Source organism: Lepus europaeus, chromosome 1 (assembly GCF_033115175.1).
Source record: "Lepus europaeus isolate LE1 chromosome 1, mLepTim1.pri, whole genome shotgun sequence".
NCBI classification, from domain to species: Eukaryota; Metazoa; Chordata; class Mammalia; order Lagomorpha; family Leporidae; genus Lepus; species Lepus europaeus.
The window spans coordinates 169,412,101-169,700,458 of NC_084827.1; the positions used below are offsets into that span (position 1 = coordinate 169,412,101).

The 288,358-nt window shown below is 39.3% G+C and overlaps 1 protein-coding gene and 1 pseudogene across 1 annotated transcript; both read right to left on the reverse strand.

The window, feature by feature from the left end:
- Positions 1 to 10,467: 10,467 nt before the first annotated feature.
- On the reverse strand, positions 10,468 to 196,387 carry DOCK10 (dedicator of cytokinesis 10). Its single transcript, XM_062197273.1, has 56 exons — positions 196,283 to 196,387; positions 181,719 to 181,835; positions 158,638 to 158,727; positions 138,137 to 138,219; positions 127,920 to 127,992; positions 127,580 to 127,702; positions 126,893 to 127,027; positions 116,749 to 116,932; positions 115,381 to 115,466; positions 114,970 to 115,053; positions 114,694 to 114,849; positions 108,956 to 109,177; positions 108,657 to 108,779; positions 107,102 to 107,184; positions 101,889 to 102,011; positions 98,622 to 98,701; positions 96,532 to 96,719; positions 96,007 to 96,072; positions 94,296 to 94,388; positions 89,607 to 89,730; positions 89,309 to 89,430; positions 88,853 to 88,939; positions 85,810 to 85,902; positions 83,304 to 83,422; positions 82,100 to 82,169; positions 78,635 to 78,748; positions 76,182 to 76,253; positions 69,149 to 69,295; positions 59,642 to 59,725; positions 56,709 to 56,805; positions 55,047 to 55,091; positions 51,183 to 51,358; positions 50,941 to 51,057; positions 49,777 to 49,888; positions 48,674 to 48,795; positions 48,468 to 48,582; positions 48,318 to 48,384; positions 48,059 to 48,106; positions 46,733 to 46,834; positions 44,088 to 44,212; positions 43,079 to 43,191; positions 39,822 to 39,959; positions 39,016 to 39,198; positions 38,087 to 38,197; positions 36,953 to 37,168; positions 34,783 to 34,840; positions 34,366 to 34,464; positions 31,642 to 31,748; positions 30,264 to 30,386; positions 30,022 to 30,135; positions 22,526 to 22,672; positions 19,857 to 20,067; positions 17,995 to 18,185; positions 15,183 to 15,283; positions 14,860 to 14,998; positions 10,468 to 11,140 (listed from the first exon to the last, which is right to left on the reverse strand). Exons 1-56 carry the CDS (start codon positions 196,385 to 196,387, stop codon positions 11,024 to 11,026), a joined length of 6,540 nt encoding a protein of 2,179 aa, XP_062053257.1. The 3' UTR covers positions 10,468 to 11,023.
- A 25,775-nt stretch (positions 196,388 to 222,162) lies between these two features.
- Positions 222,163 to 222,867, reverse strand: LOC133767757 (peptidyl-prolyl cis-trans isomerase A-like; annotated as a pseudogene).
- Between the last annotated feature and the right edge of the window lie 65,491 nt (positions 222,868 to 288,358).

A 288,358-nucleotide genomic window follows, 5' to 3' on the forward strand; every position in this document is an offset into this window, starting at 1 on the left:
AAATAGATAAAGAAATAAACTCACAAAATCATCAGAGCATGGCTTGGGTTGTGTCTGTCTTCTTGAATTGACACTGGTCTGGCCTTTCCTCAGTGACTGATGCCTCTGTCGAGACAGAACGGCTACAATTGTGTAGCTCATATAATTCTTGCTGCTGAATCTAGGAAGAATTCCTAGGATTTGTGAACAGGAGTAATCCATATCAAGGGGAGTATTAAAACCCAAAAAGAGAGATTACTAATCCCAAAGATAAGAATGAGTTAAATATCATCAAGTGTATTTTATAATATCTCCATATTTTTATAGTTATTAATTATAATAATTCAATTTCTTATTTTTTTTTACCTTTTTTAGAGTAAGTTTCAAGCAATAAATACAAAAAACTTTGCTGCAGTTTTGGAGATACAATTCAATTCTAAAAATGTATCAGTTCTCTAGAGAGTATTGTGTAATTTGTCATATCAAGAGGACCATTGTAGAGGCTGACTTTGAATTTGCTTAGCTATGCTCATGTGAATGAAAGATCTCCTCCCCAAGAGGAATTCGAAGTGTCAGTCCACCTTCGCAGGATTAGACACATCTGCTTTCTATGTCATCTTTGGCTCCTATTGTTAAGATCTTTGAGATAATTGCACTAGATCTCAAAAAAGTAGACTTGACTTAAAAAGTTTCTTCTTTAAAATTATTTTTATTATAGTAAAAAAAATACAACATAAAGTTTACCACCCTAATGACTGTTAAACACAGCTACTTTGTTGTACAACTGACCTCCAGAACTTTTTCATCTTGCAAAACTGAAACTCTACACCTATTAAAGAATAATTCAGTGTTTACTCTTCCCCAATTCTAGCAAACATCAGTATACTTTCTGTTTCTTTGAAATTGACTGTTCTACATACTTCACAGTGCTTGCTTCTTTATTACACTTAGCACTGTGTACTCAAGACTCATATTGTAGCATATATCAAAATTTTATTCCCTTTCAAGGCTGAATAATCTATTATATGTATATACTACATTTTAAAAATCCATTTACTTGTTAACGGAATTTTAGGTGATTTCAATATCTTGGCTACTGTGAATAGAGCTGCTATAAACATAAACGTGCAGATATCTCTCTGAGGTACTGATTTCAGTTCTTTTGGATGTATACCTAGAAGTTGAATTGCTGAACCATGTGGTAGTTTTATTTTTGATTTTTTGAGGAATTGACATACTTTTAAAAATAGTGAATGCATCGTTTTACATTCCACCAAAAGTGTACAAGTTTCCAGTATCCCCATATTCTCTCTAGCACACATTTTCTGTTTTTTTTAATAGTAACCATTCTAATGGGTGTAAGAAATCACTTTTTCAGAAAAATAATATTGATTCATTAGAAAGGCAGAGAGAGAAAGAGAAGAAAGAAGAGAGGAGAGGAGAGGAGACAGAGAGGTCTCCAATCTATTGGTTCACTCCCCAAATGCCTTCCACAGCTGAGGTAGGGACAGGACAAAGTCAGGAACGAGAAACTACATCGGGTTTCCCCCATGGGTGGCAGGGACCCAGCTATTCTAGGCATCACTGTTGCCTCTAGAGTGTGCCTCTAGCAGGAAGCTGGAGTCAGGAGTGGGGCAAAACATTTTTTTAAAATATTTATTTATTGACTTTGAAATTCAGAGTTACAGAGAGACGGAGAGGCAGAGGAAGAGAGAAAGAGACACATACAGAGAGAGAGAGAGAGAGAGAGAGAGAGAGAGAGAGAGAGATTGATTTTCCATATGCTGATTCAATCCCCAGATGGCTGTAGTGGTCCGGACCAGGTCAAACCAGCAGCTTCAGTCAGGTCTCCCACATGGGTGCAAGGTCCCAAACACTTGGGATATCTTCTGCTGCTTTCCCCAGGCACTTTTGCAGGGAGCTGGATTGGAAATGGAGCAGCTGGGACACGAACTTGCACCCATATGGGATACTGGCATCACAAAGGGTGGCTTTATCCACTGTACTACAACACTGGCCCCTGGAACCAGAACTAGAGCCTAAGTACTTCTGTGTGTGATTTGATTGTCCCAAATTGCATCTTAACTTCTATGACAAACACTCACCCCACAAAATCACTTAAAGACATTTTTTCACTATTTGAAAGGAAAGAGGGAGGTGGATAGCTAGTTCATCTACTGGTTCACTCCCCACATGCCTGCAACAGTTAGGGCTGGGCCAAGTTGAAGACAGTATCCCAGAACCTAATCTAGATCTCCGATGCGGTTGGCAGGGGCCAAAGTACTTTAGGCACTGTCTACTGCCTCCCTGGGTGCACACCAACAGGAAGCTGAATCAGAAGCAGAGTAACCAGGAGTCAAACTAGGCACCCAATAAGGATCATGGACCTCTCAAGCAACGTTTTAATCACTGCACCTCTCAGAAATCACTTTTTAATGGAAAAAACGTGTCACTTTGTGGTCATAGGGGTTGGAAGTATCTAGTATATATAACCTCGATAAGGTTCATTTCACATTAAACTTGTCTGTCATTTTTTACAACATTCATGGATTTGTTCTTTAGGCTTCAGAAATTAGCTGTATACCAATGTCATTTGCTTGACTATTGGCTGATCAGAATTTTTGGATGATGATTTTTTGAAATTCCTCTTTGAGAAACTATATTCTGCTATTGTGAAAGACTGATAATATAAATGTGTCTTGTCCCTACATGGATGATGTGAATCAAAATTAGACCTCAGTGCTTGCACAGGTGAAATAAAGCAAGTGGACTAGATGAGGGGTGGCAAAGTCAACTGCCTACAAAACTCAGGTGGGCCCTGTCAAATTGTGTGTTGCTAGATCTTCCACGTCATTAAGAAAAGTTGAAAAAAATTTACATATGACAGTGATTTTAGTTAAAATAAAAATACTCATATCAGAGCAAATAAAACACCTTTCAGGGTAGAATGTGGCCCATTGTCTGGTGGTTTGCAATATGGGGATTAGGTGACCTCCAAGATTGTTTGAGTTGTGAAAATCTTTGACTTCCAGATTTCAAGAACAGATTAAGATAAGACCATAGGTAGGGTCTGAGATTCTATTATCGTGCATCACTCAAAATTATAGGCTGCTGTCTTGGTTTCATGAGATGGATCAAAATAACTCAATCACTTGATTCATCGATGCTGTCTCCTTAAGCTCTGTATTTATCTTCAGTGAGTTGTATTGAGAAAGATTTGTGTGACAGCTCATATCACATTTGAAAATGATACATGTAGCTAAAACTTATCTTTTATTTGATTCCTTAGATCTCTATTGAATTTTGGCAAAATTGAAGAGGCAAAAAAAAAAAATCGGTTCATGTCTCAATCAATTTCAATAACTGAACGACACATGAAAATTCTCTTTCTGCTCCAGATTTCCCTGTCCCACAGAGTCGTTGGGGGATACTGGTGGTTTTCTGGTATCTTCAATTAGGACTTTTTTCTCTAAAAAAAAAAAAAACAGAACTTGTGGCACAAGAAGTTAAGCTGGTACCTGTAATGCTAGCATCCTATTTGAGCACCAATTCAAGTCCCTGGTGCAACTGATCCAGCTCCTTGATAATGTCTGGAAAAGCAGCAGAAGATGGCCCAAGTGCTTGGGTCCCTGCCACCCACGTGGGAGACCTGAGTGGAGTTCCCATGTTCCTGGCTTCTGCCTGGTCCTGCCCCAGCGGCTTTGGCCATTTGGGGAGTGAACCAGTACATGGAAGATCTCTCTCTGTCTCTCCCTCTTTCTGTAACTTTCTGCCTTTCAAATAATATAAATCTTTAATACGAAACTTAAAAATAGAAAAAATGGATAAAAATTTGTTCTCTGTCCAGCATCTTTCTACCTTTGTTTCCTTCTTTGTTAACAGAATACTGATTTTTCCAATGGGAACCACTCCTGTCACACCCTTAGCCTAGAACACAGCAGTAGCCTCAGCATCATCTGGGATGCCCATTCTTACCAATCAGAATCTTTTACATCTGATTACAATTATGTATTCACATATCAAGATATCAAAATTTTGAAAATAGGGGTGAGTTACTCCCAAGAAAGAGGTTACTTGCTAATTTTTCAAAAGAGAATAAGCTAACATTTAAACTTCAGAGAGTATATCATCAGATGTACAAACAGGAAGCCCAAGATGTTGCTAACTCAACTGGATAGATGATATTGATTAGAAGATAAATCATGACCTTCAAGTGAGACGAACACTGCCCTCAAGGCCATATCTGAGGCAAAAAAATGGGAAAATTATAATTCCAGCCATGAGCTGTTTTTGTGGCCTCTAGGATAGAGAACTGAATAGCAGCTACACAGTTATCCACAGGTGTTGAATTTTGCCAATGTTATTCTTCCTCCATTTTTGCTGAAAGGAATGGAAAAGCTGTAGATTTTGAAAATGAAAAATCAATAGCAATTAAACCCAAGATTGAAACCTACTATTCAAATTTAAGACATCTTGTTATTTTACTGACTACTTGATTTGAAAACTCAACTTTTAATGATATGAAAAAGATCAGTGGAAGCTATTATGAGAGATGCAAAACAATATTGCCTTGATATGGAAACAGAAGCTTCATCACGTGGAAGCTTTTGCAAATGGGAAATGTCGGACTTTCTAGGGCTGGTGATTTGTCCTGGAGTCAGTGATCTGTTGGCTTAGTTTGCTGGGATAAATTCATTTCTGTTTCATGCATTTTAAAACGTTTTGTTTCATTCTTTCCAAATGCATGCTGTTAGGAAACTCTCCCATTTTTGGGGTGTAGTAACTGCCCATCTTCTCTTGGGAGTCTGACTCATTCCAAGTAGAAGCAATAGTGATCTGTGGGGAACAGAAGGAGAGACTCTGTTAGCACAATTACACACCCACGTTATACAGTAGAAGATGGTGCATATGAAAAATTGAAAAAAGGCTGTGATTGTCCATCCTCAACTATTCCCAGTAGAATGGATAAATACCACAGTATCTGAACTCTGGTCCCTTGAAGGAAGAATAAAGATGGTTTTGCATTATCATCAGCAAAGCTTGGGCTTCAAACCCTCATGGAAACAGTTTCTTTCTAGAAAGGACTCCTATTTTCAGTTCCTTTAAATGTTAAAGGCATAAAGGGCTACATACTTTGCAAATCCTTTAGTTCAGTCAGTTCAACAAAACCTAAAGGAGTTAATGTCGCTTTGCTTTGCTATTCAGAAGAAGGGAGAGGCTGTAAATTTGAAACCACTTGATAAAACGTGATGGGCATGTTTGACTTCAAGAGTCTGAAGGCATGCTTTTGAGCTGAGGTAATGAAAGGCCTCTCCCCTGGGCTTGGGTTGCTTGGAAATGTTTCTGTACCATCAAAGCTTTCCAGGCTAAACTTAGAGTTTACTTTTGTTAAAGTACAACTTCTATTTGTTGTTCTTAAATAGCTTTATCAAATATTGCTATTATTCTTTTTTCCCATAAAAATTCCCATCTAAAACTAAAAATCAGATTGTAGAAGACAGGCCCCTTAGAAATCCATAAGAAACCTGCAAATACAGTGTTGTGAGCAAACTTCCTTAGTCCATGGGCCACTATGTTGAGTGAAATACACCTCAGGTATCATTACCTTACAACAACAACAAAATTCCATCCCCCATAAGTTTAGCAACTATGTCAGTGTTACTTTTGGTGAAATGAAAGTATCTGCTTCAAAGTAAAATAGCCTTTATGCATTAGGAATATAGACAAGAAAACAATGATATGATGGTTAAGGTATTAATGTTAATGCTATAAGAAAATCACAAGCAGATTCTCCTGGGGAATCCTCCACACTTATGCTATTTAAATCTAGTTTCTGCAAACTTTGCCCGATGACTCAAACTCAATCACCATTACCCTCTCCAAATGATGTTCATAAACTCCATATGGAAGTGGTTGACCTCTTACCCTTTATCACACAGGATCAACCCTGTGCTCACTGTAGCATCTCTCTTGAGTCTTGTGACCTATGATCCCTCTATTCAGTTATTGTCTTCTACTCCACCCCATCCCCATCACAATCATCGCCTTACAGGAATATCACGGGGCAAATGAGTTCAGAGGTTTTAAGGGGATTTCCTTTCTTTTGTTTTTGACATTTCCCCTTTTTCCATAATTCTCGTATAACACCTGAATTACTGTGTTCCGAACCCAAATGTACTTATTCATAGCAATTTCTCTTGTGTGCCCATGGATTAATCAACTCTCATCAGGCTCCCCAACAGGCAAATGAACTCTTGCTCTTTTAAGTAGATCATGGATTTTCTTCTAATTAAGGTTCCAGTCATGCCCAGGGGGGAGGTGCAGAGAACTGGGTCTCGGAAGCCAACTCGTTATTACACACTCCCTCACCTTCTTAAAAATTCAGAACCTCACCCAGACTTTTTTATATTTTTCAAGTTTCCTTTTGTTAATATTATTCACATGCCGTCATCTATGGAGCTTTCAGACCTGACTGCCTTCTGAGAATCAGGTCTTGTTGACTCTGGGTGCTTTAGAAGGATGCAAGGAGATAGAGTGAGTTGCTAGAACAGCTGATTGCAACTTTTCCATTCATAACTAACATACAGCATACATGTGCGGCCCTGTACAAAGTACCCAGATAGTCTCCCTTTTTATATCTAACACTTTTTGACTAGCTTTCGTGTCTCCCTTTCAGAGACGAGGCTCAATAATTTTTTTTTGACAGGCAGAGTTAGACAGTGAGAGAGAGAGACAGAGAGAAAGGTCTTCCTTTGCCGTTGGTTCACCTCCCAAATGGCCCCTACAGCTTGTGTGCTGTGCTGATCCGAAGCCAGGAGCCAGATGCTTCCTCCTGGTCTCCCATGCAGATGCAGGGCCCAAGCACTTGGGCCATCCTCCACTGCCTTCCCAGGCCACAGCAGAGAGCTGGACTGGAAGAAGAGCAGCTGGGACGGAATCCGGCGCCCCAACCGGGACTAGAACCTGGGGTACCGGTGCCGCAGGCGGAGGATTAGCCTAGTGAGCCGCAGCACCGGCCATCATTAATTTTTAACTTATTGGTCAAAGCACATTTTTACTTGAGACCTCATACAATTATTAGGTATAATTCTTTATAACTTATTTACTATTTCACCTAATTTCTTTTTGTTGAATATTTTGTTTATTTATTTAAAAGGCAGAGTTATAGAAAGGCAGAGGCAGAGACAGAGAGAAGTCTTTCATCTACTGGTTCACTCCCCAAATGGCCACAACAGCAGGAGTTGGGCCTATTCGAAGCCAGGAGCCTGGAGTTTCTGCCGGCTCTACACGTGGGTACAAAGTACAGAGGCCTAAGGACTTGGGTTATGCTCCACTGTTTTCTCAGGCACATTAGCAGGGAGCTTGATCAGAATTGGAGCCTCTGGGACTTGAAAAGGTGCCCATACGGGATGCAGGCACTGCGGGTGGTGGCTTTGCCCACTAAGCCACAATGCGAGCCCCTTATTCCACCTTAATTTAATTGGATATGTTGGGGGATGGTTTGAGGCCTAACAGAGGGTATGGTTGCTTTTGTGATGAGATGGTGAAGAAGAGAGAAACCTTTAGTGGCAGAGTATCTGGAAATCTGAAATTCCATTAAATAGAAATTCATTCTTTTGTGTTAAAGATGATTCTTTTGGAAGATGTTAATTTCCCCTGGGAGACTATAGCTCTATTGGCAGTGCAGTTTGAGGTGGGAATATTTTCTGTAGAGCAATATTTAGGACTCTGAAAGTTGAGACTTCTCAGAAACAAGCTATCTTCCTATGACAGTGCCTTTTTCAAAAGCTATGAGTCATGGTGAAGGTACGATGCTGACCAGTCATTTATGTAGGTTTCTAAATGAGTGAAGACACATAATAGGGAAGTCCTATGTGAGGTTTGGATAATGGACATTCATTTGTAAGGTCATTGTTAACAAAAATGAAAAGATTTTTTTTTTTTTTGCTTGAGCATTTTGCACTGTGAAATAAGAATGAGAAGAGATTGGCATGATGACTGGATTAGGGGACAGAACCAGGTCTGACATTCCAAGTGTTACATTCACTTACTTCCTAGTGGGTAGCTTCCGGGGAAAATGATAGGGAAATAATGTAATTTGTCTTGTTTTCAGTGTTCTCACTGTTTTGGGAGATTTACTATCATGTTTTACTGAGCGTATTTTGGAACATCATTAAGTACAATTTACATAGAGATGAAAAGGAATATAAATAAGAACTCAACGTGTTGATAATTCAAAGTCAGCTCACTGTTTTATAAGGTATTATCTTCTGCAAAGTACTTTTTAAGGACAGTTAATTAGCGGAAGTCTCAGTGGAGTTTTCACACGTTCACATGTCTAGGAATCATGTGGGTCTGGGTACCGTGCTCTCGGGGTTTCCCTTTCAGGAGGCTTGAGGGAGCTCAGGAACATGCATTGTTACATGAGTCTTGCTTCATTCACAAGCAGAGGGTATGTAGTCTACACTGAGTGATAAGTACAATGAGACATAAATATTTTTTGTACATCAGTCTATACATACCAATTAAATCTTGGGAGAAAATATAAATAAGAGGGTCTTGCCTGGCATAAGTATAACAAAACCTAATAACTACTTTGGCAAGGCAGGAAATAGATGTTAAGAAGGTCAACATTAAAATAAAAGGAAGATCAATGTTGTCTCAATTTTAATTCATTGTTGTCATGTGGGAAGGCCAGCCTCACATTTCCAGATGGCCCAATTTTTCAATAGAAACTGGGGAATTCTAAGTGTCCTAATGGTTAAGTGATATCTAATCAAAAAGAATTAAAGATGTGTGTGGCAGATTGAGTGTGTTGGACTCCGTCTCTGAGCAGCCAGGCAGATGCATCTGGTTTAAAGAAGACAAAGAAAAAATGAGCAGGGAGCAGGGGAGTTTCAGTACTGTTAAGGCAGAGGGGTCTAAGGTAATCCTCTCTAGAGCAGCTGTGTTTAAAGTTATTGTTTGAACAACTTCAGGGCTAAAACACATTGAAACTATTTAATATATTGCTATTTGAGATGCAGAAAATAGCATATTTGGCATTTAACATGGTTTAAAGAGATCTATTATTTTCAATGTTTTCCATAGAGGTATCCTTGGAGGATTTAATTTCAGATTTGTATGGCAACCTGTCATCAACAGTGTCCTTGGGCAGGGATAGGGTGGATTGAGATGGACGTAGGATTTGAGCCTTGAGGTAAGAATTGGGTTAGATATGAGGTGAGAAGCTCAGTCTTCTGGGTTCCTGGAAGTGTAATGAACTCTAAATTCAAGTGGGGAAGTTATAAGTGAGGAGCCAATATGCTGACTCCATCAGTCAGAAACCAAGAGAATTGGAGCCAGAATGAAGCTGCTTTGAGTTCAAGATTAGCTCATCACAGAGCAATCTTTTCTAATGAAGCGGTAGGCTTTGTTTGAGAAAAGATCAGTTAAATGGGTCTTGAGGGATCTGAGTTCTCATGCAAAGTATGCTTTTATCACTTCTGTGTAGACAGTATTTAAATATGTGCTCCAATCCCTACCCTCACTGTCATCCTCATGTGTTGATACTGATCAATGGATTCCAAGAGCAGAAAGATGAGCTCAACTAACACCTCCTTTGAGTCTGGGGCTTGGGAGTGGCTGCTGGAGGTGAATGTAAAATGATAGTGTCTAGCCAGCATCTGCTTCTAGGAGATCAGTTCAGCTCTGCTGCAGCTGATGATGGATGCTGTGGGAGGAAGACGTGCAGAAGGGTGGAATATGTCAGTGCTTCCCAGACTTGGTTGTGCATCAGTCACAGCCTTGACAAAAATACACTTCAGCCAGGAAAAGCTCATAAAATTGCAATAATTATCACTTCTGAATCTTGGGGACTTTAACACAACAAAATGGTGTTTCTCACTCAGTCTACATGACCGGGTAAGGATTAGTGGGGGTGGGACATGTGCCTGTCTCACTGACTGTGTTCACTGGGGACTCTGGTGAATCAAAGATAACTAGGGGGAAGGACTGAACAGAACCACTTACTGGCTTTTAAAACCTCTGCCTGAAAGTGACACATGTCACTGGCTCACATTTTACATTTTAATGGCTAAAGCCATTATGTTCTCTTGTCTAACTTCAAAAGAGGCAGGAAAATACAATCTACCACAAGTTTAGAGAGTGTAGAAATGGAATGTTGTGAATAGTTCAAATAACTACCACAACCCCTTAGTCTCTGCTGCATCTCTGTATTTTCCCCAAATCATTTAACAGCTTCCCATTTTGGAAATCCCTGTCTCATTTAGTTCACTCTTTGGGGGAACTTCCTAGCTGAGATGGGCGTCTTTTCCTAACTTCTTCATAAGGCATCATAAGTATTGAATATGGGATTGCATTCAATAGACATCCAAAACAGTTTCTCATCCATGTTTTGAGGTGAAACCAAATGCAAAGTAACCGAATTTTTTATTTCTATTAACAACAACAAAATACTTCTATAATTTCACATCCCATTGCTTTTAAGAGAACATATATTACAAATAAAGGAACTCCACAAATTTTAAAGATTAGCATTTATCAACACTTTTGTACACATAGACAAATATTTTTAACATAATGGTATCTGAAATGTTATTCATATAATTCTAGCATTGTCATAAGTATTAACTAAAAAGGTTCTTTTAAATTTGGTAAAAACCATATATTTTACAATCTTCTATTTACATCTGAAATATGCTTCAATGTTACAAAAACATTCAGTTTGACCTTTAAAATATGTGTACTGGGACTGGGAATTGAACATATAACTGACAGCAAACTCAGAATTTGCTTTGAGCTACACATTCATTGGAATTTCATGGCAAATATTCAGCTTGGCATGATCAACACTGCTCAGAGAAAAGTAATAATAGGAAATTGTGCAAATTCAGAGGCTGGCAAAACTCTCAAGCTAGCGAGGTAAACAAAAATATTAACACCATAAAAACTGCAAATAAATTAAATCTATCTTTCTCTTCCCCGAGATTAGCTGCAAACTCAAAGTTCTCTGAGAGGTGTGTCTGATGCTGCAGACCTCCCCTCAAACTTCAGCACTTGATGAGACAGAGACGGTGGGCAGGGCTGGAGTTGTCTTGCTAGTTACTCGAGTGCAAGTTCGCTCCACTCCGCGCTTTGGTGGGTCGTCCCGGACCATAATCTTAAGAAGAGGACAGGACAAACACAGTAAAACAGCACAATAATAAGGAGGTCAACTTTAACAATGTCAAACATCAATGCCAATACAAATTAAATAGTGATTTTCATTCCCCAGGAGTAGCTGCAAATTTTGAAAATACACTTATCATAGTCAATACGAAGAATTTTTACTCAGGCTCACATGTTAGATCTCTTGGTCAGATTTGAAGTAGCTTCACAATACTCTGAATAACAGATATCAATTTATAAATGTTGGAATGAAACTTACAAATGCAACTGAAAATTTCAGCTTTTCACTCTACTCCAAATGTTTATATCATCAAAATCTACCCATATAGTGGAAACACTGGAAACCATATTTAAATTATTTCATTATTAAGAATATAAGAAAACAATCATAACAAGATTTTACTTTTGAAAATAATGTTAGTAAGTCTAAATAATACTTTTGCATAATATCTATGCTATAATGATCTATAAACACAGTAACAAGAACAGAAACCTTAGACAACCCTAAAATAATCTTTGTACAGAAGAGACTGTATTCAGATTATATTTAGAATTTCTAGCTAAGAAGATTTTCCCACTATCTTCACATATATCCATGTGACCTTTAGCTTCTCTCTTCCAAGATGGAATTGCTACATCTGTCTCCCACAGAGTACTTAGCCCCTGCATATTCCACACCACCCATAAGTCCTCCTTGTTCAGTGTCACACGTTCTGCACAAATGACACCGCAGATGTGTTCAGAGTATTTGAGACTCTCACAGCAATTGCCTTTGTGTCTCGCCTACTTGACACTAACATATAATGGGTGTGTTCCTGTCTCTGTACTTTATATTTGATACTTATCACTGCAGTTGTCCTCACTACGCTGTCATTCCCATTGAATGTTGAACCAAGCCCCAGATAAGCATCTTACACTTAGCTTTCAGCTGGATATATTCATTAATTTGACCTCAGTCAAAAGAGGATACTAGGGTCCTTTTCATTAAGTATTTATAAAAAATGTGGAATTCTGGCCGGCGCCGTGGCTTAACAGGCTAATCCTCCGCCTTGCGGCGCCGGCACACCGGGTTCTAGACCTGGTTGGGGCGCCGGATTCTATCCCAGTTGCCCCTCTTCCAGGCCGGCTCTCTGCTATGGCCCAGGAAGGCAGTGGAGGATGGCCCAAGTCCTTGGGCCCTGCACATGCATGGGAGACCAGGAGAAGCACCTGGCTCCTGGCTTCGGATCAGCGAGATGCGCCGGCCGCAGCAGCCATTGGAGGGTGAACCAATGAAAAAAAGGAAGACCTTTCTCTCTGTCTCTCTCTCTCACTATCCACTCTGCCTGTCAAAAAAAAAAAAATGTGGAATTCTGGTCAAACACACAGTAATTATTGCCTGCCTGTCACTAACAACTCAAACTACTTCATGTCAACATCTCCATTTTATACATTAGCATCCACTTTATCCTTTTCCATCTTTTTCCTTACATTTTGTTAATAAATTGGCCCCAGAATACTCTTCTAAGACTTTTCTAGACTCTCTTGGAATGAATTGCACGATTAATTCTATCGATTATTCCTATGCACATCTGTTCATTCTAATTTCTTTTGTTTTTAAAAATTCATTTGTAGACTTTTTTCTTCATTATAGTTAGAATATGTACCTGTGTCCAGAATATTTGCATGAGTATGTATGAGGATGCTCTAAAAACTTCAAGGAAAAAGTAAACTGGAACTAAAAAAATTTATTTTGGTGTAAAAAATTTGAAATTCCTGTATACAAGGAGTGTCCAAAAAGTTCATGAAAAATTGGGTATTATGAAAAACTATACATGAATATAAAAATTTTGCACCAAAGTGAACTCATCTTTTAATTCCATTTCCCATGAACTTTCTGAAGTGCACATCAGGTCTATGAAATATTCCTTCATATTAAGGCCTTGTGACAAATCCCCACTAGAGCTCAGGACCATGAGAAAGTTGACATCGCTGCTAACAGATCTATTCCTTTTACAGAACAGCAAGGCCTGTGCAGTCCATCAGTTTCTTCTCTTTATGTCGGTTTCCAGGAAACTTAGTGTCAAATTTTGCTTCCTCTAGCAAAGGTTTCCTGGAAAGGAACTTATTTTTCTCTCTCTTCAGTCACCTGGTCCTTGTCTCTACATTTTTGTGTTAGCATTTTGAGATACAGTGTATCTTTGTTCTGGAAATAAATGACCTCAAATATGTTTTAAAAGTTGATGAAGCAGGAATATTGTTTTAAAAAGCTTAAGTTATTAACATTAGCTTTAATCATCAGGCTTTGTTTTTTTCACTGACCTACTTTGAAATGGAAATAATGTTCTTCTAATTACGTAACATTTTATAGAACATTAACCGCTATGCGGATGAACAGCTAGGAAGAGACAGGTAGACTAGAAGACAACAATGTGTGGAGTAGACATAAGGAAAGAAAAACATACCACTTTTGCTTACAGTACTGAGGGAAATACTAGACACAGAGGAACAGAAGCTGTATAAACACGGACCACGACAGAGCTGCCAGGAGAAAAAAGAGAAAAGCATTTTCGCTCCAAGTTTTCAGGCCAGACAGCATTTACAGTTGGAGGAAAGCATTCCTTCGCCACTTTCTGATCCATTGTTTGCTCCTTTTGTTTTACTCCTAGATTTATTGTTTCCCCCATGCTAAGGGGGAAATATTTTATTTATACAATATTTATAAATAATTTATTATTTCTCCCATTAAGGCTATTAATTTCCGTTACCCCTCAAAGGACCCAATACGGTCTCTGCTATAAGGTCTCTGCTATCCAGGGAGATCCATTTTTCCAGTGTAAGTCAATCAACCCCTTTGTCATCTGGCTATGATGGAATTAACAATGTAGGTGGAAGAAGATGCAAAAAGAAATGTATGGGGGAAAATGCATTTCATATTTTGTGACTACTGTCACAAAAACTGTGGCAGGTCATTTAAAGAGAGGGAGTCACCAATCAGAGTGGCTCCTCTGCATGAGATGCTAGGAGGAGACCAGTTCAGGTTCTTTCAATTTACTGCAAGGAGCACAACTATCTCCTAGAGGGGACCGTGGGTGTATAGGCAGAGCGTGAGGGTTCAAGGAAGGAGCATTTGGCTCCCAGTCACTTGGCATTTAGCACTCCCCAAAGCACTGTGATTACTAAAAGTAAGCCTTTATTCACAGTCTTATAGAACACGCTGGATACATGGAAGCAATCACGAACGGTTTGCTTAAGAGGAGGGAGTTGAGTTATATTCATATTACGCACATCTGCAGGAGGCCCAGCATCTGAGAGGCAGCCCTGGCAGTCAAAGGCAATAACTCGTCACATGGTTCTCCCTGAGTGTGGCACAGAGACCTTTGGTGGCAGATTGTGGAACTCCATGTCACAGCCTAATGGGAAGACCACCCAATGTTGCTCGATGTCTAATCTGACCTCTGTGTTCTAGAAAGCCAACAGCTCATAAGGCTGTGTAAACACCTCTAAAAACCATGGAAAGTTCCTAAATTCTCAGATTATTATTTTTCCAATCTAATCTCTGCCTTGAGGCTGTTATGCATAGGGGAGAGAACATCTCAGCAACATGGTACTAACAGAAAGTGCAGTGACTTCCAGAGCAAGAAAGCAGACTCCGTCCAGTCCTTCTAGCACTGCGGTGCAATGGTTACTTTCCATCCTCAAAGAGGGCCTGTCACACTCAGGAAAGCTCACCTGCTCATTCATGACTGCAGAGAGTTCACTGAGCATGTCCTTGTAATGTGCCCTCAGTTCTTCCTGGTACTCCAACTGGTCCTCTTTGATAAGGCGCTCATTCACATCCAGGGCTTGCCCACATGCATCTGCAAATTGCCTTTAGTGAGAACATCACACAAATTAAAAGCCAGTCATAAGAAGTAGCATTAAGTTCAGTGACATTTAAGCTCAAATTTGGGCAGGTAATTTAGACTCAGCCATCTGGAAAAGGGTTGATTAGTCAGCTTCCTGGGAAACTTATCATGCCTTGTTTGAAGAAGTTTCAACTAAGAGACGCTTACCTGAAGATTTCCTTCAAAAGCTTTACTTGGTTGTCAGGGTATTTCTTTGCATTTGTTTCTTCAAGAAAAGCTCGGGCATAGGCCATTGGACCAGCATTGACCTATTAGGAAGAAGAGAATTGGCTGAGGATGAGCCCACCTCCTCCATGGAACCTTCTCCAAAGCTGGAGGAAGTGACAACCATTTGCACCAATCATGTGTCCCTCCAATTCTCTCATGCCAACTTGTGGTAATTAAAAAAAACAATTTGTGACAGAAGGAGAAAGAAGTTGGGGAGGAGAGAGAGAAAGAGAGAGAAAGAGAGAGAAAGGGAGAGAGAGAATAAGCTAGAGACCCCTTCCACTCACCAGGTCATTCTTGGAATGCCTACGAAGGCTGGGACTGGACTGGGCCAGAACAGGAAGCTGGGAATTTAAGTCAAATCTCCCACATAATGGCAGAAGCCAAATTTCTTGAACCATAAGTGCTGCCTTCCAGGCTCTGCCTTAGCAAGAAGTTGGAATCAGTAGCCAGAGTCACGCATCAAACCCAGGCACTTTCATGTGGGACCTTGGGCACCTTAACTGGTCTCTTAACTGTTAGGCAAATGCCCATCCCTAGCATGCTAATTTATATTCCTGTTATCTGTTGTGCTCCAACTAATGATATCTACTAAAGGATTCATCTGGCTCTATCCTCATGGCCATTCTTCTCAAACATCAGTCACTTGCCAACTCTTTCACACTTTGGCCAATCTACACATTGCCTGAACTTTTATTATCTAATGGCTTTGAAATCTAGACTCCTATTTATCTAAATACATTTATTTGAATTTAATATTTGTGAATTCAGTGCTTGATGTGCTAGTTGGTTTTCTCTATAATTTTTTTCTTATTTTTGAGATAATATATTTTAAATGTACATTATAGTCAAAGGCTGAATGCTTCACTAAATAAAGAGTTCAACAGGTTAAAAAAAACACAGTTTAGTAGGAATAGAGGTGAGGACTATAAGCGGTAATCAAATGAAAAGATATCAATTTATCAGACATAAGTACATTTTAAAATATAATAAACACATAACTATTGTGTGTGCACACACACAGTGATACTGGTGTGTGCACCATCCTGGGATTCACTGTTTTACCATGTCCCACTTGACAGCATGACTTAGATTCTGGCCCAAGAAGGCATTTTTCAGATTTGCTGAATGAATGCATACCAGGTTCTAGTCATGCTCACACATGAGCAGCCAAACACTAGTGGAGGGATCTATTTCTCTTGATGCATGCTAATCTTTTTTTAAAAATCAACTTTATTGTGTGTGTTTTTAAAATATTTTGTTTATTTATTTGAGAGGCAGTTACAGACAGAGAAAAGGGAGAGAAAGAGAGAAAAGTCTTCCATCTGCTGGTTCACTCCCCAAATGGCCAAAACACTTGGAGCCAGACTGATTTGAAGCCAGGAGCTAGGAGCTTCTTCCAGGTCTCCCATGAGGCTTCAGGGGCCCAAGCACTTGGGCCATCTTCTATTTTCCCAGGCCAAACCAGAGAGCTGGATTGGAAGAGGAGCAGCCAGCACATGAATTGGTGCCCATATGGGATGCCAGCACTGCAGGCAGAGGCTTAGCCTACTGTGCCACAGCACCAGCCTCTGCATATTATTCTTTTGATGGGACTGTGGGGCTTGGGAAGGAATCAGGTAATAGAAGAAGGAAACTAAGACCTCCGATGCCTATGAGCACCAGGCACGGCCAGTATGAAGATGCAGAAATGGTACTGGGTGTTTTCCTTTGCTTCTCTACTCCCTGACCCCCTCCACTCATTTACGTGCCTTGGGAAGTGATCCTGCATGGAGTAGGATAATGGCTCACTTGTCTTCTAGCCTTTTGGTTCGTGTATGTGTGTGTGGTCAGCCAGCGGAGCACACAGACAAGAGTGTGGGAAAGAGGAGCATGTTGTCAGTGTCAGGTGCATCACGGCTGACTTCTCTTCACCCTCCAGGCTCCAACACAGCTCAGCAGGGCGCTATTCGGGCCTACTTTCTTAAAAATTTTAAGACTTTGTTCATATGGAGCTTTGGCACTAATTTTGATGTTTAAAAATACTACATTAAAAATGATTTTGTTTTGCTTACAGAGTTGTTTGGGGTCCCCTTAAATTTTGTGCTCAAGTTGAGTGTCTTACTCACCTCACTCTAGTCTGGGCGCTGGTCAGGGTATTAGGCCCTGGCCTTCCTCCTTGTAGTCCTCTAGTGGAGAACATGCCTACCCACCATCAACTGACTCTGTCAGCAATCATCTCAGATCCCACGAATCCTCCTCTCCTTGCATCTCCAGGTCTCAGGTAGTACACCCTCTGAGTGTTGCTAGCCTTGCTGGTTTTTCTAAATGATGCTCATATCTTAGCAAATAGTTCATTAATTCTCTCCTTTCCAGTCACCCACTGTGAACATGCCACCTGCTGCCCATCACAACAATACACGTATGAACTAGTTAACATTGATTTTTGGGAATATTTTTATAGGCTTCTTAATGATAGACATGTATAAGAGTGTCACGTTTGTTCATTAGGATACAGATGTAGAAGTTAGTTATCCAGAGAAGATGAGGGGGTAGGCTTAGGAAGAAGAAATTTCTTTCAGCTAAACTTAAGAGATGCATCTTTGCCATGTGTGGCACCACCAATGTGTATGTACACCTGGGCCTGGATGAAGGTGTTATATGGTATCTCACATAGAGAAGTGCTTTTTACACACACTGTGGAATTCCCAGAGCACTAAAGGCCAAGTTTTCTTGGTCCCATGTACCTCATCCCTGGGCCATGCTTACTCACTTTCACACTGACACTTCCTTGGAGTTTGAGTTGCAATCTGATCATGTCCACATCATCCATTGTGCAAAGCTGGTTAAGTTCGGAAACTTTCTTGGACATCTCATCAATTGCTACTTCAATAGGATTCAGTTCTGTGCTTGATTGGCTTACGACTTGTATCCTCTTCTTCACATAAGGGAACAAGTGACTCGCTGCACAGAAACCATGTAAAGATTTAAGAGTTTAGGGTTAGTGAAGCATCAAGGATCCACCTGATGGCCCAGAGGACCTTGTATGATTTCATGGCACAGTCCACTCTGCATGTTGTTCAGGTGTATGAGTCATTTTTTCCTAGGTGCCATTCTCTCTTCTACATTTTAGCTTTTGCTGCAGCTACTTTCACTTGGCATGGTCATCCACTCTTGATCAGATAATATGAGAGGTCTTCAAAATTTATGGAAAATGTGTATTATAAAAATTATGGATGTATTTCAATATTTTAACTCTATTTTACTACCAGCCTTTTGAAGTACCCTCGTGTGCACTTACACTCAGGGCTGTACTAAGAACTTAAGAGTCTCTAAACCCTGTAAAGATTACAGGTTCCACTGCAATTTGTAACTCAAATAAAGACTGCACTAAACCACAACAAGGAATACTTTAATATATATTGAATAGTATGTACTATAATAACTTTGGTCTAGATTTTTTAATTATAAAAATTCTCGGCCGGCGCCATGGCTCAACGGGCTAATCCTCCGCCTTGCGGCGCTGGCACACCGGGTTCTAGTCCCGGTTGGGGCACCGATCCTGTCCCGGTTGCCCCTCTTCCAGGCCAGCTCTCTGCTGTGGCCAGGGAGTGCAGTGGAGGATGGCCCAGGTCCTTGGGCCCTGCACCCCATGGGAGACCAGGAGAAGCACCTGGCTCCTGCCATCGGAACAGCGCGGTGCGCCGGCCGCAGCGCGCCTACCGTGGCGGCCATTGGAGGGTGAACCAACGGCAAAAGGAAGACCTTTCTCTCTGTCTCTCTCTCACTGTCCACTCTGCCTGTCAAAAATAAAAAAAAATAAAAAATAAAAAAAAGAAAAAATTCTTGATAATTTTCCAGAAGGTGAGTGTTTCTTAGTTTGTATGACAGTAGCATTCACATATTTATATAACTCAGACTGTTCATCTCTCAAGACAGCATGGGTATCATTCTTCCAGAAGGCCTTTGCTTACCTGTCCCATCACTAGGTCTTAGGAGACCTTCCTGTATGACCCCCTTTCATTTCCAATACTGCACCCACCTGGATTTCCTGCTTTGCTTGGCATTTTCTCCTACTAGGCTGTGAACTCTTTGAGGACAAGAACCATGTTTTAGTATTTGAATTCTCAGGACCTAGGACAGTGCCATGTCTGGTTATCACTCACTGAATGTTCGTTGAGTACATGAAAAGATGATTGGCTCACCAGCTACATCTGTATAGGGCTGGGAGAGGCACTGATCAGTGTCTGCATTCATTTAACAAATGAAGAATCTGTATCCAGAATGCTCCAAAGCTCACAACTATGAGAGCTACTAACCCTGGAGCACCTGAGGCAGAATCAGGGAGCGAGAACAGGAAAGTTGAGTGCCTTGTGCCTTTCCCAAGACACTGACACCATGAGACTTATGTAAGTTCTAAAGGAAAGAAGTTTGTGAAGAAACTCTATGGACAATTTCTCCTCCGACTTGAGGTTCTCACTTGCTGCTCCTGGCAACCATTTCAAAGTTAGTGCATTTTGGGTAGTGATCTGCAGGACTGAAATGACTTTCGATTTCCACCAATCCAGCCTAAGTAAGGGGCCTGCCCTGGAGCAGGTGCCTATGAGCCGCTTCTTTGCCCAGCCCTGCACCTACTTGTCAGGACAGTTCTACGCTTGCACTGCTCCGCCACACCGCCATGCTTCTTGCCCGACAGTGTAAATGGCGTCTCAAAGACAAAGCGATTGATGTTGTGGTGCATTTCAAAATCTGTCTTCCGGTCTTCTATTTCCTTTTCCTCAAAGAATGGAGTGACATAGGTCACTTGGATGTAGGCATATTTTGGGTCCAAATCCTTGGGGTTTACCTGTGTTAGCACATCATCGGCAAAGAAAAAGTGGTGAGTCATTACATGCTCCTCAGAGAAAGGCAGAAGTTCTGTGTCCTCTCAGCTAGCTTCTGGAGGAGGCTGACTTTCCCCCCTTGGACAAAACCAGACTATCCCATCACTTCCAACCTGGGTGAGATCACAGAAAGAGTAGCTGGCTACACTGCATCCAAGCAGTCAGGTTGTGGTGGAGGTAGGATTGGAACCAGCTCACCAAGCAGCTGAGGCTCTTTGTAACGTGAGTCTGGCTATGGCATACGACTTAAACCTTTATTTTAGTTCTCTCTGTAATGAATGTCCAATTGCCTTTGGAATGCAAGCTCCTTGAGTGGAAGTATGTGTCTTTGTCCCTCTGTGGTCTAACTATGTACCTGGACTGGTGCCATTAGCTTTGGGATGTAAAGTAGAGGGAGGTGCCTTGTCTATGTAGCAGATGAGCTGATTAACCTTTCATATAACTGCAAATATTTGTGTTTTCTATATCTCAAATTCCTTCTCTCATGTGCCACAATTTGTTTTACAATTTCTTTTCTAATTCTTTGGTGAATAGGCTTGGCAGATAGCAGGGAACATGGGAGGGGGTTCCCAAGAAAACCAAAGGGATTGCCTTTGCTCTCCTTTTAGGTTGTAAGAGATGATTCTCAGTTTCTTTTCTGAGAATACCTTGAATAATTTTAAAACTTATTCCAGTTTTCTTCATCTGTCTACCCATTTACTGCCTGTTCAATTCCAGACATTTGAGGAACCTCATAAACTTATTTATAAAGTTAACTAATACTGACAACGTAAAGTGGGTATAATTGTAACTATTTTACTGATTAAAATTGGAAATTCAGGGTGGCCAGCTAATTTCTCCAAGATTACCAGCTACTAAATGGTGGTGTGGTACAGTGAAGACTCAAATTGATCTCTCACCAAATTCAGCATTTTCCCCATCTCACCAGGAGCTCTGCACCTAGGGATGCCACTAGTAACAGTAGTTCTAGCTGTCGGCCTTTATGGGGAAAGTGACTGCACCTTTCCAGCTGAGGAGGAGGAGGGTGGACCCATTTGCAACAACTTCTTCCAGACTCAGTGATCTCATGCTCAGATCTCTCCAAATACCAGCTTTGTATAAGAGGGCAGGTAATACAAGTGCCTTTTGTTTCTGTGTGTGGCCCAAGAGAACCCTGCCACACTGGCACAAACGAGTTTTTCCAGCTCCACCTTCTGCTACACTCTTCTATCCACTATATGCTTCAAAGATCTGCCATTATCCTAACATATCTGTCATTCCTCTCTTTGCATGTGCTGGGCTTCTCACACGCTTCTAGTAAGCCCCTTCTCACCCTGCAATACTCAGCTCAGGGATCACCTCCTTTGAGTTGAATTGGTCACTTAAGGACGAATAAGATGTTCAGGGAGTTCCCTACTCTGAGCTTTCTTTGGACTTCTTGTACCACTACTCTTGTGATACTTCACTGGTGATTCTATTTTTCTTAAAACATTGATTTATTTATTTGAAAGGCAGAGTTACAGAGAGGTAGACAGAGATAGAGGTCTTCCATCTACTGGTTCACTCTCCAAATGGCTGCAACAGCCAGAGCTGGGTCAATCTGGAGCCAGGAGCCTCTTCTGGGTCTCCCACGTGAATGCAGGGACTGAAGACCTTGGTCCATCTTCCACTGCTTTCTCAGACTGTAGCAGAGAACTGGATTAGAAGTGGAGCAGCCAGGACTCATACCAGTGCCCATATGGGATGCTGGCATTGCAGGTGGCGGCTTTACCCACTACACCATAGCGCTGACCCGGGTGATTCTATTCAATTAATTGTTTTGCTCAGATATTTCTCTTTTAAGTCTCATGTGAATTATAAGTTCTGGAAGAAAGAGACTCTATGTGCGCCAGCCTCCAATTCTGGGCCAAGCGTGCAGTGGGCACTTAATGGGGGTTAGCTGGATAGAGAGAGTATGAAAAGATTCTGAGTAATAGAACTTCAGTATGTTGGCATCTGCCTTCTCGAGCAAACAGGAGGTTAACTAGACATTCACAGGCTAACACAATGTAATGGCAAGTCTGCTACAACCACAGAGATTAGCTTTCCACACTGGTATAGTCCAGAACAACCTCCTTGACTGAATGACTATTTTCAACTTGTTTCCTTCAGTTTCACTACTGCACCTTAATGCATTGTTTTTCAAATGTAAATGAACCATGGGAGAAGTACACAATGAATAAACTTTGTCTAAAAGTTACTTAAACACGTACAATGCTTTTGAACCTCACTGTATGTCATCAATGACCCCCCCCCCCCCAAAAAAAAAAAAAAAACAAGCAAAATACCTCAAATAGTTTACTTTGCATTATCAGGCAGAAAATTAAAACTCAATAAATGTAGTTAAAAGTAAAAACAATAAGGCAATTCTAAGCACTTGAATAAATATTTATTTTCCTGTACCTTGTTGGAGTCCTGGATTATCTTCACATTGTCTGCTCCAAATTTATCTGCGTAGAGTTTGAGTAGTCTTTGGGAAATCTCGGAGAGACCTGTCAGCTTTGGCTCTTTATAAATATACTCTTTACCTTCTTCCTCCTCAAAAAATCCCTAAGGAAGACACATAATGAACCACTGATTTTATTACAGACTCCCAATTACAAGTCACAGGGAGAACAGAAAGCCATTTACTTAAAAAACATATCCAGTCTTTTGGTTGTCATCCCAATTCAACGACTGGTACCCTACAAAGTCCAAAATCAGAAAAAAATCAAGTGAAGGAAACAAAATATGTTGCAATTAGACATCAATGTAAATATCCCCAAGGCAGGTCAAAACCCTATGAAATGTTTTCTCTATTTGTGGAAATCAGTGGTAATACATATGCCTAAACATATTTTGGGGGAAGACTGCCCTCTTGTGGCAGCCTAGTGTAGAACACAAACTCCTGGGTAATTTTGGCATTATTTGAAGAGCTGCTGATACTTGTCTGCTACAATCTTTGAAACTAGCATATAAAACACTGCATGGCATGTAAAGATATAGAAATGGATTGACATTAATTCCATAGGATGTTGGAGGAAAAACAACACACCATCATACTGTCATATCAGACATTACAGGTGATATGCTTCCAGTACTGCTTTACATTAGTAACATTTCAGGGGCCTGACGCAACTTATTAATTTAATAATTCAATTTTATTTTATAAAGATAAGTTGCATCAGGGCCCTGAAATTAACTGATGTAGAGTTATTTTTTAAATAGCAGCACTGGAAGCATATTATCCTGCACGGTGCTTGCCAGCAAGTGATGGCCTGTTTCCTTGTACATCTTCCAAAGTGACTTTGGATTTTCTAAGGCAGGAAAATTGCCTTGCTCAACACTGCATTTCAGGATTTAGCACACTGGCTAAAGTATGGTCCAAAGTATATTTCAGACACAACTGGAAAAGACTGCATGATTTTTATTGAAGATATTTTAATTGAATAATTTCTTTGTGAAGCATTAGAAACCAAAACAATTTAATTAGAAGTACCCTAACTCCAAACGGCTACAAAATGATGTATGGTATTGGAGGCATGAAAAACAGCTCTCTGTTGCTCATCTAGACTTCGAAGGAACAGTAAGGTCGGAGCATGACTTCCAGCCCGCTGTGTTTTTTCCATTGCTGTCTTTGTGGAGTTTTGTCTGATTCCAGGTCAGAAGTTAGTGGCTAAAACTGACAGACTGACACATTAAAGAGATAACACTTCTGAGGCCATCAACCAGAATCCTCTAAAGGCCACAGCTAAAGCAATATTTACAACTTCAATCGCAATGAGGAAAATGTCTCTAGGTTTCAGGAAAGGCATCAAAACTAGCACAAAGGGACATTTGAACTATGATTTTTACCTCTGACAAGTTTCTGAATCCAAAGTTGGCAGAAAATGAGTAGTGGCAAACAAGTTTTTATTGCCATCATCATGACCTTTGTGCCCTTGGTCATGACTTTTGACTTTCTTTCATCCCTACTTGGTCTGTAGAATGGGAAAGTAGACCCAACACCACATATTGGGAAGTCCTAAAGACAATGCCTACTATAAGGAGGCCTTTGATGTGTGTTAGGTAAGATGATGATGATAAAGATGACAATTAAGAAAATCTTATGTTTGTAAAGCAATGTGAGGTTTAGCTCATATGCTGGGAAACAGTTTAACTCAGTTTTGAGTGCTTTATAAGCAAACACCATCACCTTATTTTGCATCAGATCTACAATTTTCCTTATTATAAAAACCTGATGTTCACTGGTAAGTGATGGAACAGAAAGAGTGATCCAAACTTTTTGTTTGGAGGGTTAAAATGTAAACTTACTGTGACTATAAGATGAGCAAGAAGGAGCTAGAATTCAGGGTTTAACCTGTTATCTCCCTGGGTTTGTGGATAAAAGCTTTCTTTTAGAGCCAGATATATGGCGGCTCTGAAAATGTTTGGGATGTGTGCCTACCTTTTACCCAGGAAACCATCAGAACAGAGCCCCCTGAGCTACAGCACACTGTCTGAAGGAAGGTTTCAACACCAGCTCTGTCTATGGGATCACTGGTTTATAGCACTGGGTGATAAAAGCCTCGTGGCAGTTTCTTTATGGCTTTTGCTCCAAGGTTATGAGTTGACTGCATTTCAAGGCAATGGGAAATGTGACCTGTACACTTCCCTTTAAGTTTGATTTTGTAAATGCCATTTTACAATGTAATAAATACCTTCATGACTTGTAGTTAGGAAACAGGAAATTCTAGTTAAACAAGGACTTTGAGTCAGTAGTTAGTGCACAGGTTATGAAACTTGAAGGCTATAAAATAGAATAAAAATATACTTCAACAAGTTGGTTTCTTCTTAGATGTTCTGCAGGTATTTCAGAATTGGAAGTGCTCCCAGATCATTATTGGATGTCAAATGTAAGTACCCCTGCTATTCTATGCAACTGATTCAGAGTTCAGAAATTAATGCATCCAAAGAGAAATCTAGTGTATAAATATGGCCCAGAAATGTCAACAAAAGGCTAAATGCTAAGGTAAGAAGCTACAGTGCAGGGAAATTGTTCCATATAATTATGAATGAAGTTATGATGTTTATGACATATAATACAGATGGGTGCCTTTGAGATAGATGGGGAGCTGACAGGGAAGATATAGCAGGTATATGATAATCCGAAGTGGAGATGGTAGTTTTTCAAACTACAGAGGCGCCAGCGCGATGGCTCACTAGGCTAATCCTCTGCCTGCGGCACCGGCACCCCGGGTTCTAGTCCCAATTGGGGCGCCGGATTCTGTCCCAGTTGCTCCTCTTCCAGTCCAGCTCTCTGCTGTGGCCCAGGAAGGCAGTGGAGGATGGCCCAGGTGCTTGGGCCCTGCACCCGCATGGGAGACCAGGAGGAAGTACCTGGTTCCTGGCTTCAGATCGGCACAGCGCACCGGCCGTAGCGTCTATTTGGGAGGTGAACCAATGGAAGGAAAACCTTTCTCTCTCTCTGTCTCTAACTCTGCCTGTCAAAAAAAAAAAAAAAAAAAAAAAAAAAAGCCTACACAGGCATCTTCCCTCCAATTTATTTTCCGTTAAGACTCTGAGATGCATCTATATCCATGTAGACACAACTGTGAATCATGGCATTTATATACTCTGGTGAGTAGAACAAAATCCCCCCAGGTCTTTCACTTAATTAATTTCAGGAGTATCTAATCTTCTAAGTTGCACAATAGACATTCAATTGCCTATCATGATGCTAAATACCAGGGCCTAAGAATTTCAGTGATTACCATTAATGTTTGATCACTACTACCATTTCATTACTCTGAAAATTAGCATTTCAAGGGCACGCTGGGGATGTTTTATATAATCTTCTGTGTGTAAAATTTCTGTAACCAAGGAGGGCAGGTTTTGCATTAGAAACTTCAAGCTATGCAAGGCTTGCATTTTCTAAGGTTCCTGCTATGAAGGAACTGTTTTCAACTTGTTTTTAGTGTTTGGATTATTGCAGACACAATTAATATTAAACACCCTACCCAATACCATAAAATCAAAGTATTAGTCCATATGGGATTTTAAAATAGTTCTCAAAGGCCTTTGTGGCAGCAAAGTGCCTATTGCATATTATAGTTCATAATCTTTTCAACATGATTGCAAAACATCATTGTGGACATTAAAAGGTCACAAAGCACCTTCATGAATAAGAAAATATTTCTAACCATGGGGATTATGCTAAAAGTCAAGATTGTATCTTAGATCTTAGAACCTCCATTCTGTACATGTTTTGGGGGAATGTTCAGGTCTGTTGGGTGTTTATCACCAAGTGTGAAGGGATGTACACCTTCTGCTCCTGTTGAATACCACAGTTCATGCTCTTCATTTGATGTGTTGGGAGAGGCATTTGAATATCACCTGAACCTTGCCATCTGAGGCTCTCATTTGTTGCTTATCAGGATGACTTCCTTCAGTTCTCCTTGTTCAAAGGTGGCGGGGGTTTGAGCTTATGGAGGCCCTTGCTTGGGTATACTCCGGGGTCTGTAGTTTAACAAAACTGTTTGCCTTTTAAGGTCAGATTGGAATTTTTTGATAAAAGACAATTGAAAGTACTGGCAGAACTAAAAAATAAGTCAGGTGCACAGTCAGCACACTTTACTGAGGAATCTGAAAAAAGAACAAATTAGGTCATTTCAAAGTAGCTCTCCCCAGTCCTCCCCAACAGCCCTTTCAGTCCATTTAGTACAGGATTTTCAACTATTCTTTTAGTAGGTGAGTTAAGGACTTATGACCCCAGATTTACAAATGAAGGTAGAAAATACTGGTATGGGATGGATGGGGGCGATAATTAAGGAATTACAAAAAAGTATGTGCTGATCAGACAAGTAGAGCTTGGGGACTGATAAAATGAGGATACTGAGAGGTTTTCTTTCCAGCTCAACAAACAATAATTACGTCGATGATATAAAGTTGCCTTTCTGTAGGTTAAAAATGAGTAGAGTACTGGCAATTTCACGTGGTTCAGATGATATGAAAAACATTCTTTGTCCCAGAGCTCTAGGTCCTGGAAGGTTATTTCTGCATATTTTCCAATTTCTTACCCCACTTCTTTTTGCGTCTCTTGAGACTTAGCCTGATCTATTAGGTAAAGATTTATTCCCCATTCATCTTTTGTTTTGGGAATCGATACCATCATCTGTGAGAATGCTCAGAGATCACCTCTCCAAGATACTCCTTTGGAAAGAACCCTGAGAAGGTGACCATCAACCACCACCCAACCCCCTGAACTTTTGGTCACCCTGACCTTTTTAATAAGTTGTAACTCATAGTGACCAGAAAAACACAAGTGATCTCCAACACTGAGGCTACTCTAGTGTGTGTGTGTGTGTGTGTGTGTGTGTGAAAGGCTTTCAGACTACATGTATCTTCATGCTAAAAGGTAATATTTGAGTGATAGAGGATACATTTTTGTAATTCAGCTAACTTGAAAACACAATTTAGTTAAAGAAATGTAGAATGACTCCAAAATGAATAGAAGTGGGATTATTTCAGCCTTTATACCAAGGTTCATTTGTACAAAAAGTTAAGGTTCAGTAAAACCATACAAAGGGAAGTGTGAGGATTATTAGAGCATGCAAATAGAGAGAAAGAGAAAACTTACCACAGCCTGGAACAATCAACGAAAGAAGAAAAGAGTAAACATTGGCATTAAAAACACGCTGGAAAGTGGTATGATTTGTTTGCACCTGCTTAATAGCTTGGGTCTTAGATCCTGGTTGGAGCAATCAGGGAGGCAAGCTGGTTTTCATGGCTCAGATGTGAATGGGAGCCCCTTGCCTAGCTGCCCTCACAACTTGGGGGCCACTTCTGTGCTCAGGCCATCTCCCTTGCAGCCCTGCATTTCTGCTTCAATTTCTCAACTCCCACGTCTCCTTTCTGATGCATTTCTCTGTCATTTTTCGTGCTAACGGTTCACCAGGGATGCAGATTGCATATTTCCTTCACAGGTTCCATGACACCATTTCCTCCTTTCTTTATACCTCTCCACACCTGTGCTTCCTCACTTTGGATAGTTCAGATGTTTTTCCATGTACCCTCAGAATGTCTAAATGCAGCTTTTTATCTGGAGACTGTCTTTGCAGATCTCAGTCTTTACCTGGATTTCTCTGTCTTCGCAAGCCTGATGCTGCTCTGCAGTGAGAAGAACCCAGGTTGCACTAATTTGTCTATGGCAATAGTTACTGAACGATGCTTCTCTTTCTAGGCAGAGTGCCTTTCTCAATTCAGAAGTTAGTTTTTAAGCTGGTTTTGTGATAAGAAGAAAGTAAATGTTTTCAAAGTCTTTGATGGGAAATAATCTAGAATGGCCATGCTGAGCTTGACTCCTTCAGCTGCCTTAAAAATCCTGAGAACAAGAAGTTATGTGCAAGGTGTTTTCCGTGAGAAAGGTGGAGATAAAGAGAGAGGGCTGAGAATCATTAGAATCATGAGAATAAAAGAATGGGATGTTTATCCACAAGAGCAATAGTCGGAAATACTTCTGCTGAAATATAATAGTGTCATAAGCCTTCCTGAAGAGAAACAGGATGGTGCCTGGGTTTGTCCCATTTTAAACACATCTCACTGCCATGAAGAGACATTCATAATTAATATATAATTTTTCCAATTTCCGGGCCAATGCTGTGACTACCTAATATTTTCAATCTTCTTAATTGCTTTGCAATACACTGAGAACAATAACTTTAAAATTACATTGACTTGCAATACAGGAAGCAAAATGATCATACAGTATTCTGCCTAGAAATAAGAATAGTTTGACTTTTACAGCACAATACGTGTTACTCTTCTGAGGCAAACCAAAGGCAAATTTCTCAAGGTTTTTTTCTGCCTTCCTGTGCAGCATTTGATGGAAGATCTTTTATACATTTGTAATAGATAATAATAAATCAGGTTGCAAATCCTTTTTTTAAAAAATCTTAAACCATGTACCATGTCTTTGATAAAAATTATAGAATAAGTTAAATTTAAATTGTGTTCTATTAACCAATGAGTGTATTTCTGTAAGCATAGTTATGTTGAAATAAAATTTGAAAAAGCAAAAGAATAGTTTGAAAATAGAAAACTTAAAATTGCATGTTGATAAAGTCAAAGCTTTGAAATGATGCAGCCCCCAAGAAATACTTTATTCTCTGGAATTCTATAAATTTTATTTCTTAAAAACATTTAATTTAACTTCACTTCAACATATGACATATAAATATAATTAGATATTTTGGGGTTAACAGAGAGGCAATGAATGCTGAAAAATATGTACCCTCCTTCTCTATGAAGTTAGAAATTGCTTTTTTTTTTAAAAAAAAAGGATTTTATTTATTTATTTGAAAAGCAGAGTTACAGAGACAAGGGTACATACATACAGATAGGTAGATAGATAGATAGATGATGGATAGAAAGAAAGAAAGATCTTCCATCTGCTCGTTCATCCCCCAAATGGCCACAACAGTAGGGACTGGGCCAGACAAAAGCAATAGGATCCAGAAACTTTTCCCACATGGGTGCAGGGGCCCAAAGACTTGGACCATCATCCACTGCATTCCCAGGCTCATTAGCAGGGAATTGGATTCAAAGTGGAGCAGCTGGGACATGAATGGGTGCCCATGTGGGATGCTGGCATCACAGGTGGCAGCTTAACCTGCTAAACCACCACGCTGGGCCCAGAATTTGCTATTTTCAGTTTAACTTGTAGTAAGGTCCATAGATTTCTCTGCCCATTTATTTCTCAATGTGTATATTTCTAACTATGGGCAAACTTACAGACCCTCACATACAGAGAAACAAATATACTCTGACATACCCACACTCCCTCAATCCAGAAGCACATATAGTCAGACATCTTACAGGGAATAAAAACTGTCCAACTTCATAACAGAACTTTTAGTTCATGTTACTTCTAGTAAACTTACCTGACCATAAAATGCCACTCGATAGTACCGACCAAACAGCCGCTTCTCGGAATTGACCACTTCTGCCACTTTTAGATATGACCGATGAATGTCATAGTAAAGATCTGACAATTTCTGAAACCATAATTGAAGTGTTACATGAAGATGATGTTGACATGAAAATAAGGAATGTCTACTTTTGAAGATTGTAATTTGTCAAGTAGAAGATTTTTAACTCACTTCTAGGGGTTTGGAATACCTACTTTGAAATCGCGTTGCTTCTCAAAGACAGCAATGATGGGCTTGTTGACATCAGCAATGAGTTCGTATCGCTCAGACTTCCAAAGAAACTCTACACACATATATAGCTGCTCCACGAGAATATTCTGCAATGCCCCAAACAAAACCGGAGTTCATATGGTTAACGTTATGGCTCATCTCTGAAATTTGGTTTCAAACAGAACGTGTTGTCAAATTTTTCTTAGTGGGATGCCTGAGTTCTCTGTCTTTGTTACTGGCATGCACAACCAAAAAGCAAGGGCTATGAAGCCATCTTGATTCTCCCCTTTCCCTTACTATCATCACCCAATTACTGCACCAGAGCATTCTATTTCTTTCCATTCCTATAGTCATTGACTTAAACACCCTGGACTCCATTCCCAGCCATCTGCAGTAGTTTTCTCCTCCAATTCTTTCTCTCTGGTAATCGTTCCCTCTAAGTATAACTCTGACCATGAGATCTCCCTTGACCTAAACTTTTTGGGAGAGCTAGTCTGCAAATTTTTGTCTAAACTGTACAGCACGGCGTTCAAAGTCACTCCACAATCAGATACCCACTTCCCTTTTGCTTCAGCAGCCTGCCATTGACTTTGCTTTTTGGCTATGCCATATCTTACCAATTCATTCTTAGAATACCTTCTCACCACCATATCTTAAACAGTATTTGAAATAGTTAATACATATAACTGTGTAGATGCATTTACTTTGCTTATTTCAGTGTGCACAAAATCAATGTAGAATCATGTGAAATTCATCAAAATTTATCCCCCAGATTTCTTTTCATATTCTCCATCTATCTAATGTTATAAGTTTTTAAAAGCTAATTTATGTTATGTTTTAAATTACTTGATGAGGCAAGCTCCATTATCTTCACTTGAATTGTTAAATAATTCCCAGTAGCAAGTTGCTTCTTTTTTATTAAAGAAAAATAGCCATGGTTTGCAGATCAGAAAGTTTTCTGAAGAAACTGTTGAGCCTTTTGGCTCAACTGCATTTTTAAATAGATTTGCTAATACATTAAAAAATAGCTGTGACCAGCTCATAAAATTTTTAGCATTTCTTATTACCTTTACTGGAAGGCTAGAGATTGCACATCTTATAGAAGGGCTGATGATGTACGTTTGGCTTCATTTAGAGATGTAAATAAAGCTTAGTTTAACTTTTCTTGAAAATGATACTTTAGCAATGAAATCTAATATTGCTGAATTATTTTAGTGTAATTTTAGTCAATATTTTATCTAATGCAGTCATATACAATAATTTTATCTTTCTGAATATGCTTGTTTCCTCCTATTTAGTTTAACATCACAATTCAATGCATTGTTTTACTCAATTCGTGTACACTGGATTATTTAGTCTAACCTCATTGTATGGTGTATCTTGCATTCCCGAATCCTCTTTCATTGCTCCTTCTTCTTTAATATTTGGTGTAATGTTCAGAAAAGCCGGCCATCCCATAGAGAACATGCCTTGGGAGGACCAAGCAAATGCAACATTATTATTTGGGCCTAATCTTGTTTGGACTAGATAACATCTTTCTTCATGATGCTACAGGTATTCTAAGACACACAATCAATGAGATGGTGAGATTATGACTATTGATCACTACTCTCATCTAGTCAACCAATGTTCTCCTTTTTAATAAGTCTGTATCATTTTCTGTTAGCAATAGTATGAGATCATGGATAGACTACAGGGCTTGCAGAGAGGTGCATGCAGCTCCAATATTCTGGTTTAATTATCCTTGCTGGCCCATTTCCCTCTTTTGTTAAATGGAAGGCATTAATATTTATCACAAAGGGATGCTGAAAAGGTTAAAAACACTAATTTTTGAGAAAATACATGGTACAGTCAGTTCATTGCAAAGAAAATGCTCAGTACTCACTAATTTCATTCTTTGGTATTATCTAGAAACTTTCTAAAATTTTTCTAGTATCATTCAAATTAAAAAGTCCTGACTCCACAGATTTATGTGATAATCAGTTCATAATGAGTAAAATTCCTAGATGAGAGATTAGATGCAAGTGTTGAAGTGAGTGGTTAGGAGCTCAGTCTGAAGGGATAGATCAGCCCTTGAACTTCGCCTGCATCAGAAACCAACCATGAACTCTGGGACAAATGACTGAACTCCTCTTGATTTTCTTACATTCAAATTGGAGGTGATAATAGTATCTAACTTATGGATTTTTCATTGGCAACTAGTTGAGATATTGATGGTACAGGGCTTATTGAAATAATTTCCAGGTAACAAATGCTTTTTAAATCCTAAATAATAATTTATGAAGTGTTTCCACATTTAAGAGTTCATTAGCCATGTTACTAAATTATCACTCCTGAAACATGCTAGAGATTAGTTATTGAAACCTAACCCTTACTGTTTAAAAAAGTCTGCTTTTCTAATTTTATAATGATATTCCTTTTATAATTAAACATGTGTTAAATATATGAGGCTCAATTGTGGAAGGAAAAATCATAACATGCTTCTCTCAGAATGATGATCATTTGTTAGTCCAACTGGAGTTTTCTATATTCATTTATGTTCTTATCATGTGCACACTGCAGGAAAGGGAAACCTTGCTCTTCTGCTTCCAAAACATCTTGACATAAAAGTATTTTAAAGATTTCAAATATTTACTCATGAGCTTCAGATGTATGCTGATGGATGTGAATATGTGCCATGCATCATAAATGACCTTTTCTCTGTTTTAAAAAGTTTATAAAAAATGCTTTCTCCAAAGGGTGCATTATATCCTAATATCACATTAGGTCTAAAAGTGAGCATTTAAAATGTTTTAATATTAAAGATTCACACATATGAGACATAGGTTTCAACAGTGTCTCAAACTGACATGTGGTTTTATCAGTTTTCTTCAATTCACTTCTTAGAAATAGTCTGTATGGAAATTTATGGTATCTGATTATGATAAAAAGAATGTGCAGAGGAAGGGTATCTTAAATAAAACAGTGAAGCTTTTGATGACTTGCATATAAAATAAGGCTGAATAGGAATTGTTGGGTTAAGCAAGAAGATCCCTGAATGTTAGAGTTTTCGGGGGCTATGACGCCCGATCTGACTTCTTCATGCTCTTCAAGAGTGACCTACCTGACTCAGCAGACTTTGGTCATTTGGTTCAAATGTCTCTAATTTGCAAAATTCACTGAATAATTTTAGAAAAATACACACATTTTAAAGAATTAGGAATGAGTTTTATTTCTGATATGCTGAAACTGAATTCCTCTTAAATTTTTTTAGGTATCCTGTTTAACATCTAAAAATGTATTTTTGTTATTCATACACTCTTTCCAACTGCTATTTGAAAGTTAAGATTGTGTTATCAAACAGACTGCACCACATACACTTTAGATTTGAGCAAACTTTTACAAGAGAATGTAGATTAAGCTGTTAACTATATTATGTTTTTTTAAAACACAAGATAAACTGTATTCATTGTTACAAAATATTTTTATCAGATATTAAAGATGGAGTTTTTAATTAATGGAAAAGTTCATGAAAAATGGAATTAAAAGATAAGTTCATTTTGGTACAAAATAGTTTGAAGTTCATGCATTTTTTTTCATAATACTAATTTTCTAAGAACTTGCTGAAGACCCTTTGTATGCATAGATTTCAAAGTTTTTTACATCAAAATAAACTTGCTTTTTCATTTTCATGAACTTTTAAAAGTGCCCACATTTCTTATTTTTGCATTTCTTGAACAGTTATATTACATTTATATGTTAATATTCATTCCTCTTAAAATTTAAAAAATTATTCAATTTCAGAATAAAATCCAAATGGCAGACTAGCAGTCACATTGGTAGCTAAATATGACCATAATTCATAATACTGAATACTGGAAGCCATGCAGTTTATTTGTTGAGAACTTTTCAGTTATATACACATCCTAAGTTTTGGATGGGATTTCTGACTGGTAGAAGCTTAGAATTTTTGCAGAGTAAGTTCTGTAGGTTTGAGACAGCTTTTGCCTCCAGAATACATTTAAATAAGTTCTATTGAAGTAAATGTTAAGCATCAACTTGATTTCCTGTGCCCTGGGGGTAAAGGAACACAGTTAGGTCACTCACTTCCTCCACCTGGAGTTGTTAGTAAGACATTGCTATCACAGGGGTGGGTATCCTCTGGGAGCAGGGATGATGTGCAAATCTTTTCCATTTTCCAGTAACCTATGGTAGTGCGAGATGAGGTTAAGACGTTGCTACATGTTTCTGTTAATACAAGCTTATGAAACTACAAGTCATTAACCAATGAAGAAGCCGACCATCCAGTTAGCCTTACATACATAAAATAAATATGCTAATGGCATGTTAGAGTGAAAATTTTTAAGTATAGCCTAATGAGAAATATTGGTGAAAAGGAATGTCCCTTAATAAAATGTAACAGATTAATAAGACCTAAAAGTAATAAATTAATCCTAAATTAGATTTCTATATGTTGGCTTTGGGTCTCCCCACACCCCCACCCCACTACCATGGTCATCTTACCCTTTCTTTTCAGGTATTCTGCAATGAGGGCAGCTATATGGACGTAGCACATGGCAGCCTGGAACAAGAGAAAGTAAACCATTGAGATGCTGGATCTTGATCTAATTAGAACCAATGTTCCAAGGTGAGTCAGGATGCTAAGTCAGAATATGTAATATAGAAGAACCCTACATATTGGTACAATAGAAAGTAAGGAACAATCAGATTTCAAAAAAAAATTAGTGTTAACAATAAAATGTGTGTTTGAGACTTTGTTTTCACCCTTAATGTAGTTTTGAGGTGAGTGAATGAGCTAGCCTGTAGAATTTTCCCATAGAATTATCTTCCTGCCTTAATATCTAAATCTATACATTTTTTTTTGACAGGCAGAGTGGACAGTGAGAGAGAGAGACAGAGAGAAAGGTCTTCCTTTGCCGTTGGTTCACCCTCCAATGGCCGCCGTGGCTGGCGCGCTGCGGCCGGCGCACCGTGCTGATCCAAAGCCAGGAGCCAGGTGCTTCTCCTGGTCTCCCATGGGGTGCAGGGCCCAAGCACTTGGGCCATCCTCCACTGCCTTCCCGGGCCACAGCAGAGAGCTGGCCTGGAAGAGGGGCAGCCGGGACAGAATCCGGTGCCCCGATCGGGACTAGAACCCGGTGTGCCGGAGCCGCAAGGCGGAGGATTAGCCTAGTGAGCCGTGGCGCCGGCCTAAATCTATACATTTTTAAAATCCACATTTCTTTTCTTATTAAACTAAAGCTACTATTATCCAAATATAAATTGAAAATGAAAATAACCTGCCTTCTAAGCTTTTTGTACTTTCAGTATTGGCCCCTCTTTGAATTTCTGTTGCTCAAAACAGTTGCCTCACAGGTGAGCACTTGATTACATTGCCGTACACAAGGGAACCTGTGTGTCTGGCCTGGACCACATCGGGTGAGTGATGTCTTATTTATCTTTATTTTTTCCTATGAAGCCTTGGACATTGCTGATCACATTTAAATGTGACTTGTTGAAGGCTCCAAATGACTTCACTGCTTTCCTTTTGAATGTTTTATGCAGGAATCTCACCAGTTTCAGGGGAGTCCCAAGGAAGTGGAGTTGCTCATTCTAGTTCTTGCCAAATTGTGCCCAGCCAGGCTTCTGGGGTCCACTGCACAGCCCTTATTGCTAAGAACTTCAGGGTTTAAAACACTTCCAGACAGATGAACCCCTTCCCCAGTGGCGCACAGCTCTGCAAATAGGCCAGAACTTCTCCACTGGGTACTCAGAAGCCCTTGGGTGCTGCTAATTGCTGCATATAAATCCACCCAGTGCTTAAACTGATGTACGAAATTAGAGACATTGATTTGTAATCTTCACACAGTGGGCTTGGCTCACAGGGTGCAAAGGAGTCTTAATTTCTCCATGGCCAATTTAGCTCAGCTGCAAATGAGGAGTGCTAATCCCTGCCTGAGTTTACCTACTTTGGTGGCAAAGCTTCCTCAGTCAACCCCAATCACTAGGAATAAGTTTTAGAACACAGAATCTTAACTGATATAACTCATAATTTCCCAATGCCGTTACCACCAGGCACCTTAGTCACACTTTTTTTTTTTTTTAATTTTTTTTTTTTGACAGGCAGAGTGGACAGTAAGAGAGAGACAAAGAGAGAGAAAGGTCTTCCTTTTTGCCGTTGGTTCACCCTCCAATGGCCGCCGTGGCTGGCGCACTGCGGCGGGCGCACTGTGCTGATCCAATGGCAGGAGCCAGGTGCCTATCCTGGTCTCCCATGGGGTGCAGGGCCCAAGCACTTGGGCCATCCTCCACTGCCTTCCCTGGCCACAGCAGAGAGCTGGCCTGGAAGAGGGGCAGCCGGGACAGAACCGGCGCCCCGACAGGGACTAGAACCTGGTGTGCCGGCGCCGCAAGGCGGAGGATTAGCCTAGTGAGCCGTGGTGCTGGCCAGTCACACGTTTTTAACATTCAGTCCTGTACTCATCTCATAAATTGCAGGTGCCCTCACCGACTCTGGACTTTATTTGGTGTCATCTATTTGGAGTCAGATACCCTTGAATACAATGTGCACCTTATGTATAACTGGGTCCTATGTAGATTGGTGAAATGGTTTACTATTCATGTTGTAAGTGAAGATCTGAGCGTCCCGAAGAAGACAATACCCATAGCGAATGGCTGAGCCTCTGCTACTCACCTCGGATAAGTCCCCATTTCTTGCGTGAATCTTGGCCATGCTTTCCAGCCAGGTCCTCCGCAGTTCAGGGGTGCTAGCATAGGAGTTTGCCAGGCTGTACTGAAGGTCCACCAACATCTCAGGGTCCTTCTCATGCTCCTTCATCTGAGCTGTGGCCATCAAAACAGTCCTTATCCGCTTGGTCAGGTCTTTCACCTCTGCTGGGAAAGTGCTGTTCTTTGGAAAAGAGAGAGCTTGGGTCATTACCTGTTTAGAGCTTGTCAGTTAAATTACTTCCACTTGTGCTATTGATTATGCTTGGCATCACAATTTGGTAGATTCCATCTGTTATTCGTAAATGGGTGCATTCTATGTACTGTGCTTTGGCTATTCACATTGAAGATGACATCAGCAATACACTCTATTCTTTGTCTAGTTTAGGTCCTGTGATTTAAATGGATCTGACTGCCTTCCTAGGTGCCATGAGTCTAGCCAATCACATTCTTTGACGCCCTAAGTGACAAGCAGTGGTTTAGGATGCGCATATGAAACAAATCCGAATCAAAGAGATTCGGTTCTGGTCCTTTCACTGAGGCTACTGAGTGAGCCGATTTTCTACTCCTAAGATACTGTCAGTGTCTTCAGCATTGATGAGAGGAAGACCCATTGAGAGCCTACCCGGAGATGAAGTAAATAAAAAGAAAATTTGAATTGAGAGATAGAAGGAGAGGTAAAATAGAGGCGGTATAGGGGACGGGGATCTGAAAGCATTATTTTATTCTAGTCATGACTGAATCTTGGCTCTACCGGACTTGCCAATATAATGACTAAAAGAGGTCTTGAGAAAGTGTTAGAAAAAAAAAGACGAATTTGCCCACAACCAAGATTCAAAGTGAATCATTGTATTTCTGTTATTTATGGTAAAATTTCATGTTGTATATCATTCTATATAGCTTGGAGATTCCATTTAGCAGATCATATGCTGAAAGTGTAACAGGTGATTATCAATGCAAAAAAGCCGATTCTATATAAGTGCTCAAGATCTCAGTAAACGAAATACATAATTAAGAGATTTTATGACTCAGACATATCACAAAAGGAATCCACTCCAAATTTTCCCAACTCCTTAGAAGAAGCCCACAATGCGTTTCTTACTTTCATTTGCTTGTCTCCATTCGCAAAATTGTTGGTAATTGCAAGGGAATGTTGAAATCGAGAGCCTCCAATCCCCGCATCGGCTATTAACTGGCTTACAGCCTTGATGAGCTGGAAGAGAACAGAAAAATGAACCTCTAATACAAAATCAGGGATAGTATCCTTACAAAATATTTATTTGAAAGGCAGAGTGACAGAGAGAGAGAGAGGGAGGGAGGGAGGGAGGAATCGATCTTCCGTTAGCTGCTTCTCACCCCAAATAGCCACAACAGCACTGGGCCACGCGGAAAGCCAGGGTGCCAGGAACTCCAGGTGGATCTCCTAGGTGGGTTGCAGGGCTTAAGTACATGAACCATCATCTGTTGTTTCTCAGGTGCATTAGCAGGGGGCTGGATCAGAAATGGGGCAGCTGAGACTTGAACTGTGCTCTGATTTGGAGTGTGGGTATCCCAAGCGGCAGCTTAACTCGCTGTGCCCTAACGGCCACCCCCAGGAACAGTGGTTTTAAGGAAATCCACTGGAGTGAATAAACGCATCATGGATTTCTCTTTGCAGTTCCAATGAGGGACATCACTATGTATTATATCTTGAGTTCATGTAATCTAGGGCGTTTTTCTTAACCATCTTAAGTACCCAAGAAAAGCTGCAGGAATCTTAGAATCTTGGGATGCCTTAAAGAAAGAAATTTGTGTATTTGTACTTCGGTAGAATGTACCTCCTAGAACTAGCCACAGTTCCCTGCATTGTCTCTTCTGTTCCCTGGCAGAAGTAAGAAAAGGAAATGGAGATATAGGCTCTGTTGACTTCTGCCCAGCTGTGTCTCTGTGTGATCTGGCATCTTTACGGAGGGGCTGGGAACTGGTTGCCCTGGGGATGGAGGATTTCTGGTGGTTTTAACAACAGCATTAACGAAAATTGGCAGCACATACTTGTAAGTGGGACCGGACAATTGACTTCTGCTTGTTAAATTCAAAATTCTTCCTCATGAAGAAATAGAGAAGTGCTGAGGCTTCTGTCTGAGTTGACCGTGACCTGTGGTTACAGCATTTCAGTACTTCATAGCAGAATGACCCACAGAGTTCGGCAGGCCCTTGGAAGAACGCTGAAGGAAACTAGAGAAATGGAAGAATGGGTAAGTAAGCAACATTCTTTCATTTTTCTATATTTAGTCTCATATTTTAAAGTTCCTTAGAATGACAAAATTTTCTTAATCTAGTCTTTTTTCCATTTGCAAATGAGGATATGATTTTATTTATCATATTTTACATGAGTATTTCTCTTTCATTTCTAAAAATGGTTGTTTTCTCTATATTCTATCATAAACGATGACAACCCAAACTAATTGAGTGAGAGGTTTGAAAAGTCCTCTGTTCACTGACATTGTATAAATCACAAGTGTAACTTATAGATGTCCTCAGTGGTAGCTCTAGCCACTTCATGTGATATCTTTACTTGGAATGCACGGATATGACAGTTGAGGTGTGCATTTTATGTAATTCTATGCCATAAACGTTGAGAACACTTAACACTAGTGATCAAATGTCAGTTTTATTTGATTTTGATAACCAAGCAGACAGATGTCAAGGCTGTGAATACCTTTGAGATCTGGAATAGATGTCTAGCAAAGTCAAAGAAGAGGAAGACAAACCTTCCCTCCCCACGGAGAGATACAGTGGTTACTGTGTGTTTATTACCGCCCCTCTGTGAGTTTCACTGGAGCCTGGAGTGTTCTTACCTTGGAAACAAACAGTCTCAAAGAGGCAAATACATGTTTCAGTGCTGTAGCTGACTGATTGACTTGGAAAAAGAGCATGTAGGTGTCGAAGACCCTTTTCATCAGTGAATTCTGACAGTCAGATTGTTGGAGTTGTCTCTGGAAATTCAACAGAGATATTATTTAGGATACGTGGAAAAACTCTTGAATTCTTTCCACTATAAACCCATTATGTGGTAGGCATAATTCTGAAACTTACATAGCAGTGACTGAAAAAAACAGGAGTAAACCAGAAAATAGAGAAAGATGCCATGATCGAAAGTGATTGCTTCTGGAGTGATTACTTTCCTAGGGGGGTAACAGACACCACTCCAGTGGCTGATTTGATATCTGATGTGAAGTATCCTGTCCCAGAGAGATCCAGGAAAATTGTCCCTGGGAGAGAAGCAGCTAGTTCAAGGGCCATGATTTGGAGACCTTGTAAATTCAAGGTTGACAAAGAAAAGAACAGTCACTGGTGCATGGCCAGAGCAGTGGGGTCAGAAGAAAGATAGGTGGTAAGGTCATGGATAAATAGATTTTTGCAAGCATTGATAAGCCCTTTAAAATGTGTGAGATTCTAATTACATTTCCATTGTGAAACCATCAAAATAAATTTTAGCTTCTTCTACCAACAAGCTGATATTTTTCCTGAGAGCTGGACCTTCTTGGTGTAATCGTGTTGTTGGGTATAGAGACCTGTATTCCATGGATCTACTTTTCCCGACTGGAGCTGTACGCTTACCTAATTGAGTTTCAGACATCTTTAAAAGTTTTATTGAAGTGTGATTGATATATAGACATGCCCCACATAATGATGGATGACATATTTGTGACAGTGGTCTCATAGCATTGTATCATCTAGTATAACCTAACTGCCTTAGTTTGTGTACATATACCACTCTATATCGCTTTTTAGTGACAAAATTACTTAATGACACTTTTTCTCCAGATGTATTCCTATTAATCAATGAATGTCTCTACAATAAATTGTACATATTCAAACTGTAAAATTTGTAAATATGACACTGGCACATAGATAGCCCCCTGAAATCACTAACACAATCAAGATAATGAAAATATCTATCACTTCCAAAAATTTTAAAATATTTTTGTAATTCCTTCCTCCACATTTCTAGGCAACCACTGACCTACTTCCCATTTCTATAGCTTTCATTATCTACAATTTTGTATGAATGGACTAATACAGTATATACTCTTTTTGTTTGACTTTTTAAAATTGCAGCATGTATCAGTTTATTCTTTTTACTGCTGAGTTATGGTATACTGTATGGATAAACTATATTTTTAAAAAAAATCACCTGTTGATATACATTGAGGTTGCTTCCAGTTTTCTTTGCTTTAAAAATAAAGCTATATTTATCTGTGTACAAAGCTTTTATTTCTTCTGGATAAATATCTAGTATTGGTTTAGCTGGTCACATGAAAGATGGATAATAAATTTTTCAGAAACAGCCATACTGTTTTCCAAAGTGTTTTTATTACTTTGCATCCCTACCAGTAATGAATGATAATTCTAGAGTCTCCACAATCTTATTGTCTGTCTTTTCAACTGTACATATTCTAACTGGTACATAGTGACATCACTCCACCAAGGACAAACAAATGGCAAAAAAGCACGTGAAAAGATGCTCAACAGTAGCACTTTTTTTGCATTTAGTTGTCTCTCCATTTTCTAGTGAAAAAGTACAGAGTTATACTCTCATTTCACCAGCTTGTCTGATAGTGAAAAAAGAGAAACTGAGAAGAAACAATATTATTTAACAATAGTGAAATATGTATGGGTGCATATGTAGCAAATGTTAGTAAGATTCTGATAATATATAAATCTCCAGGTCTTAGCTATTGTGAATTGAGCTGCAATAAACATTAACGTGCAGACAGCTTTTTTGTTTGCCAATTTAATTTCCTTTGGGTAGATTCCAAGAAGTGGTATGGCTGGGTTGTATGGTAAGTTTCTGAGGAATCTGCAGACTGACTTCCATAGTGGCTTAACCAGTTTGCATTCCCACCAACAGTGGGTTAGTGTCCCTTTTTCTCCACATCCTCTCCAGTATCTGATAGGTCTAAGAATCAAAGGGATCACACAAACAAGACTAATGTCTGCTAATACTAACTGATAGAATCAAAAAGGCAGAGAACGATCCAACATGGGAAGTGGGATACACAGCAGACTCATAGAATGGCAGATGTCCTAAATAGCACTCTGGCCTCAGAATCAGCCCTTAAGGCATTCGGATCTGGATAAAAAGCCCATGAGAGTATTTTAGACATGGAAAGCCAAGACACTCTGGAAAAAAAAAAAGACCTAAATGAAAGATTTCTGTGAGTGAGATCCTAGTGGAAAGAACAGGGCCATCAAAGAAGGAGGTACCTTTCTCTGAAGGGAGGAGAGAACTTCCAATTTGACTATGACACTGTTGGAATAAGATCGAAGTCGGCGAACCCTAAAGGCTTCCATAGCCTTGGCAACTCATGACTAGAGCCTAGGGAGATTACTGACACCATAAACAAGAGTGTCAAATTGTTAAGTCAACAACAGGAGTCACTGTGTACTTTTGTCTCATGTGGGATCTGTCCTTAATGTGTTGTCCAATGTGAAGTAATGCTATAACTAGTACTGAAACAGTATTTTTACACTTTGTGTTTCTGTGTGAGTGCAAACTGATGAAATCAGTTTATACTGAATCGATCTTCTGCATATAAAGATAATTGAAAATGAAAAAAAAACTTGGTTTTAAATTGGAAATTGCATAGAAAATTAATCAATTTTTAAAAAATATCATGTAGGATCTCTGTCCTTAATGTGCTGTACATTGTGATTTAATGCTATAACTAGTACTCTGACAGTATTTTTCACTTTGTGTTGCTATGTGGGGGCAAACTGTTGAAATCTTTACTTAATATATACTAAACTGATCTTCTGTATATAAAGAGAATTGAAAATGAATCTTGATGTGAATGGAAGGGGAGAGGGAGTGGGAAAGGGAAGGGTTGTGGGTGGTAGGGAAGTTTGGGGGGGGGGAAGCCATTGTAATCCATAAGCTGTACTTTGGAAATTTATATTCATTAAATAAAAGTTTAAAAAATATATAAATCTCAACTTTAATATCTGTAAAGCTGATTGACATAGAAATTGTTTATAACATTCTTGATGATACAGGAGTTTTTAACCTCCTATTTAAGAATTTTGCTCAAAGTGCTATGATCATATTCACCTGGTGCATCTGAGTGAAGAGCGATAACAGGTCTAGAATAGTGAGGCAAACCTCTGTAGCTATATTGGCTTCAGTGTCTACATGGTGCACAATGTCTATTTCATTGGCGTTACCTGTAAAAAACAGAGTAAAATATGCATAAATGTTTAAGACAGTTCTTTGTGACCTATGAAGGACTTTCTTTTATTACAGTGTATCAACTGTTTACTAGGATTTTGATGAATAATTTATTAAATCAAAATGCTTTGTTTGTCCCATTCCTTATTGGTTAAAATATGAATACCAGAGTCTAGTATGTGTGCCCTTTGCATATGTTAGCTGTAAGGTTTATAATTCTCTAGTTCTTTTCCATTTATTCAGCCATGTACAAGGTCATGTTTCTTTCATAAATCATACTGTTTCAGATTCTCTTGCTTGTGGGCTAACACACCAAATGTACAACCTCAGTGGACCATCTGCAGCCACTTTGGAGGACAAAGTGTATTTATAGTTGAGAGCATGTATCTTCAAACAAGTAATTGGGCCACGTGTCCATAATTGTTAGCATTCATATGCAGCATGATTCCAGGTTCCATTTTCCCATAATGCACAAATTGGAATGGGTGTGTCTCTGGATTAAAGATCTTATGCCCACTGCTTCCGGGATATGGGCAAGTTTATCCTCTTCCTACAGTATAAACAATAGTTACCTGGTTGAGAGAAACCCCTTTAATCCTCCCAGTACCAAAAATTGCTTTTTTCCAGTGCTGCTATACTAAGCACATTATATCCTGTTGAGAGTTTGGCCCTTCCCCTTGCTTCTCCATTTTAAATAATTTTATAGCCAATCCCTGCTGATTCTTTCCTCTACAAAGCCTTCCTAAGGCTATGGTAAACCTTAAAATGAAGCTGTGGTTTGGATAGCACAACATTTCTCATAGTTCTTAAAGACTCTAACGCACTTCATGTCCCTTACATACCTAGAGAAAAATAGATAACCATCTTATTCCTGTTACTTTGGCATACTTACTGGTCATGGTATTGTCTAACATCTGTAAGAGTTTGGGGTTAGAAAGTGCATTTTTGCCTCTAATTATAGGTAAAGTTTGTGATCTGTGCTGCTTATGTCCTTCATGGCTAGAAGTGTTGTGCATCCTGAAAATTAAATAAGAAAAGTTGTTAAGGTTATTTGCAGATGATATATCCAAAGCTATGTTTAAATATTCTAGATTGAGTTAAATGTTTTAAAATAATTTTAACAGAGATTTCTTATTAAAAGATATTACATAAAAGAAACATGATGAAAGAGATTTTAGTATTTGTTTATTTGAAAAGCAGAGATACACACACACACACAGAGAGAGAGAGAGAGAGAGTGAGAGAGAGAGAGAGAATCTCGCATTTGCTGTTTCACTTACCAAATTCTCACAAGAGCCAGGATTGGGCTATGTGAAAGCCAGGAGCCTGGAAATCAGTCTGGGTCTCCCAAGGGGGTGCCAGTACTTGAGCCATTACCTACTGTCTCCTATGTGTATAATTAGCTGGAAGCTGGGCTGGAAGTGAAGGAGCTGGGACTCTAATATGGGACACAGGCATCCCAAGTGGCATCTTAACTGCTACACCAAATGCTTGCTCTGAGAGGGGTTTTCAAAACTACTTTTGGAAGTATTTTATTTAAACTAGGGGTGAGAAACGTGTTGCCCCAGGCTGTGTAAGGCCTAAAAAATTATTTGGTGTGCCTTGCCAAGGCAACTCTAGGCAGGACTAAAAATTCAATAAATCTACAGCTGACTAATTTTTAAGTTGGTAATTTTATATGGCCCATGAATAATGTTATAAATATCCAATGGCCCTTGACAGGAAAAAGGTTTTTGATTTAAGCCAAAATAGGATTCAGAATAATAATATATAGAAAGATATTACATAGAACAATGGGTACTCCAACTAAATCCATTCAAGAATATTCAGTGTTACCTAATGAAATCAAATGATTCAATGACAGTTGATTGCCTGATCAGAAAGATACAGTATCAGATATTAAAAAGTAGAATATTATATAATTCAGATACCTCAAATGATTTTTAAAGAGATAACCCATAAAATCAGGTCTAAAACAACCCCTGCTTTTCTGTCTTTCCATTTGGAAATTGCTGTGATTATTATTCTGTTTGTGTCCTATCCCCAGGGGCTGGCATGTGACTCTTTCGTGGGAGGAGGTTGGTGGAGGATCCTCTGTGCTGGCTGCTGCTACTATACAAGGCCAATGCAACAGCCTGCAATAACTATTCTTCAATGAGGCTCTTCCAACTGAGAAAATGAGGTAGTGTTGTGGAAGTGGGGATTCTTACTATTTCTCACTGTATTGTTTGGCCAAGAGAACACGTTCACAATCTTGGGGTATTTGCTGTCATATAAACTACTCATAAAACACTTGTATGAGGAAAGCAGGCAACAGCAGATACCCTGAAGAGTCCATCCTGTGTAACAGGCAATGATTTTTTCTTTGCCAGGCTTATTTGGTTCTAGCTACATCAGAGTCAGGCTCAGGAGATCTGACTTTGACTTTCAGTAGTCAGGGGAGTCCATTCCTGGGACTACAAGTGATGATGAGTTCTGAGCTGTGGGGCTTGGACCTTTGGGACTGAGTTTTTCCAGATGCTGAGCCTGCTTTAGTCCAGAGGCTGTGGAGTAAAAATTGGTTTCCAGGAGGTGGGGGCAGGAATATTGAGGGCCTGGCCAGCTTTCTCGGCAGGAGCATGAAATGGAAGCTGCCAAACACCTGCACAGCTCCAGTGACCTCAGGTGTGCTGTTGTTGTTATTAATAAACGTGGTAAACAATTCTTCACCATTCTCTATGCCAATGCCACTTGCAAAACATACCCCTTGTATTTTTACATTTACTTTTTCACTAAGGGGCAATTTCAAGGGGTCCCTGTGGACAGAGACAAAATTTAATCTATGATTTATTGGTTGCATGCCACTTTCATATTTCTTTCTAGAACTTTCCCTAAAATATTAATATTACATGTCATTATGACACCTCTAGGAAGAATCAATCAAACTGGGAGGAATTTTGGCAAACAATTCTAATCTATTAGGCCCAGAGGAGCTGTGATGGAGGACTTCAAGGCAAATATTTTCCACCAGGTAGGCTCATGAAAAATGAGGAAAGGTCTTAATGTTCATCAAATCAGTCCAACAGTTAGGGAATCTAAAATGAGCTTATGAGGCCAACCACTCCTCCTCATTGCCCTTGATTCCTTGAAAGACAATTTAAGAGTATTGGTAAGATATTAAACTAACGCCAAAGAGTGGATATACTTGAGCTCACATTCTGCTTTGTCACCAGGAGATCAGCAATCATGAGAGAGGCATTTATTGGAATTATGTCTACAATGCAGGTTCAGTCAAATTGCACTACTCATCGATGCTCATTCTATGCAAGGCAATGTGCTCTAAGCGCAAACAAGACAGACATAATCCTTACCTCTCTAGTCTTCACATGCTTGTGGGGGTGGATGCTAGAGTACTGAAGTAGTTTCTTCAGATAGAGTTACTTGAAAGGTGCATTTGTGGTGTGTGTGTGTGTGTGTGTGTTCACCTCCCATGTATGCATGCGCACACACATATACACAAACACACACATGAAAAGTACTATGCGAATATAACATTACCACTGTGGGAAGAGAGCTGATGTCTGGCAGGCAGGATTGGATCCTTTGAGAGTTCCATTGTTCTGGGTGGACTGCACAAATTTAAATGCAGCAGCAATTTTTCTGTAAGGAAAACAGGTTTTAATCAGAGCACAACATTTATAATTGATATTTAATAAAAATAAGATGCCTGCACAACACATCAGAGTGCCTGGGTTCTATTCTTGGCTCTAGCTCCTCACCCTAGCTTCCTGCTATTGCAGATCCTGGGAGACAGCAGTGATGGCTCAAGTAACTGGGTTCTTGCTACCCACTTGAGAGAGATGGATTGAATTCCCAGATTCTGGCTTTAGCTCCTGGCAGTGCTGGCATTGTGGACACTGGTGGTATGAACCAATGAATGGGAGCTCTCTCTCTGTTTCTCTCTGACTCTCAAATAGAACAAAAAAGGATGACAAATTATAAAGCAAATATTGAACAATAAAATGTTCCATTCTCTATGAATTAGTGAAAAACAAAACCCCCTTTTCTTTTGGACATGGGAAATCAGGGTTTAGCAAAGATGCTGCATTTTCTCATGAGCAAATGACTATGCCACAATTATTCCAGATTATTTTTTTAGTTTACTGTAAATATTTTCTTTTTAAAGATTTATTTATTTATTTGGAAGAGAGGGTTACAGAGAGAGAGAAAAAGAGAGAGAGAGAGAGCGCTCTTCCATTCGCTGATCTACCCCCAGATAGCTGCAATGGCCAGGGCTGGGCCAGGCTGAGGCCAGGAGCCAGGAGCCAGGAGCCAGGAGCTCCATCTGGGTCTCCCCTATAGGTGACAGGAACCCAACACTTCGGCCATCCTCAGTCACTTTTCCCAGCCCACTATCAGGGAACTGGATTGGAAATGAAATGAACCAGTGCCCATATGGGATGCTGGCATTGCAGGCGGGTGAGTCACCTGCTATGCCACAACGCGGACCCCTGAAAATATTTTCTTAAGTTGCTTTCAAGTTTATATCTATATCTATATCTATATCTATTTCATAAGTTAGTTCATGAGATACCTGCAATGCAATTTGTTTTAAAATGTGTGTTTTGTGCTTTCCCCCACAACTTTATTGCTAGATATGCTATCAGTATAGGCAAGCTTCAAACTTATGTACAATGTGAACTCAACTTAACAATTCTTATTTGCATTTTAAGATTTCTAATATATATTTGGAAGTCTATTTGGGTTCACTAATATAAGTCAAAGCACTTAAAAATCATTTTAATAGACACACAAATATTTTATGTATAGAGTACCATACTTTTTAAAAGACCAGATTAACCTACTGGAATTCAAAGTCATTACCTTATTATATTGCGTTTTCCTAGGTATCTGAAATTTTGAAGACAAACACTAGAAAAGGAAGAAAAGTCACAGCTAATTATTCATACTCTTTTATTTATACAAACTATTCATGTAAATATATTGAAATAAAAACATAATTTCTTTAAATATTTTACATATTTTATGGATGGATGATTTACCACATGGAATAAAGAGTGGTACAGTGAAGTATTTTGAAAGTTCCAGGAAAAAGTGTTATCTATTCAACTCTAAAACTTACTCCAAGATGCTGAAGAAGTCGGACACCTCAGGACTGGGAGCTCTTTGCCAATAGGCAATGAGAGTCTCTGTAAGGAAACACCAGAGAACATGAGACTGAAATTCAAAGATACTTCAGTTTAAAAATTTTAATTTAAAAATTTCTCTTTACCGTCTGAAATTGTTTTCATAATGTGAAGAAAGCACATAAGAAGACTCCTTGTTTCTGCTTGATCTAACTTGTCAAATCGAAGAGTTGAGCCAATCAAAGACAAAGGTCTTGGGATCTAGGAGTTAAAGGGTCAATGAGAATTGGGTAGCAGCAAGAGATTTCTGACTTGCAACTGATGATCAATAAGTTTGGGAGGGATGCCGCACCTTTTCACAGTTATCAGTCTTCTCACTGCTCTTCTCATTGGTACTTGGGTTGGAGTCAAGACTTGCCAAGGATGCTCTGGAATCAGCATGGTTTACTGTAGAAATAGCTATTGATGAAAATGCTGCAAACACAAGCCACAGCACACGTACGGTAATGAGATGTATGGGCACACAAACACACACAGAGCTAAAATGATAATCCAGATGATGTTGATTATTGCAGTGGTAGTAGCGTTCTAAGAAATTAACATCAGAGAATCTGGGATTGGAAACATTTTATGTACTATTACAATGACCATTAAGGATTTAGGAAATTTTGATCATATGAATAGAAATAAACAAAGTAAAGCTTTTTGATTTGATTTCTTAAAATACTTTTTAAAGAAAGATAGTTCTTGTTTTAAAAGTGAATTAATATTGGGGCTGATGCTGTGGCACAGCAGGAAAGGCTGCCGCCTACAGTGCCAACATCACATATGGGCACAGGTTCAAGTCCCCACTGCTCCACTTCTGATCCAGCTCTTTGCTATGGCCCGGGAAAGCGGTGGAAGACAGCCCAAGCTCTCCTGGCTTCTGACTTTGGATGTGCTCAGCTCCTGTCTTTGCAGCCATTTGGGGAATGAACCAGTAGATAGAAGACTTCCTCCCTCCCCCCCCCCCCCTCTCTCTCTGCCTCTGCCTCTCTGTAACTCTTTCAAGTGCATTAGTAAAACTTAATAAAGAGACTTTTGAAAAGCCCAAAAGGAAAATTAAAATGAAAATTAAAATCTCCAAAATAATTCTAAATATAACCATTGAGGTTGAAAGCTACTATATTTTAGAAGTCTCAATACAATGAAAATGTATGACTTCCCAGAATGAAGCAATCTCATAATATCTGAGTATGATGCTCCTTAAATCAAACAAAAATGAACAGTAATGGAAAAGGAAGTCACTGAATGGCATTCAAAGAAATATGTAAAAAGACTCGTTGGTTGCAAAACTGTAGTGTACCTTGTCATATGGATTATGCTTAATGAATTATGGATTGAGTGAAAAGCACGAGATACAATGTAACCATGGATGAACATAAAACACAAGTGTTCTCAGAAGGTCTCAAGTACCTGCTATGGAATTTAAAACATCTTTAGAAAATGATGTATCCACAGAGTTTGCGTGTTTCATTGTTGTCTGGGTTTGAAATCCTCCATTAGTGCTTAGGTCATCTCTAGATCCCTGCATTCAAAGTATACAAGAGATTAATGACAATCAGCATATTTCAGCATTGTGAAAACCCACATATGCCTTCTTCATTACATCTTCAATTAGATAATATGTAATTTGATTTTCTATATCCCAGCAAGGATTATCTGCCAAAGTAGAGAAAAGAAAGGTAGTGAAGACCATTATCTTTGTCACAATTTGATTTCTTATATGAATATTTCATGATGTAGGAGAAAAGTCTTTTAGATGTGAATTAAATGGCTGAAAAAGTCATTGAGGGATTCAACGGTTACATTAGAGATGCTATATTATTATTATCATGGTTATCTTATGACATTACTGTTACTAACAACTAGATTTTGAAGTCTGATTATTTGCAAGACTCTATGATAAGTGTTTTTTATTACACATAAGGATCTTGTAATGAAGGTATTCTATGCCATCTTATAAATAAGGAAATGGAGGCTTAACTTACCTAAGGTCACATCGATAGTAATTGATACTGTTAGGATTTGAATTAGGTTAAAAAAGAAGCAATTTTGAAACCACAGCTCCTGATGTCTAATTGGCCATAGATTCCATTGTTGCTGGATTCAGCACTGTGTTAACTCACCTGGTACTTGACTACAGGCAACCCATCTCAAGTGTGTTGTTGGACAGTTGCCATGGCAAAGTGAAGGAGAAGCATAACTAGGTCACTCCTGGGTTGTAATTGTGAATAAGGCACTTTGGTATTCTGACATCAGGTTAGCATAAAGGCAATGTGGAAACTGATGGGGGCGGCGGGATGGTATACACTGAGGATGGGGCCGTGAACACAACAGGGGATCATGTAAAAATTGAAAAGCATTAGAAGTAATGCACAAAACAGAGAAAAATGAAAACAAATCACTGAAGAGATGGCAGAGGGGGAAGGCTATGGAGCTTATCTGGAGCAGGTGACGCTGCTGTAAATACCCAGCCAAAAGTGGTGTTTAATCCCCACTTTTCTCATAGATGGGGGAAACAGTCACTCAAGGCAAAAACAATTCTTTATTGACAGTTCAGATCGAATGCACACTTACCTGATTAGATGTATTGACAGTAAAGGGATATAGGTCCTTCAGGTAAATTCTTGGCATATTGTCCAGAAGCATGCCGTACAGGGGCATGTACAAACTTGCTATCTGGGCCTGCTTTCCCTAGGTGAAAAGGTAGCCAGAAGAAATGATTCACATAGGAATCAATAGGCTGGTAGGTTTGATATGCATTTAAAGCAATGAGGCATTAAATGGTGTTTAGGGAAGGAGGCAGAAAGATCACTTACTGGTTCTCTGTATCGATCATCAAATGAATGTTTAGCCATTAGGTTTTTCAGGACGGCTAAAGCTAAGTGCCTGATATCTTGGTCTTCCTGCAGGGCAAAACCAACTTCTCTGAGCAGAATTCCAATTAAGAAGTGTTTTCGGCAAAACTCATTTGTGACTGAATATTCAGGCATATCTTTGTGATGAAAGAAAAGAAACCATGTTATTGAAAATCAAATAATTACTTTATAGTCAGAGCAGAGGTATAAAACAATTACTATCATTTCTTCCACCACTAGGAGGGTCTCAGCAATGCAATCTTGTTACAGACAGTAAACAAATTGTATTCTCTGGAAGCTTTCATCAAGATAGGGAATAATCTGTGTATAGGAACACAATCATAGATACAAAATAGCACAAAAAGTCAACTGTTACTTTCCATAAAGATGACATGGTTACTGTATTACAGGATTTTGAAAAAAAAAAAAAAACCACTTTAAGAAATTGCGACAGGAAGGAATATGAGTGTGGTGATGGCCTTTGTGAGGAGGCTTAAGGTTTGAAGATGTAGATGTTCATGGGAACAGACTTTAACAGTAGAGGGAGAAAATGAGGAAGAAGGAGTGGGGTTTACTATGGCATGAAATTCTGAAAGTATAAGTATGCAGGGGTCAGTAACCACTGCAGATAAAAGAGAAGTGGTGAGAATTGAGTCTGGAGAAATGGGTTGGGGCTAGATAACAGAGAAACTTATGTGTAAATCCCTTAGCTGGTGTTCAGATCACTTCACTATTTGCAGCTGATTCTGTGGGAAATGTTAAAACATTAAGGGGTTTGAGATCAGTGTCCTGCTTAGATTTTTTTCTTTTTTTGGTATCAGAATGTCAATGAGTCAGACTGTAGGGTTAAGGTATAATGAGTTGGAAGATACGGAAGAGACCAGTAGAGAGCTGGTGTCTGGGATGCTGGAGTAGGAACTACATTGTACAAGGAAAATCACCAGGACAAGTTGGTTAAGGGATGTGAGAGACCAAAGAGTAAGAAAAGGCATATGGGACTGCAAAGTTTTGAGCCTGCATTTAGAAGAAACAATGTTAAAGTTTCCACTAATAATGGATTTAATCGAGCAGTATAAGGTGCTTCATAAAGTTAACTGTAATAGAAGTACTAGCACATACAAGAAATAAAGGGGGAAAATTCATTGATGTTGGCATTGGCAGTGATTTTATGAATATTATCCTCAAAGCACAGGCAAAGAACATACAAATAAACAAGTATGAATGCATCAAACAAAAAGCTTCTGAACAGCAAAAGAAACAATGAACAAAATAAAAGGCAACCTAGGAAATGAGAAAAAGTCTTGAAAACATATCCAATAGGGGTTGATATCCAAAATATATTAAGAACTGCACAACTCAATAACAAAAGAAAACAAAACATAATAAAAAATGGGCAAAGAATCAACGCACATTTTTTCAAAGAAGATATACAAATGATCAACAGGTACATGAAAAAGTGCCTAATATCACTAACAATCAGAGAAATGCAGATTAAAAACTATAAGGAGATATCACTTCATTCTCATTAGATGACTACTATCATAAATTCAAAAGATAACATGTCCTGGCAAAGGTGTGGGGAAAAGGCAACTCCTGCGTACTTTCGGTAAGTTTGGAAACTGGTGCAGTCATTACTGAAAACAGTATGCAACTTCCTCAAACAAGTACAAATGGAACTACCATAGGATCCAGCAAGCCATCTTCTGAGTACATATCCAGGGGAGTTGAAATCAGCATCTTGAAGAGGTCTCTCACTCCCATGCCCACTACAGCATTACTCACAATAACCAAGATAGAAATTATCCAAGTACTATGACTGATAGATGTGTTTTATACATAGAGTGGAGTTACAAAAAAGAAAGGAATTCTGCCATTTATGACAACAAGGAAGAGCCCTTTATGTCATTATGCTAAGTGAAATTAGCCACATACAGAAAGACAAATCCTGTATGATCTTGGCTAGAATCTGGAATCTAAAGAAGTTGAATTCATAGATGCAGAAAATAAAAAGCTGATATCTAGAATCTGGGAGATGGGAAAAATGGGGAAATTTTGGTGAAAGGAAACAAATTTCCCATTATCAATGAATAAATTATGTAAATGAAATATACATTGCCATAATTATTAATAGTGATGTATCACACACTTGAAATTAGCTAAGTGAGTAGATCTCGAATTTTCTCATTTCACAGACACAAAAAATAGTAGTTGTATGAGGTGATGATATGTTAGTTTGGCTGTGGTAATCACTTCAAAAGGTATACATATTTTTAAAAAAGGGGCCAGTGCTGTGGCGTAGCGGGTAAAACCACTGCCTGCATCCCCTATGGGCGCCAGTTCGAGTCCTGGCTGTTCCACTTCCAATACAGCTCTCTGCTGTGGCCTGGGAAAGCAGTGGAAGATGGCCCAAGTCCTTGGGCCCCTGCACCTGCCTTGGGAGACCTGGAATAGGCTCCTGGCTCCTGGCTTTGGATTGGCACAGCTCTGGCTGTTGCCACCAATTGGGGCGTGAACCAGAGGATGGAGGACCTCTCTCTGCCTCTCCTTCTCTCTGTGTAACTCTTTCAAATAAATAAATAAATCTTTTTTTTAAAAGTATACATACAGGAAAACATTGTTTTGTATAGCTTAAATGCATTAAATTACATATTATACCTCAATATAGGTGTATTGTTAATTATATCACAATAAAATTGGGGGAAAATAAGTATAGCTAGCATGTTATATTACATATGAGGGGTTTCAGAAAGCTTATGAAAAATGTGTATTATGGAAATAACCATGAATGTATTTCAACATTTTTTGCACCGAAATAAATTTACCTCTTTTTATTTACTTATTTGAAAGGCAGAAATTCAAAGAGAGAAGGAGCAACAGAGAGAGAGAGGGAGAGAGATATCTTTCATCCGCTGGTTCACTCCCCAAATGGCTGCAATAGCCAGGGCTTGGGCCAGACCAAAGCCAGGAGCTAGGAGCTTCTTCTGAGTCTCCCACATGGGTGCAGGGGCCCAAGTTCTTGGGCCATATTCTGCTGCTTTCCCAGGCACATTAGCCATGAGCTGGATCAGAAGTGGAACAGCCGTTACTTGAACCCGTGCCCATATAGGATGCCGGCACTGCATGTGGAGGCTTTACATTCTAGGACATAGCACCAGTCCCATAAATTTACCTGTTCAAACGATTTATTGATGGTATAGTAACAGAGAGAGAGGCAGACACACACACACACACACACGGAGAGAGAGAGAATCTTTCATCTGCTGGTTCACTCCTCAAATGGCCACAACAGATGGAGCTGGGCCAGACCGAAGCCAGGAACTAGGAACTCCATCCAGGTCTCCCAAGTGAGTTACAAGGGTCCAAGCAATTGGGCCGTTTTCCACAGGTGCATTAGCAGGAAGCTGGATTGGAAGTGGAGCAGCCAGGATTTGAACCAGCAGCTGGCACTGCAGGCAGTGAGTTAACCCACATGCCACAACACCAGCCCCAAATTTACCTGTTCATTTCACTTTTCCATTTACCTTTTTGTTTCATTTATGATACATTTATCACACACAGTAAGGAAATCTCAGCTGCATTGGGAGATTTAAAGAAATTCTGACCTTTGGAGAATACATTATGAAAGAATTGAAGTTAGGGAATTGCTTAATTTCCTGTGATCTCAAATTTAGTCACCCAATAAATATTTTTAACCACATGATATTAACTATATGGTTATTCATTATTACCTGTAATTAGAAACTTGGAGTATTTATGCTCATCAACATTATTGAACTTTGTTGTGGTTATTGATGCTTAGATAAGGTAATATAAAATATTACTTACCTGATGCATGTAACTCTTGAGTAGATTCTGAAGGTGTCACAGGATCTGAGTTAACATAAACAAATGAAATGTTGATATATATATATATATATTTATTAACTTGTGTAATTTATACTGGAACATTAAAATATACTACTTAACTATGTGAGTCTCCAATATTGCTGTTTTCAAAATGAATATATTAGTTTAAAGCCATTTCCATAAAATATGTCATAAAACAAAATTATTGTCATTCTGAGCCTCCTACTTGACCACTTGTTTCTATATCAGAACGCTGCTTGCTATGAAACATACATGCTCATTGTATATAGTACCAGATCTACAAAGAGAATATTAAGCCTTTTTCTGGGCTATGAACAAATAGTGAACACTTGATATCTAAATGGCCAAATAAGGTTTCTCCTCTTGAACATCTTAACCAGCTAGGCTACCAATAATAACTTGGTACTTTTTAAAACAAAACAAATCCAAAGCAAATGGTTCAAAATTTTGATGTCCAATATATAATTTTTACTTTTTTCTATGAATTATGCTTCATAAACTAGGAATAAAATAGAACGATGTAATATGAATTAAGATTTAAATGGAAAACTTATACAGACTTCATAATTTTTCCTCTTTTACCCTCCAAAATATTACTTCAAGCTATAATAGGTATAAGAAAGCTTGTGATCATTGCAGCTCTGAATAGCAAAATTGTGCTTTGTGAATTGTTTTACTCACTGTTCAGAAGTAAAGTATTTCAGGTTCCTGAATCATCTTAGTGTTTCTTCGTAACTTGATTTTTAATTAGATTGTAACATTGAGCCAGGTACTGCTCACCCTCTACCCTGTTCTTTCTGATATACATATATATTCTATATAGTATGTTGTATATATACTTCTGTACATATAAATATATATATATATACTGTATATTACATACACTTCTGTATATATAAGTATCCATATATAATTCTGTAAATATATGTGTGTAGAGGTAAATATATGTGTATATATATATATATTTACAGAAGTACTAAATGAAAGTATTTCCTGTATACAACTTATGCTATAGAATGTTTAGTAAACAAAATGTGAAGCCCCATTCTTTTCTACACACCTATCCTCTTCCTTTCTCTTGTCCTGAAGTGTCAAATATTTATTATCTGCATTCCTTTCTTCCCTCCCTCCGTCTTCCTTCCCTCCTCCTTTCCAATGTGCCAGTCTTCTTCGTATAACTCATTTTGAAGGATTGCACTTAACATAATTACACATATTAATTGATAATTTCAAGGGAATTTACGTTCACAAACTATACTTTTTCCCCCCTGTGATTTTATGAAAATCAAAATCAAAGGAAAGCTATCTTTTTGAGACAGTAATATGAAAGAGGATATGTCTCTGTTAAAATTCTTTGATTTACAGTCACCAGACTTGCAATTTTGTTAGCTTTCCCTTTAATAAAAAGGAAACAGATAAAAATTGAGAAATACAGAGAAGTATGATCACCACAAGCCAATAGCTTCTTTGCCTTTTAACCTGATTACTTGGATGTAATACTCATGTGACAATTTCATACAAAACCATGACTGAGGAAACATGAAAACAATAACAAACAAAAAGCAAAACAAATACAAGTGTTCACTGGTAGGAACTGAGGAAAATCCTGGGAATTATTACCTGGAATGTTTGCTGATCTTATGGGGAGACACAAAGGAATAAAGTGCTCATGTTGACATACTTCCTGAAGAAAATCAAATTTATACTGGCATAAGGTCTGCAAAAGAGGCAAACTGAATGACTATTATTTACACACCAAGAAAGTTAGTAAGAACAACAAAAAATACATGCCTTTGAATCTTATCTTCTTAAAAAACAAGTTAGCTGTTTTTGTGAGACCACAAAGCAACTGTGAAGTTGCAAGTATTTTATGACCTGTGATATATGTGGTGTAGGCTTCCCTTCTTTGGGGATTGGTTAAGGCATCCTCAGTTCCCATTTGTAACATACATTGAGCTTCTGTGAGATAAGGTCCTACTGAGTCATGTTTTTAAGCTTCTTTCAGTTTATGTCATGACATATTTATTAGAAAAAACATCTTGCTGTACCACAAGTACAGAACTCCTTCAAAACCTGTACTCAAACTGTACAACAGACCACTGCATTCAGCTCCCACATCCCAGAGCTAGGGAAGGCAATCAAGTGGACTCTATATGACACCTGCTCTCAGAGTACATTGTCCAATGCCACCTTCTTCCTTGCCCTTGCTAACAAATCTGCATTTTCAAAATATTTGCATGAAGTCACTGCTGTCTTTGGATTCCAAACATGAAAAGAAGAGTGTAACACACAGATCAGAGATAGCTACATTAGAAGGAACAGCGAGCATGCTCGTAACTGCCCTATATCCACTCTCAGGCATGCTAAGTCCAAGTGAGATCAGCATCATCATATTCACTAATATCTGCTCACAAGATAAAATATATCCCATTTACTCACATATTTTAGAATTGGATTTTGTGATGATTGTAGTCCATACTAATACTTCAAACAAGGGTACTACAAAAGATAATCCTTTGTACATCAAAATGAGTGAAGTATAATTAAGTTATATGTTAATTATCTTCGTTGCAAGCATTCTGCTTGTCTTTGGAAAAATATGTAATTTAATACTATTGCCATTACATCCACATGACTATTTTGCAAATTTCATGCATAATAGCAACAGAAACAAAGAATATCATTTAAAACTATTTAGAGATGAATTGGATTTTCAAAACCAAATTGCATTTAATCATGCAACTCCCCTATGCAACTCCCCTGATCAAAAGTACATCTCTACTGACAAGAAAATAATATTTAAACTTCTTAAGCATGGCATGAAAGGCTATCAGAAGATCGTTATCTATTTTTGGCCTCTCTACATCTATTGCTCTCCACCTATATAATTTCCTAAATAATTTCCCTCTGGGGGTCTTTTCTCCCTCCCAGGGAATAAAGGCTAACAGTGAACTACTAATTCATGCCATCTGTAAGAGGCAGGCATGTGACCCACAGCAGGTTGACCAGATGCTTTCTCTATGTAACGTAAACCTGAAGCAATGTATTAAGAGGGAGAAGCTACCTCCGGCTGATGCATTTGTGCAGTGGCAGCACCAGTAGTACCCTGCTCAACCAGTTCCTCACTTTTCTTTTGGAAGTTCCTTCTTTTCTTTTGGAAGTGCCTTGGTCCCTGCTGGTTTCTAAGCCTAGTTCTCCACCTGATTCACAAACAGTATTTAATCTCAATATCCTTTTAATAAGTCCCACTTTGCTCAACTTGGAGTAAGTTTCATTTGCTTGCAACCCAACAACCTTAATTGATGCAGATTTTATGATCTGGTCCATTTCCAGATCATAAAATATGTCACTGTAGCAGGTGACATGTTAGATCTTGATGGGTCTCAAACTTGAGAGTGCACAAGAACCACCCAAGAGTCCTGTTAAAACAGATTTCTAGGGGCTGGCGCTGTGGCACAGTAGGCTAAGCCTCTACCTGTGGCACCAGCAGCCCACATGGGCACCAGTTCATGTTAAGTCCTTGGGCCTCTGCACCTGCGTGAGACCTGAAGAAGCTCCTAGCTCCTCACTTCAGATTGGCTCACCTCCAGCTGTTGTGGACATCTGGAGTCTGAACTAGCAGATGGAAGACCTTTCTTGCTGTTTATCCCTCTCTTTGTCAGTAACTATACCTCTCAAATAAATAATAAAATCTTTTTTAAGAAAGAGACTTCTAGGTCTCATTGATGCTACCTTGCTGACCTAGAAAACACACTTTGAGGACCACAGATCTAGAGTCCCTTCCCCATCTCCCCCGTCCATACCTCTCTTCGGGTGCGGAGATCAACTGTCCCATTTTAACCAGGACATAAAGGTTTTTGGGGAAGTGGGGCTTTAAGTGATAGAACAGAAAGAGTCCAGGATAAACTGGACCACAGGAGCTGTATCTGGAAAGAGCCAGTCCTTTCACCACCCACAGGAAATAGAAGTGAAAAGTACACAAGTTCATTCCACATGCCTTTGTCTCCCACTAAGAAAGGACTTGGGAGTCTTACTCAGAGGGTGAATCATTTAAGAGCCTGCATCTCATGGGTACAGACATTATCTTCTAACACAGAAAAAGGAATGGTTAACGCTTTAGGGATATATATATATATATATATATATATATATATATATATATATATACCAATATATTTATTTATAACACCAGCATTTAAAAACAGTTCTGGGCCCAGAGATATGGCATAGCGGGCAAAGCCGCTGCCTGCAGTGCCAGCATCCCATATAGGTGCCGGTTCGAGTCCCAGATACTCCACTTCCCATCCAGCTCTCTGCTATGGCAGGGAAAGCAGTAGAAGATGGCCCAAGTCCTTGGGCCCTGCACTCCAGGTTCCTGGCTTTGGATCGGTCCAGATCTAGCTGTTATGGCCATCTGGGGAGTGAACCAGCAGATGGAAGACCTCTCTCTCTCTTTCTCTCTCTCTCTGCCTCTGCCTCTCTGTAACTTTGCCTTTCAAATAAATAAATAATTAAATCTTTTAAAAAGAGTTAGTTTTGTATATGTCCCTTACCTTGAGATCACCAGAGGAGAACATGCTGATGTAATTGTTGACCATCTTAAACACAAATCCTCGGTCCATAAATGTGAAGCAGCGCTAAAAAATTAAAATTCAAAATCCAAACAATTTTACTTGAGGGATCATTAAAGATTTTAGAAAAGATGATTAAATATATGGAATTAAAATAACATTAAAGTAAATATGTTGTATAAGAGTTTTAAAAATCTCTAAAATATATTCCGATCTGGGAACTAATTAAAATACTAAATATAACTTCCAAATCTGAAAATTACATACCTATACTTATCAATGTTATAAAAACATCATTAGAGTTTTGCAACGAAAGGCCAAAGTCTTTTCCTTTTTATATAGAAATTTTTAGCTTTCAGTTGTCTATTTTTTATTTTAATTTATTTAATTAATTAAATTTAATTTAATTTTATTTAAAATTTTATTAATATTTTTTAGGAATGAGATTCCACAGTCGCTCAGGTGGGTATGTTTTGCTGTACAACAGTAGGTAGGAATTGGAGGAGGGGGGAGCAGAGATGGAGAGAAAGCTTTTGTACATAAAACTAGAGATCAACAACAAGAACAATAGAACATTCACAAATACTTGGAAATTAAACAACTTGCTATTGAATGATCAATGTGTCATGGAAGAAATTAAAAGAAGAAATCAAAAACTTCTTTGAAGTAAATTAAAATGATAACACAACATATCAAAATCTGTGAGATACAGCTAAAGCAATATTAAGAGGGAAGTTTATAGTATTAAGTGCTTACATTAAAAAGAGAAATATCTCAAATTAAAGATCTGGTGATGCATCTTAAAGAATTAGAAAAACAACAACAAACCAAACCCCAAATCAGCAGGAGGTGAGAAATAATAGGGATCAGATCAGATATAAATGTAAGTGAAAATGCAAAAATATAAAAGGTCAATAAAATAGTTACTTTTTGAGACTATAAACAAAACAGATAAACCTGTAACCAGACTAACAGGCAAAAAAGAGAAAGAACTCAAATAAAATAAAAATGAAAAAGGAGACACTTCAACTGACACCAATGAAAAACAAAGGATCATAAGAAACTACTATGAAAAAATCAAAGAAATGTATAAATTCCTGGATATATAACCTATCAAGATCAAATCAAGAAAACAAAGATAATCTAAACAAACTCATAACAAGCAATGAGATTGAAGCAGTAATCAAAAGTCTTCCATCAAGGAAAAGTCTGATACCTAATAGATTTACTACTGAAATCAACAAAACATTCAAAAAGAAAGTAACTCCCATACTCTTTAAACTATTCCAAAATATTGAACAGGATGGAAGTCTGCCAAACTCTTTTTATTTTTTTTGTTTTTTTTTGACAGGCAGAGTGGATAGTGAGAGAGACAGAGAGAAAGGTCTTCCTTTGCCGTTGGTTCAGCCCCCAATGACCGCTGCGGCCGGTGCATCACGCTGATCCGAAGCCAGGAGCCAGGTGCTTCTCCTGGTCTCCCATGGGATGCAGGGCCCACGCACTTGGGCCATCCTCCACTGCCTTCCCGGGCCATAGCAGAGAGCTGGCCTGGAAGAGGGGCAACCGGGATAGAATCCGGCGCCCCGACCGGGACTAGAACCCGGTGTGCCGGTGCCGCAAGGCGGAGGATTAGCCTGTTGAGCCACGACGCCAGCCTGCCAAACTCTTTTTATGAAGTCAGCATAAACATTTGATACCAAAACCAAACAAAGACATGACACAAAAAGAAAACAACAGACTTATATACTTGATGAACATAGCTGCAAAGATTCTCAACAAAATACTAGCAAATTGAATCCAAAACCACATAAAAAAGATCATACATCATAAGTGGGATTTATCCCAAAAATTCAAGGGTGGTTTAACATTCACAAATCAATAACATCATAAATCACTACAATATAATGAGGAATAAAAACATATATTCATCTCTATAGATGCAGAGAAAGCATTTGATAAGATTCAACACTCCTTCATGATAAAACCATCCAGAAATTAGGTATAGAAGGAACATTCCTCACAATTATAAAGGCTATATATCACAAACCAACAGCCAAAACTGGAAGCATTTCCCCTCAGATATGTAACAAGACGAGCATGTTCACTAACTTCATTCTTCTACATATATGCATCCAGTTGTGATAGCACCAGTTGTTGAAGAGATTATCTTTCCTTCACTTATGGTGTGAACACTTTTGTCAAAAATCAATTGGCTGTATGTATGTGGATTAATTTCCGTGTCCTCTATTATGTTTCATTGATCTATGTATCGATTTTTATGTCAGTACCATGCTGTTTTAATTGCTATAGGGTTGCAGTATGCTTTGAAATCAGGCATTGTGGTGCCTATAGCTTGGTTTTTATTGTTCAGGATTGCTTTTGCTGTTGGGGAGCTGTTGTGATCCCATGTGCATTTTAGGACTGTTTTTTCTAAGTCTGTAAAGAATGCCATTGCTATTTTTATAGAGATTGCATTGAATCTATAAATAGCTTTAGGTAGTATGGATATTTTAATGATATCGATTCTTGCAGTGCATAAGCAAGGAATATCTTTCCATTTTTTTGTATCTTTGAAGATATCTTTCATCAGTGTTTGATAATTTTCATTGTAGAGATCTTTCACTTCTTTTCTTAAATTTATTCCTAAATATTTGATATTTTTGTGTGCAGCTATTCTGAATGGGATTTCTTTCTTGATTTCTCTTTCTGTGAGCTCATCATTAGCAAACAAAAAAGCTATTTTTTATATTTTTATTTTGTAACCTAAACTTTAATGAGTTGGTTTGTCAATTCTAACAGCTTTTTGGTGGAGTGTTTAGCTTTTTCCATGTACAACACCATGTCATCTGCAAACATGGATGATTAGACTACTTCTTTCCCAATTTTGATGCCTTTTATTTCCTTATCCTCCGTAATTGCTCTCACTAAAACTTACAGTGCCATACTGAATAAGAGTGAAACTGTCCAATCCCACCAAGCCCTCTTTCTGCAGGTGGAAGTCCAATGTGGCCACCCTGTGAATATCCCTAGCAGGCAACTCTCTAGAGGACCGCTGCTGTCTGCTGGGACAAAGCCTTGGCCTCACCTGGCTGAGAGGAAGTCCCCCTGTACATTTGCAGGCTCTAGAATCTTCTAGAGCAAGAGAAAAGGAACCCTGGAGGTCTTTGGTGAAAGGGTGCTTTGAGTTCATGGAGGAAGGACTGGTGATTCCTGTCTATGGACTAGTCCAGACTAGAGATGGCTATTGATACCCACAAGGTTTATGATGGCCATTCCAAAGATGAATTGTGAATCTTTCAAGCAGGCCTGTTTCCAGTACCTAGCAATGGGGATGATAGGCAAGAGGTTTTCCTGTGAAGCTAGAAAATCCAACGTCCGGGTTCTTGAATTTTAAGAAAGACCTTCTATGTGGTAAGCTCGTCTTCCTCTTTCCCAGGGGCAGGGAAGGAGGAAGATGAATCCTAGGGTGCAACATCAGAAGAGTGAGCTCTCTTCCTAAAAACCCTTTCCTCCATGTGGGAAAAAGGTACCTTAATACACTGTGGATGGGATTGCAAACTAGTACAGCGGCTATGGAAGACAATACGGAGCTTCCTCAGAAATCTGAAAATAGATCTCCCATATGAGCCAGCCATTCCCTCCTGGGAATTTACCCAAAGGAAATGAAATCAGCATATGAAAGTGTTATTTGAGCTCCCATGTTTATAGCAGCTCAACTCAAAATAGCTAAGATATGGAATCAACCCAGATGTCCGTAAACTGATGACTAGATAAACTATGGTTTATATACACGATGGAATACTAAACCATGCAAAAAAGAAAGAAATCTTGTCTTTTGCAACACAATGGATGCAACTGGAAACCATTATGCTTAGTGTAATAATCCAGTCCCCAAAACACAAATCTCATATGTTTTTCCTGATTTGTGGTAACTAATACAGAGAGTACAAAAAAAAGTAATGCATATGAACTGACATTTTGGGATTTTATTGTTTATACTCTTGTCTGTACTCTTGAGGAACAGTGATTTTTCTATTTAGTACTGTTTAATTCTTTATTGAATGGAGGGATAAGCTTGTGATTATAAAGTAGACTGAAAGTATGTCATTGTAAAACTTAAAAGAAAAATAAGAAAGAAAGGAGGAGGGGGGATGGGAATGAGGGAGGGCTAGAGGGCAGGGTGGGAAGTATTATTATGTTCTTAAAACTGTATGTCTGGGGCCAGTGCTGTGGCATAGCAGGTAAAGTCACCGCCTGCAGTGCCAGCATGCTATACGGGCACTCGTTCGAGTCCTGGCTGCTCCACTTCCCATCTAGCTCTCTGCTGTGGCCTGGGAAAGCAGTAGAAGATGGCTCAAATCCTTGTGTCACTGCACTGGTGTGGGAAACCTGGAAGAAGCTCCTGGTTCCTGGCTTCGGATTGCTGCAGTTTTGGCCATTGCGGCCGTCTGGGGAGTGAACCAGTGGATGGAAGATCTCTCTCTCTCTCTCTGCCTCTCTGTAACTATGCCTTTCAAATAAAATAAATAAATAAATAAATTGTATATCTGAAATAAATGAATTTTGTCTCATTTACATACATAAAGAATAAATAATAACTTTTTCAAAAAAGGAATTCAGATCTGGAGTCCCACGGAGAAAACAAACAAAAGAAAACAACCCCTTCCTCCAGATCCAGTGTCATCAACTGTATTTGTCTTGTCATGGGTCACCTGCGTCTGGTCCATACCAGCATCTTTTTCATCCCACGTGTGGAAGCTTTCCTGTCCATGAATAGGCCTGGAGCAGCCGCTTCATTTTTCTTTTAGTATAATTCTCTTTTACTAATAGAAAATAAAATACAGCTGACGTGGATAAACTATGATCCATTGGTTAAGTCTGGCCCATCACTTGTTTTTGTAAATAAAACTTTATTGGAAAATAGCCACATTCAATTATTTACCAATTTCTGTGATGAATTGCCTATGGTTATTTTTGCATTATGATAGTAAAGTTGAGTAGTCAGAATTTTTGCAAAACTGAAGATATTTAGAATTTGTTCTTCTACATAAAAAGATTGTAGATTCCTGCTTTAGAAGACAACTTAGATTCTTTCTATTTATTTATTTATTTATTCATTTTTTTTATTTTTTTATTGACAGGCAGAGTGGATAGAGTGAGAGAGAGACAGAGAGAAAGGTCTTCCTTTGCCGTTGGTTCACCCTCCAATGGCTGCAGCGGCAGGCGTGCTGAGGCCGGCGCACCACGCTGATCCGAAGCCAGGAGCCAGGTGCTTCTCCTGGTCTCCCATGCGGGTGCAGGGCCCAAGGACTTGGGCCATCCTCCACTGCACTCCTGGGCCACAGCAGAGAGCTGGCCTGGAAGAGGGGCAGCCGGGATAGAATCCAGCACCCCGACCGGGACTAGAACCCGGTGTGCCGGTGCCGCAAGGTGGAGGATTAGCCTATTGAGCCGCGGCGCCGGCTGACAACTTAAATTCTACTAAGCATTTTCTCATTTTGTTTAATAAACAAAAAATCAAGTATTCTAAATATGCCAACATATATTATTGTAATATAATGTTTTTCACCAGTTGTGTGAGTAATGAGAATTTTATTCTAATTGGTTCAGCGGTGAATAGTGAAACTCCAAATTGCAAAACAAACCACATGAATGGCCCTGTTCTTTCTTTATGTCTTCCAGAACTTCTGGTCTCACGACTTTCTTTTTCTCCTTGGACATGTTGCTTTTGCCCCTTTGTGAGGCATTAGCTTATGCACTACCAGAAGCAACTTTCATGTCGCTAAGTGTTGTTATAAACATCTGTTTATTCCAAGAGAACAGAATTGTCAAGCCAAATAGGTAGGAAGACTTTTCCCTTTTTGGAGACTCATTTATCCATCCCTTTTTGATGTTTAGAGAGAAATACCACAGATGTTTCTTTCAAAATATTTGCTAAAAGGCTAGTTCTGTCTTTTGTATTCAACGATTTCCAAGTAGTTTTCAAAAGCTAGTTGAAATCAGCGAGTAGTCAGATGAATGAATGGGTGAAAAGAGATGACTCTCTCAGCAGGAAAATGAATCAAAATGAATCTGCCTTTGCTGTCACCTTGGTATTATGCCTTTTTAGCAGAGTGCAGAGTATTTGAGCAGGTGTGCCTAGGTAAGTAGAGCTGTGACCCAGATTGGCAGAAGTGGGAAAAAAAGATTACAAAGCTGTATAAATCATTATGGATCTATTCTTATCCTTTCTATTTTAGTGAGAGAACAGTTGAGAAATATGCAAATTTTTGCCAGAATTACTTTCCCATGATGTAAGGTGAGAGATGATAACTTCCAGCCCAGGTCATTTTTATATGTCCCCACATTGGTCTCCAGAAATTCAGCTCTCTTGATTCTCATAAAACAATATTGGCACAACTGCGTCATTATGATATTTTAATTGTTAAAGTTCAATGACATTTAATTCATATTTCATTAATCATGTTGAATTAAATAATCAAAAGAGGTAAAAGTCATTTAGTGCCTCATCTGAGTAAATAAATACTATCAGACTGCTGGAAATATATTTATAAATGCAAACACTAGGAATAGGCAAAGTTGAGCAACCAAAAGCTCGAAATTGGCCAGCGCCTTGGCTCACTAGGCTAATCCTCTGCCTGCGGTGCCAGCACCCTGGGTTCTAGTCCCGGTCGGGGCGCCGGATTCTGTCCTGGTTGCTCCTCTTCCAGTCCAGCTCTCTGCTGTGGCCCAGGAGGGCAGTGGAGGATGGCCCAGGTCCTTGGGCCCTGCACACACATGGGAGACCAGAAGGAAGCACCTGGCTCCTGGCTTCGGATCAGCACAGTGCACTGGCCACAACACACCGGCCATAGCGGCCACTTGTGGGGTGAACCAACGGAAAAAGTAAGACCTTTCTCTCTGTCTCTCTCTCTCTCTCACTCTCTAACTCTGCCTGTCAAAAAAAAAAAAAAAAAAAAAAGAGCTCAAAATTCATTATTTATTGGAAGTGCACCAAAGCACTACCTTCAATTTTACTTTTTTCAAAAATTATTTTCTCTTCATATCCTTTTTTTCTCTTGTAATTCAAATGATTCATCCACATTTTCCAAAAAAACTTTTTAAGAAGTTTTCTGTGGCTAACAATTCCCATTAGAACTACAAATTAGAAATAGCATGCATGTGATAGACTCATGAGGTAAAATCTATTAAATTAATCTTTCCCTTTATTGATGTCTCATTTATGTATTGTTTTCCATTTCTAGTCCATGTGATCTACGGATCTTATCAACCATATTTGTTTATTTGTTGTCTGTCTCTGCTCTCTCCTTTCAGTTTTCACAAAGCCACTGGTACTTCCATTTCCTTTCTCATCTTTAACATTTATTGATTTGCCCCCATGTTGGACACTGGTTTATGTGTTAGCAGCAAGAACCTTTGCATACCTGAGCTCCAAAAGAGATATTCATTTATTCCAACAAGTGCAGTCCATTTAAGCAATGGAAGGTGGATATGAATCTTTTCCTTTTTCTAGAAACTTGCTTATTCATCATTTTTTGCAAGTTAGAGAAGAATATTGTAGATATATCTTTACATATATTTAGCTTACAAACTGGACTATGTATAATTTTTTTTCGAGTTTGTTATCCTGTTAAGTACTTCAAACAAATTACCAAAAAAGAAAAATATTTATTCCCACAGGCATTAAAATGTGGTAGAAACTGAATAATTTTTTTACTTTATCCTCTTCCCCTTAATTCTGGACTATGTTATTTTTATCCCCAAAACAAAGGAAAAGAAAAAAAACCATATGAGACATGTATTAAAAAATAAACAAATTAAGAAAAGAACAAACAATGTGCAATTCAAAATAGTTCTTATCACATTAAAAAAATTAGACTGGATTATAGTTCAGCAAAAACAACTCAGTCTAATTTTCCATATACCATCATAACCTCTTCACTATATTGTCAACATTTACTCATAACTTCTCACATCCACCCAGCATGTTCTTATGTCCACCATTATGAAATAATTATAATAGCTTCATTAAGGTTATATGAGTTAATAGTTGGACTAAAGAAGGAAGAAAAGAAAATCACTGTGATTCTATAGAGTGCCTTATCTATTAAACAATAAAAATAATTCAAAAGCTTTGAGAAATGATAAAAGATAAGTTTATATTGGTGCAAAAAGTTTTTAAATCCATGCCTTTGAGGAGATTCAAAAAATTCAAGAAAAAGTGTGTTATGAAAATATTATACATGGATTTAAAAAAATTTTAACACCAAAATAAACTTACCTTTAAATTCCATTTTTGCATATACCTCTTGAAGTATGCTCATATACCGTAATTCTGCAGGTCCACTGTTTTAACTTTGTCTTTTTGTCTTCTCAACCCAGGATGAAATCTCGTAACTCAAACAAGATAACTACTTTCCATAAACATCCAACTTAAAAAATAGCTGCTCAATGTCTCACTGATAATTGTCCTTTGGTACTATAAATGCTTATTTTATACCACGTAAACAAGAGCTTGGGAAGAACACAACAAAAGTGATAAATTTCCAAAGGTTTTTCCAAATTGGTTTTTTGGCATCATTGTTAGAGCTGCAATCAGAAAATCACTTCAAGCACAGAAATATGAGAGAGAAAAATATGCCCCAGTGCAGATTTGCCTTTAAAATTTTCATTTTTCTTTTAAGAATTTTTAGAACTACTATAATTTGAGGGATGGCATTGTGGTACTGTGGGTTAAAGCCACTCCCTGGAATGCTGGCATTCCACATGAGTGCTGGTTCAAGTCCTACCTGCTCCATTTCTGATCATGCTCCCTGAATTATAATACAATTGGAGAAGTGGTGGAAGATGGCTCAGGTACTTGGGCCCCTGCCTTCCATGTGGGACACCAGCATGGAATTCTGTGTTGCTAACTCTGGCTTTGCCAAACCCTGGCTGTTGTGGCCATTTGAGGGGTAAACTAGTGGAGGGAAGATCTCTCTTTCTCTGTCCATCTGTCTCTGTAACTCTGCCTTTCAAATAAATAAATCTTTAAAAAACCCCAAATATTATGAATTGAAAAACACTCAAATGATTAATTTCATCTAATCCTTGGTCCTTTTACAACAAGATTCCAAATTGGGGGGAAAAAGTATTTCAAGCAGGAAAAATGTAGGAGTGTACTTCAAAAGTTCAGACAAAAATTCAATTAAAAAGTAAATTAATTTTGTTGCAAAAAAATTCTTGCATAATCTTTCACAATACATATTTTCATAACTTTTTGGAAGATCTCTTATATGCATGGATTGCAATTTTTTTTACATCAAAGTAAATTTATATTTTAATTCCACTTTCCATAAACTTTTTGAAGTACACTACTATGAGTTAAAATATTTACCTCATGGTCCTGGTTTTGACTCTTTCTGTTGAAATATGAATCAATAAACACTTAGAATATCTTGTTCCCACTATTATGAAGCTTCAATTAGCTGTGAGTTCGTGTAACTGTACCTTAAGAAATCTGGCAATGCTGTGGTTTGCTCTTCTTGTTTCTTCAATTCCATCTTTGTATTTCCAAATCACGTGGTCAGATAAGACCATCACAAGATTGTCCAGTTCATTTTGGTAAGACTCAGGAAATCTTTGAGCCCGGGGAAGCTATGGAAATAATAGATTATTTCTTTATAATGTGGCATGTGGAAAACAAAGCAGGGAGGAAACAAACCAAGACTTATTTCATTTTATAGATTGTCACATAAAAAAGAATCCTTTTGAAAACCAGCAACAATGAGACAGAAGATATTTTAATTTCAGTCACGATTTCCATTCTTTTCACTAAATGTTTCCTTCTATTTTGGCCTGTGAAGTTTTGTTTTTTTTTTTTTTTCATTTCAAAGTAAATTATAACATTCACGAATTGGAAACTATTCAAACAATGTGCAGAGTAGAATGTGAATTTTTATTATGACATCTCATATCTTAATCTCTTTCCATTCCCTCTCAGAGAATAACTACTAGCAGTGACTAATGAATAATTATTGTAGTTTTTTTGATGTATAAATCTTTAATTTAAATTCAATCATTTTGATTCCTTTAGAATCTCTGTAATATACCAATACAAAAAAAATCAATGAATGAATAACCAAATGAGTATGGATATTGGTCTGAAATGTCCTCTGGTAAGTGGTGAGTTCCAGCTAATCTTAGTTCCACGTCCCAGGATACGTCACAGTTAAGAGGCATCAGTGAGACCTCAGAAGTCCAAATACTGTGCCACAAGATGCAGGGCTTGTCTGTGAAATTCCATGCCATGGGGCCGGCGCCATGGCTCACTTGGTTAATCCTCCGCCTGCGGTGCCAACATCCCATATGGGCGCCGGGTTCTAGTCCCGGTTACTCCTCTTCCAGTCCAGCTCTCTGCTGTGGCCCAGGAGGGCAGTGAAGAATGGCCCAAGTGTTTGGACCCCTGGACCCGCAGGGGAGACCAGAAAGAAGCACCTGGTTTCTGGCTTCGGATTGGCGCAGCGCTGGCCATCGTGGCCATTTGAGGAGTGAACCAACAGAAGGAAGACCTTTCTCTCTCTCTCTCTCTCTCTCTCTCTCTCTCACTGTCTGTAACTCTGTCAAATAAATTTAAAAAAATAAAAAAAATAAAAAAAAGAAATTCCATGCTACATATTTTGTAAAATTTTATGAGTCTTGAAAGTTCTCCCTTAGGTCCAGGATGCCATGGCTCCTGCCCATGAGGTCAGTTGGAGGCAGTTCACTTGTCCTACCTCAGCCTCCACCTCTTGAATTTGTGCAGTTCCTGACTACCAGTAGTTAGGATTCATTCATCTTTACAGGCTGGCTTTAAAAATGAGGCCATAGGCCGGCACTGTGGCTCAGCTGGCTAATCCTCCGCCTGCAGCGCCGGCACCCCAGGTTCTAGTCCCGGCTGGGGCACCAGATTCTGTCCCAGTTGCTCCTCTTCCAGACCAGCTCTCTGTTGTGGCCCGGGAGTGCAGTGGAGGATGGCCCAAGCCCTTGGGCCCTGCACCCGCATGGGAGACCAGGAGGAAGCACCTGGCTCCTGGTTTCGGATTGGCGCAGTGCGCCGGCCACAACATGCTGGCTGTAGCGGCCACTTGGGGGGTGAACCAACAGACAAAGGAAGACCTTTCTCTCTCTCTCTCTCTCTCTCTCTCTCTCACTATCTAACTCTGGCTGTCAAAAAAATAAATAAATAAAAATGAGGCCATATAGGGGCTAGCACTGTGGCACAGCCAGTGGGGCTGCTGCCGGCTATGCCAATTCCCATGTAGGTGCTGGTTTGATTCCTGGCCGCTCCACTTTCAATCCAGCTCCATGCTGATGTCCCTGGGAAGGCAGCAGAAAATGGCATAAGTGCTTTGGCCCCTGCCTCGTGTGTGGGAGACTCAGAGAAAGCTCCTGGCTTCAGTCTGACCCGGCTCTGGCTGTTGCAGCCATTTGTGGGTTGAACCAGCGGGTGAAGGATCTCTCTCTCCCTCTCTCTCTCTCTCTCTCTTTCTCTGTACCTCTGCTTTTCAAATAATATAGATTTTTTTAACAGTGAGTATACACTAAGCTTGCAGGAACTGGCTTGGACTGACTTTTTTTTTTTTTTTCAAGCCAATTTACCAGGACATCACTGTATAGACATTTTGTGGATTTCATGTTTACTCTTAAAAAGTTTAAGGCTTATTATTGAAATCAGGCTGGCGCCGTGGCTTAACAGGCTAATCCTCCACCTTGCGGCACCAGCACACTGGGTTCTAGTCCCGGTTGGGGCGCCGGATTCTATCCCGGTTGCCCCTCTTCCAGGCCAGCTCTCTGCTATGGCCCGGGAAGGCAGTGGAGGATGGCCCAAGTCCTTGGGCCCTGTACCCGCATGGGAGACCAGAAGGAAGCACCTGGCTCCTGGCTTCGGATCAGCGAGATGCGCCGGCCTTAGCGGCCATTGGAGGGTGAACCAACGGCAAAAAGGAAGACCTTTCTATCTGTCTCTCTCTCTCACTATCCACTCTGCCTGTCAAAAAAAAAAAAAAAAAAAACTTATTATTGAAATCAAATAAATTAACAACAAATCAACCCTACTTAATTGACCATACATGTAATTTTCCATTCTGTTCCATATGCCATAGGTGATAAGGATAAACAATTTAGCTACCAAAAAATTATCTTTTTAAGTAATCAAAGCACATTTGAAGTTTATTCATTCATTCTCTTTGTGCCTTAATAGCCATTAAATCTATCAATGCTGACATTTTGTCCACATGGACATGTATTAATACCTTGGGCTTTGGCATTCCCTTTCTCCCTCCTTCTTTATGACTTCCTTTCAGAATATCTTAAAAATTAACTAAAAATCGTGCTGATAAGTGCATAGATAATGTTTTTTAACTCTCCTCTGGAAGAATACTGCAAACTAGAAGAATTCTTGCTCCAGAGATTATGGAGAGATAAGAGAGGAAGGGAGTGTGGTGACAGCAGGTGCCTTGAGCTGCACAGCTTGCACAGGCAGAAGAGTCTGGGCTATGGTCTGGCCACGGCCATGAGGAATAGGCCCAGGTTGCATGGGCTGCCTGCATTTTAGGTGTTTGGGGAATTTTGTTAGGAACCTGGAAGATGATGGGATATGAACAATTTAGCCAACACAATGGAGCTATTGCTACTTAGATCAGTGTTGAGAAGACACTCAGCAGTTCCCAGGAAACAGGAACTCACCTTGTCCAAGAGAGCCTGGATCACAACGAGACACGATCTGCCAAATCAAATTGCATTTGCCAGACACCTACCTTTACTTCCTCAAATCTCTCACACTTACTCTTTAGATGACTGAATTCTCTAATGGTGGAAAAAGTCATTCACTTTACAACTTAAAAAAGAAGAAAAATTCAAATAACTTGGGAGAAATTGTGAATGCTTTTGTGTTAAATGATGATCTCAGATCTTTTCTTATTGTGATCAGGACAGATGATAAGAAAATTTGAAGGTGCTGAGCTGCTGAGAGGAAACCTGAATCTGGGGGTTACCACTGAAGCGGGCCATGAAAGGTAAACCTGAACAATGAAGGTAAATTGCTGGGCACAAAACTGCTGTCTATGATCCGTTCATTTATTCTTATGTTGTTCACAGTTGTACTTTGTGATCTATCTACTTGAGCAGGTGCTGCTGGTGGTAACTAGAAGACAATACACTTTTTCATAGATGCAAATTAGGCTCTGAGATCTTAAGTGCCATTTTTTCACCTAGCAAGTTAGTGACAGCACATGGATTATAATAGTAGGTTTCCTGTCACCAACATAGCTTAATGACAGAGAGACAAATCATTCGTATCTTTATGCTGAGTTCTTCTTTTCCTCCCAGATATGAGGCTTTCATCTCTGGAAATGGGAGAACAGATGCTGCTGAAGAGCAGATATAGGACCCAGGAGTTAAGAGTTGTAGAACTCCAGAGATGATTAAAGGTCCAGCCAAGGCTTTTCCCATGTTAAGGTCAAGAGCATCACTGGGAAGACTTGGATGCATGGTGGGGACCTCAGGAGGATGACCCAGAGGAAGTGGCTGTGAACCCTCAAGCTTGAAGTGTCCTATCTCTTTCCATAGTCAACGCTTCTCCCATGTGAGAAGTCACTGCACAGACAAGGAAATAAGTAAAAACTTAAGGAAGTTGTCCTGCTTCAACTCCAGCTTAACCCAGCTGTGGACTTGCTAGGCTTAATCAAGGAGGAAACAGAATACATTCCAAGGAGCTACAGAAATTAGTTAGCATGTACCAGCAGGAGCTAAGAGGATACCCCTGGGATTGGACATTGGGGATATTTGATCAATGGGCTGGATATGAGTGGGTAAATCAGAATTCCTAAACATGGCATGGGACATGTTTTTTTCTTTTCTTTTTTTTTTAAACTTTTATTTAATGAATATAAATTTCCAATGTACAGCTTATGGATTACAATGGCTTCCTCTTCCCATAACTTCCCTCCCACCCACAACCCTCCCCTCTCCCGCTCCCTCTCCCCTTCCATTCACATCAAGATTCATTTTCAATTCTCTTTATATACAGAAGATCAGTTTAGTATATAGTAAGTAAAGATTTCAACAGTTTGCCCTCACATAGTAACACAAAGTGAAAAATACTGTTGGAGTACTAGTTACAGCATTAAATCACAATGTACAGCACATTAGGACAGAGATCCTACATGATCTTTTTTAAAAATTGATTAATTTTCTATGCAATTTCCAATTTAAAACCAAGTTTTTTTTTCATTTTCAATTATCTTTATATATAGAAGATCGATTCAGTATATAATAAGTAAGGATTTCATCAGTTTGCACCCACACAGAAACACAAAGTGTAAAAATACTGTTTCAGTACTAGTTATAGCATTACTTCACATTGGACAACACATTTTTTTTTCTTTACAACATAGGGTCAAATAAGATGTCAGGAAATAGGCAACTCAGTCTTAGAGCGGCTCTTAGAATTCTGAGATGGGGCCTACTGTGTGAAGAGTGGAAATGTCTGAATTTCCCTGGCAATGAACAGAGGAAGGAACAGAAGTAGAAGAAAGTGCACATGTGGGAATGAACATATCAACTGAGACCAAAAGAAGGATCAAATTCCACAGGAAGATCCAGGTGTCCAGGCTATCAAGAAGGCGCTGGGATCTACATCACCAAGAAGTTCAGTGGTGTCTCTCCTTTGTTGGTGGGAGAAGCATTATGGTGTTTGCTCATTAACAGCCAGGAGACGAGTGAATCACCAAAACTAAGAGGTCATGTGTTACACTTAATCTTGAGGATTCAGCAGTCTGTGATGAACACAGTAGTGGCATGGTTGGAGGGGCAGTGGGGGGCTTGATTCTCAGGGAGTTGTAGAGCTGGTTAATGATGTGGAATCCTCAGGTATAATACAGACAGCAACATCAAAGGCAATAGGTAGTCAGAGGATAAGGGTATTCACCCCAGCAGTCTGGATTGCTCTCTGTTTCTAGGCTTGGTGTACACTGGCTATGGAGGTGGCTGGTTCCCTGAAGGGAAGCCCCTGGAACCCTGCACTAAGTATAGTATATACCATGATGATCCCATCAGTTGCTCTCCAATGGCTCCTTCTGCCATTTACTCAGGCTACTGGCCACTTGGGAGAGGGGCATACACACTTCAAGAACTGTTGGACATAGAATCTGAGATGATCTTGATATCTAGACACAAAAAGCCTCACTCTGTCTGCCCTGTTAGAATGGGGACTGACAGGGATTACCAATGTAGTCCTGACTAGGATTCTGTTGACAGTCCCCTGGGTTCAAAGATCTACCCAGTAGTCATTTACTTGGTCCTAAATATAGAATTCTTATTACTGAGATTTATGTTTGGAGTAACCTGTACTGGGTGCTTGTCCTACGGAGCTATCATAGGAGGATGGTCAAGTGGAAGCTTCTGTCACCGCCCTTTCCTCACTAGGAGAGTAAATCAGAACAAAATTGCTGCTCGCCTCCATGCCTACCCCATGCAGCAGTGTTCTGAGTCACCCACCCAATGGGGAATGGGCAATGTTTGAGGTCTCCCCTTGGCTTTATCCAAACAAGAATGAAAGAAACATGTGTGGAACTCAGATGATCCATTTGGATACTTCTTGGTCTTTCTTACCAAATAAGTGTGAACGATCTCATTTAGCAACCTTGGCCAGAGGAGATTACCAGAGGCTGAGACCACTCTGGAATGGGAGTCTGGAGAGTTACCAAGGCCTTCCATGCTGCTCGCTAGGTTGAAGGAAGTCAAGAGTGGAAATTAGGGAGACAGAGATAGTGTGTATGATGGAGGCCCTCTGAGGAAATCAACTGCTGTGTTGAGAACTGCAGCTGACACCACTAACCTCCTCATTTTCAGTTTCCTTTTAGGAAGAGATGTCCCTGGGGACTATTAAGGGGCAGAGCTATGAGCAGGTGCAAAACACCATGTACACTATGGACTGTGGCAGCCATGGATATACAGAGCTTACGTGACTCCAAGACAGAATCTAATGGAAGACAAAAAAAAAAAAAAAAAAAAAAAAAAAAAAAGAGTTGTTTGACCTACATATCTACTTAAGAATTCTTGCCAAGGTCATTTTTGTCCAGATGGCACCCACTGAATGAGCTTTTAGAGGTCTGTGAGTTAGATCATCTGTCAAGTGCGGGACTCTTCTAATGAATACCCCTTGCCCTCCAACTGCCCATCAGGAGAAACCTTTTCTCATTCTGAGGCTCTTCCTAGCCCATCCACGTTCCTGCCTCATTTTCTTTCAAAGGAATCAGGCCTCTGTATTCCTTTTTCCTTTCTCTTTTACTCTTTCTATCTGTATCTCCCAAACAAATGTTTTGTACTTCCAATTTTGTCCTAGCATCTTTTTCTGAAGGGCCTGTATTGATAAGTGCAATCATTTCTCCTGCTTAAAAAGCCATTAACATGAACTGCTAGTGTTTACAAAACCAATAAAAATTGGACTAATGAGAGCTTAATTCTTGGATGATATTGTATTACTATATTCCCATGATCTTACCTGGATTTTATTTGTGTCAATCAGGTGCTGTGCCATTGATTTTAGGATAATTGCAAAGAAAAACCAGGAATGCTGTTAGGAATAAGAAAAGACAAGAAGGAATTTATTATCCCATGGTAAAATAATGATAATTCTTTTTTTTTTCTTTATGTATTATGGCAGCATGTTTATTTTAGATAAATTCTTTGAAATGAAATGAATCAGAACAATAACATATTCTCTACTTTATTAGGATCTTTATAAAAGATTCATGGTAAAATAAGGATCAGATATTTCAGTTACACTGTATATGTATAGTTAAAGAATATTCTCCCTGATCTGCTTCCTTTCCCATGAATTCCACCGCAGTTATGAATTCTGTGCTAATCATTCCCTCTATGGAGGGAATATTTAGTTCTTCCTGCCACAGAACTTATAATTAAAGCCATCCTAGAAATATATTCGCTTTCATTCAACAACTTTTTATATTGAGACATGCAGCTGAGGGGCACATGTTGTCACCACATCACACATATAAAAACACAATTTATTTATTTATTCTTCTATCAATGGGCATTTGGATTACATCCATATTTACAATGATAAAAACAATGCTTCTGCAGATTGTTGAGTACATAGTCCTAACTCCAGAAGACTGAGATGAGTAAGAGCAGAGAACAGCATTCCAAAGAGGCAGCTCTGGCTTCATGATGTCACTTAGTAGAATAAAAAAAAAAAAAAAACACAGAAATGGCTGTCTAATATCACAAGTGAAATTCTTGTGGTTAGGAATATTAAATTAACACAGGCAGAGTGCAACAGTTCCCTTTCTTGCTTCTTATTAATATTTTTAACCATGATGACAAATGTTCCAACATTTGTCTCTTAATTCCTTAGGAACTCTGGCTTGCCTGACCTATTTTCCTTAATCTATTAATCTACCAGGATGAATCAACTTGGGCCTTTGTCTCTGTTTTCATCTGAAGACATAAGAGACTGCTCTCCCACCCTTTGCGTCTCCATAGGCTGCCCAAATTCTCTTCTGTAGCTACATGTTTCACTGCTTTCTGTTTATGAAAACCAACCCACCTTACCTTCTGGAACACATGACCTGTCTTTAGCCAACTCTCCTGAAGATGCAATCTTGCCCTCACCTTATCTTTGAAAGGACCTCTGAGTTTTCCAGGGGCAATCTACTGCTGGGCAGTGCTGTCTTTATTTTCACCCCACCACAGTCTATTCTCAACATGGCCAGCAGAGTGACCCTTTCAAATCACAGGCAACTCATGTCACTCTGCTGCTGAAAATGATTCCTGGTCTTCCTCTCTGTGGAAGTCAAGGACCTTGCAATGTCCCCTAAGGCCTTTGCCCAGGGCCTCTCTGACTTCATCTGAACTCCTTTCTTTGCTCCTGCTGCTCCAGCCACAATGGACTTCCTCTCTCCTTCAGACTCAGCAGCCACACTGCTGCCTCTTAAGACTTAACAAGGTATTTCCTGGTCCTCTGATGCTCGACTCTACATGTTCCCAAGGGCACCCCCCTCCCCTCCTTCACTTTGGGCCCATGTATTAATTTTTCATGAGATCCATCCTTATGTGAAACTCCAAATATTACCTTTCATCTTTAGCACTCTTCTTCGATCTACATTTTCTTTTCTGATACTACTTCTCGCCTAACAATATAATTTTGTAAGAATATCTAGAGTTTATTGTTTTTATTTGTGAGCTGAATGTAACCTCCTCAGGGCAAGGGTCCTTATTTTGTTCTCTGATGCATCCCAAGTGCTTAGGGTTATGCCTGTTGGTGGAAAACACTTGTGATGTATTTACTGAATAAATGGAATGAATATACTCATAAGGCTACTTCAAACAATTAAGTTGTTAGGCTGAGAATTTTAGTGAACTGATGTTGACACAGATTGAGCCTGGCTTCTCTTTCAATTTACCTCTAATCATTTGTCAAGTCACAAATTAAATATAACTTGGCACTTAATTGGGGATTCTGTAATAATTACAGTGACCATTTTCTAAACCTTTCATCATCTCTCCTTTTTTGTTGAGATGCTCGTACTTCAACTTTGCAGGACCAAAATAGCATTGCTATGCTTCCTCTCTGTTGTTAGCATATTAATTAATACATCATCAATACTTTCCTTAGCATTTTCCCTCTCACTGTGGCTAAAATCCCAACAATCTTATCTGTGCTACAGTTAGCATTTTTGAATGTTCTAGATCATTCTTCACAGTTATTCATTTTTGTCTTTAGGCCAAAGCATTTCACTTGGACCCATTCTTATTTTTTTCTATGATCTCTTGATAATAGATGTATTTTGCTTAATATTTTTATGTTACAGTCTCAATATGAAGCATGTGCCAGAAATAAGAGAAATTATCTATGGAAATCAACAAATCCTATTATTTTTCAGAGGTGACAGTGACCTATCCCTCATGCTAATCATTGAATGACCATCCTACCTTCAAGACATGCTTCACTGTTATTGAGTCATTGGACTTCAAAAGACCAGTCACATTTGTAGCCAGTTCTTCATGTATAGTTCTCTCCTTGCATGAACTAGTCTTGAACACAAACTGAAGAAAATCCAAAAAATGAATAAAGTTAACTACTTTTTTAAAAAGCTTCACACATTAAGTCACTTGAATAAGTCATGTCAAAATTATCTACTCATGCCATATTTTGTCATGAAAGAAATGAGAATAGTGATATACATTTGTTCCTATTTAGAGATTTGCACAGGTGGGGCCTTGCTCACCTAAGCTCTCCTTGAAGTTCTTTTTGTAGAAACCAAGAGAAAGTGCCAGAGAGCCATTTAGCAGGTTCAAGGATACATGGGGGGCTTTGACACCCACCTACTTAGGACACATTCCCCTTCTTCCTTCCACTGGTAACAGGTAGCATGGTAGCAATTCTTCATCCTGAAAGGGTAGAGCACCCACTCAAATAGCCAAGTGGGAAAGCAGGTGCCTTACAGAGGCCTGTAGGTGAGCTCTCCACAAGCCCAGGGATTACCACCCCATGCTTAGACACAGCTATCCATGGATTCACCAATATTGGCTGTTGATAAGACAATAAATGCTGCTTATTTTTCTCAAAAGCTTGGCTTTGGTATACACTATTGAGTGTGGATAATCTGATTTTCATGTTTCTTAGTATCTTTTAAGAATATCAAAATCAATTTATGTACATATATATACCAAATATAAAATGTTTACTATTATATTGTATTATTTTATTTATGAATTAAATTTGGCAAAAGGAAGGGCACTTCTTCATGACATATAACTTAGACTTCACTGTGTAAGGCAAGTAAGATGACGACTCAAAGAGGAGGCGTGTTTGCCTGTGTGTCTGTGACCAATTTTTTTAGCTTTGCAACACATCAGCACCCAAGTGGTCATAGTGATGCCTGATTTCTCCAAGATCATTCCAAAGGAGAAAGACAAAGATAATGAACACAAGAAGCTAGCTAAACTCAGCGTAACAGATTGTTTTCCCCTCCTGGATCACGCCTCAGGGGCGGGTAATGTCATCAATTCTCTAATCCTATGCACAGCTATTTAGTCCAGAGAGCATTTCCACTGGCACGGAAATATTCATATTTTTAGAATGTGACCACTAGAAATCTATCAGTACCACGAAGCACTGTAAACCATGACATTTAAGTAAGCTGACTTTAGACATACATATTTGAAAAACATGGTATTTGTGTACATTTTGGGCATTGTAGATGGAGTGAGTTAGCAGCATTTAGCACCACTGAACTTGAAATGGTGTTTCCTTTGTTTCACAATAAATGTAAATTACATTGACTAACACATCGTTCAAGAATACCCAAGCATGTATTGGTACTAGCTCCGGAAGTTTCACTGTGCTCCTAGACATGGGGCTTAGTACTTATCTATAAGCTAAAAAATAACTTTTCTCTACCTAGGATTAAAAGTTTAGACTGTTTGGTAGAGATCAGTCTGTCAACTAGGTATTGTAGCAAGAGTCCAATCACAGAACTATAGAACTGGATGTAGGTCTGGTCCATCTCATCTTAAGCCACAGAGGAAAAACTAAGGTTTAGAGAGGCACTTGGCTGAAGTTCCTATTTAGCTTTGACTAGCATGTATTACTTGTTAGTTTAGTGCTCTTTCAGGAGAAAGTTTAGTGCTCTTTATAGAGTAAACTGCAAGTTGACTACATTTATTAGTAGGTTTCTATTCAGATATATGAAATGATATTATAAAATATCATTAGGAATTCTTAGCTGGCTGAAAATCCACATAGGTATATTTCTGAATTTGAACCACTTCAAAACAAACTAAATAATCAGTCTCCTATATTATAAAATGAAATTGTCATGTCAAAATAGTTCAGATGTTCTGGCTAAAAATAAAGGCCGCATGTAGGTGCATTTCCAATGCATCCATCCAAGATCATCACAGAGTCTGAGATTTGGCCATACTCACAAGGACCTGGCCTTGTATATCACAAAAATAGTCACAGAACTATAGGGCTCCTAAGATAATTTTTGATGATTCCATTGGAATGAGGAAAATAACATTTGTGTTGAAGTGGAAATGCCTGGATATAAACTGGATCAAGGAACTCAGTTTCTCTGGGGATTGAAATGGAAAGCTGAAGTAACTGTTGAGGGGGTGAAAGTGCCCCATTTGGTTGTGTTGAACGGTAAATCAACTGATTTCCTATGAAAGTTAACTTGTGATACTGACTTAAAAAGAGCAGACACTACAACAGCATTTGTATGTGGAACTGCCTGTCTGCAATTGAAATGTGGATTTCATTGGGCAAAATTATGCCACAGGCAGATTACTGTGAAGATTACTTTTGGAGACTTTAAGGAAGGGCACCGACCATGCCATGGCATTGAGGAAGATGGTCAACATTTCTGGCAGGTAGAAAATATGTAGACATAAAACTGTTAAGAAAAATTTCTTTTCAGATATCATCTCAGAGAGTTCACTCTATAATGCAATTTCTATTCACTTTGTTCTAAAGGAGTGTTGGTTATGCTTTAAAAAACTAAGTTTCCAGCACAAAAGATCCTTATTCTTCTCTAGTAACTTATCTAGATATCCAGAATATATGAGTATATGTCTATCCATATATGTATATTATTAGAACATTCTTTTCATATAAAATAAAGCTGATTTCTCAAAATGATTTAATCTATGCATGAAAAGCAAAAATTTAGGTCCTCTATATAATATAAAATAATTTTATATACTCATATATCTCTGGATGAACACTTTTTTTTTTCATTCAAGAAACAGACATCTAGGTAGGAGCTATGCAAGTGAAAACATCATCACAAGTTCACTGGCATTAAGTCACAGGCCAACTGGAAATGAGAAAAGAAATTTCTCCAAGTGAACACTTGACGGAGGACACTGAAGAAGCAGGTGCACACTGATGGAATGGGCAAGTGATTCCATGCCAGAAGATAAAGGACTTAACATACCAGAAGCAGGTACAAATATACAGTAACTGGGAAAATGAAATAATGCCTGAGAAAACAATAAAAAGAGCTAAGAAAACATCACAGAAGAAACACAGAGCATTCAACTTTAGAGTCAGGGAATGGCTTTTTCAAATCAGGTAGGACTTTATTATGATTTTGAATTTACAAGGAATGACACTTTAATTTTCTCCTCTACTCTTTTCTTTCATCTTTTCCCATATAACTACTTATTTGCACATGTATACACTATTTATATATTGATAACATTCAAACAATACACCTAGTCCATTAATGCAGAGATGGAATTCTAAGTAGTTAAGAGGAATTCTTGATGTGACCATGGTGGGCACTTTCCAGCTAAGAGAAGAGATTCTCCCACCTATTGCAGACAGGAAATGAGACAAGCCACACAGCACAAGGGAGTCTACCCAATGCCCAAGTGGTGATTTCATACCTTAATGTATGACTGGACAGAATGGTCTAGTTGCTCCTCATGGCACTTGGCCACAATGTCAGTCAGAACCCTGGAAAAACAGAACTGTTCAGTGTATTTTTCTGGAGGAAGCAGAAAAACATTGCTTTAGTATGTCACTGGAGTGCTCAGAAAACTGGGTATTTAATAGTTACTAAATGAGTGAATGAACCCATCCCAGACTTCTCCCTCACCCTCCTCATCCTTCAAACTAGGTATTTAGTATCCAGAATGCCTGTTATCATTTTTAATTATGAAACTTCTAAACACTAAGACACAAATATTGTCATATTTTGGTTTTGACATCACACTGGAGACTTTTTTGCTTGAGTTGAATGTGCAAATTATGGCCTGCGAATTTTCTGATATTGTCTTCTTGGAATAGGGATTATTTCTACCATGTAATTAAAATGTAACACTTTTAACCTCTATTTAAGGGTAGTATTCTATTTTATAAGTATTTATAATATTCTGTTTTATTGTCTCTCAATCTGTAGGCATTATATGTGCTTTTGCAAAAATAAATTTGGATAAGATGCTGTTGTTTTGTTTTGTGTTTTCCCTTAGGTGACTTTAGATTTAGATTTCTAGAAGTGGTGGTATGAGAGGTTTTTTTTTTTTTTTTTTTACCATTGACACTCCCATTTGCTCCATGACTTCAGTGCCTAGGAATATCTCAAAATTTCAATAGCTCTAACAGCTGAAATGTTTAGGAGTTTTGTCAACACAGATGCATACACTCTTGCTGAAAAGAGCATCAGTTGAAGGCATAGTTAGAGACTTTTTCTTTGGGTTCAGAAATGGTTGGTTGTGGAAACAGAAACACTTAAATTTTCTCAAACCTCAGTGCTCTATTTGTAAAAAGCCATACCCGAAGGTTACACACTGCAGGATTCCAAAAATATATGTAACATTATCCTGGGGAAAAAGGCAATAAAGGATACAAAGGAGCTTTCTGCACTATTTCCTACAACTGTATGTGAATCTAATTAAAAACACAAAGAAAAGCTTAAAAAGAGGCCTAATCTTTATTAGTGATAATGAAAGGTGATTAGAAGGTAGGGATTCAAAAGTGAGAAATACTAAGTATTTCTTAAGTGAGACGTGTTGCCTGTTCAGTCATAATCAGGACTACGTGAAACCACAGATTATAAAGTCTTTTGCCCCAAGGTTGTATTATGGATACCTGGTGATGGTTGTGCTTATTTCATCCTCTTCATTCTGTACCAGCACCTTGAAGAGCTGATTCAAGATTATAGGCAGAAAACTCATGATTGCATGGATTTTTTCCACGTTCAATAAATTCTGTAGGAAATTGGAAGATACCAATTATATTTAAAACACAATCTGGATATTAAAAAAAAAACTTACACACAAGAATTGAAGCTGTAAAACTCCTAAAAGAAAACATAGAGGAAAGTTCTATGACAGTGGTCTGACATGTTTTCTGTAATGACCCCAAAAGCACAGTAATAAAAGTGAAAATATAGCTTATGGAATGGGAGGGAAAATGTTCAAAACACATATTTGGTGAAGAGTGGATACCAAAATATATAAGGAACTCAAACAACTCCATAGCAAGGAAGCATTAACCCAATTAATCAATGGTCAAAGGACATTAAGAGACATTTTTTAGAGAAGACATGCACATTTCCAATAACAGTACTCAGCATCACTAATCACCAGAGAAATGTAAATAACACCACAATGTGTAATCACCTTACACCTGTTAGGATGACTATCATCAAAGGGACTGGAGATAATAAGTGCAGGAGAGGATGTGGAGAAAAGTACAATTTTGGTGGGAATGTAAATTAGTAGAACCATTGTGGAAACTAGTATGGAGGTTCTTCAAAAAGCTAAAAATAAAACTAACATATGGGGGCCCGGCGCTGTGGTGAAGTAGGCTAAGCCTCCGCCTGCGGTGCCAGCATCCCATATGGGCATTGGTTTATGTCCTGGCTACTCTTCTTCCATTTCAGCTCTCTGCTATGGCCTGGGAAATCAGTAGAAGATGTTCCAAGTGCTTGGACCCTACTTATGTGTGGGAGACCCAAAAGACGCTCCTGGCTCCTGGCTACAGATCAGCTCAGCTCTGGCTGTTGCAGCCATTTGGGCAGTGAACCAGCAGATGGAAGACCTTTCTCTCTCTCTCTCTCTCTCTCTCTCTCTCTCTCTCTCTCTCTGTAACTATATCTCTCAAATAATTATGTAAATCTTAAAAATCAAACCAACAAACAAAGGGTGCAGCAATCCCACTATGTATCCATACACAAAAGAAGTGAAAATAGTATGCTGAAGAGATACCTTCACTCTCATGTTCACTATGGCATTATTCACAAAGCCAGCATATGGAATCAACCTAAATGTTCATCAACAGATGAATGGGCAAAGAAAATATGAAAGAAAATATACACGATGGAAAATACTCAGCCTTAAGAAAGAACGAACTCTTGTCACCTGTAACAACATAGATGAACTTGGAGGACACTATGTTATGTGAAAGAGAGTAGGAACAGACAATTACTACATGATTTCATTTATAGGTGGATTCTAAAAAACTTGAACTCGCAGTAACAGTGTAGAATAGTGGTTACCGGCCGGCGCCGTGGCTCACTAGGCTAATCCTCCGCCTTGCGGCGCCGGCACACCGGGTTCTAGTCCCTGTCGGTGCACCGATCCTGTCCCGGTTGCCCCTCTTCCAGGCCAGCTCTCTGCTGTGGCCAGGGAGTGCAGTGGAGGATGGCCCAAGTCCTTGGGCCCTGCACCCCATGGGAGACCAGGAGAAGCACCTGGCTCCTGCCATCGGATCAGCGTGGTGCGCCGGCCGCAGCGTGCCAACCGCGGCAGCCATTGGAGGGTGAACCAACGGCAAAAGGAAGACCTTTCTCTTTGTCTCTCTCTCACTGTCCACTCTGCCTGTCAAAAATTAAAAAAAAAAAAAAAAGAAAAAGAATAGTGGTTACCAGGGATGGGGTGTTGATGGAGGGTGGAACAAAGATGTAGAAATGTGGTCAGAGGATACAAACATCCAGTTAAACGGGAGTAATATATCCAAGGGGTATTTTGTACAATATGGTAACTATAGCTAATAATATTGTATTGTGTCCTTGAAAATCTTTTAAAGAATAGATTTAAGTGCTCTTAGCGCAAAAAATGATAAACATGTGAAGGAAGGCATAGGTTGATTAGCTTGATTTAGCAAGTTCACCACATATACACATTTCCAATATGTACAATCATGTTGTACATTGTGAATAAATGCAATTTTAATTTGTCAATTAGAAACACATAATGAGAAACAAATAAGTAAGGAAAAATAATAAAATGTATTCTGTTTCTAGATTTCAGAACTGGAATATAAATATGTATACAGTTGCTCATCTTTATCTGATGTTGCCATTATTGCATTTAGCATGGCATATATAATTAACTATTTAACTTAAAATCAGTTGATTTTGCTTTTTAATTATTTTTTAATTTTGGAAACAACTGTTCTTTGCTTATTTCTTAGACAACAGATTGAAGCTACTAGAGCATTTTGAAATAAAATTTTACTTGCTGAATTAATAAAGCATTCAAAAATCTCCAATAATAACCATGTCTTAATTTGTTACTCAGTGGGAGATGTAAGGGTCCCTTTTGTTCGTTTTGCCCCAGGGAGCACTGACACTACTTGTAAGTCATGTTACCTTACAAGAGCGGATGAAATTTGAGGTAGGTGACTGAGACATATCTTTCTCTCGTTTTTGGCACTGTTGGAAAAATGTATTCACATGTGGATCCTGCAACAGCAGAAAAAAAAAGGAGTTTATTTCTGATGACCCATAACCTGTCCTATAGACCATCCTCATGATGGAGATAAGCATTGCTGCAGGACCGACGCCTTAACAGGTGAGCCTTTGCTCAATACATCTGTGACAAAGCTTTCGTTTTCACTGAACGTTAATGAAGGCTCCACCTGAACTACAAAGCCCCACTTTCTATCCTATCTCATTCTCATAGGGTTGGTTGTCATTCTAGGTCACATGACGATGACTGGAAAATTCCCTTGGCTGTGCTCTTTTTTAAGTTAAAAAGTAAGTGAATAAGGGCAGGACTTGTGACACAGCAGATCAGGTAACTGTTTCCACATCAACACCACATATCAGAGTACCAGTTGGAGTCCTAGCTACTCTGTTTCCTATCCAGCTTCCTGTCAATATGCCTGAGAAGCAGCAGACGACAGCCCAAGTACGTGTGTCCCTGCCACCCAGAGATGGAGTTTTTGGCTCCTAGACTTGGCCTGGTCCAGCCCTGGCTATTGTGGCATTTGAGCAGTGAGCCATCAATAGATGAAGGATCTCTCTTTCTCCCTCTCACTCTCTCTCTTTCTTTCTGTTATCCTACCTTTCAAAAAGATAAAAATAAATAAAACATAAATATAAAAAATTCAAAACTTCTATCATTTATTTTCTCATTCCTGCTTGTTCCATAGATTTTTGCCAAATTCTCTTACACATTCCTTAACACAAGAGAATGTCTATTCTTTAACAGGCACAGTAGCATTTTCAGGCTTAAAATACTCCAATTAGCCAAAACTAGGACATCCATAGCTAACATCATGAAATAAACCTGATTCTTACCCTTGGGGGCCATTTCAAAATTCTCTGAGTCCTGTGCTGAATTATGCAGTAGGAAGGGAGATAGTGTGAGCAGGTGTGCACCTGGGATGCTTCTTTAGCATTCAATGATTCTAGAAGGACATTCAGTGATTCTAGAATTGTGTGTGTGTGTATGTGTGTGATGTTTTCTGCTTTCTTACTCTAGTTATTTTCTGACTGGACACAACTGTTTTCCCCTTAAACATGCTTCATTGATTTGTACATTCTGTCACTATTTATTGAAAGCTGACCGGGCCAGGCTATTGTCAGGCACCGAGGACAGAGCAGAGGACAAGGCAGAGCTGATCCCTTTCTCTGTGGACCTCCCATTGTGGGAAGCAGACTGGCACCAGGCCCTGACATCCACACACTTCCTGTCCATCAAATTTGATAAGCACTTCGAATGGAAAGCAGGAGGCCGACTGGGCATGTGGCGAGATGGCCTGGCTTACGTGTGTGGGGTCCAAGGAGAGGGAAGGCTTCTCTGAGAATGTGATACATGAGAATGTCTCGAGGATGGGTAGGTACTGAGCAGGCCAACTGGAGAAGGAAGGGAGGGAAGAGACACATGACCTTTCTGACTGTGGGAGGGCTGAATGTCACAGCTACCACCAGGTTGTCATATGGCTGAGGCCACAGCACAGGAGAGGCCTTGGATGCTTGGAAACTGAGGTAGATGTCAGATGTGATGGATGTGGCTAGTGATGAGTGACAGAGACCTGGGATATCTGGAGAAGGAAGCCGGAGAGAGAGAAATTCAAGAGTGTCTGAGATATATACAGATAGGGTATGTGGGGTGGGTACTTGGCACTGTGGTTAAGACAGAGCATGGGGTGCCCACATTCCATAGCAGAGTGCCTTGGTTTGAATCTTGGATCTGCTACCCATTTCATCTTTCTGTTAATGCATACTCTTGTAGGCAGAAGCCGATGGCCCAGTTGGTTGAGTCCCTGACATGTCCATGGGAGACTAGGATGGAGTTCTTGGCTAGTGGCTTTGGTCTGACCCAGCCTTTGCCATTGCAATCACTTTGAGAGTGAACTAGCAAAGAGGAGATTCCCCCTTCTTTTCACTTTCTGCCTATCAAGCAAAATAAAAATAAATAAAACTTTAAAAATAGCAATTGATAGGGCTGATGGCATCAAAGAAAACATGCATTTAAATAGCTGTGGGCACCAGGCTGGGAATGAAGACTAAATTGAACTTGAAGCATCAGAGGTTAATGAGAAAAATTTTGACCAGTATATATATTGTTCATGGATTATTTCATTTTTCTTCGAGCCAAATATAGACTAAAGGTAAAGCAGTATGAAGCAAATTGAAAAGCAGATAAAAATTGAGCTTGAGATAGAAGAAATACATATTTTATGGATTTGTATCATTTGCTTTGTAGTTTATAATTGGTGCCAGCAAACTCTTTATGATATGGTAAAATAGACTTCCTTCAATAGAAGGGATAAGTTTGTGATAATTTAACAATAAAAGCTACATGTGTATTGTAGGCATGTGTATATATATGCATATCTTGCAGTTGATGGAATATTTCCAGGTGCATTTTCTCACCTTGATCCTTACCAATAACCTAAGGTAGAGAGATTTTTATTGAGCTCAATTTGTTGATCAAGAAATAAGAACTTCAGAGAATAAAGTGACTTGTCCAAGGTCACTGAGCCAGAGGTTGCTGGAGGTGACCCTCAAATGCCATTCCTCAGAAATCATGGCTCTGGGTAGGCACTGGGAATAAGACTTAGTTTTGGGGTTAAAAGTCCAACGTCTTTGCTGTTAAAATTTACCAATTCTAACAGTTAGATGTCGCCAGTGGAAAAAGCCATGCTCCAAGGGGAGTACCATTTGGTTAAATATACTTCTAATGTTTTCATTTTGAAGTTTCATGGCACCTAGGCCTATGGAGTTAGGCACTCTACCTTAAAACAGGCATAACATCATGCCCCTAAATTCTTCCCTTGGAGTATTCCACCACCTGCTGTCATGACATCTCATGAAATGATTAATCTCATGCTGTAAGTATAGAATGCACCTTATGATTTTACGTGGCAGAGAAGATGCTACTATTTCAGGCCAACATACTCACCTGAGTATTGACTGTTGATACGACAAATGTTGATACTTTGAAAAGTGGCTTGCCACCATCCACCCATTTAATGTCACTCCCAGCATGCTGCAAAAAAGTTTGTTAGTCACTCTGACAGTTTGAGGGAAAGAAAATAAATACATTATTTAGTTTATGTTTATTGGCTATCCTGATCCATTAATCGTAAATTACTTTAGAGATGAAAAACAAAAGATGCAAGCATATTTGGCAACATTGTTTGATGAGATCACTCTGATATTAAATAATAATTTTAACAGGTAACTTCTGGAGGTTATAAACAACATAACAGACTTGGAGTCAATTGCAGGTATACTTGATTCTTAACTGCAGTTAACATATACATTATAGTCTTAATTTAAATAGCAGAGAAAGAGACGATAACCTCATTCAATTTAGTTGATGTTTTATTCTTTTAAATTATACATTACTCGGTACCTTTCCACTTGTAGAATCCTGGAAGCTTAAGTAATTGGGAGGCAGACTTGCTGCTACTGGGATGTTATATTCTTGAGAAGCTATCTGATCATGCTTCATCAGAGGAAGCCAAGCATAGCCAACTGTGGAGAGGAATGACAAAGAGAATGCTTCAATACAAATCTCCATAATAAGAAGTAAAAATAAAGCTATTTACTGTTGATGAATACTAAAAATTCCAGTAAGTCAGAGCTTTTAAAATATTCCCAACTCAGGACAAATGACACAGGCACTACTGCAGATAGTCTCCTTCCATTACCTGATGTTTCCAGAGCCTCCTTCTTTTTGGCATTAGCTTTTGCATTTATGTCACAGGTGACATGATAGAAAGAAAACAAAATATGGTGTTTTTCATGAAGTTGTGTTGGTAGCTCGATTTTCACCTGCAATGAAAGAGATTATAACTGAACTGAGGTTAAAATCATTTGCTTACAGTCAGAGCAAGAAACAGCGTAATTTCCAAAAAATTCTTTAATTGAAATCTAGGTCTGTTTTTCATAGTTAATGTTGGATGCACTGGTGTAACTCTCAATAGATATCCACTCTGCCAGTAGTAAGGTGTTCACATGTTGATTTTTTTTACTTCAGTAACTTAGACTATCTTATGCTTCTCATTAGATAATTTATGCGCTAAGTATTGACTAAACACATGCATGCACATGTGCATAAACACAGACCCACAGACATGACTGCAGAATGCAAACAGACATAGATTGAGGAACTATCATTAAGGAATATAAATTAAATACCTATAAGCTCTTGTCTCCCAAAGTGTGTCCACTGACTAGCTACATAAACATCATTTGGAAGCTTATTAGACATCAAATAAGATCTACTGAATCAGAATCTGCACTGTAATATGACCCCAGGAAACTCAGATACAGGTAACAGAAACATGCAGTTGTCCATGATGTTACTTAAGCATGGGATGTATCCTTTTCAAAAAAATAAAAAAGAAAGTATGGAATGTGTTGTGGTCACTAAGCCATTGGAGATCTTATGAAGTAGTTATGCTGGAGCTACATAAATGATACCGTGAGTGCACAAATGGCATTAAATTGATATAGATTAAGAATGTACTTAACGAGGAGCCTACTGTATCATTCTGTATCATTGTGGGAAGAAATATTTTGAAAATTCTGCATGTGACAGTGCTTATCAGTTGTCAATGTATTCTATTTATTGTCATTTAAAATGATGCAGAGGTAGGAACCACAAGGCCAGAGATGTGAATGGGCTGTGAGTGACGAAGAGTGTGGTGTAGTCAGTAACAGCATCTTCCAGGACAAGAACCCACATCTCTGATTACCACTTTGCATTGGATTCCAGGATCCTGTCTGGCTAAGTTACATTCAGATCAGTATCAGCCACTAACTAGTTTCTAAAAGTTTTAGTCAAGAAATAAGGGACAGGCACATAAACAATCTATGAATAGTTTTTATTGGAAACCCTGTGTATCTTGCTAACTTGTTTTCATATTGTTCAAGCAAGGAATTAGTCCAATAGTTTTCAAAGCATGGTCCTTGTACCAGCAACATCAGTGTCACCTAAAAACTTGTTAGAATGTAAATTCTCTGGTACCAACAATTGGTAGTCATCTGTGCTTCAACAAGCCTTCCAGGTGAATCTGATGCATAAAAAGTTTGCGAATTTTTAAATTTGAAAGGCTTCCTACCATTCTGGTAACCTAATAACTGAAGCCAGCATGTATTTCAGAACACAGAATGCAATATAAATACATTTTCTTTAATAGCAAGACTACGACATTCAGAACACATTTGAATGAAACAAATCCTCAAGAACTCAACTCACTAAGTGTTAATAGAATATGAAATACATGAAACTTGTATAACTTAGGTAAAATCTAAAAAACAAAAAAAGTTCATGGAAATATCTTTCACATAATAAATACTGCAGATATTTACATTTTATTAGAATAGTTCCTTGGAAGAATTCATATCCATTTCTTGCAATTAAAGCAATTTTTTGCAATAATAAAGAAGAAAATAAAACCTTAGTTTTGAATATTATTCATTAATCACATGATATCAGGTATAAAAGCTCATGGTTTGACGAAGATTCCAGGAAACATATGAGAATGAGAAAAATTAAAAGACAGAGTTCACAACAGTAAACAGATCATTTAAAAAAAAAAAAGTATTCCTGGAACTGTACCAATGGAATGTGAAAATCTGAAAGGTACCCTAACACACTGTTGGTAGGAATGTAAACTAGTACAGCCATTGTGGAAGACAATATGGAGATTCCTCAGAAATTTGAAAATAGATCTGCCATATGACCCAGTCATCCCACTCCTGGGAATTTACCCAAACAAAATGAAATCAGCATAACTAAAAGTTATCTGTAACCCCTTGCTTCTTGCAGCTCAATTCATAATAGCTAAGCTATGGAATCAACCCAGATTTCCATCAACTGATGACTGGATAAAGAAAATGTGCGGGGCCGGTGCTGTGGCGTAGCTGGTGAAGCTGCTGCCTGCAGTGCCGGCATCCCAAATAGGTGCCGATTCGAGTCCTGGCTGCTCCACTTCTAATCTAGCTCTCTGCTATGGCCTGGGAAAGCAGTAGAAGATGGCCCAAGTCCTTGGGCCCCTGCTCCCGTGTGGGAGACCCGGAAGAAGCTCCTGGCTCCTGTCTTCAGATCAGCACAGCTCCGGCTGTTGTGGCCAACAGGGGAGTGACCCAGCAGGTGAAAGACCTCTCTCTCTCTCTCTCTGCCTCTCCTGTAACTCTGACTTTCAAATAAATAAATAAATATTTAAAAAAAGAAAATGTAGTATATGTACACTGTGGAATATTAGTCATAAAAATGAATGAAATCCTGTCTTTTGCAACAGAATGGATGTAACTGGGAACAATTATATTTAGTGAAATAAGCCATTTCAAAAAAGACAAATAACATATATTTTCTCTGATCTGTGGTAACTAATAGAGTTCAAAAATATAATGTATATGAGCAAAATTGACATTTTGAGACTTGATTATTTTTACAACCCGTGTCTACTGTTGAGGAACATTGTTTTCTTTTTTTCATACTATTTATTGAATTCTTTACTTAGTGGAGGGTTAAGCTTATGATTATAAAATAAACTGAAAGTATGTCATTATAAAAATTAAGAGAATAAGAAAGGAAGGAGGAGGGAGGGTGGGAACATGGATGGGAGGGAGGGTGTGATGTGAAGTATCACTATGCTTTTAAATCTGTAGATATGAAATACATGAACATTTTTATTTTATATAAATCAGAAAATTTTAAAAAATGTTAAAAAAGGAAAAAATAAATGTATGTAAGATGTCCAGGCATAGTGTAGCTGGATTCTCTGCTTAAGGCCTGTATATTAGCTTGTTTTCTGTTGCTAATAAAATAATACCACACAGAAAAAAAAAAAGACAAAAATGCCCTATGGAGAATGCACCTTTCCAATGGGGTTTGCCAAAGTTTTATTCAGTACAGTAAATATTCTGTGATGCACTGGTGGTTCTTCCCTTTAATTCTGGTTCACCTTCTGTCTGGAATTTATGGGGGGAAATTAGCAACATTAAATGAATATGGAGGAAGGAGACAAGGTCAGGTAGACTGCTTCATTGGCACTCTTTTCATATTCTTTTTAAATTGATTAATGTGCTACAAATACTCCCTTCAGAGGATGTCCTCTGTGTTCTAATTCCCAGAACCTACGACATCACCTGGCAAAAGGGACACTGGAGATGTGACTATCAACTGTGAAATAGGGAGATTGTCCAGATAGTCCCAGGAAGCACAATGTAATCGCCACGTCCTTACAGAAGAAAGGAGGACAAGTCCGTCAGGGATGTGAGGGCAGAAGCAGAGGTTAGGGAGGTGGGGTTGTTGGGAAGGAGACACAAACCAAGGAACATGGGCAGCCTCTAGAAGCTGGGAAAAGGGAAACAAAGTCTCCCAGGATCTTCAGAAAACTGCAGCCCTTGACCTCCAGAACTGGAAGGTTACAAATGAGTGTTGTTTTAAGCCACAAAATTTTTAAGCTGCAAAGTGTAGTAATCTGTCAGAGCAGCAACAGGACGCTCATGCAAAAGATGCACGTTTCAAACCTCAGGCATCCTACCAGCAGACTGCATTAGTTTAGACTTCTGCTTTACATTTAGACACTAAATTTAATCCCTGAAGCTTGTTTGTCTGAAGCTGTTTATAATGCCAAGCCAGCAGGTGCACAGTCATTTACCACTGCCTCAAGGATTTTTTTAAGTATATATTATAGCAGATTGGTGAAGTGTCAGGCTCTGGAGTCACATGGCCTGGGTAGCTAGAATGTAACATGCTATATGTAACTAGTATGTAACATTCTATATGTAACTAGTATGTAGTTACAATGGCAATGTAACCTGACCCCTCTGAGCCTGTTTCATCATTTATAGAATGGGAACAATAGCTTCTACTTCCCAGGACTGCTGTAGGGTTAAGTGGGATGATGTGTGTGTGGAGCCTCGCTTGATGCCTGACATATAGTGGGAGCTTGTTAGCCAGGGTAGGGATTCCTCCACATTGCACTTATAGATGAGCAGGTCCACGTTCATTCAAGTTCATGCAGGTTATGAGCAAAAGCACTGTATTAGACATCAGCCCTCAGTCCTTCTATTATGGCATCAAATAGTGCCATTGATTGGTAAAGCTATCTAATATAATCTTTATTACACTGGCCAGTAAAATAGATGAAAATAATTTATGTTCCTTGCAATGACTAATATAATAAAAATGCCACATTTTAAGTGCTTCATCTCATGTTGAAATAAATAAATTTGCAACCCTCTGCAGGAGGGTTTAAATGTGGTTTAAACATCTTGGTATATACTTGCCAATCATGTTGTTCAGCTGAAGGTGTTTATTATCACTGTGCTACAAACCCATACTTTTTAGGAGCTGCTGGGGGCAGCAGAGGACTGGTCCTTACCTCATCTGAGAAATCTGGATTCTGGGAATGGTGTAGAACGGCTGTGTAGGTGGCAGAGACGAAGAGGGGGCCTCCGGGTTTTCCATAAATACACTGTTGAGACAGATAGAGTTGAGTAATTATGAGAGACTCAAATTATACCTGAGTGAAAAAAAAGTCACAAATCTCCAGTTTCCAGTTTCAGGACCAAACAAACAGGTCTATTTGACTGGTAATTAAGCCTGAACTTCTTTTCTACTGTCCCACGTCTGTCCCCCTGCTGAAGAAAATCTGGGGGCTGCTTCTTATCACGTAGATGTTACCCCAGGGTCAAATGTTTGGACTGATGCACCATCTGACTTTTGATAACCATGAGATGAGGCTAATTCCTACAAGAAGGAACCTCACCATGAGAGGTTCATGAAACAGGTTCTGGGCTAGAATTAAGGTCCTGGAGGGCCGCCAGACTTGACTGGATCCCAGCATCTGACAAGCCAACTCCCAACCATGAGCTGGCAGGAGAGAGCTGGTTCCAGGCTCCACCATGTGGTGTTACTGTTTTGTCCCAGCCTCTACACAGTTCTGGTAGTGTGATAACACACTCCCTAGTCTGGCAGGGACTTAGGGTCCCTCTTCTGGAGTGTGACATCTGGCCTAGCTCTATCTGCATGTGGTATTTTAGGAGGCAATGAAGCAGGGGACCCAGAATCTTCCCCAGGCAGGTCTTGTGTATCTGCTGCCTTCTCATGGCCTTTGCTTGCTTGACTACTATATGTCACTTTAATTTTTCAGTCCTGACACTGGTGTGAAGTTGGGTGCTGTGGATGCTGACAGTGGTTCACAAATATTTTAAAAAATTTTTCTCTTTATTTGCAGGGTTAATTCACACACTCAAATGGATTCTTGTTCTTCTAAATAAGGGAACACACCTTCTTGCTAGCACAAATCAGAGGATACAGTTTGTATCTGACAGAGTGCTTTATGGGAGTATCTCAGATAATGGTGGGGGTTAGTGAGAAATCAGTTTTGTCCTTTGTAATTTCTTTCCTCTGATTCACGGAAACTGGGAAGGACTGGCGGCAGGACTACTGAAACCAATTTCCCCCTCTATTTTTATAGGTTATTTTATGTCATTTGGAACCCCTGAGATAAAAATAGTATACATTAACTGTAAACTCTAAAAAATGCCATCAGCTGTATTTTTATAGGTTAAAAGAGCACCGTTCATAGAAACCTCACAGTTTTATTGAGTACATTAAATTATGTGATCAACAACCGGTACTGACTTCCCAAAGCCATTTCCAGTTCCTCCATCACTTGGCCACACACACCTTCTCTAAAAGTAGCTTCCCCCAGGCCCATTGCATTAGGCATCTGACCAGCAAACAGCAACCTTTCAGCACACTGTCCTCGGAAGCTGGCCGGGATGCATCCAATTAAATCAAGCACTCTGCACTGAGAAGCAGGTTAATCTCAGGAGAGGGCGCTGTCTTCCAGAGGGGAATCTTCACATTTCTTTCACATTAGAATGGTTCCACCTTTTCCCAAACCATGGAAAGCTAAGAGAGCCATGATACTACCTGGCTACTCAATCATGTACAGTTCAGAAACTCTAAAGCACATGTGTAAAATTGTTCCTTTTTTCACCACACTCACGGAGTCCCTCAATGGTGGACAGAAGCTACCCCCCACCCCTGCCTTTATGCCCTGTCCCATTGTGGATCTGGCTCACCTTTAGGGGCATGGCATCTTCTTCATCGGAATTTTTGAATTCAATGCACACAGTTATATTTCGTGCCTGAAATTATAGGGAGGGAAAGTGGAAATTGTAATTTCATTTTTAACTCACATCAAAAAAATCTAAGCACCTAAAATAAGTACTATCTAATTAAATCTGAAAAATGTAGCACACCCAACATTTTCTTGTGACATTATCCATAGTTGCTCAGAAATTACAGAAGGATCTGGGGAGATTATTTACAAAGGCATCTATTTTTAGAGTATTGCAGGAAACTAAAAAAGTTCTAGAACAAACATACAAATATATATACAAATATATATATATATATTTCTGACTTCAGAAAGGATTTTTCAAATGTTGTAAAATTGTGCATCTTTAACACGTCTAAGGTCAAAGTCATCATTGCCTCTCTGAAGCAACTGCTGGAACTATGGGAATGTGCATCTGTAGTCTCAAGAAGCGAGCTTGTACAGCGTAAGTGCAAAGAGAGATAAGTTCAGAAACTGGTATCATTACCTTGTTAAAACATTTCTGGCTATCATATTTGAGATGTTTGGGGTAAATGTAAATTTGATTTTTGTATACTCTATAAGGCCGGCAGTACTTGGTTGTGTCATAAACAAATTCTTCCACCTCCACCGTGGGTTCTGCTTGAGCCATCACGTTGAAAGGCTTGACAGGGATAAAGGACGATGTTACACAGTCTTAAGAAATCAGAAAATAAAAGTTTGTCATTCAATATGGTTCTTTTAATTGAACAACATGAGAGGTCTTCAAAAAGTTCATGGAAAATGCATATTTTGAAAAATTATGCATGGCTTCAAAAGTTTTTTGCACAAAAATAATACTATCATTTAATTTCAGATTTTCCATGAATTTCTGAAGTACTCTCATACTTAACATATTTGAAAATAAATTCATTCTAAATAGAAACTTTGTATATATATATATGTGTTGTGTGTGTATATATATATATATATATATATATACCAATTGATGCTAATTTAGAGCTAATATGAAATATTTATAGGATGTGGGCATGGTAGATAAGTAAACTATATATTTAATATCAAAACATGTCTTGAAAATGGTTAAACACTTTAGATGGATTTATAACTTTTTTATATTGAGTCATACAAAAAGCAAAGTGTAGCTAATGATCCTCTAAACATACTAGTTAGATATTATAAGGTAAGAAGGAGCCCACTGGCCTTTGCTATGACATGTAAAAATAATACAAAATGGATATATGAAAGCACAAAACTGTCCAATGGAACTATTATTGTTAATGCAACTGGATTACTAGTAATTTCTACCCATGAAATTAGTCACAGCCTGGGCTTGTATCTCTCTCTGCATTATTAGATACAATTTATTTTATTTTTTCTTCTCAGTTTTTACAACTCAAAAAATTTAAATATATAGGAGCATCCTAAGAAAAGAGAAAGAAATGAGCCTTAGGAAATTCTAAATCAAAACTTCTGCCACTAAAACGTTTGAAGGCTGGCACAGAAAGACAGCAGCATTATCAACCTTCCTTTATACCATCTGGAATCTCCTTGTGTTCAAAGAAGCAAAATGATCAGCCATGTATACCTGAGAATCAGGTTACAGCTTTCCCCCTCCTCAAAAGCTAATGGTCATATTTTTGTCATATGCTCAAGTTTCTCCGTATGGCAATTCTTTCAGATACAATGGTTAGCTTCATTTTTGTTGTTTCAATTTTTCATAGGTAATAGAAGCTCAGTGCCTCAAATTAGGTAGAGGAAATGGCTTAGTTTATCCTGTTTTTATTCCACACAAATCAATGTAAAAATGATTTGGAGCCATGGCTTAAGTTAGAATGGTTGTTATATTTCATATTAAAGTGATTTGTGGAGAATTATCAGAATGGAAAACTTAATAGTGCTAATGGTCATCCAGATAGTCTGTGGTCATCCTCCTCTCTCTGGAAAACAGATGGTTGTTGGAAGCTTTTATTCATTCTAAATTCTGAATCTTTTATTGGATAGTTGTTAAAAGCCTCTGAAAACCTACTTCTTGCTGACTTAAATAGGACTTTTGGCCCCATTCTGGAAAAGATCGATCTCTTTGTATAATAAAAGAATCTGGCAGCATTTCAGTTGTAAGCACTGCGTGGACACTTGGGTGGCTACACATGGTGTTCAGAGTAACGCTTTGGCAGCACAGGAGGCCAGAACTAGCCAGTATTTTGAGTCAGAGGAAGTGGACAAACTATACATTCTCCCCTTATGGGTTATAGTTTATTAAGCTATTTGGACTTTCCACATATGCAACCCTCCAGGGTTTCAGTATTAATTTATATAATATCTTGATGAATATTAAACTCATATTTACATATCAGATAAATGCTACATTACCCAGAATACAGTTCTGGTATTGTCCTACAATACTCATTGTCTGTCCTAATAGAGAAATAAGAACTCCCAAATTTCTATAATATAATGAATTCCATTTATCACAACCTTTGGAAAAAAGCAAAAAACTCAACTCTAGTAACCAACAGATTAACCAACGAACTCAACAAACAAAACCCCAACAAATATTCAAAACTATATAATCAAACCATGACATCATCATCATACTTGGATGCTCCAAAGGAACGTTGTCAACAGCAACATCCAGGCTTCCAGGGATGGTTTGAGTTTTGCTCATTCGGTCAGCCCTGTGAAAGTATGGCGGCACATGCACACACACACACACACAAGGTATTATTCTAGTTTGTAAGAAAAAATAGTCAACTTCAATTCTGTGCTTTGATAGGGGCAAACAGTAGACCCTAAATAACCTTGTGAATGATTTTATCCCACCAACTGAGTTTTCGAAACTAACATTTATATGATATTGCAAATAAAATTAAAAGAAAACAGGAAGGAGGGGTCCAGTTATAGATAATCTGATTTCAAATTGATTTTCTCCTATTTCAGATAACATTTACATGGCCGAACAAGCACAATAGTAAGTTATATGTTGTTTGTTAACAAAAGAGAATAGTTTTTGAATTGATGTAAGCAGTTCACATTCATGATGAGTTCTGAGAGCTAGGCTGGTCTTTGCAACAACTGTTAGGTGGAAAGTCTACATCTTTCCTTTTCATCTACAAACAAGGGTGACAAGGAGCTTCTCCTGACCTGTGTCTTCTGCCCATCTGCATGTGTGCTCTCTGCCCACATCCACTCTGAATCTCGAGCCTTGCATTTCTTTCCTTCCCTCCCTGCCACTAAAACCATTTCACCAATCTTCTTTTCAGTAATGTGGACACTGCTGATAACAGTTTCAAGTGTCATTCCTCCTGGAAACCTACTCTGACTGATGAAATAATTATAATGATAAGTCAGAACCAGCTGTTCCCAGCTTGTGAGAGCTGATTGTGAAATTTCCAAGAATTTTGCCTGACAGTTGTTAAACACAACCATGATTGAAAATTGAATTATATAACCTTACCATGAAATGAGTTATATTAAACACAAAGGTAATAAGTACTCCAAATTCATGACTTCCTCATTATTTTGCTACATGATGAGGTTATCTGTGCTCTTGAGATTACTTACATCTATTTGTGTGCTGGCAATGCTACTTAATGGTTTGCACAGCTCCTCCCAACCCTACATTCAGTGGGGTCCCACTGGTAGCTTGAATTCAGTAAAGGCAGGAGAATTTACACCATAGAAATTGGTCATCAGTACATATCAGTTTTGTCTCCTGAAAATCCAATTGTTAAACGTTTATCAGCGCAACATTGAGAATCAATGTCAGAACATTTGAGTCTTCTGTGAAGTACCAGTTTCAACACTGCATGGTGGATCCTGAGTGCCTCTTAAGTGCCCCAGTGATAACTTTCTTTGCTATTCACTGATAACAGAGTTTTTGTCACAGTTTGGTTTCCTCTAGTCTATATCCCCAAACTTTTTTCTCTTACTCCCTCTGCAACAGCATTACAATTTTTCATGCTTCAATGTACTGGCAAAAAGTAAAGTTGAAAAGCACTCGCAGCTCACATTCTGGAGGAAGTAGCCTTGCAAAGCCTACTCCAAGTAAGGAGTGCTTTTATGGGATCATGACAAAGTGACGGTTCAGGGTCTACTCCAAGATTTTGCTTCTCATCTTTTTTTCTTTTTCTTTTTTTTAAAAGATTTATTTGAAAGACAGAGTTGCAGAGAGAGGTCTTCCATCCACTGGTTCACTCTGCAAAGGCTGAACCAATCTAAAGCCAGGAGCCATGGGGCTGGTGCTGTGGCGTAGCAAGTGAAGCTGCCACCTGCAGTGCCGGCATCCCATATGGGAGTCCTGGCTGCTTCACTTCTATTCCAGCTCTCTGCTATGGCCTGGGAAAGTAGTGAAAGATGACGCAAGTCCTTGGGCCTTTGCACCCACGTGGGAGACCTGGAAGCTCCTGGCTCCTGGCTTTGGATCAGCTCAACTCTGGTTGCTGCGGCCATTTGTGGAGTGAACCAGCAGATGGAAGACCTCTCTCTCTCTCTCTCTCTCTCTCTCTCTCTCTCTGGCTCTACCTCTCTCAGGAGCCAGGAGCTTCTTCTGGGTCTCCCACCTGGGAGCAAGGGCCCAAGGACTTGGACCATCTTCCGCTTCTTTCCCAGGTTCATTAGCAGGGAACTGGATTGGAAGTTGAGCATCCTGAACTCTAACTGGTGCCCATATGGGATGCTAGTACTGCAGGCTGGGGCTTTAACCTGTTGTGCCACAGTGCCTGCCCCTCTCACCTTTATTTTCTTGTTGAAGTTTTTATTTTCCAGAATAAAAAGAAAACATTGGGGAACCTTCCCTTCTAGTTAAATAGAAACATATCCTACACAGATGTTGCAGAAAACATTAATCATGATTGTATTATTTTACTTTTGCTTGGAATAAACTAAATTATTTGATAGTGGATTATTGATTAATAGATATGAGACACAGAGAAGTAGTATTTAGAAATGGGTACAAGAATACCATATGCATTGGAAGATGAACAGTTCAAGTAACATTTATTGAAGACCGTATCATCATCATTGCATGTTGGATGTATGTTGATACATTTAAAATGCTTATGGCCCCTGTTTTTTTCTTCTATTATTTATTGCTGCTACCTTTTCTATAAGTATTTTAATGACACATGTTTTATGATTATGAATATTCATAGCAAGGTAATTGCTCTATTTAGGTTTCTAACATGGTCCTAAAATTCCTTCACATTCTCGTTGTGAGGCGTCTTTGACTCCTTCCTATGAATCTTAGCTCTTGGATAGCTGGATTGTAGAATACAGCAGAAATAGCAATGTTACAGTTTCTGGTCCCTAGCCTTAACAAACCAAAAATGGTCATTTTCAGTTCCTAGAGACACTTAGCCCAGCCACCATGACACAAAGAAATAGAAATATCTCATAGAAAAGCTCTCATTGAGAAAAACCAAGGTTTCCATCCCACGTACAGCTGAGCTTCCATCCAATAGTCAGCACCACCAAATGGCAAATAACAAATAGACCATCTTCAAAGTGGTTCTGGCTCCAGCTGACCTCCCTAAGCCAATGCCATGTGCAAACAGACAGGATCTTCTTAATCAGTTGAGTTCAAATTATGGGCTCAGGTGTAAAATAAGAAGATAAGACACTATTTTGGGGAGTAGTTTGTTATGAAGAAGTAGATAACTGGTGTAGTTTTAAATTTAATTCTGGACAATTTACTTTGAGGCAGTATTTGCATACAGGAAAAGTCACAGGAAATGCATGTGTTTTCTGTTAAGAGTATGGACATTTGAGAACCAGATAGTCAGCTATTGTTTATGGGAAAATAACAAATCACAGATAGAAATGTAGCTGGTTTATATCAATGTCAAGATATCAAAAATATCATACCTTCTATAATCTGACACTAATTTAAGCAGATCTTCAGTTGAAATCTTGCTACTTTCTTGTCTATACAATGGTGAAAATCTTGAGTCTCTGTCCACATTTCCTTGATTGTCTTTAAATATTGTTCTAGAAGAAAATAGTTGTTATTTAGGTTGATATTTGAGTACTGTTGATGGAGTTGTGCTTTTGGGATAACTGAGCTAATAAATTTCCCATTGAGAATAGAAGAAACTCTAGTGACTTATAAGATAAAAGATAAAAAAGTCTTATATGGAAGTTTCATCTACACATTTTATTTTTGTTATCTTTAATTTCTTATATCCAACTCTGTATCCAAAGTGACAGTAGTCCATATTATGACTACATGACTACATTTTTTATGAGGTCTCCCATTTTTGATGACTTACATCAAAATTTTGGAGTGTGAGGGGAGTGGAGAGGAACATAAACACATAGTATTCTTTTTAGTTGTTTCCTCAAGATGCCCTAAACCTGGGCAAGACAGGCTCATTTCAGTTTGAGCAGCACCGTTTGGATTTATAAGTAGTGCTATTGGAATGAGGTAGTGCTTGTGAAAATATAGGATTAGACTACTTTTCAAATGTTTTCATGGGGCTAAATGTGCCTGTGTTCTAACTTTTAGGACTGCTATAAAGGTAAAGTAGGGGATACCTGAGTTGGATTTTTATATTAAATAAGGAGAAGATTATGAATTCTAGCCATTTATTTACTTGCTTGATCTATTTCATTAAATTAGAACAATATAGGTTTATAAATATATGTTGCTTTTCTTAAAAAGTAGTATGATAGTCCTGGTTAATACTTGCTTCACGTACATGCTTAGATGTCAGTTTTTTCTTCCTCATACTTTGTCACACAATGTACTGGTCAAAGAAAAATTAGACCCACATATAATTTATTTTTCTTCCATTTTAGATGCAAAAGTTTCATTTCTTCTAATTTAATGCTATTCACTAATATATTTTATCACTCATTAAATTAATCAAAATTTTAATATTCACACTGAAATGATCATTTAGGAGGATATCAGATAATAATAATTTAATATAAAATAATATAGAAAATGGGAATTTATCAGAATGATATTTTTAGACTCCTTCAACCCATCTCTTAATTTTTCTGTTATAAAATGATTGAGGGAAAATAAAATGATCCTTTGTCAAATAATGCTGCAGAATCAGAATGAAAACATTTAATCTGAAAATGACTTTTATGTAAATATTATACTGGGATTTAGTTTAAGCACATGAAATGTTGAGACCAATATGATGGATTTCTCAACTTGAGAAGAAATTAAACTGGCCTCGTGCAATGGTTTTTCTTTAAATTAAGCAGTGAATGACAAAATACATTGATAAATGTGAATTGCATAATCATTTTTGCCTTTGTCCACAGCTCTCTCATGGGAATTGTTCACCACTTTGGATGCTTATCATAAAGAGAACCAAGAGCACAGCACCACTGGAAGAGCTTTGCTCACAGTGGCATACAACCTGTTGTTGCTGCCAACGCGCACTATCTGGCAAGAGAATGAAGAACTGACTCATTTACACAGATGGATTCAGGATGGCTGGGGCATAGTGCCTAGTTTCAATTGCTACAGTTGAGCAATGATTAGAGTATTGTGGGGTCTCAAAGACATGCCGCTTGGGGTACATTGAAGCACTGTGGTGTTTAGTCTGAAAGGAAAGAAACTTAAAGCTCCCTGATTGCTTCCAAGCACAAGCAGCATGAATAATTGTGATGAACAGAAAAAATGAGACACACTTCTGTGGTTATGAACCATAACGTCAAAAAGTGGTTGTGTGATAATTTAAGAATACTTTTGAATGATTATTTCATCATTAGAGCTCAACAAGGTCAGAAAGAAACACCATGGAACTGTGCTTGGGTCTTTGTCACTGAAACGATACAAACAGAGATTGCACTATTGGACTGTGGTCAATTGCACTATGCACTCTACAGATATGCAGAAATGAGAATAGAATTTCTACTCTAGTCTTACTTCAATTTAAAGAAAATTCAGTGTTGCATGCTGGTCTATTTAGAACACCAAATGAGACACAGTAAAAAAAAAATGACAAAAGGATCTTGGCATGCATGTGGGCACATATGACTCTGGGGGTTACATGTGGGGAAAGAGCCCCACTTGCAGCATGGCATACTTGTAAGGGCCAACTTTCTCTGGAATCGGAGTGGAAAGCACTCTATGTGGACCCATGATTGTGTTCTATATACCTACTCCAAAGATAAGCTTTTTGCTACAAAATGGCACTTCAGTCAGTGCCAAATATGAGAATAGCACCTAATTAATTTCAAATAAAATGTTGTTCACAGAGATGAGCATCTGTTTGTATTGCATCATGTGGCATGATTAGGTCTGGGCAAAAATACGGTCAGAGACTAAATTCTATTCTTTGGATGATGGATGATTTTAAGTACCAAATGTTTTAGCATATATTCAAAGCTATACTGTAAGAAAAACTCCAATCTAGAAAATATATTTGATAGGAAAAGTAGCCATAGAAACCAAAATATCAGTAAGTATTGTAGGAGGGAAGCCACCTTACATTCAAATGACATTAGCATCAGCCAGTCTTCCTCTGATCTTGTTGACATTCTTCTGGGGGCAGTTTTCATATTGTGAAGTTAAAATTAAAGTCTTCCTTGGCTAGTTCTTACACTCTTTGGTGGTTAGATAACATGTAGTCTTTAGAGCTATCCTGCTAACCATTTATTTTTCTGTTTCCAGAAAATTTATATAAATGCAAATCATCCATTTATACACATCTATATGTCTTCTAACATTCAACCAAATCACCAACTGTGCATTTGTTTAGCATGAGTTTGTGTTTTTGTTGGCTAGAAACTTCGATGGTGTGTACCACCGTCAGCCTCCCTGGAAACATCATCTCTGTTTCTTGCAGCATATTTTCCTAGGCAACTTCACAGTAGGGTTGGTATTTTTCTAACTCCTTGGAGTCTTTCAATAATAAATAATTCTTTAATTATCCCCCTCCAGTTATTCTTCACTGTCCTAAATTTATCTGAAAAGGAAGCTTGTTTGTGATGAGTTTGATCCCTTTAGGAAAATTTTAATAATAATATTATAATAATGATTTCTAATAATAGCCCCATTTTATGGGGTATGTATCTGTACTTATTAATCCATGCAAAAGTAAATTATTCACTAGCTTTCATCTTTTGTAGATTTGACAAAATAGATGTAAAAGCAGACTATAAGTAACTTGCCAAAGTTCACTTGGTTAGTACGGCACAGAGTGAGCATTTGAACACAACTCTATCTAGCTCTAAAACGTTTGATTTATTTATTTTCATTTATTTAAAGGCAAGGGAAGAACAAGAGAGATGGAGATAGAGATAGGGATAGAGATAGAGATAGAGAGAATTTTCCACCTACTGATTTACTCCCCAAACACCTATAAGAGCCAGGACTGGGCCAGGCTGAAGTTGGGATATTGGAACTCAGTTAAGGTCTCCCACATGAGTGGTAGGAACCTAAGTATTTGAGACAGCACCTGCCATCTCTCAGGAAGCATATTAACTGGAAGCTGGAATAGAGAATGGAGCTCAGACTTGAATCCAGACTCTCATATTTGGGGTGTGGGTATCCCAAGCAGTGTCTGAATACCTGCACCAAATGGTTTCCCCTGAAATGCCTGCTTCTAAAATCTTGGAACAATGTTGGAACCTTAAAGTGCAATGTGTTCACTGTTATAATTTTGCAACATTGAAATATTTTATTTTTTTCCAAGAGATATCTTGCTTTACATGTCCCAGCAGACTTTCTAGGGGAAACTGAGAATACTTGAACGTATGAAAATATTGATTAGCAAATAACTAATTTCCCTTCCCTTGAATCTTATGAGTAAGAAAAACTGTTAAATTCATCATAAAGGTGTCCATATATCTCAAGAACATCTTTTTAATACATGATGCCTTGGTACTAGCTGTCAGGGAAGACAGAGAAAGAAGATAAAGCGGTACTAATGCTCCACCTTATGGCATATGCAATTGCGTCTGAGATGCACACACTCCTATGAGATAGGCATAGTCGGCTCCCTTTTACAGGTCTGGACCCCGAGACCTGGAGTAAAAACTTGCCCAAAGTCACACTACAAGATGGCCTGATTGGGACCATATTTGTCAGACCCTTGGCCCTGGTATCTTCCTTACTTGCCCTAGGGAGGCTTCAGGGCAAACTAATTCCTGGAGACTGAATGAGTCCATCTTGGTTCACTGTCAAGAAAACTTCCACATTTCTTCTTCCTGTACCTACTCATTCCCCAACTTTAATTAATTACCTCAAAACTAATTAATATTAATTAATATTGGTCAACTTACTATGATATACAGATCACTGACAATCAAAAAAAATAATAGGTCCTCTTTAACTTTGGGAACTTAAAGTTACTGGCATTTAGATAATATTGTCAACATACAAATGAATTCTGCATGGCTTACCTCATTTTGAATCTACAACTAACCTTTGTTTAGTTCAATGAATGCATTTGTACAACGCCAGGCTCTTCCTCCTTTAAGAAAGTCATACTCACGATGATGTAAGAGATTGAGGAGGAATATAGTAACTGATGCTTAATCATAACTGAAGGGCAATTTTTGTTCTATACACAGAGGTTATATGTTCAGGTAGATGGTTCTATCATCAGGGTTGAAAGAACTCGGCATCCCTATCAAAAACACACTAGACAGTGGTACATTTGACAGCATTACTCATAATCAAAATCACAGAGAATTTCACTGATCAATTTGATGGTTTCATTCGAACATTCATAGACAGACCTGTGCTCTATGCATAGATGAAAAGGGCATCCCTGAATTTTATGCACATCAGATTCTCAAGGCTGACATCATGTCAATGGTTCGTTAAACCAAATATACGCAATAAACAAGTTGTTATTTTGAGTATGTTCCTACCAAGAACACACAGCAGAGCTGATCATGCACGCACTGTACACATGTCATGGTCTTTTGCTGCGGTCTTTCTAAATATTTTTGTTAAATGTATGTCCCTGGGAGCTTAAGATGTTTATGAAGGTGACCACATTAGCATTCTTGTAAGTATGGGTACATTAAAAAGTGTGTCAAAACTGAGGCTTCCAAGACAGACAAAATACATATTTCCATCGTGTTGGTTCCAGTAGTCCACCTACCTCACGGCCCAAGCAAATGGCATTCGGTATTTTCCCAATTTGCTGCAGAACTGCCTGTTGGATTTTAGTAACTTTTGTGCGTACTAAGGAAAAAAAACAAATAAAAATATAGCACTTTAGAAACTGAACACCTAAAGTAACACTGAATGCTCAGGGAAACTGTTACTGGTCCACAGATTTTATACCTTAAAAAGAGCCAAATAATATTATCTGTGTTCAAACTATTACACAACATTTTTCTTTCTTTTTAATTTGTAAATTCCAAATGTAGAAAAGAATGTTGAATAGAAACTTTTTTTTTTTTTTGCTTAAAGCATTTTAACATCTTTAGTGGGAAGTCTTGTCAATTTACATTCATAATCAGTACTGTATCTCTTCTTATTTAAGTAATAGAAGTCAGCAGGCTTGTTCTGTAAAGGGATAAATAGTAAATAAACTAGATTTCACAGTCCATAACGTCTCTGTCATAAAGTCTCGACTCTTGCAGTAGCAAGAATGCAACCATAGAAATCCCTAAATGTATCTGACTTTGTTTAAATAAAACTTCATTTACAAAAGTAGGTGGCAGGCTAGACTTTGCTTCAACATTGTATTTTACCAAACCCTGAATTAAAGATTTTCCTAAATATGTTAAACTGCCCTAAATTTAGCATACTCAAATTCAACGCTTCTGACTTCCCCAATGTATTTTATTTGCGTGGAAAACATGGACCTTGTGTCTTTATAGTCCACCACATAGCAACATTTGATTACTAAAGATTATACGGTAGTAGAAATGAGAATGTAAAATCATTACCAATAGTTACATCATTCTAAACACTTACAGTACTACAGTGTGTTATACAACTATCTATCTTACTTTTCCAAATAGTTTAACATGAGGATTATTGTTGTCTTAGTAAACTTTACTCACTTGCGTTTACTCAGATTATTTCTAAGTTTTCACAGCTGTTAATGCCTTGGTTCTTATGGTTAAAAATTTATTCATATTTAAATATATTTCCACCAAAGATTCTCAGAAGTCAGAATTTGCTGTAATAAAAAGCAGTAAGTAAAAAATAGTGGCCAGTGTTACGGCCTAGTGGTTAAGGTTGCTGCCTGCGAAGCTGGCTTCCCATTTGAGTACCATTTCGAGACCCACATGCTCTGCTTCCCATCCAGCTCCCTGCTAATGGCCTGGGAAAAGCAGCAGGAGAGGGCCGAAATGCTTGGGTCCCTGACACCCATGCCGGAGACTTTGATGAAGTTCTTAGCCTCGGCCTGGCCAAGCCCTGTCCATTGTGGCCATGTGGGGAGTAAACCAGAGGATGGAAGATCTCTCTCTCTCTCCCTCTCACTAACTCTGCCTTTCAAATAAATATTTAAAAATAAGTAAAAATTATATACTTTAAATATCTTCTGGTATAAGTTCATTTCATTAATATAAGAATATATGAAGAGTTACATTTATTGAACTTGATAATTCAGTGGGGCAATGTGACTTTAGTCCTTTATTTTTATTTGACCACGTTTCTCAAAAGCGATTAAATTATTTATCAGAAAGATTCTGTGTTACCTTGTTGGAGTCTGCATTCTTAATATAGGGTTCAGCGCCACTTGCAATGTTTCCCATCAGGACTTTCTCAATTTTGGCCACCAGAACAATTTCAGAGTGTGGATTGCTTACGGAAAATATCGCCTAAATACAAAGAAGGCAGCTGGTTAGACTTTGAAGACGTTTATAAAAATGCCACTTTTTCAAAGAATAGCTGTAAGGGAAATACTTGGGCAATTGCCCATTGTGTGTGGTCTACTGGGAAGAACAATGGGATGGATTTTTCATCCTATCACAAGCACAAGTGAACACAGTGCAACCTGCTTTGGAAACTTCAGCCATTCCTCTGGAAATCCTTTGACATGAGGCTCCTCCGATTGTCTTGGAGTGACCGTGTCGATGTTGCCGTTTTCCAATGCCACAGGAGCCCCTGAGAGCATCTGCCTGACGGCAGCGTGGTTGAGATCCACATGGAAATCTGCAGAAATCTTCCTGTTGTCTCTGAGGTCATAAAGTGCCATGCTCACAAAAAAAGGCTCAATCTGCATGAAAAAGAAGGGATGCATGATTTCTAATATAAAATTTGCAAGAGCTCTTTCAGTACATATTTTCACAAGGCAATAGATAAGACAGCTGCAAAAAGCAAGACCCTCTTGATGCAGCGAGAAGCACCCAGAGTCCTTTCCTCCAGCGGATGCCTCAGAAATCAGGACTGCACCGCACTGCAGTTTTCATTCTAGTCCCTGCTAACTACTCTCCACAGGTTGCACTGAATGCATGGTTTGGCGTTAGAAATTCTTCTGACTTTTCCCACTACATGCAAAAAATACCTGCCACCTTGGTGTCTGGGAATCTATAAGAGAATCCTACAAGACTCTAGAACAGCCTGATAACTCTCAGTTCTTATCATAGTTGGATAGAATAACAAGAACAGCTAGCAAGTTTTGAGCTTTCACTTTTTTTTTTTTTTTTTTTTTTGCTAAGAATCTTGTTTAACACTTAATGGGTATCTCTTGTCTTTGAAATGTACCATATGTTTTCGGTGTATAACAGGAGTACTAGTTCAGTTCCAGTATTAATACTTGTCAGGTCCCTTACTATTAGAATGCTGCATGTACAACGAAATTCATTAAGTAATTTTTTTAGAGATAAAGCAATTTGAATCTAAAAGATTTATATGTTACCTATTTAATTCAGTTAGAAATATTTAGTAGTCTGCTAAGAGTTAAAAATATAAAAATTATTGGAAATTAATCCAGGTAGAAACTCAAAACACATTAAAAGTCAAAGTGAAAAAATCCTTATTATTTTTCCTGATTTGTTGCAATTTCATTTTCATTTCTGCTTAGTGAATATGAATAAATTACCTACTTTGAAAACCCATCAGCAATTAAAGCTCATTTGGTGATTCATTTATTTCTTCCAATCCATCTTTTCAACATAAATGTCAAATCTTACTTTTCATATAACTGGCTTTTCAATAAAGATTTGTTTAACAGGGAACATTCAATATCTAACAAATTAAGTCACAGGTTTCTCATGTTTCGAATTATGTACTCTTCTTAATAAAAATTCAGCAAAAATTTTAAATGTAGTTCTGAGAAACAGCACTATGCATTCAGATTTATGGAATCAGTTCCTATCTTCAAAGAACTATCAAACCATCAACCTGGATTTGATTTTCAATTTAATGACTAAAAAATTACAAGCTGTCAAGTATTGTTTCAGCATCATGAAAAAGTTCTTCCAGGGAGTCTCTGGAAGCTCATTCATTGGTAGGGGATGGTACGTCAGCATCTTGGAGAAATATTTCAATTAATTTAAAATATGCTCACTGAATTAAGAGCAACTGGTGTAAATACAATGACACAGTAAATAGGAAAATAATGTTTTAAAACATTGCCTTTAAATAAAGGCTTTTTTATTTACTATTCCTTATATTATTGCTTATAAGAAAAATGAAATTATTTTTAATACATAATTTCCCAATTTTTTAAAAAAATTGCATCAACTGTAGAATAAAATAAAAACAATGCACACTTAGAAAACATTCAAGGCCGGCGCCGTGGCTTAACAGGCTAATCCTCCGCCTTGCGGCGCCGGCACACTGGGTTCTAGTCCCAGTCGGGGTGCCGGATTCTATCCCGGTTGCCCCTCTTCCAGGCCAGCTCTCTGCTATGGCCCGGGAAGGCAGTGGAGGATGGCCCAAGTGCTTGGGCCCTATACCCGCATGGGAGACCAGGAGAAGCACCTGGCTCCTGGCTTCGGATCAGCGCGATGCGCTGGCTGCAGCGACCATTGGAGGGTGAACCAACGGCAAAAAGGAAGACCTTTCTCTCTGTCTCTCTCACTATCCACTCTGCCTGTCAAAAAAAAAAAAAACAAAAAAAAAATCAAAATAAACTCCACCTCTTGGCCTGGCAGAAATGAAAAAGAGCACAGGAAAATCAGTCTCTGAACTGGGGTCTGTACATGTCCAGAGAGACTGCCCCAAATGCAAACATTTATCTTTTGAATATGGGTCTAAACACAAAAGAATCCATGAGGAAGGAGTCATATCCCAGGCACTGGAAAGAATGGCCATTTGTCTTTGCTTTTTAGTTTCTAAGCCGAATTTTAAATGTAAGGATGGGTCAAACACATGCATCTTTATGTAATAAGGGGAGGGCACTGTGGCCCAGCTGGGTAAGCCACTGCCTGGGATGCTTGCATCCTGTATCACAGTGCTCCTCCCTTTCCAGTCTGCTCTGCTTCTGACTCAGCTCCCTGCCGATGCCCCCGGGATGCCCAAATTTTACTCTGACTTGTGAGACCTTACCTAATCATTTCATTACTGTTTCTCTGGCTTCACCCTTGCCTACCATTCCCCTCCTCCCTCCTTTCACTTTCTGGAGTTTCCCAAGACCTACTTGTCTTAAGGCATTAGCACTTCTTCTTTCTTCTGCCTAGAAAGTTCCTGCCTGCCCTTTCTATCCACCTCAGCCTTTGGGCTCAAATGTCACCTCCTCAGAGAGACCACCCACGACCATCCTGACAAAAGCGTGCTGTCCTCAGTTTCTCAGCATCCATCTCTCTGTGATTATGGCCTGTAACGAATTATGCACAGTGTGCAGTTATCTTGTTTGTTTTCTTGTTTACTCTGCCTTTTGCAAAGAGAAGTTTATCTCCAAGAGACCAGAAACTTTGCTTATTTAATACTGTTTTTTTTTTTTCAGTTTTTAGAATGTCTGGTTCACAGTAGACACAGTGAGAAAATATTTATTAGAGAATGAACATAACTGTAACTACTATCATTTTTACTTGTACTTAATGTACATTAAGCTTTAAAATATGAGGAAACATTTTTGGGGGACAAAATTCTTTTCAGTGACTCATTTCAATTTCAGCTAACTTATTCACAAAAATTTCATCTGCGATATTGAAAATATTAATATCTTGCATACTTAGTTTCTACAAATTTCAAAGCCATTGCCCAATATTTAGGTAACTAAACATTTAATGAATTCTTATTTTGAACTAAGCACTAAGTACTTTCCATATATGGTCTCATTTCATCTATACAATGACCACTTGAATGGTTTCTGTGATTATATCCATTTAAGGAGAGGAGCTGGAGGGTAAGTCACTTGCCCAGTTTGGCACAACTGTCAGTTGGAGACAGGCAATCAGATCCAAGAGCTTCATGGCTCATTTGATTGTCTTCTATAAAGCACACAGCAAGAATCTTATCCTGGTCCTACACAGGGTAGGAGGCTCAAAGAGAATCATGGAGGTGCCAGAGACAGGAGGTTGGTAGGTGTTAACAGTCTTGTGAAAAAGGCAGTCCTGGCTGGCAACGTGGCTTAGTGGGGTAAGCCACTGCCAGTGATGCCAACATCACATGTGGATGCTGGTTTGAGTCCCGGTTGCTCCACTTCCCATCCAGCTTTTTGCTACTACGCCTGGGAAGTCAGCTGAATATGGTCCATGTGCTTGGGTCCTTGTACCCACGTGGGAAACCTGGAAGAACCTCCTGTCTCCCAGCTTCAGACTGGCCCAGCCCTGGCTTCTGTGGCCATTTTGGGGAATGAGCCAGTGGATGGAAGATATCTCTCCCTGTCTTTCTTTGTAACTCTGCCTTTCAAATAAATTTAAAAAAGAAAAGAAAAAAGCAGTGTTTTCAGTGGCCCACTCTCTGTCACAAGCAGGAAGGCTGGTTTCATGGAGAAAGGTATGAGACGGTGCAGGCCTAGTTTACAATGTAGACTGGGTATTGTTCTCACCTTCTACAGAAAATGTGGCTTGTATCACGGATCTAGAAATGAGTTTTCTTTTCTTTCTTTCTTTTTTTTTTTTTTTTTTTTGACAGGCAGAGTGCACAGTGAGAGAGAGAGACAGGGAGAAATGTCTTCCTTTGCCGTTGGTTCACCCTCCAATGGCCACTGCGGCCGGCGCACCACACTGATCCGAAGCCAGGAGCCAAGTGCTCCTCTTGGTCTCCCATGTGGGTGCAGGGCCCAAGCACTTGGGCCATCCTCCACTGCACTCCTGGCCACAGCAGAGAGCTGGACTGGAAGAGGGGGAACCGGGACAGAATCCGGTGCCCCGACGGGGACTAGAACCCCGTGTGCTGGCGCCGCAAGGCAGAGGATTAGCCTATTGAGCCACAGCGCCAGTCTAGAAATGAGTTTTCTTTGAGGAAAAGATGACAATTGAGGGACGGCACATTAGAAATTAAAGAATGAGAAGACATATACTAAAATATTAACTATGCAGTATAGTGATGGTAGGGTCTCAGTGATTTTTTATTTTTAAAGACAAAGATTTTCTAACTGGATTTGTGGGATTTTTAGTTTGTTTGTTTGTTTTTGTTTTTATTTATTTTCACTTCTTTCAGAGGCAGAGAGACAGAGAGATCTTCTGTATGCTGCTGGCTCAGTTCCCTAAGGCCCCTGACAGCTAGGGGTTGGGCCAGGCTGATATCCCTTGCTGGTGGAAGGGACCTCGTCCTTGAGCCACCACCTGCTGTCTCCCAGAGTGTGCGTTAGCAGCAACACTAGAGGGAAGCAGAGGAACTAAGGCACTCTGATGTGGAGAGGGGGTGTCCCAAGCGGTGACTGAATCGCTGCACCAAACATCTGCTGCTGTGAGTGATTTTATTTTCTTCTTTACAGTTCAATATTTAATTATGCTTGTGTTATAAAATGTCCCCTTCCCAACCAAAGTAGAATTGTCCCCTGGAGTACTAAGAGGACATTCTCAAGAAAGCTCATTTAGCAGAAAGGAAAACCCACGCATATTGAACGAGCTCAGTGGTGTTCCAGGGCATCCGTGGAGCACTTTGGTAATTTCTGCCATTCCCAATGCTTTCTGTACAAGGATTTGTTTCCTGTTTATCTAATATTATTTTGCCCCATTCATTCTTTATCCTTGCCCTAAATAATAATAGCTGTGAAATCACAGGGTTGATTTGTTAACTTTGATTTTCTCTAAGATATATGAAAATAAACAAAACCATATTAAGAGAAAAAATTTGTTTTGGAAGTCATCTGGAATTCCACCAAGAGGACACAAACTAGGAACTCCCGAATCCTGGCTTCAGTCTGGCCATCTAGGGAGTAAACCAGAGGGCGAATGATCTCTCTCTCCCTCTCCCTCCCTCCCTCCCCTTCTCCCTCTCCCTCCCCCTCCCCCTCCCCCTCTCCCCCTCCGTCTCCCTCTCCCTCTCCCTCTCCCTCTCCCTCCCTCTCTCTCTGTAACTCTTTCAAATAAATAAAACAACAACTCTTAAAAAAAAAAAAGAAAGAAAGAAACTCTGAACCATTGAGCTCATTTTGTGGGAAGAGTCCTAGAATCCAAGCCCCATGAAGCTTCCTTTAAGTTAAAAGGAAAATATCACGGCACTGCATGGACAACTGCACATCGAATTTGGCATGCTTTTCTAACGTGGAAACACACTGTGAATCCTACTCCCCAGCACACTACGTGGTATGAAACCAGTGTCTGGAATCAGCAGGCGTTGAAAAGATTTTGACCTTGCTTGCAAGTTTGGCCGATTGGTATATGATAGAAAACTCACATTCGTTACTGGATCATTTTCATTTTCTGTAACACACCCCTGAAGATTTAAGGTGAGAGCTCTACAAATGATCATGATTCTCTTGGCAGCTTTTTCTTCAAAGGGTTTGATCCCAAAATCAGCTTCTAAAAGGTCCTTCTTTTGAAGTTTCAAGGTCTAAAAAAGGAAATTGAAAGTTCCAGTCACTAAACACATACCATGAAAAAGAAATTTTAAATGATGATCTCCAGCTGAACGGACCAAGTTCAGATCCGCTGAGAAGGAATTGTGACTTACATCAATATCTGGATCCAGGGAGAACAGATTTAGCCTCTCCATATTTCTGGTTGTCTTGACTGTTTCTTCAGTTTCTGAGAGGTACTAAAGATAAAAGAGTTTTATGCTTTGGTATCTAAATATGCAGATTCAGCCCAGCTACACCCGTATGGCCAAGAAGTAGCCTCTTAATATTATCTTACAATTATCTTACAATTGTAATGTCATCCATTTATACTTGGCAAATCTTGTAAAAACATGCTTTTATTTTTTGAGTACTATTTGTATAAATAAAACACACAGGTTCATGAGAAGTTCTGAACTAGCGTCTTGGTCTAAATCTTGTTGGAAAAGATTTCGGTCTTTCCCATGAAAACAGTAACTCATGTGTCATTCAAGTTTATTTGTGTAGCCCAATGTCAACTGTATTACTTTTGCAAAGTCTGGGTGGAGGCTGTTCTCTGAAGAATCCATTTCTTCCTGCGTGCATTCACAAGTCACAGAATTATCCAGTGAATCTTGAAAAGACAGGGCAAAACAGGTTATTAGATTATATGCCTGACTCAATCACTTTACTACCCTGTGACATATAAGACTGGGTTAAACTCAAGATGTAAGATGGATACTGGTAAGCCCAAGACTTCCTTTTGTCCTGATTCCTGGAGTCCACATTGGTGGGCAATTAAGGCCTGGAAATCAGACCTGCCAATGATCATTTTTGAAATCCTGCCATGATACCATCCTGTGCCAATAAGAACTTTGGGTCCACAACACAATGTTGATACCTGGGGTTGTTTTCATTGACTTCCACAATGTACACTAAAGTATTCTTAAATATGTATAATATTTTTTATAATTCTTCTCAGGCCATCAATTTAGAATATACCATCTGACTTCAGTTATTGAAATTCTGTAAGGTACTAAAAGCATGAATATTCTAGTTGGTTATCGTTAACTGAACAAATAAATGATTGTAAAACACCTATTATAACATATAATAGTTGGGTTAAAATCAAATTTTTTCCTTCATTATTCCATAACTCCTTTGTTTTATAGTATGTGATACTTAGACTACTAGGATTTAAAGATGCTTTGGTTATAACATAACATGGAGCTATGCAAAATGTCGAGATATTTTGGGGGAAATAGTGACTGACTCTGCAGGTGGTAGAATTGCCTTCTACATATCTATAAACATATGTCTACCCCTCCTTCACCCATTTTTTCCCTTTCTCTTGCTCCTTCTCTTTGCCTAGAATTGATTAGAGTCTTATAGGAGAATTATGGCTATGTAGAGGAAACTCGTTATCTTATAACAACTTCTATTACCATACATAATTTTTTAACTTTTACATATGTGCCTATCTAAGTATGTTCAAAAAGGCACAAACGAAAGATGTCTTTTAACTAAAATTAATATGTATAAACTCTTACATAGTACAAGTTTCATTAATTTAATGTAATACAAGACAAAAATTAAAAAAAAAAAAACACAAAATACCCCCTGCAAGATAACAACCCATCAGTCACTGGTCCACTTTTGATGTTGCTGACAAATGACTCGAAACATCCCTTCCTGAGTAACAGCCTCAAGTCACTCCCATTCTATTCTACATTGTACACTTCCATGGTGACCATCACTGCTCAAGCAAGCAAAGATCCAGAGGTGACTTTTTACAGCAAATAACTCAGGGATGGGGGAACTAGACCTGACAGCTACCACATGACTAACAGCGTAAGTGCACCAAAGGCACACGTCACGCTTGGCAAGCGAAGGTGGATGGTTTCAGGAGCTCTCACCCAGCCCCAGCTCCGTGAGCTCTGTGCTCCTCCGCCCCTGAAGGGACCCCTCAGGACTGATCTGCAGGATGCGGCTGAGAGTGTGGATCCATTCTTCCATATCCGACTCCGTCTCCGCTGCCAGCACAAAGTAGGTCAGGTCGTGCATTTTCAGTTCAAAGGCATATTTTCTTAGTCTGCTATTCTGTGATACAGAAAGAGAGAAAAGCGAGCAGCAGTTAGGTCTTATATGGGTTGGGGTTTTGAAGTCTTTCTATATGGGTAGGTAACAAAAGAGACCATTCCAATACAGGACAGGATCTTGGATGGATATGAATCATTTTGTTTGGTCTCTTTCAAAACGTTTTGGACTAAGTTATGTTTTTTTTAGATTTTTGTTGCTGACACTGCAAAATTTTGACTCAGAAATTTCATCTTTAGGCACATGCATTTGTGTCTTCTAAACTCTTCCAATAGTTCCTTTGAGTTTAAGCCTTCATTTTCTCACCTTAGTTTCTTACACATCGCTTCAAAGGCAACCTGTAGGCTGAAATCTTTAAGAAGAAGGTATGGGCCATTTAAAGATGTCAGACAGGAATTTTAAGGTAGGCAACAGAACAAATTGCTACCACAGGTTTTTTTTGTTTTTACAGGCAGAGTGGACAGTGAGAGAGACAGAGAGAAAGGTCTTCCTTTTCTATTGGTTCACCCCCCAATGGCTGCTGCGGCCGATGCACCACGCCGATCGGAAGCCAGGAACCAGGTGCTTCCTCCTGGTCTCCCATGGGATGCAGGGCCCAAACACCTGGGCCATCCTCCACTGCACTCCCAGGCCACAGCAGAGAGCTGGACAGGAAGAGGAGCGACCAGGACAGAATCCGGCACCCCGACCGGACTAGAACCCGGACTGCTGGCACCGCAGGCGGAGGATTAGCCTATTGAGCCGCAGTGCTGGCCAGCTACTACAGTTTTATATACTTCTTCCACAAGATTAGAATTGCAAATTTGTCTTAAAAGCTTTTCCTCCTTGAGACAACCTAGTGCTATTTAACTTAGGGTGGCTTTGAGATTCACTGGAGATACTCCAGGTAATTCTGATACTGATACAGGTATTCAACCTTTACCCACACTATCGTAAGGGCTGTAGTGCACTCAACTGTAATAAAGCAAAAGCTAATGTCAATGATAACTCTGTGAATTAAAATACAAGCAGGAGAAGAACCATGAAAGCAGTAATGTGGAATTTTGGCCAAATAAAAGGGATAGAATTTCTTTGAGAACAGAATTATTATTTCTTGGTGGCAAAAAATATTTTTTAACATCTTTCTGATAATGATCTCCCCTTTTGGGATGTTCTCACAGACTGTCTGAAGGTATTTGCTGCTTTCAACTTCTATAACCACAAGATTACTACTGTAAAAGCAACGCTTACTAAACAATTGCTTGGCATTTTACTAAAATACATTAAAATGTCATAACAACCCTATGAGACAAATCATTGTATTCCATTTAATATCTGATGAAATTGAGACTTAGGGAGAGTCATAAATATCTGCTTGGAATTGTATCAGTAGCTAGCGGCACAGATAGGAAAATGATCTCTTTATATACTTTGCTATTTGTGGTCCTATTCCTACCCACTGAGCTGGCCCATGTATTGTGCAGAGCTGAGGGCACCGAGAATTGAGTGACCTGGTACCATTACACACCAAAGATGCAAACTTGCCTTGCGGAGTTGTGATTTCTCTAACTGCATGAGAATACACAGTGGTACAACATAAGAGTTTTGAGCAAAAGTGAAATTCAGGAATTGAAAGAATAATTAGCTAAAAAGCTAACTGTTGGGGCCGGCACCGTGGTGCACTAGGTTAATCCTCCGCCTGCGGTGCCAGCATCCCATATGGGCGCTGGTTCTAGTCCCAGTTGCTCCTCTTCCAGTCCAGCTCTCTGCTGTGGCCTGAGAAGGCAGTGGAGGATGGCCCAAGTGCTTGGGCCCCTGCACCTGCATGGGAGACCAGGAAGAAGCACCTAGCTCCTGGCTTCAGATCAGTGTAGCTCTGGCTGTTGCAGTCATTTGGGGAGTGAACCAATGGAAGGAAGATCTTTCTCTCTGCCTCTTTCTCACTGTCTGTAATTCTACTTGTCAAATAAATAAAAAAAAAACTTAAAAAAAAATAAAAAGCTAACTGTGGCCCTCACTATGAAAATCCGTTAACATGTTACGTTATAGAGAACAAGTGCTCTGTTTCTGTTCATTTATACTTTTGCATTATTGTCAAGCATGTATTATTTCTTTGCCTTACAAGGACTCACTCACAGATCTGGCTCTTAATCATAGTGCACCAATCTTGTAAGAGCAGAAGCTAACATGTTATCCTTAGTGCTATGTGCAGCGATGTTCATCTTCCATAAAATGGGTGTCTGTTAGTCTGACCATTACAGTGGGTGCAAGCAGACTTAGTCTTGGCTATGGTAGAATAGAGGAGGCAGGCATTAACCAAGTAACCATGCAAATAGCAAAGTAAGTGTACTTAACTTGTTTTGTAAATATCTTGAAAAAAAGGCACTAGATTTTATGAGTATAGAATAGAATGAGTCAGACAAGCAAATGTCATAGTTGGATTTTGAGATTATTTTGGCTGTTACACGAACAGAATAAGGACAGCCAGAATGACAGTGGCCTCAAACTTTCGCATGCAAAGCCAACACCTAGGCAGTTTATCTAAGAATGCAAATTCCTAGATGCCAGGCTGTCCCTAGGAGAAGTGGAGCAGACTCTTCTCCTACATTCTCACATGCACGTTTTGCAGACTCTGATGAGGGACGTCAATGAAACTGTGACCCTCGCTGATAAGACCAGGCTACGAAGAGCAGGTACAAAAGGAGACACAGGTTTCAGGAACAAAAGGAGACATAGGGTTCCTATTACAACACCAACAGTTTTTTCCCAATGCAACCAGCAACCACAGGAATAGAAACAGATACTCAGAAAAGAACCAGCAATGTTCAGGGTTTAGGGCATAACTTGTGCTACAATAATCTTACGTATCCAAATGTAGTAAAATACAAGTGAATTGCAGTGTTGTCTTCAAAACAAATACATGAAAGAATCTACTTAACTAATCTGATGCTGTAACTAATGAGGACAAAGAGTTGCAAAGCTCTGTAAAATGCTTATATTTGATCAAAATTAAGAGTAGATTGAGCTACAGTCTGCTCTCAAACATAGATGCCAAAATTGAATACAATTTTAGAAATAAATCTCTCCCAAATACAAACAGGTTGATTTTCTAAATTTCATCTGTACCTCAAATGAAGTGAATAATGTCAACATCAATAACATTAAAATATTTTTCAAAGCTTGAGCAAAGTATACAGTCTATTATATCTTTAAAAGGGACATTTATAAATGAAATAAAAATCCTATTTGTAACTTCTCAAAAACTAAATTATCTTTCTCTATTTTGAGAGAAACAGAACCACTTGCAGTGTAGAGACACTTAACACTGGGAAAGATTAAGGTGCCTGAGTGGTGTTCTATCTCACTCTGTAATAGCTAAGATAATGGCATATAAAACAGCAAAACAGAAAGAACAAAGAGAAAATCAATGGAATTCATAATAATCTTGAAGAGCAACTGTGAAGTCATTCAAATGGCAATCAGGAGTAATTATTATTCATTTATTCCCCAAATTTCTCTCTATTTCTCTTGAATTATCGGTCCTTTGTAGCCAGTATAACTATTTCATTCAGTCTAGCTCACTACATCTTCTCTGCTTGCCTTCCTAAACAACTGGAAACTGAATATGTCCATTGCTCGTTGATATGCTTAATGAGTTGTGGCAAACTAATTTGCTTGTAAAAATGATTGGAAAGTTCTAAACTAGATACTCCAAAGAATACCCCAAAGCCAATAGAGGAATAAATATCAAAGAAGGAAGTCACCCAAACAGAAGAGATTTTTGTTTTTAAAGATTTATTTTATTTATTTGAAAGAAAGAGTTACAAAGATAGGTAGAGACAGAGGTGTTCCATCTACTGCTTCACTCCCCAAATGGCTGCAACGGCCAGAGCTAAGCCCATTTGAAGCCAGAAGCTAGAAGCCAGGAGCCAGGTACTTCTTTCTGGTCTCCCACGTGGGTTCAGGGGTCCAAGGATATGGGCCATCCTCTGCTGCTTTCCCAGGTGTATTAGCAAGGAGCTGGATTAGAAGTGGAGCAGCTGGGACTCGAACCCACACCCATATGGGATGCTGGCACTGCAGTCCAGTTTTTAACCCACTGCACCACAGCGCCAGGCCCAACAGAAGAGATTTAAAAGGAAACATACAACATGAAATCCAGGTTGCTGGCATTGGTGGCTACCATCCATGCAATCCTTTCTACTCTCTGTAGGTTGATTTGTTCATTCACCTAACAAGAATGTCCTGGGGACCACCTGAGTGCCAGTCACACAGCATTGGCAAAATAGTGCTGCCTTTCACTGCATTTACATTCTGGTAGAATGGAATGTCAGCAAATAAATACGCAGAAATGTATCCCATGGAAGTGTGCATACAATACACGTGCAATAAAATGCAGCATTGTGAAGCTATCAGGGCAATTTCATTCTCCATGTATTATCAGGCTTTTTATTTGAGATGTGTCATTTGTGTTTTATGTGCATGTGCTAGATTTTGTGTGTGTGTGTGTGGGGGGAGGCATCCATCCTTCCCACAGGGAGGAAGCTCTTTGAGGACAGGAGTCCCATAGATTTTCTTATTTGTTTTTTTCCACATTGCTTTGCCCATAGTAATTTTCCAATATATATTTGTTGAAATGAATCCTCAATATGAACTTCATTGCTTTAACTTACAAAACTCTACATCGTTCCTCCTGCTTATGTGGTTGCATAGGATAAATGTATAGTTGTGGCTGTGCTCATTTTATGTATGATAAATACAGAATTTCCCTGGGTATCTTTCTGTAATGTTAAACATTCCTCTACCCTACATCTGATTTTGCCATTTATTAGCTCTGTGGCTTGGGAAAGTCACTGTATCTCCCTGAGTTTTACGTTAATAAATTGTTATGACTTTCTCCCATCGTCTGCTATAAAATAATATATTAGGTGAAGACAATTGCAACTGATAATCTGGTTGTTACGGGAGGTGAGATCTTTAGGGACAGAGTTTATTGATGCAAGACTTACAGGTTATGTACAACTTCTACATTTCCTTTCCTTTGAAGTATACTTTCCCCTTCCAATTTGATGGCCTTTATGTGGGCTTCAATATTCTAGTTCAATTGAGTCAAAGCTGCCCTATTTCTCACACTTGGCTGCAGTTCAGTTATGCAGTGAGCTGAACAACCTGCAGGTGGCGTTTGAACTTCTAGCCTTTCATTAAACATATGAGGCCATTGCCTTAAAACTCATGCACATGGTGGCAGACTGAGTACCTGGGAGGAAAAAAAGTGTCTGGCATTCCACCACCCCCATTTAAGTCCTTACAGAGTGACATCAGCTATGATCACTATTGAGACAGGGAACGTAGAGAAATGAAATTCTTGAGCCATTCATTCTCTTCCACAGTGACAAGATTCAGATGGGATGGATTGATGGGAGAATGAATAAATAAATGATTCAATGAATAAAACGTTCTCAAAGAATATCCCTTTGTCCCAAGACAAAACTGAAGCAATAAAAATGGGGAGTTCTGTTTCTGATTGGGAGGGCCAGTTTAAAAAACTGATATAACACTGTTTGATTGAAAACACAGAAAATTATAGCTCACTTTTTTTTTTCATTCCAAAGATCCTGGAAATTGTTAGTCATAAATGTTACCTAAAGTCTTGAGAATGCTGACCTGGAATTTCTCTCTAGTCTATGTTGCCCCTGTTTATATGTAAATATATATATATATATATATATATATATATATATATGATTTCCAAGAATTTTTTTCAGGAAAATACAGTGAGATAGATTGGGTCTGAGTGAAGCAAACTAACATGGCCTATTAACTAAGATTGTTGAGAACATGAACTTCTGGGGCCAGCGCTGTGGCATAGTAGGCTAAGCCTCTGACTATAGGGTGCTGGCTCCCATATGGGGACTGGTTCGTGTCCTGGCTGTTCTACTTCCGATTCCGCTCTCTGCCTATGGCCTGGGAAAACAGTGGAAGATGGTCCAAATGCTTGGGCCTCTGCACCCATGTGAGAGACTCAGAAGAAGCTCCTGGCTCCTGGCTTTGGATTGGCTCAGCTCCACCCATTGTGGCCATTTGGGAAGTGACCCAATGATAGAACACCTTTCTGTCTGCCTCTCTTTCTGTCTGTGGCTCTACCACTCAAATAAATAAAAAAAAAAAAATTTTAAAGAAAAGAATGCTGGGGCCGGCGTTGTGGCTCAATAGGCTAATCCTCCGCCTGCGGCACCAGCACACTGGGTTCTAGTCCCGGTCAGGGCGCCGGATTCTGTCCCGGTTGCCCCTCTTCCAGGCCAGCTCTCCGCTGTGGCCCGGGAGTGCAGTGGAGGATGGCCCAAGTCCTTGGGCCCTGCACCCACATGGGAGACTAGGAGAAGCACCTGGCTCCTGGCTTCGGATCAGCGCGGTGCGCCGGCCGGAGTGCGCCGGCTGCAGCGGATATTGCAGGGTGAACCAATGGTAAAGGAAGACCTTCTCTCTCTCTCTCTCTCTCTCTCCTCTCTTTCACTGTCCATTCTGTCAAAAAAATAAAATAAAAAAAAAGAAAAGAAAAGAATGCTGGAGGAAGAGAGTAGGTGGGGTGAAGGAGTGTACAATGGGAAGCATCACTGTGTTCTCAAAACTGTGGATATGAAATACATGGAATCTGTTACCTTCATGTAAATAAACGAATGGGAAAAAAACTGCTGGATAGCATTTTCTGTAGCAATGTTTGTTACTCTTTTTGTTTATTTGAGGGAAACTGGCACTGACTCTTGACAAAAGAGGTCTGACTCATTCCAGCTTTCTCTTCACTCTGCGCTTCAGTGTGTACGTGATTCATCTTCAAGCACATTTTGTGCCCAAGAGCAAAAATGGTTTTATTTTTGTACTATCTGGCTCAATATCTGCTCTTCAGGTGTCAAAGCTTACAAATCAGTTTTCAGCAAATAAGCAAGAACAGGGACTCATACACCAGGTGACAAGTGACCCAGATGTCTGCCCAAAGTGATTTCATAATCTAGAGGTTCTGGCTGTAAGACAGCTGTAGAGGCTCCTAGAGGAAGGTCTTAATGAAGAGGAATAATTTTTTTTAAATACAGGGATACAGAGTTGAACACTTTAGAAGATAAATAAGCAAAATTACCCTTCAGGAATCCTACAGGGAGGCTTCACTTTCCTAAGCAGGTTTGCAGACTGACTAGAGGAGTCCATCACCGTTCTGTGCTCCCAGGACATTCCATGGTCACTACCCTTCTCACCTTTATCATAGCTCTTGCAGAACTGTGTAACAGTGAGTTTGTTGCTATGTCTCTCTCTGATTCTGACGTCAACAAGGAATTGAATTCTCTGTGTCCAAGCAAAATTTCTTCTGTCTTAAGCCCTAAGGATTTTTGTTACATGAATTAATGAATAAATGAATGGACAAATGAAGAAATGGACAGATTAGCATAGTTTGGAAGAAACTTCAAGAATGTGAATCAAAATTTTCTGGGAAGACTTTTCCACAGTGAAATCTCTCTAAGTCGTGCCTTTTGTAATTAGTGGAATGACTTAGGAAGAATGGCTGAAGGTACACCATCTCCCAGATGCTTTTTACATTAGCACATTTACTCTAGTTTTACAGAAAAGACACCTGAGACCAAAGAGCTGAGTTACTTAGTTGTCAGATTCTACATGGCAAGACTTGGATTTGAATGCTGACCTGGAGGAATCCAAAACCTGTTTTTTCTCCTAACAAATTCTTCTTTCCAAGGTAATGTTTCAGCAGAGACTGAAACATGGTCTAAGTAGGAGATGATGGAGAAGTTCCTACAGTGGGTTACATCAAAGCACCAAGATTCCTAACACTGTCTTCTTTGAAGAAGACTCTACAGATTAAGCTGCACCTCTGCAAACTTAAATGTAACAAACGACTACAAGATAGTTCTTTAAAATGATGGCTCATTTGCTTGAGCCAGCTTTGGAGTACTAAAAAAGAGGAAAATCTTTAAATTTTTTAGCTCAATGTCTATAAAAGGTAGTTATTGATCTTAAATCGACTGCTAAAGTTTTGTTTTATGTTTCTAAGGCCAGAGTATACTCTGTGACCAACAGTAGAAATCTCCACCCTCCATTAAGATCCTTAATACCCTTCCCTTATGGAAAGTTGGCATCTGCATTAAAATGCAATTATCTTTCACATCTAGCTGAGTGCTCAGCAACACTTAATTAATTCTTTCCTTTTAAAGTTCAGCCTTATTACTTTCTGGAGGAACTCCAGATTTTTTTTTTTTTATTTCAAAGAGTTACAAAGAGAGGTAGAGCCAGGGAGGAAGAGAGAGAGGTCTTCCATTCCACTGGTTCACTCCCCAAATGACCAGTGGCCACAGCTGAACTTATCTGAAGCCAGGAGCCAGGAGCTTCTTCCAGGTCTCCCAGGTGGATGCAGGGGCCCAAGGAGTTGAGCCATCTTCTACTGCTTTCCCAGGCCATAGCAGAGAGCTGGATCGAAAGTGGAGCAGCCAGGACTCAAACTGGCGCCCATATGGGATGCTGGTGCTGCAGGCTGGTGCTTTAACTCCAGATTTCGGCAGATCAACTGTTCAGAGATAGGCCAACATGGCTGGAGAGGACTCTGCCTTGCATCCACCTATCAGGGCCCCAACAGTAGTTCAAGTTTCTTAGCTCCATGTGTAACAAGCACTCTGAGTTCCCCAGGCTTGGTGGTAACAGAAAGTACTGCTCTAGTGGCCTGGGACCAGAAACATAGTCTTGAACCACAGTAAGCCAGACTGACCAAGAAACTTGAGGAAAGATGGCCCAACACTCGATTGCTTCCATTTTTACATGTGATAATAAAGAGAGCTGTTTCATCAGAGCAGAGAGAATCAACGTTTTGAATGTAAGATTTCTAAATGAAGTCTATGGAATTATTCTGCTGCTCTCTGCCACAGTGTTCCACGTCAAATTCAATACTGAGGATAATAATTTGAAGACCAAGATTGCAGAAGCACATTATCTGCTCAAGGCACTATGTCTATTTCTGAATGAACCCTTAGGAATCAATATAATCTTTGTTTTAAGAAAGCACCCTCAGGGCCAGCAAAGTGGCAGTTTCAGGTTAAGCCTCTGTCTGGGGCACCAGCATCCCATATGGCAGATGGTTTGGGAGCCGGCTGCTCCACTTCAGATCCAGCTCCCTGCTAACGACCTGGGAAAGCAGCAGAAGAGGGATAGCCACAGTGTTTGCATGTGGAAGATCCGGAAGAAACTCTTGGCTTCTAGCTTTGGTCTGGCCCAACCCTGGCTGTTGTGGCCCAGTGAGAACCAGTGGATGAAAGATCTCTCTCTATCTTTCTCTTTCTCTCTCTCTTTCTGTCTTTCCTCCTATCTCTGTAACTCTTTCAAGTAAATAAAAATACACCTTTAAAGAAAAAGTCCTCTTAAAAGAAAGATGATATGTATGCACAGTGTAAATTTACTACCCACTTATAATTATTACCTAATTATAAAAATAAAATTTTTGAAGTGCATGCTTTGAAGTACATCATGTATACAACATTACCTTATGGAATTTCTTTAGCTGTGTGGATCTTTAGCTGCGGCCACACAGTTGGTCACTTTCCTCTTCTTCTTGGGGAGATCATAGACTTACACCCATGGCCCCTGCTGATTCTTTAGTCCATAAACCAAATGCTGTCTCTTCAACATGATTTTATCACTTCTTGAGTGTTGATATTCCTTTCAGATCTCACCACTTTTGTTTTTCCCTTCTGTTTACTTTCCTTACTGAAAATTTTATTGATTCCACTTTTTTTTTTTCTTTTTGCCTAAGTCCTGTTTTTCTTTGTTGACAGTAAGATTCTTTGGCAGCAGAAATCTAGGTTGCCTTAATTTTCATTGAACTCATATAATCGCTGATAATTCTAAGTTCACATGAGATGCTCTGTAAAGATTTGCTCAATGCACTTTTCAATGAAAAAAAAATTCCAGAGGAGAAAAGAGATTTCTACTCACCTGCACCACACCTGTACAGGAATCCAAAAAGATACAGCCTTTGGGTTCTTTGGATATTTTTTCATCTTTGTAAAAATTCATAATGTAGGAGTTATCTGGCAACTGAGTCAGCTGGAAGTAGCGCTTTTTGAATGACTAAAGGAAAAGACAAAAGTAGCTCAAATTGCAGTGTGCTACTGCTCATGAAAGTTACAATTTTTCTGTTCCTTCTGGAGCACTTGTGCGAACTGTTCTCGAGAAGGCAATCCTATTTCCTCATAAATAAAATATGCCATTTGGTCTACAAGTTAATATGCCTGTTGGGCGCCTGCACTGAATATTAATTAGGATCCTGGCTCTGCTCCCAACTTGGTTTCCTGCTAATGTGCGCTCTGGGAGGAAGCAAGTGATGACTCAAGTAGTTGAGTCCTTATCACACATGTGGATGACACGAACTGAGTTCCCAGCTTCCACTTTGGCCTGGACCAGACAGGGCCATTGCAGGCATTGGGAGAGTACACTAGCAGATGGGAATTCTGTCTATTTGTGTCTCCTTCCTTCTCCCCCTCTCAAATAAATAAATCACTAAATATATTTTTTAAATTAAATGAAATGGAAACACAATGCCAAGGGCTCTCTGTGCTGTGACCAAAGGAGAGGGTATCAGGAAGGTGACAAAAGTAAGGATCAGTGTTGATGAGCTCTTACCCGAACAGTAACAGTGTTGTTCACAGTGCTGTTAAAATTCCCCTTGTAGAGCCAGCCAGACTTAAAAACTCCGGTTCCTCCTGCTGCCCCACCACCCTTGGAAGATGAGTGGGAAGTGGTATCCTGCACAAACAGCACCATTAGAATAACAGGCAAAAAACAAGACTTAATTTTCCTTGACTCCTTTTCAATCATCATATTCAATTTCCAAACACACAGGATTCATTTTGACTAACAGCCCTGTCACAAACAGCTCCTGCATCTGATGCGACACCCTCTAGTGCAAGACAGAGACCCACTCTCCTTGTGTTTGAAACATTTCACTCTTAACAATACTTACTTCATCCTTATCAGCATCTTCATGGTCAACCTCAAAGGAATGTGAAGGTAGTCTCTCTGGTTTGCATTCTGCTCTGATATTGAAGAAAAAAAAAAAGGTTCTGATTTGCCATTTGAGACATTGCTTTCATTTTCAGCTGTTCCCTAGGTAACAACTACTGCATTTTACTTCCTACCAATTTTAATAAAATAAGGTAATGTTGCGAGAGTTCTATTTCCTTTGGAAATATTTGCTTTCCCACACACTCTACTATTTTATCTTTGGTGCATAAATATTTTAAACAATGGGATTATTATTTGTATATAAATTTAGGCATATCTTTTTGAATTAGACAAAGGAAAGTAGGACAATTTTAAATGTTTTATAATTCTCATTGTCATTCCTGCACATTTGGAAGTGGAATATTAAGTAGTAATATTTTCATTACCTATAGTGAGTAACATGCTCAAACGGTAATAAGGTAATAATAGTCATTTGAAGAGGCTCAGTCCCCCAAATCCCTCTCTGTAGAAGTGGCCTGAACTATGGCCACTAGGCTGTGCTGTTGTTGCACCTGCAGTCTCTTCGAAAGGCTGCCCAAAGGGACTTCCTGTCAGTTACATTCATTTTGTGCACACCTAGGGTAGCCTGGAAATGCCTATTTGAGTCATAGCACACTGACCAACCCAGAACAACAATAGTTCACTCCTAGCTCCATAAACATTAAAATAAGTCAGAAATAAGCTTTTCATGGCTTGATTCTATGTCACAACTAATGGTTGAATGGAAACCAGACAATATCATCCAGGGTTGAGGCACTCCTTGATATGTAGCAATTTGGCCTGTTTTACTATATAAAATCTCATATACAGAAATTTCATTAAATGTTTCTGTTTTCTTTAATATTATTATATCATATAGAAACAATCTCTGAATCTGACTATTGAGAAAATGACCAGAGACACATTTTTAGGTGAATGACCAGACTCCTTATATTTAAGTTTGCATAAGTTTGCCACACTTTGCAATCATACAGGGCACTAATTAATGGGTTGAAATTCTCTTTTAACCTCCCTTTGAAAGATAGGAACATGCCTACTCCCAGTTTGTACAAGGAAAGTTAAGAATCAAAAAAGAATATTGTCCTCAATACTAAATGAGGGAAAGTCTGAGATTAGAACCACATTTCCAGTCCTGATAACAGAATTTGTTTTTATTGCGGTCAAATATATATGACAGAAAACTTACCAGTTTAATCGTGTTTAAATATACAGTTGGTTAGCATTAAGTACTCACACATACAAACTGTTGTGCAACTATCATCATCATTGGTCTCCAGACCCTCTACACTGTCCCAGACCGAAATTATATCCATTAAACAATAGCCCTCAAGCCCCCACTTCAGCCTCTGGTAACCCCCATTTTCCTTTCTGTCTCTACAGATTCTACTATTCCAGGTATCTTCCATACGTGGAATCATACCATGTTAGTTTCTTCATGTCTGCTTTGTTTCATTTTGCATAACATCTTCAAGGTAGAGCCGTGTTGTAGCATTTATCAGGATTTCATTTCTTTTCAACCCAGAATAATATTCCATTGAATCCTTAAAACAGCTTGTGCCCCAAATCATCTCCATGAAGGCATCCTGTGCTCTACAGAATTAGGACTCTCTTCTGGTCCTGGACAGGAACATTGCTACTTGATTTTGTCATTCGTGTCCTAGCCCTTCATCACATTACATATTTCTTAAAGCCAGGAACTCAAGCAGATTTCCTTCTGTATCCCACCCACATGATTCCTCTCCACTTGCTACCCAGGCTCAATAGGTTCTTTGCTGAGTATATTAAGGACAGGCAAGGTGAACCAGGATATCACAGAAGATATATAACAGGAAATGGCATAATTTCAAGCTGTTTTTGGAAGGAAACTTGGTGATTGTCTTAGATGAAGAATATATCAAAATCTTAGGTGGTACTTCCAATGTGTTGAGTAGGTTTTCAAAGATAGTTTAAGGGTCAGAAGCTGTAGCGCAGTGGGTTGAAGCCCCATCCTGCAGTGCCGGCATCCCATATGGGCATCTGTGGGAGTCCTGGCTGCTCCACTTCTGATCCAGCTCCCTGCTAATGCACCTGGGAAAGCAAAGGAGGATGGCCCAAGTCCTTGGGTCCCTGCACCCACATGGGAGACCTGGAAGAAGCTCCTGGTTCCTGGCTTCAGATTGGTTTATCTCCAGCTGTTGCAACTCTTTGAAGAGTGAACCAGCAGATGGAAGACCTCTGTCTCTATCTCTCTCTGTAATTCTGTCTTTCAAACAAATAAAATAAATCTTAAAAAAATTAGTTTAATGCTATCCAAATCAGTAACTAAGAACAATAAAGCTGCTCTGAGGGACAAGGTACTTGAGGCTGCTAAGGATGATATCTGGAACCTTGTGTCACTGGAGTTTCAATATGCTTCTCTATTTGGTTTGGTCTTCATAGTCCTGATAAAAGCCCAGGACCCAGAGATAAGTAATTGCAATGTTAACAGTCTTATTTAACCACTAAAGGCTTGAAAGAAGAGTGGAAGAAAATGCAAATTTTATAATTATATCTATCATGAAGACTGGCTCATAGGAGATGTTCAATAAACATTTGTTAATAGACATTTACGTTTACATGTAATAGCACAAACTCTCTCAAATTCAAAAAAAAGTTAACAAATAATATGACCTTCTGCATCCCTGACTTATTTAGACATCCAAAGAAGTAAAAAAATACATGAGGAAGTTTTAAGTCTAAAAACGTTTTAGGTGGCATGTTGTCTTTTATTAAATTATGCGTGTGTGCAATACGACATTTGTAAACAATACTGGGGCTTTGTAGTGTTGTACAAACTTGCCATTTTACAGAGATGAAAATAAGACCCAAAGGGATGACTTTCATAACCACACAGTAGAAGAGGTAAGAACAGAAGTCTTTGGAATAATTCCTGTATTTAGGAAAGATTAATTCAAAATATCTTTAATAAGCACATCAAGTTAATATTTCAGCCATTTTTTCTTCCAAAGAATCCTGGTGTACTTATAGCCATTTTTCTTTCTGGAAGAGCCTCAGAGTTACTCAAGTTCATCTATGGAATTGTTATGATGTTAACTGTTCTGCCCCTTTAGGTCAAGGTCAACTTTAAGTGAAGGCAGAGCAAGTAGCAGTGTTATTTTAGGAGCATTGAGAAATTTTTCCTACTCCATCAAAAATATCCTTTTTCTCATTATCATCTGACAGTCCTTGAACAAGATGCAGCCCTTTCCACCTTTCCATTTGATTGGCAAAATAAAGCCCTCTAACACAAGCCTTCCCTCCTCGCTTTCTGTGAGAAGTGATGTTGCTTGAGATTCAGAGACAGGTTCAAATGTCTGATTTTAGAGCAACGACTTGAAGTATTTTGTTTACAGTGGATGGAACATGAATGTTCCAGAATTCTTTTTAATGGCATGGCAGTAAAGTGAGTATTGTGAAAGTTAAATAAATTAGTAGGAAAAACTGAGTAAGAGGCAGCAAAGATAAACTTGAACATGAGATGTTAACCTTTGGTCTTATGCTAGTCATTTCCCATGCATCTCCATCAGACTGATGTAGTGCCATTCACCCCTGAATTCCTAATTCTGTCTTCTTTTGTCACGTGGCTTAGCTTTCATTGTTTCTTACAAAAAACAATTTGCAGGCATTTGTTCTGGATAAGTGTGAATTGCAATATTAGCTAGGTTCTGTAGACCAAGTTTTCTCATTAATGTCGATTTCCAACAATATAGTTATGAGTGAGGGAGGAAGAGAACAGTCTTTCAAGTGAGTAATGGTATTAGAACAAAAAATTAAGGCAATGAAATAAGATTTTCATGAATGCCAGTATAAAAGGCTAAAAACTCAGAGTCAACACTATGGTGTAACGGGTAAAGCCACTGCCTCTAGTGCTGGCATCCCATATGGGTGCCTGTTTGAGTTCCGGTTGCTTCACTTCTTATCCAGCTCTCTGCTATGGCCTGGGAAAGCTGTAGAAGATGGCCCAAATCCATGGACCCCAGCAGTCACGTGGAGACCTGGAGGAACTCCTGGCTCCTGGCTTTGGATCAGCACAGCTCCGGCTGTTGAGGCCATCTGGGAAGTGAATCAGTGGATGGAAGACCTCTCTCTCTGCCTCAGCCTCTGCCTCTGCTTCTCTGTAATTCTGCCTTTCAAAAAATAAATAAATCTTTTTTAAAAAGTAAAATACTCATAAAGGGTTTCCATGAGTGTCTCTGCTTAGCTGTAGAAATGATAACTGAGCTGGAGCAGGTGCTATAGCATAGAGGGTAAAGCCGCCGCCTGCAGTGCCAGCATCCCATATGGGCGCCAGTTTGATTCTCGGCTGCTCCACTTCCAATCTAGCTCTCTGCTATGGCTTGGGATAGCAGTAGAAGATGGCCCAAGTCTTTGGGCCCCTGCACCTGTTGTGGGAGACCTGGAAGATGTTCCTGGCTCCTGGCTTCAGATTGGCGCATCTCCAGCTGTTGCAGCTAGTTGGGGGGTGAACCAGCACATGGAAGACTTCTCTCTTTGTCTCTCTCTGCCCCTGCCTCTCTGTAACTCTGCCTTTCAAATAAATAAATAAATCTTAAAAAGAAAAGAAATGATGACTGATATAGTCAATATTATGACCAAAGTTTCCACAAAAGTGCATGGATTTGAAGTGATTTAAGAAGAACTCAGCTCAAAATGTGGAAGGAATGTCTATCAACAGAAGAATGAACCAACAAACTATTGTAGATCTACATAAAAGAGTGCCACTCAGAACGGGAAAGGAGGAGATACAAGCAAAAACATATGTATCACTCAGAGCATTATGTTGAATAAAAGAAACCAAAATATGAATACACATGTTACGATTCCAATGTTATGAGAATCAGAACAAAACAAAAATCAGAGGGAGCAGAGGTGAATTATCTTAGCTATCGGAAGCCATTCTTTTTTGTACTCAATGGTCCAGTTTCCAGACAATAAAGAACACAGAAGAGCTGCAACAATGACAACCACACATCAGAAAAAATGTCCCTGAACTGGAAAGCTAGGGGAGGAGTGAGTCAGTAATCCATTAAACAAAAATAAATAAGATAACATTGTGACTGAAAATGGTTGTTTACAAATCACTGGTTTGTGACAGAATATCATCTTCTTGAAAAACATAAGCGATGGGCTTTGTGCTCTACCCATGATGACTTCCTAATTAGCTTGACTTGACCATTCCACAATGTATATATACTTCAATTTATCATGTGCTACATAATAAAACATACAGTGTTACCTAACTGAAAAAAATCAATGAAAACAAAATTAATGAGAGGAGAAAATAGTGATGGAATTGGAGTGGCAGAAGCCAAGTTTAGAAAGAATGGCCATGGATAGTGTATCTCTTGGGTAATACAAGTTAAGAATGAAAAGCAATAGTTCTTGTGATGATCTGGGGAAATAACTGTGGCAGAGAGTACCAGAAGAATTAAGATTCTGAAAAGGGACCAAGCTTGAAGTACCCAAGAGAAGATAGTTGTAAAGGCTGGGGCACAGTGAAGGAGACAGAGTGGTGGGAGGTGGGGTCAGTAAAGGCAGACAGGAGGAGGCTTTGCTGAGATTTGAGGGCTACTAAGGACTCTTACTTTCCCAATCTTGACCCCAGTGATCCCCAGGACATATCCTTGCTGCCTCTAAAGATCCATCATCATTTCCATCTGCTGTCTGCAGGGTTATTATGCAAGGACTCATCTCTTTTCGAATATCATTAGAAGGTTAGTACGTTTGGCTACTGAACTTAAAATTTTCCCCTCTAGGAGCATTGTGAGGTCCCTAAGAACCTTTGGGATTCTGCAATAAAGGGACCTTACCTATCTATGTGTGAACCCAACATTAGTTGGAAATGATACACCTTCTCATTTCTCATATCTAAATTCAAATTTTTCCAGAACCCATATAATGGGAGCAGGAAAGCTTAGGTGTCTCATCAATCATTAGATGTGAGGTTTGGGGCTGGCACTATGGAGCAGCAGGTTAACACCCTGGCCTGAAGCGCCGGCATCCCATATGGGTGCCAGTTCTAGTCCTGGCTGCTCCACTTCCAGTCCAGCTCTCTGCTGTGGCCTGGGAAAGCAGTGGAAAATGGCCCAACTCCTTGGGCCCCTGCACCCGTGTGGGAGACCCAGAAGAAGCTCCTGGCTCCTGGCTTCGGACGGCACAGCTCCGGCTGTTGCGGCCAACTGGGGAGTGAACCAGCAGATGGAAGACCTCTCTCTCTCTCTCTGCCTCTTCTCTCTCTGTATAACTCTGACTTTCAAATAAAAATAAATAAATCTTAAAAAACAAGAAGTGATGTTTGGGTCAAGTTACCATTTGGTGCTTGAGTTTCTTCAATAGAATGAGGGCAACAGTTCCTATTCCACAGAGTTATGAATATTAAGTCAAATAATATATGAGTGGTATGCAGTCCACTCTGGCTCATGGTAAACACTCCAGAAATATTCTTTTATTTAAAATTTTTCTGGGGGCCAGCATTGTGGCATAGTAGATGGAGCCACTGCCTGAGATACTGTTGTCAAATATGGCATGTCCCAGCTGTTACATTCTAATTTGGCTCCTTGCTAATGGTCTAGAAAAAGCAGTGCAGGATGGCCCAAGTGCTTGACCTCTGCACCCAGGTGGTAGACCCTGATCTGGCACAGTGTGGCCGGTTCAGCCATCTTGAATGGGAGGTGAACCTGTGGATGGAAGAGCTCTCTGTCTTTCTTTCTCTTTAACTCTTTCAAATAAATGAATCAACCTTAAAAAAAAGTCTGTTCTAATTTAGTCCAGCTAAACGGATCAAACTTAATTTGGACTTCAGTAGCAAAAAACACTTTTATAATTTTTTCTTTATATCTTCATTCTATCAAATCATCTATAGTACATTTTAAAAAGATTTTTATTTATTTATTTGAAAATCAGAGTTATACAGAGAGAGAAGGAGAGCCAGAGAGAGAGAGAGAGAGAATCTTTCATCGGCTGGTTCACTCCCTAGTTGGCTGCAATGGTCGGAGTTGAACTGATCCGGAGCCAGATGCAACAAACTTCTTTTGGGTCTGCCATGTGGGTGCAGGGGCCCAAGGACTTGAGCCATCTTCTACTGCTTTCCTAGGCCATAGCAGAGAGCTGGATTGGAAATGGAGCAGCTGGGACTTGAACCGGTGCCCACATGGGGTGCTGGCACTGTAGGCTTTACCCGCTACACCACGGTACTACTGGCCCACTTAGTACATTTTTAAAATATGTTACATATATCTGCATTTATCCAATAAATTAATAAAGTCAGTGGCAATAAACATTTTTGTGCTGCTCTTATATTTTGGATCTCCAAGTTCAGTGCTGGTTTTTAGTCCACATCTGTGAAAGCTTCCAGTTTACATGCTAGGCTGAAATAATGTATCTTTCTAGCATATTCCTATGAAAACACATTTTTTAAATGTGGAGCAATAACAATTTTAAATTTAAAAAGTAAATTTTACCTCCTTTTCTATTCTTCCATATTGCAATTTTTATATTGCATCCTCAGCAGCCCATAAAAAGAAATTATCAATTTAAGTTAGTAGCAGTCAGAAGAGAATTCTCCTAATCCAGGAAGTCTGAGAATGATTTGTTTTTAATAGCCTTTGAAGGCCCAAGTAAATTATTTGTTTTCACTATTGACCTGAGCATGGGCATTTTTGAGGGGGTAATGCTTAGCTTTGTGAAATCATTAACAAACAATACCACTGTTCAGTTTTCGGTCTTCATTGCTCTAACGTATATGCTAGAAGATTCTATTCTAGCACTTCTGATTTTCATTTTGAATACACACAGTTTGTTAAAGTTTCTTACTTAGTGGTAGTTTTATTCTTCCCCTTCTTGGTGTCAACTTCCACTTCCTTTAGTTAAACAATGACCATCCCAACTGCATTTTGATTAGTTTATCATTGGTCTTTGCATGCCCTATGAAAATTCCAATTTAAAAATGTTCATAATCTGTTGTTTTTTTAAATAATGGAAATTATCAGATTTGTATTTTTTTGTTTATTTATTTGAAAGACAGAGAGACAGAGACAGAGAAAGACAGAGATTTTCCATCCACTGGTTCACTCCCCAAATGCCCACAACAGCTGAGCCTGGGTGGGGCAAAAGCCAGGAGCCTAGAATTCATCCTGGGTCCCACACATGAGTTGCAGGGAACAGAGCACCTGAAACAGCACCTGCTGCCTCCCAGGGTGCACACTAGGATGAAATTCAAATTGAAAGTGAAGCAAGGACTTGTACCCAGGCACTCTACTATGGGATGCGGGCATCCCAAGCGACATCTTAAAAGCTGCTGTACCAAAGGCCTGCCCATAATATGCTTGGAGATGCCCTCCCTGTGGGTCAACAGATGAAAAATACTGCCAATGTGAGATTTTATATTTACCTTTTCTTCTTTATGGCATCAGAAATATAAGAAAAAATAAACAGTGTTCAAGGGGTATATAGCCACTGATGTGCTTAATAGAGCCAGAGATATTGGGAAGGTGTCTATTCAAAAGAGTAGCCAAGTATTACTGACTCACTTGATACTCAGTCTTCCAATTGCTTGGACATAGCTTCCAAGTTGTAACTACTTCTCAGAACTATTTTCAGAAAGAGGAAGTGTTGGTGTTAAAAAAGTGCTTTGCTTTTCAACTGCACCTACAAAAAGTGTGTGACTAACACCCTGACTTTTTGAATGTAATAATTACTCACGAAGGCCAAGGGTGATTTAAGATCTTCCCAAGACAAAGTTACAAGAGGTTAGCTATCAGATGTGACCTAGTGTCAAAGAATGTTCACAGACTTGGTAGAGTGTAATGTACAGTGCTTTGAAAAAAAAAAAAATTTGCATACCACTTTCGCGGCCGGCGCTGTGGTGCAGTGGGTTAACGCCCTGGCCTGAAGCGCCGGCATCCCATATGGGTGCTGGTTTGAGTCCCGGCTGCTCCTCTTCCAATACAGCTCTCTGCTATGGCCTGGGAAAGCAGTAGAAGATGGCCCCATGGGCCCCTGCGCCCATGTGGGAGACCCAGAGGAGACGCCTGGCTCCTGGTTTCGGATCAGCACAGCTCCGGCCATTGCAGCCAATTGGGGGGTGAACCATCGGATAGAAGACCTCTCTTTCTCTCTCTCTCTCTCTCTCTGCCTCTCCTTCTCTCTCTGTGTAACTCTGACTTTCAAATAAATAAATACATCTTTTTTTTTTTTTTAAAAGAGTACCACTTTCAAGTCTGGAAAATAGGTTTTTAAGGGCATAGGAAGTTTTGTGAAGCAGTTCCCAATTCTGTACTTTGTGTTTACTGAAAAATTAGACCCAATAGGTATCATTTTAATGTTTCACTTGAGGAAAGTGTTAGGAAAAAGTTAACTTTTTATTAAATGTTTTTATGGATTACTTGCATCATCTTAGCATGACAAACCAATTAGTTGGGAGGTATCAGTTCAATGCAGTTCTTTGAATTGGGGTAACTCAATCCCTGTCAAGATCGCTGTATTTTAAAACTTGTCATACATTCATTCTACTCAGTCAGTGCACAACTCTTGCCAGGCTTTCTCCTAGGCCTTCAGGAAATTCTGCAGGGAGATTCTCTTGCCTTTGGGGAATTTTTGTTTTAGTAGGGGAAACAGACACTAAAATAATTTCTACCAGCAATCAGGTAGCCAGGTGAGCTTCTCTGGAGGTGACATCTGAGCAGATGCAGAACAAAGTGACATTTGCCTAAAAGTTTTATACCCCCCAAAATCAGGGGAAAAACCAGGTGTCTAGTTTCCTTTTTGCTATTTTTGTATTTATATCATTTATTTGCAAGTTGCTTTTTTCATGGCTTTTGATATACTAGCATGAAAATACATGGAAAAAGTAGCAAACATGAAACAGAATATTGTCAGAAAAAGTCTTGGGCCATATTATTATTATTATTTTTTGATCCTCCTGTACCTGTTATTGAAAAGACAGCTCATGAAAGTACAATGATAAATGACCCCCAAACTCTGTGAATATACAATTTATACATTGTCAAAAACAATGTTTTATCTTAACTCATTTATAAACTTTGTAGAATATACCTTGACACTTGATTAATGTACATATATTCATAAACAGTGGCAGAACTCGATCAAAGAACATGTCCACGTATGAAAAAATCCAGAGTACTTATAACAAGTTCTTACCGGGGTAACTGTCGAATGTCTCCAGAATATTGTTCATATTTGTAGTTTACTACATACCACTGGGAACTATAAAATTTACAAGCCTGAAAGGAAGAAAAAGACAATTATGTAAATTATCATGAAAGAAATCAGTGCATAGCTCTCACAGTCCCCCGGGTGTGTTAAGACGGCTACATAACTGATTTTAAGATAGGTAAGGGGCTTGCTCTTTGTAATCATTTTATATTTCCCAATGATATGGAAATCTAACCTTTTCCAGACTCATTGAGGAGGAACTGTTTAACCTACTCATTTTATTCCACTCCATCAAGGAAAACCTAATCCAATCAGCCACAGCATCAATAGTCCAAGCAGCTAAGATGTGCTGCTGCCTCCAGTACCTTCCCATCTTTGCTTTCCATGGCAAACCTTTTCATGACCTGACAGTTCTTAGGAGTGAAAATGTTAGTATTTTCATGTATTCCTCTTGCCATAATTTTAGTCCATTTCTTCTTGTTCTTACCTCAGTAATCAACACTCTTCTTGTTTCTATATTGCTGCCCTTGTCAACTTGAAGCTAGTTTTGCAGTTTTATCTTAGGCCTTCTAAGGCACAGACTTTCCTGTGATTTTTCAGATTTTATAAACAGATATGAATAAAAAGGAACCAAAAAAGGCTTGAAAGCAAAGTTAATAGCAAAAAGAGCTACTGCAGGCCGGCGCCGCGGCTCACTAGGCTAATCCTCCGCCTTGCGGCGCCGGCATACCGGGTTCTAGTCCCGGTCGGGGCACCGATCCTGTCCCGGTTGCCCCTCTTCCAGGCCAGCTCTCTGCTGTGGCCAGGGAGTGCAGTGGAGGATGGCCCAAGTGCTTGGGCCCTGCACCCCATGGGAGACCAGGAGAAGCACCTGGCTCCTGCCATCGGAATGGCGCGGTGCGCCAGCCGCAGCGCGCTACCGCGGCGGCCATTGGAGGGTGAACCAACGGCAAAAGGAAGACCTTTCTCTCTGTCTCTCTCTCTCACTATCCACTCTGCCTGTCAAAAAAAAAAAAAAAAAAAAAAGAAAGAAAAAAAGAGCTACTGCAGAATTATACATGCTGGCTGATTGTTTTGTATTTTTTGATGGCAAACATTTTCCAAATACCAACCAGGCACATGGCACTGTACTGACCATGGGTTAACAAGGCAGATTGCACTTGTTGACTTTTAAGATGTCTTTGATTTTAAAATTACGTGATTTGGGGGATTAACCAGCTATCGGTTATGATTATAAGAAGATCTTGTCCTCTAGTGTTGGTGGGAAAAATTGAGTGATAAGCTTGGTGCACTGTGAGAATGAAGAACTGTGAAGATGAGAAGGTGCAGAGCCACTGTAGTGTCTGAAGCGCCCACACTGCCTCTGCAGAGGTGAGGGGGTGACAGGGTCAGGCAGGGGCTGGGGCCTCACAGACAGGTGCACAGAAAAGCAAGGAGAGGGGACCGTGGTTGGCCGTGCTTTGCTGCTGCAGATTTCTCTCTCGAGTTCTTTTGGCACCCTTGCTTTATTTTTTCAGGCAAGGGCCCACGCACAAACTGAAACTAAGGCTGGGAATATAGGACAAAAGAAGAGTTTAAAAACAAACCAGCAATGAGACAGATGGAGGTAAAGAATAGTACCAGGGAATTTAGGGACTGTGTGATGACCAGAATGGATGGAGAATGTTAACAAAATGGTGTAATTAGCTGAAGCTAAATGTATTAACTTGCCAGATCCTGAGCCGATTCTGTAAAGCACATGTTTCTGGAAATAGGATGAAAACTAAGCTTTCATATGCTCTTGGGATAACATGTTTCATTTTCAATTTTAGATCAAGATGCCAGGGATTCTGACACGGACACACTGGTCCACAGAATCCTGTGCCATGAAGCTAGCACCTTAATGATCTGACTCATTTCTTCTTTCCTTTCCTTCCTTTCCACCTCACTGTCATTCTCAAAGGAAACAAAATATCTATTAAGCGAAAAAACAATGGGGCCAGCACTGTGGCACAGTGTGTAAAGTATGCACCTGCAGTGCCAGTATCCCCGATGGGCTCTGGTTCAAGTCCTGGCTGCTCCACTTCTAATCCAGCTCCCTGCTAACATGCCCAGGAGAGCAGTAGAAGGTGGCCCGGGTGCTTGGGCCCCTTCACCCACATGGGAGACCCGGAGGAAGCTCCTGACCCTGGGTATGGATCAGCCTAGCTCCAGCCATTGCAGTCATTTGACAAATGAATCAGCAGATTGAAGACCTCTCTCTCTGCCTCTGCCTCTGCTTCTCTGTAACTCTGCTTTTCAAATAATTAAATAAATCTTTTAAAATATACAAATAAAGGAAAAACAAAAGGCATAAAACCCATCCCTTTTTTGCATTCCTTTTCAAACTTTTTTCTGGTAACAAGTTTTATCTAGTTCTCCTCTAAGTTTCAGTTTGAATATGATTTTTTCCCACTTAATAGCATATGCTTTCTGAATTTTATGGTCCTTCTAAATAAGTAGAATAAAATATCCTGCCCTAGTACACTAACTTGATCTCCTCCTTTCAGAGATCACTCATCTATTATTTTAATCAGCAAGCACAGAAGCCTACACTGCATCCCTGGAGTTCTATGTGATGGAAAGACAGCAAGGAACAAGAGACAAAATTCTATGCCTTCTTGAATTTACCTCCTCTGAAAAACACAAAAATAAGTAAATTGTGCTGTACATTACAAAATGGTAGCATCATGGAAAAATAACACAGATGGGGTGGAGAGAGTTGGGGCAAGGAGCTAAGTCAAACAGAATGGTGAAGTGGCTCTTATAGAAATGGTGATATTTGGCCAATGACTTAAAGGACAGGATTAAGTGAACTGTTTTTAATGGCTACTGGAAATTTGGTGCTGTTGTAGGAAAAAAAGCTAAGCCACAGAGTACATCCTCATTCATGCGGTTCTTCTCTTCACTACCCAATCTGGTGAATTAAGACAGAATGCCCAAGGTATGTTAAAGATTCTTTGCTAAAAAAGACTGAGGGGCTGGCACTGTGGCTCACTTGGTTAATCCTCCACCTGCGGCGCCGGCATCCCATATGGGCGCCAGGTTCTAGTCCCGGTTGCTCCTCTTCCAGTCCAGCTCTCTGCTGTGGCCTGAGAAGTCAGTGGAGGTTGGCCCAAGTGCTTGGGCCCCTGTACCTGCATGGGAGACCAGGAAGAAGCACCTGGATCCTGGCTTCAGATCGGTGTAACCCTGGCCATAGTGGCCATTTAGGGAGTGAACCAACGGAAGGAAGACCTTTCTCTCTCTCTCACTGTCTAACTCTGCCAAATAAATAACAACAACATAAAAGACTGACCAGTGTATATTCTGGATAAATAAAGTGTACATGAAAAATGGAGGCCAGAATACACACCTCCAAAGCTTGATTCTTGTCTTGGGATTAGCGCTGACTCCTGATGTGATCTTGATCAAATGTTTTTTATTAGGATCTCAGATTTTGCTACTGAGCATTCAGAACATTGGACTAGATTAGAGAGTTCTGTCAAATAATTTTTATCTCTGCACTTTCTGTCCAGAGGTTCCAATGGCTTTCGGGTACATGGATTCATACACTGTCCTTGTTTTTTTTTTAAAATTTTTTATTTAATAAATGTAAATTTACAAAGTGCAACTTTTGCATTGTTGTGGCTTTTTCCCCCCACCTCCCTCCCACCCGCAGCCATCCCATCTCCCACTCCCTCTCCCATCCCATCTTCATCACGTTTCATTTTCAATTATCTTTATATACAGAAGATCAACTTAGTATATACTAAGCAAAAATTTCAACAGACTGCACCCACACAACCGCACAAGATATAGAGTACTGTTCAACTATCACTATCAACTATCACTGTCCTTTGTGATATGTGATGTCCCTTTGTCTTACCGTGATAGACATGCATACAGAAGCATGCCATACACAGTATTTCCAATATTCCACAGACTCAACCAAATCTGAGAAACACTAATCTTAAATTTTACTGACCAACAATGAACCAGACACTATTTTATATTTATAAAGAGCTACTTCTTTTGTTTTAAATTCACAAATTTTTGTCATACATTGACTATTAGGCCTTCTGATATGCTCTTAACAACCCCTCTATAAGATTTTATCATTGACATTTTATATATCAGAGAGGCAAGGAGAAGTTCAGATTTTTTACCAAGTCCTACACTTGGTAACAGCAGGATTTCAAACTGGATTTGTATGACTCTAAAAGTCCAATCAGTTAATTTTTTAATTGCTTGATGATTACAGGCTTTTAAAATAAAAACACATTTGATCCCTCATTCTGGATGTTTTGTGTGCTGTTTCTGTTTGTATCTTAAAGACAAAAAAGACCCAACTTTGAACTTGGAGTCTATTATTTATTAGCTTTGGAATTTCAGTTAAATAACTTAATATCTCTAATATCTTTCTCTGCCTATATAATATCAACTTCGTTAGTATCAAACAAAGTAACTCCTATAAGGCACTTAGTACAGAGTAAGCACTCAATAATATTTGCTTTAAAAACACTCGTTTTCCCAACCAGGTTTAAGTCAATAATTCATATTCACAACAACTGATAATAACAACTTGTTTTTCTTGTGTTAAAAAAGTAGATTTTTGGGAAGATAAGTAGGTCTTCTGATTCTTAGAGATTTCTGTCTTCATCAACTCCCTGTGCTTGTGTAGATGAGAATCACGATTCAAAGAGATGATTCTTAAGAATTTAAAACTCTTCCTGAATATGTGATTTCTCTGATTATGAAAAAGCCAGCGCATTTTACAAACACATAACCAGTTCTCCTACATAGTTATGGCATTTTGGAAATGTTATGCATAGAAAATTATTCTCTATTCTTTGTTCCAGCCCACACAGTCACTCTAAGAGGATCATTAAGAACTATTATAATTTTGACTACAGCTTCTCTTTGTCCAAAAACTAAGCTGAAATGATCTGTTGCAAATTCAAAGTCACAGGCTACAACTCCGCTTGCAACAGTAAGGCCATAGCTCCAATTTTCCCTTACTGACCTCCTAGCCAACAGCACCTGTTTCACAATATGGACTCCTCAGCCCCTTTCACATGGAGGCTGCCAGTCTGCTCCAAAGGTGAAGACAATACTGAGCAACCAGCTTGCTGAGCTGGCTGATTTTTCCAAACAGTGATGATCCGATTCACATCTTATCCATTTCTTATGTTTGCCTGTTCAGCCTTTATGCCTGCTACCTCTACTCTATGTGATCAGACACAAAAATGTTGAAAGTCAACATGGTTTAAGGCTCTTGTGCCTTTTGGATAGTGTTTCCTAAACAGTAAAGCATCCATGAAATCTCTGGGGTTGGTAATTTAATATTTTTATTTATTTATTTATTTATTTATTTATTTATTTATTTAATTTTTGACAGGCAGAGTGGACAGTGACAGAGAGAGACAGAGAGAAAGGTCTTCCTTTTGCCGTTGGTTCACCCTCCAATGGCTGCTGTGGCGTGCGCACTGTGGCCGGCGCACCGCGCTGATCCGAAGCCAGGAGCCAGGTGCTTCTCCTGGTCTCCCATGGGGTGCAGGGCTCAAGCACTTGGGCCATCCTCCACTGCACTCCCAGGCCATAGCAGAGAGCTGGCCTGGAAGAGGGGCAACCGGGACAAAATCCGGTGCCCCAACCGGGACTAGAACCTGGTGTGCTGGCGCCACAAGGTGGAGGATTAGCCTGTTGAGCCACGGCGCTGGCCTTTTTTTTTTTTTTTTAAATATTTTATTTATTTATTTATTTATTTATTTATTTATTTTATTTTTGACAGGCAGAGTGGATAGTGAGAGAGAGAGACAGAGAGAAAGGGGGGTTGATAATTAAAATTTAGGTCCCTGGGCTCCACCTGAAATCCAATGAACCAGATTATCCAGAGGACGGCCCAGGGGTCTTCATTGTTAAGAAAATGACAGGTGACTGAAGGTGGAGGAGAAATGCTGTTAGTTTGTCAGGTAAAATCCATCCCTGCATGAGTGATAATGTGGTCCAGTCTCTTTCATGCCTTTTGACTATGAACTGAGAACTTTCAAGTCCTAGCTTCACTCAGCACCCTAGTAACTGGGATTACCTCCCAGTTTCCACTCCTAGTGACAAAGCCTTTTGAAAGCACATATAACTCCTGCATGAGGTTTCACTGATAGTAGGCATTCACCATACATTTGTTGCAAGAATGATCTTCTTCCTTTAGAAATGACTAGACATGAGACTCGACAGTTCTATAAATCTAAAAGCTTTAGAAACAGTGGGCAAATATGAAGGACACCCTAAAGTATCATTAACAAAATATTTCACTTTTCTCTTTTCCCTCCTATTTAAGGAATCATTAGAATCAATTCAAATCATGCTACATATCTCATATAGCAATATGGGTTTGGGTTTGAAAATACAATTTGCTGTTTATTAGATTCTGGCTACAGGGTAATAAACATAAAACAGATGGCTTTTTAGGTGCAAAATTATTTTTATTTCTGACTACAGAGGTTTATTTAATTATATAACTGGTTTCTTGCCAGGAAGATTAATGCAACCACAAGAGGTGCTCATTTTGGCCCTCACTCACCATTGGGATTAATTCTGTATTTGTCAAGCAATGGTGGTAATTTTTAATACTCATGCCATTCTTTATGAAACTAGAAGTAATTATGGTTATTAAATAAATGTTAAAAATGAAACATCACAAAATTAAGTGAATTTATATAGATTATGCATTGATAATTGGTTGTCCACACAGAGATATTTCAGAGGGAAAGAAGACATTATTTAGCTCAGTCACCTGTGATAATATGGGGATATTTCTGTAAATCAGGACATGTGACCATTCAGTACATCAACAATACAGACAAAAATAAAATGCACTCAAAACTTCTTTTTTCTTCAAATGGGTCACATTAAGTGTTCCTTTAAAATGAAATAATTAATTTCTGCAGTATAAAATAAGTTTGACAATTAATGATTTTTAAAAACCTATTGTACAACCATTGGTTAGGGATAGTAAAAAAAGAGATAAAGAAAGGTTGATTCATTGGTATTAAGTTATAGTTAACAGAAAAAAATTACATTGTTCTATTGCATAATCATGTGACTATTGTTCATGATAAAATATTTTTAAGAAAGAATCTTGAGTGTTTTGGCCATAAAGAAATAATAAATGTTTGAGGTAACTGAAATGTTTACTCAATTTGAAAATTATACTATATGGCCCAGAATCTTGGCATAGTGGATAAAGCCACCACCTACAATGCTGGCATCCCATATGGGCACCAGTTTGAGTCCCAGCTGTTTCACCTCCAATCCAGCTCCCTGCCTAAAGCCTGAGAAAGCAGTGGAGGATGGCCCAAGTACTTGAGCCCCTACACCCACATAAGAGACCCAGAGGACTCTCCTGGCTCCTGGGTTTGGATCCACCCAACTCCGGCTGTTGGACCATTTGGGGAGTGAACCAGCGCATAGAAGATCTCTCTCTCTCTCTCTCTGTAACCCTTCACTTTACAATAAATAAATAAAACTTTTTTTAAAAAAAAGAAAATTATGCCACATATACATATATCAAAACATCACAGGTTGTTCCATAATCATGCACATTTTTATGTATCAGTTAGAATTTTTAAAAAATAATATTTTTTGCTTGATCAAAGAAAAATCTTATACTGGTCGCTTGAGGAAGAAGTAGAAATAATAAGTTTGGAAAATATATGGTATAAATATAGACAAGATTTAGTTTCAAATATCATCAATCTTGTTTAATAGATTTTGATTTTTATTATGGTTTCTTAAAATATTACTTCAGATTAAATAGTGTTATTATGTGTATAAGTGTGCATGTATAATGAAAACATAATGTCATATTAACTACCAGTTATAAATGAAAATAATTTTTAAATTATATTATTAGTTGGAACTATAGGGTACCCTAAAGTGTAGTTTATTATCTTTGTTGACAATAAAATGAAAATTGACCAAAATATGTGGCTTCTCTTTTCATAATGTGTTCTATAGGGCTGGGTGTCTGGCCTGGTGGTTAAGATACCCATGTCCCATTACACAGAACCTGAGTGCAATTCCTGGCTCCAGCTCCTGACTCTTGCTTCCTGCTAAGGTGAGACCCTGGGAGGCAGTGGTGATGGCCCAATTAATTGGGTTCCTGGATTGTGTACCTTGATCCTGGCTTCATCCCTGACTCGGCCTTGGCCATCACAGGGAACTGTTCCATGTATCACTGGGTGAGAGCTCCCTGCCTGGGTGCCTGTCTGTCTGTCTGCCTTTCAAGTAAATTTTAGGGAATTTAAGATGCATTCTGTTAAGGCAGTTAAACAAGCTGTGAAAGCAGAATTTTATAAATCACTTGATCAGGGAACATAGACTGGGTTTAATTTCCAGGTAGATCTCACAGGTAATTTTTGAGGACGTGAGTAATGGGCAGTAATAAAACACCTTGGTAATGTTATGATCCATTCTTCCCATGTAAGACATAAAACCCAGGTTATAACTCAACACAATTGAAAATTTAGGTTCGAGTGTTCAAAATGGTTTCTGTTTTATTATCTTAGGCTCCAAGGTCTCTGATGTCTACATCTGTGTTTTCACTCACTGCCAAATGTGTTAGAATTACTCTTAATGTGGAGAAAGGGAATCCAATTTAAAATTGGGATAGGTTTTTACATTTGGAAACAAGATGGCTATTCTAGGGATTTTTGAGAATAAAAGATAAATTTCCTCGGAATTGTTAATGTGAAAAACACATCCACTTTGTTTTCCACAATTTTTTCCTGATATATTTACACTAATGCCACCAAACTACAAATGCATTTGAATTTACCTTAATCAACTTTTATGTGTTTTTTACCTTTAATGTTGAAATATATTTAGCATAAAAGAAATTGAAGGGATCCATTCTGGTTTGGCATTGATAGAAATACTTGTATCATCATCACATAGAAATAAGAGCAGGCCAAATGCAAAACAAAAACATATCTTGATTTCTTTTGAAGTAAAAAAAAGAAAAAGACACAAGTCTTATTTATAAGTTTATCTTTCAAAAAGCACAAAATAAAAAGTCCTTTAACTTCCCAGACCTTCATTAGTGAAAACAGAAACTTTTTTGATGCACATTTTATTATCTAATTTTTTTTTTAAACATTTATTTGCTAGGGGAAGAGAAGAAAGAGAGAGAGAGAGACCTTGTTTTCTGGTTCATTGCCCAAACGCCCACAATGGCTGAGCGGGTGGGCCTGAAGCTTTGAGTGGGGAATGCAGTCCAGGCCTCCAACATGGATGGAAGGAATTCAATACTGAGCCGTCACAGCTGCCTCCTAGGTTTGCCTTGGCATGAGCTGTATTCAGGAGCTGGAGTTGAAAATTGCATCCAGGTACTCCAATGTGGAATGCGGATGTCCTACCCACTAGGTTAAATGCTTACTTGCAACAATTATTTTTATTAAGAGAGGATAAAATCCTTATTTTCAAATCTGGAGAAATTTTTGTAGCTGTATTTTTCCACATATTCTCCAGAAATTTAGATTTAGGCACAGATGTCCTATCATAGAAGTTAGACCAAGACCAGCAAACTTCACAATTACACTGCTATGGTTTAAAGTTAATGAAGGCAGTAGAATCATTCATTTGCTATCCAACATTTTGGAATAGGGAAATAGTATTCATTTTTACTTAACTTATTTATGCAGCAACCCACCTCCACCAAATCATCTGTTGAGAGCCACTCTTATTGATGGGTCAGTTTGAGGTCACATTATTCTACATATGAGATTCAAAAAGATTTTTAAACACACTAATTGTTCTACATATAAGATTCAAAAGTTTCTTCAAATGCACTAATAAAAAGGTATTTTGGTTATACAATGGCTTCTTCATCAATATGCATAATTGCAGTCCAAAATTAGGCACAAAGCACATAAAAGTATTTTGACCATAAAGTAAGAAAAGAGGGCCGGCGCCGCAGCTCACTTGGCTAATCTTCCGCCTGCGGCGCTGGCATCCCGGGTTCTAGTCCTGGTTGGGGCACCAGATTCTGTTCTGGTTGCTCCTCTTCCAGTCCAGCTCTTTGCTGTGGCCCTGGAAGGCAGTGGAGGATGGCCCAAGTCCTTGGGCCCTGCACCTGCATGGGAGACCAGGAGGAAGCACCTGGCTCCTGGTTTCAGATCAGCGCAGCGTGGCAGCTGTAGCGACCATTTGGGGGGTGAACCAACGGAAGGAAGACCTTTCTCTCTGTCTCTCTTTCACTGTCTAACTCTGCTTGACAAAAAAAAAAAAAAAGTAAGAAAAGATATTCCCCACGTTTTCTTGAAACAAGATAAGCTTCATTCTGATTAGATACATATCTTTCAAATTATAAAAATGTTCAGCATTAAATATATTTAATTATGACCAACTTTTAAAAATTTAAAAATTTAAAATCTCTTCCCTCTGTCTAGAATTCCAGAGGTTTAATAATATCACTTTTACTTTAGTTCCATGAACTCATGAGATGTAGCTTTTATCTTGAATATTCATAACTTTCTTTGACTTAGTTGGATGCTAAGAAGAGAAAGATTTTATTTTCAATACTGCATCATTTAATAACAATCTGTTTCATGAGTATAAAATTTTGCTTTTCACAAATTAGGCAGTATTTGGTACATAATTTAAAGATCAATAAAGAGCTTACTAATCTACTTTTAACTTTGCTGTGCATACGGCATTCTTCTTGAAGAGTCCCAAAATTTTTGCCAGGTTCATTCTTTTTTTTTTTTTAAGATTTATTTTTTTTACCTATTTGAAAGAGTTAAAAAGAGAGGTAGAGACAGAGAGCAGTGTTCTATCCACTGGTTCACTTCCCAGATGGCCGCAGTGGCCAACACTGAAGTGATCGGAAGCCAGGAACCAGGAGCTTCTTCTGGGTCTCCCATGCAGGTGCAGGGGCCCAAGGACTTGGGCCATCTTCTACTGCTTTCCCAGGCCATAGCAGAGAGCTGGATTGGAAAAGGAGCAGCCGGGACTGGAACCGGAGGCCATATGGGATGCTGGCATTTCAGGCCAGGGCACCCACTGCACCACAGGGCCAGCCCTGCCAGGTTTGCACTTGAAGCATCTTTTAGGGTTAGAGACAACAATATACCAAGACCTTGTTTGGTAAAATGACCATCCTGCCTTTCTTCAGAGTTTAATCTGCTATAATCAGGATGTGCCCACAGCTCTTGAACCTGCTCTGCTGAAGACTGCCAGTGACTGTGAACAGCCACACCAGTGAGCCGTTATGGTGGTCCTTTGGCATTTTACACCATTGATACACACACTCCGTCACTGTTGACCCCACCCCTCTTTAAATGTGAGATACCACTTTCTCCTTGCTTTATTTGACCTCTCTGCCCACTCCATCTCCACTCCATGTGCAGGATGCTTTTCACCAGCCTCTTAAGTGAGTGTACTTTAGGTACCTGCCCTCTAAGCTCCAGGCCTGCCCTTGTGGTGTCCTGGATAAGCAAAGCTTCAACTTTTTTTTTTTTTTAATTTATTTATTTGAAAGTCAGAGTTACACAGAGAGAGGAGAGGCAGAGAGAGAGAGAGAGAGAGAGAGAGGGAGGTCTTCCATCCGATAGTTCACTCCCCAGTTGGCAGCAATGGCCGGAGCTGCACCGATCTGAAGCCAGGAGCCAGGAGCTTCTTCTGGGTCTTCCAAGCAGGTGCAGGGGCCCAAGGACTTGGGCCATCCTCCACTGCTTTCCCTGGCCATAGCAGAGAGCTGGATTGGAAGTGGAGCGGCCGGGTCTTGAACAGGCGCCCATATGGGATCTGATGCTTCAGGCCAGGGCGTTAACCCACCGCACCACAGTGCTGGCCCCAAGCTTCAACTTTTAATTAAAGAGCAATTGTCCTCACCATGCTCCAGTGTACCAGTTCTATGTAGTTATCTCCTTCTTGGACATCTCTCTCTGTATGTTAGCAAATGAAGTTATCTTATTTGCTTCATTGGTATCTGCTCCAGGAATCTTGGCATCTCATTTAAATTAGTGGCATAACTATCCATTTATAATAGCCCGAATTATAAATTTGGGAGTGATCATTAACAAGTTCACTTTCTTTTCAGTCTCCAACTCCAGTCAATTGTATCTCTTATTTGAAGATTTATTCATCTATTTGGAAAATAGAATGAGAATGAGCGAGAGAGAGAGAGGGAGAATCCTTCATTCTCTGATTCACTCTCATGCCCTCAACAGCCAGGGTTAGGAGAGGCATTCCCTCCCATATCTCACAGTGTGGTAGGGACCCAAACACTTGGGTTATCACCCTCTACCTTCCTAGGTGCATTAGCAGGAAACTGGATCAGAAGCAGAGGAGGTGGAACTTAATCGGGGACTCTGATATGGGATGCAGGCATGGCATGTGGCAGCTTAACTCCTTAGGGTCACAATGCCTGCCCCAATTCTGTCTCCTTAATAACTCTTTACTGTCAAGATAATCACACCACCATATGTTAATATAGGTCTTTACAGTTATCCACCTGGGCTATTAAAGGTGCTATAATATATAATGATCTATTAATATACCATTTAATATAATATATTATATATAACATAATTATTATATATTTATTAATATTATATTAAAATAATTAATACTATATGTTATATATTTGTATATAAATATAATATAAACATATATACATTAAAGGGCTATAATAGGTGCCTAACTGTGCAACTTTTCTGCAGTCTTACTCACAGGTATGTCTTTAATTGTTTCATTTGTTTGTTTTTCTGATATGTGAACCTGACCTTGCAGCTATATCTTAAAGTAATACTCCAGGTGATAACAGATTGCAATGCAAAAATCTGACACAGGTCTATAACAGGGCAGGGACTGTGCAGCATCCTCTTATTATCATCTACCAAATAATGAACCTATTTCCACATTTCAGCCAATGGTTGATGCCCTTTATTACATATCCTGGAGCTTCCAATATAATGTGATCCACAGTAACAATCAGTAGGAGAGGAGATTTCTATGTAGAGAATTTAACTCTTTATAAAGAGAGGACAATTAGCTCACCCAAACAAATTTGAAGTGGCAAAATCCCAAATACCTAAAGGAACGGCTTGTTTGTACCAGTGACCTCACATTTACTCCTAGGATAAGACAAAGTTCAATCTGATAATTAGATAGGGAATTAAGAACAGAAATTTAAGGGCTGAAAAAAGTGGTACTGTGAACTTTAAGATCATTATTATTTACTGCAAACTTTACTGCAAACTGAAAGTAACCTTGTTTAAACTTCCAATTTGTATGAAGATAAATCCATAGAGGAGTTCTCTCTGGGTTTTTTCTGGGACTGTGTCTTAGTATCACATGAAATTCCTGAGCCAAGGGAGTCATTTTGATATCAACAGTAAGAACCTAGAGTGAAAGTTTGGCCATGAAAAGAGACAACCAACTTTTTTGATCCTTTAGGGATTTTAATATTCCCCCTTTTCTTCATTAGCATTTACCTCACTGCAATGCATGTGAAGGTTCACCTAAGCGCTAATTCTGCTTCCCTTGAACTATTCTGTACTCCCTGTTCCTGGTTATCTCTTGGATCAGAGTTACACAAACATTTCTCAAGATACTTAGGGGAAAGTGGACAGAATTTCTCCACTGTTAAATAAATATGGGGAATGTTTCAGGCCATATTCTCATCTAGACAGTGTCAATGGATATTAGCAAGTTGATATTCTATGAGTGTGTGTGGCAGAGGGAGGGAGGGAGGGAGGGAGGGAAGGAGGGAGCTGGGAGGGAGAGAGCTGGGAGAGAGAGAGCTAGAGTGAGAGAGAGAGAGAGAGATCTAAGAAGATGCCTTTCTACAGAACATTCTGTGCCTCTGTAAAACTAGTGTCTGCCCTGACTCAAACCATGAGTTCTTCTGGTTGTTAGTGCAAATTTTTTATGGAAACACAGAGATTTCAACAATATTTACTCTGTCTTAAATCCGATTTGCATTTTCTATTCAATCTTGGTTCCAGTTTTCATAATTTGTTTTTCTGCAGAATCCTACTATTTCTGGTTTGGAGCACCTGCTTAAAATGTGGACTTTCTCTTGCCCCAGTTACCCAGTTTTGTCTGAAGCCAGTACATAATTCTTGTGTGTGTACACATCTATGTGTATGCATGTGTGAGCACACATTCGTAGCTACAGATATTTGCTTCTATCCTTTCAATGCTGTTTCCACATCTCTTAAGTCTCCAAGTGTTTTATACCTGGGTCAAAGAAAGACTCGGATTTCTGAAGTCATTACTTTCTCCTCAATTCATGGTTGTTCTACTTCTTCAGTTTTCCAGAAATTGGAGAGGACTTTGTTCTCAGAGGAAGCAAGTACTTGCTACCTTAGTGCTCTGTCACTGTTTTGCAGACATTCAACTGAAGGGCCTCTTGAACTTTCCTTCCTCATGAGCCACTGTTTTATTCTGAACTGTCCCCTCATTGTCTTTTGTTAACAGAGACCTCACCAAGGGCTTAATTTTAATTACTGTGCTGAGTTTCCCCTTTATATTATCCCTTTGTGTGTATTAAAATGGAAACTTTGCTCTACAAGCTTTGCTCAGGAAGTCTGCATTCTATTTTTAGATCCCTTTAATCGACCCTTCCTCCAGCCCCACAGTGGCAGGGGAGGGGAGCTTTATCACGGAAGTGTTTTTTTTTTTTTTTTAATGGTCATAGATGTTGACTTTAAGCCACTTATGAAGATCAGATAAAGACAATGCTCTCCAGTTGCTATTTTCTAAGTGTTCCCATTCCATTGCTATCTTTCTTTTCAGGAACACAGCATTAGAATTATAACTGTATTTAAAGATGGAGAAACTAAGGTTAATCGTTTACGGACATTAGGTACCTATTCCCTTGTGAGCAGCAGAGCTACCCTTACCAAGTCCGGCTACTAAGCATATTGCTTAAAGGAACTCATCAAAGGGCCAGACACAATAAAATGGGTAAGAACATGGAATTCAGAGTCAGAGACAGCACAGTCTATTTCTGGTTGTGTATGAATTTGGGCAAATTAGTTCATCATTCAGAGCTTGTTTCCTAGGCTGTAAAATGAATCCTAGTAACTACATTACAGAGTACTCACACACACACACTCACACATATTCAATGTCGCTCAACTGTGACATTGTTAACATAACTGTGAAGCATTTTTTGTGGATGCAAAACAAGCCTAGGCTTTCATGTGAGAAATATTTAACCTCACATATAATACATATAGAGGGAAGTTTGAAGCAGGTAAAACAGAAATGGAAGGTACACTTCATTTTACTTCACTCTCTAAAAATATGAAGTCACTCAAGATTTAAAGAAAGAATTCTATAGCCTTTCACAAGAGGCTGAGAATTGTCAAAGTAGAGAGATGTGAGATACAACTTAAAATTTTTATTGAGCTCGATGTGTTTAAACTAGATTCTTGTGAATTTGCTGCCTAGCAACAAGGTAGCTGTCCTGGCCACCCTGTGGGAAGCCATAGGGCAATTTAGCACAGGGTGGAACAGAAAGTTGCTTAGTGCAGCAATCATGGCAAGATAAGCAGTGTTTTTACAAAACCTTACAGACATCAAGGAAATCATTTCACTGCTGGCTTAATGGGTTTCACCCATCCAGCCAACATTTTAAAGTGCTGCCCATAGATCAGATGCATCAGAATCACCTGGACAAAAACAGCGATGAGACCATGAGGGAGAAGACTGGGAGAAGTCTTCCTTCCAGAATCCTACTCCAGCAAAGCCATGTATTGGCACTTTGTGCTGTGGTTAAGTACCCACGGGCTAGGGCTGGGTGGTGATCGTCCAGATGTTGGATCTGTCTATTCCTAGTTGGATCATGCTGGCTGGGAAATTTTCTTCCTCTTTCTTTGATATAATTTCCTATCAGCAGAAGTTGGAGATGATGATAGTGATACAATTTTATTTATAATTATATCAAGTAAAGGGTTTTAGGCATAGAGTAAGCGGTGAATCAAGGTTAGCTGCTACTGCCAAATGTGACCAAGACTTTTTGCCAGCATGGTTCTCTGGAGTCATTCATCAGCCTTAACTTTATTCTCGGATGATCCCTTTCTGTTCATCTATTTTACCAGACCTGACTACTTATGCTCCATTGTCATTAAGGGTTATCTGTAACCAGGCTTTTGTCTTCTTCCTTACAAAAACAAGTACAACCATGGGAGATTTTCAGGATTTTCACTGCTAGTGATACTGAAAAATCAGCAAGGAGTAAAAAAATAATTCCTTCCCATGATTTCTCCGCTCACTGTCTCTATCCTCAAGTCATTAAATATGACAGGAAAAGATTCCTTGATGTTGCTGCAGAGGGCTGAATGCTCTGTCCTGGGCTTCGTATTGTTGTTACAGTCGGGCAGATACCAGGACTAGGGTAAGCAGCACTCTCCTCTTGGTTTCTCCTTGGAGAAGTTCTTAGGAGAAGTGAGAAGCTGAAAGTTGAAGTGAGAAAAGGAGGTTGCAAGTACATAAAAGGGAATTAAAGTGGGAACAAGAGTGAATATGAGAAATTTCTCCCCAGAAGAAATAATAAGTGAAAGCCAAATACTTGATCAACTGTTTTCTGTTGAAGATGACAATTCTCAAAGAACTGTAGAGGTAAATGGATCAATCTGAAATTGAGGTGCAGAGATTCTTGAATATCCAACAAAACTAAGAACCCCTAAAAACCCTAGAGTAGTGCTTTGAAGTCCCCTGTGCTGTATAGATTTGCTTCTCAGGACAAGCTTCCCCTGGGAAAGTAGCTGAACTTGAAACCTTGGTTGGATTCAGAAATTGGTGGAAGGAGTTCTGAAGCAGTCCTGGGATTTAGCTTCGGGCTGGTTGGCCCTTACCTAGAGAGCATACTCAGAAATAAAATCAAGAGGTGTTAAGAGGCAAGAGCTGAAGGAGGCTGGCCATGAAGCCCAATGCATCAGAAAGACGCCTGGCTCATGTCAGAGCAATTTTCTACAATCCAAAAGAAATTGCTGGAAAACTGGAATTACACACAAGCCCTATACACAGAAAATGAATGATGGGACCAAGAAATAAGAAGTTTCTAAAATTATGAAGGCATTTATAAATCCATAGTAGTTACATTAAACATAGTGAGGACTGGACTATGTCAGATGAACTTAGCTGAATTCTATTACTGACAGCAGTAGACTCACAAAGTAAAACATACATGAGATTCTGATTGCTCCATGACTTCTTCATTATCCAAATGAAAATAATGAAAGTATAATCTGAAGTAATTTCTTATAAACTACCTAATGACACTGTATTTTTAACTTTTGGAAACAAGTTTAGGCAATGTACTAGGCTGTGTCCATATAGGCAGCATTTTAAAATATATTCTGATTTTTCAAAAATATTTTAATTAATAAATTCACTTGTAACAATATAAAAGTAAAAATGATTTAAACTAAAATTAATATCTCCCCTCCCTTGCACTCCCAAACTTGAGACAACCAATGTTCAAAGCTCGATGGCGCATCTTCAATACTTTTTCTAGACTTACATAAACATATTTATGTGTACACTTAATGGTCTTATATCTTAATAATATCATACTATATATTTGATGCATTTTCTCTTAATAAACCTTGGATATCTACATTAAGATATGTAAACATTTTATTTTTAGTTGCTGTGTATTGCATTGATTATATATTATTGCAAACACCCTGAAAAGACTAAGAAAAGCACTTTTTAAAATACAATAAACAGATGCCAGAAACCAGCATAAAACACCATATTTCATAAAATATCAGGGAATGTCTTACACTAGTATCATATTTTAACATTGTTTTGGGAATATTTGATAATAGAGTAAAACAAAAGCTTAAGAAACAATATTATTGGGGTTGGTGCTGTGGCATAGAGGGTAAAGCCACCGTCTGCAGTACTGGCATTCCATACGGGCACAGGTTCGAGTCCTGGCTACTCCACTTCCAACCCAGCTTTCTGCTGTGGCCTGGGAAAGCAGTGGAAGATGGCTCAAGTCCTTGGGCCCCGAACCCCTGTGGGAGACCTGGAAGAACTCCTAGCTCCTGGCGAGTGAACCAGTGGATGGAAGATCTCTCTCTCTCTCTCTCTCTCAGCCTCTAAGTAACTCTGCTTTACAAATAAAATAAATAAGTAGATCTAAAAAAAGAAAGAATATTATTCTTATTAACTTATTAGAAAAGGAGAAAATTTTCATTTTCAGATTATAAGCCTACACATCTAAAAATAAAATAAGAAATTAGGATAAGAGTGGTTAGTAAGATAGTTATTTAGTCATTTGAATTAGTAAATGAATACTTTTATTAAAAAATCAGCAATTAACAGTAAGAAAATAAAAAAGAATTTTAGAAATTCCATTCACATTTGCAACAAAACTTTACAGTGTTCAGGGGAAAAATCTGACAACAAAGTTAAAACTCTTTCTGAAGAAGTTGCAATGTTTTAGTGAAGAATACAGAAGACTTGATTAAATGTTCCCAATGAGGAATTCAATATCATTAAAATTTTAAATCCTTATCCTACCTTAGTTAACACATGCTCATTGTAGGGTTTTTTTTTTTTGAGGCTTAATCTCAGTGATTCTCAACTTCAGTATAGAAAGTTATTTGCCTACATTTTTATTTTGTACAGCATACTGATTGATGCCTTAGTAGATACTAAAATTCCCTCTAAGGTGACTGCATGCAAAATGAAATGCTGCTGATATCTCACACTATTTCCATCAGTATATGTAAACACAGGATTCTCAGGTATCCTGCTGTTATCTGCGTCTGCTTGCTTTTCTTTTTCCTATCAATGTGAATCGGTAGAAATAAAAAGGCAATAATGGAATTTGAAAAAATAAAGAGATGAATTTATGGCAGACAATAAACTGGATTCAACAAATGACAAATTACATTGACATTAATAGGTCTACACATCAGTCAAATACATTTAAGAGTTGTAAAAACATTTTGGAGTCACAGCAGCTTTAATTAAATCCTAATTTGGATGTGACACTTTCTTAGGATTAAAAGGTGCATTTAGACTCTACTACTTTCAGTTTAATCCACTCTGGACTAGGCTGTATCACTGCATTTTCTATAAAGGAAAGAGCAGCTGCATTTATCTTGTTAGTAAACAGGTGGATATGCTGGTCAAATCCCTGTCCTGAAGCAGCCTGGTTTCTGGTCAGAGGAAGAAGTTGTTCTGTAGGCTTCTGGCTTCTGATATGCCCATTCAAGGCAAGTAGATGATCTACACAGAGATTTTTATCAACCTTTCAAAACTATCCACAGGGCTTAGACAATTATCTGTTTACACTTATTATTTAGTACTTAAATACCAGTGTCCTAAGTATACATGGGGGATTGATTCTAGGACCCCTCATGAACAGAAAAATCCACAGATGCTGAAGTTCTTTTACAAGGATATTTGAAAAAGTTCATGGAAATGTATGTTATGAAAAAATTGTGCATGGATTTCAAAATTTTTTGCAACAAAATTAATATTTTAAAAACCATTGGAACCAGTACTGTGGTGTAGTGGATGAAGCTGCTTCCTGTGGTGCCAGCGCTCCGTATGGGTACCAGTTTGAGTCCCGGCTGCCCCACTTCAGATCTAGCTCTCTGCTTTGGCCTGGGAAAGCACTGGAGGGTGGCCCAAATCTTTGGGCCCCTGCACTCGCATGGGAGACCCAGAGACAGCTCCTGGCTCCAGGTTTCAGATGGCCCAGTTCTGGCCGTTGTGGCCATTTGGGGAGTGGACCAGTGGATGGAGGACTTCTCTCTCCCTCTGGTCTGCCTCTCTGTAGCTCTGCCTCTCAAGTAAATAAATCTTAAAATTTTTTTTCATTGAGTTTTTTGAATATTCTTGTATAAAATGGTATAGTTTTGCATATAACTTATGTAATCCCCTATATACTTTAAATGACCTTTAGTTACTTTTATTACCTAAGACAATATAAATGCTATATATGTATATATATGCATATACAGTTGTTATGATGATGATGTATTCTTTAGGAAATAATAACAAGAAATCTATGCATGGTCAATATAGGTGCATTTTTTCAGAATATTTATGATTTGCAGTAAGTAGAATCATGGATATGAAACCTATGGATATGGAGGGCAGGTTGCATCACTCTAAAAACAGAAACTTTAAAATTCTCACATGGTCATTCCCACAACTCAGTCCATACAAGTGAAATAAAATTAAATATTTTTATTAAGCACACTCAACTATTTCTCAACATGGGAATTTTGTTAAGTAAAAAGAAAAGAAAATCTAAATCTTGAGCAGTCACTGGATAATGAAAACTGAATAACAGGAAGATTGAAAGCCACCCAGAGCTGATGAAGTTTGAAAGACATCAACTAGTCAGTAAAGGAGGAAGATGAAAATAATAGTACAACGCATTGAGAACTCCCTTGGGTTAGCAAACATTTTACAAATTAGAGGATGAGAATCATTGTATTTACCTCTTTCACCAGTAAATTTTCTGCTTTGCGCTCTGCATCTTCAGGTACTGTTGAGTACAGTGTTCGGATATCCCAAGATACCGTGGCTGTCTGAGAAGAGCAATGAAAAGAAATTAAGCACTCTAACTGGAAAGTATTGTGAAAGCCACTACAGTGGAAACACACTAGGGAAATTGTTTTCGATCAGAACATTGAAGGATAAATATGACAGAGAGATTTCCATAGCTGTTACCAATTTTATTTCTAGGAGAGAAGATCCAAACATTTTTTGGTTACTAACATTATTATAATGAATGGGCAGTGCAACTCATAATTTTAAACTTAGTTTTCCTGTCTGCAGAAAACAAAAATTGGCACAGATACATAGATATGTATTTTGAATTCAGCTTATTTTCACTGGAAGCTTTTTTTTTTTTTTTGAAACTGCTGTTTCTGTTCTAATAAAAATTTGAAAAGAGGATAAAATATAGAAATTAATGCTGTTTTAACTCTATTATAATTAATCTTTTAGCACGGTAAACATCAAGCCTTCGAGAACATCAGGTTTTTAGTCTCTTTTTTTGAAATAGATAATATTTCTCAGCTTCCATGCTGAACAATCTACCTTTTATTATGTGCATATTTACAAATTAATATGCAAGATGCCTCCTTAAACAAAACATCTAAAACAGAATTTTGTAGGCTGTTTATTCTTGTGTCTTCAGCTCCCTGGTGCCAAAGAGTATGAGATGCCCTGATACAGTAGGGTTCCATCACCATCCACAAACTCCTTTGCTTGATTCATCTTGGTGGTTATGAGGTTCCTGACAAAATGAATCATTTACATGTTGTGTGTCCCCCAAATAGAAAATGATTCATCAGGCCAAGGTTAATTTAAACTTGTCTAGATAAAGGAAATTTGTTTTGGATTAATTGTTCAAACAGATGAGAATGTCAAAACCCATCACTACTTTTGGGGAAGGTAAGTAGGAAAGAAGTTGAGGGAATTCAGTCTTCTGAGTTCACAGTCATTGATGCTAAATCTACCACCACGGGCAACATCATTTCTTTCTTTATTTTATTTATTTATTTTTCCCTAAAGAAACTTTTTATTCAGTGAGTACAAATTTCCTAAGTACAACTTTCAGAATATAGTGATTCTTCCCACCATACCTACCCTCCCACTCTACTCTCACCCCATTTCCTCCTCTCTCTCCCATTCCAAGTCCCATTCTCCATTAAAATTCTTTTTTTATTTGACAGGTAGAGATATAGATAGTGAGAGACAGAGGCAGAGAGAAAGGTCTTTCTTCTGTTGGTTCACTCCCAAAGTGGCCACCATGACCTGTGCTGCACTGATCCAATGCCAGGAGCCAGTTGCTTCCTCCTGGTCTCCCATACAGGTGCAGGAACCCTAGCACTTGAGCCATCCTCCACTGCCTTCTCAGGCCACAGCAGAGAGCTGGACTGGAAGAGGAGTAACCGGGACTAGAACCCGGCGCCCACATGGGATGCCAGTGCCACAGGTGGAGGATTAACCAAGTGAGCTACGGTGCTGGCCCCATTAAGATTCATTTATAATTAACATTATACATAGAAGACCAACTCTATACTAAGTAAAGACTTAAACAATTTGCACACTCACACACACACACACAACTGTTTGAGAACAAGTTTTACAGTTAATTCTCCCTGAGGATAGAATTCCTGCATGGGAAGTAAGTGTACAGTGACTCCTATTGTTAATTTAACAATTAAGACTCTTATGTATGACATCATCACTGGAGGCTCCTGACATGAGCTGCCAAGGCTATGGAAGCATTTTGCATCTACAATCTCTGTCAATATTTAGACAAGGCCATAAGCAAAGTGGAAGTTCTCTACTCCTTTCAGAGAAAAGTACATTTGTCTTTGATGGCCACTTCTTTCCAGTGGGGTCTCTCTCACAGAGATCCTTCATGTAAGAATTTTTTTTTTTTGCCACAGTGTCTTGGCTTTTCATGCCTGAAATGCTCTTATGGGCTTTTTAGCCAGAACAGAATGCCTGAAAGGTTGATTCTGAGTTCAGAGTGCTACTTAAAGTGACTGTCATTCTATGAGTCTGCTGTGTGGACTGCTTCCCATGGTGGAATATTATCTTTTTTTAATTCTATCTACTATTACTAGCAGACACTTGATCTTATTTATATGATCCCTCTAACAATCCTGTCTATAAGATCATTTTAACATGAAAGATGGCATTTTTACCACCCAGCTTGAGATTTGGGGTTCCATGGCAAGTTTTTAAACTGTGCCCTAAAAAGAAAGTCTGTAGGAATGTATGCAGAACTATACAGAATTATAGTTACAAAATTCCTCCTTCCTCTCCTATTCCCACTCTTATTTTTTCCTGAGATCTATTAGTTGACTTTATACACACATGATTAACTCTATGTTAGATAAAGAGTTTCACAATTAGTATGAAGAAGAGAAAAAAAAAACATTCTTCAACAGTCAAGACAAGAGCTGTTCAGGTCATTGCTTCTCAACGTGTAAATTTCACTTCTACAGATTTCCTTTTAGGTGTTCTATTAGTTACCACAGATCGGGGAGAACATATGGTATTTGTCACCTTTGGGACTGGCTTATTTCACTAAGTATGATGTGTTCCAGATTCATCCATTTTGCTGCAACTGACCAGATTTCATTTTTATCCACTGTGTAATAGTCCATAAAATAAATATCCCATAATTTCTTAATTGAGTCTTCCATTGATGGGCATTTAGGTTGATTCCATGTCTTAGCTATTGTGAATTGAGCTGCAATAAACATGGGGGTGCAGATAATTCTTTTATTTGCTGATTTCATTTCCCTTGAGTAAATTCTCAGCAGTAGGAGGGCTGTGTCAAATGGCAGATCTATATTCAAGTTTCTGAGGTATTTCCAAACTGTCTTCCATAGTGGTTTTACCAGTTTACATTCCCACCAACAGTGGAGTAGGGTACCATCTTTCCCCACATCCTCAACAGTATTTGTTGTTTGTTGATTTCTGTATGAAAGTCATTCTAACTGGGGTGACATAAAACCTCATTGTGGTTTTGATTTGCATTTCTCTGATGCCTAGTGATCCTGAACTTTTTATTTTATTTTATTTTTATTTATTTATTTATTTATTTATTTTTGACAGGCAGAGTGGACAGTGAGAGAGACAGAGAGAAAGGTCTTCCTTTTGCCGTTGGTTCACCCTCCAACGGCCGCCGCGGTAGCGCGCTGCAGCCGGCGCATCGCGCTGATCCGATGGCAGGAGCCAGGTGCTTCTCCTGGTCTCCCGTGGGGTGCAGGGCCCAAGCACTTGGGCCATCCTCCACTGCACTCCCTGGCCACAGCAGAGAGCTGGCCTGGAAGAGGGGCAACCGGGACAGGATCGGTGTCCCGACCGGGACTAGAACCCGGTGTGCCGGCGCCGCAAGGCGGAGGATTAGCCTAGTGAGCTGCGGCGCCGGCCGATCCTGAACTTTTTTTCATGTGTCTGTTGGCCATTTGGATTTCCACTTCTGAAAAATGTCTGTTTAAGTCCTCTGTCCACTTCTTAACTGGGTTGTTTGTTTTGTTGTTGTGTAGTTTCTTGATCTCTTGAATATTCTGGTTATTAATCCTGTATTAGTTGCATAGTTTGCAAATAATTTCTCCCATTCTGTTGGTTGCCACTTCACTTTCCTAAGTATTTCTTTTGCCGTACAGAAACTTCTCAATTTGATGTAATCCCATTTGTTGATTTTGGCTTTGATTTCCTGTGCCTCCGGGGTCTTTTCCAAGAATTCTTTGCCTGTGCCAATATCTTGTAGGGTTACTCCAATGTTCTCTAATAACTTGGTGGTATCAGGTTATAGATTTAGATCTTTAATCCATTTTGAATGGATTTTTGTGTAAGATGTAAGGTAGGGGTCCTACTTCATACTTCAATTTTCCCAGAACCATCTGTTGAAGAGACTGCCTTTGCTCCAAGGATTGGTTTTAGCTCCTTGGTCAAATATAAGTTGATTGTAGATGTTTAGATGAATTTCTGGTATTTCTATTCTGCTCTCTTGGTCTATCCATCTGTTTTTGTATCAATACCAGGCTGCTTTGATTATAACTGCCTTGTAGTATTTCTTGAAATCTGGTATTGTGATGCCTCTGGATTTGTTTTGTTGTATAAGATATATATAGCTGTTCAAGGTCTCTTGTGTTTCCATTTGAATTTCAGCATCATTTTTTCTAGATCTGAGAAGAAATCTTCAGTATTTTGATTGGTATTGCATTGAATCTGTAAGTTGCTTTTGGAATAATGGACATTTTGATGATATTGATTCTTCCAATTAATGAACATGGGAGATTTTTCTATTTTTTTGTATCTTCTTCTATTTCCTTCTTTAATATTTTGTAATTCTCATTGTAGAGATCTTTGACATCCTTGGTTAATTTTATTCAAAGTTATTTGATTTTTTTGTAGCTATTGTGAATGGGATTGATCTTAGAAGTTCTTTCTCAGCTGTGGCATTGTCTGTGTATACAAAGCCTATGGATTTTTATGTATTGATTTATATCCCACTACTTTACCAAACTCTTTTGTGAGTTCCAATAGACTCTTGGTAGATTCTTTTGGATCCCCTATATATAGAATAATGCCATTTGCAAACAGGGATAGTTGAACTTCCTCTTTCCCAATTTATATCCCTTTGATTTATTTATTTATTTATTTTTTGCCTAATGGTCTGGCTAAAACTTCTAAAACTATATTAAATGGCAATGGTGAGAGTTGGCATCCTTGTCTGGTTCCAGGTCTCAGTCAGAATGTTTCCAACTTTTCCCCATTGAATAGAATGCTGGTTATGGGTTTGTCATAAATTGCTTTGATTTATATTCCTTCTATATCCAATTTGCTTAGAGTTTTCATTATTAAAGGGTGTTGTATTTTATAAAATCTTTCTCTGCATTAACTGAGAAAATCATATGGTTTTTGTTCTTTAATTTGTTAATGTGATGTATCACATTACTTTATTGGTGAATGTTGAACTATCCCTGCATACCAGGGATAAATCCCACTTGTTCTGAATGAATGATCTTTCTGATGTGTTGTTGGATTTGATTAGCTAGAATTTTGTTGATGATTGTTGCATCTATGTTCATCAAGGAAATTGGACTGTAGTTCTCTATTTCTCTGTTGTGTCTTTTCCCGGGTTTAGGAATTAAGATGATGCTGGATTTATGGAAACAATTTGTGAGGATTCCCTCCCTTTCAATTGTTTTAAATAACTTGAGAATAATTGGAGTTAGTTCTTTAAATGTCTGGTAGAATACAACAGTGAAACAATCCCGTCCTTTGCTTTTCTTTGTTGATAGTGTCTATTACTGATCCAATTTCTGTGTTGGTAATGGGTCTATTTAGATTTTCCATGTCTTCATGGCTCAATTTAAGTTTTTATGTGTCCAAGGACCTATCCATTTCTTCTAAGTTTCCCATTTTGTTGGCATACAGCTCTTTGCCAGAATTTCTTTTTTTTTTTTTTCTTTTTTTGCTTTTTTGACAGGCAGAGTAGACAGTGAGAGAGAGAGACAGAGACAAAGGTCTTTCTTTTACCATTGGTTCACCCCCCAATGGCTGCCGTGGCCAGCGCGCTGTGGCCGGCGCAACATGCTGATCCGAAGCCAGGAGCCAGGTGCTTCTCCTGGTTTCCCATGTGGGTGCAGGGCCCAAGGACTTGGGCCATCCTCCATTGCACTCCTGGGCCATAGCAGAGAGCTGGCCTGTAAGAGGGGCAACCGGGACAGAATCTGGCACCCTGACCAGGACTAGAACCCTGTGTGCCGGCACCGCGGGGGGGGGGGGGGGGGATTAGCCTATTCAGCTACGGTGCTGGCCTGCCAGAATTTCTGATGATTTTTTTTTATTTCTGTGGTGCCTATTATTACATTTCATTTTTCATCTCGAATTTTATTGATTTTGTTTTTCTCTCTCCTTTTTTTGGTTAGTTGGACCAGTGGTGTGTTAATTTTGTTTATTTTTTCAAAAAACCAGCTCTTTGTTTTGCTGATCTTTTGTGTTGCTTTTGGTTTCAATTTTGTTGATTTCTTCTCTAATTTTCACCTTCTTGCTTTGGGTTTGGTTTGCTGTTGTTTTTCTGGATACTTGTAATGCTTTGATACCTCATTTATTTTTTGCCTTTTCAATTTCTTGATGTAGACACCAATTGCTATAAACTTTCCTCTTAACTGTTTTTGCTATATCCCATAAGTTTTGATGCTGCATTGTCATCTTCACTTGTTTCCATTTTTTATTTCTCTTTTGATTTCTTCTATGACACACTGTTCACTCAGGAGCATGTTGTTCAGTCTCCATGTGTTTGCATATGTTCTAGAAATTCCTGAGTTGATGATTTTCAGCTTCATTCCATTGTGGCCTGAGAAGATGCATGCTATGATTTCGATTTTTTTGAACTTGCTGAGACTTATTTTATGGGCTAGCATGTGCTCAGTCTTAGAGAAATTTCCATGCACTGCTGGACGGATGTGTATTCTGCAACTGTAGGATAAAAAGATTTTTAGATATCTGTTAGGTCCATTTGGTCTATCACATCGTTTTAACTCTGCTGTTTCCTTGTTGATTTTCTGTCTGGTTGATCTGTCCTTTGATATCCCCCATTGATACTGTATTTGAGTCTATGCCCCCCTTTAGATCTCTTAATATTTCTTTTAAATAGCCAGGTGCTCTGTAATTTGGTGCATATGTTTTTATAATAGTTACATCCTCCTGCTGAATTGATCTCTTAATCATTACATAGTGTCCTTCTTTGTCTCTTTTAATAGTTTTTGTGTTAAAGTCTATGTTGTCTGATATTATAATGGCTACACTAGCTCTTTTTTATTTTAAAGATTTTATTTATTTATTTGAAAGTTAGAGAGTTACACAGAGAGAAGAGAGGCAGAGAGAGAGAGAGAGAGAGAGAGAGAAAGAGGTCTTTAATCTGCTGGTTCACTCCCCAATTGGCCACAACAGCCGGAGCTGTGCCAATCCGAAGCCAGGAGCCAGGAGCTTCCTCCAGGTCTCCCATGTGGGTGCAGGGGCCCAAGAACTTGGGCCATCATCTACTGCTTTCCCAGGCATAGCAGAGAGCTGGATTGGAAGAAGAGTAGCCAGGACTAGAACTGGTGCCCTTATGGGATGCCGGCGCTTCAAGCCAGGGTGTTAACCCACGGCACCATAGCACCGGCCCCTACACTAGCTCTTTTTTGGTTTCTATTAGCAAGGAATATCTTTTTCCATCCTTTCACTTTCAGTCTCTGTGCATCTTTGTTGGTGAGATGTGTTTCTTGTAGGCAGCAAATAGTTTGATTTTGTTTATTAATCCATTCAGCCAGTCTGTGTCTTTTAACTGGAGAGTTGAGGTTATTTACATTCAAGGTGACTATTGATAAGTAACAACTTTGCCTTGCCATTTTTCATAAATATTCCTAGCTTTTACTTTGGATTTCCTTTGTACTTTTCCTGGGATATTTCCTTCCCTTACATTCTTTTATAGTGATGAATATGTTTCTGTGTTTCTGTGTGCAGCATATCCTTAAGCATCTTTTGTAAAGCTGGATGGTTAGTGACAAATTCATTCAATTTCTCTTTGTCATGGAAAGTCTTTATTTCACCTTCTTTCATAAGTTAGAGCTTTGCAGGTTGTAGTATTCTAGGTTGATAGTTTTTTTTTTTTTTCTCTTAAGACTTGGAGTACATCTCACCATTCTCTCTTAGCCTGTAGGATTTCCGATGAAATGTCTTCTGTGAGTCTAATTGGACATCCTCTGAAAGTAATCTGCATTTCTCTTTTGCACATTTTAGAATCTTTTCTTTATGTTTTACTGTGCAGAGTTTGATTATAGTCTGTCATGGTGGAGATCTTTTCTGATTATATGTATTTGGAGCTCTGTGTGCTTCCTATACTTGGATGTCCCCTTCTTTCTTCAAATTAAGAATATCTTCTGTTACTATTTCACTAAAAAAGCCTTCTAATCTTTTCTCTTTCCACAGCTTCAGGAACCCCTAAAATCCATATGTTGGGTTGTTTGATATTATCCTGTATATTACCAACAATGTTTTTTATTTTTCTAATTTCTTCTTTTTTATTTTTTATTTATTTTATTATTTTTTTTTATTTTTGACAGGCAGAGTGGACAGTAAAGGGAGACAGAGAGAAAGGTCTTCCTTTTTGCCGTTGGTTCACCCTCCAATGGCTGCCACGGTAGGCGCGCTGCGGCTGGCGCACTGCGCTGTTCCGATGGCAGGAGCCAGGTGCTTATCTTGGTCTCCCATGGGGTGCAGGGCCCAAGCACTTGGGCCATCCTCCACTGCACTCCCTGGCCACAGCAGAGAGCTGGCCTGGAAGAGGGGCAACCGGGACAGGATCGGTGCCCCGACCAGGACTAGAACCCGGTGTGCCGGCGCCGCAAGGCGGAGGATTAGCCTACTGAGCCACGGCGCCGGCCCTAATTTCTTCTTTTCACGTTTGATCTGACTGTATAATTTCTTGTGCTTGTCTTCTAAGTCAGATATCTTTTCTTCTGCTTCACTGAATCTGTTGTTAAGGATTTCCACTCTACTTTTATTTGTTCTATTGAATTCTTCATTTCCAAGATTTCATTTTGATTTCTCTTTAAGATCTCAATTTTGTGGGAGAAATTTTCTTTCAAGTCATTTATTGATTTCATTTGTTTCTGCATTTGCTTCTGATTATTTCTAAGTAATCCTAAGATGAATTTTCTAAATTCCATTGCTGGCATTTCTTCAATCTCATCATCTCCACAATCCAGTATTTAGGTGTTATGTTCTTTTGGGGGTTATGTTATCTTCCTTTTTCTTGTTTCTTGAATTGGTGTGTTTGTGATTCAGCATTTGTAGATATACTTATTTGTTTCTTCTTTTTTGCTGTGGAGGCTTTTATATTCGAACTATATCTGTGTGGATTAATGCAATGTCTGCTTTCAGGAAAAACCTAGCAGCATGTGGTAGGTGTGGCCAAGGAGCTCTGTTCAGTGCTCCAGAGTGGAGGGCTTGTCTGAAGTGAAAGTCTCAGGTTTGGCATGGTAAATCTCCTCTTTTTTTTTTTTTAAATCAGAGGGGAGGTTTGTTCTTGTCTTTTGGCGTACACTCAGCTTAGCTCCTTTACAGCATCACTGTAGAGCAGTGCCTGGGTGCTAGCCCCATGGATATATTATTCACCTATTCTGCCACAAGGATCATCCAAAGGATCTATGCAGGCCTCAGTATAAGCTCAGATTCCCCAGCAATGTCCCTGCTAGGATCCCTGATTGTGTGTAGCCTCCCACAGCGACTGCCCAAAGTCCCAGCCATACCCTGAGATTTCCCATACAGCCTCAATGTTTTCACAGTCCTGGCACCCAAGCCTCACACAGTCATAAGAACCCAGTTCCCTGTCTCTTCTCCCCACCAGACTCAGGAGTCTCCACTTAGCTGGTTGCTGGAGGTGGACATGAGTTGGCACAACTGTTACGTTTGTCCAAAATGGCACCTGCTCTCTATCAGCTTGTTATAGGATACCATTGCAGGATGACTGAGAATAGAGAAAGCATGCCCCCCTCTTTATTTTTTCTCCTCTAGTTTGGTGGGTACACTATCCTCCACAGGGCTCCAAGCTGGACTCCCTCTAGGCTCTTCCTGTATCTTCTTTGCCAGTGGCTTGGGCTGCTGCAGCCTGGGCTCACCTCACTCTCCAATGCTGGTGTGTAGGCTCTCAGCAGGTGGAGTCCTTTTTTTTTTTAATGTCCTCATCCTCCACATAGGCCCACTGTGTCCCTCCAATTTGCTTAGAATTTCCTCTGCTATTTTCTCCCTAACCCTTCTTAATCCAATCCCCAATCCTTTCTTTCTTTCTTTCTTCTAATCCTTGACTCACATTTTTTAAAAATTTCAAATCCCCCTTTTAAAATTCCTGATATGAGCTCCATGAGTGTGAGAAATTCTGTGTTCTTCAGTGCTATAACCTTAGTGCCAAGTTGTGTGCATTGTTTATTGACTTTAGTAAGCATACGTGTGTATGCAGTTGTGTGCATCTGTGGTATGAGGACTGTTTGGGTGTGTCATTTGTGATTTTGTGCGCCTGCGTGGTTGTGTATATGGAATGAGCGGTCTCTGTGATAAGTAGTGAGGAATATGTGTGTGACTGTACATAAGATTTTTTGGAGTGTGTGTGTAGATGTATGGTATGCATGTGGTGTGTGTGTGTGGAGTACGTGGGTGTGTATAGTGTGTCAGTATGAGCATGCCTGGTATATGTAAGCAATGAGTGAATCAATCTCTCTCTCTCTCTCTCTCTCTCTCTCTTTCTCTCTCTCTCTGTCTCTCTGTGTAGCACATGCACATTGGGAAGCATGAGGCTTAGTCAGTATGAAAGAGGAAAAATGTCATGTGGATTTAACAACAGAAGATAAAGATGAGACTACTGAGTTCTAGATACAGCATATGGTAAAAATAAATGTTCATTTTAGAACGTAGCTGGAGACTGAATTACTTGGGCCAATGCATTTGCCCCAGAATTTGACCTCATCTGTCTTAACAGAGTTGGGTAGAGCTGTGGCTACAAATTCAAAACTACCCACAGGGCTTAGACAAATTCAGATACAGTGAGCCAGTGCAGATATGAAGATGGAGATGGTTGATTGAGCCATTACATTTTAATTGGTTTTGAATTTCCACCTTCAAATTGCCCCTTTTACATAATTCACTGGTTTAGAAGATGCACAATGATTAAACTCCAGTAAACTCTAGTAGAGTTTGACCTTTGAGGATTATTACTGGATTTCTACTGTTGTTTCCTGTTCAGACAGATAATCCCCAGATACATAGTATTTTCTGCTTGGTTTGCAGGAAATATTACAGATTGTAGTCTATTGACAATACTCAGGACATTTTTTTTTCTAAATAAAAATGTGCTATATTGCAGCTTTATAATAAAATGTTTATACAAGTAAAATAGAAGAGATTAATCTTCCTTCTGTCTACCTAGTCTTCCATTGTTTTATTGTCTTCTTTTTACTCTAAATAATAGCTGCCTTAAAATACTCTAGTTCTGATGTAGATTGGAGCAACAAGGCTTAAAATCAAGCCTACAGATGTACATTAATCCTGCAGCCCTATTAAGATAATTGCTCTGTGGAGTCATAAAATAGAGTGATTACTTACCTGGTTTAAAAAGCTTTTTCTTTAAATGATAAGTTTTGGTAATGGGAGCTCACATATCCAATAGCAATAATCATATGGCTATTTGATTAGTGATGTGATATAGCACAGATGGACTCTAAACTATTTAAGCTAATGCTCACATGCGGTTATGAGACTGGGAATTCATTTAGTTAAGGCTATAAAACCTGCCTAATGATGTGTACAACACCTTGAATGATTCCTGATGATCTTTAGTTATGAAATGACATTGACTTGTTACTAAGACAACTAGAGCTGAATCACTCTCATGGAATCATGTGGTCAATCTAAATAAAACAAGATTTCACACTATGTTTGTAGTTCTTGCACATCTCTTACCTTGTACGACAATACAAGGTATAAGAAAAGGAGCACATGTATAATGGCTGACTATTACACGCTACCGATCTCAGTTATATTGCTTTATGATGCTGGAGCATGTACTTAAAAAAGCAAAAGACCTTTCTAAAATTTCAGCCTTAACCATTGTGGTGCTTCTGCTCATTTTATATATTTAATGTGTTTCCACTATGGCCAAAAAGTTGATCACAAATAAGAAGCAAAGTATGAAGAATATGGTAGGGATATTAATATGGTTACAAAGAATTTATTTTCTGAGAACTAGCTGCTTTCAGACCACTACAAATTGCTTTGGCCACAAGAGACTTCCTGTTCTCTTTTACAAACCCTCTGGTTGGCAATTAGTATAGCTCAATAGCATGAGACTGTGCTGGAACTCTGCCGAGCTCCTCTTTTGGTGGTAAGAGTTTTGTAAGGAGACTATTGTTCAGAGGGTAGGCATTTAGAAATAAAAATTGTCATAGAAATGATGCATGTAGGCTTCTGTTTGCAGTTTCAGGCCTGTGATAGTCAGACACATTCTATTGCATCCCTGTCACTTTCTGGTTTCTTCTATGCTGTAGCGAGTAGTGTTTGCGGTTTTGTTGCAGTCACCATTCTACTGGCTAAAATGACTACAGGAGACTTTATTCCAAGCACATAGAGGTGATTGCTCAATTGGCCAAAGGCCACTGTCAAAGTCTGAAACAAGGCAGCTTTTCCTACCCTGGGGCTGCGAAAAGCTTCCTCTGACGGTACTGTAGGTCCCAGCTGCTTAAAAAAGGACAACAATGATAGTGTTCAGAGTCATCCATCCGTCCAAGCTGGAGAAGGCAATAGCCTCATGATAGGAACTACTAACTAATGCTTCATGATCAGTTCTGGCATAAGTGCGTCTTTAAAAGTGATCTTCCCCTCAATGTGCCAGAATGAGATGCAGCCACTGCTTTTTAGTAAATACACTTATATTGTGTTAATTGCTGGAAAAACATTTTTACCACATTCAGAAGTGTATTACTGGTGTGATTTTACCCTATTTATTTTTTAAATATGTGAGACTATCATCTGAGTACCTGCATTGTGCTTTGAAGGGAAACCCCGTTTTGTATTGCTGAAGCTAAACAGTGTGAGAAAAACCTGTGAGTGCAGAGTTGTCATCATCTAGTCAAGTCAACTTAGGGGCTTAGTGTTGCAGAGAAGTAAGAAAGAGGTTGGAGGATTTTCACTCATGGATACTGAGAAAGAAATTTCATTTCTTTTTTGGTGACTCATTTCCAGGCTCCAAAATATGCATATGGAAAAATGTTAAGTGTTGATAGAAACAAAGAGCTCCAAATGTTTTAAAGAAGTTTTTTACCAGGATGTCCCCCTGGCAAGGAGTCAGAGGCTGCGGTCTGAGCTCACTCTCCAGGAAATCCAGGGAAGAGACCTGCCTTGTTTGGTATGCGATGCTTCCTTGGGAATGGCGACAGGTATAAAATGAGCCAGCCCACCATAGCCAACTGCCTCTGCTCCTTTGCATATGGCTGTCCACATGCCTTCTTCCATTTGGGCTTGTTCCTGAAAAGGGTTTTGGCTATGCTCCTCTAGTTCTCAGAAAATCCTTCACTTTCTTCATTCTTTCCAAATTCAGGTTTTGTATAAGTGCCAGTTTCTTTGGAAAATTCTAATTCATTCAACACATGTTTCTCTTCCCTGAACTCCATCATTTAGTGTCTGTATAATAGCTTAACTATGGAATATTTTAGACTCCAAAACTATATGGCCAACGAATTCAGCCAGTCATTTTACATGTGTGTTTTACTATAAGCAAGCCACATTAAATCCTGGAAAATAAAATATAACAAAGAAATAAGTTATGTCATGTTCCCTTGGCATATTTTGTTTACTGTCTTTTTTTTTTTTTTTTTTGGACAGGCAGAATGGACAGAGAGAGACAGAGAGAAAGATCTTCCTTTTTGCCGTTGGTTCACCCTCCAATGGCCGCTGTGGCCGGCGCACCGCGCTGATCCGAAGGCAGGAACCAGGTGCTTCTCCTGGTCTCCCATGTGGGTGCAGGGCCCAAGCACTTGGGCCATCCTCCACTGCACTCCCTGGCCACAGCAGAGAGCTGGCCTTAAAGAGGGGCAACCGGGACAGAATCTGGCGCCCCAACCGGGACTAGAACTCCGTGTGCCGGCGCCGCTAGGCGGAGGATTAGCCTGTTGAGCCGCGGTGCTGGCCTACTGTCTTAAATAATGAAGTACTGGAATGTGGACATCTATTTCTTTGGTTCTTTTGTAGTCTACCTCTGACAATCTGACTGTAACATCTACAAACTTTTTTTGGGGGGAGTTAACAGAATTATAGAGATACTATCCACATACCATTTTTAAACATATTGAGATACTTACTGACATATCATTTTTAAACATTTTATTCCAGAATAGTATAAATTTACAAAATAAAAAATTGTGAGGTAGTAACACAGAGAGTTTCTGTATATTCCTCTTAATTAATCCACCACACCTAGAATTCTCCTATCTTTTCTCCATCTAAGCTCCTTTACTTCCTCTTACTCCTCCTATCCATTAGTAATCAATACTCAGTGGTCACACTGATTTTTTTTCCACTTTAACTCCCACTAATATAGGATGACATTTGGTATTTGTCTTTCTGTGCCTGCCTTATTTCACTCAACATGGTGTCCTGGAGTTCCACACTGTCATTTTGCTGCAAATGAGAGGATTTCTTTCTGTTTTTCTAGCAGAATAGTATTTCATTATGTATATATGTCACATTTTCTGATGCACTCATCTGAGGATGGACACCTTGGGTTGATTCCACATTTTGGGTATTGTGAACACTGTGGCTATAAATACGGTGAAGCAGATTTCTCTTTGATACCATGTGTTAATGTGTTCTGGGTGCACTGGATCATAGTAGTGGGATTGTTGGATCACATGGCAGTTCCACTTCTAGTTTTTAAAGAAATTCCCATACTGGTTTTCACAGAGGCTACACGAGTTTACATTCCCACCAACAGTACCCAACAGTTCCTTTTTCTCCACATCCCTGCCAACACTTGCCATTCTCTATTTTTGATAACAGCCATTCTAACAGGCATGAGATGATATCCCACTAGAAACTCACTCCTTTAAAGTGAAAAATCACAGATATTGTGAATATGTATAGAGTTGTGTACCATCACTACTACTTAACTTTATAGTATTTTTATCACCTCGCATGGCGAATCCACTAGCAGTCACCACTCATATTCCCCTCATACCGGTCCCTTACAAATCCTCATATCCTTTCTGTCTACATGGATTTGCCTTTTCTAGGCATTTCATAGAACGGGAAAGAAAAACATATGTGGTCTTTGTGACTGGATTTGTGCACTTAACACAATGTATTTAAGGGTCAATATTTCATTCCCTTTTATGATTGAATAGTAATATAGCCTTGCATAGGTATGACATATTTTGTTTTCTCATTCATCAGTTGATGGACCTTTGGGTTGTTTCCATTTAGGGGCTATTATAAAAATGTATCTATGAACGCACATGAATGAGTCTTTGTGTGGACACGCATTCCTAGGGCAATCCAGCCCTAAGCAGAGTTTCCACATACTCATAACAAAATGAAGAACGTAATAACTAGGAGCAAATAGTCAGAATTGCTTCACTGTGGTGCTAGTGTTATAATGGCCTCACTTGGGATTCAGGGAGTCAATATTTCCCTCAGGTTGTGAACCTTGTTTTTCCAAGGTACAGCTGGCCCAAAGAATATCATTTAGACAGAAACTAATAGCAAAAATCAAGGCAATTGCAAAAATCAATCCTCACGGTTTCTCTACATTCTTGAACAAGGGCTGCCCAAATCTTAGCTTCGTTAGCTTGTAAATGAGAGGAATATTATAACTTAGAAAGAATCTAATTCAACAAGGACTATTGCTTAGCTTTCAAAATGCAATTATGGTGTTTCTGCATGAACATTATGAACCATTTAAAACCTGCTTCTGAGGCTCAGAAACCATAAGTAAAAAAGAAGTTGAGATTCCTATAAAATAATAAGCTGTGTTGCAGGAATAAAAAAAAAAAAACTCATGACCTTTCTGGTTTGCAACTTAAACATAGCAAGGTCTTACTGCTTCCTCTCTTTGAATGACCTATGTGGTTGAATCTGGAAGTCCCCATATACCAGTTGCTTTTTATGGGTAAAAACATACTATGAAAAGAGCAAGCCACTGTTGAATTATGAAATCTACCACCCACACAAGCTAACAGTAAGCCAATGCAAAGTGTAGGGTGCATTGGAGAGCACTGGAGCACTGATCCTGAACATGAAGATGGGATTGGAGAAGATAATGCCACTCTCTTGACAGACTATTTCAGGCATGTGGCATGGATCTCCCACTGGCAAATGGTCCTGTTCCATGTTGAAAACCTAACTATTTGAGTGTAAGCACTGCTTCTTGCTTGTTCACACTGGTGTCCTGGATGTGAGGATGTTTCAAAAAGTTTATGGAAAATGGAATTAAAAGATCAGTTTATTTTGGTGAAAAAAAATGTTGAAAGCAATACATGAGGGGAGTTTTCAAAAACTTAGTAGAAATGTAGCTTATGAAAAAAAGATGCATTGATATTAAAGGTTTTTTTGCACCAAGATAAACTTGTCTTTTTATTCCATTTCCCACAAGCTTTTTGAAGTACACTTGTATGTATGGTTTAGCTCACCACAGGGAGTCTATGTTGGCTAAATTGAAATAGAGGAGTTGTACTCTGTGGGTGTTGTTGAAATACAGGTGACAGATGGCTTCCTACATAGTGTGCAATATTCCCAGCTTTCAGACCCCTGAACTTTCTAGCTTTGGGTTTTGTACCTCCCAGAAATGATTCTACCTCAGGCTTTCTGCATCATTTGCTCAGCGGGAAACTCATTTCTGGCTTTCTCACCTTTTGTTCTGCTATTTCGCATCAGCCTCTACTTACCCTGAATCACTCAACACAATGATTCAATATATTTGAAACTGTTCTTCAGCTCCTGCTGTCTTTTCATGTTCTTTCTACCTATTTTACTGATCACACAGTGACTAAGTTCTTAATTTTTTTGATCTTAAGTTTCCATTACTAACAGCTTCAAAAAGAAAGATGAGCAGAAAGAGACTAGCCAATTCAGTGAATGAACATGTACATGATTTTGGAATCAATTAGTTAATAAATCTATCTATACTATTTATTCCTACTGAATCATTATGCTGTAAGAAATGCAGAAGTTCATACTGTCTGGTTTCAGAACCCACATATCAGAAGTAGCTTCTACCTGGTGTGCCAAAACAAAGGAAAAAAAAAAAAACTTCTACTTCAGTCCCTTAACCTAGAAGACACTACATTCATGCACCACACAAAAGCACTTTGGTCAACAAGAGATCTGTATACATAAGACTATAATGGAGCTAAAACATTCCTATCACCTAGTGACTTTATAGCCATTCATCACTCACTTGTTCTGATGAATGCTATTACAAACAAACCTACTGCACTACCAGTTATACAAAAGTATAAAATGATTATGTCCAGTACTTAATGATGGATAATGATAATAAATGATTATTACTGGTTTGTATATTCATTATATTTTACTTTTGTCATTATTTTAGAGTATATGCTTCTACTTATAGTTTTTTTTTACTATAAAATCATATACCTTGTTATGTCGGAAGTAGCCTTATCCAGCTCATGTGGACAAGAGATCAAGTCAAGTGATTGATATAAATGTAATATCTAGGTTGTGTAAGTCTACCCTATGATATTTGTACTATGACAAAATGCTCTTTGATTCATTTCTCAGAACATAACTCTGTTGATAAGTGGTGTATGACTATTTTAGTTCAATCTTTATTGAATGTCTGTGAACTGAACAGTGTTGGGTGTCTAAGATATGAACTGATTTCTCTCTCACTTAGTAACAAAAAGAAAGTGCAAACCTAAGTGGATAAGGACATAAATTGTTAGCAGGAGAAAACTAACCTTGGCTGACATCAGCTATGTGCCAGGCACTGTACTAAATGGATAAGCCTCTGGAAAAGGAGTTGAGTTCTTGGTGCTGCTTTTGAAAGTGATGTGTTGGGGCTGGCTCTGTGGCACAGTAGACTACGTCTCTGCCTGCACTGCCAGCATCCCATATGGTCGCTGGTTTGAGTCCTGGCTGTTCCACTTCCGATCCAGCTCTCTGCCATGGCCTGGGAAAGCAGTAGAAGATGGCCCAAGTCTTGGGGCCCCTGCACCTATGTGGGAGACCTGGAAGAAGCTCCTGGCTCCTGGCTTCAGATTGGCTCAGCTCCAGTCATTGTGGCCCTTTGGGGAGTGAATCAGTGGATGGAAGACCTTTCTCTCTGTTCCTCTGTCTGTAACTCTACCTTTCAAATAAATACATAAAAAAAGAAGAAAGTGGTGTGTTGTATTGTGTCAAAGAGGAAAGTATCATATTAGTGACCGTTTTCCTCCTCAGCAAGCAGAGACAATTACTCCATTCTCAAGAATTTCCTTTCAGAATGGCCTGTGAGATCCTCAGAGTCCCCAGAGGAGTAAAGTTTTTGTTCTAAGGTAACCATTCACACATTTCTGAGAAATAATTCATGAGATAAGTACTTCTACTTTTTTCTTGTGTTGCGCTAAGTGCTGCTCTAGTTGCTGGGAATCCTGCAATGATCAGGACATCACATGCCTGTCCTGCTGAAGGTTCCAATCTAATGATGGGAGCCAAGGGGCAGAGGAGTGAAAAAGAAAACCACGACTGTTTCAGGTAGTGATAGGTCCTGTAAAGAGAAGCATGCAGGCAGCTGTAATGGACCAGCTCAGATAGGAGTGGGGCAATGAAGGTTGGAAGTCAAGGATACTTCTTTGAAGAGGTGACTGAGTTCTGAGCCCAACATGGGGACCAGCTGTGCACAGGGTGTAAAGGCCCCCAGAGGGGATGAGTTCAGCAAGTGTAGGGAAGAGAAAGAATTCTGGGTACTTTGTGCTGTGAGCAAGTGAAACAGGGTTAGGAGATGAGGCTCAGGGACCCACTAGGAACCAGATGCCAGGAACAAGGCGGAGGAGCTGGAGCTCACTCTCAAAGCAATGGGAAACTTCTGCAAAGTCTCTACCAGATTTGTGTTTCTAAAGCATTCCTTTGAGTACTTAGAGCGAATGAATCAAAGCAGGCCAACGGAAGGACACTTCTGAGGGGCCAAGCAAAAGAGAGTGATGGGAGTTAAGACCAGCAGTGAACAGAGAGTTGCTAACATGTATATTTGACACGAAAAAATACTGCCATGGTAAAAAATTTCTTCATTTAGTGTGCAAAGTTCCAGATACAGTTCTCATTTCTTGATATTTAATTTTCTTAATGCTTTCTTCATAAGCATTTGTGATCAACTTTACTTTTCTTCCATATTAGGGCACAGACTCATTCACCACAGGGTTTTTGCTTTTCTTGTCAGTCTCACTTGTCTAGGAAGTGCTGTTCTATATTCAGCACCTTGTGGGTGCTGAATAAATATTGATTAAACAAACCAAATAATGAATCATGTCTGCTTCAATGTGGGTGCTTAGTAACATAGAAGTGAACTGGATTCTCCCATCTGTAGGATATAAATTTGGGTAATGACATTTGGCAGGAGGATGAGGAGTGGGAAGTTGGTTCTTTTCCTTTCATAGGACATTGGGTTTGGGATGGCCATTCTATTATGGGTGGCCATTCCCACTTGCTGAGAGGCGACTGACCACACATATGCCAGAGCACCCTTTACCCCTTGCTCAAGGAGGGACCAGGGAAATGATACACTGGCCAGTGCATGGAAGCTTTTTACAGGTGATAACCCCCCTAAAATGTGACAATCTGTGGGCAGAGCATATGTCACAGAGAATTTAAACAAGTATCTGAACTCCACAAGACAAGTGAGGGAAAAGGCCAAAATGAAAATAATTCTACTGAATAGCAAGTATCAGTAAGCTTTCTCTGTACTATATGTCTCCTGCAACAATACTTTCCCGTTAAGAAAGTAACCATGAACAAGGTAAAAGGCGAGTAAACAGCAACATTGTTCAAATACAACTTTATATATGGATAACAAAATTTGAATTTAGGAAATGATCATGTGTTATAAAATATTATTGTTTTCTTCAACTACTTAAAAGCATAATAACCATGCTCAGTTATGGAATATACAAATATAGGCAGCAGGGAACTCATGGGCCATGACTTCCCAAGCCAAGCTCTGCAAGGCAGGAGAGAGGCAGAATGATCTATCTGAATATGAATCCAAACCTGAAACCTTTATACAGAAATAATACCTAATACCATCCATTTTGTTTGTAAGTTGCTTAATACAAATTACAGTTAAGCTGCTTGTAGGACACAGCATTTTCTGATAATAAGGATTAGGTGGCATCAACTATCTTTTCAGCTTCCACTAATCAGGAACTACTCTCACAGCTGCTTCCTGGTTTCCTCTGTGCCTTATTAGATGTTCACACAGAGGCCTGGCAAGCTTTAAATAATATACACCACGTCATCCGTTCTTCAGATACCCTCGTGGCTTTCCTCTTGACACTTGCCTTTACAGTAAGATGCACACATGCCTTATCTTGTCCTTGTCCAACTTCGTCTCTGATCATTGTCTCCATTTAGCTGTGTCAGTCTATGACCTCAAAGGCTGAAACATCTCTTCCCCAGTTTTTGGCATGGCTGGTCCTTCCAGAGAATTCAAAACTCAAATGCAACCATCAGAGGGGCCGTCCTTGGCCCTCTAGTCCAACATAGTTGTTCTCCTTGTCAGTTTCTATCATAGTGTCTAAGTTACTTTTCATCATGGAATTGGTTTTTATCTGAATTGTCTTATTAATTATTATTTTTCCCCTTGGTTTTCCCTTGGAAAGGGTAAGTTTCCTTAGAATAAGTTAATTTTCATCTAGTCACTATTGTGTCTCTATTAAATAATGTTTAGCATTCAGTATTACACATTAATATTTGTGGAATGACTAAAAGAAAGTAACACATAGGAGTGTGTTATAGAACGAGATGTTTAGGCTTAGCATAGTATTTTACCACAGTTGGGAATGAGGGTGACCGTGTCTGATAAGGCTGGGGTGGGGACGCTGAGGATGAGGACTACATCCCTGAGAAACAAGCAACGGTCAGACTTTGGAGAAGGCCTCTGGCCAGGCTAACATCCGTGCATTTCACCTTGAAGGTGATGGGGAGCCACAGAGGGGTTTGAAGCAGGTTCACAATAAAGTAGTTCAGGGTCCTTACAGAAATATACACATTAGAAAAATATGGAAGTATATTGTTATATGATCTCTTGATGCCATGGAGAATGGCAAAAGTCAAAGAGTAATTAGTGACAACCTTAACTAAACTTAGCAAAGAAAGATACGAAAATAAGAATTCAAATTCAGTGCAATTGTTATGTCCATCTATACTCCTCCATTCTCTTTTTGAGCTATGAGGCCTTAGAGTAGCATCTGACATATTTCTGAGCAGCAGGGGCACAGAAAAGATTTCTCCAAGTTTCACAGTTTTTGGTGTCGTCTGCCAGAAAATCTTTTTGTCAGGTTTATCTTCAGTGAAAAATGAAAATAAGGATGTGGAAATTGAAAAAAAAAAAAAAGTAGTGGTTCAACGTTATGCTTACAGTTGAAGCCCCTGTGGCTTGGTCCAATCACGGAAATGAGATTTCTGCATGAGATAAGCCTCTCTTAAAATGTGCCAGTACTGAAGGAGAAGCCACTACAAAGCTTAAGAAACAACTTGGAAGAGTTTATTTTCCTATATCAAATCTGTCTATCTCTTTTCTTCCATTATTCTTCATATTTGGAACAGAAACTTATTAATTTCCATATACTTCCTTTTTCATAAATCCATGGAGAAAAGTAGAAAAAATTAACCCCTTAGAAGCCAGATCTTGCCCAAAGGTAAAAGAACCAATGTTTGAGGCTGTTTGAGGAAAAGTATGGGCAATGAAGATGATGCTCCCTGATAGAGGTTTTCATAACAGTGGCTGTTTCACTGGGTTACCTCTAAGCAATTTTTTCACCTGCTCAACATGTTGAAGTTTGTTATCTCTGAAACTACTTTTCTTTAGGAATAAATAGGAAAGGTTACTAATGACCTATTGAGTTCTCTACTTGCCTAGTTAGATATTTACTAACAATTGGAAAATATTTGAGATGACCACAACTAACAGTATTGTATGTTTGGGACTGATAGGTGCTCAGAATTCGTAACTTCATAGTATTTGTTTCCAAAATAAACTGCTTTTTTCTTCTATCCTCTCTAGTATCTTCAACAGCATTCCATGTGGCAGTGTGCATTGTCTTAAAAGGGACATAGCTCAGATGAAATGTCCCTCCATGCAGATGTTCTTGACTACTTTTCTCTGCCCCTAAGCATCAGCATCTCCTTATTAAAGGCCAACAAAGATTAGGAGTGGTTTTCAAGAATTGCAGCTTTTGTGCATTTCCCATTGGTTGGTTTCAGTTGCTTAGAAGCTTTCAGTTGGGGGTGCGGCACCATGGCTCACTTGGCTAATCCTCCACCTGAGGCATCGGCATCCCATATGGGTGCCGGGTTCTAGTCCCGGTTGCTCCTCTTCCAGTCCAGCTCTCTGCTGTGGCCAGGGAGGGCAATAGAGAATGGCCCAGGTGCTTGGGCCCTGCACCCACATGGGAGACCAGGAGAAGCACCTGGCTCCTGGCTTTGGATCGGCACAGCGCCGGCCGTAGCGGCCATTTGGGGAGCAAACCAACGGAGGGAAGAACTTTCTTTCTGTCTCTCTCTCTCACTGTCTATAACTCTACCTGTGAAAGAAAGAAAGGAAGAAAGAAAAGAAGCTTTCAGTTCAAAATGACCTCAGGGACTCAGGGAGGCAGTGCTCTGTGAGTCCAGGTAATTTGATGGTTAGAAACCTGGATATTTTCAAGGATATAAGTGCCAGCTGAAACCAGGCGGCACCTGTGTCGCCCCCATTGCCAGTGGCTGCCATCTCATTGCACTGCCAATTTTTTTTTTTTTGACAGGCAGAGTGGACAGTGAGAGAGAGAGAGACAGAGAGAAAGGTCTTCCTTTTGCTGTTGGTTCACCCTCCAATGGCCACCGCGCCTGGCGCGCTGCGACTGGCGCACCGCGCTGATCCCAAGGCAGGAGCCAGGTGCTTCTCCTGGTCTCCCATGCGGGTGCAGGGCCCAAGCACTTGGGCCATCCTCCACTGCACTCCCGGGCCATAGCAGAGAGCTGGCCTGGAAGGGGGGCAACCGGGACAGAATCCAGCAGCCCGACTGGGACTAGAACCAGGTGTGCCGGCGCCGCAAGGTGGAGGATTAGCCTGTTGAGCCACGGCGCTGGCCCGCCAATTTTCTAATGAGAGCCTTTCTAGAGGAACAGGTGGACTCCTGCTGCAGCACATGTGATGTGCGGTGGCCACTGGAGAGAACTGTGCTCTCTGAATCCATGGGGAAAGAAAGCCACCCAATTGTGGAGCCCTCCTGAATTTATATGACTTAAGAAGACTTACTGAAAAGTCATCACTGGGGAAGAACAGAAGATCTTGAAGAGGATCATTCCGATAGGTCTTTTCAAGTTCGTCAATGACGGTTTCATAATCCAAAGGCTCCAGAAGCCTAGGTTTTTCCTGCTGTAGAAAAAGAAAACATGAGGTTACTACTTGGACAGACAGGCCATCTCGTGTCTATTTTTGGTTGAGTTTCATTTTTCAGTTATCAACAAGGCTTTGACATTGCACAGTCCACCCAACTGATTCACAGAAATTCCATTCACTTAAGTATTTTCTCAAGTTTTGAAATAACATTAGAAGCTCCTAAAATACTTGATGTCTCCCTCAGTAATTCAAGCTAACAGCAGCGTCCCCAACAGCCACAGTATCCAGCCCTATCATCTTCACAGAATGGATGTTTATGTAAGTTTTATCTCTGCTGATGTGAAGAAAGGCCTTCTGCTTACTTGCTATAGTATTACAATGACCATGATCATTTTTGTGGAATCAGGTGCTTTCTTGTAAGTTCTGTATGAGTCAACCTTAAAATATTGGTACTGGTCCGGCAATCTAAGTACTACAGACTGTTTCAGTTGTCACTAAGGCATGGATCCTGTGTCAGGATTAATTGCTTGGCTCTGAGCCTCTCTGTCTCTACAGAGAGAAGCTAAGTCATTCTCTAATAGAACTAAACAGCACAGCTATCAAGGACACAGTGCGGTGAAAATGGGCAAGTTTGAAAAATAGACAAATAGTCACACTGCATGAAAATCCTGAAGCTAATAGGAAATGCACTCCCCTTAGAGAAGCCTCCCACAGCACCAAAAATATAAATGCTACAGGGAGAGGATGGGATTGTTTCAATAGAGGATTGATGTATTCACTCAAAACTGTACAGAGTCACAAGGTCAGAAAACTGGAACAGACGCCTCCCCCAACAAAAACAAAAACTCTGAAGCATTAAAAACAGAGCACCATGGATATAACTTGAGTCTCCCCAACCTTTTTTTTTCATTTATTAAACTTTTATTTAATGAATATAAATTTCCAAAGTGCAGCTTATGGATTACAATGGCTTCCCCCCTCCTATAACTTCCCTCCCACCCCTCCCCAACCTTTAGATCAAGTACTTAGGCAATTCAATTGCTCCTGGAAGCATAAGTTATCAACATGAAATCTGGATGCTAAACTGATCTTACCGAAGGAAAAAAAAACACTTGTTTTCTTGACCATGTCAATGACATCGACAGTTTCTTCCCCCAACCTCTTCAGACCACCCCTGCTTCCTTCCCCTTCCCATCTTGCAAAGTACTTAGGCTAGGATTTGAATTGGAAGTTCTTCTTGGAAAGATTTCTGCTAGTAAAGTCAGAGAAACATTCACCAACATTTTAATAATTGCCAGTGAGCTCCTGAAAGTATTAATCTGCATTTATTTGGATGGTTTTCCAAATAAAAACAAAATAAAATGAAATGTGAACAAATTGGGCCAACAGAAAGAATCCCTATGCATTTTCTGCATTAAAGAATCACAAATGTTTAAGTGAGCTGAGGGCAAGGCAGGTAAAAATCCTCTCTGAAAAAGCCCCTCTGGTAAGGTGGGTAGATTTAGCAATTAAAATACATATCTCACCAATACTTAGATAAATGAAGAAGTTTAGTTGTTCATCATAATCTCTTAAGTGAAAGAGCTATGAAATATGAGTAGTTTGAGGCAGAAGATGTAGATATTATGATGAGACTCAGTAACTTGTAAAACTTCTGTCTAGTATCCCTGACTTCTGATATTCTTATTATACTCATATTTAGACTTAATTTCCAATTTCTTATTCTCCAGGCAAGGATTAATTCCAAAGACCACAAATTGATAGCTTAAAATGCAAATGCAGGCTCATAATGTTTGGTTTGATTCCATCATTCATTTTATTTTAGTTTGAGTTGGCTTTCAAGGTTCTTGAGTAGTGATGTTTCACTCCAGCTCAGCACAGACATTGATGGTCTCTATTACCCTTCTCCTGTGACATGACATCACACTTTCATTGGATGCACTGCCCTTCTAGGCCTTCAACTTCACAATAATATGCTCATCATTCTGGATAAGAATTGTTCTTCTTTATTGTCTACTAGAGTGTGTGTATGAAATGTTCCAAATAAAACAAAAGGCCTTAAAATCTCTGCCTTAATTTGTATTGTCTGGTTATGTGCCTTTCCTTCCCACAAGTTTTCTTAGCCTGAGAGTGTGATGCCTGTCATCAGTCTTAGTGAAGTCCGCAGTGTAACTCCTCACATCATTTTGAGTAGGATTGAGTGAGAGTGTGGCTACTGTAGGTGTTGCAAATCATAATTTTAAAGAGAAATGGAATAAGGATGCTTTGGGTGGCCTCCTACAATCTGGTTCTCACTATCTTTTAAATTTTATCTCCTATAAGACACAAAATTAAGCATCAATAAGAAGTTGTAGATGTGAAGACCTTTCAGAGAAGATCTTTTACTGATATACAAACTCCTAAAATTAATCTGACATAAACTAGTACAATAGGCAAATCAGATCCTCCAGGTTATAGGTTATTAATAAAACCATGGAAAGACTAAATCCTAAATTTTCCTTGACAGATTTTACAAAAGGTATAGTCTGCAAGCATCTGTAGGAAGGCATATTTTTATGTGTTTGTTGCAGGCTTTGGCATATTTGTCAACTAATAAATGATTTACTATTTAAAATAGGAGCTGCAATAGCCAGCAAATCTGCTTCACATAATTTATTATCTTTGAACCTCTAGGAAGATAATGAACTTCTATATTTCCATGGATTTTGTTAATCATTGCATAATATTCAAGGTATTATAATTTTATGGATAAGAAGTTTAAAATGAAAACAGCAATGATTTACAATGGTACTTCAAAAACTTCATGGAGAAATGTAATTTAAAAATATTTATTTTGGTGTCAAAAGTTTTTGAAAGCATGTCTCGTTTTTTTCATACTACACAGTTTCCATGAACTTTCTTAAGTACTATCATGTTCTATAGCCTTGGATGTGAGAAAACTTGCCACAAAAGCTTTATGAAACTGTGGTGGTGAGACTCCATCCAGGCTGTACAACTAGCCATTCTCTCTTCAGCAAGGGAGCTATCTGCCCAGTGTTGAAGTCAAAGAGAAGAAGATGTTTACAAGGATGGTGGGATCCATGAATTTCTCACCACTGCTCCTTGTAGCGATCTTGAGCGAGACAAGGAACTGAGTAGCATAGAATTACAGCTCTAACAAGGGTTGAGTTGTCCCTTCTGAATTTAGTGTGCCTGCTTCTTTTGGAAGTGCACCAACTGGGATAAGGTATGTGCCAAAATTACCCTGAATTGGACTGGATTTTTTTTTTTTTACTGCTTTTACTCTTACTCTCTTTCTCCCCAATGAGTAATGAATTTCATTATCTATTCTAAAGTCACTAAGCATGGGAAAAGACACCCACCAGTACCTGTTATTATGCAGTGCGGTTGATGTTGCACCACATTGGTAACAGGCTCTATTCTTCTTATACAGTATTAAGAGATTTGTTTGATCTAGTTCCCCAGAGCCACAGCTCTCCTCCAAATCAAATTCACAGTAGAAGAATGGGCTCATGTCATAAAAACAAATGCTTTCTTCTCTTCTACGTATTCCACAGCTTCTTATGGAACACCAACACGCCATCTAAGCCCTGGAATGGTGCAACTGCCATCCTTGGCAATAGCCCTGGCAGTCAAGAGCCATGCCATTGGTTTGAAACAAGCAGATTGTTCATGCTTTAACTGAAGATCCTTATTTCAAGAGCACAGCAATTCACTGCAAAGATCTGAATTATTTTCACCACTAGAATGCAAAATCAAATACACAAAGAAATGGCACTGAAGGAAAACTTGGGAAGTGTGTGACACTGAATAATTATGATTGAATTACTGATCTAGATCTCTTTCCAGAATAGAAGTACAAGTTAAATCTCACTAAAAATTAACCAAACAACAAAATCATAGACTGCCAGTCTTGTTTAAGGAGAGTCCACCAATGTATAAGAGAGTAGGATTACGGACTTTTTAGGTTAAGAAGCAAACAAGACGGTAACATATGGTGGAGCCAGAATTCCTGCCATTCCAGCCTTCACCTTGTCACTTACAGGCTATAAAACATTAGGCATGATAGTTACAATCCTTATGCCTTCATTTCTCCATCTGTAAAATGGCTTGGGATTAAATAAGGTAGTACTTATGAAGCCCTCAGAAGAGCACCACACATATAGTACTCATTTCCCAAGTGTTAAATATATAAAAGATGTGGATTTTAAATTTTCATAATTTAAAGCATTTGCAAATATGTTTTTGACAGGCAGAGTGGACAGTGAGAGAGAGAGACAGAGAGAAAGGTCTTCCTTTTTCCGTTAGTTCACCCCTCAATGGCCGCTGTGGCCGGTGCACTGCGGCCACTCACACCACTCTGATCCGAAGCCAGGAGCCAGATGCTTCTCCTGGTCTCCCATGCGGGTGCAGGGCCAAAGGACTTGGACCATCCTCCAGTGCACTCCTGGGCCACAACAGAGAGCTAGACTGGAAGAGGAGCAACCAGGACAGAATCCGGCACCCGGGCTGGGACTAGAATCCTGGGGTACCAGTGCCGCAGGCGGAGGATTAGCTTATTGAGCTGCGGCACTGGCCAACATTTGTAAATATTTTTAATAAATAACATTTATAACGTTCATCTAGATACAGGAATTATTTTTATGGGAGTCCATCTTAAAGAAACAAGCACATGCAGAATCCAAACTCATACAAGGACGTTTTGCAATATTAACTTTGTAACAAGATAGAGAAAAGATATTCACATTAATCCAATGAAGTTAAGAGTTAAAAAATAAAACTGGTGGATGCTATACCCAATAAATGAAGACACAAGTGGTTTATAGTTGTCAGAGAATACCATGAGAAAGGCTTAATGCTAAAACTCGCCTTGGCACAGACATTGAGCTAGGACAGAAACAAATGAATAATTGTGCTGTGCATGCCATGGTATATGGAACTATTCCATTCTTCAGTAAAGTTCCTGAATACATAACTTTTTCATATTATTGGCTTTCAAAAAAAGTCACCAGCTTTATTTATGTATTTTAGATGCAGAGAGAGAGTGCTCTCATCTGTCGGTTCACTTCTCAAATGTCTACAATGATTCCTGGATGGGGCTCAAGCTAGGAGCCAGGAATTCAATCTAGGTCTTCCACACAGGCTGCAGGACCCCATATGACTACACTGTTGTGGTGGAGGAGGGATAGGGTGAGACTGGGATTCACGATCAAGATGACAAAGAGTACTACAAAAGGAAAGATCAAGAAAGGGCAGCGTTTCAGAAGGAAAGAAAGCCAGCGTCACCTTGGCAAGGGTTCTAGATGCACACATGTTAATGGCATCAGAGTTCAATCCAGAATACCTAGATCTCTAAGGGGTATGAAGGCCAGAAGGGCAAGGTCAGTGTAAAATGGAAAATACCAAACCAAGGATAAGGAATGATTAGGAAATTGTGGGGAATTCATTGTAGGAAACAGTATCTGCCCATTAAAATAGTTTTTTTTTTTTTTTTTGTTTTTGTTTTTGGAGCTGATATAGTAGACTAAGCCTCTTCCTGTGGCCCCAGTATGCCACATTGGCTCCAGTTTGTGTCACAGCTACTCCTCTTCTGTTGTAGCTCTCTGCTTGGCCTGGGAAAGTAGTGGAAGATGGCCCAAGCGCTTGGGTCCCTGCACCCATGTGGGAGACGCAGAAGAGGCTTCTGGCTCGTGGCTTTGTATCTGTCCAGTTCTGGCCATTGTGGCCATTTGGGGAGTGAGCCAGCGATGGAAGACCCTTCTCTCTGTCTCTCCCTCTCTCTGTCTGTAACTTTACCTCTCAAATAAAAAAATAAATCTTTAAAAATATTTTTGAGGTTTATGACAGGCAAAATAGCTTATGTATCACCATTCATTAAAGGAAAAAATAAGTATCATACAATAAAATTATACAGAAATGAAAATTTTAAAGAATTTTAAAGAAAAATTATTAGGGATATAAGCCCAAATATTAGCAGTTGTTTATATCTGAGTTGGGACTCTGGTATTTAGCATTGTGCTATTTTGATTTTTTTCATGTTCTGAAAATTTTCTATAATGAGGATGTATTGCTTTCATCATGGTGAAAAGATGAATTTGGTTTCTCACAACTCTCACACCTTCATGGCAACATTAGGGAGTTACTGTGACAGGGCCTATCCTGGGATGGAATACACCTGGATTCACCTGTTTGTAACTGTTTCAATATCTGCCTGTCAGCAGAGAGAGATGGTGCTAGCCAGTGCCAGGCAGCATACAGCTCTGGATGTGTGTGGGAGAAATATTAGGTATACTAAGGGAAACGAATTAAAATTATCAGCAACTATATGTGCATGTGCAACCTCTTATCTATAGTTGCCATATAGCATTAGAATATCTAATCAGAGGTATGTGTATAGTCATATTAAGGAGACAAAGTACCTAACATATATATATATATATATATATATATATACTATCTAAATTAGATATACTATCTAATATATAATATATATACATATATATACACACACACACACATATATATATATAAATATATATATATATATACATATATCTTTGGGGCTCAGTCTTTTTGGATACAAATCCACGAATCCAACTGAGCCTTATGCTGGCATAATAAAATACTACTTCCTGTTAAAGGCCTTTGTCCATGAATCCCACTACATTACTTGATTTAAAAATTGGTTACCGTTGAAAAATCCACCAGAGAGGGAGACTAGAAATATGACAGTGGGACTTCCCATAGGAGTTCAATCACTAAGAGTCAAGTAATTAAAAACGATACACAAAACACTGAGGAAAAGAGACCAGGGGAAATGATCGCATATTAGGTATGGGAATCTAAAAGCGAATGCCAGCAAAACAGAGCAGCACAGTGAAAAATTTGATAACTAAAGTATTTTTAGCTCTGTAAGAAACCATAAACATCTGGTAAGTTACTTAAACACCTATCTGCACTGGACATGTTGCAAAGAATAAAAGTCCAAATCTCTAGCTTGAGGTTCAGTTATTTGTGCAGCATCTATGTAACTTGGACAACTCATGTGAGGCTCAGCTGATGTTGAGACAAGTGTGTAAAAGGGCAGCTAATGCAGAACCCAATTACTTGAGCTGTCATTGCTGTCTCCAAGGTCCTGCATTAGCAGGAATCTGGAGTTGGGAACTGTAGCCCAGTATTGAACCCAGACACTATGACATGGGACATGGGCACCCAGCAGCTGGCATCTTAACTACTAGTCCAAACGCTTGCATTTGAGTCTAAGCTTAAAGTACAACTGGGAAGCTGAGTCTCGGTTACTCCACTCCAGTGTTCTCAATCTGGAGTATTTATTATTTGCCTTGTCAGAAGATCCAGCCTTTGTAAGGAATGCTTACTCAAAACAGCTTCTTCCCCTGGCTTTGAGAGTTTTGTACTCTTTAGTGACATGCAGAGTATCCTGTGTGGCTCTTTGGAACACCCTCACTCTTCCTGAACCATCCCTGTCATTTCCAGACACCTGAATTTTTGTTCTACTTTCAGTGTTCATAACAAATAATCCTATATCTCAGTATCTTCTTCAGTTTGTAAATCTGTTCATCCTGGTTAATGACATAGAAAAAGAAACAAAAACAGATATTTACTGTAGGATCAATAGATTTGGCTCCAAGAGAACATTACATGCAAATTATAAAAATTATCTTCACAACTGGGCATACAGATGAGATAATCACTCACAGGGATGACACACAGGGTCTTTGGGGAGCCCCTAAAAATGTCAATCTTGAAATCTCCAAAACAGATCAGAAAAAGCACAGCTGTTAATGAATTTTAGTGATGTTAAGATAATGGAGTAAGTTTCTCAAAAGAAATAAAAGATCTAATGACACATAGATTCTTCAGACTTTAACATAATCCAGGACCCTTTGGCCTTTATGTAATTGGAATGGTACCAACGTCCACACTATTTGTGTTTAAAACAAATGAGAAGATTGGGGAGAGTCCATCCAGCTGGATCCACTGCCACAGCTGTCAGACTGTGCTCTTGTGAAGACTTAATTCATCCTTTCATTAGAGTGAGTTCCACTCAAGTGTTTGAGCTTCAGAAAACAAGGCTAGCTTTTCTTACCAAAAAGGAAATGATTAAGTAAAGAATAGGCTGTCTTACGCTGACCCTTTAACCTTCTCTGTCTTGAACCACATATTTTCATGAGAATGGAAAAACACCAGTTAAATCAAAGTTAAGAACTGTACAGCTGGGCAAACTCAGATTAAGTTGGGTTTGGAAATGGTTCCCTTGGTAACAAAGACAGACACAGACCACAGAAGAAATCAGCAGGGAGTCATTGAGCATCTTAGTCCATTTCAGTGAAATAAAACAGGTTAAACTTGGGAAAGTATAAAGTGTTTTGAAAATACATGGGGCAATTAGTTCATCATATTTAATACAAACATCAGAAATTTCTATTTTGTTAGCCCTTATATCACAAGGAAACCAAAGACAGAAATGAGCTTTACAGGATTTAGGATATAAGGTGTATTCTCAAATTGGATTCAGACTTTTGCAGTCTTGTTTTTAAGAAAATCTGATCATATATATCTCTATGAGCACACCAAAATCCACACATTTTAGTAAATGAAAATCAAAGAAATCGAAGAGGATACTTCTTGTAAAGAAGTAGAAAATAGTCAAGAACATGTAAATCAAATTAAATTACATGTTGCATTTAGTTTTCTAGAAACACTTAGAAGATAATAAATACCATTAAAAATACAAAATACATCTCAACCCAATTACAAGACTGTCTGGCACCAGGAAAACTAATACCTTTGAGAAAACTGTGGGGAATTTTAGAATAATTTGTGTGAAGTCTGAGGTGAAAGCTGCCATCAGTTTAAACCCTGATACTATTTCCATACTTTAACAATTGCATAAACTTGCACTTAAAAGTCAAGTGCTATGTGTGTGCACACACATAGATGTTATATACACTAATATAAATAGTTAAGCAACGTGCATCCATTATTTTTAATAAATTTTCCCATAATGAGGCTATTCTTTCATTTCCTTTTTCACCTGTGCTACTTGAAATTGACGATGCATGGTGAGTATTTGTGGTTTTTGGCCTATGCCACACCCATCATGATTTCTTCTACCGCTTGTATTTTTATTTCCATTTGAGGATTTCACTCCCCATTCCATAAGGACTTGTCTTGGTGGGTTTGATTATTAAAAAGGTTCTGCTGGGGGCTGGCGCTGTGGTGTAGCGGGTAAAGCCGCTGCCTGCAGTGCCAGCATCTCATATGGATGCTGGTTCGAGATCAGCTGTTCCACTTCTGATCCAGCTCTCTGCTGTGGCCAGGGAAAGCAGTATAAGATGGCTCAAGTCTGTGGGCCCCTGCACCTGTGTGGGAGACCCAGAAGAAGCTCCTGGCTCCTGGCTACGAATTGGCGCAGCTCTGGCCATTGTGGCTAACCTGGGAGTGAACCAGTGGATGGAAGACTCTCTCTCTGCCTCTTTTTCTCTCTCTGTGTAACTCTTTCAAATAAATAAATAAATCTTAAAAAAAAAAAAAAAAAAAAAGGTTCTGCTCTCCTGTTGCCATGGGTATGTAGTTAGGTCCATTCACCTCCTCCTTCCAGAACTCAGATCATGAATGGAGGAAGAAAAAACTGAGGAAATGACTGGAATTCAGTCATTTCTGGGAATGCATTCCTGCCATGTAGTCTATTACTTCCAATCACTGAGACAACCCCTCTCTTCCCTTGCCCTACGCTTTTCTGAGTCTGTTCCTAGTTCTTCTCCAAGGAGCTGCTCTGTCCTGCATTGTGTTCCCTTACTCACCAAAGTGTCTGATGTTTGTAACTAAAGAAATCCATTGTGGCACGATACAAGAAGCAGCATCTATAAGGGATAGTTCTTGCCTCAATTTATGTTTATTTTGATACAGATGGTCTTAAAGATCATCTTTTGTCATCATCTTAAAGTCATCTCTTGCAGTCAATGACTTCTTCAACATACATCCTATAAAAAATACACCAGGCTTCCTGGGAATGGGCGACTTAAGTGCATTCTTAGCTATCTAAAGTGATACCCTCAGTGCAATTCTGACCTCTAGTTTTCCACTAAGTCTAATTCATTCAACTCATTACTCTTATGAGATCAGAACATCTGGAAGCCAAAAAGAAGAAACTTATGACCACACTTGATTCCAGTGCTGATATCGTCACATGCTATAATTTTGCTTTTCGTGGGAGGTACCTGGTTGGCTTGGAAGTGCTGGCAGACACTGTAGCTTTGGACAGATGAAGCATCTCTCTCTATAGTTTTGTTGTCATGTTTTAAAAAGCTAATAAGCTATTATTAAAGAGACAATAAATTTTTTGCATATCCAAAGTTTTCCAAACACTTTGACATCCTTCAGACTAATGATTTAAAAGTCAATTAACAACTTATACACAACAAATCACATTTATTTTTTGAAGTTTAACATTCTTCCTTTCTGAGCAGAAAATTGATACAATAATTCAACTTAATCATGTATTTAATCTTTCCAAATTACGACATGTAATTTAGGAAGGAAATTCTCTTTTTACTGACTTCCTATGCACCAGAGATCATACAGAATGATTTCGGTAAAAAGTAAAAATAGAAAGGCAGTTAAAAAGGAAACCATCAAGTGCAGAATACTAATTCAAAAACTAAAGGAAGTCATTCTACTTGATCTAACAAATAAGTTTCATGTTTCTTGAACTTTTTAGATAATACAACTGCACTATCTCAATTGCATCTTGTCTTTGATTAGTGGATTAATAAATGTTAAATATTTCTTAGTAAATCTCTTTAAAATTGAATTAATAAGGTAGATTTGATTTCCAGAATAATTAAATAATCCAACAGAGTAAAATATACAGTTTCAAACAGAAATTGAAGAAAACAGAGTATACAAAATTGTCAATCTGGATCAAAAGGGTATAAAGTTTGGGGCACAGACTTCTCTGGAAATCACAGAGTTCTGGCTAGTCATTATAGATTACTATGAAATAAATCATTTCTAAAATTGCCACAGAGAAAGAAAAGATTTGTTGAGTTCAAAATCTACATGATCATTGTTAAAATCAGTAATCTATGACAGCTAGCTCAACAAGCATTATTTCTCTGTTCCTCACAATATATGAGTATACCCAGAAGTCCAAAAGAAGTTAACATTTTATTCTCTAACTTAACTTTAGACCTTGTTTCCATCTGTTGGAGGTGTTTTGTCACTTGAATTACTTTTTCCCTTTCACATAAGGAGTAGCTCTGTAGCTGGTCTCGGTATACTGGGTTAGGGTGTAAAAAAGCTTAGATGAATGGAACTCCCAATCTGGCTTTGGCTGCTTTAACTAAACTGGGCTTAGGCCAAGGAGAAAAAATGTAGTATTTCTGACACATAGAGATTGAAGACTCCAAACCCCTCCCCACTCCAGGTACTCAGCTTGATGCAATCCAGAATTGTGTCTATGAGTGACTTTGACATCAAAAATGTCTCTGGAAGGAAAGTGCAAATAGTGCCCGGGGGTTTCATTTGTTGCAGCCACAGAAAAGATAATGTCACTATGTTTTTCCTTTTCTGTTGTTCTTGGGGATGGGAATATTTTATTTGGTTTTAATAATACTTTATAACACTGGTAAGACGTGTAGCTTTGCAGTGTTCAGACTGTCTTTGGAATGTACATTATCAAATTTATTTCTAATAAGCGATCTTAAGACAAGATAGGTATTGATATGAGCATTTTAGGGAAACGGAAACTGATGTGCAGCGTGATTTAAGTAACTTCCCTGGGTTGTGTGTATAAGACTGTAAGAGAGCAGACAGAAGGATCTCCAACATCCATCTAAAATCTTAACACTCAACTTGTTTCACTTCCCTGGACTTTGTTTTCTAAAGTGGAAAGCACATCTTGAGAAAGGATTGAACAATCTTTTATTCCATAGAAGAGACAACCTGTGAAAGGAGATAGGCCTATCTTGGGCAGACCAAAAGCAGGCAACCATAGAAGGAAAGTCCCCAGTGTCTTCCTTAGAAGAAAGCTAGTCACTGTATGAATGATCTTAATTAAATTTGAATGCGTTGCTACTGAAAGCTGTGCTGTGCGAAAACACTGCTTTCTTACTGGCTGTTTTCCCCCACAGTGCTTGGTAGCAATACGTTCAAATTCAATTAAGATAATTCATACAGTGATTAGTTTCATAATATAGGGAGATACCAGGGAGTGTCCTCTTGCCAATACTGTATGTGTGGTTTGTGCAAGATAGACATGGACTTCTTTTGTGTGTTTTCTCATTTAGTGGACACTGAAGTAAACCTCAGGTGACAAAACCCATGGTGTTTCTAAATTCCATCCAGACACATACACAGCAGGAATTTTTTGCTTTTTGGATTGGTATAAATATTAAAATGATCTCAAGCCAAATTTTTGAAACAGTTTCCCTCTTTAACAAGTTGTTGATAAACAAGTGACAATGCTCTTGTGAAACTGGAAGTGAGGACACAAATGGTGAATGGGGAGAAAAAGATTGGTTTTAGGACTTTGCATATTTTAGTTGTGAACTGCTAAGTGCAAAAGCCCAGGCCATGGTCCATGGGAACATGGTTGAGGGGCTTCACTGTGTGTGTCCACCAATGAACAAACTAGTAAGTTCTATTCATGTTAAATTACCTCCAAATAATTTCATTGTTAGCAGAAAGAGAGCCACTGTGAATTGAAAAGTAGTGCACTTGTACCTGGTTTTTTGACCTATCAAGGGTTGACCAACTACTCATTAATTTGATTATTCATGTTTATAAATGTTTTTTGATAGTCTCTTTTTCTCTGATATCCTCTCTCTCTCTCCGTATATCATTTAAAAAGCTACTGCTATTTCTAGATTTAAAATGCTTACATGAACAAGAAAGATTTTTTTTTTACCCCTAGAACACCTAGAAGTAATCACCTTCTTTGAACAGGACATAGTTAGTAACATTTGGGACATTTTGTTTGTCACAATAAGGAATGGGTTGCCACTAGTATCTACTAGATAAAAGCCAAGGTGTTGCTAAAGACTCACTTTGTAGGGTATTTAGCAACACCTACAAACAGTCTTCCACAAAACAGAATTTTCAGACCCTAGATGACAATAATGGTGGTACTGAGAAACTCTGCCCAAGAGAAAGAAAGCAAAGCTTGAACCACTCTGTAAAATCAATGTTCTTCTCAGATGAGCTACCCAATAATGTGCTGCAGCCGTTTATCAGATAAAGTGGGTCTTCCCATTCCATGTAACCATGGAAATGCTCTAGCATTCAGCTCTGATGTACAACTACCAGTAGTTCTTAACAGATAAAAATCTAGAATTTTGTAAATAGCACATGTTCCCAGGTTTTCACTTTGACAGCAGGAAATAATACGGCAAAAACATTTTAAATAGTACAACTACACAAAATTGTTTTAGCCTTTAAAATATATAAGTTCTAATGGTCTTCCTTAGTCTACGATTCAATACTTATTGACTTTTCCTTTCATATTTTTGATTGCTCATTCTAAGAATTTTAAAGTAAGTAATTAATGGTACATGATAGTGGAACAGTAACATTTTTGAGAAAACATGACTATGTAAGTCATCAATTGGCTTCTTAATTTAGACATTTGTAGGTCTCTCTTTAATAAAGACAGCAAGTGCTTTAGAAACTAGAGTTTGCACCATATTAAGGGAAACAGCCAAATTCCAAGTATCCAATGATATTTTAAGATTTAAATTCTTTATCAATATGTTGTAAAAGAGTTACATATGGTGTTGATACAATAAATACATACACTTTAATGTATCAATTAAAATTTTAAAAATTAAAAATATAAAAAGATGGAAATATCTATGTACATACTTGTAAATCAATGTGATTTCAAAAATAATTATATAAGTAAAACAGTATATTTATAAGGCAAATGGAATATCTGTTCCTTCTAGGACTTTGCCCAATGGCCTATGTTAGAATATCACTGTGGAGACAAGCCTTTTTTTATTTTAAATATCGTTTTAATTTTATTTAAGGTATACAAATTTCACAAATTTAATATACACAGATTTAGGAACATAGTGATATTTCACACCCTACCTTCCCTCCTGCCCAGACTCCCACTGTTCTTCCTCCCCCCCCTCCTATTCCCACTCTTTATTTTTACAAATATCTAGTTTCAGCTTACTTTATACTCATAAGATTAACCCTACACCAAGTAAAAAGCTCATGGCTTTAGAAGACCATCAGTAGGAAAGAAAAAAAAAATGTTTTTTTTCAACAGTCAAGACAAGGGCTGTAACAATCAAAGCATCTCAAAATGTCAGTTTCAATCTAATACATTACATTTTAGGTACTCTATTAGTTACCAAAGATCAGGAAAAACATATGGTGAGATACGCCTTTTTAAGAGAAAATACTGAAGAGAAAGCAGAAAGGAAAAGCATCAACACTCAGATACCTACAGAACTGAGTCTGTGGATTTCCTCTTGATTTATTCTCCTCACTGTCCGTCTCTTCTTCCAAAATTCACTGGGTTCCCGTTTGAAAACCTTTGCTCGGAAGCTCATTATATTGCATTAATTTGACTCATAAAATATTTTGAAAATGTCAATTAATCCAGCTTTTCACTTTTGAAACTTCACCTCCCCAAATAAATCTTCCTTCTCTGGTAAAAAGGGAAATTCTTGTGCTACACTAAAATAACTCAAGAAAGGAAAGAAAACCAACAAGTTACCACTTCCTTTGAGTAACTACCTACCAGCTACCCAGAAACTGCTTGTATGCATATATCCTCCCAAATCCCCTGCTTTAAAGCAAGACAGAAACACAAAATGACTTTGGACCTTTAAGAGAACTGCCCATAACAGTATAAACCATATGATGTGAAATCACTCATGGAACCGAATCAAGATGAAACCAAATAACTAAACTCTAAGGCTTCATGTCTGCTACTGAAACAGTCATGTGAACTTTATAATCAGGGCTAGATCTAAAAGGTAAACCGTAAATGTGTAGCCAAGGTCCAAGAATTCTGTTCATGTGAATGTATATTAAAGTAGTGATCTTCCAAAGTAGATGCCCAATATGTTCAATTAGGATTTAAGGATAAATTTTAAGATTCTATGTGTATTAGTTATCTGAATAAAGAACTTAAGTTTTGTTGATACTTAATACAATACATGTAAATATGGACACCTTACTTCTGTAGGGTCAAATGGTTACAAGTAGTTAATTCCATCATCTATAGGCTTCATTCACTTTTCTGGGGCTGTTTAATGTACAACTCTCCTGTCAAAGCCACTTGGATGCTCTTTCCAGTCTTAGCTGTCCGGTGGCATTTGCCTGAACACACACAACTATACACAGTTGGCTTTTCATTTCGACCTGTGATCTCTCTTCATTCACTAGGTTATCTGCTGTACCCGAGTTGGAATTCTTATTTGCTTCATTCACTGAATCTATGTGTTTAAACAATTGCCTGGTTCTAAGAATTATATAATTCCCAAGAGAATAGAGAAAATGAGAGTGTGTTCAGTTTTTTTCAACTAGATGAGAGAGACAGAAAATATTTGGAGCTCACAGGACTAGATTGTTCTCTTTTTCTCAGTAATAATCAGATTTAAAAGAAGCAAATACATATTCACATAGCCATTCATGTATCTCCACCTGTCATGAGTAATTTGTGCTACAGAGGCAACAAGGGGTTCTGATTATTCCTCATCTCAGCATGGAGAGTGAGGAGGAGGAGACTTCCTATGAAAACCATCAGAGTAATAACACTGACAAATTCGGGTGGTAAACTATCTTTCTTATGTCATCGGCTTAACTAGGTCAAGAGAAGAAGCCCTTTTGACCCACAGTCTTTGGATAATTAGGAATTCTATCATATATCGTTAGCTCTAAATAGATTTCATCTTCTAAGTGTCTCTTTGATCTCTATCAAATGAGCAGACATATTGTGGCACATGCAGAATTTCAGATTCAAGGTTTTTCCTTGTATGATATTATGAAAGTCTGCCTTTGGATCATCTGATTTCCTAGACTCAGGTAAGGACCAAGCCTTTTACAATACTTCAGGGGTCAGGAACTCATTCAAGAATCTAATACAAGCTGTGGAACTACAAACAAGAAGAACGTAAGCACTCAGAAAATATGTATGCATGGTGAGGACTCACAGCTTCTGTGCCCCTCCCTACTGATGGTCTCCTAAAGCCATGACTCACAGTTTTGGAAGGCAGGCGTACTGCTCTGTAAGAAAGCACCTAACAATTGAGAAACTCTTAAGTCACTTCCTCTCTTTCTAAGATTTGCATCTGGTTTGTCCTCTATTCCTCTTTAGGCACCACAGTTCTTTTTCCTGCAGTCCCTCCCATTTCTCAACTTCTGCAATCTGATGATGACTCATTTCTTCATGTACTCAACTATTGGTCACAGCTCCCTCACATATTGGCAAAAGGAGGTATGTCCAGAAAGCAACTGGGATGTCAGACAGAACTTGTGGAACTGCAAAGGAGGGGAAAATCCATTGGCAAAGCCTAGATGGCACGGTTGAGGACACCCACGGGGCTTTGCCTTTCTTGTTTTTAGCCCCCTCTGTTTCTCAAACATTCTGTGAGGCAGCCCACACCATTCCAACAAGACTTTTATTACTTAATTTAAATCGTCCAACAGCCCTGTTAGGTAGAAATTGTTTTTATGGTTATCATTACCCGAATTGCACAGAGAAGGACATTTGGGTCTGGAGAAGTTAAGCAGTTGGTCCAAAGTTTATAGCAAATTAGTAGCACAACTTGAATTTAAAACTTGCCAATCCATATCTAGAGCTTGTGTTCTTAACCAGAATGGAGAGTCAAAGATACCACGAGTTTGTCTATGAGGGAGGTAGATAACATGACTAAGCAAAAAGGGTGTAAGAGAAGGCTTCTTTCCCAACTTTCAGTGTGCAATACCATTGAATGTCATGTCAAGAGCATAGGCAAAGGACGTGTCTAGCACCACTGTTATGTTGTCAGTAGGAATTCAAGACTGGATGTGCGCAGCAGAAAGGCGTGGGATGAGTTCAATGTAAAGGACTAACAGTAAATCTGAGTGTTTGGAGAACAGAAGAACATAGAATTGAGAACACAGTCTTGAAGTTCATTTACATTTGGTGGATGGAAGGCAGTTTAGGAAACACTGAGAAGGGACAGAGATACAGGGGAGGGACTCCCAGGGTGCTACAGAGAGCAGATGTCCACAAGAGGGGCACTTAAAGAAGGTGGAGCATGGCATCTGGGAGCCAGGATGTTGAGTCTGAGAACAGTTAAAGAGATTCTTTGTCAGAGACGGACAAGTGAAAATCTAAGGACATTGCAGTCTTGCATCCAGACAGCCTTGTGTTTAAACCTTCTTTCATCATCTATCAAGTGACCTCCAGCCAGTTACTTGACTTCCCTCTGCCTATTTCTTACAAATAAAGTGGACCAACTTAGTACACAGCTTTGGGTTGTTGTGAAATAATATATTTCTATCTAAAATAGAGGAAAAATATGCTACATATGGACATAGGTAAACTTATTTATTGAGTATGATTGGCATTTTCCAAGTTTTATACAAGTATATATGTATGTATATGATATCTGCCCTATATGAGGCATGCATTTCCTTTTAATGTTGTTTATCTAAGAGCTTTTTGAAGCCTCCCCTCATGTATGCATATACAGGTATGTGAAAATACAAAATGCCAAACCTCACTCATTCTCATGTATGTAATCAAAGTCTGGCCCTATGGTGTCCCATCAGGGAAAGTTAGTCTGAAAGTTTCAACAGTCAAGGATCTGTATGTTTGGAAGTTGGCTAAAATAGGAAGTTTGAACCATGTTTCATATGAAATAGAAATTTTAATGTTAAGATTCAGAAATTTGAGAAAAGTCCTGGAAATCCCTATTAATTTTCTGTTCCAACTGTTAACAGATTACCACACATTTAATGGCTTCAATCAGTCTATTTGTTATCTCCCTGTTTATGTGGGCCAGAAGTTTGGTTCAGCTTTTGTCTGTGTGGAGTCTCATCCGGCTGAAAGGTCAGTGTCAGCAGGCTGGCATCCTTTGCTGGAGGCTCTAGGGCAGAACTGGGTTCCAGGCAACTGCAAGGTTCTTGGCAAAATCCATTCCTCTCAGGTGTCAGACTGAGGTGGCTGTTTCTATGCTGTCTGCTACCAGGAGTATTCCTCAGCATCCAGGGGTCACTGATATTCCCTGGCCCAAGATCTCCTCTTTTCCTTTTTTTTTTTTTTTTTTGCTTCGTTTACTTAAAAGGCAGAGAAAGAGGGGTCCAAGAGGGGGTGGGGAGAGAGATATAGTCAGACAGAGACAGACTCTCGTCTGCTGGTTCACTACCAAAATGCCCACAACAGCTGGGACTGGGCCGGGCCAAAGCCAGGAGTCTGGAAACTCAGGCCAGGTTCCTACATCAGTAATAGGTACCCAAGACCTTGGGCCATCATTACTTCCTCCTAGGCTGTTCATTAGCAGTTAGCAGGGAGCAAAGCTGAGACATGAACCCAGCACCCCATGTACAGGATACAGGTGTCCCAAGTGGTGTCTTAGCCTCCATGGAAGTGCCTTCATCTTCCTGCCCTTTCTAAGGCAGAAAAACAGCAGACTGAACCCATTTCTCACTTTGAATCTATCTACCCAACTTCTCTTCTTCATCTTTCTAACAGATCTCTTGTGCATGCATAGCTCCAGACTATCCAAAGAAACACTGTTTCTGAGGCCTTGTGTGATCAGATTGGTCTCACCAGAAAATCAGGATAAATTCTACATTTTTAATGTCAGCTAGTTAGTAACCTTAATTTGCATCTGCAAAGTCCCTTCACAGCAGTACTGTAGTTAGAGTTTACAAGAAGGGAATCTTCAGTGGGAGGAGGTATCTTTAGAATACTGTCTACCAAACTTCTCCTGGAAAGTGTGTGTGTGTGTATTTGTGTGTGTATGTGTGTCTAGGTTTTAAAAATAATTTTAAGATAAAAAACGTACTGGGAAAAGCACATTTGGCTTTTGAGTGTGGCTTCCACTGAGCAGCGAGGTGGGATCCAGGTTGCAGCAGAGTTAAGAAATGAGTAGGAGGAAACAGAAATTTTGTTTATAGAGTATTTATCAGAAACAATTGGCAGCAAAAAAGATGAGAAATATAGTAGTGCAGCAGAAGGGAACTGGAGGAGTTGGAAAAGGTAGACAAACGGTGGTGAAGGCATCAAAAGATAAGCCCAGGAAACAAAGTCAGCAAGCGAAAGACAGCAACCTAACCAAAGGTCTTCTTTAAGACATTCAGTTGTGTCATGTCTAAAACTGCTCAACTATAATTACACTCAACTACATACACTGTGCAATCTACAAAGGATATCACTGCTGAATCTAAGATTCCAGGGGGCTGAGCCTTGGCTTCCACTGATAGGGCATCGGAATCTACTTCATAGAAATGACTCAACGCGTAGCATGAGGAATTGAGAGTAACTGGAACCTTGGTGGTTAAGACTCAGACAAGCACAGACGACATAATATGGCAGTATGAAAATTCTGATCTTAGCACCTGGCAAAGCACTTTCTATGCATCTGTTTACTTGCTCTCTGTATTCCATCTTTATTTAAATTTATTTTCACCTGTGAAGTTTTCATCATTTGTCGTGATTGCATCTTCAATGTTCGAGAACATTTATAACTTGCTTTATTTCTGTCTGTTCCATTTCCCACCAGTTTCTGCTTTAGCAGCCAATAAGTATGAAGCACAGGCTTTCTCTTTGAGAAAAAAAAAAAAAAAAAAAAAAAAAGGATGGTCCACCACGAATCTGCAGGCTCAGCTCACACAGGATGTGGTGTTTAAAGGAAGTAAAACATCAAGCGGCTACTTCCTTCTTCACTGGGGGCACTCCTGAGCATGCCCCAAGCAGCAATGTTCCTAAAGTTAGTTGCACTCAGGGTCACTACTTCCTGTTAGAAAGGCAACTCAACTCAACAGCTCTGAGCTACCAATGAGAAAGTAGATGTCTCTGAGGGAGTTTAAATGACCATAAGGAAAACTTACAGTGAGTACCCTCTGTGAAATATTCATACAATGGTTTTCCTCTCAGCAAGTCCTTAATCCAAACAGCATTACTTTCAGTATAAAAGATTTAGAAACTTCATTGAAAATAAAGAGCACAAGGCAATATGGATCACATTGATGGAGAACGTAGATAAACCAACCACAGAAACAGACTGTAGTTTGTGTGTGTGACGTGTGTGTAGGGGATTGTAGGTATTTGTTGAATAAGTATGTGTGTACTCTGTGTGTGATATTTGTTTTGTGTATTATGTGTGTTTTTTGTGTTTGACGTGGTATGGTTATATATTTGTGATGTGGGTATGTGCATTTAAGCATATGTATACATTATTATCTCATTAAAATAACTCATAGTATTTCATTCATAATTTTCCAGATATGTATCAAGTTGTAATCAGACTTGTTTATATTATGGCATTTTATAGGATTCATAAGATAATAGTTTTCAATTAGGATTTGATGGACAAGAGGTATGTGTAGGTAAGGAAATTATGGCTCACAGAGTTTAGTAAGCCTGTCTTAGGATCTAACAGCAAGTGGGAATGGAGATACACTCTTTCAGTAATGAAGTTTATCAATGATTAAAGACTTCTAGAAAAATTATTGCAGTCCAGTGACATATATGAGTATCTTACCAATAACTACGTGTATCTTAATGCAGTGTTCAGGAAAAAAGGAATATTGATTTTAGGGTTTATTATTTTCTTAACTTCATGTTGGTGTTTAGGCACTTATTACCCATCTTGAGGTTTTTGATGCTTTATGGTAAAGACAACCAACTGTCTTCAAGATGTCGTGGTATTTACCATTTCCAGCTTGAGACTGGTCTGTTCTTGAAAATGAGAATTTTTTTTGTTTTTTAAGATTTATTTTATTTATTTGAAAGACAGAGATACAGAGAGAGGTAGAGACAGAAAGAGAGGTATTCCATCTGCTGGTTCACTCCCCAGTTGGCTGCAACAGCTGGAGCTGTGCTGATCCAAAGCCAGGAGCCAGGAGCTTCTTCTGGGTCTCCCATTTGGGTGCAGGGGCCCAAGGACTTGGGCCATCTTCTACTGCTTTCCCAGGCCATAGCAGAGAGCTGGATCAGAAGAGGAGCAACCAGGACTAGAAATAGAGCCCATATGGGATGCTGGTGCTTCAGGCCAGGGCATTAACCCGTGTCACCATAGCGCTGGCCCCAGAAAATGGGAAATTGTTAAGAGACAAAATTCACTCTTAGGGAGCCCATATTCTAATTCGCATCCTACTGCCTCCAACGTTAGAAGCCAGGTTGTAACAGCAAAGACACTGACAACTACAAAAATACTATGGCTGGGCCAGCGCTGTGGCATAGTAGGCTAAGCTTCTGCCTGCGGTGCCAGATCCCATATGGGCACCGGTTCAAGTCCCGGCTGCCTCTCTTCCTATCCAGCTCTCTGATATGGCCTAGAAAAGCAGTGGAAGATGGCCCAAGTGCTTGGGCACCTGCACCCATATGGGAGACTCAGAAGAAGCTCTTGGATCCTGGTTTTGGACTGGCTCAGCTCCAGCTTTTGCAGCCATCTGTGGAGTTAACCAGCAGATGGAAGACTTTTCTGTCTCTCATTCTCTCTGTAACTCTACCTCTCAAATAAATAAATAAATAAATAAAATCTTTTTTAAAATATATCATGGCTACTATAAGAATAAATACAAATGGTTTGCTACTGCTCTTTAAAATACCAATTAAAATACCTGCATCCCGCAATAAAGTGTCTTGATTTTTACCAGATTCTGGCTCCAGACCTCAGCACCCTGATAATGCAGATCTGGGAGGCAGTGGTGATATGGCAGAACTAGGCAAGGAGTCAGGTAGGAATAGCTGAGCTGGAATATTTCCTCACAATCTCTGCACAGCACTGCACTCAACTCCACATCCGTACCTGCCAATCCAGCATACCTACTTTCCATCCAGGCCCAGGAAAGAGGAGATGCCACGATGGCCATATGCAAAGTAAATTTCACAAGGAAGCACCAGGAATTCCCCAGCAAGTCTCACCCATGCTAAATTCCACCTCATTTGTATATTCAATTACAGCACTGACTAGCTTCTCTCTCATAAAAGAGACTGATATTGTGGGAGGGGTCCTTATGTTGCTCATGGCCTCAGGATGATACTTGTGTGGCCTTCTCTGGCCTCTTATCTCTCTTGACTCATAGGCAACTCTCTGGCCCATTCATGACAGGTGTCTGTGCAGGGCAGCCCAAACCCACACATGAATGTATGTGCACTTTCTGTCTCTTAAATAAATCCTGCTCTCATTTGTGCACTGTATTTATTTATTTGTTTAACTTCAGGTTTGAATTCTTGTCTCTGTGAGGTCAAGAGCCTCTAATAAAGATTAAGATATGCAGGCCCAGCTGGTGCAGCAGCTCAATAGGCTAATCCTCCGCCTGCGGCGCTGGCACACCGGGTTCTGTCCCGGTTGCTCCTCTTCCAGGCCAGCTCTCTGCTGTGGCCAGGGAGTGCAGTGGAGGATGGCCCAAGTGCTTGGGCCCTGCACCCACATGGGAGACCAGGAGAAGCACCTGGCTTCTGGCTTCAGATCAGTGCGGTGCGCCAGCCGCAGTGCTCTGGCCGCGGCGGCCATTGGAGGGTGAACCAACTGCAAAAGGAAGACCTTTCTCTCTGTCTCTCTCTCTCACTGTCCACCCTACTCTGCCTGTCAAAAAAAAAAAAAAAAGATATGCAGGCCCGTAACAGTACTGATGGCTCAAATTGTTGGGTGCCTGACACCCATGTGGAAAACCTGGATTGGGTTCCTGATTCCTGGCTTCCATCCCAACTGTAGGTTTTGTGGGCATTTTGGGAATAAGCCAGTGTATGAGAGCACAGGAGCACTCTCTTTGTCTTTCTGTCTCTCAATAAATACATAAAAAGATTGTAAAAATCAATCCCAAAGAAACACATTTTTTATTGTGATGTTATTTCCCTTATCTTTTAAAGACTGAAGCAGAGTGATTTCATGCATGAATGATCAGATGAAGATACTTAAATACAGCATCCAATAAGCTTGGACTGGACAACTCTAAATCAATGCTATTATCTTTCACATCTAGGGACTATTCCCCAACAGCATTTTTCCCCTGGAGACAGTGATATTCGCTCAGTTTGCTGGCTTGGACCCCACACCAGCTTCCTACTGCTGGACTGCTGGCAAGGTTAACTACAGATCAGAGCAATTTCCTTTAAACTAAAACAAGCACCTTAAATTGCCCTCTATTAGTCATTCCAAGCGCTAATTACCCTGCTTTCAATATGAATGTCACCCACTGTTCAATAATTGTCCTGAAAATCACATTGTACACAAGTTTTATGAGGAGACCACAGTCTTTAAAATCTATGCAGCTCTAGTGGAAAATTGCTTAGTTTATAGAATATCAGAATTACATATGCTTTATTCTTTTGGTGGCCTATTTAATGAAAAAGAATGGCCCCTACAAATGCAAGGCAATAAAGCACTCTTACTTAAGCAATTTTGACAAGAAAACAAACTGTGATACAAATGACAAACCGTGAGCATGCAGGCAACCAGCTATTCAGACCAATAAAAATTCTTTGCTAGTGGATTAGGCTGCCAGTCGAGGTGCCACCTCCACAACTCTGTCCATCCCACAAACCACATTTTTAATAGCATCATATTGTATTTAAGTCTTCTACTGGGAGGAGGCAAAGCTATTAGGATGCTGTAATCTAAGTGTTTAACACCTCCCATTGTGGAAACTGAAGAATAAGAGTGGGGTCTTGAATTTTCAATCAAGAGCCTCTTTGTGTTTTGCAGAGAATTGTTGAATTAGGTTTATTTAGTTGTGCACACTGCACTAAATTCTTGATCTTTTGACATGTGGTAGCTTAAGTTCCCTAATTAAGGATAAATTAACCTCTCACTATCTGGTATATACCTTATCAGTTAAATAAAAACTGCAAAAACAGGGAAATAAGAATTGGAATAAGGGCATCCTTACCTATTTATCTCATGGATGAGAATGGGAGCAAATGCAGTGGGGCCATGGCTCTGTGAAATATTACTCATGTCTGGCCCGTGCTGAGTATCACTGATAAAGATTAGGACAGGCTGCCTACCCAGGTCCAGGTGATAATATGATAGAACACTCTGGAGAAATAATCAAGGGCAGAAACTAAGTGAAAAATGAAGAATATGGGCTGCAACAATCTAACACAGAGGAGAACACTGTATCAGTCAAGGCCAAGAAGAATGTGAGTTACAGCTACAACGTAAGTCTCAAGTTGGGTCCTGGACAGTAGCAGGGCTTTGAAAGTCATTATTATAAGAATCCCAAGAGCATAGGTTCACAGTGTGTGTAAGAACCACAAGGGAAGACCGTGAGAGATGTGGATTCCTGGGCCTTACACAGGACATCAGTAGGTTTGATGGGGGTGCAGTAATCTGGCTTCATTAGAACATCCTGATGATGTGCATTAAAGACGACACACTGAGAAACAGTGACTCTGAAGCTGCTTCATCTAATAATTTTTCTTAGCCAAAAAATCATATAATAATGTCCCTCTGGTGCACTACCTCCCAATGCAAGTGGTTTTTTATACTGAATTAAGCTCTCATTTATAAAATCAAATATTCCTTTTTCTTAATGGATGCTCGATCAGATGGAATCAGCTCACTAACTGGATCATGGAGCTTGCTTGAGACACCAAGGAGAAAACTCAGGAATGTAGCTGGCATCACAATGAGGGTCTCTGACCTACTTTAGCTTCCCCTTCTACCTGCCTCATCTTCCTTTGATTCCACTTCATTTCCTCTTCATTAACAACTTCTCTGCTTAGAGTTTTGTGGACCTGGTCAGACATGACATGTCTTTCAGTTGTTATCTAAATCAGGTTTTCTCAAACTTGGCACTATTGACAACCTGAACCAGATCATCTGCTGTGTGTGTGTGTGTGTGTGTGTGTGGTGAGGTGGTCGTCCTATGCATTGCAGGATATTCAGTGGCATTATTGGCTGGCTTCTACACACTGCATGCCAGTAGCAACTCCCCTATCCTCTTCTGCCCCTGTGTGACAGTCATGTTTTTGGACATTACTACAAGTTCCCAGGGGAGAGAAGGAAGAGGAGGGAAAAATCCCTGCCCTCTGGGTCTAAACCCAATTTATTTTTTTGATGGTGGCTTTCAGGGCTAGCGAACTCCTAGCAGATGATAACGGTTTCTCTTCAGCCCCAGGTTTGCACCTCTTAAAAATAATTTGCTTGAAAAAAAAAATAATTTGCTTGAAGAACCTCAGGCCTATTGGCCTTCAAGCCAATGCCCTCTCTCACTTCTCCATATACCTCAGAATCCCACTATTCTAGTCTGTAAGCCTAGGTTTCTATTTCTGTTATCGGCCATCTCTCCCAAAATGCAGCTATCACTTGTCTGGAAAAAAATAAAAAACCCTTGTAACTTAAAGAGGTAAGCTAGAAACTGAGTGAAGGCCCAAGGAACTAGAGACTGGGTGCACATTGAAGGATAAATGTAGGAGCATGATGTTTGCGGTTGTGGATAAGATCACTGTGCTGCAGTCGGTAGGCTCGCATTTGATTACTAGCTTTTCTGTTACTTGTTGGGGGCCTCTGATCCACCTTCACTGACTTTGAGTTTTCTCATGTGTAAAATGATGATAACAGAACCTACTTCAGTGGATATTGTGGGGCTTAATAAGAGAATATTTGTAAAGCGCTTAGCACAGCGCCTGGCATATAAGAAAGTGTCTAAGGGATGCTAGATGGAAGCTTGATTATGTTGAAGCAGTAGTCTTGAGTTGGGCTGCTACAGCACATTTTGAGGGTACTGGAATATTCTAGCTGTTCTTAAACTGAACATTAGGAGGAGGAGATGGGAACACAAAGATGCACAAATCACTGAAAATAGCAGTGAAACGGATGGGACATTACAACAACGTAAGGAGTGCCAGAGGACTCACCTGGTGCAGATGCAGATAATGAGGTTAAGCAGCTCCTCCTCTGAATACTCTGTCCTTCCACAGCTGACCTCTTGGTGCTTACTCTATCTTGGTTACTTCATGTTTAAATCCCCACTACACACAACTGCAGGAGGTTCCAACTCCGTTTCTGTCATCTCTCTTCATCCCACACAAAAGACTCAAATACCAAAGAAGCTGAGATCAAATTTTAACCACTATCCTGTGCTTTCATCCCCTTTCCGTCTTTTCATGCTTTCTTTTCTGCCTAAGCAGGACTGTAAATTCCCAGAGCAATAAACAGCATCATATTTATGTCTCAACTGTGCCAGCATGTGGCAAATATCAACATTATAATTACCAATTTCATGCTGTGAACAGGAGAATAGGGCATCGCACATTCTTTTCTCTGCTTTATCCTTCTCCCTTTCTATAACTTTCCAAGGCCACTGGAAGGTATTAAAGTACACTGACAAGGAGACATTTAATCTGACTTTGCTCTCCTTTGCAAAAGTATTGCAAAGGATTTGGAAGGAGATCTGCTACTTAGATTGCATCAACAGATCCTTGGCAGTGCTTAAATTTGGCATCTCCCTCTCTTTAGTTGACATTAAAGGACATATTTTCAGAAATCCATTTTGAACCTATGTTCACTTCTTATCTCTTGGTACCCAGAACTCCTGAGTGGGGACTGCTATTGATAAGTCATTCCTGTTTTCCCTTTTATGCAGAATTCATCTGTGTTCCCAGGGAGAAGAGCATTGGACAGCAGTCAGGAATCAGTCCATTCACTGATGAGCTGAGTGACCTTGGACAAAACAGCAACCCCTCAGGACCTCTTTGTCCTAAATTACATTTAATCTCTGGAGTTCTATGCTTTTGTCTTTTAAAATAAAACAACTTATTCATTTTCAGATAAACTAGTGGCTGGATCAAAAACAAAGCTTTTAGCATTTCCTTTTTCTTTCAACCTCAAGTGCCAATTGGAAAAGACAATCTCTAATGCGGGCCTTTCTTACACCATGCTTGGTGCAGCTTGGGTAACCCACAAAATACCATCTGTCACTCATTCTCCTCTAGACTTAATTTCAAAAGGAAAAACAGTTGTACCTTTTGACTAGAAGACACTGACCTTGACAAGGTTTGCAAATAGAGAATTGTAAAGAATTTTGGCAGTTTTCACACCCAATTTCCTGATATCATCTTAATTAAACCAGAATATTCAAATTTTTTTTTGCATGTTGTCATTTTGTCTTGAATGTAGCTGCAACACAGAAGCCAACATTGCAAAAACAATCCTTTCAAAAATGCCCATTCTTCAATTTTGTCCTACTCTGTTCTTTGGACTGATTTCATGAGGTTATTGCCAAGACCAAGTCTTCCTATAGAAGTCTGAGTTTTTGGAGAATAAGGTAGAGCTTCCAGGGTGTGATACTTATCTCTTTTTCCTTATTGTGCTAACTGTATCCTGATATTCTTGAGGGGATAATCTATGCCTTTCACCCTCAGAACTCGTCAAACAAGGTGCTCTACCCTATCTTGTCCAGGCCATTTCTTCTCTGAATTTGAGCCTTGAAAAGTATGAAATAAAGACAAATAACAACCACAATGTATACCTAAGACAGTATCCTGAATGCTGTACATTACCACCACCATCACTATTACTACTGCTACTACTGAGGTCTTGCTCCACCCTGTGCTTATTAAGTAAGGCCTGTTGTTACAATCTGATGAGCAATTTATCTCCTACCTTGGCCCTATATTATTCTTCACTTAGCTAAGGTCATTTTATCTTTGCAGCTACATACTGTTTGCAACCATCTGTCTACTCTATAAACAGAGACAGATACTGGGCTAAAGATTTAGTACAACCAAAAAAAAAATTTTCTCCATCTTCATGGAGATTAAAGGAGATGGTTCAGCAATTGCTGTGATGGGAGGTTTACATTAGAGAGCCTCAAAAATCCTGCAAATTTACCAAACCCTCTTATGAGTTCTGATAGACTCTTTTTTTTTTCTTTTTTGATAGGCAGAGTGGACAGTGAGAGAGAGAGAGACAGAGAGAAAGGTCTTCCTTTGCCGTTGGTTCACCCTCCAATGGCCGCTGCGGCCGACGCATCGCGCTGATCCGGAGCCAGGAGCCAGGTGCTTCTCCTGGTCTCCCATGCATGTGCAGGGCCCAAGCACTTGGGCCATCCTCCGCTGCCTTCCCGGGCCATAGCAGAGAGCTGGCCTGGAAGGGGGGCAGCCGGGACAGAATCGGGCATCCCGACTGGGACTAGAACCCAGTGTGCCGGCGCCACAGGGTGGAGGATTAGCCTGTTGAGCCACGGCGCCGGCCTCTGATAGACTCTTAATGGAGTCTTTTGGTTCACCTCTATACAGGGTCATGTCATCTGAGAAAAGGGATAATTTGACTTCTTCCTTTCCAATTTGTATCCCTTTGATTTCTTTTTCCTGCATAGTGGCTCTGGCTAAAATTTCCAGAACGATATTGAATAGCAATGGTAAAAAGTGGGCATCCTTGTCTGGTTCTGGATCTTACTGTAAATGCTTTCAACTTTTCCCCATTTACTATGACGCTGGTTGTGGGTTTGTCATATAATGCCTTGACCTTCTGTATCTCCAAAATCAATAGCCATTGTATTTACAAACAATGCCATGGCTGATTAAAAAAAAAGAAAACTATAAGATCAGTACCATTCACAATAGCTAAAACAATTGAATACCTTGGAATATATTTAACCAAGCATGTGAAAGATGTCTACAATGAAAATTATAAAGCTTAAAACAATAGAAGAAGACACAAAAAGGAAGAAAATCTTTCATGTTCATGGATTGGAAGAATAGATATCAAAATGTCCATACTACCCAAAGCAATTTACAGATTCGGTGCTATCCCAATCAACATACCAAGGAAGTCTACTCACATATAGAAAAAACAATGGTAAAATTCATATGGGAACAAAAGAGACCCTGAATAGTTAAAGCAATCTTAAACAATGAAACACAGCAGGAGGCATCACAATACCAGATATCAAGATATAGTACAGGGCAGTTATAATCAAAACAACCTGGTACTGGCACAAATACAGACATGTTGACCAATGGAACACAATAGAAACCTCAGAAATTAAGCCACACATCTACAATCAACTAATCTGTGTCAAAGGAGCTAAAAATCAATCCCTGGAGAACGGACACTGTCTTCAACAAATGGTGCTGAAAAAATTGGATCTACATGTGCAGAAGTATGAAATAAGACACCTACCTTACCCCTTATTAAAAAATCAACTCAAAATGGATCAAGTATCTAAATATACAACGTGACCCCATCAAATTGCTAGAGGAAAACATTGGGGAATCTATGCAAGATATTTACATAGGTAAAGCCTTTTTCGAGAAGATCCCAGAAATACAGGCAGTAAAATAAAAATAGACAAATGGGATTACATCAAACTGAGAAGCTTCTGCATTGCAAAGGAAACACTCAGCAAAGTGAAGAGGGAACTGACAGAATGGGAGGAAATATTTGCATAGTATGCAACTGATAAAGGATTAATATCCAGGTTCAATAAAAAGCTCAAGAAACTCAGCAACAACAAAACAAATAATGCAATTAAGAAAGGGGCAAAGGACATAAACAGGTATTTTTCAAAGGATGAAATTCAAATGTCAACAGACATGTGAAAAAATGTTCAGGATCACTAGCCATAAGCAAAATAAAAATGAAAATCACAATGAGATTTCACCTCACCCTAGTTAGAATGCTTATCATCCAAAAATCAAAAAGCAATACATACTGGTGAAGATATGGGGAAAAAGGTACCTTAATGCATGGTTGGTGAGAATGTAAACTAGTACAGCCATTGTAGAAGACAGTATGGAGATTCCTCAGCAATCTGAAAATAAATCTACCATATGACCCATCATCAAAATCCACTTGGCTGTTGAAACTGGGCTTGATACTCATTTTACTTTCCTTACTCTTCATCTGTGTAACCAGTCCATTACTCACTTTTAATAAGTGTATATTTTATTGTAATCATCCTTCACATTGCAGTAATTTCTAATCAGGTTTCAACACATCATTCACAAGTCAAAAACTTTGAGTAGCATCTTCTCTTGTCAGGCTTGGTGTTTCCCAAGCTGTGTTCTGGATCTTTGTTGTGTGTTAGGCAGTTAGAGATGACAGATTTACAATGCCAATTAAACTGAAGAAACAGAGGATAGAATGAAGCTAAACTGGCCTCCTTATCCCCAGAACGTAAATTTCCAATGTGCAAGTGCAAATTTCTCATGGAATGTATAATATGTAACATTTCCCATTATTATTTTCTGATGGAAAAATTCTTTGTCACAAAGTTTGATAAATGGTCCCTACCACTGGTACATATAGTGACAGAACTAGTGAGGTAGAATTTAAAATAGTTTGACAAAAGAAGACAACAACAGCATCTTCTCAAGGGTGGACAGCAATTGCAGGTGTGCATGTGAGGAAGTAGAACAGATGCCAAGGTGCATAGGTACTCAAAGAAAGAGACTGGAGCATGGCTGCTGGCTGACATGCTTCAGAGAAAGACCTTTGCGCTTTTCCCAGTCTGTTCCTTCCTCCAGGGTGACCACCAGTGAAGTCCCCAATCTTTCCTGGGAGTGACTTTTTAAATTAGTATCTCAAGGTACCCGTATATAACAGTCAGGGAATATATAAATTAAATAACTGCCAAAAGTGATTTGCTTTAACTGTACAAAGGCAGACATCCATCTATGTGTGTGGCTGTGGGTTTACTGGGCCTCTGTGAAACCCCAGCTTAATAGCATAAGACACAGGCATATTTCCATGGTTGTGTAGTAATCCCTGAGTAAGTAAGCATCAAGACCCAGATAAGATGGAAAAATGGAACATCTGAGTTCCTTCTCCACTTCACTTTTTGATAACTGATGATATCTCTAGTCCGGTTTGTAAACTGATTTCTAAAAGGTTTTGCTGCTTTTGATGCATCAGTATCCACATCTTCATCTTGAATTACTTTGCTGAAATTAAACTAAATGTCACTTATTTACTATAACATTACCCTTTTATTGTTTTACAGTCTAGAAAGGATATTGAATCTTATTATTCAATTATATCCATGGAAATCTTTCTGAAATAGGACCTGGAGTGTTCATTTCTTGAAATTCAAATGTAATCCTTAGCCCTACATTTACATTACCACTGCATTATTTTCCACTTGTACCAGCCAAACATAATGTAATATATTCTAGGTAGTAAAATTCTCACTGGCTCCTTACTGTGGATGCTGAATTAAAGTGAAATTCTAGTAAAGATTTATAAGAGAATGTCAGTCAAGCCGCCGATGACTCTACTTGGTCCCACAGTTGTGTTTTTTCTGCCAAAAGTGTCTTAAAATATTTGAATTTGTTGCCAGCACTTAAAAATCTGTAGCTGTCTACATAAGAGCCTTGGTTATTAGATTCTCTTGGAAAATTCAAGAGCTGACCATACCAAACAATCTTGTGACACGGAAATTATTGCCAGGCTGGGCAGTGGCTACACTTTGGATGGACTCTACATTGTCCAGTTTACTCTGCTTCTCATCCCTCTTACTTGTCTCCTTGTCTAGTCTGCTTCATTTATTCCCTGCAAGGCCTCTGGCATTTTAGTTTGGAACCCTGAACTTCAGCTCAGATTTCAGGTCACATCTTTTGTAAGGTTATTGTGACTTGGAATCTGGGCCAAGCCTTGCCTGATCCTACTACCTTACACGACAAATCCAAATACTTCTACTGATGATATATATGCAGTTAATATGGGTTTATAATAGATCAATAATTTACTCATGAGAATTCCCCAAATACTATGCACACTGTGCCAATATTTTGAATACAGTCATAAATTGTGTTACTATTCTGACAAGTCAAGCCAGAAAGTCCCCTTCTTCAGTGTAAGGAACATAAAAATATTTCTTGTACTGATTAAGCCACAGAAATATAGTACTGAACTAAATTTCCCTTTTTAAGCTTTAAGAATTGAAACCATTTTGATGTAGAGTTGTTTGATGTACGGAATCAATGTGGCAGTTAATGCCGTGGTTTACTGCCTCTTCAAACTCATGTGATGAAACATGATACAAGGACAATGTCTAAGACATGATGAGATTTGTGTTCTAAAGAGGAAGTAAACTTTTTTTTTTTTTTTGACAGGCAGAGTGGACAGTGAGAAAGACAGACAGAGAGAAAGGTCTTCCTTTTTGCCGTTGGTTCATCCCCTAGTGGCCGCTCTGGCGGCCAGCGCACCGCGCTGATCCAAAGGCAGGAGCCAGGTGCTTCTCCTGGTCTCCCATGCAGGTGCAGGGCCCAAGGACCTGGGCCATCCTCCACTGCACTCCCGGGCCACAACAGAGAGCTGGCCTGGAAGAGGAGCAACCAGGACAGGATCTGGCGCCCTGACTGGAACTAGAACCCAGGGTGCCGGTGCCGCAGGCGGAGGATTAGCCTATTGAGCCGTGGTGCCAGCCTTTTTTTTTTGAAGTAAACATTTTTTTTTTCAATGAAAATTTTATACTAAGGATGAAAGAGAAGATGTTTTAAAATTAAAAATTATCCCTGATATTATTTAGTTATTTACCTACAGATTTTAAATCACTCTTGCACATATTTTCAGAAATGTCGCACTTCAGGATAAGACACTTATCCTGAATTAACCATTTCTTTCCTTCAATACAATAAGGATGGCAGATTATAATTTCAAAGACACTTTGCTCTGAAATTCTATTTTGTTACGAGAATATAAATCTGAAAGTTTAATGAATGTTTTCATTTCTTCTCACAATTCATCCTTGGAAAACTAAGGGAATATTATTCTCTTTCATAGAGACTTCAAATAGGGTCCCCATAATGGTAACAAGGTATGAGTCATGATGAAAGAGTACAGAAATCTTTGGAGTAGTTTAATACCTTTGCAAAACTATTTCCAGATATGATAAGCTTACATTTCTTTCACATTTTAAGTGATGGTCAAGAAAGTATTCTGCCTTATCTCAGAGTGTCCAGTGGCTACATGACTTTATTGACATTTCTTCTACTAATGCCAGAGAACAGAGGAGATTGCTTAGTAATAGATTTATCCCAGAAAGCTTCCCACCAAGATCACCAAGGTCATTTTTTTTTTCTATTATTCCACCACTTCCATGTCATGGTTTCCATACAGCAATGGCTGAGGTTAGACAGTAATGATTGAACCAATCCCCAATGCACTGAACGAATATCCCAGTTGGGTTACTTTCTGAGATCTTCTTTTCTCAATTCTAAATGGCATAACTTTAAATTCTCCTGGGAGTAGACACTAAACACACAATGCCAAGACTTTTGTTGAGATTTTAAAAAAAATTAACAAGTGTATGCAGCTCAACATCATTGTTTCAATAGTCACTTGAACTACACATCAAATTCAATCCTTTGCAAGGAAAAAAATAAACTATGACAAAAGTAGACAATTATGAATACATTAAGAATGTCAGTTGGGGCCGGTGCTGTGGTGCAGCAGGTAAAGCCACTGCCTGCAATGCTGGGGTCCTATATGAGTGCTGGTTTAAGACCTGGCTGGTCCACTTATGATCCAGCTCTGCTATGGCCTGGGAAAGCAGTGGAAGATGGCCCAAGTCCTTGGGGCCCTGCACCCACATGGGAGACCCGGAAAGAGCTCCTGGCTTCAGAATGGTACAGCTCTGGCTGTTGTGGCTATCTGAGGAGTGAACCAGTGGTTGGAAGATCTCTCTCTCTCTCTCTCTCTCTCTCTGCCTCTGTTTCTTTGTAACTCTGCCTTTCAAATAAATAAATGAATCTTGAAAAAAAAAACAATGTCAATGAAAGTCTCACATTGCCCAAACTTTTCTTTTCTTTCTTTTTTTTTTTTTTTTTGACAAGCAGAGTGGACAGTGAGAGAGAGAGAAACAGACAGAAAGGTCTTCCTTTGCCATTGGTTCACCCTCCAAAGGCCGCTGTGGCCAGCGCACTGCAGCCAGTGTACCGCGCTGATCCGAAGCCAGGAGCCAGGTGCTTCTCCTGGTCTCCCATGGGTGCAGGGCCCAAGCACTTGGGTCATCCTCCACTGCACTCCCGGGCCACAGCAGAGAGCTGGCCTGGAAGAGGGGCAACCGGGACAGAATCCGATGCCCCGACCGGGACTAGAACACGGTGTGCCAGCGCCGCAAGGCAGAGGATTGGCCTGTTGAGCCACGATGCCGGCCCCAAACTTTTCTTAAACTGTGGAAAACAACAAAGTAAAATCTTTAGTTAGTGTAACAGCAGCAGTAAAAACAATGATATGATGGGTTGGGAAGGGAGAAAATAAGAGTTGTAATGAATTTCTGAAATTCTCCAGCACAGATTCAAACCCATTTTTCTCCAATTACTTTTAAGTTTCAAGAATTATGAACAATTATCAACTGCCTTGCTTGAATTTAGTCTAATCTTGGTATAAAGTTTGTTAAGGTGGCCTTACCTAGAGGGAGCACAGTTCACTCCTGTGTGTCTTAATTCAGCTAAGACTATTTGGCTTTAACTCTCCTTCTTCTAAACAATATTGATTCAATAATGCCCAGGAAGCAGGTCTTAAGAAATTTAAATAGTTTTGGAAGATATAATAATATTCACATGCACTTCAAACACACCAAGGTTAAAGAAGGCAAGGAGGTACTTCGGATATGCTTGTGGGTGCGAACACAATGAAATGTGTTTCAGAGACTTAAAGACCTTTTGGTCTGGAATCATCTTACTTCTAAAGTATTGTCCAAAATTAATGTTTTACAAGAGTCATTATTACCTAGCACATTTTCAAATAATCTTCTTAAAGTTTCATATTTGAAAGAAGGACTAAAATACAGAATTCACAGAGTCCAAGCAGGTAAATCCTCTTACGAGTCTTCTTTGGTGAAATTTAGAAGCTTATTGGTGTTTAGCTGGATGTGATGAAGTACATGCCATAGAACTTAAAGTGAATTAGAAAAAACTCTTTAAGTGATAAACTGCCATAATAGTAAAAGACATTTGAAAACCAGTCAAAATTTAATGCACCATTAGTTTCCTCATGTAAATGATTCTTTAATATAGCTTAATCTTAAAAAAAAATTTTTGAAACTAATACCCTTAAGCTTACCAGTAACTTTTTATTGAGGGCTGAAAGATACATAAGAACCGCAGGACTCAGAATAAAATCATGATTTTTTTTTCCATAGGATTAAGGCTTGGCTTTAAAAATGGATGTATTTTATTTATTTACTCATTCATTTGAAAGGCAGAGCAACAGATAGTCAGGGAGTGCGGGTGGGAAGGTGGAATATCTTCCCCCACTGCTTTACTTCCCAAATGGCTACTACAGACAGGTATGGGCCAGGCTGAAGACCAGAAGCTAGGAACGTCATCCTGGTCTCAGACATGGGTAGAGAGGCCCAAGTACATGGGTCATCCTTTTCTTTTCTTTTTTTTTTTTTTATATTTTTTTTGACAGGCAGAGTGGACAGTGAGAGAGAAAGAGAGAAAGGTCTTCCTTTTGCCATTGGTTCACCCTCCAATGGCCGCTGCGGTAGCGTGCTGCGGCCGGCGCACCGCGCTGATCCGATGGCAGGAGCCAGGTGCTTCTCCTGGTCTCCCATGGGGTGCAGGGCCCAAGCACCTGGGCCATCCTCCACTGCACTCCCTGGCCACAGCAGAGAGCTGGCCTGGAAGAGGGGCAACCGGGACAGGATCGGTGCCCTGAGCGGGACTAGAACCTGGTGTGCTGGCGCCGCAAGGCGGAAGATTAGCCTAGTGAGCCACGGCGCCGGCCGGTCATCCTTTTCTAACTCCCCACACACGTGAACAGGAAGCTGGATGGGAAGCAGAGCAGCCAGGACTCAAACAGGCACTTGGATATGAGATTCCAGCTTCACAAGTGGTGGCTTTATCAGCTGCACCACAACACCAGCCTCGAGATCTGGCCTTTAAATACTTCTAAGAAATGATAAGTGGTCCTGAATATCAGCAAAAATTTTTAAGTTTAAATTTGAGGGTGAAACACATCCTCAAAAATGCAAAGACGGGGCCAGCACTGTCGCACAGTGGGTTAAAGCCTTGGCCTGCAGCGCTGGCATCCCATATGGGTACCGGTTCGAGTCCCTGCTGCTCCACCTCCAATTTAGCTCCCTGCTAAAGCAGTAGAAGATGACCTAAGCCCTTGGGCCCTGCATCCACATGGGAGTCCTAGATGAACCCCTGGCTCCTGGCTTCAGATTGGTGCAGCTCCAGTGTTGTAGTCATTTGGGAAGTAAACCAGAGGATGGAGGATCTCTCTCTCTCTCTCGCTCGCTCTCTCTCTGTATCTCTCTACCTCTTTCAAATAAATCTTTTAAAAAATACAAACACCACTTCTATCTTTTCTCTTTCCTTCCCCTTCAGCCACCATACTTTCAAAACGAAAGAATACTTCAAAGACACAAAACTAGGGAGAAGGATGATTCAGAATTATTAGGGTAGAAAAGGCAACACATGACCCATTGTGCTCCAAGTTCATCCTACTGTGAATGCCCGTGGCAAAAATGCTCCTCCTTGCTGATTTTTGTCAACAACTCTATATCAGACAACAAAGATGCTGTGTGGTAGAGGTCAAGAAGTCTTATTAATCAACTTTTGAATTTCTCATAAAATATTAGTAATTCTTAGGATTGATTTTAGAAAGTAGTTGTGTTTTGTATTTGGTGATAAACATTTTCCCAAACTCACTATCATTCAACATTTTAAGTATATGGATTAAAAGACTTATTCAGTAGCAAGTTCTTGAACTTCACACACATGATGAAGTTCAAGGAGGTTTGCCCACACTACTAAAAATGTCCAGATTTCATGCTGTGTCAAAGGAGCTCAGCCTAGCAGGTAGGAAACATTAAGTACATGCTTACTGATTGAATGCCTGTCAAAAAAGCATTCTTAGGTACCCTGTGATGATGAGCTCAATGTTGACACACAAGACTACAATTAAATTTTCTGCCATCATCTCTCAGTGTGACTCTTTATATAGTTTATCATTCAGCCCTTCTTGGATGAATTCCTGTATCTCTTATCTCTCTGTTGAAACCCCATAGCACTTTGTGTTTCCTTTATGGAAGTTACATATTTTTCTTTATATTGCATTCACTTAATAAACGTCAAATGCCCGACTGCTATGATATTTTCTTATGTATACAGCTGGCTGCTTAATTGCCTTTATTTCTCTTACAGAGTTACTCCTCATTTGTGAAGAATTTAATTTTTATCCATAAAACTTCCATATAACATTTTTAACTCTGAAGCCTTAAATGATGTTTTCTTAATAATTTGAAAATGCATAAAGAGGATATTTGAACTGCATCTATTTAGGCAAGAAGAACAAGAGTAAGTCATAGAAAACTATATATTTTTTCCAAGAATTCTTTTTGGCGAAATAAATTTCACTTCAACCATGTGTCTTATATATAAAAAATAACTTTAAAAGAGGAATGTTTAAGTGCTGAGTGCAGTGCTACTTGGGAAACTACAATGTATTATTAATTGCATCACTATGATTTCCAGTGAATGTAATTACTTGCTATCTATGGCAGAATTGAACTAATTGATTAACATTATCTTATAAAAATTCAAGAGGGCACAACAGACTCTCTGACGCCTTCAGATATTTGGCAAGTTTTTTAAAGTGCTCAGCCTATACAGCATCCTCTCAGCCCTCTCTTTCCCTCCAAATTGTTTTGTAAGACATGTACATTCTTGATACATAAAAACATGTGCGGGCAACTAGATATGCACAGATGGACAGTGCCTTCTCCTCCCAGTGACTGCCTTTGATCTTGGCCTTACTGTCACCATAGGAAGATAATCTTATCTGATAAAATCACAACTTCACATTGACATTCAAAACACATGCCTACCTTGAATGTACAAAATATCACCAAATATTTCATGGCTTGTTAAAATTTGTATAAGACTTGCTCTTTGCTTTTTATGCAACTGTAAATTCCAGAAAGCAATTCTCAGGACAACAAAAGGAAGATGTTTACTTTATTTTCTAGAAATATTAAGTCATTATTTCCTCCTTCTGGAAGTCAATAAGGCTCTAATACATTGATTATAAATCTGATCACACAGTTTTTCTTTAAATCTGAGTAGTCATCACACAGCATCCCTACAAGAGAACAGCTCTTGTTTGAAAGCTACAGGAAAGTGGTAAGTATGACACAGTAGAATGGACTATATAAGTGACTTTGGAACTAGACCTTAACATTTGTTGGGTGTATGGTTGATACTATTTGATTGAGGCTGCAAACAAATATGGATAATTCCTTCAGTGCCTGAGAACTCAGGTTATAAAGTTACATAGCTCGTCCTGAAGCAGATATTCCAGTAAGCAAACTAGAGACTCACATTTAACTCTGTCACTTATGAAAGAGGCAGGCTTGACACATGCCTCAGAAATCTTAGGTCTCAAACACTGTAGGTGCTAAAGCAACTAAGACCTTGTTAAATGGCCAAAGTGTTATTTTACAATCAGGTTGCTTTGGTTGATGTTTTTCTTGGTGTCTATCACAGTCAGTGACTATGATAGGCGTCCCTTCCCAGTTAGAGCTGGATTTTAATCCCAGAGCTCTGAGTCTGCACGCACTACTTCCCAGGCATGTTAATTCTGTCATTGAAAAGACCTCCTGTTGGTCACCTACATGCTCTGTGTCATATAACTCTGTTGCATACAAAAAGGGAAAACTACATATAAATAGATGTAATTGATGGCACAAGTAGGGACTTAGGTGTATGACTATGTGGAAGAGGTTTGAGAAAAATGTCTCAAATTTTTTCACTTTTTATACACTGATTTGCAGTAAAAGTGTTAGATTTTGGATTTCAGAATTTTGGGTTAGGAAAACTTAATCTGCATTTACACTTTTCATAGAGTACAAAGTCCTTTTAAAATTTAAAAACATAAAAAAGAAAAACTGAGAGTTTTTATTCTAGCCTGCTTTTTTACACTTCTGTACAACTTCAGGGTTTTTATACCTCTTCATTATATATTTTGGGAAAAATCTAAATCCAAATCTGGGGCCGGCACTGTGGCTCAGCTTGTCAGTGCCCCTGCCTGCAGAGCCAGCACCCCGTATGGACCGCAGTTTGGGTCCTGGCTGCCCCACTTCCAATTCAGCTCCCTGCTAATTCACCTGGGAAAGCAGCAGAGGATGGCTCAAGAACTTCTGCTCCTATACTCACGTGGGAGACCCAGAAGAAGCTCCTGGCTCCTGGCTTTAGATAAGCTCAGCTGCAGCCATTTTGGCCATTTGGGGAATAAACCAGCAGATGGAAGACCTATATCTCTGTCTCTGCCTCTCTCTGTAACTCTTTCAAAAAAATGTTTAAAAAAAAAAAAAAGAAATCTCCAGTTGAAGTTTGAGCTGAGTCACATAAACCTGAACTTTTGAACATGGAGTCAGACAACAACTGGAAAAATAAAACAGTGTGGACCATGATTATAAACAAAAGGGAGCATTTATCCAGAACTCAAATGTGGATGACACAAAATGGCAAGGCATGAAAACTAATAGAAAATGATACAGTCAGTATTTTGAGTGGCTGAAATAATTCCCCTGTGGGATTTTAGAAAGAGCACCAGAAAATAAGCTCTGGGAACTAAGAATAGTTTAAAGCTTTTGACTCCTAAGACCACGAGGAATGTGAATCTGAGCACAGGCCTATCTGAGGCAGGGCAGATGCTGGGGCTAAGCAGGCATTTCTCTGCCAGGAAGAGCTTTGCTTTGCTGTGGAAGGTGTGAGGCCTAAGGCTCACCTCCGTACAGTCTTGCTTCCTGCAACCTCCCCAGCTGTGACTTCCAACTTCCCACTTACTATGTGGCTTTCAGCCCATGGGCCCCTCTGATTCATTTCATATTGGGTATCTGATAGTCTTTGTAAAAGGAAACAGTAAATGAGGTGATACATGCTAAGATGTATTAATTGTTATTTGAGAGGAAGGGGGGATGAAGAGGCACCCAGAGAGAGGGACCCCTATCTGCTGCTTTATTCTTCAAATATTCACAATGGCTGGGCTGAATTGGGGCCAGAGCTGGAAGCCAGAAACTAAATCCAGGTCTTCTACATGGGTGGCAGAGACCTAACTACTTGAGCTATTATGGCTTCCTCATAGGTTCTGGGTTAGTAGGAAACTGGAGACAGGAGTTGGACAAGGGCTCAAACCCAGGTATTCCAATATGGGATATAGATGTTTCAACTGATGTCTTTTTTTTTTTATTCATTGTTTATGTTTTTATTTCATAATCATAACTTTTAACTCTGCAATTCCGCTAGACTTGGAGGGGAAGTAAGGAAAACACGGAACCAAAGACCTGCAGGGAGAGCACAATTCAGGGCGTCACGAGCAGATGGGGCGGAGGGCGCTCTCCTGAGCTAGAGGAATGGTCAGGTGGGTGCGATAAAACTCGTCAGATGCATTAGAGTTGTCCACAGTTGGCAATGGTGATCTTCTTGCTGGTCTTGCCGTTCTCGGACCCAAAGTGCTCCATGGCTTCCACAATGCTCATGCCCTCTTTCACTCTGCCAAAGACCACATGCTTGCCATCCAACCATTCAGTCTTGGCAGTGCAGATGAAGAACTGGGAGCCGTTTGTGTTGGGCCCGGCGTTTGCCATGGACAAGATGCCAGGACCTGTGTGCTTCAGCAGGAAGTTCTCATCCTCAAACTTCTCTCCATAGATGGACTTGCCGCCGGTGCCATTGTGGCGTGTGAAGTCACCACCCTGGCACATAAACCCTGGAATAATCCTGTGAAAGCAGGAACCCTTATAATCGAATCCTTTCTCTCCGGTGCTCAGAGCACGGAAGTTTTCTGCTGTCTTTGGAACTTTGTCTGCAAATAGCTCAAAGGCTCGCCGTCGACGGCGATGTCGAAGAACACGGTGGGGTTGACCATGGCTGACGGAGAGCAGCTGCGGGCGACAACGGCGTCTGCAAAGCTCAACTGATGTCTTAACTGATAGGCTAAATGCCCATCTAGAGATTTAGGAATTTTAACTCAAGAATTTTGTTCTGTGGTTTTCCTTTCTCAAGGTTGTAAAAAACAACAACAACAGATTCATGGGCTAACTTAGGGTATAGATTTATTAAAAAGGGGGCATGTGCATGTGTAAGAGAGATCCTCCATCTGCTGGTTCACTCCCCAAATGACTTCAATAGCTGGGGCTGGGAAGGCTGAAGCCAAGAGCCCAGAACTCCAGCTGGGTCTCCCATGTTGGGTGACAGGAAAGTAAACAACTGGGCTATCATCCACTTCTTTCCCAGGTGCAATACTAGGGAGCTGGATTGGAAGCAGAATAGCAGAAATGCAAATCAGCACTCTGATACGGGATACCTGGGTCACAAGTTGAGGCTTAACCTACTGTGCCACAACACTGGCCTTGGAGCAGATTCTTTTTTCCATTAAAAAATCTAATGGATATAATATTATAGTTCAGTGAATCCAACTACATGGCTGCAAGAGATGTGTGTATGAAAACATTTCTAGTGTATATGTATATGTATATGTATATGTATATAAATCAGGCCTGATGATTAGAGGCAACAGAAGGTTTGAATAATTCTTTAACTGACTGCAAAGCAAACAGAGCCACAGACACACACACAGCACCAGAAACCACCCACACAAACATGAAGCAGACAGAGGTAGGCTAGTGGGGTAAATTTGAGGTAGAACTTGCTAAACCCAGGCAATAACAGCTGTACAAAAGCTTGGTGTCCTGTGGAACCCAGGCAAAGCTGTTCAGCCACGATTTTTTTAAATTTTTCTTTCTTTATTTTCACTTTATTTGAATGATACACACACATATACATAGACACATACAGAGACAGAGAGGGAATTTTTTTCCATTGTCTGATTCTCCCCAAATGCCTACAACAGTCAGGACTGGACCAGGCTAAAACCAGGAGCTGGGGATTCAATCCAAGTCTCCTACACGAGTGGAAATTATTTGAGCTACCACCTGCTGCCTCCCAGGGTATGCATTAGCAAAGAAGCTGGAATCTGGATTAGAGCCTGGACTCCACTGTAGGCATTCTGATATGGGATGCAGTTGTCCCAAATGGCATCTTAACCACTGTATGAAATGAAAACCCCAGCCATGATTTCTTTACATCTTGGATCTTGATTTGAGATGAGGCTGGCTGTTCTTGTCAAGGAAGTTTTTAATTTTTTTTTATTTTATTTTTAACCAATCCCTAAAAATTGTACTTATTTGTGGGGTACCTTTTGATAAACCTATACATTGTGTAATGTTCAAACCAAGTATTTTATTTTATTTTTAAAAATATGATTTTTACTTATTTGAAAGATAGAGTTACAGAGAGAGAGGGAAGAGACAGAGAGAAAGGTCTTCCATATGCTGGTTCACTCCCCAAATGGCAGCAAAGGCCAAGGTTGGTCCAGGCTGAAGCCAGGAGACAGCAGTTTCTTCTGGGTCTCCCACGTGGGTGCAGGGGCCCAAGCACTTGGGCCATCTTCTACTGCTTTCCCAGGCGCATTAGCAGGGAGGTGAATTGGAAGCAGAGCAGCCAAATCTCAGACTGTGGCCCTTATGTGATGCTGGCATCGTAGGTGGCAACATAACCCACAACACCAACCTCAAACCAAGTGTTTTAACAACATGCCATTGTGTGAAGTAATCCTCTGAAATGGTAGCCACAGATTTCTTTTGCTACTTTTATGTATACTCAGTCATAATATCATTTCATTGTCCTAGGCATCTGCATTTGAGTGGTTTTAAAGGTACTAACTAGGGTTGGCATTGTGACGTAGTGGGTTAAGCCACTCGCCTAGATTGCCAGCATCCCATATGGCTGCTGGTTCATGTCCCAGATGCTGCACTTCTGATCCAGCTTCCTGCTAATGTGCCCAGGAAAGCAGTGAAGGATGACCCAAGTGCTTGGACCCCTGCACCCTTGTGGGAGACCTGGAAGAAGGCCCTGGCTCCAGGCTTGAGCCTGGCCCATCTCCATCCATTGTGGTCACGTGGGGAGTCAACCAGCAGATGGAAGATGTCTATCTCTGTTGCTATGCCTTTCAAATAAATAAATAAATCTTAAAAAAAAATAAAGGTGCTTAGTGTTCCATGACAAACCCAAGTATGGTTTACAATTTCTTTCTGTTATAACTATCCTGATTTGCTACCAGATTTCCTGTACCAACTTCCTTGCAAATGAGTGCTCCTTCATTGGCCAATGGTTCATTTGCCTGCAGGAAAAAAATAAAAGCCTCCAAGACCTATCACATCAGCCCATAAGGATGTGCTACCACCCGAACATCATTATTTATAGATTTGCCATGCTTTGCTCAAATTTCAAAGCTAAAAGAAAAAAATTTGGTGTATGGAATCTTTAACTCAAAATTCATCAACAATCTTTTGCAACATCATAAGTGAAAACAAGATATAGTAAGGTTGCCTTTATGAAAGAACAAACTTCTATAAGGAAATAAAACGCATGGTGGAGGAATGATACACATTGGCATGTCACAGAGTTTTACATGTACCGTTTAACAACCACATGCCACACTGTTTCACACTTCGTGTCTGCCCCTATTCTGTGAGCTCATTCTTGCCATTATCTTTCCTTTCCTTGATCTCTGTCCCTGCCTTTTGATCACTTCATTCCTTCCAACAACTTCATTTGAGCATTACCATTTGGTTCATGAGTTTTTACATTGAGTCCCCCTTTAGAATAACTCCTATTTACTTGATAAGTCTCTTACTTAGTATTCTATTTCTTATCAGAGGAGAACTGAAGAGTAGTCATGCATACCAAAATGTTTCCTTAAAATTAACTCCAATCGGCTGGCGCCGCGGCTCACTAGGCTAATCCTCCACCTTGCGGCGCCGGCACACCAGGTTCTAGTCCTGGTCGGGGCACCGATCCTGTCCCGGTTGCCCCTCTTCCAGGCCAGCTCTCTGCTGTGGCCAGGGAGTGCAGTGGAGGATGGCCCAAGTGCTTGGGCCCTGCACCCCATGGGAGACCAGGAGAAGCACCTGGCTCCTGCCATCGGATCAGCGCGGTGCGCTGGCCGCAGCGCGCTACCGCGGCGGCCATTGGAGGGTGAACCAACGGCAAAAAGGAAGACCTTTCTCTCTGTTTCTCTCTCTCTCACTGTCCACTCTGCCTGTCAAAAATAAAAATAAAAAAATAAAAATAAAAAAATTTTTAAAAAAATTAACCCCAATCAACAGGGGATGCTTCTCCTTACAGAAGAGATGACTTTACTTTCTATGATGTGAGTGAGCCGTATTCCTCATTTTGCAGATGAAAAAGTGGCATACCCCCTCAGGGACCTCAGCATTGCATCGAGTACATTTTCCTTACACTTCATTTGGATCAGCAATGGCATGGTGAGTGATCATTGTCATTCTGCAAAGCTGGACACTGAAGTCCAGAGAACTCCAGGGATTATTGCAGATTTCCACATTTCTCAAACAGCACAGCAAGCCTGATTATCAGTGTCCAAGTTTCCTCATTTTACCATTCTGTTTTCCTTACAGCAGCATATTTAGAGTTCTGAAAGATAACAGATACACAACTGCTCCCCACAGAGAATTCTGTAAACCCTTTAAAATGAAGAGATAACAAGACAGTGATTTGCCTCTCTCACACACAAGATCCCCGTAGCCTCTCCTCTGCTCATGATGGACTTTATAGATCAGCTCGGACTCATTATCATAATATCTGAAACTTAAAGAACATCCAATAAATGAGTTTGGAGCAAGAATCCCTTATTTACAGAATGACAAAATTGTTTTCAACCCTAAGTGGATTTATTCCTCTAAGAAAATCAGAAACTAGATAGGATTTGCTATGCTATTGGCATTCATTATTGTTTTGCAGTTAGCAGCTATGTAGTTTCATGTAAGATTATGTACATCATTTAGACCTACAGCCTGTTATCTCTGGGTTAAAAAGAAGGGAATAGCATATAGTTAAAGAATATGTATTTCAGTTTCAAGACCAGAGTAAATATTCATGTTCTATTCCAACTCTTACAAAAGCCACAGGTTTATCAATTTGTCCTTCTGGCTCTAGGTTTCATCTTCCAATGAGCCTACTGGAGTTTCTAATCTCTAACATTTGGAAAATTCTGAGCTGTTAAGAAAAGCACTGAACACCTGGTAATGCTGCACAAGGAGCAGAAAAATGCTACTGCAAAAAATCGCAGCCCTGAGGGACACAGATACAGAGGGCAGGAAGGGTCAGTGTCAAGGTGAGTAGGGCCAGGTTGCACGAGGGGAGTGCATGTGGCTGTAGTGAGAGAAGTGTAAGACCACAGGAGTGAAGAGATAGGTGGGAAAGGAAGAGTGGCTGTGGTTGCTTGTAGCAGGGAGGGAGGTGGGTACAGTGAAAGAGGTGAACATTACTGGGACAGAGGGAAAGTGGCAGGTACAGATTTGCAACTGGGTTTGCCCTGACTTCATCTCTAGCCTAGGTATCATCTTTATTTTTACTTTTTGCAATTTGGTGGACTTGACAAGGATGCCATTTATCTACTTTAGAAGAATTTTCTAGGAACAGGAGAAAATGCCCTCCTCCTGATGTGTGCAGGAGGTTTCTAACTTAAATATATCTTGTTTGCTCACACACAAAAAATAATACATAAATTTTGATTCACACAAACCCTGTTTTCAATGAATGCCCTGGTTTCCCCTGTCATAGCCCTACATACTTCACAGAAGTTAAATGACCTAAAGATGTGGTATTGAGTTTTGGTTTTATCAAGGAAACATGCACCTATGAGAAGGAAACAAACTCAGCAGTGTTTCTAAGAGGCAGTGTAGCTGAATGGCTGTATACAATAGTTTTGAGTTCAGAGTGCAGTTTAAGTCCTAACCAGCTGGGTGACTTTGGACAGCTTCAGTACCTATTATACCTTCTATGTCTGACACAGCAGCCACTAGTCACATGTGGCTCTTAAGTATTTGAAATGTAGTTAATGTGGAAAAGAAACTAAGTTTTCAATTTTAAATAATTTTTGTTTAATCTTAAGAACTGACACTCTACCCAGTTATTGGAAAATACTTAACTACTGGAAAATACCTGGGTATATGAATTTATTCTTTCAACTATAAATTTTATGAAACCAAAATGGTAAACAAATGTTTGTGATAAAAATTTAGCATCATAATTGAAGTCTTACAAGTATAAATGCACACTGGATTTTGAAAATTTGTTATGAAAAAAGATGTGGAATATCCATATTGATTACATATCAAATCAGTAATAATTTGGATATACTGACTTAAACTGTATCACTGAATTCACTTCTCTTTTTCTTTCTGAAAGATAGTTCTTAGAAGAATCAAATAACATATGTGGGTTAAATTGTATTTCAGTTGGTCAGAGCTACTATGTTTATGTTTTAATTTCCTCCCCAGTGATAGGGGAATAAAAATAACCATTTCCTCCAGTGGTTGTTGTGGCAACCAGAGAAGATCACTGTGAAAAGTTTTCAGCAAAGTGCCCGGCAAGAGCTGGAAGTGCTCAGCAAAGAGCTATTCCCTGTCAACACTATTTCCATGTCTGCTCTCTCCAACTTCTAAAACAGAATTTCAATGTTTTCCATGGGTTGCTGAGTTGGTTCTCATAAGGTGTATGAGAGGAAAGAAGGCCAGTGAATCCCATGGGGCCCCAGGGCTGGGATGTTGATAACTTGTCAAGTGAATCCTCATTCCTTCCACCTCACAGATTTCTCCTTCAGACCTTGATGACCCATGACAGGTAACTTGCATTAATTATTCATTCTTTAAATCTTTTATTGTGTACTTACTTGTAGAAGATTCCAGACTTGGTAATTTGGAATTCCTGTATCTTAACAGATACAAATGTGTAATAACATCTCTTCACATCAGAAAGCACTGAAATAACTTGAAATTCACAAAGAAATAATCCGTTCCCATTTTTCTCCTCCTCTCTGTCTTCCATGCATATACCCAATTCTTAACTTTTCTTTATTACTGTGGTGGTTTCAAATTTTAAAAGAGATTTTAATCTTTGCTTCTTACAATTTCTAAATTTGGCATAATTTGGAGAGCCAAAATGATGAAATATTTTTATATAAACAGTGAAAACTAAGAAACCAAAAATTTAATTTCAGAAGAATAGCAGTGGATTACCACAGAAGAGAAACTCAAGTCTTCTCTTTGAATAATCTGCTTTTGTGCTAACCTATTCAATTATTATTATAGTGTTCTGATAAATAACCTAGCTTTGAATTTCCATTTTCTCACATTGTACGAAGCACAGATTAAATTTCCTTTAAGCAATTCAGCTTTTTTCCAAAATAACTCTTCAAATAAATTAATTTTGTGAATTTTTCTTACTTTTTATGAGAGAATAAAAGCAACAATAATAGTTAAAACTTAGCAAGTTCTTATGGAATTAAGTTCTAAGTTGTATTCATTCATTGAATCCTTAAAATAACTCTGTGAATCAGTGTAACAGACAGAATAATAGCCCCCTAATAAGGTTTATGTCATACCCCCAAGCACCTGTGAGTATTTCATTTACATGATAAGGGGGAGACAAGGCTATAGATAGTATTCAGGTTTTCAATAGGCTAACCTGGAGATGGGGAGTGGGTCTTGGATTATTCATGTGAACTCAGTGACATCTCAAGGGTCCTTAGAGTGAAAGGGGAAGTTGCTGAATCCTGAGTCAGAGTCAGACAGTTTAAAGATGCTGTGCCACTCTCTTTGGACGTGAGACAGGACCACAAACCAAAAAACATGCACAGCTTCTAGAAGTTGGAAAAAGAAAATGGCTTCTGCCTGACAGCCTCCAGAAAGGAATTCGGCTCTGCCAGTTTTAGTTCAGCCAGATTTGTATCAGACTCTTGACCTCCAGAAATGTGAGACAACAAATGTGTGTTGTTTAGACTCTGGTAACTACCCTCAGCAGTTATGTGAAACTAGTCCAGATAGGCATCCTCATAATGCCCATTTTGCAGACAGAGAAGTCAAGACAGAAAGTTAACTAGCTGACCCTCACAACCAGCATGTGCTTATGCAGAGGGTTCACACCCATGCACTTTGTCTCTAACCCATGGCAGAAAACAGGAGATTTGGGACTGGCACAGGGCACTCTCCCACATGGTTTCTTTGTGTGGCATGTTTTGCCCTTCTGTCTTAGAATCTAGTCGTTCTGAAGGTCTCAGCTCCATTGCCACTTCCTTAGGGGAAACCTACTCTGATTGCTTTGATGCAGTCAAATGCAATCTTAGGGTAGGATACAAGTCTCTTTAAAGTACTTTACATTTGTGTGAGTTCTGTCTCTGTCTTGCTCCATGGGAGCAAGGTAGCAGCTCCTGTCATCTATACCTTGCTAAGCGCCAGATGCAGATGTCCCTCAGTTGTCTACTGAATTTCTGACCCGCAGACCATCTAACAATGACAAATTCACTGAGTGCATTTTGGATCTGTTGGTTTTAAAAAATAAAGTATTCTCCAGCAGAAAAAGCAGATTTGGGAAAATGAATTTCAACAATTTTGAGACTTAGTCCCTATTCAAGGAAATCATCTCTATAAAAATAAAATCTGAGAACATAAAATAAAAATCCAGAGGAATTGTTGAAGCAAGACAGAAATACAGTGCTCATGTTTGATTTACCAAAAGATACATTGCATCCTCAAATGCATTAATCAGTTTTCTCAAGATATCATTATATTAAAGGCTGGCGTTTGGGGATAAGCCTAAAACCATTTTCCAGAAAAAAAGAAACAAAAACAAAACATACTGGAGTTTTTCTGTATTTGATTAAATTCTATCACCAGTAATTTGAGTTTATAGTTCTTCTAATAATCTGTGCATTTCTACTTGGTAATATAATCTTTTTAAACTTCATACTATGGCCTCTCCTGAAACACTGAAGATAGAACATTCAGTATATTTTTGATATATATTTGTCCATACAGAGTTGACATTGAGTATTGTTTTCAGTGTGAGTGTCTCTATATGAGCCCCAACCACCAAAATCTACATTGGATTTTCTGTTTTTTGTTATCACCGTGTTAGTTTTAAATGTTGTCTTTTAGGTCTTGTATACTTTCAGACTTGTATTTTTTTGTTCCTTATCATTTCTAGATTTCGCATAATTTGAAAAACCAGAAAGATTCAGGATTACCTGGATGAGATGATACCAGGTAGATCTGTGTTGCTAATGACTAGGGTTCTGATCACATTCAATTAATCTGATTAATTTTATACTCGTGGGGAAACCATTCAATTTCTGTGGCTTTGAGATTCAACTCAAAATCAACTCATATGGAAAAATAACTGGCAATGATTCTCGTACTATTTATCTCCATGTTACACCTATCTACAACAGACCACTGAATCTCCCCCTCTGTTCTGTGAGCTTCCTTTCCCATCCATACATACAAGATTCAACCTCAATAATAGGAAACTAAACAGTAATTCTTGCTTTAGAGAGTTTGGAAGTTGTTCCCTCCTTCAAAATCCACTCAAAAAGATGAAACTGGAAAAACTGTTAAAATTCCTTTGATAATAACATTTTATTAGATTAGAATATTTATTACAAGGATAGGAAGTCATTTCATTTTCTTTTGAAGTGATTCCCAAAGTATATCCCTCCCTCAAACAAATTTTATTCATGGGATGCATATGTAATCAACTGCACATTCCAAAGATACAGAATCATTTTTTTCATACATAATACATTTCCTTCATTTAGCTGCTTTTCTCATCTTAGGTCCTCAATGTACTGTGAGAAGGAAGAAAGGATTATTGTGCCTGTCCTAGAAGAGAGGACCCAAATGTAGAAATTCATTGAAGGACAAAAAGTATATGAGGTAGAGTCTGATCTCAGCTTATTGGTCTCTGTTTTTGGCCACGTTCACTGTACCGTATTTTGGAATGAATGTGGAACAAATACAGGAAAAACCTACTGTAAATGGCCTCTTCCTATTGCTGAGTGGATTACCTGAGTTACCCAGCAGTAATAAATTCTGATCAGCATGGTGGCCTGTAGTGGATCTTTGGGACTGCGAGTTAAGCTTCAGATCTGCAAGACTCCTTGTGGTATCCTAATTAGTTTACAGTGTGATTCTATGAAAATAAATAAATACTCTGGTGCTTCCACCAGAGAGGACAGATAATTGTCCCCACTTAGCAAACTCAGAGAAATGAATCAGCACGTCCAGGTCATCTGGGCTTTATTAAGTGACAGATTTGACACTCAGACTCTAGGATTTCAGACCCCAAATCTAGGATTCATTATTCAAAATTTTCAGACCTTCAGGTGAACAACTGGCACCTGGGGAAAAATCCAGGTTCCTTTGTATCTAGTCATGCACAATGGTAAATCTGTTGTAGAGGTCAAAGTTAAAAAAAGATTCCTTTGTAGTTGAGGCCACGTCATTCACCAAACAAGCATCGGAGGAGCAAACATTTTCTGTAAATGCTCAGACTAAATATTTCAGGCTTGGCTTGCCAAAAATGGTCTCAGTATCTTCTCTTCCACCCTATTTCTCTTACTCCTCACCCTGCTGTTTCTCTCTTTTTTGTTTGGTTTTGTGCCACTTTAAAATATTTTTTTTTAATTTTTAAATTTATTTTTTATTTTTGAAATGGTGAATATTGACAAGAGATTGTAAGTTCTACTTGCAAGAGTATGTCATAAGACATGTCTTTTGTAGCTATTTATCTCAACTATGGGAATTCCGAAGGAGGAAAATGCACAGAACATGTGCAAAGTGCTATGTTAAATAGATATACTTTGCAATTATATATTTAACTGTCATGCTGAATATACTTGTGGGTTTGATAACCATTTACTTTAGCTAATGCAAATCGTCTTGCTAGCATTTTGCTTTGTAAATTGGGGTTACAGTTTGTTTTTGTTTTTTCCTGTTCTAATTACACTGTTTCAAAGTTAACAACTTTGCTGTTTTCATCATTCCTAGTTCATGTGGTGTCTGGCTGCTGGCAGAATTCACTCTGAACCAGCCTGAGTACTGGATCTAACAATTCTTGAGCACTAGAGGATGACTGGTCATAGAGATCTTGGGACAATAACTAGAAAATCCCCTTGCTCTGAAAGGTGTATTGCAGAATATGCAAATCCCTTCAAATCACAGAAGGGATTTCAGTACCCCAGCTTACCACAAGTTTAGGTTATTGTTTTCCTGTCTTTGCTCAAAATCAAACAGAGTCAGGTGAGGCTTAATATATGCACTATTTCCTTTGCATTCCCAAATGTACATTTTATGGTTGCTACTATTGAAGACACCTCAAAATGCTCATGGATTCCATAGTTCTTCACGTTTGAGCAGACTTCTGAGTCTGGTGTGCAGGAGTTGCTTCTATAGCCAGAATGAGACCAGCAACCTGCTTGGTGTTTACTTTCATTCTTTTGTGTCACTTTTATCCTGAAAAGTGTGAGTGGGTAAGTACTCTTTTATGTAGGGGGAAGAAAAAGACTTAAAAAAAGAAGTCAGTATTCACATGGTTTTAAGTAAATGACATAAGAAATTTTAGATATTAGTCAGAAAACTGTAGATCCACATAAGTTGAACAGTATTTGAGAACTTTTAATAAAAATAAAATAAAGAAGAAAAAATTTCATGAAATGGTTTTGGTTAATTCTCTCATCGAAAAAAAAATAACTACTTTTTTTGGATGAAAGATAAATTAGAGCTTTGAAGGTATTTCTTCATTTTTTTCCAGTTCCACTTGACTAGATTTTTAATAGGCTGCTGTAATAGCTCCAGAGATTAGGATTCATGTCTCCCCTAAAAATACTAAAGGCCCATAGTGCTTGATTTTGATGTTTCACAAAGTTACCCCACTTTGTACCACACAGCCAAACTACAGTCATGCACCCCAAAGCTTATCTATGTGGGAAGACTCTGAAGCTGGACTGTAGGAATGAGTCTTTTTGGTACAACCTTATATGATGAAGTCTTGAGTGCCAAAACCTTCCAGGGATACCAACATTCAAACCTTTGTATTTATCTTGGAAACTTTCTTCAGCCTTGACTTACTCCTGAATATTTCAATTGAGAGTCAAGTTGGTAGCTTTATCAACTGAGCTTTTCACATTAGTGCCAACTGCTTAAAAATGTCAAGCAGCCAACAGATATTTAATTTACTAGTCTGTAAAAGGCATGTGGTGGGCACCACATGAGCAAATTGTAGGGTTAGTTCTTGCTCATACTTAGATTCTGTCTGAGAGTGAGATAAGAAAAGGTATATGAATAGTAAATTAAATTACAGTTAAAGTTTTAAACGTGATTAGCTGCCAAATACAAACATCGTAGATTAGAAGAGAGGGTTCATTCATCAAACTTTTACTGGTATTTACATTGTATCAGACATTACTCCTTCCTATAGAGCTCCTTGAAACTCAAAACTTATATGGCCAATTTCCTGCTTTATATCTCCATGTAGGAATCTAATGGGCTTTGCAAATTCAGCATTCTTATACTGAGCTTTGATTGTTTCCAAACTTTCCCCTCCTGTACTCTTTGCCATCGGAATGGCACCTTGATCCTTCTGGATGTTCAAGTCGACAACATCACAGTCAACCTTGACCCCTTTCTTTATCTCATGCTTTATATTCAATTCATAAGCAGATTCTGTTTTGAAATATTTTCAGAATTTAGCCACTTCCTAGTACCTAGTCAAATGCCACCCTGGTCTTTGGCTGTGATCCTTGCAATAGCTTACTGATTAATGGTTTTGTTGAATTCACACAGCCTTACCTGGTAAGCACTCTTACTCTGTTTTTTGTCAATGAAGAAATGAAGACCCAAGGAAGACAAGTCACTAGTCAAGATCCTATAGTCAATGAGTGGCCAAGAGAGAACTTAAACACTGGTGTTCTGGCTCGATAGCTCATGCATACTTTCAGCTCATGCACCTGTTCCATCCAACAGCTTCCCTCTGCACTTCTAGAAAAAGCCCAAGTCTTTAGGACAGCTGCTGGAGCCAAACTTGATTTGTCCCCCATTCCTCCCCTGACCTCACCACCTACTACCTTCTTTTTGGCTTACCCAGCCACACTGACCACTTCACTGTTCCTCAAACACTCCAGGCTTTCACCTGGGCTGGTCCTACTGCCCAAGCTATTTGCCCCTGAAACTGACATGACTCACTCCCTCTCCTTGTCCTCCTTTTTCTTAAAATGTCGCTTTTCCAGCTAAGATGTCCTATTGCATACCTTACTGATACATCTAGGCACTCTCATAAGGACTAAACATATACTTTTCCTGATTACATTCACACAACAGTTCTGATTTTATGGATTTGGAAGAGAAACAGAGATGTTAAGGAGCATGCTCAAGATTACACAGCCAATAAGTGAGGAAGTCAGAATTCCAGCCCAGATGGTCTGGCTCCAGGGTCTGTGATAGTAAAAAAAATAAATAAATAAATAAATAAAAAATCAACATACAAAATTTGGTGATTAACAAGCAATGAAGACATGAGAAAAGAAAATCTAAGCCTTTTTCAGGAGCACAGAGTCAGAATGAGAAGATGATTACCAAATATAAGAACATTAGGCTGAAGGAGGACAGGAAGTGGAGTTTAGATTAACATCTTCCAGAGCTGAGTCATGTTTCTCAGTGTCATTCACAGAATCACCTAGGAGTGATGTTAAAAGTGCAAATCCCCAGGCCCCTCTCCTGACCTCATCTCTAGGCTATAGGAGCTCAAGGGTCCATGTGACTAAGTACTCCCAGGTGATTTTGAAACTCAAATTTTTAAACCCTCATCTTGGCAGACAGGAAATATTTCATTGACTTAAATTTGTACACCAAGCATCGTAACCCTAATGCTGGATTTGCCTAACAACAAGATGTACAACATGCACTATCCATCTTAAAAATTTGCAACTTAGTACAGGGATTTTTGATGATTTTTGTTCATTTGTGGATTTCCAGTGTCTGGAATGGGTCCACAATGGGGCTACAATAAATAATTGTTCAAAGTGTACATTTTGGAGTTGCCCAGAGGAAATCTTCAAGATGTACAACAGATTTGCATGATCACATTTTAATCTCAATACAAGATTTTTATTACACTTCTTATAAAATTTCAGTTTATTTGTTTTATCATCATTTCTTTAGAAATGTGAGCAGAGTAGAAAGTACACTGCCTTTTGGAATCATTGATCTATGTGTGACAGCTGTGTGATGTTAACAAGATTTAAGCCTTTTTCTGTTTCCTTCATGGCCTCATTTAATGTTATTAAAGGTACTGTATAGACATAAGGATCCTTGAAAAAATAGGAAATGATCATGAGGTGAATATTTGAATCTCTGTTATTTTGTAACATATACATGTTTATTTGGAAATTTACAGCTGCAAAATTGTGTAGCTACTTAGTAAAGTTAGATAAAAAACAGTTTTCATGACTGACCTCAGATGAGCAATATATAGAAAGTGCTCATGTTGTGAACAAGAGTTAAACTTGGAAACCAAAGGTCTCTCTGCCTTTGTACTATCTCAAGTCTTTTTAAATAGAATTTGTGAAACATAATGAATGTGTATGAGATTATTTCCACTTAGTGTTTTCTTTTAGTAATAATCATAGCCCCAAATTCATGAGTAATATTGCTTTTTGAAAATCAAATATTGATTTGCTGAAGAAGTTGGCATATGATATTATGGCTTAATATTCTATCACTTAGAGGCACCGACTAAGCCAAATGACTTTCCCTTAATAACTTCCAGTGTAACAGGTATTTTCCATTCATTATTTACTACATCTTTAATATCTTAACATTGATGCTTAAGGAAAAAAAAGTCAATTGTGCTGAAATCAACCAGACTTCAATTCATTCCCAATTTTAGAAACTTTAGCACACCACATAAATCCTAAAAGGGTGTTTTAGTGACTAAGCAGGTCTTTCCCTAAATCTAAAGGAAAAACTCTGTTCTCTACTTTATACCTGCTGAAAACAAATGCATGAAAAAAGGAGTAATGCTGTCCACTACAACTAAGGCACAGGCAAAAATGTAGTCAGACAAGTGGCAAGGGCAGCTTTCTAATGAAAATACTATGCATTCCACAAAATTCTCCATATTTTCTTCTCATTTTATGCGTAAGTTAAACATTGTAAAAACCTTGTTGTTGCAGAATCAGAAATAAAAGCCCCAGATAACTTAGTTAAGAGATCAAACCAGCAGCATCTATACATCTTGATTGGTTACATGTAGCATAAAATAGCCATTAATGGCATAAAATAGCCATTTGGAGCTCTTTCAAATTAGAGTTATAAAATAAACCCTACTTAATTCAACCAAACTTCAAACTTTTCTCTGTGTTTACAGAAATCTTAGTAACAACATGTAAACCATTAGGCAGAAGAGAATTTCTAACAGACACATAAGTTGCACATTTTCATGACAGAGAAAAATCAGTTCTTGGGATGGCAGAAATAGTTCTGCAAATTTTTCTCCAAACTGTACAGTAAAGTAGTAAGCTCTAGGTCACACATTTCTTAATAAAGCTGAACACCTAAAGCCTTAAATCACAACTTCTTCATAATAACAGTTCGATCAACCAAGGCTTCTTTGCCAAGGATACCATACCATTATGATGAGGGTTCTAGGTCTACTCATTTCATCGTCGCTTTCCAGAGGCAAAATTTCGTGGGATGGTTCCTCCTGGCGTCGTCTACAAATGTGTGGACAGCTCCTCTGGACCACAGAGCGAAAAGCTTGAAGCAGAACAATGCTGGCAGTGCAGCCCATCGCTGCATCCTGGAGCCTACGGAATAACTTCTATGTTGATGCTATGTTTGAAAAACAGTGGCTCCTTGTCCCTGAAACAGCCTACACTGCAGCTTGCAGCCGGCTCACTCTCCAATCACTTCCTTGAGCTCTGATCATCTGATCAGGGCCAAATAGCTTGGATGCAGAGATTGGAAAGATTGGATCCACGGAAACGGAACACACTCAAGAATATCACAGCGTTTCTTCCTGAGAGTATTTCTCAATACATTTTGAGAGCATGTGAGCATGTTTTCTGTTACGATGACTCTCTTTGACTCCTGGGTCAGAAGTTTGAATAAATACACTGTTCTCACTCAGACACACAAATAAATCACTCTTTTTCAGATTAAACAACTGAACATCAGACTTCACACTGATGTTTTCCCCAAGGCAAATGTGCATCATATACAGAGTGAAAATGATTGTTTTTGTAAAAAATGTCAAGACTTCCTGGAGAAAATTTTACTCAATACTTCATTAAGTGATGGGAGTTTTAGTTTTCATAGCTTATAAGTTCCAGAAATGAAATTGGCTCATCTGAAATGTAGCATACACTGAATCAAGACGATTTATCAAAAGTATGCATGCGTTAACCAAAGCCGCGTGAGCGACACCAGTGTTCCCCTGTGATTTGCTCTCAATAATAGGGTTGTTCTGTTCCCACACATGCAGTTCTGCAGCCTAATACATTTTTATATTTACATAGGCGGCTTGTAGGGCTGAAAATATCTCTATTACAGAGGTCACTCAGTGAGCTCTGCCAAGCTGACCTCTTAGAAAAAGCAGCTGCAAGGCATTTTCACATTCTATCAATAAGCAACCCAAGGCAACAGGAAGGGTTTGGAGGTCTGGTAGTGAAGTCTAGTATTCCCATCCTCCTGCTAACTAGTCACTTTAGAGAATCAAAGCGATGCTTAGAAACCACGTGCCCCATCTGGAATGGCCTCCGGATCTAATGGTATACTGAAAGAGAATAGCACAACAGGGGATACTTGTGCTAAAAATATCTCGATGAAAATGGATTTTGCTTACAAATGAGCAAAGTATGAAATTCCCAGTAGGATTCTGAATGTTAGGATCTTTCTTCCAAGCTATTTCTTTCAGTGTAACTCTTGGAGATTTAAGAAAAACATTTTCTTCAGTTTCTGACCTCCATGGCATGGAAAGCGCTTTGGGAAGTTTCAGGAAGTTTTGTTGTGCTGTTAGGTGTGGCCACCCCCAGCCCAGTAAAGTTGCTTTCACAGAAGCATCTAGCACAGTGTTCAATTAGGCATTAATTGCTCAGTAATTTGTCACAACACAGCATCGTTTTAATTGGTGTGTTTGCTAGAGAAGTGAAACATGTTTCTTTTTCTTTTTTCTTTAAAGAGGTATTGGCTGCCAGGAGTTTTTCATCTCCCTCTGTTTTGAGCAAACATATTTTAGTGCTTCTGGAAAAAGAAGAAAAAAATGCTAATGGTATTGGCAAGTCCCCCAACTCCCTCTGGACCTTTGTCAGAGTGCCCGGGTGCTAATCTAAACCATTTTTTTACTCCAAACAACTGGGGCATTTACTGACGAGAGGCTGCAATGTAGCCCGTCTGACTTGTGTGTATTGAATATCTATATAGAATGGTGTCTGCCAGAGACAAAGCACAGAATGGCTTCCATGGTTATGAAGGCATCTTTTCAAGTAGGACTGCTCCTCTGGGCTTCCTGTATGTTAGTGCTCACCCTCACCCAGCCTCTCCCATACTCTGAGTTAGATACTCTGCAACTACTTCCTTAGGTTCTGGTCATCTGCCCTTGACCGCTGAGCTCAGATGCAGCAAGGCCCTGATGATGTGAAATGCTTAGACAACCCACCACCTCCACCTGCAACCTCGAGGAGTCAGACACCTCGGGTACACACCAAAGACCTGACGTGGAAGATGGACTTCACACCCCAAAATGCCGTTTCACCCCTTCTCTAATGCTAGCTAACCTCTGCGGTGTCTTTTGGAGTGAGACGTGTTGCCAGATGGCACAGTTTTTTTTTTTTTTTAAGATTTATTCATTTGAAAGTCAGAGTTACACAGAGAGAGGAGAGGCAGAGAGAGAGAGAGAGAGAGAGAGAGAGGTCTTCCCCCTGCTGGTTCACTCCACAGATGGCTGCAACAGCCAGAGCAGTGCCGATCCGAAGCCAGGACCAGGTGCGTGGTCTCCGACGCTGGTGCAGGGACCCAAGCACTTGGGTCATCCTCCACTGCCCTCCCGGGCCACAGCAGAGAGCTGGAGTGGAAGAGGAGCAACTGGGACTAGAACCCGGTGCCCATATGGGATGCTGGCACCGCAGGTGGAGGATTAACCAAGTGAGCCATAGCGCCGGCTCCCTGAACGCTAAGTTTTACAGAGAAAATTAAGCTGGGGGTGTATGGTGTATGGTATACGGTGTGGGGAAGGAGACAGAATCTACCCAAGGAGATGAGGCCATGTTTCCTTTCATAATTAATATACATGTAAATCCATAGGAAATATTAAGAAAATGAGGTGTAATCTCTTAAGCAAGTGCCTGCTGTTTTTGTTTGAACTATTAACAAGATGATTCATAACTTTGTCCTGCAAACATCAACTCTGTATGTCTTGCCTAAAGAACTTTCAGAAATTGTCCTTTGCTGTCATACCCATCTCCATCCCCTTGCTGAGTCTTATCCCATAAGTCAGTAAGATAAATGTAAAATGCTTAGATCTTCGTGTTATTGTCCTGGTTGAGAAAATAATGTCACTAAGGCTAAAATTTCTGAAGACATATTGGGAACTAGATTTCATTTGATTATTAAATATATACAAGGGGGGTTCAAAAACTTGATGGAAAATTGTACTTTTAAATTCCATTTTCCACAAACTCTCTTCAGCTTCGCTATATTAAGTCATGCTATTCCTTCTATAAAAATTCATTCATCACTTATGAAATGATGGAAAATTTTCTTGTAGCAAAGATGTGGTAGCCATGTTGTACAGTTATGGAGTAGCCTGGTGTGCATAGGAAATAAAAGGTATAAGAATGCCATTGAGAAGTTACGGTACACCAGGGAGAAAGATGAAAATAGGAAGAAAAATAAGGAGTTTCAGAGAATAAAGAAGACAAAAGGAAGAAAGAATGAAGGGATAGAAATTTTAAAAAAATTACATTTGTCTCCAAGATAAGTAGGGCTCCTACTCCTGTCTCAGGGAACTCTTTACCCAATTGCCGGCTGCTCACCTCTTTTCAATAAGTCCTGACAAATGCATTAGCTTTTTAGAATATAGTTCTAGAGTCTCTTGGCTCTAGATTTATTTGACTCTGGATGTAGATATTCCCACCACTGAGATAATACATTTAAATATCTTTTTGCAATGGACAAAGAAATACATATTTAATTTAAATAAATAATGCCAGTTGAAATTGTTGGACTTTCCCAGTTTGTTAAATTATGTAAGAGCTATATATTTAAATCTATATATCTAATCTGTCTCAAGATCTCTAAGCCTATTTTTACTGTGTTGAGTTGGACAGTGGATGAGCAGGATGGGAGTTAAATTCATTTTCTTCTGCACTCACAAAAGACCTGGGGTACTTGCATCTCCTCTTGTGTAAAGTTGACCTGCTGTGGGGCAAGATTTTCTGCTATCTTCTATAAGGTGTTAAGTACCCTGAAAGCTCCTGCAGATGGCCAAAGTTTGTCTTTTGTAAACAAAGATGAGCTTAGATAAAATATTTTAATTGAGAGTTAAAGCCCAACAATATCAGCTTCAAGGGATTTTTGCAGATCGTTGAGACTGTCTGGCTTGGTTTCTTTGCCTCATGATGAGCTGCTGGTTAATATTTCAAGACCTTAATAGGGTCGTGATTATAATTTATTCATGGGAAGGATGAGATTTTGAGAGTAGATAGTTATGGATTGAACTGTGTACCTCTCTAAATTAATATATTGAATCCCTGACCTCCAGGCTGGGCACATCTTTTTCTCTGAAGATTTATTTATTTATTTAGAAGTCAGAGTTGGGGCGGGAGGAGAGGTCTTCCATCCACTGGTTCGCTCCCTAAGTGACCATAATGGCCAGGTCAGAGGTAGGTTGAAACTAGGACCCAAGACCCAGGAGCTACATCTGGGTCACCCATGTAGATGCTGACAGTGGCCCAAGCACTTGTGCCATCTTCAACTGCTTTTTCCAGGCCATTAGCAGGAAGCTGGATTGGAAGTGCAGCAGCTGGGACACAAACTGGAACCATATGGGATGCCCGTGGGCATATGAGATGTTCATTATGCTACCATTTGGCCCAACTGAAGTAGGCAGGCATACAGGTTAAAATCAATTAGGTTTGTGAGCTGGAAGACCACACCTTTGCCAAACCCCTGTGTGACCTCACACCCTACCTGATACCTTTGCCAAGCCCCTGTGTGACCTCATGCCCATACCTGGCCACACCTGGGTGCCCACCAGCCAATCAGGTTAATTAACCACTCTCCTTTGGAAGTGGGTTAAAAGCCTGGGACAAGGTATGTCCGCCTTTCTCTTCTTTGCCCTGGCCTCTAGCCAGGAGGGGGCTGGCTGTAGCCCTGCGCCTCCAGGGCACATGGCCTATGGGCCACCTACCCTAGGCTTCTTGGCCTAGATGTTCCTCCACTTGGCTGGTTTCTGGTGCTTGGTATGAACCCAGATTTAGCTCTCTCTCTTAGATAAAGCTCTCATTTCTCCTATGCATCTTTCGTACTAAATAAAAACCTAAAATGTACCATACTGCCTCGTTTATTGATGCTGGTATTTAGAATTCTTCTCTAAATATTTGGCAAGAACCCTCTTGGGCTTATTAATATTGGGGATTTATTAATAAGCATGTGGTGATATCAAATGGCACCCCAAATTCTGGTAACATGTGGCATTCCAGATGGGACTTCTGGGGAACTTCAAGGGGCCACATTTTGATATATATTTTAGGGAGTCATTTCCGATATCACAACCATATCTCAAGATAGGACCTTTAAGAAATTAATTACAGTTAAATGAAGTCAGGAGGATGACCCCCTCATCTAACAGGAGAGATTTTCTTATAGGGAAAGGAAAAAACACCATCTCTCTCGCTCTTTCCCTCTCTCTCTCTCTCTCTTTTTTTTTTTTTGACAGGCAGAGTGGATAGTGAGAGAGAGAGAGACAGAGAGGGGTCTTCCTTTTTGCCATTGGTTCACCCTCCAATGGCCGCTGCGGCCAGCGCATCGTGCTGATCCGAAGCCAGGAGCCAGGTGCTTCTCCTGGTCTCCCATGCGGGTGCAGGGCCCAAAGACTTGGGCCATCCTCCACTGCCTTCCCGGGCCATAGCAGAGAGCTGGCCTGGAAGAGGGGCAACCGGGATAGAATTCGGTGCCCCAACCGGGACTAGAACCCGGTGTGCCGGCACTGCAAGGTGGAGGATTAGCCTGTTAAGCCATGACGCCGGCCTTCCCTCTCTCTCTCTCTTAATCTCTCTCTCTCTCCATTGAGACATATTGGACCTAGCTAAAAAGCAGCCATCTACAAGACAGAAAGAGAGGCCTCACCAGAAACCAAACCTAACCACACCATAGTCCTGAAATTCCAACCTCCAGAACTTTGAGAAAATAAATTTCTGTTGCTTAAACCACCCAGTCTGTGGTATTTTGCTGTTGTAGCCCTAACGTATTAATAGAAAAATCTTGCCCAGGGAAACCTCTAGTGAATCATCAACTCCCCAGCGAAAGGGTTCTCAAAAAAAAAACGGTTGAATTAACTCCATCTTTTCGGCTTCCAGAGCAGAAAAGTTCAAGTGTCACTGCAGAAATTGCTTCCTGTTGCACGTTGAGGCCCACCAGCCAGCAGAACAGGGTTCCCCGTATGTGGAGTCTGGAGGCCCTGCTTTCTAGTTCAAGACAGAGGGTGGAACACATTTGTTTACCTCCTTCCTTCCCAAAATTCAATTGAAATGACAACCAAGCAATATAAAGGGAATATACTCAATATGGGATAAGGCAGGCAGCTAGATCAGGCCACAAGCTGGAGGCCAAAACTCCCTGCCCTCCCTTCCCCTCCCCCCTCCCTCCCCAACCCAGGAATCTTATCTACCTGTCAAGTCACACAGTCCCCTTCACAGGATGTATCTCCCTTCACCTGGGAGCTGGGGCACCAGGAGGAAAGGAAGCCTTGAGCTGCCCTCTCTCTACTTTCCTCCCCTACCCTTTCCCTTCTTGACCCATTCTACTCGCAACTATGGCCGTGTGTGTGTGTGTGTGTGTTTGCTTTCTTGCCTTTTGGACAAACTTTACCACTTTGTGCACTGTATATGCGTCTGTACTTAGAATGCTCTTTAGGTAGAAGGCAAAGACCTAGAATATGAATTAGATCCCACCTCTCCCACAATACCCTGACTATGATGAAGTCGGGAAGGAGTTCCTTCAACAGATGAGACTCAGTATTTCTAAAGGTGAATGTGAGCACATTTATCAGCAACCACACATGAAAGATTTAGGATGCGCTTAGGGAACCACTTACATGCACAGTAGAAGGATGCAGTGGATGGGAATTGTTCTCAACAGGGCCCACGAGGAGTCTGTGTTTTAGGAAGCGGGTACTGAAAGTGAGGAAGCAATTAGCACACTGCCTTTCTATCCCATCCTCTGCACAGACAAAACAATGTAGCACCCGAAATCAGCTCTTGAAGAAAGGGCAAATGCTTCTGGAATACCTAGGATGCTGTCAGCACCTCAGAGCCCTCCCCCTGTCAAATATTCCATATTTGGAATATAAATATGGGAAGATCACTGACTCTCTGTGAGTCTCTGTTACCTCTATATAATATGAGATGTTGGTTAACATCAAATTGCATGCAACAAGGAAGCTACTTCAGGATTAACCAGAATGAGATCATCATCCCAGGACAACCTGTGAGCCTGGACACGGCTGTCCACTGCCACTCACTCTTGAGGCTATTGGGGGCTGACTTGGTGTCCTGGAAAGTTGGCTGGCAGCTTGGACATGTTGCTGCTGTTGAAAGAATCAGCTGCAACCTGGGCTGGTGTGAAGATCTGGAGATGCCCATCAAGTTGGTGGGAACTCCACTGCCTCACCATCTGTGGTACACTTTCCTCCTCCACCAGAAGTGGTATTGTCTACAAAGTCTTGTGACAGGAGAAACCTGGAGATGAAGGCATGGGGTAGGACACCTCAATCTGCTTATTTCAGGCATAGCACAGTCTATACATCAGAGCTCAGTAATAGTTTATGGAATGAATGAATCAATCAATAGATAATAAACATCGTCATCATCAAGTCTTAACATGTTGGATTTCTTTGTAAATTTTTCAGAGGTTCTGTCATTGTTCTCAAACAAAAGTGATTTAAAGGATGAGAATCCCCCATAGATTGAAGGTGACTGTGGATTTAGCCCCAAATCTAGTGAAACCAGGTCACAGGATTTGGCCATTCTCCAGAACAAGGATTAGTAACAACCATTTTCCTTATCTGTTTCCAGATGAGTAATTCCCCTCAGCTGTGAACTCAATTAAATGGCCAAGAGGGAGTTAATCAATGCCTGTGTATCTGAAAAATGGAAAACACAAGCCAGTGAGTGACTCTCCCTCAGGCCAAGTCACCCTTTTATCGCCTGGCATCTCTGCCTCTCCTACTGCTACTCCTCTTCAAGACAGTTGGGATGTAAGTCTATCTTAATAGTAACACAAGCTTTCTTTCTGGCATATCTGTGATGTTTAGAGTTCTTTTATTTCTGTTTCTCTCTCTTCATTTTCACTTAATTATAGTGGTCTCTTCTTTATAGACATCTTCCTCACATGCTGACATTTATTGAGTTGTACAATCAGTCACTTTGGGAACAAGCACACTGTTCTTTTGCTTTAAAAATACAGGCGTGGTTGTCAAGCTCTCCTTTATCTTCATTTTCATACCTTTGGCACTGGTGCAGCTCAAAAGCAGATTTTTCTTTTGTTGGTACATTTAGATGCATCAGAAAATTATCTTTCATTGCTCTCTAAGTAAGCTTCCTTCGGAGAATGTAGAAAATTTAAATGCTCCTTTAATAGCATACCTTACATTTCTCAGGTGTCTATGTTTGAATTCCTTTCAGCTCATAATATACTCCTCATTATTTTTCTTGAAATTTTGAAACAGGAAATTTGTTTTAAAAAAAATTACCAAACTATTTGGGCTTGATTTTACATTCACTGATTTCATGAACAGCAATAATTTGAAAAGGCTTTCATAGTACTTCGTCAAATAAAAATCTTTAGAATTTTCTCTTCTTTTTAGGTTTCATGATTTTTTGTGCTTTAACTATTTGAAGGTTTTGGTCTTAGGGATTTTGTTTTATTTACTTATTTGTTTATTTCCTTATTAGTAGTAGAATGTAGAATAGGTAGCAGTTAAGCGAAGGATCAGGAAGCTAATTGCCAACATTTAAATCCCTGTTGAGGTTCTCATTGCCTTTATGACTTTAAACAAAATTTTTAAGCCTCAGTTCCTCTTCTGTTAAATGAATGAATACTCATGAGGACCTCACATCCAGACCAAGTGCTCAGCCCTGTATCAGACACATGGTAAATATTCAATACCTATTAATTACTACTAGAAAAGAGAAAAACCATGGACTTCTAGACATTGCTTTTTTTCTATTCAACTACCTCACAAGTATGATTTTTCATATCTTAATTCTTTCTTGCCCAGAAAGACATAATGTTACCTTGATGATGGGGAGAATGGGAGTGTTGGACATGCTTATACCATGCTTTAAAGTTAGCCCACATGATCAGTTGACAGAAGTTTCATTACCATATCCCTGTCCTTTTCCATAAGCAAATATTTAAAATAATATAACAATACCTCATTTATCCTCAGGTCATTCATTTTGCAACCTCAATTATTCTGATCACAGTCAGATCCTAGAAAGAAACAAATAAATGCTGAAGTGCCAGAGAGACATGGCACATGATTCATTCTGAAAAGTTTATAGGCGTGGCTTGGAAAAGTCCTCATACCACTATTTCTTCCACCATCACTTTATGCAGGAATCTGAAGACCTTGCTGAGCTAAGTTTAGTAGAAATAGGAAGCAGTCAATTAGAACTGGAAGGCTACCCCCTCAGAAGGCAGGGTATTAACAACTTCTTCCAGGGGTTATGGTGGGCTCATCAATTAAGCCAGCTCTTTAAGACTCAGCCACCAGATGAGGCTTGGGGCTGTGTATGATGGGGGAATGGAGGTATACTGTTTCAACCTGGTAGCTAGACAGGGATTCAGAGTGATGAACATGAGCTCTATTTGAAGAGATCTGAGTTTGAATCTTAGTTGAGTTGTCGTGGTATGTCACTTTAATTCTCTGAGCCTTATTTTTCTCAGTTGTCCAATGAGATTGATGAAGTATTTTGCAAAATGAAGATACTTATAAAACAAAGACACTTAGTATAAAACAGTGGCATAAATGATAAACATTTCCCATCCTAGCACCACTGTTATTAATACAGCTTTTGAGTGATCATTGTTATTATAAATAAGTACAAAAAAGGGTAAGAATAGTCCTGCAAGTAAAGGCTCAAAACCAATTTGTAAACAGCAACTCCAACAAAAGATAAAGTCTTGGTATCAGAAGAAAATGGCAAGGTCAAGAGTAAGGTGGAGCAGGCGTATCCTTGGCTCTTCTTCAGCAGCCAGTGGGCCCTGTGTTGATGCCTGCGTCTGGCCAACTTAGAGGAATAAGCCATCTATGATAGATGATCTGACAAAAATAAAAAGGTAGAAAAACATCAATATCCACTGATTCTGAGACTAATCCATGTTGGGGGCCTTCAACATCTCAAAGTCAACATAAACTACACAATATTCTAGCCTGGTACAATAATGAGTGCTCACAACAATGACATTGATGCACCAGGGAAAGCAAAATTATGTCCACTGGTCATCATCTATGGACAAAGAAATCTGTAAGCCATTCCAGATAAGACTTCCACCAACGACTGTTTTTAATTTTCAAAAGTTTAGTGGTTAAATTGGGCAAATTTTGTTATTTTTGCAAGTTAGCTATGTGAGAAGTGTTCTCAGATGATATGAACAAATGAGCTATTAACTGTACTTTCACTACTTGTTCTATTTTATTTTCTATGTTCATTTCCCCCTTTTGAATTGTGGCAGGAATTAACCACCCACATCCTAAGCATTCCAAGTTAAATCTAGTTTACAATAATCACGAATTTCTTTCCAAACATGAAAATGGCAGTCTTTAAAGTCATTTACAAATGTTCTTTCCAAACCAACTGGAAAGATGAAAAGGATGATGTCAACTCTCCAAGCTTTGCCAGGACTCAGGGGAGTGGCCCGGCATATCATTCGGGGGTGGATGCCAAGCATCCCACTCCAGGCTTTTGAAAGGAAAGGAAGATAAACCAAGGTTTAAATCTTGCAGTAACAGAAGGGGCAGGGAGATACTCAAAAGATTCACTTGATAAGATAATGTTGAGCTTCTCTTTAAAGCCTAAACTGCAGGATGTGGCTTCTTAGTTTTTTCTCCTGTTATCTTCTATTTAAACAACACATTTGCTGCAGTTCCTCCTTAGGACTGTACAGTCCTCCCTCTTGTGTGATGTGGTGGAAAAGTGGCGGAGGGAGAGCGCTTGAGCGTTGACACTCATTAGGACTTCAGACACCTATTGTTGCCTCTTTCTTTGGATCTAAGTTTGATCACAGAATTACAGCATCGGAGGGCCTGGTGTTGTGGCACAACAGGTTAAACCATTTCCTGTGACACTGGCATTCCAGCACCCCTGGCTGCTCCACATCTGACTGAGCTTCTTGCTAATTCGTCTGGAAAGGCAGAGAAGATTGCCTGAGTCTTTGGGACCCTGCCACCACGTGTGAGAGCTGGGTGGACCAGGCTTCTGGCTTCAGCCTGGTTGTAGTCATTTGGAGAGTGAAACAATGCGTGGAAGACTTTCTCCCTCTTTATCCCCGCTCCTCTATTCTTCCTCTGTAACCCTGCTTTTGAAATACATTTAAAAAACTTTCACCTCCTTTTCCCTACTGTCTACCGATATGTTTCAAGGGCTAGGGTGAACATTACAAGCAACACTGAAAAAGAGATAGGAACACTTTGAAAAGAGGAGATAAGAAGAAAGAGGTGGAAAAGAGACCATGGGAGGAGGTCCAAGCAAACCCATTTTTCTTCAACTTGGAGATGGGGTCATTGCTGAGTCAGAAGTAAGCTTCTCCTCTCCTTCCCTGTATCCAGCCTAATGGGCAGAACAACCACTCCAACTAGCTCCACTGTATGGACAGCAATGCCTCATGGAGTAGATTGATGGGATGATAAGAACCAATTGGTCTCTGGAGGCCTGATCATTTTTCTGTCCCACGGATCTGATTTTTCCATTTCCTGTAGTTTTTACTTCTCAGCAAATTACTTTTTGAAATTTATTTTCACAATGATGAAGTAGGGATATAATACTATATTGCATAAAATTCTTAAAGGTTGAGGATAAGTAAATTAATTAATTCAAATGAAACCTTTAACACAGTGCCTGGGTATCTAAAGAAAGAAAAGTTCTATTGTTTCTGAGCTCAACCCTAGAACACACAGTTCACAGCCACACACCACGTGAGTCAACTGTGCTTCATAAATGCTAGGTGGCATCAACAGTCATGGAAAACAGAAAACCTCCCAGTACTTCAGACTGAAAAATACAAGACAGAGGTACAGGATGGTCACATTTTCCCTTTAGGCAAAGAAATGTTATCCTGTTTTCCATTCAAGATCAAGGGAAAGACATTTTACAAGGAAATGGAACTAAATCTTGACTGTAGGAAGCATCCCTCCTGTTCCCACTCCCCAGGCCCACTCTGTCTCCTGGGGCATGTGGCCAACCTGCCAGAGGGCAACATGCAGCTCCAATGCAGAGATTGTCCATGACTATCAGATTATGTGAGTGTGCAATCCCAGCCACCATGCTGGAGTTGTGTCTACCTTGACAATCCCTTAAACCTGGTCACACACAAAACTCTCCAAATTCAAGTGCACTTGCTCATATGTCTTTAGAAATATAAGTGTGATCACAGTATGATCTTATTACAGTTCTCAAAAGGAATGAAAATGAACACAATCTCAACACAATCTTAACAAAACTCTAATCCTCATCTAATTCAGGGAGAAAGAGGAGGAATTTCCCAAGCATGTGCTTCGGCTACTAAAACAGAGTCTATCATTATGCACCTGTGAGTAAACCTGATGTTTTAGACCACTTTGTATTCCCTTTACTATATAAGATTTGCTTTTAAAAGAGTAACTATAAATTTGTATTATGAACACCTTTATATAAACTAATAACTTATGTTTAAAGGTAAAGTTTAACTTTGTCATCAGACAAGGAGGAATCATACTGAATTCCAGACATTTGTACAATTATGTATTAGTTATTAAAGAACTTTAAAAAAAACCCTTAAGATTAAAAAATAAAGAATTCTAGAAAGGCAGTTGTCCATCTATACTTCAAGGGGACTAGTAAGCATGAATCCTAGCACAGTGGTCCAAATGCTGACACTTGTGGTGTTCCATGCCTGGGTTCAAGCCATGGCTCTGTCGTATCGGAGGTGTGATGATAGATAAGGGACTAGACGGTACTGCATCACATCTATAAACTGTGGAAAGTCAGTGTCATAACAGTTAGGGTGCCCCAATAATTGGCCATCTAAACCAGGAACCTTTGAAAGTGAAAGTGGGGGGTGTTATTAATAACCATACTAGGACAACAGGCATAAATAGAGATTATTTAGAGAAAAAACGGGACAAAAAGTCACCTCAGTGGTAAGTTCTAACACCCATGGCTCCTGTGAAAATCAAGTGAGGAGAATCAGCCAGGTGTTTGTTATAATGGTGGCAATAAAGGTTGATGACAGGAAAAGGATTTGTATTCCGAGCAGCGCACATGAGTCAGCTCTGAGCGCCTTTTAAACTTGGCTTCATATGGAAACTGGTCTGCTTCAAGCGAAACTGCATTTCAGAATGCAATGAGATGGGGCTGGCCCTGTGGCGCAGTGGGTTAAAATCCTGGTCTGCGGCGCCGGCATCCCATATGGGAGCGGTTCTGGTCCCAGCTGCTCCTCTTCCAATCCAGCTCTCTGCTATGGCCTGGGAAAGCAGTAGAAGATGGCCCAAGTCCTTGGGCCCCTGCCCCTATGTGGGAGACCCGGAGGAAGCTCCTGGCTCCTGGCTTTGGATCAGCGTAGCTCCGGCCGTTGCGGCCATCTGGGCCACCTGGGAATGAACCAGTGGATGGAAGACCTCTCTCTGTAACTCTGTCTTTCAAATAAATATTTTTTAAAAAGAAAGAATGCAAGGAGATGTGGGCCCCAGACAGCAGGAGAAATAGGTAGCATAGATAGGAGTGTAGCAGGAAGGCGTAGATCAGGGTCAGGCCACTGATGTGTAGAGAAGCTAGATTGAGGAACAGAATCTGGACCAGAAGCTCCATTAGCTACACTGACTTCACATGAGGGACAGGAGAAAGAGACAAAGGACTGAAGAGTTCCACCTCAGTGTTCACACGGCCCCCAAGATCTCAGTTTGCTATGCACCTGACACTCCCCAATTCTTACCTCTAACTTCAAAATCAACTCTAAACCTCAAACTTATTTCCCAGTTTTCATCGACATAGTCTGCTCTCCACTAAATTCAGCTTTGCTTTGGGGACTTGCTACTTAAATTGGCTCTGCCTTACAACTGTACTGTTTTGTAAAAAATGTTTATTTATTTATTTGAAAGGTTGGGAGACAGAGAAAAGATGCGGAAGAAGGGAGGGATCCTTCATCCAGTTGTTCAGTTCCCAAGTTCCCATTCTTGCCTAGGCTAAAGCCAGGAGCCAGGAATACCATCTGGGTCTCCCATGTGTATGACAGGGACTGAGATATTTGAACTATCATCTGCTGCCTCTCAGGGCATGCATTAGCAGGAGGCTGGATAGGAAGCAGGTGCAACACTCAAATCCATGCCTTTCAATATAAGTATTGGGAGTGGCAGCTTAACCTGCTGCACCACAATGCCTGAAATGTAACTGTACTATTGCTTTTATTCACTATGCCACGTCCCAGAGGACACTGGAATAATCTTCTGCAGTCTGCTTCATAGCCTTTCATGTGCAATCAGCAATTAGCACATATCCCAGATATCTGTTCATCCAGGACAGAAGGAGAGGCATCAGAGAGAAGTAAGGATGTCAGAAATTTTGGTGCCACAAATCACTTCCCTTTTGATTCTATTTTCCATGAGCTTTTTGAAGGAGCCTTGTACTTGCAAAACCCAGGGCTTGATGCAGTTTTCAGGTAATTTTGAAATGGTAAGCACAAGAATTAAATCTAGAACCACTCACAAGCAAGGAGGATGAGGATAGAATCCACCAAAAGAGCCACTGTCAGATACACAATGTGGTCCAAGCCTATGAAGAATTTCAGACCTGAAGATAGATCCCCAGAGAGAAGAACAGTAGTCAAGAGGAGGCAGAGGGCCTGAAAGGACATCAGAAGAGCAGGCAGGGCTGGTGCTGTGGCTCAGCGGGTTAAAACTGTGACCTGCAGAACCAGCATCCCATATGGGTGCCAGTTCGAGTCTCAGCTCCACTTCCAATCCAGCTCCCTGCTAATGCTCCTGGGAAAACAGCAGAGGATGGCACACTTGCTTTGGCCCCTGCACCCACGTGGGAGACCTGGAAGAGGCTCCTGGCTTTGGCCTGACCCAGTCCTGGCTGTTGTGGTCTTTGGGTAGTAAAACCAGCATATGGAAGATCTCTCTGTCTCTCCTTCTCTCTCTCTCTCTCTCTCTCTCTCTCTGTCTGTCTCTCTCTTTCTCTCTCTGTAACTTTGACTTTCAAATAAATAAATAAATCTTTAAAAAAAAAAAGAAAAGAAGAGCAGGCAGCATGTGTGTGGGTAGACATGAAGATAACAGCACATTCTGTCAAATAAAGATGTGTTGCTCCAGCTGCCTCTTGTCTGTGTTCCCCAATGTAGATTCCAAACACTGTGACGTTCTGTACGCTCAGATGCCCAGGAAAGGAGAACACATGCCCATATTTTAACTGCAGTTGCTATCACCCTGGTTTTAGTCCTTATTATTTTCAGTCTCACGGCACCCTGGGGCTCCCAGAACTAGATGAACATGACTTGAGAAATGGTTACCTATTTCCAATTTTCAATTTGAATTATGTCATTTATAAGTGCTTCATATAGGGAGCTGGTGTCGTGGCATAACAGGTAAAGCAACACCTGCAATGCTGGCATCCCATGTGGGCGTGGGTTTGTGTGCTGAGTGCTCCACTTTGGATCCAGCTCCCTGCTTATAGCCTGGGAAACGCAGCGCCGCAGCCATCTAGGGAGTGAACCAAAGGATGGGAGATGTCTCTCTCTCTTGTCTCTCCCTTTCTTTCTGTAAGTAAGTAAAATAAATCTTCTAAAGAATGTTTCATATATTTCCTTAAAGCTTTGCCTCTATTACTGCTTGTCCCTGAGTCATCATTAGCAATGAATGGATGAACATGCAGCAAGTGAACAGGACTGTGATGATTCATAAGCATCTGGGTTTTCTTGGCTCAACACCCTGGAGTCCTTGGTAATATTGTTGCTCATTTTAAAATATTTACTTCCATCCTCACCACGCTCTTCTTGGTGTCAGACACAAGGGAAGTTTTCCCTTCCTTGGTCAGACTACTCTGCTCTCATGTCTTTCATGGTCTTGCTCCATCAATCATTCCTACTCCCCTCTTTCCTCTCAGCAGCATACACACTTCTCCCATGTATAAAATAAATAAATAACAACAAAATCTCTTTCAATCCTGACATATCCATGGCTACAGCAATATTCTGCCTCCTCTCACAGGCAAACAACTGGAGTCAGTAAGCAGATTTTTTATTTAATGGAAAAAGGGTGGATGAAGTTTTCATGTGCTGTTTTCTCTTAACAAAAGTGTTGCTCTTACTTCTTTATTTTTCTTCTTGAGATAACATTTTTAATTAACATTACAGTCAAGGGCTTAATACTCCACTAAATAAAGAGATCAACAAGTTAAAACACTCTAGTGCAGCTGCAATACAGGCAATGTTGTAAACAACAGTCAAATGGAGAGATGCACATTTCACCCATATGCAGTAAATTTTAAAATAATCACAGAACATTAAACTAAAGTAGTATGGGGCTGGCGCTGTGGCGCAGTGGGTTAAAGCCCTGGCCTGAAGCGCCAGCATCCCATCTGGGAGCCGGTTCTAGTCCCTGTTGCTGCACTTCCGATCCAACTCTCTGCTATGGCCTGGCAAAGCAGCGGCAGATGACCCATGTCCTTGGGTCCCTGCACCCACATGGGAGACCCGGAGGAAAATCCTGGCTCCTGCCTTTGGATCAGCGCAGCTCTGGCCATTGCGGCCATCTGGGGAGTGAACCAACTGATGGAAGACCTCACTCTCTATCTCTACCTCTCTCCCTGTAACTGTCTTTCAAATGAATAAAATAAATCTTTAAAAAAAAACTATAGTAGCATAACATTCTTGACCAATTGTTCAACAAAGATATAAAACAAAGTTTCACAAAAATATACTTGGAGCAATACTAATACACACAGGCATTTCTTTCTTTTGGAGTTGTTTTGCTTTTTGCTGTTTTTTCTTTTTTAATTTTAGCTCCTACATATAAGGTAGAACGTGCAGTATTTATCTTTCTGTGTCCAGCTTGTTTCACTCAACATGATGTCTTCCAGTTGCATCCATTGTGACGCAAATGGTTGAATTTCATTCTTTGTTATAGCTGAATCACATATTTCATTGTAATATTACATATATATATATATATATATATATACATATACCACATTTTCTTTTCTTTCTTTTTTTTTTTTTTTTTTTTTTTGGACAGGCAGCGTGGATAGTGAGAGAGAGAGAGACAGAGAGAAAGGTCTTCCTTTTTGCCATTGGTTCACCCTCCAATGGCTGCTGCGGCTGGTGCATTGCACTGATCCGAAGCCAGGAGCCAGGTGCTTCTCCTGGTCTCCCATGCGGGTGCAAGGCCCAAGCACTTGGGCCATCCTCCACTGCCTTCCCGGGCCATAGCAGAGAGCTGGCCTGGAAGAGGGGCAACCAGGATAGAATCCGGCGCCCCAACCGGGACTAGAACCCAGTGTGCTGGCGCCGCAAGGCGGAGGATTAGCCTGTGGAGCCACGGCGCTGGCCCACATTTTCTTTATACATTCATCTGAAGATGGACATCTTGGTTCCTTCCATATTTAAGCTATAATGAAGAGTGCTGCTAAGAACATGGTGGTACAGTTATCTTTGTTCATGTCTTTTGGGTATATACCCAGTGGAAGGATTGCTGGATCATATGGCAAGTCTATTTCTAGCTTTCTCCATACTTTTTTCCATAGTGGCTGTACTAATTTACATTCCCACCAACAGTGTGCAAATGTTCACCTTTCTCCAGATCCTCACCAGCATTTGTTTGCTCTTGACATCTTGTTCATAGTATTAAACTTTTTGTGAACACCATCTTCAGGGTTGCTTTAGCACTGTTGTTCCAGCCAGTGAAGTTCATCTTAATGAGATACTCATATGTCTCCCTCCCTTCCGCCATGTCCCAAATAATTAGATTGGCAGTCTGTGTACAGCACAATCCCAGGCCCTTGGTATGTAGCAGTGAACACAGAGGCAAGGATAACTCCATGTCCTTGTGCTTATATTCTGGTGTGAATCACAAACAAAACATGATTTGCTTTTGAAAAAATATCCATAAACACCACAGTAGTGTGCTTTTTTGATGAATTCTTTAATCTATAATGAGTGCTATATGGTTTAATCTATAATTTCAGATGAAGCCCAAAGATCAACTTTTCCCAAGTTGCCAACATGAGAATTACAACCAGACTGTATGCAAAGCAATATTAAAACTTATTTAATTGCAAGCCGACTGTTTAGAAAAGCTCAGCTATGGATCAAAACCTTTATTATGTGACATGCAATAAGATCCTTCCAGTCATCCTTCAAACTGCTCATGCCTGACGTCACTAGGCACGGTAGCAGTATCTGTTGAAGTGCAAGAGACTATGCAAAGGATAGAGAGGTGGCTGTCAACGGTATACACCTTTTAAGCAAAAATGTATCTGGCCCCAAGGAACAGATTCATTATGAGTCTTTTGAAGCCACATAAGTTGCATCTTATCATTTATAAAACAGCATCAAGATCACTCAAGTCTCTCTCTCTCTCTCTCTCTCACACACACACACACACACACACGCATGCACACTTTACTCATCTTGGAGAACTGACTTCAATCCCAACGCTAGAGTTTCTAATGGTTGATGTTTCTAAAAATACAGGAAAGGACCAAGATTTCTGCAGAGTTCCTCACAGATACAAATACGTGTTTTGTTTATTAGAGTAATTCACAGAATTGTGCTTTCATATATGTGGAAGGCTAAGAGATGAGTGCTTTTGCATAGGAAACTACCACTATGTTGCTCTGAGCCATTCCTGACCACAGCTCCTTGAAAGTAGAAGCACTCACGCTGTTAGAATACAAGAATCTCGGCACATTCACTATGTGTCCAGGGTGGCTGTGCCAACCGTAGGGCAGGATGCAGGGATGGAGAAGGGTAACTCATGTGCCAGCCATGGCATCTATGCCTCTTACTCAGAGAAAGCCTGCCCCAGTGTCTTAGCTATTACTACAAAGAAAATCAACCAACAGAAACTACTGCATTAAGTTGACTAATAATGTGTTTTTTGAAGATTTAACCCACTAAAAGGTTTAGTGATGTTTTGTATTAACCTTAGGCAGCCTAGGCATCATGGTAAGCATATCTTATTAGTATTTCAAAGTTGCTGGTTAGTTACTTATAGTAGAAGCAATTGTAGGCCGGCGCCGTGGCTTAACAGGCTAATCCTCCGCCTTGCGGCGCCAGCACACCGGGTTCTAGTCCCGGTTGGGGCGCCGGATTCTATCCCGGTTGCCCCTCTTCCAGGCCAGCTCTCTGCTGTGGCCAGGGAGTGCAGTGGAGGATGGCCCAAGTGCTTGGGCCCTGCACCCATGGGAGACCAGGAGAAGCACCTGGCTCCTGGCTTCGGATCAGCGTGATGTGCCGGCCGCAGCGGCCATTGGAGGGTGAACCAACAGCAAAAAAGGAAGACCTTTCTCTGTCTCTCTCTCATTATCCACTCTGCCTGTCAAAAAAAAAAAAAAAAAAGAAAAAAGAAAAAGAAAAAAAAAGCAATTGTAGTAGTCTGGCAATACTTCAGAACTTTCAAAAAGCTCATGGAAAAATGAAATGAAAAGATACATAAATCTTTGTGCAACAAGTTTGAACTCTACACATTTTTCATATTACTCATTTTCCAGAATTTTCTGAAGACCTGTCAGTTTACCTTCAAGTATATCAGAACTGTAGTAGGTAGCAGGGATTTTGTTGTCAGGAGTGGAAAGAGGTACACGAAAGTATACAACAGAGTTCTTAAAACAGAATGTCATTCAAAAAACTCTGGAAGGATAGTGACCTTGTCCATTTGGGTTGCTACATCAGGTACCAAAATCTGGGGGTTTTGTGAGCAACTACTGTTTATTTCTCACATTTTTCAGAGGCGAGAGGTCCAAGACCAATGTGCCAGCAGAGCTGGTGACTGGTGAAGGCCCTACTCTGTAGTTCAAGATGCCTTCCTGATGCGTCTTCTCATGACAGAAGGGGCAGAATGAGCTCCCTGTGCCTGTAAGGGCACAGATCCTATTTACGAATGCCAGGCCTTCACTGCCTAGTGATCTCCAAAACAAGCTCTAGAGCTTAAACCAACATTTCAACATATAAATGTAGGGGGACACAATCAGACCACAGCAGCAGAGAGGGGCAGTTAATTTGACCCAGGGGGTAAAGTATGGTTCCTTAAAGGCTACGGTATTTCAGGTGGATTTTGAAGCATAAATAAAGGACATTTGGGAAAGAAAGAGAGGAAGTGTTTCCAACATGAAAGGCATCTGAAGGCATTTGCCTTTTCTCCACCAGATCCTGCAATCTCCTCTTTGTATAAGTGCCGCCCCCTGGTGTCCATTGTGAGAAGTGCAAACATTAATTCTTTTTGGCCTACATCCCTGTTAAGTCATCCTCAACATCACTTAATGGTAGCACTACATATAAGCTCCTAGGTGGCCTGCTGAATAAAATCAGACACAGAGCAAGAATCACAATAACAACACAAATATATCTCAGGGAGTTTAAGTAGAAGGAAACCTGTTTCTGCTTCTTAGTGTTCCGTACTAATGGAAGTACTGTTAATTTCTTTGGCTTTAGTGTCTGAGATTTGGACAGCTGTTAAGTTTCTTTAACTGATGATGATATTGAGACACAAAAAGTGTCTCGGTGACTGCTCAGGATAGTTCCCCAATGGCCACATCATGCTGCAAAATCTTGGTGACGGTCTCAAGCAGATAGCTATATATATCCACATACCCAGAAGAAAAGAAGCCAATAGCCAGTTTCTCAGCACCCGACAAGGGTCAGCAATGTTGTCAGAGCCTCAGGACCCACAGCAGAATTGGTGTGAACCATATCACAGTGGTTTGCCCTGGGGTGGACAGGTTAAGAGGTGACAAATGATGAGGGGAAACTTTAAGTGACAAATTCTACCTTTATTTGATAATGAAAAGATTTAGAAAGGTCACATTTTTTAGTTATTTTTTAAAAACACATATTTATTTATTTGAAAGACAGAGACAGATGGAGAGATAGAGAGAAACCCTCCATTCATTGGTTCACAGTGGCCAGATCTGGACCAGGCTGAAGCAAGGAGCCTGTCTCCTTCATGGATGAAAGGGACCCAATCAGTTGGACCATCCTCTGCTGCCTTCCCAGGTTTATTAGCAGGAAGATGGATAGGAAGTGTAGCAGCTAGGAGGTGAACTGGCCCTCTGATGTGATGACAGTATTGAAAGTGGCAGTTAAGCTATTGCACCACAACAGTGGTCCCAAGTTAGATTTTTGAATAAACAAAGCCAAGGACAGTCTTGAGTTCACTGATGGTGGGTATAGACCCTTGTCAATCCACCAGGGGGCCACATCTTAGGAGCAGAATGCTTTCTGTTAATGTGATTAAGTTAATTAGGATAAAAACTTATAGCAAAAATCCCACAATTCCAACATGAGGGTTTCCTGAGTTTGTTGACATCATGTTTACACAAATGAATCTTTTGTTCAAAAACAGCAAATCCAACACACAGGAATAGATTTGGCTTACTTTAGCTTCAAATGAAAAGTATACAAATCTTTGTTCCAAATTTTAGAAGGCAAAGTTGTTGACATTTCACAAGTATTCCTAATTTTTAATGGACATTTTAAAAGGATTTATTTACTTATTTGAAAGTCAGAGTCACACAGAGAGAGACATCTTCTGTCTGCTGGTTCACTCCCCAAATGTCCCAAAGGCCAGGCTGGGCCAGGCTAAAGCCAGGAGGGGGAGCTCTATCTGGGTCTCTCAAGTGGGTGGCAGGGGCCCAAATATTTGGGCCATCTTTCATTGCTAGTTCCAGGTCATTAACATGGAGCTGGACCAGAAGTGGAACAACTGAGACACAAACCAACACCCATATAGGAAGTTGGTATCTCAGGTGGTGGCTTTACCTGCTATGTCACAACACAGGCCACAGTGGACACTTCATTGACTAAGCTATCAAAAATATTGTTCTTTAGAGTTCTTTAATGTACATTTACACTGATAAAATAAGGCCAATAACTCCTAAACTGCTCTGGGGACACAGATCATATTTTCTCTGCATGAAATGCTTAAAGGCTATTGGAGTCTCATATGTGCACCTCAGGTGCAATAATAACAGAACTAGTGTTAAGTGTAATTAGGCCAACTGAAAGAAAATATTACAGTGATAGAACCAAGGAGGCATTTAGTAACCATAAAATTATTATGACAACATATCTTGGGCTTGTCATCTGTGCTCAGCATTTTCTCATTTAATCTGTGTTGGAGGGGCTGGTGCTGTGGCAAAGCAGGTAAAAGCCGCTCTGTGCTTCACTTCTGATCTGGCTCTCTGCTAATATGTCTAAGGAAGCATTGGCGGATGGTCCAGGTCCTTATGCCACTGCACCCATGTCAGAGACCCAGATGAAGCTCCTGGCTCCTGGCTTTGACCTGGTCCAGCCCTGACATTTTTCAGCCATTTGGGGAATGAACCAGTGGATTGAAAAATCTCTCTTTCTGCCTCTGCCTGTCCTTCTCTATAACTCTGATTCTCAAATGAATAAATAAATCTTTAAAAAAAAAATCTGTGACGGAAGCATAGGGTCATACATTACAGTGAGTTGAATGATGCCTACCTGTTCCATCCCCTAAAGACATGTCCACTACTAATCTCTGGAATACATGAATGTGACTTTAATTGGAGAAAAGATCTTTGCAGATAAGAATCTCGGAATGAGATCATCCTGTATTATCTATCTGAAATCCAATGAGATGGCAAGGGGAAGACAAAGAGAAGAGGAAGAGGAGCGGGGAAGCCAGGTGAAGATGAAGGGAGAGATTAGAATCACATGGTCACAACCCATGGAACACGGAGCCACCACCAACAGAAGGAGGTAAGGGACGATCTTCCCTTAGGAACTTCAGTGGGGCTACAGGCCTGGTGGCTTGGTTTTGGACTTCTGGCTGGGAACAAAATAAATTTCTGTTCTGGTAAGTCACGTAGTTTGTCCCCATTTGTTACGGTAGAAGAAAATGAACATATAGCTATTTTTAAGTTGATAACCCTGAAGGTCAGAGAGGTCCCATGACTTCTCAGGGCCACATGGGTAGTGTTAATACTTGGGGAGCCCTGTTTGAACGGATACCTTCTTGACTCACGAACCTGTGCTCCAAGTGTAACACCACTGATTGACTCAATAGTCAGGGAGGGTCAGCACTCCTAAAACAGAATCAGGAATGCCGACAGAGTGCTGATGTGGAGTTCCAGAGAGGCCTCTCTCCAGCTGCTTCCTGCCTCAAGATCAATTTTTTTTCTTGCATTGAAAGAGCCATTAGTGTCTGTCTGTCAGTAATTCAGTTCACGTGTAACCCAGCTTCCTGACGCAGGGATAAAGTAGTTCTATGTGTGGCTTCCAAAGAGCTTATTTTATTTCTTTAAGCATAAGCGTGATTGTCTTCACTCATTCTGGGCAATAATACAACGGAGAATGAACATGAAATTAAATCTATAAAGAGCCTGAAATCAATCAAGCCCTTCAGGAAACTAATTTTAGAAAAGAGGTCATTAGATATTTGGAGTCAATTTGGAATGGGATTGAGAAGTAAGATTTCATGTTCTCTTCAGAAAACCCTTCCTCCACAAGACAGATAGAAATTTTATTACTTTCCATCAGAGTAGTATGGCCACTTGCAAGACTCTCAAAATAATGTTTTATTATTATTATATCCAAGTAGAACAGGTTACCAGTGCTATCCTCCATACACAGACAGGAGCAAACCAAATAGCCCACCAGGCAACCCCTTAGAGAGAAAAGTATATGGTTTCAATAATTAGTGAATTCAGAGGAAGAGAAACAACATTTTCACAGCATGTAAGATTTTGTCAAGTCTATCTGAATCTTTTACTAATACAGGGTTAAGCGAATGTCAGTTATTCATATATCACCATCTTGATTTTTTGCCAAATCTGATCTGCTAGTAGAGACTTAAAAAAATCCTTTCAATCAGATCTTTTTCTTGATAAAATTTTATTTTAAATTAAAACTGTATACCTTTCCCATAAACAGGATACTGTATCATTTACTAAAGATAGAATAATGTAAAGTAATACTAAAACATAAGGACAAAATAAAATACATGTTGGCATTCACATCTAGTTGAAACCTGTTGCCTACCAAAGAGTCTAAGCCTAAACCCACTCTCTCTTTGTGAGGAGGGGACAAGGGGAAAGTGTTGGGAAGGTTTGGAGGATAAAACAACTCTACAGTGAGCCTTTTTATCCTGAGAGTATTGAATGAGAAATGAAAAGAAATTCTCTTGCTCACAGTATGAGTGATGTTGTTTAAAGCCGTACAGTGAACTTCCTGAAACAATCTTGAGTGCAACCACTGGCATGCGCTGAACTTTGTGGGAAAAGGTGCCAACATCTTTTTTAAGAGAGAAAGGTACAGTAATTTTCCAAGAACTGGAAATATAATATATGATTACTTTTAACATTTGATTAACATGAAAATCATCTTTATTTCCTCCTCCATTTTCTTTATGAGCAATTTCTCTTTATTAAAAAATATTTATTTATTCATTTGAAAGTCAGAGTTGCAGAGAGAGAGAGAGGGAGAGACACAGAGAAGGAGATCTTTCATTCATTGGTTCACTCCCCAGATGGCCACAATGGCCAAGGGGCAGGGCCAGGCCAAAGTCAGGAGCTAGGAGCTTCATCAGAGTCTCCCACATGGATGGCAGGGGCCCAAATACTTGGTCCATCTTATGCTGCATTTCTTTTTTTTTTACTTTTTTAAAAAATTTTTTTGACAGGCAGAGTGGACAGTGAGAGAGAGAGAGAGACAGAGAAAGGTCTTCCTTTGCCATTGGTTCACCCTCCAATGGCTGCTGCGGCCAGTGCGCTGCGGCCGGTGCACCGCGCTGATCCGAAGGCAGGAGCCAGGTGCTTCTCCTGGTCTCCCATGGGGTGCAGGGTCCAAGGACTTGGGCCATCCTCCACTGCACTCTCTGGCCACAGCAGAGAGCTGGCCTGGAAGAGGGGCAACCGGGACAGAATCCAGCACCCCGACCGGGACTAGAACCTGGTGTGCTGGTGCCTCAAGGCAGAGGATTAGCCTATTGAGCTGCAGCGCCGGCCCTTATGCTGCATTTCTAAAACCATTAGCAGGGAGCTGGATCAAAAGTGTAGTGACTGGGACATGAATGAGTACCTATATGGGATGTTGGCATCCCAGGCATGGCTTTACTTGCTGTGCCACGACACCTACCACTCTTTGTGGACTATTTCTATACCTTCCATTTATTAAGATCTTAGTTTTAAGTATTATGGGTTAGCACAAAATTCCCTAGTGTGTCCCTATTTGTAAACTTGCTCTTTTTTAAAGTATTTATTTTTATTTATTTGAAGGGTAGAGTTATAGAGAGAGGTAGAGACAGAGAGATAGAGACAGAAAAAGAGAGGGAGAGAGAGAGATATCTTCCTTCTGCTGGTTTACTCCCCAAATGGTCTCAATGACTAGGGCTGGTTCAGGCCAAAGCCAGGATCTAGGAGCTTCTTCCATGTCTCCCACATGGGTGCAGGGGCCCAAGCACTTGGGCCATCCTCCGCTGCTTTCCCAGGAGCATTAGCAGTGAGCTGGATTGGAAATGGAGCAGTCGGGACTCACACCAGCACCCACATGTGATATCAGCCCTGCAGGCCAGGGCTTTAACCTGCTGTGCCACAGAGTCAGCCCCAAAACCTTGTTCCTTTTTAGGTCAAGTTAAAAGTTTACTCATGTTAAAGCTTTAGTGGAAAACATTCAAAACTTCCCTTAAATCTATCAAATGATACAAATGAATAATTTGCAAAGTCCTTATTAATCCAGTTCTGCTCTACTCGGTAAACCTAATAGTTTCCTTGTTATTTCTTAAGTATCTAAACTGTCTCCAACTTGCTTTTTTGCCTATAAATCTTTCCACTTGGAGATGCTTTCAAGGTTTCCAGTAAAAAAAAGTTCAGTAATTTTTTAAAGACCAGCTCAAAAAGCACATTTTCTGGGACCTTGTGACCATGATGATGTCTTTCTTCTGCACTCCCCCCCTTTTTTTTTTTTCTATTATACCATAGCACACTGTCTAGCATGAGTTATTTGAGTATAGCTTTTATTTATATTGAGAGTTTCAATTTATGTTTGGAGAAAGGAAAGGAGAAGAGAGGGAAAAGCCTGCTGCTTAGGATTGAAGGAAAATATTGATGTGTATCAGTCGATCTCTCATGTTTGTCTTCTCAACATCAATGTTCTGTGCTTAATAACAGGTACAGTGTACCTTCAAAAAGTGTTACCCATTTTAACAGAGTGCCTCCCTGAGGACTTGAATTTCAAGCCCGTAAAATCACACTATAGTGTATTGAGAGAACTCATCCAACTTCAGAGGCTCAGAGGATTTGTGAAGATAGTAAAGACTTGAGAATGCACAAATGCACTACAAAATTGATAAAAGTCACACGAAGTAGATCCTGCTATGCATCACCTTGCTTTATGTTTATATACAGTAAATGTCTAGAGTTGGACATAAACAGGATGACTTCTCAGTTCTTGGGAAAGGAAAACAAGCTTAGCAGGTAACAGCACAGATCACCAGGACCAAATCTGGTCACCATAATCTTGTTTCCTTTTTCTTTGGCCTGAAATAAGAGGACTGAATTTTGGGAAGATATTTGATAACAGAGGGTGGTTTCTGGCAGTGAGCAGGCAATAGTGCTTATTTAACTATAAATATCTTATCTCTTGACTTTGTTAAATTAGACACATTCATGAATGTGTGAATAGGCCATAGGGCCAAAACTATTGTAAATAACATGCAGTTAGAGGCAGAATTAGTAGTTGATATAACTAGAACTGGTAATGCTCCCACATGCAAGCTGTCTAGTAAGCTGCATGTCTATGAAGATTAAAAGAAGACTCTGATGTAAGTAAAACACACACACACACACACACACGAGTCTAAATGAGAAATATGATTTAACAGAGAATTTGTGAAAAAGACTTGGATTTCAAACATCATGAATTTAAACAAACATGTGATGAGGAATCTAATGTTAAGTTGTAGTATCAGATAAATAGTATCATAAATGAGGTAGGGATCCCAGTTTTCATGGAATTGATGAAATTTTGAATAATTGTGTTCAGTTCCTGGTGACAGAGTAGAAAGAGTATAGACAAACTACAACCCATTGTGAGAGCAGTAATAAAGACATTAAAAATGTTAAAAATTATTAAATTTTAAAACTAGAAAATGAACCAATAATAAAAATACAAATTCTCTCCAAATAAAAATATACATAAGAAACTTCTGAAGAATGATGATAAACTTTGAAAAAATAATCCTACATCACACATGACAATTGTTTTTAAAAACTTATACAATGGTCATGTAAAAAGAATTATGCCTGATTATGAGCGTAACCATTGATATGCGTTTCATTCTTTGAGAATGTCTACCACAAACTAGTTGTTGTAGTGGGATGAGAGAATATGAAACTAATTTTCCACTGCATAAAATGCAACATGCTCAATATAACCCAAAGAAGGAGAATTAAAGCCATTGATGGAAGTCTTTGGAAATTAATTTTTACTCAATACAATAAAGAATATTCTAGAAACAAAAATGGAATTAGTCATGTTGCTGTTCATTCAACACAAATTTTTGCATGAAAAACACTTTGTTATGCATGGTGCTGGGCCTGAGTCAATGATCTTTCCCCTCTGAATCAGTATTGTACCAACACCTTATGCTAGCTTTATAAGAATATGCATGTTTTAAAAAGATGTATACATTTATTAGTATGTATGTTTTTGTTACAAGGTGGCATTTTTCATTAAAATTTAAAATATTTTTTCCATGCTGTACAAAATTTTACTGGGTAATTACCTAAATTTCCTTTGAATTAGCATTTGGAACATTGGTATCACTTCTTCCACGAAACTAGACAGCACTATTATGTAACAAGGATCCTGAATTATAGAGCTGGTGGCATTGTGAAGGAAAAACAAAAAACAGAGGTTGGTGCTCTAACCTTAAAGACAAAGTAACTGAAGTCCAAATGGAACCAGTACCAATGTCAGTGACTTATCAAAAATGAGAAGATGGGTCCCTCGACTCCATCCTTAGTATTCCACCCAGTTCTTCTCTATCTGCCTCTAATATTTCACAGGTCTCTATGTGCTGACACAAGATGAACTTGAACTGAACTAACCATAACTTCATTAAATGAACACTATTGCTTCCTCTCATAAGCTGCTTCTCAATTATCATAAAGGTTATACAAATATGTCAGTAAGTTATGCATTTATCAAGGTCAGTTTATCAAGGTTCTACTGCTGGTAGTTTTCTAAAATACTCCAACCTTTTAATCTAAGCTTTGGTCTCATATTATGAGGCCCCCAGCCAACACTGGGTATGAAATGAGGATATGGCGCCCTCTAGGGAGAATTTCTTGAAAAACCAAGTTGATTTGAACATAAGGGTCACAAATGGTCAGGTTTAGATTGTTAAAATTTTATGTCTCTGCAGAAAGCTTTCAATTAAAAAGTAGCATTATATTTCAACTAACATGTAGTATTCTATCTACCAATAATCAATCATTGAATCAAAATATTAAAAATAGCCAATATTAAGCGTTAAAAGAATATAACTTAAGAAAGAAGTGGTCTGAATACTGAGCTTCGCTCAGCTGAATTTCTAAACTAGAAAAAGTACATAGGGAATTTCCTTCTTGGGAATTTCAGAAAAATATAAAATATATACATTATATCAACTCATTTACTTAAATGATACAATTGATCCCTTTTGCAATTACTCTTCACATGAAAGATGTATTAGCTGTTCTCCAGTGTCTCCCTGCACACATCAAATCTTTGCGAAGTTAGAAGAACATTTAAAGAGAAAAAACACAAATGAAGGCAATAAGGGCAAAGCCAAGCCCAAGGTTAAAGGAAACAGTTGCTTAAACAGGAAAACTCCCCAACAGCAATGAATTCAAACTGACCATTTAAAAGACCTGCCTACAAATTTTCATTCTGACCCAATCATATGCCTGGGTTCTACCCACATTTCATGATGTGGCCAGCTCTCTAAAGTTGCTGTGGATATATTTCAGAGAGGCTGAGAAGCATCTTTCTATTGTCCTTCTACTTAGCAGAGGTACTAGGTTCCTGAAGCAGGTGTATTAGTTAGCTGTTGCCAAGTAACAAACCAACCCAAGCACTTAGTGGCTTAGAGAAAACACAATCATTTGGATTGCTATGGAGCCTGTGGGCTGGCTGAGCAATTCATCTGGCACTGGCTGGGACTTATTCATGCATCTGCAGTCAGCTGTACGTCAGCCAGGCAGCTCTGCAGGTCTTCTGTATCCTTGGCTAGACAGACAGATTCCTCTCTTCTTTGAAAGACTTACCCTTCAACTGCCAATCTAGGCATTTTATCATGGCAAAGGCAGAGGAGCAACAGAAGCAAAAGCACTCAAGAACATTTTAGGCAGCTGTGTGTTTATTAGTAAGTTCAGCATTGTCTCACTGGCCAAAGCAAATCCCAGTATCAGGCTTAGACTCTGTGGGAGGGTACCCCAAAGTTCCTAGATAAAGGGAGGTGTGAAGACTGGGGAAGTCAATGCAATCAATCGACCAGTCCAGGAGACAGAATCAACCAGAGATAAGCCACACAAAGATAACACTGTACAAAGATAGCAGTCACCTGTACCTTGCCTGACATCAACAGACATTAATTAACACAATCAGTCATGGGGCTTTCCACATACTAAATCTTACAAAGCTTTTCTTCCAGAGAATCTTTAGCCTGCATTAAATGGATCAGGTAATAATCAACACAGCACAGCACAGCAAGGATGTCCGCCGGTCCATCACCCTCACTGTTCCAGATCAAGCCCAACGTGAACAACAAGACTGATATCTTCTCAGCTGATAAGCCAAACTCTTTGAAGGGAAAACACAGTGATTGTGACACACACTGACTCATAGCAGGACATGCATTCTCCGACAGGAAAAAGCAGTGATGGAAAATATTGATATGACATCTATCAAGTAAATGTATGTAGTCACAGTTCTTTCATAGCAAGCAATTGTGTAGCATGAAGAATTTAAAGATGGTTTCATGCCAATAAAGGTTATTACCAAAGGGAAAAGAAGGCAATGTTGCAGTGGTTTCCAGAAAGACTTATGACTTCCCATGTAAGGAGAGATGTCACAGGTAGTACATTTTTTCCTTGCTCCTGAGAAAAAAAAGTGCAATAAAAGCACGTGTCTTTCAGACAAACTAGAAGTATTCACAACAGAAGTTCCAGCTTCCTAAAGTGACTCCATATGATTAGCAAGAGAGAAAAAGAGATTGGAAAAGCAACTTAGCTTAAAGAACAAACGAAAACGAAAATAACAACTTTTAGAGGTCAATGCCACAAACCAATATGAGGTGAACTACATGCCTGTAGTTAGGACTTCTGGACATACATGTGTTTTTATACAATAGAATATTGAGGTTGGAGGTCTTATTGCATATAAAACTTTTAACGCTGAAGTACATTCATTTAATTTGACTTTTTAAAAATACAGATAAGACTGAACTTCATATAAAAATCAGCCAAACCAGTTCTAGAGCAGGGTGTAGTTGAGTGAAAGGAAGACTTTGGGGCTGGTGGGGACATTTAGCTACAGGCAGGGAAGCCATGTCAACGTGCAAATAGCCACATGTATGACAAAAGGCTCTCAAAGTATTGGGCTCTGAAATAAAGGTCAGGCTGCTCTTAACTACAGCAGGTACAGAAAGACCCAGTCTAAATGACTTGCACAATGCTTTGAGAACAGCTCAACTGGGAAGTCAGTGCAGACTGCATTTAAAGGTGCACCAGCCAGGGGAAACAAACTGCCTTCCAAATTCATTAAGTGTGGAGGGGGACCTGAACACAGCTTTGTACAATATTATTACTGCCAGTAATAACTCAATATTACAGATAAAGTATCTTCACAGTTCTCAAAATGAGGCCCTACTCATCCAGAACTGAAAGCCACAAGCAGGGTGAAAATGTTCCCTCTGAACATTTGAAGCTTGGGGCTCAGAGAATTTAGACTTTCCCATAGTTAGACTGAGGGGTGGTGGCTGAACACTCTCCATTCGGGTTTCCTCAACTCTGCTCTAGACCGATGATAATGGAAAGTCATCAGATATGATCCCTTCCCACAAAACAAAAGGCCAAAATATCCTAAATGAGCTCTGAGCTCAATAAGTTTTGGAGAGTATTTGCTGGCAGACATGGTAATTAGAGAAAATACATACATCATCCAAAATAGGCTTCTAAGTTCATTTCACTTCAGCAATAATTTCATATTAAATTCCATCTGCCTCCACTTTATTTTCAAAATAAAGAGAAAGACAATTTCCAAATCCTTTAAGCTAATGGTATAATAACATCTGTTTTCTCAGTTTTATACTCAGCTTTCACAAAGTACAGTGAAAACAAAAACTGGCTTTTCCATCACAGTCAAAACGAAAAATTAATGTAAAGCTCCTTAGAGTTGACAAGACACCTACAATTTACAAAGGATTTTTCTTTTTTAAAGATTTATTTATTTATTTGAAAGTTAGAGTTACATAGAGAGAGAAGGAGAGGCAAAGAGAGAGAGAGGTCTTCTATCTGCTGGTTCATTTCCCAACTGACTACAATGGCCAGGACTGCGCCGATCCGAAGCCAGGAGACAGGAGCTTATTCCAGGTCTCCCACATGGGTGCAGGGGCCCAAGGACTTGGGCCATCTTCCACGACTTTCCCACGCTATAGCAGAGAGCTGGATCAGAGTGGAGCAGCTAGGACTCCAACCAGTGCCCGTAGGGGATGCTGGCACTGCAGGCAGCGGCTTTACCTGCTATGCCACAGCACCAGCTGCATACAAAGGATTTTTCTAATTTGATGTTCATAACTCTAATGATAATTAACAATTACAAACAGATATTACTTGCTTTTTAAAAGAAATTAATCTCAACAACTGCACAAGGGTGGTAATTTAACCTAGCAGTTAAGAATCGTGCATCCTACATTGGGGTGTATTGATTCACTTCCTGGCTCCAGATCCATACTCCAGTTTCCTGCTATGCTGAACATGAGAGGCAGTGGTGATGGCTCAAGTAATTAGGTTCCTGCCACCCATAAAGGAGACAGGGACTGTGGTTCCAGGTCCTGGTTTCTGCCCTAGATCAGCTCCGCACATTGTAAGCATTTAGGGAGTGATGAAGAAGATAGGAGCGCTCTCTTTGTCTTTATCTTTCTTTCTCTGTCTCTTGAACATAAACAACAAAACAACAACAAATATAACTTCTATAAAGTTGACTATCCTCATTTGTACAGAGGAGAAAACTGAAGCTCAGGAAAATTCTCCTAGATGCTTAAAATCACACATAAGTTTTTGCTGCGAATAAAAACATTTAGAAATGTATTGTCCTATCCACAGCATAATAGAATAATAATTCAGTTCTGAATGGTACTTAGAGTTAATTCACATCAAGGAGACAAAATGAACAATTTCTTTGTTAAAATCAAACCACGTTCCCTTTTATTGCTAAATATGGAGTTTTCGGTACACTTTACAGGACAATAATCATTTGTCTTCATGGATAACAAACATCATCAAAATCTCCTGAACATAAAGGTTCCTGATCATTCAAAAGAACATTCATTGGTGTTTGTGTATTTAAATGTGCTGCTCTGAAAGGTATGATAAGGTTCAGGGCACACTAAAATATTATCTGTCAGAGAAGTCCATAGGTTGGGACTGGTGATGTTGCATAGTGGGTTAAGCCTTGGCTGGCAATGCTGGCATCCCATATTGGGTGCTGATTAAATTCCCAGCTGCTCTGCTTCCAATCCAGCTTCCTGCTAATGTGTACCTTGCAAAGCAGTAGAGGATGGCTCAAGTACTTAGGTTCCTGCCACTCAGGAGATCAGGATGAAGCTCCTGGCTCCTAGCTTTGGCCTGTCTCAAACCTAGCTGTTGTGGCCATTTAGGGTGTGAGTCAGTAGAAGGAAGATCTCTCTCTCTCTCTACTTCTCAAATAATAAATAAATAAGTCTTCTTTAAAAAAAGAAATATACACAAGTTTAGATGAACTCCACCCATTAATCTGAGTTACTATTAATTTGTAAGATTATGAGCAGAAAGTTCATGATTCTGATATGAATGACATGATAGAAGTCAGATCACTACAGCCAAAGTAAACTGGAGACTTGGGATGTGTTCATCAATCAAGCCAGAGTCTCCAGTTATATAGATCACATATGAATCATAACTCCCCAGTGCTTTGCTATGCCCTGTTTGGGGCAACCTCATGTCTACATCTTGATATTCCTTAAGAACGAGTATGGGTGATGTCATCCTACATGGATTATGCTTAATACTATTTTTTTTTTAATTTTTAATTTTATTTAACAGAGAAAGAGATGAAGAGACAGACATAAATAGATATTTCATCTGTTGGTTTACAGGGCCAGGGCTGGGCCAGGATGAAGACAGGAGTTCAGAACCCATTGTGGCCTTCTCATGCAGATGACTGGAGCATAACTACTCAAACCATAATCTGCTGTCCCCCAAGGTGCACACTAGCAGGAAGCTGAATGAGAAGCAGAATAGTGAGGATTTGAACTAGGCACTCTGAATAGGATGTGGGCATCCCAAGCAGTGTCTTAGCAGTGACAACTGTTGTGCCAAACACTTGTTCCTTAATACTAGTTTTTGAAAGGGGTATTTGCAATTTCTTCTAGCTCTCTTTGGCAGTAGTGTCATATAATTGAGATATAAAATACAGTGCAGGCTGTGTGTGTGTATGGGGGTGGGAAGGGAGTGGAGAGGAGGCAATGGTAAATGAAGAAAAGTAAACAAGTAGTTCAAGAAATTGGGAGCTTCCCAAATACTTAAGAGCCTCACATATTGTTCTTTCCTCTTCTCTATGCCTTTGGTGAACTGCCATTTAGACAACACACATAATTTAAAAATTCAAAAATATATACAAAATTTCCCAGAAGTCTGGATATAATGGTCATTTTTTAAGTTAAGATTTTTAAAATTTACTTGAAAGGCAGGGCTACAGAGAGAGAGAGAAAGGCAGAGAGACAGAGAGATCTTCGATCTGCTGGTTTACTCCCCAAATGGCCACTATGCCACAGTGCCTTCTCCTATAATGGTCATTTAAAATAAAGAAATGAAACTTTAAAAAGTCATTAGAAATAAAATGTCTATAACTATATCAAAAATCCTCAAGTCAAATGTGGATTATTAAACCCACATTTTGCCTCTGGGAACTTTTGATATCGCCTACATCTAAGGTGACCAGGAATCATGGCAGCCTAAAAAGTTTTCTTCTACATATTTTGAATACAATGAAAAAAAAAAAATAATGTTTGGAGTGTTTCTCTACTGAGAAAAAGCTTAGTTACTAAACAGTCTAATTAAATGGAGGAAAGTTTCCTTATAAAAATATATATTTTTAATAAATAAACAAATGGTATTATGAATTCAGTGCTTTTTAACAAATCTGGGGCCAGCTCTGTGGCAAAGCAGGTAAAGCCACCTCCTGCAGTGCCGGCATCCCATATGGGCACCGGTTTGAGTCCCAGCTGCTCCATTTCCAATCCAGCTCTCTGTTATGGTCTAGGAAAGCAGTGGAAGATGGCCCAAGTCGTTGGACACCTATACCCATGTGAGAGACCCAGAAGAAGCTCCTGGCCCCTGGCTTAGGATCAGTGCAGCTCTGGTTGTTGGGGCCAATTAGGAATGAACCAGTAGACAGAAGATCTCTCTCTCTCTCTCTGCCTCTCCTTCTCTCTGTGTAACTCTGACTTTCAAATAAATAAATAAATCTTTAAAAAATATAATAGTTCTCTACTGAACTGTGTCCAGTCTTAAGTTTATTCTTTAATTTATGGGAATATAATTTTCATTTACATGATTTCTAGCTGGCTCAACAAAAATAAGCCATATGCTTTTGTCTGCTGTTCCTTTTACAGACACTAATTCTTCCTTTCTCTACTGATGACTCTAAAATAAACTCAGAACAGCTATCATCCAACAAATCAAAAACTAACAAATGCTGTCAAGGATGAGGAATAAAGTAACCCTAATACACTCTTGATGAGAATGTAAAATAGTACAACCATTGTGGAAGACGATTTCTGTGGAGATTTGTTAGAAATCTGAAAACACATCTCCATATGACCCAGGCATTCCACTCTTGAAAATTTGCCCAAAGGAAATGAAATCAGCATATGAAAGTCATTTGTACCCCCATACTTATTGTTGCTCAATTCAGAATAGCTAAAACATGGAATCAACCCAGATATCCGTCAACTGATGACTGGTAAAGAAAATGTGGTCTATATAATGCTGGAATACTACTTGGCCATGAAAAAGAATGAAATCCTTTTTTTACAGCACAATGGATGAAACTGGAAATCATTATGCTTAATGAAATAAGCCAGTCCCAAAACACAAATATCATGTTTTCTCTGATATGTGGTAGTTAATATAGAATACAAAAATGCTTAAGGACAAAACTGACATCTTACAATTTGATTACTGTTACAGCCTTTGTCTATATTCCTGTGGAACAGTAGTCTTTCTATTTTTTACTTGTTGAATATGTGGTTAGTGATGCCACTTGTCCAGCCCTGCAAAAGATGCTTAAAGATATGTTACACGCAGAAATACAGAAATGCGGTCATCAACATGAAAGAAGGTAAAGGAAGGAAACCTCACAGCAAAAGATCACAGGAAACTCAAAGTATATATTAGAAAATATCTTTGGCAAATGGTAGGGCAAAGTTACTACTTATCGATAGTCACATTGAATGTTAATGGCCTGAACTGTCCAGTTAAAAGACACCGATTGGCTGACTGGGTTAAGGAACAAAACCCATCTATTTGCTGCCTACAAGAAACACATCTTTCTAACGAAGATGCATATAGACTGAAAGTGAAAGGCTGGAAAAATATATACCATGCCAACAGAAATGAAAAAAAGAGCAGGTGTAGCCATCTTAATATCGGATAACATAAATTTTATCACAAAAACTATTAGGAGAGGCAAAGAGGGGCACTATATAATGATTAAGGGATCCATTCAACAGGAAGATATAACGATTATCAATGTATATGCACCTAATTACAGGGCACCCGTGCAAACACATGGAGACTGAACAACATGCTCCTGAATGAACAATGGGTCATAGAAGAAATTAAGATAGAAATAAAAAATTTCCTGGAAGTAAATGAGGATAACAGCACATCATACCAAAACCTATGGGATACAGCAAAAGCAGTGTTAAGAGGAAAGTTTATATCAATAGGTGCCTACATCAAGAAATTGGAAAGGCACCAAATAGATGAGATTTCAGTTCATCTCAAGGATCTAGAAAAGCAGCAGCAAACCAGACCCAAAGCTAGTAGGAGAAGAGAAATAATTAAAATCAGAGACGAAATCAACAGGATTGAATGCAAAAAAAAAAAAAAATCAAAAAACCAGCCAAAGAGCTGTTTTTTTTTTTTGAAAAAATAAACAAAATTGACACCCTGTTGGCCCAACTAACTAAAAAAAGAAGAGAAAAGACCCAAATCAATAAAATCAGAGATGAAAAAGGAAACATAACAACAGACACCACAGAAATAAAAAGAATCATCAGAAATTACTACAAGGACTTGTATGCCTGCAAACAGAGAAATCTATCAGAAATGGATAGATTCCTGGACACATGCAACCTACCTAAATTGAATCAGGAAGACATAGAAAACCTAAACAGACCCATAACTGAGACAGAAATTGAAACAGTAATAAAGGCCCTCCCAACAAAGAAAAGCCCAGGACCAGATGGATTCACTGCTGAGTTCTACCAGACATTTAGAGAAGAATTAACTCCAATTCTCCTCAAACTATTCAGAACAATCGAAAAAGAGGGAATCCTCCCAAATTCTTTCTATGAATTAAGCATCACCTTAATTCCTAAGCCAGAAAAAGATGCAATATTGAAAGAGAATTACAGACCAATATCCCTGATGAACATAGATGCAAAAATCCTCAATAAAATTCTGGACAATAGAATGCAACAACACATCAGAAAGATCATCCACCCTGACCAAGTGGGATTTATCCCTGGTATGCAGGGATGGTTCAATGTTCACAAAACAGTCGATGTGATACACCACATTAACAGACTGCAGAAGAAAAACCATATAATTCTCTCAATAGACACAGAGGAAGCATTTGATAAAATACAACACCCTTTCATGATGAAAACCCTAAGCAAATTGGGTATAGAAGGAACATTCCTCTATACAATCAAAGCAATTTATGAAAAACCCACGGCCAACATCCTATTGAATGGGGAAAAGTTGGAAGCATTTCCACTGAGATCTGGTACCAGACAGGGATGCCCACTCTCACCACTGCTATTCAATATAGTTCTGGAAGTTTTAGCCAGAGCTATTAGGCAAGAAAAAGAAATTAAAGGGATACAAATTGGGAAGGAAGAACTCAAACTATCCCTCTTTGCAGATGATATGATTCTTTATTTAGGGGATCCAAAGAACTCTACTAAGAGTCTATTGGAACTCATCGAAGAGTTTGGCAAAGTAGCAGGATATAAAATCAATGCACAAAAAGCAACAGCCTTTGTATACACAGGCAATGCCATGGCTGAGGAAGAACTTCTAAGATCAATCCCATTCACAATAGCTACAAAAACAATCAAATACCTTGGAATAAACTTAACCAAGGACATTAAAGATCTCTATGATGAAAATTGCAAAACCTTAAAGAAAGAAGTAGAAGAGGATACCAAAAAATGGAAAAAGCTTCCATGCTCATGGATTGGAAAAATGGACATCATCAAAATGTCTATTCTCCCAAAAGCAATTTATAGATTCAATGCAATACTAATCAAAATACCAAAGACATTCTTCTCAGAACTGGAAATAATGATGCTGAAATTCATATGGAGACACAGGAGACCTCGAATAGCCAAAGCAATCCTGTACAACAAAAACAAAGCCGGAGGCATCACAATACCTGATTTTAGGACATACTACAGGGCAGTTGTTATCAAAACAGCATGGTACTGGTACAGAAACAGATGGATAGACCAATGGAACAGAATAGAAACACCAGAAATCAATCCAAACATCTACAGCCAACTTATATTTGATCAAGGATCCAAAACCAATCCCTGGAATAAGGACAGTCTATTTAATAAATGGTGCTGGGAAAACTGTATTTCCACGTGCAGACTCATGAAGCAAGATCCCTACCTTTCACCTTACACAAAAATTCACTCAACATGGATTAAAGACTTAAATCTACGACCTGACACCATCAAATTATTAGAGAACACAGGAGAAACCCTGAAAGATATAGGTACAGGCAAAGACTTCTGGAAAATACCCCAGAAGCACAGGCAGTCAAAGCCAAAAATTAACATTTGGGATTGTATCAAATTGAGAAGTTTCTGTACTTCAAAAGAAACAGTCAGGAAAGTGAAGAGGCAACCGACAGAATGGGAAAAAATATTTGCAAACTATGCAACAGATAAAGGGTTGATAACCAGAATCTACAAAGAAATCAAGAAACTCCACAACAACAAAACAAACAACCCACTTAAGAGATGGGCCAAGGACCTCAATAGACATTTTTCAAAAGAGGAAATCCAAATGGCCAACAGACACATGAAAAAATGTTCAAGATCACTAGCAATCAGAGAAATGCAAATCAAAACCACAATGAGGTTTCACCTCACCCTGCTTAGAATGTCTCACATTCAGAAATCTACCAACAACAGATGCTGGAGAGGATGTGGGGAAAAAGGGACACTAACCCACTGTTGGTGGGAATGCAAACTGGTTAAGCCACTATGGAAGTCAGTCTGGAGATTCCTCAGAAACCTGAACATAACCCTACCATACAACCCAGCCATCCCACTCCTTGGAATTTACCCAAAGGAACTTAACTTGGCTAATAAAAAAGCCATCTGCACATTAATGTTTATTGCAGCTCAATTCACAATAGCTAAGACCTGGAACCAACACAAATGCCCATCAACAGTAGACTGGATAAAGAAATTATGGGACATGTACTCTATAGAATACTATACAGCAGTCAAAAACAATGAAACCGGTCATTTGGAACAGTATGGAGGAATCTGGAAAAGATCATGCTGAGTGAATTAAGCCAGTCCCAAAGAGACAAATATCATTTGTTTTTACTGATCGGTGACAACTAACTGAGCACCAAAGGGGAAACCTGTGGAAGTGTAATGGACACTATGAGCAACAGTAACTTGATCAGCTCGTGTGCTGACTGTTGTTGTACAATGTAATAGTTTATCCATTTTAGTATTTTTTTGTTCTAGTACTAGTGGTTGAACTCTGTAATTAACACACAATTATTCTCAGGTGTTTAAATTTTAACTGAAAAGTGATCCCTGTTAAATATAAGAGTGGGAAAAAGAGAGGGAGGTGATGTACAATTTGGGACATGCTCAATTGGACTTGCCCGAAATGGTGGAGTTAGAAATATGCCAGGGGATTCCAATACAATCCCATCAAGTTGGCATGTACCAATGCCATCTCACTAGTCCAAGTGATCATCTTCAGTTCACAATTGATCACACTGATAGGACTAAGAGTCAAAGGGATCACACAAACAAGACTAGTGTCTGCTAATACTAACTGATAGAATCAAAAATGGAGAGAACGATCCAACATGGGAAGTGGGAGTCACAGCAGACTCATAGAATGGCAGATGTCCTAAATAGCACTCTGGCCTCAGAATCAGCCCTTAAGGCGTTTGGATCTGGCTGAAGAGCCCATAAGAGTATTGTGGGCATGGAAAGCCAAGACACTCTGGCAAAAAAAAAATAAAAACAAAAACAAAAACAAAAACAAACAAACAAACAAAAAACTAAATGAAAGATCTCTGCGAGTGAGATCCCAGTGGAAAGAACGAGGCCATCAAAGAAGGAGGTACCTTTCTCTGAAGGGAGGAGAGAACTTCCACTTTGACTATGACCCTGTCGGAATAAGATCAAAGTCTGCAAACCCTAAAGGCTTCCATAGCCTCAGCAACTCATTACTAGAGCCTAGGGAGATTACTGACGCCATAAACAAGAGTGTCAAATTGTTAAGTCAGCAACAGGAGTCACTGTGTACTTACATCTCATGTGGGATCTGTCCTTAATGTGTTGTCTAATGTGAAGTAATGCTATAACTAGTACTGAAACAGTATTTTTACACTTTGTGTTTCTGTGTGGGTGCAAACTGATGAAATCCTTACTTATTATACACTGAATCGATCTTCTGTGTATAAAGATAATTGAAAATGAAAAAAAAAAAACCTGGTGTTAAATTGGAAATTGCATAGAAAAATTATTAATTCTTAAAAATATGTAGGATCTCTGTCTTTAATGTGCTGTATACTGTTATTTAATGCTATAACTAGTACTCCAACAGTATTTTTCACTTGGTGGTGCTATGTGAGGGCATACTGTTGAAATCTTTATTTAATATATATTAAACTGATCTTCTGTATATAAAGAGAATTGAAAATGAATCTTGATGTGAATGGAAGGGGAGTGGGAGCGGGAAAGGGTAGGGTTGTGGGTGGGAGGGAAGTTATAGGAGGGGGGAAGCCATTGTAATCCAGAAGCTGTACTTTGGAAATTTATATTCATTAAATAAAAGTTAAAATAAAAAAAAGAAAGTATATTACTGTTGAGGCTGGCGTGGTGGCTCCCTGTGGCGATAGCATCCCATATGGGTGTGGGGTTCTAGACCCGGTTGCTCCTCTTGCAGTCCAGCTCTCTGCTGTGGCCCGGGAGGGCAGTGGAGGATGGTCCAAGTGCTTGGGCGCCTGACCCGCATGGGAGACCAGGAAGAAGCTCCTGGCTCCTGGCTTCGGATCGGCGTGGCTCTGGCCGTTGCGGCCATTTGGGGAGTGAATCAATGTAAGGAAGTCCTTTCTCTGTCTCTCTCTCTCTCACTGTCTGTAACTCTACCTGTCAAATATGTAAAAAAAAAATCTTTTTAAAAAAAGAAAGTATATTATTTCAAAATTAAAGAAAAAAATAAGAGAAGTAAAGAGAGGGAATTGAGAGAGGAAAGGGAAAAGTATGATTATCTTCTTAGAACTGTTTCTCTTTATATTAATAAAAATAAAAAAATTTAAATAAATGAATAAATGAAAAAACTCTAGTATGAAGGTTTCCAAAATAATTTAGTGTGGTTATAATATAATTGATGACTGACTTCTCTCATCTGAAAGATGAAAAAAAATTTTTTCTACTATTGAGGACAAGGAACTGGGGGGATGTCCAGTTTAGAGAGGACTATGTTAGATCTCATTCCATTTCTGAATTTAGAATTTGTTACAAAGTTTTAATAGAGGTCTGGTTATTTTTTTAAATTGCTAATATGGCTAATAAATGGAAACAATAAAATATAACGTTTCTCTTAGTATTTTTCCTGTAGAAGCTAGGAAATAGCCAAAACATATGTTATTATTCTTAGAATATGCAACTTTGCAGTTTGTGTGATTGAACTGGTATTAGATCACCACTTTCTTATAATGGCAGGGTTTATTATACTTTTAAAGAAGTCTTTCCAGGTTGCTTTATTATTTCCATGTAATCAGGACCAGATTCATCATTTGAATGCTGATTTAACTGGGTCTTTTTTTTTTTTTTTTAAGTATTCATTTGCCTTAATGTTCTGGAACTTTCATCTGGAGACGAAACTAGAGCAGCATGTGAGCTTCCCCATGTCTGTCCAGATGGCCCTATCAGTTAGTGACTGGGGAGGTCGGGGATCCAACCAGGGGCTGAAGTTAAGTCAAGGCTGAGTCTGAATAGGGTGGGGGTGCCAGGCTTTTTCAAGAGCAAAAGACCCCATCGCATCAATACCTGCAGTCTACTTCTGGATCTGTCTTCTATCTTGCTTTTGAAATCAAGCCCCTAAAATATCTCTCCTTTGTCTCCCTTAGCCCAGGGTGTCCTCAACTGTCCTTTATCAAAAGGAATCCATTGAATGGAGTGACACAGGAGGCTCTACAATGTCCAAAAGTCATTTGCTTTTCCAATAAATAAGACCTTCCTGGCCAGTATTATCCCGGGGTGGTTTGTGTAGTGGAATTCCAGGTCCAGGCAGACTGTAGCTACCACCTTCACGTAACCCCCAGAGCAACTGGAGCCCACGTGGCCATTCTAAATCCCCTAAAGAGCACAGCATCACTGATCAATCAAAGGAAAGTCATGAGCATCACTGAAGAACCAGGAACTTGGACTTGAGGTGATTATGCACCTCTCAGCCCAACTTCAGTCTATAAGAAACTTCACCCTAACTCCATGGGGAACCCTGGAATTAAGTCACAGCTGCCTGGCTCCTTGCTGTGCATTTTACAGCCCCCTTGCTGTGCATTTTACAATAAACACCTACTTTCTTCCACTACCCCAATGTCAATGATTTGCTTTCTGCAAGTTGGGGTAGTGGAACCAGTTTGGGGATTCTATAGCAACAACTCCAACTAGTTTGGGGTATTATTTGTCAACATTTTTAGTCGTCTATATTACTATGTGTTCTATATCATGTCTTTTTACCTCATTTCTAGTACTACATGAAGACGTCTTTTCTGATTATAAGCATTCTATTTCTTCCTAAAACGCTTTAAAATTTTTATTATCTTTACATGTGGTAGAAGTAGTAAAAGGTGTGTGGAGGAGAACCTAAGATTGCCAAGTAATCAGAAATAAAGTGTCATTTTCAATTATCTTTATATACAGAAGATCAACTTAGTATATACTAAGTAAAAATTTTAAATGTCTTATTATGACATTTTTCTCAATAAATGTTTAGATAAAAATAAAATAATAAAATAATTGTTATAACCTAAACAGACCCATAACAAGCAATGAGATGGATGCAATAATCAAAAGTCTTCCATTAAGGAAAAGTCCAGGAGCTGATGGCTTTACTACTGAATTTTACAAAACATTCAAAGAGGAAGTAGCTACAATACTCTTTAAACTATTCCAGAATATTGAACAGGATAGAATTCTGCCAAATTCTTTTAATAAAGTCAGCATTACTTTGATACCAAAACCAAAGACACTATACAACTACAGACCTATATCCTTAATATTCACAGATGCAGATTCTCAACAAAATACTAGCAAATCAAATCCAAAACCACATAAAAAATCATACATCATGATCAAGTGGGATTTATGTCAGAAATGCAAGAGTGTTTCAACACCCACAAATCAATAAATTTCATAAATCACTTCAATAGAATGAAGAACAAAAACCATATGGTCATCTCAATAGATGCAGAGAAAGCATTTGATATGATTCAACACCTCTTCATGATAAAAATCCTCCATAAATTAGGTATAGAAGGACCATTCCTCAAAATTATAAAGGCTTTGTATATGACAATCCAACAGCCAATATCATAGTTGATGGGAAAAAGCTAGAAGCATATCCCCTCAAATCTGGAACAAGGCAAGGATGTCCACTTTCACTAATCTATTCAAGAGAGCACTTCAAGTTTTAGTGAGAGCAATTAGGGAGGAGAAAAAAATACAGGGCATCAAACTGGAAAAAAGGAAGCGAAATTATCCATGTTTACAGATGACATGATGTTCTATGTGGAAAAACTTCAAACACTCCACCAAAAAGCTGTTAGAACTGATAAACCAATTCAGTAAAGTTTCAAGTTACAAAATGAACATACAAAAACCAGTAGCTTCTTATATGCTAATGATGAATTCATGGAAGAGAAATCAAGAGAGAAATCCCATTCACAGTAGCCACTAAAAAACCCCAAATATTTAGGAATAAATTTAACCAACGAAGTGAAAGATTTCTACAATGAAAATTACCAAATATTGGTGAAAGAAATTAAGGATGTAAAAACATGGAAAGACCAAAATTTAAGACTTTGACTATCACTATGTTCCTCAAGTTGTATTATGAAATACATGAAGTTTGTATTTCTTAAATAAAAAGGTTTCTTGGGGAAAAAAAGAAGACCTGAGACTATGAACTTGCTGGACAAAAACAGGGAAAACACTACAAAACACTGGTGTAGGGACGAGTTCTTGGGCAAGACCTCCAAAGCATAGGAAATAAAAGTAAAACTAAACAAATTGGACTATATCAAACTCAAAACCTTTTGTGCAGCAAAGAAAACAATCAATAGAGTGAAGACACATCCAACAGAACAGGAAAAAATATTTGCAAACCACCTGTCTGACAAAGGATTAATATCTTGAATATATCAACTTAAAAAATTCAACAACAAAAAAACAACCAGTCCAGTTGAGAAGTGCACTAGCAAAGTACTTCAATAGACAGTTATCAAGAGAAAAAATACAAGTAGCCAGCAAAATATGAAAAAAATGTTCAACATCACTAGCCATCAGGGAAATGCAAATCAAAACCACAATGAGATATCATTTTGCTCCTGTCAGAACGGCTAAAATCCAAAATGCAGAGAGTATCAAGTGCTGGAGAGGATGTGTACAAAGGGGAACACTTGCACACTATTGGTGGGAGTGTAAATTAGTGTAGCCACTGTAGAAAACAGTGTGTAAGTTTCTTAAAAATCTAGAAATACACTTGCCATATGATCCAGAAATCCTGCTGCTGAGTATATACCCAAAAGACTTGAACAGAATGTTTCAAAGAGATACCTGCATGACCATGCTCATAGCAGCACTGTTCACAATAGCCAAAATTTGGAATCAATAAGAGTGTCCATCTGGATTAAAAAATGTGGTATATATACAGAATGGAATATCATTCAGCTACATATATATATATATATATATATATATATATATATATATAAAGAATGAAACTCTACGACTTGCAGCAAAATGGACTCAACTGCAGGATATTGTGTTGAGTAAAATAAGCCAGTCCCCAAAAGACAAATATCATGTGTTCTGCCTTTTTGTGGGAGCTATAATTCAGAAAACAAACAAAAAAAAAAGAAAAAAAGAAATATTTGTGTGTATCATTATTGCTGCAAATATAGTTTTGTAAAACTTTGCTTTATACTTTTGTCAAGCTAATGGTTAAGAATGTTATATTATTATAGTTTTAGTGATCTGTGAAAGCTTTAAAATTTACTGTATATGTGTGAAATGGTCATTTTTCCAATTATTGTTTATAGCTATTGTCTATATTCCCACTAAAATAGGGTCCTTTTGCTTTTTATTTTGTTAAAATTGTTATTCAGGGAAGTGTTATACCTTTCTACTTATCTCATAAGCCAAAAAATAAAAAAGAAAGGGAGAAGGAGGGAAGGGGGGAAGGAGACAGGGGAAGAGGGGAGAGAGTGGGGAAGGGAATATAATCATGTTCTTAGAATTATATCTACAAAGCACACTAAATTTGTTAAAAACTAATTACAAATTAAAATGAAAAAATACAATAGTTGGTTTAGAAGTCAAACTTTTCGATTTTTATCTGGACTCCCACATTATGAAGAAGGCTTAACTATACACAAAAGAAGAGCTACTTTAAATAATATATCATAATTTGCATTGTTTAAACATTTGTGACTAAGAAGGGAAAATTCTGATGTTTTAAGTAATAAGTCAACAATAAAAAATCTAGGAAATTATCTAAAAACACATTTACCCACAAAAGCAAATCCTCTTACTTATAACCATATTTTAAGTTTTCTAAACTCCAGACCAGATGAGATTGACTAAAATTAAACCAAGAAAAGCTTTGGAAAAGATTTCCTAATCAAATCTATTATTCACTAACTTCATTTTTAGGAATTGGCAGCAGTGTACAGGTCATCCAGTCCAGCTCAGAAGCTTCTTAAACGCATTTCCTCAGGTTGTGCATTAGCAGTATGTCAAAAAGAGTAGTCTGGTATGGAATGAACCATCAACCCTGGGTTTGTTTGTTTTTTAAAACAGTTTGGATGCAAGATATAATCTCATTGTCGAAGCAAAGACTCCCATATTATCTGGTGCAAAATGGAAATAAAGGATATTCTGGAGAGATAGATAGATAATTGGACGGATGGATAGATAGATAGATAGGTAGTTAGGTAGGTAGGTAGGTAGGTAGGTAGGTAGATAGACCGAGAGACTGCTTGATCCTGGATTGAGTCAGCAGTTTGACCTGGTGTGCCATTTGTGCAAAATGTCTAAGATAATTATTCAGCATGAATATTTCTCTAGCTTGTTCATTTTCTTTAGATTTCTAAACTGAGTCACTTAGTAATTTTTTCTGCTCTATAAAAATAAATGTGGATAGCACTGTCTAACCCAAGGCCCACAACCGCAATGAAATGCAAAAAGGAGATGCTGGCCAGTCTGTCTATGTTTAAGCTGGCTCTCCTTTTAGACTTTCACTAATGAAGTTAGGTTAATCATTGATGAAATCATCTAGAAAATTCAATCAAACAAAACCTTGTGTTGACTGAGTTATCCAAGTAATCCTGGTTTGGGCTATAATTCTATTTATAATTGCATCTGTTCTTCGTTATCCCTGCCAACAGAGAACAGAGGCCACCCTCTGGTAGGCAGCTCTCCTTCCCTCCCTCTTCACATCAGTCACTGTGCTGGAACAACAGGAATTCACAGTCTTGGGGGGTGGCCCCCTAGGTGTCCACATCTCCCATTTGACTGGATTCTCAATAACAAATATGAGCTTTATGGAATATGAAAACTTGCTTTCCTAATACAATATTCACATATTTTAAAAGAAAAATACAGCATGTTGGGAAGCATTTCTTATAACCTTTATTCTCAACAAAATATTTAGTCCCTCTATCCTGTGTTTCACACAATCAAGGGACTATATGCTACATCCTTGTTTCTTTTTAGCTGGAGACAGAAGCACTAATCTACAGGTTGGGCGGGGTGAGCTGCCATTCCTTGCAGAAGTGACTTGAAGGGTTGAATGATAGGGGCATGTGCATCCAGAATCCCCTCTTACCCATCCCTCTCTTTCTCTAGCATGGAGTATTGGGCTGATTTCACAGAAGGAAAATAAGCTGCAGCTAAAAGTAGGGGCAGTTGGGAGCTCTTGGAAGATTCTTGATAACCATTGTCTAGACAGCTCTGTTACAAACTAGCAACAATCTTTCAAGTGGCTGGACATTTTCTCAACCATCCTTTTAGAATTTTTCAGAACACTTTGGACATTATGTAAGAGCAAATAGGCTCATGGGTTGGGCTTCAGTAAAGACCAGTAACCTAGCATTTGGCTGTCAGGTTCTCTGTGTGCAGCCCCCGACATCATCAGGGCCCCTGACATTATGTGTGGGATTCTGAATGAGTACAACCATCACCATGACCACATGATGTGATTGTTTCCTGAACAGATATGGAGAAATACCACACTCCCCAACTAATACAGGCTCTGGGTTTCCAAGATCTGAAACAGACTCTCATGGTTAACTAAAAAGACAACTGTAAATTTGAGAAAGGGCAACTTCAAAGCTCAAGAGAGTGCGGTTTATTTTTTTTTGTTTTGTTTTGTTTTGTTTTCCTGGCTAAGATATAAATCCTCAAGCCAACCCTCTTCAATGTCCCATGATCCTGCCTGATTTTCTTAATATCCATTTTTGATACTCTTGGCATCCACCCCCTCCCAGCTCCCATTTGGTTCCAGCTGTTTAATGCCCACTATTTTCTGTTGAACACAGAAAATATTTCATTTCTCTAACATCAGATCTTCCACTGTGAAGCAGAGTGTTTTTTTCTTCATCCTTGGAAGCTCTTTTGCAAACATTTTGCTTGAGCCTGGTTTTTGGTATCATGCTGCAATGTGAGGCTGAACAAAGAGACTGAGGGGTTTTAATATTCAGTTCTCAGTCTGCAAAGCACAGTTTATTGATTTCATGACAATTAAGCTAAGGATCAGCAGCCAGCAGCTGAGTATAAGTTAGGAAAGTTCCCATGCTTGCTGTTAAGCTATGTGACCAATTGAGAAAGCCGAACCAATAAGCTGAACCCCTTCATACATGGGTATAAATGACAAGCATATTTATAACCCATATGTTGTCCTGGAGCATTAATTCCTTAGATATCTAGTTCAGAGTCAGGAATACAGGCCAACATGGACATACTTTGTGTCTACACAGATACACACTTACCTCTATGGCTTATCATAATTTGAAATGAACAATTGTTTCATGCTATTTTTCTTTCCCATTCAAGAACAGGCACATTAACAATGACTCAGGAGTGAATAGTCTTGAAATAGATACTAAAGTATGTAACATTTCAAAAGAGGGAGTCATGACTATTGTAACTGTATGTCCTTGACATTTTGTTGAGAATAATATGCACATTAATGTTCATCTGTTGTGAATACAGCATATAGGACACAGCAAATGAGTCACAGCAAAGACCAAGTTAGAATATGGTGAACACATTGATGAAACAGTGGAGAAACACAATGAGCTAACCAGGAAGCAAACTGTATGTTTTCTGCCAAACAACTTAATCCAGTAATAAAAAAATGTTTGAAAGCAACTTTTCCTTGCACTTTATTATTATGATTGTTCTCTTAAAAATGTTACTTTATCACATTGTCTGGGAAAACAAAAGTGTTACTAATACCTGCGATATATTCTGGGGAATTTCTCTACTCTGAAGAGAGGTAGCTATTTCAAGATTTTAAGGGGGCAATTTGTCAACTTAACAGCAATCATGGGATGATAAAATTTTCTAAAAATGCATTGCAGACATCTCAAAGTAAGATGAATGAAACACCATTTGCCATCATTTAGAACAATCTCTACCTTCAGAAATCTAATTTCTGAGATACTTTAGAGCATTCCCTCTTAATGAGGAAAATGGAATAATTTTACATTCCAGGAGTCTTGGGACACACACACACACTCACACACACCTTACCCTCATGTGAAAGCAGCTCCTTAAATGTGCTGTAATGAATATATGACACAGAATACAGTCATCTCTGGGTATCTGGGGAGGATTAGTTCCAGGACACCATTGAGAAGACCAAAATTGCTCAAGCTCCTTTTATACAATGGCATGATACTGCGTGTAACCTAAGGACATCCTCTTATATGATTATCCCTGGATGACTTACAATACCTAATGGGATACAAACAATATGTAAATAGTTGTTCTACCATATAGCTTAGTGAATATCACACATCACTACAGATATAATTGCTTTCCAAATATTTTCTGTCTGTTGTCAGCTGAGTTCACATATGAAGAATCCATGCATATGGAGGGTCAATCATATTGTTTATACCTGCTGGTACTGAAAACCTCGATAAAAATATGACAAATAGGATTTGGTTTGGGGAACTATACTTTGCATTTTTTTTAAAGATTTATTTTATTTATATGGAAGACAGAGTTACAGAGAGAGGTAGAGACAGAGAGAGAGGTCTTCTATCCACTGGTTCACTCCCCAGGTGGCTGCAACCGCTGGAGCTGCGCTGATCTGAAGGCAGGAGCCAGGATTTTCCTCCAGGTCTCCCACATGAGTGCTGCGGCCCAAGGACTTGGGCTATCTTTCACTGCTATCCCAGGCCATATCAGAGAGCTAGATTGGAAGAGGAGCAGCCTGGACTAGAACTGGTGCCCATATGGGATGCCGACACTTCAGGCCAGGGCTTTAACCTGCTGCGCCACAGCACTGGCCCCTAGGAACTACACTTTGTAAGAAAGGCAATAATACAGGGACTTTGATAAAGGCATTGGGAATTGGAGCACATCATGCAGAATGACCAATGTGAAAGGGATAATCACTATCTTATTCAACAGTATGTGCCTGATATGGAATACCAGGACATTTTAAAAAGTTCATAGAAAATGAAACTAAAGGATTTTATTTTGGTGCAAAATTTTTTGAAGTTTGTGTGTGTTTTTTTCATAATACATGTTTTCCATGAACTTTTTGAAGAACCTTGTATGCATGAAATTCAGAAATTTTTGCACCCAAATAAACTTACCCTTTAATTCCATTTTCCATGAATTTTTTGAAATCCCTTGTATCCTGTATCCTATATCATGTTCTACATAAGTAATGCAATAAGTTAAATACAAGTACCAAGAACATTTCCAGTTAACAATTTCACTATAAAACAAGCAAACAAATAAATCCTAATACACCCTGTGTCTATCAGAGGATCTTGTAGGTGAAAGGCAACTGGTTACACGATGGGAAAATACTCAGTATGTAAAATATTTTTGTCCTTCCAAAGCTAAGCAAGAATTTTTGCCTCCTTACCCTAGTGCATGACCCTGGGTGCCCATTTATGATTCCTCCTTCAAAATTTTCTTACTGGGGCTAGTGTTGTGGCATAGCAGGTAAAACTGACACATACAACACCCACATCCCATATGGGCACCAATTTGTGTCCCAGCTGTTCCACTTCCAATCCAGCTCCCTGCTAATGGCCTTGAAAGAGTAGCAGAAGATGGCCCAAGTGTCTGGGCCTCTGATACCCTTGCAGAACACCTGGATGAAGGTCCTGGCCCCTGGCTTTGGCCTGGCCTGGCCCTGGCCATTCTTGCCATCTGAGAAGTGGAACAGCAGATGGAAGATCTCTCTCTCTCTCTTGCTCTCTCTCTCTGTCTATCTTTTCTTCCCTCTCACCCTCCTTCTCCCTCTGTAGTTCTGACTTTCAAATAAATAAATCTTTTAAAAAAGTTCCTTACTGTTTATTGTAACCTAATTTTATGTGTTAAAAACATGTAATTTCGGAGGACAGAGAAATGTGGGAAGAGGAGAAATTCAGGGAAGGATTTGCCCACAAATCCTTGGCCCTGCAGGCCCAGAGTTTTGTTCTATCTTGTGGGGTGCAGGCATAGTGCATGCTTGCAGCAGGCTCCCATAACAATCATACTATATTGA

Coding starts and splice junctions, on each gene's coding strand:
- DOCK10 (XM_062197273.1), bottom strand. CDS start 196,387: ATGAGCTTCCGAGCAAAGGTTTTCAAACGGGAACCCAGTGAATTTTGG. Junction 98,702..101,888: donor TTAGTGTCAGATTATAGAAG/GTATGATATTTT, acceptor ATACTTTCACAG/GGCTGACCGAATGAGCAAAA. Junction 69,296..76,181: donor TTGACACAAATAAAATCCAG/GTAAGATCATGG, acceptor TTATTTCCATAG/CTTCCCCGGGCTCAAAGATT.